Here is a 288,358-nt window from a genome sequence, read left to right as displayed (position 1 = left end):
AAGATTACCATTCGGGCTAGCTTCAGCAGCCAGTATATTCCAAAGGTTAATGGATTCCATTTTTAATAATTGTCCGGGAATTCAAGCATTCCAGGATGATATTTTAGTACATTCTGAATCTTTGGATCAACACTACATTTTAATGGAATATGTTTTAAAATCACTGCAAAATCATGGTCTTACTGTCAACAAGAAGAAATGCAAATTTTTAACAAATGAGGTTGATTATTTAGGCCACAATCTGTCTAAGGAAGGGATCAAACCCAAAGCTTCTTTATTAGAAGCTATAAAAAATGCTCCTTGTCCTTTAGACAAAGACTCCTTAAGAGCGTTCTTGGGTTTGAGTGAATATTATGCTCGTTTCGTCAAGGGCTATGCCCTAATTGTCCAACCTCTAAGAGACCTTTTAAAAAAACATGCTAAATACGTTTGGTCCATTGAATCACAAAATGCTTTTGATTCCATAAAAAATATGATTTTGTCGGCTCCTGCTATCAAGCCTTTTTCCCATGGTGTTCAGAGTATTATTACAGTGGATGCCAGTTCTCGAGGTTTGGGAGCAGTCTTAAGTCAAATGATTAAAGGCGAAGAATGCACTATTGCATTCGCTTCACGATCTTTGACTTCGGCTGAACTCAATTATAGTACCATCGAACGGGAAGCTTTAGCTTGTTCATGGTCTGTGGAAAAATTTAAAATGTACATTTGGGGAACTAGATTCCTTTTATACACAGATCACAAACTGTTAATTTATATGCTTGGGGAGAGCTCCTCAAATAGAGCTTCTTCTAGGTTGGTTAGATTGTTGGCACGTCTCCAAGAATTCAATTTTGAAATTAAATACGTACCAGGTGGTAAAAATATCCGTGCGGATTGTTTATCACGTTTACCGTTACCCACACAAGAGTTAGTAAAATCTGATTCGGATTGTGTATTTGCTATAGAGGATGCTCTTCAAGGAGATAAGATAACTAAACAAGATTGGTTACATAATATGGAAAATGATTCTTGCCAAATAAATGTGAAAAAGTTTTTGATTAAAGGTTGGCCAATGGATAGAAGCATGTCTATTGAAGAGAGACATTTCGCACAAGTTGCACCCGAGTTATCTGTTTCAGGTGATATTTTATTCAGACAAGACAAGATTGTCCCACCTAATGGTATTAGACAATCTATCATTTCACTAGCACATGAAAGTCATCCAGGTATTACTGGCACTACCAATAAGATTAAAGCCACTTACTGGTGGCCTGGAATAGATAGTCAAGTAAAGTTGTTCATTAACCAATGTCCCCAATGTTTATGCTCTGATAAACACCGGAAGTTATCCAATTCACCACTTATACCTGTGGAATGGCCTGAAGCTCCCTGGCAAAAAATTGCAATAGACTTTTCAGGTCCATTTTCTGTTTTTAATTCTGAATATAAATTTTTACTAGTGACTATCGATTATTTTTCTAAATGGATTTATTTTACTTGTGTTAAGACTCCAAATTCAGATTCTGTTGTATCATTTTTAAAGCGTTTATTTGTAATTGAGAGTACTCCTCATGAATTAGTGTCCGACAATGGTTCACATTTTGTTTCACAAGAAGTAAGTGTATTTTTAAAAAGAGTGGATGTTAAACATACGTTTGTTCCTCTTTACAGTCCTTCATCAAATGGTTTAGTTGAGAGAGCAAACCGTTTGTTGAAAGAAGCAGTTCAAACTGCTTATGCCAACAAACTTGATATTGCAGAATTTCTTTGCGAAAAAATCTGGAATTATAATTGCACTCCACACACTACCACAGGAGTTTCTCCATTTGTTTTACTTCGTGGTAGGATTCCAACTTCAAAGTTAAACCCATCTTGGTTAACTAAAAATTTCGATGTCAAGGTTGATTTAGCAAAAATTCGTGAACGTGTAAAAATAAAACAAGAATGTTACAAGAATCATTACGACGATCGTATGCATGTTACAGAAAAGCCACTAGCTGAAGGTGATTGGGTCATCATAAAAAAAACCAGTTAAAATTACTAAGGGTCAGTCTAAATATTCTTCTCCTGTGAAAGTGATAAAAGTTTCTCGAACCGCAGCTCTTTTGTTTGATAGGGGTTGGTGGAATAAAAATGTTCTCATTAAAATTACTGACCAACAAGCAAAGATAATTTCCTCTAACAAAAAGGATACAGAAGTGGTTGATAGTTCTAATGCAGATTGGTTTGGAGTTGCTGAACCTTCAATGAAACCACCAATAAATTCTACTTCAAATGTTAGTATTGATACTCCGTTGTTGGCTCAAGGAGATTCTGAAAATGTTCCTAATCGTCCTACTTTACAACCTATTGCAAATACCATTGGTGCAGGGGATGATATGAGTGTAGGTCGTAGAATCAGATCTGTTCCTTTAAGACTGCACGATTATGTTTTAGATTAGTTTGTATATAGAAGAGTTTATTTTTACACTCATATTACTTTACTTCATTTAATGTATTAATTGAATTTTTATGTCTGATTGTATTTATCTTTAGTTTAAGTTAATTTATAAGGGGAAGGATGTGTAGTATGTATACTTATTAATTTATACTGTTTCTTTAAGGAATCTCTAATTAAGAATCTTTCATGTACATTCTGTAATATGTCACTAGTTCTTAGAATGTGATGTTTCTAATATTACAGTTATTATAATCCTGCTGTTCTTCTGAGCTGGTCGTGGGTTACCTTATCTGGAAATAAAACCTTAACTTCAAACTCTACAATATCGGGATTCCTTACTTATTTAGTAGGCAAGCGCATACAACAGGCACCCCCTCGACCACGTACTACCCTGCTTTGAAAGCCAAAAAATAACCAAGCGGGTACAGGGCAGTGAGGGGCTTTGCGCCATCTCGACAACACGTAGCCCAGCATCCAGAGTATAACTCTGGATAAGAAATTCCAAGAAAGCCACAAGCTACTCAATGTCTGTCTTTCCTTAAACCACAATGAGCGAGGGGGCTAATAAATCGTTGTTCCCCTCCCCAGGCACCTGATGCACTGTCAAAAAGTTCCAAGTGTCAAACAGAAGCAAAGAATAAATCCTCAAAGGGCTACGTTATCACTTATTACATCCTTCTTTTCCGTCCCTGCTAAGTCTCCTCATCATTAAAACCTTCCTGCAACATTCCAGAAACTGTTGCCAGTGCGAGGGAGAAAAAAGGAGCCGAGGGAAGCTCGAGACACTTTCCAGCTTGCTGCCAAACAGTCCAGTGTATCAGGTTAACACGTCGAAGAAGCCTCCAGGGGAACTGGATCACCGCAGCTGCGTGTCATCCCACATCGCGACTGCCGAGCAAAACACTCTCCGTGTTCGTTTCAGCACGCCGCCTGGAGACCGCCTCCATCCGGCCGCCTGCTTCGGTAAGTTTTGCGGCGCCGAGTGTGTTGGTTAAGCGCCAGAAATCACCATAGCTCATTGCTCATTACTGGTCAGTGTGAATTGTGATGTGCTTTGCGTCTACTATAAAGCAGCTCTTCACTTCTCCGCAATGATAGCTTGTTTTCGCAATATATTTTTTTTTGCCGCTTTCCTGCATAAGATGTTGCTGTTTTGCGAGCACGTCTTTGTGAAAAAAGCTTAGTTTCTAAGCCATACTGCTCATCGAGAAGCGGCAATCTGAGGGATAGCCCCGGGTGCCACAAGCTCTAGCTACGCCCCTGGTCTGAACCCGTACTGGGACGGGTCCAAGATGTTGCTGTCTTCCGTGTGGCGGGCCAGTTGTATGTTGACAATTTTCTCGATGACCTTTGCCGGGAAAGGGAGCAGGGAGATGGGCCGGAAGTTTTTGAGGTCCTTGGGGTCCGCCTTGGGCTTCTTGAGGAGGGCGTTGATTTCGGCATGTTTCCAGCTTTCCGGGAATGTCGCTGTTTCGAAGGAGATGTACATGACCTTCCGTAGTTGGGGTGCAATGGCTGCGTCTGCTTTGTTGAATACGTGGTGTGGGCACGGGTCTGACGGAGTTCCTGAGTGAATGGAGTTCATGACCTTGCGTGTCTCGTCGTCATTGACGTTGGACCAGGAGGTCAGGCGGTTGGTGCTGGTGGTGTTCACAGGGGAGGTGGGGTCTGGGGTAGTCGGGTCGGTTGTGGTGTTGAAGCTGTCATGGATGTCAGCAATCTTGTGGTGGAAGAAGATGGCTAGTGAGTTGCACAGTTCTTGTGAGGGCGGTATGTCGTTGGCGCTGGGTTTGGAGAGTTCCTTTACGATGCTGAAGAGCTCTTTGCTGTCGTGTGCGTTGTTATCCAGGCAGTCTTTGAAGGATGATCTCTTGGCTGATCTGATGAGGTGGTGATGTTTGCGGGTGGCGTCCTTGTGGGCTGCGTGGTTGTCCGGAGTGCGTTCGTGGAGCTAAATCTTCTCCAGTTTCTGGCATGCAAGTTTGGAGGTCTGCAGCTTGTCAGTGAACCAGGTGGCTCTCTTGCTGGCGTGGTTGTTGGAGGCTTTCTTGAGTGGGGCAAGGATGTTGGCGCAGTTGTAGACCCACTGTCTGAGGTTGCGGGCTGCGGTGTCTGGGTTGGTGGGGTCGGTGGGAGGGTTTTGGGCGAGGGTGGTGATCAGCTGGTCTTCGGTGACTTTGCTCCAGCAGCGGTGAGGTAGGTGTTGGGTGCGGTGGTGCGTGGTTGGTTTCTTGAAGGTGAAATGGATGCAACAGTGGTCGGTCCAGTGGATTTCGGTGGTGTGGTTGAAGGCGACGTGGGTGACGGTGGAGAAGAAGGGGTCCAGCGTGTGGCCAGCAGCGTGGGTGGGTGCGGTCGCGAGTTGTCTGAGGCCGAGGTTGGTGAGGTTGTCGATCAGGGCGGCGGAGTTGGCGTTGTTGTTGTTCTCGAGGTGGAAATTCAGGTCTCCGAGGAGGATGTAGTCTGTGGAGGCGAGTGCGTGGGTGCTGGCGAGGTCGGCGATGGAGTCGCAGAATTGAGCTCAGGGTCCGGGGGGCCTATAGATGAGTGTACCTCTGAGGGTGGTGTTGGGGTCGGTGTGGATCCGAAAGTGCAGGTGTTCGGCGGTGTTGAGGGTGTCGTCTGTGTAGGTGGCGACTTTGAGGGTTGACTTGTGGACGATGGCTATTCCTCCTCCGATTCCGTGGATGATCTTGTAGCCTTCCGGGATGGCTATGGCGATGTCGGGCGCCAAGGAGTTGTTCCACCAGGTCTCGGTCAGGTCAGGAAGGCCATGTCTGGGGTGGAGCTGTCGAGCAGATCCCAGAGCTCAACGGCGTGTTTGCGTGCGGAGCGAGTGTTGAGGAGTATGCAGCGGAGGTGGTTGGGTCCAGTCCTTGGCATTTTGGTGGCTCTGTCACAGGTGAAGCTGCAGGTGTGGCAGGAGAAAGGTCCGTGAGTACGTTTCAGGGTGGCTTGGAAGCAGGTGTGGTTTCGGCTGGCGTTGAGTGCGTGGAGGGTGCTGGCGTCGTAGTGGAGCCTGGTGTTGTGGCGTTTGCGGGGTCCAGGGGTTCTGGCTCAGGGCGCGGTCCAGGCGCGGATGGGCGCAGACGGGCTTGCCTTATGCGGGCTTCCACTGCATGTGATGAATTTGGGTGGATAAGTGTTGTATATAATTTAAGTAGGTAGCAAGACAAGTCTTCAGGTTATTAACATGGATTTATTAAGTTACATAGAATAAGACAGTAGAGCAGTAAACCTCACAGCTGACCAGACCATCAACTGCCAAGGCTGGAATCTTCACACACAAGATAGAACACTCTTAGGTAGTATGGGAGGTAGAGAAGGTAGGGACACTAAGAAGGACTACAGACACCAAGTAGTCATATCGAATGAAGTATACATATACAACATATCTTCTCCCTTTACAGATAAAACAAAATAAAAGACTCAAACACATTGAAAGAATTAAAGGATGGAAAACACGAAGAAGAAAACATATAACAAATAGGAGGGCAGCGACCTCATGAACTTCCAGAACACGAAGGAAGAGAATCAGGATCAAGATGAGAATGATGATGAAGATCATGATGACGACCTTCTCCCCTTCGATTGACAAAACATGAAGAGCCAGTCCACTCTCTACACTCCATCATTGTGGCCATCAAAAACGGAAATAGAGGGGAGGAGCTACGCTGGCAAACAAGATGGCTGCTTAGGCTCCCGGCTCCGCTGACCTCCGTATCCTGCCGGATGATCCTGTTCATTCTCCTGTTTTTACTCCCTACCCCCGTGTAGATGTACTGTTTCGCACTCCGATGGTGAAATCCTGAAATTTTGATCGACTTGTTTGACTGAATTGCGTCGAGTCTAAGTTTGTGGCCTAGTCCAGAGGGGAAGCCGGGGCCTCGAGTAGCTGCATAGCCGGGCTGCAGTTCAAAAACATCGGCTGAGTGATTCAAGCAGTGTCCAGTCTACCGAAATGGAGTTTTCTTTTTCGTCCGGATTTGTCGACGATAGTTTGACTACCTTGCATCGAGGGAGGAGTGGCTTGGCACGATATCGACTGTGGGTGGAGGTCCCCATCCCGCGGACCCGGTTTTGGCCCCCGCCGGGGTTCGGTGCGTCGGGGCCTTCACCTCCGGTGTCGACAGGCGGATTACTGCCGCATAAAACGAACAGTCACCCTTCGGCGCTGCCCGTTCGGGATCCTGTTCGTTCCCCTGGAGGTGCCAGTTTCACCGGGGGAGGTGAATATGATTGGTACCGGGCAAGAGATAATGGACCGAACGGAGCATGAGCCAACGCTGATGTCAGTACAGGCAGCGATCGGGGCATTTCATTCGCATATGGATGCCCTGATACACAAAATGAATACGGGCCTATCTGATATGGTGTTTGTGGAACCGGACCCTGCTCCACTGCAGGAACTGCAGCCGGCTGCGATTCAAGTAACGGCCATTTTGATTATGTGCGAGGACCCCGGGAGGAAACAAGTATCGGAAACTTCGGTGGGTGCTCTGGAGAACTGTATTCCCGACATCATGAGCGTATCGCTAAGCCTTCCTTCATCGTGGACTTTGGATGTACCGATTGACGTTCCCCTCCCGGATACTTTTATTGTTGACTGTTCTTCCACTTTGTTTTAATCCTTTCCCTCCTTGGAGACTGTACGATTACGGGGAAAACTACATTGGGACTATCCATCCAGGAGGGAGCTTTTTTGTGCTGCTGAAGTTCTCGTGGACTCACAGACTACGAGTAGTAACGGATTGATTTTTGTTAGCTTCCCTTTCCTCTTTGTTTCTATTGTTGGCATTTTAGTCTCGCTGGGAGGGGTTCGCGTGATGGTTCAGAAGGGTCAAGGCTGAGATCGATTGAGCGGGACGGTTGGTTTGGCTCAAATGGGTGTTTGATCTGTAACTGTTGGATAAACGGGAGGCTGGGCGGTGTATTACCGCTCCCCCTAATTTTCTTCTACTATGGCTTCTGATACACTCATATTTTTACTATAGGGGGTGCCTGTCTCTGGCAGGGGGGTAAGGGGGCGTATGGCCCGGATGTGTCCATCTCTTTTTCTTGGTTTTAAAATAATAAAAAGATTTAAAACAAAAGAAACGGAAATAGAGTGTTCACTTTCTCTAATCGGTGTTTGTCCGTAGCGGCTTCTCGCTAATTGTTGAAGATAGAACAGTTCTGGAAAAATGATCCCGAAGATAAATTTAGAGCCAGAATTCTTACAGTCCAAAATCTAGTTCTGGACCAGGTGTCTAGGATCTGGGTCTTCTCCTCGGGTTGTGGGCCACTGATTGTAGTACGGACCCCTAAGTTCCCTCAAAACTTCATTACTTTTGTGGACTTCCTTTGTCCACTCCCGGCACATATTGTGGGACCTTTGTACCCTTCCAATCCTGGGACTTCCATTGTCTTCTCCTGGTTTTAATTCTGGGATCTTTGTCCCTTTCCGGTCCTGGGACATCCTTCATCCTCTCGCGGTACTGATTCTAGGTAACGCGTCTTAATACCTGCGCACGCACTAAGCATCTCGCGACTTATGGCAAGCGCGTTTGATAATTATGGTAACGCGTCTTAATACCTGCGCATGCACTAAGCGTCTCGCGACTTATGGCAAGCGCGCTTGAAAATTATGGTAACGCGTCTTAATACCTGCGCACACACTAAGCGTCTCACGACTTATGGCAAGCGCGCTTGAAAATTATGGTAACGCGTCTTCATCCTCGTCGCCAAAATGTTGTAAATAATTTAAGTAGGTAGCAAGACAAGTCTTCAGGTTATTAAGATGGATTTATTAAGTTACATAGAATAAGACAGCAGAGCAGTAAACCTCACAGCTGATCAGACCATCAATTGCCAAAGCTGGAATCTTCACACACAAGATAGAACACTCTTAGGTAGTATGGGAGGTAGAGAAGGTAGGGACACTAAGAAAGGACTACCGACACCAAGTAGTCATATTGAATGAGGTATACATATACAACAATAAGTTATGACTGAGTCACTTTGAATCACCTCAGCATTTCAAACCCTAATAAGAAAACTCTAGAACAAGAGTTCTAGCAGGTAAAGTCGTCCAGAAAATAAGACCTACGCTGACCCCTTCGACTTCAATGCAATCCTGATTTTAGGTGGCCGGGGGGGCCACCGGGCCATTTATTTACTGGCATGACCAGCATTGTACTGTCGCAATCAGTACAAAAATGAGGAAGTTCCTATAAAGCAGGTATTTGCCCCGTTATCTGTCCATCCTTTAACACCTTCAATGCTACAGGCAATTCCCGCTGTGCGCTGCTTCTCCAAAATCCCATTGTTCATGACAAGGTCAGCTCGTCATAAGCACAGGGCAGGTAAAACCCATGACGAGCTGGCCTTGTCATTAGCATGGAAGTGGTTTAAAGAGTAAATATAAGAAGAAACCCCTTACAGATGTGCCCCAGAGCTGTCTTAATGAGGGGGGGTGACTTAAACACCGACACCAGGCACATGAGAGCCGCAGAGTGATCCCGCTTTGTCCCGCATTACATTGAGTACCGGCTCCAATGGTACGAGTGCCGGTGAGTTTTCCCGCATTACCAGCATCTCATGGAGCCCGAGAGAAGCGAGGGGAAACCCGCGAACTTTAACAACTTGACTAGAGGGCCAATTGCCCGGTGGGCCGATGGAATAAGCTTTCATTTTACATCTGATAGAAGATTATTTTTAAATTAGTTTGATTATCGTCTCTGTGCGTATTTATTGTGTGACTACAGAGAGACACTCCGATCGCTCTCCAGAGGAGGGTCACAGCCATTCACATCTGCGTCATCATGTCCAGGGCCAGTTCTAGGGTTTTTGGGGCCCTGGGCAGAAAGGGAATGCGCGAGGCCCCTCTACATTGTATGGACCTGATACATTTAGGGCTGTTTGCATCTCAATAGAAGCCCCTGAAGCTGAGCCCCTCCCTCTCAGCAACCTACAAGCACCTCTTAACAGCTCAAGGGCTGCAGGTGTGAGGGGGGCTGATCTCCAGAGAGGGGTAATACTGCCAGGAGCTATACAGCAGGGCAATAGCCATCCCACCGTGCCCCTGTGTGGGTGGGGGGTGGAGGCCTGATTGAGGGACAAACTTGAGGAACGTGTCTTCTTTACACGGGCAGCAGGTACATTACACAAGGGCACCGTCATACTGTGGACATTTAATGATTTGCCCAGAATCACATGATGTTGAGCTGATGCTGCGACTCCAAGCTTGAGCCCAGTTCAAAAGTCGGCAGCTCTGGCCATAACGACATATCCTCTCCTAAGCCAATAACAGCACGGGCTTCTATGCACTTTTAGAGTCAGAGTACAGGTCGTGGTTACCAAAGCAACAGAAACAAAGGGAGCAGAAACAAAGAAATGCGGAGGGTGGTAAAACCCCTGGTCAGACTCTTCACTGGTCTGCAACCATCGCACACAAGAACTCCCTCCGACTCACCACTTCCAGCACACCTGACTCCTAAACCCCCACGGGCCATTTCCAGATCCAGACCAACCCAAGCACAACCCTGCACAGCACCCTCGCCTACAGACCTCCCGGATTTTGCACCAAGTTTACCACATCCATCACCGACCTCATCGCACCCCATGCCATCACCTCCATGGACTACCTTCTGCTCGGAGACCTGAACTTCAACCTCAACAGCCTCAGCAACCCCCAACTATGCCGCCCTCCTGGACAACCTCGCCAACATCGGACTGAAGCAGCTCGTCACCACCCCCACCCGCAAGGCAGGACACACCCTTGACGCCATCTTCGCAGGAGGAAACAACATCCACTTCAACCACACCACGCAACCCATCTGGACAGACCACCACTGCGTCCACTTCTCCTTATCCAAACCCACCACACACAAACCACCCTCCAGGCTATGAAAGAAGTAGAACTGACCGCATCTCGGGCAGAGGTGGGGGCCTAGCAATCATCTATAAGGATGTGCTCAGGTGCCGTTCCTCACCATCTATGCTCGAGGGCTGTGAAAGCATGGCCTTCTCGATAGAGTTTACGCCCACCAGCTCTTTCACCGGTCTGCTGATCTACCGTCCCCCAGGAGCCCTAAAACATTTTGTTCCTAAGCTTATTGATCTGGTCGCAAACTCACCTCTGGCTCCAGCAAATTTCACAGTGCTGGGTGATTTTAATATACATCTAGATGACTTATCTAACTCTACAGCTAGTGATCTTCTATCTAGCCTCCAGGCGATTGACCTTAATCGAATAGGCCTCCTCCCGACACATGATAAAGGACATCTTTTAGACCCAGTCTTTAGTGATCTATATAACTTGAGCACTGGGACTCCTATCCCACTTCCTTGGATGGATCACTACTTAATCCCACTACTCTGGGTCACGAAGACTGGTCTGCCAGACCAGAGTCAAACTGCGTCTTGGGGTAAGAAAGGGTCCAGACTTCCCGTGCTGGAATGGAAGACAGTTCTTGAGGCCTCAAAACCCCTAAAGGGAACCACCATTAATGAGGCAAATAACAACTTTAATAGCTGGATACAGGAATCCCTTGATATAATTCTCCCCAAAACTCCCATTTCAACTAAAACAGGAAAAATATTGCCCCATGGTTCTCTCCCAAATTAAGAATGTTGAAACAATCCTGCCGAAAACTAGATCGAAGCTGGAGACAGGCCCCCTTACAACATAGGAAGGATGATTATAGGAAGGCTATTAGGCTGTACAAAACCGAGATTAAAACTGCACAAGCCCATTTCTACGAGACTAAAATCAGCTCAGCTGCTAATTCTGCAAAAGACATTTTTCGAATAGCAAAATCACTCATTACCCCTCCTCAAAAGCCTATACAAAGGGAAGGTGCATTGACACGCTGTAACAACTTAGCGGCTTCTTTCCATCAGAAAATCCAAGCTATCTATACAGCTTTCCCCCTTAATCCTCCTGACCCCGTAGAAACCGAGATAGGTGGCTCTGTTCCTTTGCTGGAACAATTTCATCTTCTAGACAGTGACACATTAGATCTGGTAATTTCAAAGGTGTCCTGAGGCTCCCCATCGAACCCTGCCCCACCTCAACATCTTATTACGATCATTGACTCCGTTGGCACAACAATCCTCGATGTCTTGAACTGTTCTATTCGTTCTAGCCCAGTCCCTTCCCACTGGAAATGTGCGATGGTTCGGGCTCTCTTGAAGAAGCCAAGTCTGAATCAATCCAATCTATCTAATTACCGCCCAATTTCCCTTCTGCCCTGGCTAAGCAAATTGTTGGAAAAACATATTAACAACATTTTTGTCAATCATTTAGAATCCAACAATCTGCTTGATATTTCACAAACAGGCTTCCGCCCCCAACATGGGACAGAAACCTCGCTGCTGATGGTAACAGAAGAGGCAAGGAAGCTGGTGGATGAGGGAGGAGCGGCTGCATTCATCCTTTTGGACCTCAGTACCGCGTTCGACACCGTCAATCATACCATCTTGACCCACCGACTCAAGAGTATTGGAGAGTCCGGCGCTGCTCTGGCATGGTTTTCATCCTTCCTCAGTGACCGCTGCTCTCAGGTCTTTGAGGGAGATGTGGCATCCTCTATATTATCCCTGAGCTGCGGGGTCCCGCAGGGCTCGGCTCTGAGCCCGAGGCTCTTTAATATCTACATGAGGCCTCTGGCAGGGGTCGTCCACCCATTTGGTATTAGGATCGTCAGCTATGCAGATGATACCCAGCTAGTGGTGTCTCTACACCACGATGAGGGTTCATCTAGCACCCTGGGCCCTGCCTAGAGGCAGTGGCCAGAGGGATGGAGCTCTCTTACCTTCGCCCTAACGGAGACAAAACAGAGATTATGCTGTTGGGTAACTCATCCCCTGTTACCTCCGTCTCCCTGTGGCCGTCATGTCTGGGTCCCGCACCACCCCCAAAGCCACAGATAAAAAGCCTCGGTATGTGGCTTGACAGCTCCCTTAATTTTGCGTACCAAGCGACTGTTATGGATTGATGAGAATGCTTCGCAAAATTGTTCCGCTCCTTCCCTTTCAGGCGAGAAGGATCATGGTTCAGGCACTAATACTGTCCTGCCTGGATTATGGGAATATTTTGTATCTTGGAGCTCCGCAGACCACAATAAATAAACTGCAAGTGATTCAGAATTGTGCTGCACGGATGCTCCTTCAGACCCCACGATGGGAATCGGCAAGACCGGCACTGAGACAGCTGCACTGGTTACCGATCTCAGCCAGGGTACAGTTTAAAGCTATGTGTTTGGCACATAAGGCTATCTGGAGGACTGGTCCACCTATCTTTCTTCCACTAATAACACCATATCTCTCGCCGAGAACTTTATGTTCTAGCTCTCTATACCTGGCCACCATTAAGAAAATAAGGAAGGCGAGATGGGGTGGATGCTCCTTCTCATTCACTGCTGCAAAACTATGGAACTCCCTCCCCCAGGCTTTGCGGGGGAACAACAATCTGTTGGCCTTCCGTAAGCTTTTAAAAACCCACTTGTTTGGAATGCTTGTATAACATCACGGACTGACTTCACTCTGCCCTTCTTCCTCAACGCTATGAGGCCTCCGGGTAGTTAGGCACTATATAAATATTTTTCCATTCCATTTTCCATTCCATTCCATGCCCTCCGTGCAGGGAACACCTCAACTCCACCCTCAACCACACCCCACCCCGCTACGACCGACACTAACGCTGCAGCCCGCAAACTCTACAGATGGATCACCAACTGCGCAGACAAGCTCGCCCCCCTCTGGAACTCCAACAAACAGCCCCCTTAAAAGCCACCTGGTTCACCACCGACCTCTAAGATTCCAGACGCTCCTGCAGACGAATCTAGAAAATCTGGAGAAACAGCAAAACCCTGGAATCACAGATCAACTACAAGAACGCCATGACAGAATAACACCAAAGCATCAGATCCACCAAAAGGTACTTCATCCAGAAAAAGATTCTCGCCAACCCCAACAACCCGGAGGAACTCTTAAGCATCATACAGGAATTCCCCAAACCCTCCAGCGAAACCTCAGATGTCACGCCCTCCCAAGACCTCTGCAACAAACTAGGCTCCTACTTCCATCTCAAGATCAAGTCCCTCTACGACAATTTCAACTAACAGACTCTACACGCTGATACCTCAGCCACCTCCAGCCAGCCTATTGTCTCCACCTGAACCCCGGTCACTACAGAAGAACCCACCACGACCATGAAGAGCATTCACTCAGGGGCTCCCACGGACCCATGCTCGCCACACATCTTCCACAGAGCCACCTCAGCTATCACACCCAAACTGCAATGGATCATCAACACCACCTTCAAAACCGGCACGTTCCCGGATGACTGGAAATGCGTAGAAGTCAAACCCCTCCTCAAGAAGCCCTCCGCTGACCCGACGGACCTCAAAAACTACAGACCCATCTCTCTCCTCCCCTCCGCAGTGAAAGTAACAGAGAAAACCGCCAACACCCAGCTCACCAATTTCATCGAAGCAAACCACATCCTGGACACCTCCCAATCTGGATTCCACAGCAACCACAGCACCGAGATCACTGTCCTAGCCGCCACAGACAACATCTGCATGCTCTTTGACCAGGGCCACACAGCAGCCCTCATCCTACTTGACCTTTTCGCTGCCTTTGACACCATCGCCAACAGAACACTCAACGCCGCCAGACTCCACGACACCAGCATTCAAGGGACTGCCCTCGGCTGGATCTGCTCCTTCCTCAGCGGTCGTACCCAGAGAATCAGACTCTCACCCTTCCTCTCCGAAACCCACAGAGATCAGCTGCATAGTACTCCAAGGATCGTCACTCAGCCCCACGCTCTTCAACATCTACGTGGCCCCCCTCGCCGCATCATCAGATAACACGCACTCAACATATTCTCCTGCGCCGACGACGCTTAGCTCATCCTCTCCCTCACAAAGGATCCCAACACCACCAGTCTCAGCTTCCAGGAAGGAATGAAAGACATCGCTTCCTGGGTGAGCAACAGCTGCCTGAAGCTCAACTAGGAGAAGACAGAGGTCGTCATCCACGGACCCACCCCCTCTGCATGGTACAACACCTGGTGGCCCACCGCCCTCGGCAACGCCACCACTCCGACAGACCATGCCCACAACCTCCCCATCATACTCGACTCATCCCTCAGCATGACCAGACAGGTCAGCGAAGTCTCCTCTGCATGCTTCAACACCTTCGGCAAGACCTTCAAATGGATTCCTCCCCGAGTCCAGAAAGACCGTCACCCTCGCACTCTTAACCAGCAGACTGGACTACGGGAATGCCCTCTACGCCAGAATCAACAAGTCCCTACTCCGAAAACTCCAGACCATTCAGAACACCGCCGCCAGACTCGCCCTTGGCACCCCACGACAGGACCACATCACCCAGCACCTACGAGACCTCCAGTGGCTCCCCATCAAAAAGAGAGTGACCTTCAAGCTACTCACCCACGCCTATGAATCTCTCTACAAAATCGGATCCCAGTACCTCAACGATAGAGTCTTGTTAGAAAGGCGTCCCCGGGGGAGGCAGAAGATGTCTGACTGACCACCCCTAGGTCCACCTCTCCGTCGCGAAGTAGCCGAGCGTTTGCTGAGAGACCTCCGGAATGAGGGTCTTCTCCTATGATCGTACAGCAGAGTAATCACAACACTACAGATGGACACCACACAAGAAGTTAAGTTCTCAAGCTTTTATAGGTAATAAACGATTGTTGGTTCTTGGCAGTATGTACAAGCAGATCGAGGGATCTGGAAAGTCTCGCAAAGGGGGGTAAGGTAGCAGGACAGTCTTACTCTGGGCGGAGGAAGGGATACCCTACGCACAGCTCTCAATCCTTGAGCTGGGGGGTTCCGAGATGTTCGAGCCGGCTTGCAAGGTGGTTCGGCGAAGTAGGCCGCGGCAGCGCCAGCAGGCTCTCAGATGGTTCAGCAAGGTGGGCCGCGGCAGGGCCAGCAGGCTCTCGGATGTTTCAGCAAAGTAGGCCGCGGCAGCGCCAGCAGGCTCTCGGAAGGTTCAGCAAGGTAGGCAGCGGCAGCGCCAGCAGGCTCTCGGATGTTTCAGCAAGGTAGGCCGCGGCAGCGCCAGCAGGCTCTCGGATGTTTCAGCAAGGTAGGCCGCGGCAGCGCCAGCAGGCTCTCAGAGGATTCAGCAAGGTAGGCCGCGGCAGCGCCAGCAGGCTCTCAGAAGGTCGTCGGGTTTACGGCTGAGTTCGTCTGGTGTCGGCCGTGACAGCGTCAGCAGGGCTTCCAGTCCAGGATACAACTCCAGTCCTAATCCAGGGCTGGCCCAGATATAGGTCTGGCGGTCTTTGAAGTCCGGACCCTCGCGCCTGGGGGTCAGAGGGGCCAGGATGAAGGTGTCCAGACACCCAGCAGGGGGGTGGAGCCAGCGCCCAGGGAGGCCGGAGGGCGATCGATACCAGGCGTCCGGGGACGGCTGGAGGCCCATCGAAACTCCCCTTCCTCCGGGATCTGTCGAGTGGCCACTCGACCACCTGGGTGGATCTTGGTGCCTCGATGTCGGGGCTTTGCTGGGGCCTGGGCTGGGGCCGAGGCCACGTGGTTGTGACATGGCGGGTCCAAGATGGAGTCGGGCACGGCCTCGTGCTGAGGTCGTGATGGGCCTACGCTGGGGTCAGGCCTGCGCTGGTGGACCGGGATGGTAGCCGGCCCTGTGGTGTTGGGGCGTGCAGGATCGGGCCGAAGGGGCCGCCGAGGTCTGGTGGAGGGCGGATATCGTCCTGGGCCCGCCATGCGGGAGGGGTAGGACCACGCCATGAGGCCGGGTCCAACAAGTCTCAAGAGACCCCTCGTCCCTACTGACCTCGCCTTGGCTATTCCTTGCAACCGTAGAGCCAGAACGGGTGGAAGAGCCTACTCGTACATTGCAGCGAAAACTGGAATGACCTCCCGCTCAGCATCAGAGTTTCCACTACTCTGAATACCTTCAGGAAGAGCAAAAGACCTGGCTCTTTGGGTAAGATGTAGTCTCGCGATACTGCACCACTCGCCACCCCCCTCCGTCCCCTTGAGACCCTCAAGGGTGAGTAGCACGCTTTACAAATCACGGATTCTAAAGCAGGACCGGAGGCTTCTGATTATGCAGCCAACGAAAGTAAAACTACAACAGTAAAAAACATCAATACCCATGAGGCTTTGAACAACGCCTCCTTATCATAGCCAATCACTGCGTTATCCAGTATACAAAGTAGAGACACTAATCTGCCCTCCTCTTTCTTTGCTGCTCCGCAGCCCAGATAAGTGCCTCTCTACTCTGTATACTGGTTTTAAACTGATATGTGCATTGCTTGAATTTATTATAAAATCGTTGATTTCATATCGTTATTTGCTGTATATTATTGTGGCTACCTGTGTTGTATTGCGGGGTTGGTGCTGCCTCTTAGCGCACTGCGCGATCATTGCACATCAGGTCCGGAGCGAGGCCTCTGAGCCAGCTCCGCTCTCCTCTGATTCTCCCCGTATCAGCGCATGTTGCACTGTAGGCTTCCCGTTTGTCTCCTCCGGCTGCCGGCACCGCCGATCAGCTGTGATCGCGGTCCGCGAGCCGGAGAAGTTTGGCCCCCACCTCTGGGAAAGGAGCGCACGTCGGGGCCTTCGCAGGCACCCAGCGTGCGTCTCTAGGGCTCGCGCGAGCAGCCCTAGCAAAGTGCCGAACATCGACGCTCCACCCCGGGCTGAATAGGGGTTACCGCAGCAGGCCAGGAGCCTGTCACGGTTGCGGCTATTGCCGTCCCCCGCCACACGCATACAGAAAGCCGGGCTACTCACTTCCGGGCGGAAGTTGAGTCCTGGTCCAGTCTTTTGCTGCTGACCTCCCTCACCGAAGCAAATCCGGGGGAAACGCTTAAACATCGCGTTTCCCGTCGGCTCAGTGCTTCGGATTCCTTCCGACATTCCGGATACGCTGCTAGTCTCGGAGCCCAGTAGAAGTTTTGCGGGAAGAAGCAGACCCTCGCCGCGCTGGAGCACTGTTCTGGGGAGGTTTAAAAACATCGAGGTCTTTTTACCCACGCCGCGCAGGAGCGCTTGTTTGTTTTCTTTGCCGTTGTGCGCGCAGGAGCGCTACAACGGGTTTGTTGGACTACACCGCGCTGGAGCGCTATTCTGGGTGATTTCAACACTTTGGTCCTTAGCCCTCGCAGCGCAGGAGCGCAGTCCTGGGGGCTAAGGTACACCGCGCAAGGGTGCAGCATTTTGGTTTTTCCTTATTAGAGTGCAGTACCACACCGCGCCGGAGCGCAGCAGGGGGGTACAGTTCCACTTGAGCAGGAGCTTATTGCTTGATTTACTTTCGCCACCCAGGCTAACACTTTACTACTGCATTTAAACTCTTGCTTTGTGCAACATAGCGCAGGAGCGCTTTGCCTTTGTTTTCTCTTTGGAGCTTCAATGGTTTCCTGGTACAGAGGTCTACAGAAGCACTGGTGAGTTCCTAAAGGTATATCCTTTCTGTATGTGTGTAGGGCCTGTTCTGGAAACTGTAGGTAGGGCCTTTTCCTAACCAGGTCTTTTCCTGTTTCCCCAGTTGGCACCACGATCCTACCCAAGCTCCACACCCACACCACGCCTCTACGTTCCTTTCTGGCTCCCTTCCCTGCTTCCATCTCATCCCTGCTGGGTACTGCAGTCCACAAGGGTCAGGTGGGTACAGGGGCGGTGGCTCTTGTCGTCTCTGCGGAATTGCTTCGCAAGCAGAGGTAAGTCTAAGTCTTGTGGGGCATCCGACAGAATCCAAAGCCCACGTAAACTATTCCGCCCAGACGACATGAGCGAACCGGAGGTCACCTTGCAAGACATAGCAGTCATGCTGGCTGCTATGCAGACAGAGAACCTCAGTCTACGCCATGACATGACTGCCCTACAGGGCCAGATGGCGACTAGTGTTACCAGTCCTTGGGGAACCACCCCTAGCCCCAGAGTCAGACAAGAAGGCCTGTTGAGACAGCCTACGTTCACCTTTGGGGGGGTCCTCTGCTGCCACCAATCAGGACACAGCTATACAAGTCATCACCCCCCATCCGGTGCAGCTGGCACCACCCGAACGCTTCTACGGTGACAGTACCAAGTATGGCGTGTTCATCCATCAATGCCACTTGCATTTCATGGCCAGAACGACGGCCTTTCCCGATGACGCATCTAAGGTCACATTCATTCTGTCATACATGGGCGGGGACGCCGCTCAATGGTCTATTGCGTTGGTAGAAAACGACGATCCCATGCTTAACCACCTGCCGACATTCAAGGAAGCCATGCGGCGAATGTTCGCTCGTCACACCTTCGTGCAAGCCGCAGACAACTAGTTGCTCAACCTGAAACAAGGCAACCACGACTTGCTTCACTACATAACCATGTTCAGCAGGCTCGTTATCGAGGCACATTGGCCTGAAGATAAGAAAGTATCAGTGTTCTATCGGGGATTGCGTGATGACCTGAAGAACCTCATATCACAGCTACCAAATCCGCCTGACGACATAGGCCCGTTCATCGACTTGGTGGTCAAAAAAATGAACTTCCGATTACAGGAAAGAAGGACCGAAAAGGGAAAAGGCAGCGACAACTGCTTCCTGTCCTTTGGGGACAAGGGTGCCAAAAAAGTCAAGGAAGACATCCCTCCCCAGGGCGATGCCCCTGAACCGATGCAGATAGGCGGCGTTAGAGGACCCTTGACTAGCCAAGAAAGAGAAAAAAGGAGGAAGCCGAACCAATGCTTGTACTGCGGCAAAAGCGGACACTTCGTTAGGGAGTGTCCGGTGAAACCCACCAAACCACGAGGCAGAAGGCCCTTTGCGTTGCCCATCTCCAAGGGCGACAAGTCGGGAAACGAGACAAACCAGTAGACAAAGGGGTCCGTCCTCTGGGTTTTACTTCCTGCACCTCAGCGATCCCTGCAGTTTTCGATGGTAGTCACCACGTAGGCGTGGAAGTGACCTTACAGAACCAAGCAGGCAGCACTTGGCAGGTGATCGCTATGCTGGACTCGGGGGCAACCGGCAGCTTCATCGATACCGCCTATTCACACGCCTTGGGTATGAGCACGGTATCCAAAGCACAACCAGAAACGGTCAAGGCTGTTGACGGCACGGACTTGACTTCCGGCCCTATCAGGCAATGAAACGAGGACATGACAATGACCTTTGCAAACCACCATGCCGAAACCATCAGCTTTGACGTCATTGACGCCCCCCCAATTCAAGGTCATTTTGGGTTTGCCATGGTTAATAAACCACAATCCCCGCATCTTTTGGGTGTCTAGGATAATACGCCTGGATTCGGAACATTGCTGCAAGGCCTGTTATACAAATCACAACCTACTGGGTACTCGTACCGTACAAGCCCGTTCGTTACCCTTCCAAGGCATGGGGATGGTTTCTCAAGCGGTTGTGCCTGAAGTCTATCGGGAACTAGCGGATGTGTTCGACAAAAAGGGAGCCAATACTCTGCCACCGCATCGTTCATTCGACTGCCGAATAGACTTGATACCCGGCTCCACGTTGCCATGCAGCAGAATCTATTCCCTCACGGAGAAGGAGAACATCTATCTTCGCTCATACCTGGACGAGTATTTGGACAACGGGTTCATCCGCCATTCCAGGTCTCCTGTGTCCTCTCCTCTTTTCTTCGTGTCGAAGAAGGAAGGCGACTTGAGGACCTGCATAGACTTCAGATCCATGAACGCAATCACAGTGAAGAACCGGTACCCACTACCATTGATCTCCAACCTCTTAGATCAGGTGAAGAACATCTCCGTTTAAACGAAACTCGACCTGCGGGGTGCTTACCACCTAGTCAGAGTCCGGAAGGGTGACGAATGGAAGACCGCCTTCCGGACAAAATTCGGTCTGTTCGAATACCAGGTCATGCCTTTCGGACTCTGCAATGCCCCCGCAGCGTTCCAGTACTTCATCGATGAGGTGTTAAGGGACTACATAGACGTCTTCTGTATTGTCTACATAGACGATATCCTGATTTATTCACGAACCATCACATATCATGTTCAGCACGTGTGTTCCGTCCTCCAACAGCTAGGAAAGCATCGCTTGTACGTGAAGCTGGAGAAGAGCGTTTTTCACGTTACCTCTGTTGAGTTCCTAGGGCACATCATCACCCCTGCAGGCATTCAAATGGACGACAAAAAGGTAGAAGCCATCCTCTCATGGCCGACTCCAGAGTCCGTTAAAGGGGTCCAAAGGTTCCTGGGGTTTTCCAACTACTACCGTCGGTTTATCACCGGATTCTCCGAGATGGTGGCTCCTATCACACGCCTGTTGCGCAGAGGGGTGCGCTTTTGTTGGGATCAAAAAGCGGACGATGCATTCCAAGAACTAAAAAGGCGATTCACCACCGCACCGGTCCTGGTGCATCCAGATACCAAACAGCCCTTCATAGTGGAAGCAGACGCCTCAAAGGACGCAATAGGGGGCGTATTGTCACAAACGGATACCAGCACAGGACAGCTCCATCCAGTGGCCTTTTACTCCAAGAAGATCCAACCCGCTGAACGCAACTATACAGTGTCCGACCGGGAGCTCCTGGCGATCAAGACGGCTTTCGAGGAATGGCACCACTACCTAAAGGACGCCAAACACACCGTGACCATCTACACAGACCACAGAAACCTCCAGTTCCTCCGCTCAGCACGGGCGCTCACTGCCCGACATCTACGATGGACCTTGTTTTTCAACGAGTACAACTTCGTGATCACGTTCCGACCCGGAAAGAAGAACGCCAAAGCGGACGCCCTGTCTCGGCTGGACGAAACCGAGGAGGACACCGACACGAACGAGCCTGTTCCCATCATATCGGAACAACACTTCCAGGGCGTGGTGACATCCTCCGAGTTCATGTTCCTGGTGCAAAAGGATATGACTCAAACCGATCCTGCTGACCTAGCTGAAGGACAGAAGGGTGTGACTCGTGCGAAAGGACTACTTTACAAGGGAGACAGGCTGTACCTACCTGGGAGGCTGTGTCAGAAACAAGCTATCCGCATGTGCCACGACCATGTTCTCTCCGGCCACCCTGGCTACCACAAGACGCTCGATCTCGTACAGCGACTGTTCTGGTGGCCTACGATGGTGACGGACACAAGACTCCATGTGTCGAGCTGTGCTGTTTGTCTGCAGGGCAAGAACCGTTCCGAGCCTTCTGTTGGTCTGCTACGTCCCATTCCTGTGCCGCCGTATCCGTGGCACACCATCTCCATGGATTTCGTAGTCGAACTCCCACTCACCAAGACCGGTCACACCACGGTGCTCACCATAGTGGACCACCTTTCCAAGATGGCTCATTTCGTGCCCTTGGTGAAGTTACCCACGGCAGCTGAACCGGCTTTGGTCTTCGTGCACAACGTGGTTAATCTCCACGGCATTCCATCAGTGGTGATTACGGACCGGGGGTCGCAATTCGTGTCCCGCTTCTGGAAGGAGGTGTGCAGGATTCTCGAGATGGACGTACGCCTTTCCTCCGCGTACCATCCCCAGACGGACGGGCAGGCTGAAAGAACGAACCACACCATGGAACAGTACCTCCGCTGTTTGCTGCTTACGGTTGAGAGGGAATGGTCTGATGTGCTATGGATGGAGGAATACGCGTACAACAACAGCAAGCATTCGGCCATCGGCATGTCCCCTTTCTTTTGCCTCCACAGACGTCACCCTCGCACCACTGCTTGGGAGGAACCCCTGGACAGCCAGTTGCCAACGGTATGGGCTTATCATGATTCCCTGTGCAGACTCTGGCAGCAAGCCCGGTTCGAGGTAGCCAAGGCCAAAGACACCTACAAGGGGCATGCTGACGCTCATAGGCAGAAGGAACCCGTATACCACAGGGGTGACAAGGTGTGGCTTTTGATTCGGCACCTCAACGTGCATGGCCCGAAGAAACTGTTGCCCCGTTTCGTGGGTCCTTTCGTCATCGAGAAGGTGATCAACCCTGTTGCTATAAGGCTCTCGCTTCCTCCACACATGAAGGTTCACCCTGTCTTCCATGTATCCCTTCTGCATGCTGTCCATCCTGACAGCGCTGTTCCTTCTCCTCCTTCACCGGTGGTGGTGGAGGACCATATTGAGTATGAGGTGAGGGCCATCCTGGGTTCTCGTCGTACCAGGGGCAAACTCTTCTACCTGGTGGACTGGAAAGGGTACGGTCCCGATGAGCGATCCTGGGAGCCTTTGTCCCATGTGCGTCATGCTCCCGTTCTGGTCCGTGCTTTTCATCTGAGTCACCCTCTTAGCCCTCGCCGTGCCTCCGCTCTCTGACTCCGGGTTTGTTGGTGTGTTCTGTCTTGGGGTGGGGGGGTACTGTCACGGTTGCGGCTATTGCCGTATCCCGCATACAGAAAGCCGGGATACTCACTTCCGGGCGGAAGTTGAGTCCAGGTCCAGTCTTTTGCTGCTGACCTCCCTCACCGAAGCACTTCCGTGGGAAACGCTTAAACATCGCGTTTCCCGCCGGCTCAGTGCTTCGGATTCGTTCCGACATTCCGGATACGCTGCTAGTCTACGGAGCCCAGGAGAAGTATTGTGGGAAGCATCAGACCCTCGCCGCGCTGGAGTGCTGTTCTGGGGGAGGTTAAAAACATCGAGGTCTTTTTACCCACACCGCGCAGGAGCGCTTGTTTGTTTTCTTTGCCGTTGTGCACGCAGGAGCGCTACAACGGGTTCGTTGGACTACACCGCGCTGGAGCGCTATTCTGGGTGATTTCAACACTTTGATCCTTAGCCCTCGCAGCGCAGGAGCGCAGTCCTAGGGGCTAAGGTACACCGCTTATTAGAGTGGAGTACCACACCGCGCCGGAGCGCAGCAGGGGGGTACAGTTCCACTTGAGCAGGAGCTTATTGCTTGATTTACTTTCGCCACCCAGGCTAACACTTTACTACTGCATTTAAACTCTTGCTTTGTGCAACATAGCGCAGGAGCGTTTTGCCTTTGTTTTCCCTTTGGAGCTTCAATGGTTTCCTGGTACAGAGGTCTACAGAAGCACTGGTGAGTTCCTAAAGGTATATCCTTTCTGTATGTGTGTAGGGCCTGTTCAGGAAACTGGAGGCATGGGCTTTTCCTAACCAGGTCTTTTCCTGTTTCCCCAGTTGGCACCACGATCCTATCCAAGCTCCACACCCACACCACGCCTCTACGTTCCTTTCTGGCTCCCTTCCCTGCTTCCATCTCATCCCTGCTGGGTACTACAGTCCACAAGGGTCAGGTGGGTAAAGGGGCGGTGGCTCTTGTCGTCTCTGCGGAATCGCTTCGCAGGCAGAGGTAAGTCTTGTGGGGCATCCGACAGAGCCAAAGTGGGCCTTTTCTCTCTGTCTGAGGCAGCGTTTTCGATCGGATGATCAGCAGGCATTTGGAAGACATTAACTCTTGACTGAACAAGGCCTCTGTGAGCCATAATTTTTGGTGACCCATCTGCTGGCTGCAGATAGGGTCTCTCCCCTCCATTAGTCCTAGAGTGGGACTTACTGACTGTGAGTGACTTTAGTATTGTGATTTTGTTGGCTCCTGCGCCCGGCACTACTCCCTACCAACGCCCTTTTCCGAGGCTGTTAATTGAGCTCCCCTCTGGGGAATTGGATTAGAATTGATTCTATTTTGAGGATGGCAGAAATTGATTGCTATCAGGAGGAGGTTGATGCATGCGGTGAGCAGGGTGACGAGGAATATTACGAGGAAGAATCCATGGAAGACATTATTGACAAGAAGCTTGACACAAAATTAGATAAGGCCTTGTTCTCCGCTCTGTTACCCTTAGCTTAGAAATTGGAAATGCTTGTCCCTGCTGATCCCAAAGCCCCCCTCCTTCAAGTTTGGGTCAAATCCCTGCTCCCCTGCCCCGTGTGTCTCCTGGGTCAGACTGGCCACATGTCCACTCCTATGCTAAACTTTATAGGTCCAAAGAAGGTGCCAAGGACGCCGTTCCCTCCCTTCCCCTTGCACAGTCCTCGCCTATCCCTGTGAGAGATACCACTACTGATACTGATACGAACACAGATTCCTCCCAAGCGTCTAAACTGTGAAAGTGCGCAAAGAAGAGTAAACATGCTTCCTCCCCTGTTACCCCATCCCCTTTCATGTTTGACCCTTCGGACATTGTCCATCCTAGATCCTCCGACTGGGTTCCTCCCCCCGCGGTGGCGGAATACTTACAGACCCACCTGCACAAGGGGTTTGACAAAGAAGTCAGGGCTTGCCTGAAGTCTGAATGCCCCCGTCCGGACTTAGCCCACAAGGTGGCTCTCACCGCCGACATTGATACTTCGATGACCACCGTTCTTAAGAAAGACCCCAAGAAGGGGGTTGACCGCCCGCTCAGAGCGTGCCAGAACAAGGTCCTTGACCTTTTGGGCCCTTTGGCAAAGATCCTTGCATTGAACCTCTAAGCTCAAGAGACAGGTGACGCCATCCATCCTGAGGTCCTGGCTGGTTGGGCACAAAGAGCTATTTGCATGTTAGAGAACGCTAACTGCGCCCTGGCTTCAGAACGTAGAAAATCACTCCTGCTTAGGATTGATCCACAGTTGGTGGAACTGGCCTCATCAGAACTGGGGCCTTTGGCTGAAGGTCAATTGTTTGGAGATAAATTTGTTAAAGATATCGCCAAATTTGTAAGCTCGTTCGCTTCCCTTGACAAATCTCAGGCCTCCTGGAAGAGAGTTCTACACCAGGTCTCAGGTAGGGCCGGGCGTGGCAGAGGACGCTCGACCGGCCGCTACTCTAACACAAGTCATCAGAGAGGATAGGCCCCCAGGCGTGGCAGAGGTTACACCCAGGAACCCGAGCAGGCTGGATTCTACCCGTCCAAATCGCGCGGCTACAAAGGCCATTTCAACCGGGCTGTCAACCGAGGATACAAGAATTTCGACAATCAATCCTCTGGTAAGTCCTGTGTGTCCTGGCATTCCCCTAGGGGGAAGATTGTTGCATTTTGTGGTAAATTGGACGAATCTCACTTCAGATGTTTGGGTCCTTCAGACCATGCAGGGTTACCAGATAGAACTGTTAGAGTGTCCCCGTCAGTAGTTCCCCCCTCTCCCTCTCTTTTTTTCCCATCTCGAACAGAGTTTTATAGACTCAGAACTGGAAGAGCTTTTGGCCAAACAGGCTATTGCCGTGGGAGCCTTCCTCCCCGAAGGGTTTTGCAGCAACGTCTTTTTGGTTCAGAAGAAAGGCGGCAGTCAGCGCCTAATATTGAACTTAAGAGATTTCAATCCCTATGTCGTGTATCGTCACTTCAAGATGGAGGTTATCCATCTCTTAAGGGATCTCCTACAAGAAAAAGACTGGATGGTCCGGCTGGACTTGAAGGATGCGTACCTTACTGTCCCGATTTACCCCTCACATCAGAAACTCTTGCAATTTCGATGGAAAGGGCAGTGGTACCGCTATAGCACTCTTCCGTTTGGCCTCTCTTCAGCTCCTTGGGTGTTCACCAAGCTCCTCAAACCAGTGGTCTCCCGCCTCCGGGAGATGGGGGTGCGTCTCATTGTGTATCTAGACGACATGCTAATTCTGGCGCAGGATCAGAACCTTCTCCTCACTCATCTGGAGTGGACGATATCCCTGTTACGGAATCTTGGGTTTGTTATCAACGTCAAGAAATCAGTAATGATACCGAGTCAGCAAATGGAATTTCTGGGATTCCTGATAGACTCCGTTTCTGCGCAGCTCCTCCTTCCAGCGAGCAAAATCAGGTCTATAAAGAGGGAGATCAGATCCACGTTGTCCAAAGAAATGATTTCCTTGAGAGTGCTAGAGAGAATTGTGGGGCTTCTTGCTTCCTCGATCCAAGCCATTTTCCCAGGACCCTTGCACTACAGGGCCCTTCAGAGACTCAAAATCTTTTATCTCCAGAAGAGGTTTCACTACGACCATCTCATTCCCTTATCCCCGGAAGCTCGAGAGGAGCTTCAGTGGTGGCTGGAACACATGACAGCCTGGAATGGTCGAGCAATCTTCGTCACCGCCCCGGACGTGGTCATCGAATCCGACGCCAGCCAATGAGGTTGGGGCGCTCGTTGTGGGGAATTTACCACAGGAGGACGGTGGTCAACAGAAGAACTAAAGTTACACATAAACTGCCTAGAGCTGTTGGCAGGGTCCTTTGCCATCAGATCTATCTCACCCCTGAAGAGCAATTGTTGCATCCTGCTTCGAATGGACAATGTCTCAGCGGTGAGATACATCAATCGACTAGGGGGGACGAAGTCCCACATGCTAGTCCACATTGTGAAAGAGTTCTGGCATTTCTGCCTGGATCACAAGATCTCTGTGGTGGCAGAATATCTCCCGGGGAAGCTAATTCGCATAGCGGATTGGAACTCCCAGTTCCTCCGAGACTACAGCGATTGGAGGCTTCATCCCTCGCTTTTTGCTCAGATCATGGATATGCAAGGCCCATGCCAGACAGACCTGTTTGCCTCTCGCCACAATGCCCAACTTCCCCCGTTCTTCTGTTGGAGACCGCGTCCGATGGCGATGGGAACGGACGCGTTCCTTCACCATTAGGTGCATCAGAGGAATTATGCTTTTCCTCCGTTTGCTCTGATCCCGAGAGTGTCGGCCTTTGTCCGTCGTCAGAGGGCTTCAGTATTGTTGGTGACACCATTTTGGTCGACTCAGTCGTGGTTTCCCACGCTGTTGGAGTTATCTGTGGATCTGCCGTTCCGACTTCCTGTGTTCTCGACTCTCATCCAGGACCCAGTGGGGTCAGGCCACCCACTGGTTCTGCAGAATCAGTTGACACTGATGGTGTGGACGCTCTCAGGAGACACGAGAGCATGGCAGGACTTTCACAGGCGGCTGCCAGCTTTATGCAACAAGCGTGGGCTCCTTTCACCCGAAAACGCTATTCAGCTTCATGGAAGCGATGGGTGGGTTGGTGCCTTCAAAAGCAGGTGGAGCCCGTGGGATCAAATGTAACTGAGATCTTGAATTTCTTGTCTGAATGTGCAGAATCCGGCCTTGCGTAGAGGTCAGTTAATAATTTCAGGTCTGCTATTTCTGCTGGGCATGATCTGGTTGATGGTAAGCCTGTGGGGATGCATCCCCGGGTTTGTAAGTTACTTAAGGGTGTCCCCGTGGCTAACCCTCTTCGGCTCAGGTATTCCACTTTATGGGATGTTTCTAAAGTTCTCTCCCTTATGGAATCCTGGCCGGATAATGTTGATTTGTCTTTGAAACAGCTTTCTGCCAAGCTTACAATGTTGCTATGCCTCATTTCATGTCGAAGAGTGTCTGATGTTCGAGCCTTAGACCTGGCTGGTAGGATGTTTTCTCCACAGGGTGTCTCTTTTGTGAACACAAGACGGACTAAGACAATGTCTCGTTCAGTGGAGTGTCCTTCTTTTCCTCATAATAACAAATTATGTGTATCACAGTGTTTGAAGTGTTATGAAGAGCGTACTATTGCACCCAGGTCTGATCCTTTGGGTCAATTGTTAATTTCTGTCCAGAAGCCGTTCAAGCCAGTCTCTGCTGCTACCTTAGCTGGGTGGGTTCGATGGGTGATGTTGGAGGCAGGAATTGACATTTCTGTTTATGGTGCCCACTCTGCCAGAGGGGCTATGGCCTCCAAAGCCTACTTGTTAGGATCCCGTTTGGAAGACATCCTCAAAGCAGCTGACTGGTCTTCTGATTCTTTTTTTTCTGTTTAAGAGATTTATATTAGTATTTTGCAAGAGAAAACCATACATACGTCATATATATTGAGAAAAATTACAAAAGATCATGCAGTATAAAACATATGCAATGGGAGAGGGTACATATAGAAAAAAAGAGAAAGGGAAAAGAAAGAGGAGAAAGAAGGAGCACAAGGGAGAACAAGGAAAGAAGAGCAGAAGGAAGAGGAAGGAAAAGGACAAGAGATTTAGGTAATAAGGATACAACATGTGGGAATAGGGCAATGCAGTCAGCAAAGAGATTTGGAGGAAAGATACACAGTAAAAAGGGAAGCCAAAGAAGATCAGATTTGATTTTTAGGGGAATAGAGGAGGCGGAAGCAATAGCAAGTCTATGTTCATCACATAGGAAATTCCACCATGTATGTACAGAAAGTTTAGAATTATCTTTCCAACAAGATAAAATAACTTTAAATGCAAGAGCAATACATAGGTCCAGCAATTTAGCAGAGGACGAAACAATGTCAATATCATCTGATAAAGAACCTAGAAAAACATTCAAGAATGATAAAGCAGTGGAACAATGAAACATTGGCATGCAAATATTCCAAACATCAGTCCAAAAGGATAAAACAGGGGAACACTCATATAACTGATGTTTGAGTTGAAGGACTGGACTTTTTAACAGTACCAGCGGTGCCAGGGAACAACACCTATAACCTTCATGGGATACCTGTTTCGGCGCACAAACTACAGAGACACGGGACACTTCCTTCGGCGTCAAAGATTCAAGGTTTATTTACTGCAGGGAACACAGAAGTCACAACAAGTACAACACGTGCAACTTGGGGAGACTGCTTCAAATTGGTTCTGTGGATCGCTCCTTTTATACAGAATTTACTCATAGGACAACATGGTACACAAAAGTTTACAACCTGGTTCCCATAATTATCCCCCAGAGGGGTCGCTTTGGTCACTTTGGTACACATAAGGTCCGGAACATAAGTGCGGAAACATTTGGCGGTTCCCAACTGTAAAAACCCATCTTCCCAACATTAGTGAATTCTAATCGGCAGTAAAACAGATCGAAATAGGGACAAGGACAGGTGCAGAGGAAGATGGAGACAGTGGGGGATTGAAAAGAGTGTGAAAGGGGAGGTATCGGGAAACACGAGATACAGGCATCAAAGGGACGTGCCTAATGAGATGCACGGCTGAGACAATAAACCGGACGGCAAGATGAGCCTCGAACGGGGCCATCTGCCTTACAGTATCATCCCCCTCATCGTAAAAGATATTTACAAAGTACATGTGTCTTCCACAAATATCCTGAGAGTCCCAGGGTGACGAAGCGGACAGTGTCCGTTCGCTGGCTACTTGAGGGCAAGAGACAAAATGGATGCCGTATCTAAGATGGAACCCGTGGGTACAGATGAAAAACCCGCATATCAAACGAACGGTTTAAGTTAGCACAGCGAAACTGCGCACACTTACTAAACTCGTCATTTGCGGTTCTTAGATACCAGACTCGACCATATTCGTGCGAGTCGAAAACATCACTTAAAATTGTCACGGAACCTCAGACGCTCCTTTTGCCCTCATGTAGGCAAGCACTAGTCGGAATCATATTCGATATTCATCAGACCCTTGAGATGTTGCTGTAGCATAGCTCTGTCCAACCGAGACCCTTTGGTAACAGGTGGCTGTCTCATACACGTTGTAGCACAGAGGCCACATAAGGCAGGACCGCACTGTACGCAAAGGCAACACGTGAACAGGAACACTACAACGACTCCAATGATCGTCAGAATCTTCCAACCCCAAGTCGACATCAGGCCCCAAAACCATCCAAGTAGCGTCCAATCCCCTACATCCACGTGTATGGATTCGGAGATCTTATGCAACTTCGAGATGGCTTGATAGACAGTCGGAGCGTTATCAGGAATGAAAATACAGCAGCTCGAATGGATCACCTTACATACCCCACCTCGATCTGCTAAGATCACATCTAAAACCATACGGTTTTGTAACGTCATAAGTCTATCCGCCTGCAGTTCTGTGGTGATATTACCAAGGGCACTGGCAGTAATATTAGCTGTCGATTCTACCACTCGAGTCAACTGTCTTAGGTTCCTACTATTAACCATAGGTCCCCAAAATGGGAGGAAACCCTTGAAAAAGTCTTCTGCCTCTTGACCTGCAGTATCCTCTTCGCTAATTACGCCCCTCACAACTCTAGTTTTGTGATAATCTGCATCTACAGTAAATGTCGGAGGCAACAAGTTTGCGATAAAACATGAGCCCATGAAGTCAGAGGGCAACCATGCATACGCACGATCATGACAAATAAAGTATGTACCCTTGGCAGCAAAAATACAGGGGACGAGACCATTGGCAAAATATAATTTTCAGTGCAAGCACTCTCTCCAAGTCGGGCTTTCGATCTACGGCCGCGACCTATTAAACAAAAATTACCAATGTGGGGTACGACCCATATCGGAGGCGAGCTCTTAAGCTGTTTTTCACCAGTGAACACACTATATTCGCCTCTACTTAGGACCCTATAGGCTTGTACCTCTTCTTCAGGGATAAGCGAGGGATCATAGATATCGCTATCTAAATCCTCTATTGCTATAGACAAAGATTTTTGGTACGAGGTAGGACCAGAGTAGGGGGAACGTGGTTCTCGAATGGGGTGGAAACCCAGTGCGCTTTGAAACATTGTTTGAAATGCTCGAGCAGACCCTTGGGAGCTATACGGTAACACCAGATATGGAATTCCCTTATCCGTAGTATGTGGCATCAACCCACACACCCAACAATTAGTAGTGTTAACCACTAACTGATGCTGATGAAGGAGCTGAATAAAGGAATTGTTGCGGAATTCTGCACGTCTAGCCTGCTCGTGTTCAGGTAAAATGTGAAAAGAATGAGGAGAAACAGTGGAGGTGAGTTTAAAGTCAGGGGTAGGAGTAGGTATGATAGAGGGCAAGAAGTAAGACATCGTGTAATATACTCCACCCGCCAATAACGCAGAAACAGTCACAAACAGTACGAATATTTGGAACACAAAACATTTGGTACGACTGAGTTGCTGCAGCTTGAATCTTTGTGCTTGAGCTCTTTCCAAGTCCATCAGCTTTGAAAATGCCATTTCCTATGACCGTCCGCAACGTTTCTTGACGCACTTCGTTCTGTGTAGCAATAGTCAATTCCTAGGAGTTCCCAGGAACCGACGGTCTTTAACCTAGCGTCAAGACCTACTAACCAGGAGGAAGTACACGCGCGGCCCTACGGTCTTTATTTCACAAATATATATATATGAAAACAATGTCTCTCAGCTGTGGAAACAAAAATGTAAGGAACAAAGCTCAATGAATATGTACAAAATAATTACAATAGAATGAGTGTTCAAACTGATCATGGAAAACGGGATAATGCATTTGTCAAGGGACAGAACGGGGTTTTTTTATTAGTCTTTAGTGCTGGATCTCAAAAAATATCGGGTTTTCCCAGGACGTGTCTGTTCGTTAAACAAAAGATCCGTTGAAGGGACAACGCCCTGTTGATCAGCTGAATGTTCTGGTCTTGAGTCTTCTGATGACAAGTGTTCAATACTGCCTTTTTGCTGCACTGAGGATTCTCCGACAGGTTGTGCGTCGCTGAAAGGTACAAACGCCGACAATCTTTCGGTTTCAGTTGATGCAATGCCTTTCCTCACCCACGAGTCTGCTGGCAACGGAATGGGGACTTTCTTGGTATGGGTGGCATGCACCCAATTTTTCCGCCCCTCAAGACGAACTGCAGTTCTCGTGGCAAGGAGGACCTGATAGGGTCCAGTGAACCTGGGATCCAAATTGTTCTTGCGCGAAAAATTTCGCGTTACCACCCAATCTCCGGGCTGGAGCTGGTGGCCTGGACCCTCCGTCTGCGTCGGCAATGCTTCGTGAACCTGTTGGTGAATTAACCTCAGTTTAGCAGTCAAGTCATAAAGATAATCGATCAACATTGGATACTCAAGTTCACAAAAGGCACCCGGTCTAGGGACCCCCCAAACATTGGCAGGACGACCGAACGCTATTTCATAGGGACTGAGCCCTACTCGGGAGTGTACAGTTGCCCTTGTTGACAGTAATGCTAAGGGTAAAGCGTCAGGCCACGAAAGACCTGTCGTAGCCTGAATTTTTGCTAGTTTTAGTTTAAGGGTGCCATTGTACCCTTCAACCAAACCGGCTGACTGAGGATGATTGGCACTATGGAATTTCTGTACAATCCCTAACCCGCGACACACACTCTTCATCACGCTCCCAACAAACTCACTTCCGTTGTCTGACCACACAACCCGAGGCATTCCGTAGCGGGAAAAATACTCTTTGAGTAAAATTTTTGCCGTGGATAAAGCCGTATTATCCTTAAGGGGGTAGGCCTCAATCCACCTAGAAAATGCACACACCACAACCAGCACATACTTCAAATTATTACATCTCTCCATGTGGATAAAGTCCAACTGGATAACTTCGAAAGGGTACGCAGGAGGGGCAAAATGGCCAGGTGGAGTGGGAGTGCCCTTACCAGGATTGTGCATCAAACACACCATACAATTCTTAACCAAGCGTTCAGCACATTTCGTAATACCATCATTCTTCCACACAGGAAACAGCAATTTACAGATACCTTTCGCGCTAATATGTGCTAACCCATGTGTCATAGTCACAATAGCCAGCACATATGCATCAGGCAACATCCATCTTTTCTGTTCCGATAAGTCAGTCCAACAACCATTCGCATCCAACTTTCCCGTACTTTCTTCCCACTTCGCCTTTTCAGTCTCGGTGGCCTCATTCTGAATTGCTTTCACACTCTCGATAGTGTTTTCACACATACTTGATTCTGCAGGCCACCTAACCGAACTCGTCACATACATTCGAGTGCTAAGGTTCCGGGCAGTCTCCTTAGCAGTCTCATCCGCAAACGCATTACCACGACCAACATCATCCGTTACTTTCTGATGTGCGCTACATTTGATTATGGCCACCTGTTTAGGCAATGTGAGTGCATCTAAAAGATCATTTACAAGCTGTCCATGTTGAATCTTCGTACCATGTGACGTAAGGAATCCTCTCTCTCTCCACAATCGTCCAAAACTATGTGCCACACCAAACGCATACTGGCTATCTGTAAACACATTCACCCGTTTATCTTTAGACAACACACACGCTCTCGTCAAAGCAATTAACTCAGCAGCCTGAGCCGAATTTTGATTTAATCTTGCACTTTCCACAATCGTTCTCAATGTAACTACAGCATATGCAGTTGTCACATCACCATTCGGTAACTTGAAACAAGAACCATCCACATACAAAGTACCATCGGGATCTGTCAATGGAGTATCTTTTAGGTCAATGCGACTCTTAGTTTCCTCTTCAGTTTTGAGATAGCAGTCATGTACTGCTTCATCACTTGATTCTGTGTCGATCGGCAGCAATGTTGCTGGATTCAACACATTACATCGTTTTATCCGTATATGACTGGCCAGCAATGTCAACTCATATCCAGACAATCTTGCACTTGTCAGATGTTGAGTTTTCGTTCGGTTCAATAGAGTGTCGACTGCATGCGGAACCATTACCGTGAGCATATTATCCATGACTAGACCTGCGGACTGTCGAATGGACGCCGCAGCTGCCGCTGTTGCCCTTAAGCAACTTGGCAAAGCTCTTGCTACTGGGTCTAAAGTCGAAGAAAAGTAGGCACATGGGCGTTGCTTACCACCAAAAGATTGTGTCAAAACACTCAACGCGCAACCATCCCTCTCGTGAACGTATAGTGTAAACGGCTTACTGTAGTCAGGGGTACCCAACACAGGAGCCGAACACAACGCATCACGCAATTCCGAAAAACTTTTCTGACATTCTTCAGACCAAGGTACTGGGGATGAAACATCTTTGCACGTAAGGGCTATCAATGGTTTCGCTAACAATGAAAAATTTGGAATCCATTGTCTGCAGTAGGACGTAATACCTAAGAAGGCGCGAACATCTCTCTGGGTTTTTGGCACAGTCATTCGGGAAATCGCTGCAATTCTCTCTGGGGTCAACCTTCTTCCTTCTTTTGACAATAAGTGACCTAGATAGGTAACTTCTTGACAACAATACTGTAGCTTTGAAGGCGATACCTTGTGGTGTAAGTCATGTAGATAGTACAACAATGATACTGTAGCCGTTTTGCAAATAGCTTCTGTATCAGCTGCCACTAAAAGATCGTCAACGTATTGAATCAAAGCTGCACCTTTAGGCAATACAAAGGCATCAAGCTGACCTTTAAGTGCTTGGCTGTAGATTGACGGACTCTCACAGTAGCCCTGTGGAGCGCGTTTTAGCCTAAAACTGCGACCTCCTAATGAGAATCCAAATAGGTCTCTGCTTTCCTCTGCAATTGGGATGCTAAAGAAAGCATTCTTTAGATCGATCACTGTGAACCAGGAGGCAGATGCCGGAATCATTGTTAATAAAGCTGTAATGTCAGGGACCACAGGAAATTGCGGAACCACTATTTTGTTTACCTCTCTCAAATCTATTACAAAACGATATACAGGAGGTTTAGTTGGGTCAGTTCGTTTCAAAATTGGCAATACAGGGCTATTACATACATTTCCACGAGTTTCTTCAACAACACCCTTTCCAATGAGATCATGAACGATTGCTAACAGCGCTCGTTCGCCCTCCAGAGAAATACGATATTGAGGTAAACGCGGTAATCGCGCATTTGGTTTCAATTGAATCACATAGGGTGGAATGTCTAACAGGCCCACGTCATTGGGACCTGTGGCCCATAAGGACGCAGGGAGGGAACTCAATTCCGGTGGGAATTTATCAACCGATAAATACATGGGAGAGATCACTCTCCTTCCCAATGTAAGCTCCACTCCTTCGGGGGAACAATACAATGTTGCATATAATCGTTTCAACAAATCCAGACCCAAAAGATTTTCACCACAACCTGTAGATAGAATCAGTGGAGCCGTTAGCTCACGAGATCCAATCATAAGAGGCAAAGGGTTAGAGACTGGGTTACTAACAGGGGCGCCAGAGAATCCAACGGAAACATTCGTTAAGCCAGACAAAGGTGCGCCAGGGAGTTTTGAATGCATGATGGAACTTTTCGTCGCACCAGTGTCTAACAGAAAAGGCTCAACTACACCCGATGTAGTCACTGCAACGTAAGGCCCACTCTGATCGACCGGAACTGACACTACTCCCTCTCTTTGTCGTTGGCTGTCCTAGTAATGGTCATTTACAACAGTCTCGTGCTCTACGTAATAATCATCCACATTATACTGTGCAGATCGAACTGACCCCGCATTTCGCTGGTCAAAGTAATTATTTGCATCTGATTGATTTTGATAACGATCACTCTGATTGTGGAATGAACCACGACCTCTACCACGTGGTGCCTGCTGAGGACCACCACCACGGTTTCCTCGTGCTGACACACCATTCAGGCGGTCCCGTAAGGCAAGACAATCATATTTTAGGTGTCCCTCTTTCCTACAATATGCGCACTGATTATACCCAAGTGAAGATCTGGAATCAAAGTTGTCAGAGCGCGGCTGTGTCCTATCGGGCTGTGCTCGTGGTCGATACTGCTGTTGTGCATCATTTTGGTTTGATCGTGGAGGGTATGCTTGCTGCAACAAAACCTTCGTTTTGAGCTCCTTAGTTTTCTTTTCTACACGATCACTTTCTTCCTTTTCCCTGTTCTCATAATACTGGGCCGTTGCTAGTATTTGCGCAGGGGTTGAAACTGCCCACGCACTTTCTGAATTCTTCAATTTGTTGCTTAGTTCAGGCAGCAAATTTGACACGAATTTGTCAACGAATAACCGCTGGCCTCCCTCAGCGCCCATGTCCTGGCCGCTGTGGTCGACAAACGCTTCCTCAAACCTTGTAAAGAAATCTGAGACACTCTCGTCTTTCTTTTGCTTACAAGCTGATAACTTATCCCAGTTCACCTTCATCGCTGGCATGAGAGTTTTCATGAGCGTAATGATTCTCTGAGGCAAATCCAAGATCAACTGTTCAGGTTTAGCCCCACCGACTTGTAATGCATCAGCTGCTAGCAGTGCAGCCCAATCACCCCCTAATTCAACTGCGTGATCGGCTTGACGAATTTTAGCCCAAACTGGTTGCGGTACAACATTGCCAAACAACATGTCGATGTCGGCAATATTCATAATAGAAGCTTCTATTAGTTGTGATAACTCCTTATAATAACCAGCCGGATTTTTACGCGGATCGGGTAAGGATTGCTTCACTTGCAAAACTTCCGATCGTTTCCATGGAAGATGTATCCACACCCTTCGAAAATGTGGTAAAACCGCAGGGTTAGCTTGCGGATCTCCAGGCACCCACAGTGGCGGGACTTCTCTCATGGGATACTGACCAGGAACCGCTTTCCAGTTCTCAGTGGTATCATCTAATGTCACCCGAGAATGTGCTGTGGATCTGGATGCTAATAAGCGTTCCACTGCACGTCGTACATCGTCTCCTATAATCATACCGTTCGAAAAGTGACTTTGAAGTTCAATTATGTCGGACGGTACATCATCTACATCATTATTGTACCATTCTTCCCTCAAAAAGTTACACATTTCCTCAAATACGAATCTCTGCGTAGGCTCATTAAACTGAGAAAACGTATCAAAGACTACACGTGGAGTGTAATTAGCAGGATGTCTTATCCACCTATGTGCCATTGTTACTAACGTCTCTTTCTCCCTACCACTAGGGATCTGACTCCGTCTCTGAGGAGTTTCAGATGAATCAGACGAAAATAACGGACCAGAAAGAGGTGAATAAAGAGTAGCAACAGAGTTAGGAACACGCTTACGAACAGAAGGAGAAAGAAAAACAGGGGCAACAACACTGGAGGTGAAGGAAGGCATAGTAGGAACGGACAAGGTAGTTGGAGTAGCAGAAACAACAGTCTGCGAAGGTACAGGTACAGGAGCAGTAGGAACAAGAACAGGTGGTGGAACAAACGTAGGGTTAACAGCGGGCTGGCCCGCAGCCGCTGGAGCAACAAGAGGAACAACAGGAGGAGCTATAGGAGGAGCTACAGGAGCAGTAGCACCCTGTACATAAGGAGGTGGTGATTTCATCAAGTATGATAACAAGGAATCCTCCTTCAAATCTTCTTCTTTCTTTTCTAGATTATTCGGTAAAACTGGGTAACATTTATCTATTTTCATGTGATGCAATCTAGTAGCGATTTCCATATCTTTTTCTTCTTTGTCTTGTCTACATTCTTTTATAGCTTGCATTACAGGAACGAACTCTTGTTTTTGATTCTTTTTAAGTTGTTTGATTTCTTTCTGCTTGGCCTCTTTACGCCATATCCGAAAGGAATCAAACATAGCTGGCCTAGCTTTCTTTAAAAATAATTTAGCCTCAAGATTATCTAAAATCGAAAGTTCAAAAGTTCCGTGTGGTGGCCATCTAAGGTCACCGTCTTTCTTTGTATAGCGGATCCAGTAATCATTATATATTATAGGACCCACCCCATGTCGACTATAAAGATCATGTATCGGAGTTCCAACTGGAGGTATCGGACATGAGTCCTCCAACCGGGAATCCATTGCGCAACATTTGAAAATACGAAACAAATCACTATGGCTAGGCATCGTGCACACTAACCTAGTATCAAACTTCAAGGATTACCGAAGCAATGAAACTTCGTGTAAGTCAAAACCCTCGGTTTTTGGCAATTGCAACTGTCAAATAATACTAAGAACCAATACTAAGAACCACAAATGCAATGGAACCATGCAATACAACAAAGCCTTAAGGCTATTACAAAGCTCGGAGAGCTAACCACAAAGCCTGAGGAGGCTATTACAAAGCTCAGTGAGCTATTACCACAAAGCCTTAAAGGCTAACCACAAAGCTTTCAAAAGCTAGAACAACCACTAAGGACTGGGAGCGACCCACAAATACTTAACTCAGAACTTCAATGGCGTCACTAGGAAGGCCCGTCTATCGTCTCGCTTGTACATAAGGTCTACGCCGGGCGTCGAAGACAGGTCGACAGTCAGGGCATCGGTCCATTGCAGCCATCAGGAGGCGGGAATCTTCGCAGGGAAAAACTTCGGGCCACTTATTTCGATAACAGGATCGATGAAGCGGGGTGCACCTTCCCTCGGAGATTTCACACGAAGTTCCTCACGATCATCAGGCTTTGGACCGGACCGGTACCGCTGAAGTCGCCCCACGTTGGGCGCCAACTGAAGGACTGGACTTTTTAACAGTACCAGCGGTGCCAGGGAACAACACCTATAACCTTCATGGGATACCTGTTTCGGCGCACAAACTACAGAGACACGGGACACTTCCTTCGGCGTCAAAGATTCAAGGTTTATTTACTGCAGGGAACACAGAAGTCACAACAAGTACAACACGTGCAACTTGGAGAGACTGCTTCAAATTGGTTCTGTGGATCGCTCCTTTTATACAGAATTTACTCATAGGACAACATGGTACACAAAAGTTTACAACCTGGTTCCCATAATTATCCCCCAGAGGGGTCGCTTTGGTCACTTTGGTACACATAAGGTCCGGAACATAAGTGCGGAAACATTTGGCGGTTCCCAACTGTAAAAACCCATCTTCCCAACATTAGTGAATTCTAATCGGCAGTAAAACAGATCGAAATAGGGACAAGGACAGGTGCAGAGGAAGATGGAGACAGTGGGGGATTGAAAAGAGTGTGAAAGGGGAGGTATCGGGAAACACGAGATACAGGCATCAAAGGGACGTGCCTAATGAGATGCACGGCTGAGACAATAAACCGGACGGCAAGATGAGCCTCGAGCGGGGCCATCTGCCTTACAGTATCATCCCCCTCATCGTAAAAGATATTTACAAAGTACATGTGTCTTCCACAAATATCCTGAGAGTCCCAGGGTGACGAAGCGGACAGTGTCCGTTCGCTGGCTACTTGAGGGCAAGAGACAAAATGGATGCCGTATCTAAGATGGAACCCGTGGGTACAGATGAAAAACCCGCATATCAAACGAACGGTTTAAGTTAGCACAGCGAAACTGCGCACACTTACTAAACTCGTCATTTGCGGTTCTTAGATACCAGACTCAACCATATTCGTGCGAGTCGAAAACATCACTTAAAATTGTCACGGAACCTCAGAGTGTACCAGGGACTTTAGAGCATGACCAGCAAAGTGGGGAGGAAGTGGGAGAAAATGTATGAATATTAACAGGAGTAATAATAACTCTATGGTAAATGGAAAACAAAGATTGAGTAAGGCGAGCTGAAAGTGAAATTTTAAATAGTTTGGACCATAAACGATCCCACAACGAGACAGATAGGGAAACAGCAAGATCAGTTTCCCAAGCAGTCTCTACAGGTGTTTTGAGGCGGTCCGTGACCTTAGATAATAAAATCGTGTATACAAAAGCAGCTTTAGGCTGTTGAGTTGAGAGTAGAGGGTAAAGTTGAGTGGTTGGAGTAAAAGTAGGAAAAACTTCAGGTATTAAGAAAGAAGACAAATATGATATATTCATTTATAGATGATGGAGAAAGGTGATATTCAGATTGCAGTACATGGAATGGGATAATAGAGTTACCTTAAAAAAATTGGTGTATAAACAAAATACCCTTTTCTTTCCAGTATTTAAAATAAAACGATTTACCTTTGTATTTAAGGAATTTGTTATACCACACAACCGAAGATAAAAAGCATCGAAGAGGAGAGAGATTAGAAAAGAGAACATTGTGTAAGAGCGTGTGGGAGTATTTTAGAATGGGAAATTTAGACAAAAAAGAACAGTTTGACATAAATACAATATGTTGGAATGAGAAATCTCTCAAAAGGGAGCGTTCTAAGATTACCCATTTAGGTACAGGAGTAGCTGAAAAATCATAGGCAAGTGAAAAGGATTGTTTAATCAGGAATGCAGAGTGATAGGTTTTAAAATTGGGGAAACGAACGCCACCCTCGTTTTTAGGGCGAATTAATTTGTGTAATGCTACACAAGGGTGTTTGTCATTCCACAAGAATTTAGTACAAATAGAATTTATGCGGGAAAAGTAGGAATTGGGGATTTTAAAAGGAAGCATTGAGACATTATAAAGCACATGGGGAGTAATCATCATTTTAATCGTGTCCAATCTACCCCACCAGGAAAGGAATAAGTGGGACCAAATTTGAAGGAGGGATTGAATTTTCTTTACAAGGGAGTCAAAAGTAAGTTTGAGGGTATCCGCTAAGGATGAACAAAACCATATACCAAGGTATTTAACTTTGGTAGGACACCAAGCAAATTCATTATTACTAAACATATATTGATTGCAGGCTGCATTTAGGGGCAGGACTTCCGTTTTAGATAAATTGAGTTTATAACCTGATACAGAAGAGTACAATCTCACCTGATCTAAAAAACGTGGACGGGAAGAGGTGGGGTCAGCCATATATACAAGTACATCATCCGCATAAGCAGATAATTTAATCTCAGAGGATGGGAGTTTGAAGCCAGCAATCATGGGGTTTGAACGAATCCGTTCCAAAAAAGGTTTGAGACATAAAATAAATAACAAAGGGGAGAGGGGGCAGCCTTGCCTTGTACCTCTTGACAAAGAAAAAGACTTGGAGAACTGGGTATTAACAAATATACTGGCCCTAGGAGAGGAATACAGAAGTTTAACAAGGGAAATAAAACCATTGGAGGGTACGAAGCATAAACTGCCAATTAATAGGGTCAAACACTTTTTCCGCATCTAAGGACAGTGGCACCATCGGGACTTTTAGGCTTTTACTATGGGCTATAACATTAGAAAACACGCGTGCATTGTCAGCAGCAAGCCTACCCTTCACAAATCCCACTTGGTCCGTTTTGACAAGGCTAGGAATAAGGGAATCAAGACGCGATGCCAGAATTTTAGCAAAGATTTTACAATCGTAATTAATTAAAGAGATAGGGTGGTAATTTTTACATTGTGAGTGATCTTTATCAGGTTTAGGAATTATGATAATAAGCGCATCTAGAAAAGAGCCAGATGCCTTGGCATCTGCAATAAAAGAATTAAACAATTGTAGGAGTTTTGGCACAAAAAATGCATATAAAGCTGAATAAAACTCGACAGGTAACCCGTCAGGGCCAGGTGCTTTTGCTTTTTTAAGGGAATTAATGGCTCGGGTGACTTCTTGGGGAGTAATATCCTTCTCCAAGAGCGCAAATTCATCTGTAAGAGAAGGAGGAGAAGGGAGGCTCTGAAAAAAGGAATTCAGATGTACGTCAGAAGGATGAGTATCATCGGTATACAATGATTGGTAATATTTGTGAAATACCTCAGCAATGTCCTCACCCGACGAGACCAATTTATTGATTGTGTCATTGAAAATAGGACCTACATTCTTACGTTCTGATTTGATTTTTAAATAATTTGCTAACATTTTCCCCGCTTTATTCTGACCACCATGAAATTTGGATTTGATTTTAATAAGGGTGTTACAAGCTTCATGAGTAATAGTTTTATTTAGGTCAGATTTAGCTTTGATTAAGTCCTGGAGTGCAGAGGGGGATTTGGAGGAAAAATATGAATGTTAAAGATCTTTAATATTCTTAAGTTGGTCTTCGTATTTCTTCTTGTTAAGTTTCTTTTTCTTAGAGACATAAGAAATAGTAAAAGTTCTAAGTGAAGCTTTAAAAGCATCTCAATTATTAGGAATAGAGGTGTCGGAAGGATTGTTAAAAGTAAAAAATTCATTAAAAAACCCTTTGATTTCTTTTCTAAAAACAGGATCAGATAACAAGTACGAATTAAATTTCCATTGGTTAAATGTGGAAGAAATGAGGGAGAGGTCAAGGGAGGTATAAACAGGAGCGTGGTCAGAAATAAATATAGAACCAATCATGGATTTTTGAATAGCGGGAAGCATAGATTTACTAACCATTATGTAATCAATCCTGGAGCGGGTGTGGTGAACATTAGAGAAGAACGTATATTCTAACAAATCGGGATTACACAATTTCCAAGAATCATATAAAGGACGAGAGGCAATGGCCAGATAGAAAACTCTTATGAGATCTGACAGGCTGAAACTTACTGGAGGATAATCTATCAGAAAAAGGATCTAACCACTGGTTAAAGTCACCAGCAATAAGAAAGTCTGGGCAATCAATGGACGAAATTAGGACTTTAATGTCCCTCCAAAATTTGGGATCTGGTCGTACTGGGCCATAAATGTTTAGTAGGACCAGAGTTTTATTTAGGATTTTAACCTTAGTCAGTGCCCATCGTCCTTCATCATCACACTGGGAGGAAATAATTTGAACATTTAATGCTTTATGAAACAAAATCGCAACTCCCCCTTTTTTATTAATAGCAGGAGAAAACACAACTTGGCCCACCCATTGTCTCTTCAACTTCAGGGATTCAGCATCAGAACAGTGAGTTTCTTGAAGAAAAAACAACCTGTGCATTAAGTTTAGGTAAATGTGACCATACCTTTTGACGCTTCGCAGGATGACCAAGACCTCGTACGTTCCACGAGACAAAGTTACACATGATGATGGGAGGGAAGGATGGGTGACATATGGAAGAAACACACTTCAGGAAGGTAACTACAAAAAGGGAAACAACAAGTCATTAACTTATATGAGGAAAAAACAACCAACACGCCTATAAGACTGTAACACATTATGTCTATAAACAGAAAGCAAAACAGCAGGTAAAACAATGAAAGCGCAGAGACCGCTTAGGAAGAAAATAACATGAGGGAAAGAGGGGAAAGAGATAAGGCCAGAAAAATAGAAAGAAGGAAATAGGTAGGAAGAAAGGGAGATAGATATAAAGAAAGAGAGAAAGAGTAAACAGATCAAGGCTGGGAAGCCTGATCGGAAAAGAGGGAAATAGCCAATGCATCAGGGGCGAAGATACACCAAAGAGGGGACACAACCAAACGAACTGCCGAAGAGAGGACACAAACCTAAAAGAGCTAGGAAAGGAAAAACAGAACCTGAGGAAAGAAAACAAGAACTAGAAGAGAACGTCATCAGAGGCCATGGTGAAGATACACAACGCCACAATGACGACCAAAAGGGCTGTGAACATTAATGATCTGTGTCCTTGTTAGAGGAAGAAACACTCTGCAAGAATGTTTGAAGTTTAAGAGGAACATCAATGGAGCGGGTACGACCATTATGCGTGATTTTGCAAAAACAAGGATGCAGAATGCCATATTGAATGTTCCACTGTCTCATCAGAGGACGGAGATTCAAGAATGTCTTGCGTCGGGCATTTGTAGCAGTTGAAAGATCCTGTGAAATAAAGATGTTGTGACCAGACCATTGGAGACGCCGTTTAAGCCGAGCAGCCTTCAAGAACGACATTAATTCTGTGAACTCAAAGAAGAGCATAATAATACCACGAGGCTTTGTAGAATTAGAGTTCAGACGGCCCAAACGGTGAGCTCGCTGTATGTTTCGAGGATGTGACGAAGGTTGGAGATCCAAAAGTTCCTGAAGAAATTTTCGTATAAAGGACACCATATCGGACCCCTCCACATTTTCCGGAATTCCGTAAACGCGTAGGTTGTTCCTACGATTACGATTTTCAAGGTCCTCAGTGTGTAATTTGAGTTTGTGAATTTCTTGCTCCAACAATGGGATTTTTGCAGAGGCATCCTGGATATCGTTCACACGCTGCTCCAAGTTCAAGACCTTGCTCTCCATGACAACCCAGCGTTCTTCAATCTGCTTAAGCTTTTCGTTGGTGGCAGACATAAACGGCTGGAGACCTCGTACTTCTTCCAAAATGGAGTCAAGGACAGTATTTGACGAGGATTGAATGGGAGATGGCGGATCATTCTTTAGTCTCTTAGGTTTGGTTCCAGTGTGAGACAATTTTGAATTAGAAGACTCATGCGCCATTGTATTGATCTGAGAATGTGCCAAAAGAAGGAGAGCAGCAGGATACGAAGGCTGTGACGTACACTGCTGATAACACCACAACCAACAGTGCGGTTGTAACCGTTTAAAGGCACGTATAAGTATGAGTCAGTGGTAGAAGACACAAAAGCCAAAATGATGTGTAGCAGAAAGCAGGTCAAAGTACACACAAGGTACTTAAAATATAACTGAAGCACTGACTTGGATGGGTCGAGGCATATGACGCAGTGGCAACCTTAGTGGAGACAAAAAACACCCAAATATAGCATCTTCATGGGCTAGCACTATTTAAAAGGTATAGCCATAAGGAAATGATGACCGTAACTTTAGCATATCATCAAGGACTGTTGCAATGGAAAAAGTCATTTCAGGAAAGTCAAACACAAAATGGCGGCTATGTTTCCACACATAAAATATGAGGAGGAAGCCGAAGATTGAACCTCATCGCTTATATGAGCCAAAAGTAACACAGGAAGTGCCCCAGTGTGGTGAAACATCCATGCTAGCAGATGGAAGGAGAAAGCGAGGCAGTTAAATGGGATCAAACGGCAAAAAGATGCTGAAGTGAAAGACGCGGGCGAAGCGAGCCAAAATGGCGGCTGCCCGTGTCTCGGAGATATGAGAAAATTACCGCTGTCCAGAAAAGGTGAAATACGGCTCAATAGCAGACGCGGACCTCTTCCTCATGGTCCATGCATATTCCGCTAGCTTTGTAGTCAGGAAAAGCGACTTAGAAATCTGCAAAACAGGTTCAAATAATAGTTGCGGCAAGTGTCCAGCCCGGAGCTCACGGTGCCAGCGTCCACACTCTGCGGCGCTCAAGCCACGCCCCCCTGGTCTTCTGATTCTATGTTTAAAGTTTTTTTATTATAAACCTATTCCTCATGTTTCTGATGCTGTGTGTTAGACCTGGCACCTTGGCGTGGGTTTCCCTTCCACTTTTTGCTGTTGTGCCTCAAATGTTTTGCTGGTGTCTGCTACTCAGGGCACTGCGCCACGGCCAACCTGTGCCGCAGTGCAAGTGCTCCCTACTGTAAAGTGTACATGTGATTGATGTCCATGATTGGTTCATTGGATTTACTGTTAGTCCCTAGTAAAGTGCACCAGGAGTGCCAGGGCTTGTGAATGCCAACACTGCTAGTGGGCCTGCAGCGCTGGTTGCGCCACCCACAGAAGCAGCCTTAAAATGTGTCTAAGGGTCTGCCATTGCAGAACCTACGTGCAGTCTGGTACTGTCATGCTGGCTGGGCAAGTGCACACACTTGCCAACCCCTGAACCTTCCCTTAACTTCATATTAGTCACCCCTATGGTAGGCCTGAGGGCAGGGTGCATTGTAAGTGTAAGGTAGAACATGCCCTGATGTGTGTGGCATGTTCTAATAGTGAATTACTGCCAAATTCGTTTTTCACTATTGTAAGGCTACCAGTTCCCTTCTAGGCCAGATGGGCTGCTGGAATTATTACACTCTATAATCCCAGCAGGCTCAGGGAACATGGTAGAAATTAATGTTTAGTATGCCTGAACTCAGAATAATAAAATACTTCTTTTAGTAAAGTTTATTTTAATATCCTGTGTTTGCAAATGCTACTTTTAGAAAGTTAGCATTTGCTTGCCTAACCATTTCAGCCCGCCTCTGCTTGGATGTGGATCTGACTGTCTGGTGTGTGTGAGTGACAGGGCTGGGAGTTGACAGGTAGTGATTAGCAGGAGGACCCCTTAGTGGGTGGTGGGAGTTTCCCCTGAATGATGCATCAGGCTGTGCCCCTGCCTCCACAATGCTGGCTCCGCCCTCCTGGGGAGCGACTGATGACTCAGCCTGCACCTGGCCCAGGAAGGACCGAAGCTTGTCAACAAAGTGCTCAGGCCACTCCTGTCCTCACAAAGCCGGCTCCGCCCCCCTGGGGAGCGGCTGATGTGCCTGCCCTCACACTGAATACAGAAGTCATAAGTACCCACAACAAGTGCTCAGAGACTGGAGCAGTTATGCAGAGGCCCCCCTGGCTTGCTAGAACAAAAGAAACTGGGTATAAAAGTAGGAGCCCTGCTCCTTGTAAATTAGATCCTGTTTGTGCTACAAGAGAAACTCTGCCCGAAGAGAAGGACCTGGAAGGACTACAAGGAGGAGTGCTGACTCTGGCCTGTGTCTGGTGCCTTGCTGCCAAAGGAGAGGAAGAGAAAAGACTACAAGAGACTTTTGCTTTTTATTTTGACTTTGTGCCAAACTCTGCTGAAAAGATCTCCAAGGGCTTGCTGTGGAACTTGCCCCCTGACCAGCGCTCCAGGAACAGTGAGCGCTACCCCCTGACTAAGGCATCTGCTGTGTGTGCTGCTTATCGCTGCAGCGCTGATTGAGGAGGACGAGGGCATCTACCCCCCTGCACACCGTGACCGTGAGTTCAGCCAGCCGCCCTAGCATCGTGAGGCCCAGCCGCCGCTGGCCCGAGCACCGCGACGGCGTCTGCCTTTCGCCCCACGAGAACAAAGTAACGGAGGACCCGTCCGGTCCAAGCATCGAGGTCTACTGGGCCAGCGCCGTAGACTCCCCCGCAAAGACGGACTGCCGCCCTTCTGTCCTCCCCCGCTATCAGCGTCCTGTCTGACTGCCCCGCTGAAAGGGCATCACCGCGACCGGCACTTTGGCTGGGTACGTCCCGCACTTGGGGACCGTACTGCCACTGCGCCACACCCAGCCGCCGCCGTCAGGACTGAAGAGGAGACTGAGTGAAGGACCTGAGACCCCATCGAGCACCGCCGCCCCCGGGTGACCCGTGACCTGCTGCCTCGAGCCGCAGCTCGCCTCGCCCGTCAAGGAAGCAACGCGACGTGGGACAGCTTCCCCCTACAGCCGTCCTCTTCGAAGATCACCACAAGAAGTTCAAGGTACTGTCTTTTGCCCTCCACGGTGCGAGCGTCCTGCAACCCGAGCTCGCACTGCGCTGACTGATCTCCGGCACCCCGGGAGCCTCGCAGCGGCTGTCTGCTGGCAGCGCGAGCCGCCCTTGAATCAGAGGCTCGCTCTGCTCTTGGCCCCCGAGGCCCCGCCTGACGCTCTCTGAGGCCCGCGGCCCCCTCTCCCCGAGTCGAGCCCCGCCGGGTGACTCATTTCTGGAGCTGGGACAGCGGAAAGCGCCTTGAAGCGCTCTAAGACACTTGAACCTTCTTAAAGCTGGGCAGAAGGCCCAAAAGAGTGCGTTTATTTAAGAACTGTGACTACTGCTAAAGATAACTGGAACCTGCCTACAAGAAAGTAACCAAGACTGTATTTACAAGCCTGCTTGAAACTTATATAAAAGATATATATTTTTACAAATACAGTTTGGTGTCATTGTGTGGTGGGTTGGTGGTGATGGTGTAATGTTGCAAATGTTTAACCCTATATGCCCCAGAGATTAGCCTAAGACTGCTTAAGCCACACTACCTAGAGGGTAAGCAGAGGTTGTCTTGAAGGTAACCCTCAGCCCTGACGGGGAAGAGAGAGTCCCTGTTTGTCGCCAGTGCTGCACTGTGCCAACTAGAGACTCCCCCTTCCTACATTGGACGCAGCGGTGAGGATTCACGAATTTACATTTGCAGTGTTTTACCTTAGCTACTGACCATTGCATAGTGATTACAGTCCAGTATCTTAGCCACAGACTTTTTGATTTTTAATTTTGCTAAAGAAGAAGATCCCTAGTGTTGCAAGCATGCCTGGCACAAACAGCGTTGATGGAGGAGAGTCCATAGCCTCTGGTGCGCAGGAGCTAGAATGGGATGCATCAAAGCTGGATGACTACACAAAGAAGCAACTGAGTTTTTTTTGCAGGAAGCTCAAAGTTCCACACGCAGGGTGCAAAAACAAACCTGAGTTCTACAAAGCCCTGAAGGCCTGGATGGAATCTAGGAAGGCACCTGAGGATCAGGGTGCACCTGTGGATCCTGTGGGTCTGGAAAAACCAGACAGCGTCATTAGCTTTGGCAGAGGCCTGTCGCCAGAGGAGCTGGCAGACAGACAGGCAACCAGGGATCATGAGATAAAGCTGGCAGAATTGAATTTAAAGGGCCAAATGGAGCTTGAAAGCAAAAGGATGGCTCTGGAAGAGCGAAAACTCCAGTTGGAGTATGATGTGAAGATGAGGGAGATGAGTCTAAAAGAGAAAACCTTGGATCATCCTCCCTCTGGTGGCAGCGCAATGCCGGTGCAGGTAGAGTCAAGAGTGCACATCCCCAAAGATGTAGTTAAAGAGTTCTTTAAGGGGGATGACATAGGACAGTGGTTTAGGGCATATGAGGTAGCCATGCTTTCCCACCGGGTCCCTGAGAGGGATTGGGGAGCGGGGTTATGGGGAAGGTTCCTTAGCGAAGGGCGGGACACCCTGCTAGATTTGCCCACTGAAGACCAGAGATCCTATCCCCATATGAAAGAAGCTTTAATGACCAGGTATGGGCTTACCCCTGAAATGTATAGACAGAAGTTTAGGGGGTGTAATAAGCGGCCTGGGAATACGTATGTGGAGTTTGTGACTTTTTTTTGCAGAGCACTGGATGGTTGGGTGAAGGGTAACAAAGTGAATGATTTTCAAGGTCTCTTTGATTTAATTGCATGGGAGCACTTGTCTGAACAATGTTTTCCTGAGTTACGCCAGCACCTGATTGATAGCAAGCTGTCCAATCCGAGGAAGCTTGCTGAGGAGGCGGACCGCTGGCTCAGCACCAGGGTCCACAAGGGTCCAGTGGGAGACTCCGCCAAGGGTGGGCAGGGTCCCCAGCAGAAGAGTGGGGGGGACAAGGGAAAACAGAAAGGGTTCCAAAAAGGCCCCCAAAGTAATCCCCAAGGGGACCAGCAGAAAGGTTCTCAGCCTCCCCCACCCCCAAAGCAGAATGGGGCCCCGACAGGTAGACCTGTTCCAAAGGGGCCCTTCAATTGTTACAAATGTGGCGACCCGGGGCACATAGCCAGTGACCCCAAGTGTCGCCTGTTTGGAAAACCAGCACCCACTGGTGCTCCGCCCCGACAAGTGACCAGTGTTCACTTAGGAGAAGAAGTGATGGTCCCGGGGGGTGGAGATCCTGTTCAGATGACCCTAGTCTCCCTAGGAGACAGTGAAATGGTCCCTACAAGCTACCTGCCCTCTAACACTAAAAAATATGGGCAGGTGGTTACCATCAATGGTAAGAAAGCTGAGGCTCTTAGAGACACAGGAGCCAGTGTGACTGCAGTGAGGCATCACCTGGTGTCTCAAGAGCAGGTTGTACCCCATGCCTACTGTAGGGTTGTCAACGCTGACAATTCAGAGAGTCAGTGTCCAATGGCTCAAGTTCCCTTCGAGTGGGGGGGGGTCTCTGGTACTCTGCAGGTCTGTGTGAGGAAAGCCATGCCTGTTGACTGTTTGCTAGGGAATGACTTGGAGGACTCCCCTTGGGAAAAGGTGGAGAAAACGACTCACCTGAAGATGGTGGGTCTACCTGACTGGGCGTGCATGACCACCCGGTCAATGGCAGCCAGTAGGGGTGATCAAGAGGTCCTGGGGCCTGAGAGAGAGGCCCAGGAACCGGCCTTAGGGAGAAGGCGCAGGGTGCGCGGGAAACCGGCCCCTGAAGTTCCCACGGTCCAGGAGGAAGCAGACCTTGAGGGGGATGCCCTGGAGCCTACTGGGGAACAGATTGCCGAACTGGGGGACCTGCCTGAGCTGACCCATTGGCAGCAAGAAGGAGGCCCCTCCAGGGAGGAATTCTGCAGGGAGCAGAAGGAATGCCCTTCTCTCGTGGGTATGCGGCAGCAGGCTGCAGACCAGGCCAATGGTGTTCAGGCCAAAACACATTATGTGTACTGGGAGAATGACCTCCTGTACTCAGAGCCCAAGGCTGCTGAACCTGGGTCAGCCCCTGTGCTGGTGGTACCCCAGAAGTTCAGAGCCTTCCTACTGGGACTGGCTCATGATGTGCCTTTAGCAGGACATTTGGGGATGGACAAGACCTATGACAGGCTTGTCACCCACTTCTACTGGCCCCAAATGCACAAGAGCTCAAATGCTCATTGTAGGACCTGTCCAACTTGCCAGGCAAGTGGGAAGAGCGGAGGGAAGATCAAGGCTCCCCTCCAACCCTTCCCTGTGGTCAGTACTCCATTCCAACGAGTGGGTATTGACATTGTTGGGCCTCTGGACCCCAAGACAGCCATGGGCAACAGGTTCATCCTGGTCTTGGTGGATCATGCCACCCGGTACCCTGAAGCCATCCCTCTGAGGACAGTGACGGCCCCCGTGGTGGGGCGTGCACTGATGGGAATTTTCTCCAGAGTGGGATTCCCTCTAGAGGTGGTGAGCGACAGGGGGACCAACTTCATATCCAAGTATATGAAGTCCCTTTGGCAAGAGTGTGGTGTAACCTACAAGTTCACCACACCTTACCATCCCCAAGGAAATGGGTTGGTTGAAAGATTTAACCGAACCCTGAAGGGCATGATCATGGGCCTAGAAGGTCCAATGAGGCGTAAGTGGGACGTCCTCTTGCCATGCCTGCTCTTTGCATACCGCGAGGTGCCACAGAAGTCTCTAGGGTTCAGCCCCTTTGAGCTGCTGTATGGTCACCCCGTGAGAGGACCACTGAGTTTGGTAAAGGAAGGCTGGGAGCAATCTCCCAGGAAACCTCCCCAGAATGTATATAGCTACATGCTGGCCTTCAGAAACCAAACCAGGCGCTTCAGACAACTTGCCGAGGCAAATCTGGAAGCTAGCCAGGAGGAGATGAAGCGGTGGTACGACCAGAATGCCACTCTGGTAGAGCTTCAGCCTGGACAGGAGGTGTATGTCTTGGCCCCAGTGGAACCCTGTGCACTTCAGGATAAGTGGACAGGCCCATTTGAGGTTGTGGAGCGCAAGAGCTCAGTGACATACTTGGTGGACATGAAGACGCCCAGGAATCCTTTAAGGGTCTTACATGTCAACCGCCTCAAGCCCCACTTGAAAAGGTCCGAAGTGGGCATGCTGTTGGCCACTGATGATGGAATGGAAGAGGAGTCTGAGCCTCTTCCTGACCTCTTAGTGGCCTGTGAGAAAGATGGGTCAGTGGATGGAGTTAACCTCTCACCCACCCTGACCCCTGAGCAACAGGAAGACTGCCGCCAATTGCTGGGGCAGTTTCCAGATCTGTTCTCCCTGGTTCCTAGTGTCACAGATTGGTGCGTCCATGATGTGGACACAGGAGACAGCTTACCTGTGAAGCATAAGGCTTACAGAGTGACTGACAGGGTCAGGGCCTGCATCAAGGAGGAGGTCTCCAAGATGCTTGCTCTTAGGGTGGTTGAGTCTTCCAGCAGTCCTTGGTCCAGCCCCGTGGTCTTGGTCCCAAAGGCTGCTGCGCCGGGAGCCACGCCTGAACTCCGGTTCTGTGTGGACTACAGAGGACTCAATTCAGTCACCAAGACTGACGCGCACCCTATCCCCAGAGCTGATGAGCTCATTGATCGGCTAGGGGCTGCCCGGTTCCTCAGCACGTTTGATTTAACGTCTGGGTACTGGCAGATCGCCTTGACTGATGGGGCAAAGGAGAGGTCCGCATTCTCCACACCAGATGGGCATTTCCAGTTCCGGGTTATGCCATTTGGGATGAAGAATGCCCCTGCCACCTTTCAGAGGTTGGTCAACCAGGTGTTGGTTGGGCTGGATGAGTTCAGTGCCGCCTACCTGGATGACATCGCCGTGTTCAGTGGCACCTGGCCAGAACACCTGCGACACCTCTGGGAAGTGTTGATGGCGCTGCGCAAGGCAGGCCTCACAATCAAGGCAAGCAAGTGCCAGATTGGGCAGGGTTCAGTGGTGTACTTAGGACACCAAGTGGGGAGTGGCAAGGTGGCACCCTTGCAACCCAAAATTGAGACCATCCTGGCTTGGGAACCCCCCAAGACCCAGACTGCAGTGAGAGCCTTCCTGGGGCTCACTGGGTATTACAGGAGGTTTGTCAAGGGCTATGGCACTATTGTGACCCCCTTGACAGAGCTGACTTCTAAGAAGCAGCCCAGGAATGTGATTTGGACTGACACCTGTCAGAAGGCTTTTGACACCCTGAAGACTGCCATGTGCACGGCGCCCGTGCTCCTGGCTCCTGATTTCTCCAAGGAATTCATAGTGCAAACAGACGCTTCAGAGCATGGTGTAGGGGCTGTTCTCTCACAGATGACTGAGGAGGGCTGGGACCAACCCGTAGCCTTCATCAGTAGGAGGTTACTTCCACGGGAAAGTAGGTGGAGTGCAATAGAGCGAGAAGCATTTGCTGTGGTCTGGGCACTGAAGAAGCTAAGACCCTACTTGTTTGGGTCTCACTTCCGGGTTCAGACGGACCACAGGCCCCTCAGATGGTTGATGCAAATGAGGGGTGAGAACCCAAAACTGTTGAGATGGTCCATCTCCCTACAGGGTATGGACTTCACGGTGGAACACCGCCCTGGCACAGATCACGCCAACGCTGATGGTCTGTCCAGATTTTTCCGCCTTAGTGATGAGGAACTCCCTGGGGAAGGGTAGTTCCTCCCACATTTCAGCTGGAGGGGACACGTGTTAGACCTGGCACCTTGGCGTGGGTTTCCCTTCCACTTTTTGCTGTTGTGCCTCAAATGTTTTGCTGGTGTCTGCTACTCAGGGCACTGCGCCACGGCCAACCCGTGCCGCAGTGCAAGTGCTACCTACTGTAAAGTGTACATGTGATTGATGTCCATGATTGGTTCATTGGATTTACTGTTAGTCCCTAGTAAAGTGCACCAGGAGTGCCAGGGCTTGTGAATGCCAACACTGCTAGTGGGCCTGCAGCGCTGGTTGCGCCACCCACAGAAGCAGCCTTAAAATGTGTCTAAGGGTCTGCCATTGCAGAACCTACGTGCAGTCTGGTACTGTCATGCTGGCTGGGCAAGTGCACACACTTGCCAGCCCCTGAACCTTCCCTTAACTTCATATTAGTCACCCCTATGGTAGGCCTGAGGGCAGGGTGCATTGTAAGTGTAAGGTAGAACATGCCCTGATGTGTGTGGCATGTTCTAATAGTGAATTACTGCCAAATTCGTTTTTCACTATTGTAAGGCTACCAGTTCCCTTCTAGGCCAGATGGGCTGCTGGAATTATTACACTCTATAATCCCAGCAGGCTCAGGGAACATGGTAGAAATTAATGTTTAGTATGCCTGAACTCAGAATAATAAAATACTTCTTTTAGTAAAGTTTATTTTAATATCCTGTGTTTGCAAATGCTACTTTTAGAAAGTTAGCATTTGCTTGCCTAACCATTTCAGCCCGCCTCTGCTTGGATGTGGATCTGACTGTCTGGTGTGTGTGAGTGACAGGGCTGGGAGTTGACAGGTAGTGATTAGCAGGAGGACCCCTTAGTGGGTGGTGGGAGTTTCCCCTGAATGATGCATCAGGCTGTGCCCCTGCCTCCACAATGCTGGCTCCGCCCTCCTGGGGAGCGACTGATGACTCAGCCTGCACCTGGCCCAGGAAGGACCGAAGCTTGTCAACAAAGTGCTCAGGCCACTCCTGTCCTCACAAAGCCGGCTCCGCCCCCCTGGGGAGCGGCTGATGTGCCTGCCCTCACACTGAATACAGAAGTCATAAGTACCCACAACAAGTGCTCAGAGACTGGAGCAGTTATGCAGAGGCCCCCCTGGCTTGCTAGAACAAAAGAAACTGGGTATAAAAGTAGGAGCCCTGCTCCTTGTAAATTAGATCCTGTTTGTGCTACAAGAGAAACTCTGCCCGAAGAGAAGGACCTGGAAGGACTACAAGGAGGAGTGCTGACTCTGGCCTGTGTCTGGTGCCTTGCTGCCAAAGGAGAGGAAGAGAAAAGACTACAAGAGACTTTTGCTTTTTATTTTGACTTTGTGCCAAACTCTGCTGAAAAGATCTCCAAGGGCTTGCTGTGGAACTTGCCCCCTGACCAGCGCTCCAGGAACAGTGAGCGCTACCCCCTGACTAAGGCATCTGCTGTGTGTGCTGCTTATCGCTGCAGCGCTGATTGAGGAGGACGAGGGCATCTACCCCCCTGCACACCGTGACCGTGAGTTCAGCCAGCCGCCCTAGCATCGTGAGGCCCAGCCGCCGCTGGCCCGAGCACCGCGACGGCGTCTGCCTTTCGCCCCACGAGAACAAAGTAACGGAGGACCCGTCCGGTCCAAGCATCGAGGTCTACTGGGCCAGCGCCGTAGACTCCCCCGCAAAGACGGACTGCCGCCCTTCTGTCCTCCCCCGCTATCAGCGTCCTGTCTGACTGCCCCGCTGAAAGGGCATCACCGCGACCGGCACTTTGGCTGGGTACGTCCCGCACTTGGGGACCGTACTGCCACTGCGCCACACCCAGCCGCCGCCGTCAGGACTGAAGAGGAGACTGAGTGAAGGACCTGAGACCACATCGAGCACCGCCGCCCCCGGGTGACCCGTGACCTGCTGCCTCGAGCCGCAGCTCGCCTCGCCCGTCAAGGAAGCAACGCGACGTGGGACAGCTTCCCCCTACAGCCGTCCTCTTCGAAGATCACCACAAGAAGTTCAAGGTACTGTCTTTTGCCCTCCACGGTGCGAGCGTCCTGCAACCCGAGCTCGCACCGCGCTGACTGATCTCCGGCACCCCGGGAGCCTCGCAGCGGCTGTCTGCTGGCAGCGCGAGCCGCCCTTGAATCAGAGGCTCGCTCTGCTCTTGGCCCCCGAGGCCCCGCCTGACGCTCTCTGAGGCCCGCGGCCCCCTCTCCCCGAGTCGAGCCCCGCCGGGTGACTCATTTCTGGAGCTGGGACAGCGGAAAGCGCCTTGAAGCGCTCTAAGACACTTGAACCTTCTTAAAGCTGGGCAGAAGGCCCAAAAGAGTGCGTTTATTTAAGAACTGCGACTACTGCTAAAGATAACTGGAACCTGCCTACAAGAAAGTAACCAAGACTGTATTTACAAGCCTGCTTGAAACTTATATAAAAGATATATATTTTTACAAATACAGTTTGGTGTCATTGTGTGGTGGGTTGGTGGTGATGGTGTAATGTTGCAAATGTTTAACCCTATATGCCCCAGAGATTAGCCTAAGACTGCTTAAGCCACACTACCTAGAGGGTAAGCAGAGGTTGTCTTGAAGGTAACCCTCAGCCCTGACGGGGAAGAGAGAGTCCCTGTTTGTCGCCAGTGCTGCACTGCGCCAACTAGAGACTCCCCCTTCCTACACTGTGATTGATGAGTTTTGAACCAGCATAATCAGAGGCCTCCGGTCCTGCCATAGAATACAACATGTTCTAGCTATCGAGACAAGAATTTTAGATTCTATTAAGGACACGGAGGCGAGGATTATCCCACCCGTTGGGACAGTTATGCAATTGTAAGTTGTTTATGTTATATTTTTCTAACAACGTTTATACCCACCCGATGAGACATGAAGTTGTGGGTTCCTTTTCTCAACCTTGTTTTTCTGTTTTAGGAAATGATTCCAACAAGAGGTGATTGGATACTCCGGATGGAGCTATTGTGCCTTCCTGACAATGCGAAGTCTTCGTTGAAGTGGATTATTCTCCGTTGAGAATTCTTTCAGGAACTGTTCAGCTCTCCGTTGAGAGTTTAAGACTTTGACTGTTCTTATTTGGACTGAGTTTGCGCAAAGAAAGAGGAGGACAGATTAGCGTCTCTGTACTTTGTATACTGGATAATGCAGTGATTGGCTGTGATAAGGAGGCGTGGCTCAAAGCCTCATGGGTATTGATGTTTTTTACTGTTGTAGTTTTACTTTCATTGGCTGCTGTGTTTTGCATTAAAGAAATGAGAAAGCATAATCCGCGCCTCCGTGTCCTTGATAGAATCTAAAATTCTTGTCGCGATAGCTAGAAAATGTTGTATTGAGGATGGGCCACGAGGGCTTCTAAGCACTGTGAAAGAAGATCAGGACAGAAATGGCACTTCCAGCTCCTCTGAACTTTTACTTCGTTTAGCTGCTTCCAAGAGGCTCTACCTGGAGAGGGATGACGCGCTGCTGTTCTGCCTTCTGATTGGTGGGTTCTCCCTTAGTCTCCAAGTCTTGGGATGGGCTGAGCTTAGATCTCGTTTACTTCTCATCAGAGGTCGTCCGCCCCCCCCCCCCCCCCCCCCACCCACCCCACCCCACCCCACCCCCCCCCCCACTGCCTCAGAGCCTCTATTTCTGGGAAATCAGCCCGTCTCCTGTCATCGAGGCGCTATCCTTCCGCTGGAGGGTGCTAGAGCCCGCAGGTGCAGCCCAACCATTCATCCTACCAGTGCCGGGCACCAGAGCAGCGGGGGGTTTACAGACACCTACGTCAGTCAGAGGCTTCTAAGCACTAACAGAGCTGAGGCGAGAGGAGGCGGAAAATCCGTGTTTTGCAGTTGGATATAGCGCGAACCCGACCCAAGGAAGCGCTTTACACGAGCACGTCACATTACAAGCAGTCACATTCTTATTAAGGGACACGGGGGGGGATGAAGTGATCTGCCCAGAATCACAGGGTGCGGAGCCAACGCTGGGACTCGAACCTGGTTCCACAGTCCAAAGTCACAGCTCTGGCCACAACGCCACATCCTCTCCTCAGCCTCTAATAACAGCGAGGGCTTCTAAGCACTTTAGAGTCTGAGCATGGACAGCGCTCATTACTGAAACAGAAATAGAGAGAGGGTGAAACTGGAGGGAGGAATTACAAAAGGGTTAAAGGGGAGGGGTGATATTACTGGTCAGACTCTTCACTGTGGTCTACAATCAGGAAAGGCAGAGGGGGCTTCTGAGCACTATAATAAAGATCAGAGGGGGACTCGAAAGAAAGGAAGGAAACGAAACCTCGGACTTCACTTTCACTTGCTCCATCTAGCTCCTCGCAGAGAGGCTCTACCTGGCGAGTGATGACGCGCTGCTGTTCTGCCTTCTGATTGGTGGGCTCCCCTCTCCCTCCGAGCCCTGGGACGGACTGAGTTTAGACCTCGTTTGGTTCTCATCAGAGGTTTCGTCCCCCTCCAACCGCACCAAAGACCCCGTTTCTAGGACAAACCCATCTCCTGTCACGAGGCGCTATCCGTCCGCTGGAGGCGCTAGAGCCCCGCAGGGGAAGCCAAGCCATTCATCCTCCCAGTGCCCGCTCACCAGAACACCGGGGGTTTCCAGAAACCTACGTCAGTCATGACGGAGGCTTCTAAGCACTAACACGGATGAGGGAAGAGGAGGCGGAAAATCCGTTTTTTGTCGTTTGATACACCCCGCTAAGAACCGCAGGAGGCGCTTTACACGGGCAGTAGTCCCATTACAACAGGTCACATTCATATCATGGACACGGGGGGTGAAGTGATCGCCCAGAGTCACAGGGTGCTCAGCAGACGCTGGGACTCGAATCCGGTTCCACAGTCGGCAGCTCTGGCCATGACGACACATCCAACACTCCCCAGCCAATAACATCGAGGGCTTCGAGGCACTTTAGAGTCTAAACACAGGCAGCGCTCATCACAGCAACAGAAGAAGGGAGCGCAGCAAATAACAAAAGGGGTTGAGGGCGACACCCCTGTGCAGACTCGTCACTGTGGTCTGCAGCAAGGACAGGCAAGGGGGCTTCTAAGCACTATATAAAAGGAACTCAAAAGAAGGAAGAAAACGAAACTTCTCTCTCTTTACTTTCACTTTCACTTTCACCTTTCCTTGCTCCTTCTAGCTCCTCGCAGCGAGGCTCTACCTGGAGAGCGATGACGCGCTGCTGTTCAGGCGTCTGATTGGTGGGTTCCGCTCTCCCTCCGAGCCCTGGGGGGGCTGAGCTCAGATCTCCTGAAGTTCTCACCGGAGCTAGTCCTGACCTACAGGCTGTGGTTATTGCCCCCTCGGTGACGTCACTGCTGTCCCCACCCTCATCATGACCTGGGGTGCCCCCCTCCTCCTGCTCCTGGGGGGGCTCTGGCTGCAGCCGGCCCGAGCAGGTGAGTGACCTGGGGGGGGGGGGGAGAGGATAGGGAGGGGGACTACACTGGGGTGTGTGAGGGATGTGTGTGGGCATCATTTTATGCCGTATCTTATGCAAACTTTTAGATTTCTTGTTCTTACGTCCTATCTCTTTTGTATAACATTTTAAGTAATCATACAATAAAGAGTAATTCAGTGTAACACGGGGTGAGGGCTGTGTGTGGGGATCAGTGTAACACGGGGTGAGGGCTGTGTGTGGGGATCAGTGTAACACAGGGTGAGGGCTGTGTGTGTGGATCAGTGTAACACAGGGTGAGGGCTGTGTGTGGGGATCAATGTAACACAGGGGGAGGGCTGTGTGTGGGGATCAGTGTGACACGGGGTGAGGGCTGTGTGTGGGGATCAGTGTAACACAGGGTGAGGGCTGTGTGTGGGGATCAGTGTAACACAGGGTGAGGGCTGTGTGGGGATCAGTGTAACACGGGGTCAGGGCTGTGTGTGGGGATCAGTGTAACACGGGGTCAGGGCTGTGTGTGGGGATCAGTGTAACACGGGGTGAGGGCTGTGTGTGGGGATCAGTGTAACACGGGGTGAGGGCTGTGTGTGGGGATCAGTGTAACACGGGGTGAGGGTTGTGTGTGGGGATCAGTGTAATACGGGGTGAGGGCTGTGTGTGGGGATCAGTGTAACACAGGGTGAGGGCTGTGTGTGGGGATCAGTGTAACACAGGGTGAGGGTGTGTGTGGGGATCAGTGTAACACGGGGAGAGGGCTGTGTGTGGGGATCAGTGTAACACGGGGAGAGGGCTGTGTGTGGGGATCAGTGTAACACGGGGTGAGGGTGTGTGTGGGGATCAGTGTAACACGGGGAGAGGGCTGTGTGTGGGGATCAGTGTAACACGGGGTGAGGGTTGTGTGTGGGGATCAGTGTAACACGGGGTGAGGGTTGTGTGTGGGGATCAGTGTAATACGGGGTGAGGGCTGTGTGTGGGGATCCGTGTAACACAGGGTGAGGGCTGTGTGTGGGGATCCGTGTAACAGTGCGAGGGCTGTGTGTGGGGATCAGTGTAACACGGGGAGAGGGCTGTGTGTGGGGATCAGTGTAACACGGGGTGAGGGCTGTGTGTGGGGTTCAGTGTAACACAGGGTGAGGGCTGTGTGTGGGGATCAGTGTAACACAGGGTGAGGGCTGTGTGGGGATCAGTGTAACACGGGGTCAGGGCTGTGTGTGGGGATCAGTGTAACACGGGGTGAGGGCTGTGTGTGGGGATCAGTGTAACACGGGGTGAGGGCTGTGTGTGGGGATCAGTGTAACAGGGGGTGAGGGCAGTGTGTGGGGATCAGTGTAACACGGGGTGAGGGCTGTGTGTGGGGATCAGTGTAACACGGGGTGAGGGCTGTGTGTGGGGATCAGTGTAACACAGGGTGAGGGCTGTGTGTGGGGATCATTGTAAGAGGGTGAGGGCTGTGTGTGGGGATCAGTGTAACACACGGTGAGGGCTGTGCGTGGGGATCTGTGTAACACGGGGTGAGGGCAGTGTGTGGGGATCAGTGTAACACGGGGTGAGGGCTGTGTGTGGGGATCAGTGTAACACAGGGTGAGGGCTGTGTGTGGGGATCAGTGTAACACGGGGTGAGGGCTGTGTGTGGGGATCAGTGTAACACGGGGTGAGGGCTGTGTGTGGGGATCAATGTAACACAGGGGGAGGGCTGTGTGTGGGGATCAGTGTGACACGGGGTGAGGGCTGTGTGTGGGGATCAGTGTAACACAGGGTGAGGGCTGTGTGTGGGGATCAGTGTAACACAGGGTGAGGGCTGTGTGGGGATCAGTGTAACACGGGGTCAGGGCTGTGTGTGGGGATCAGTGTAACACGGGGTCAGGGCTGTGTGTGGGGATCAGTGTAACACGGGGTGAGGGCTGTGTGTGGGGATCAGTGTAACACGGGGTGAGGGCTGTGTGTGGGGATCAGTGTAACACGGGGTGAGGGTTGTGTGTGGGGATCAGTGTAATACGGGGTGAGGGCTGTGTGTGGGGATCAGTGTAACACAGGGTGAGGGCTGTGTGTGGGGATCAGTGTAACACAGGGTGAGGGCTGTGTGTGGGGATCAGTGTAACAGGGGGTGAGGGCTGTGTTTGGGGATCAGTGTAACACGGGGTGAGGGCTGTGTGTGGGGATCAGTGTAACACGGGGTGAGGGTTGTGTGTGGGGATCAGTGTAATACGGGGTGAGGGCTGTGTGTGGGGATCCGTGTAACACAGGGTGAGGGCTGTGTGTGGGGATCCGTGTAACACAGTGCGAGGGCTGTGTGTGGGGATCAGTGTAACACGGGGAGAGGGCTGTGTGTGGGGATCAGTGTAACACGGGGTGAGGGCTGTGTGTGGGGTTCAGTGTAACACAGGGTGAGGGCTGTGTGTGGGGATCAGTGTAACACAGGGTGAGGGCTGTGTGGGGATCAGTGTAACACGGGGTCAGGGCTGTGTGTGGGGATCAGTGTAACACGGGGTGAGGGCTGTGTGTGGGGATCAGTGTAACACGGGGTGAGGGCTGTGTGTGGGGATCAGTGTAACAGGGGGTGAGGGCAGTGTGTGGGGATCAGTGTAACACGGGGTGAGGGCTGTGTGTGGGGATCAGTGTAACACGGGGTGAGGGCTGTGTGTGGGGATCAGTGTAACACAGGGTGAGGGCTGTGTGTGGGGATCATTGTAAGAGGGTGAGGGCTGTGTGTGGGGATCAGTGTAACACACGGTGAGGGCTGTGCGTGGAGATCTGTGTAACACGGGGTGAGGGCAGTGTGTGGGGATCAGTGTAACACGGGGTGAGGGCTGTGTGTGGGGATCAGTGTAACAGGGGGGGAGGGCTGTGTGTGGGGATCAGTGTATCACAGGGTGAGGGCTGTGTGTGGGGATCAGTGTAACAGGGTGAGGGCTGTGTGTGGGGATCAGTGTAACACGGGTGAGGTCCTTGTGTGGGGATCCGTGTAACTCAGGGAGGGGAGTGTGTGTGGGAGGATAAATATAACACAGGGAGGGGTTGTGTGCTCAGAATACAATAGTGTGTGTACGTGTGAATGAGTGTAGCACGCCACAACATGAGCCAAGTCACCAAAGTACCATGCAAATCATACAACAAACAATCTAAAAGGCCAAAAAGTGTATTTCCTTAACATTTGGAATTGTTGTAGCCCCGCCCCCAGCCTAATCCGATTTTAGGATTCCCCTGCCAAAAGTGCATTTGCTGTGGCTGCAGGGGCATTGTTTGCGGTTTGAAGCCCGCTGCTGCGTTCCATTCGTTGGTTTCATTGTCAATCTTAGTTGCTGCCTCCTAATTGGTTGTGTGATGGTACAGCGCTTGCTTGAACAATGGGTTCTCTACGACAACTGTGTCTTTACCACACGTGCCTTTTCCACGCGTGCCTTTACCATGCAATTTTGTGGTAAATACATGATGGGTAAAGGTACATGCAGGGTAAAGATCAGACCCCTGCTTGGTAAACTGTCCTTTTCCCCCCTGCCCTGAGCCCTAAAAATTAGCTCCACGCCCCAAAAACGACCCCGACCCCAGCCCCTCCACCCTGAGCCCTAATAACTGTCCCCTACATCCCTAAAGGACCCCGATCGAGCCCCCGCCCTGAGACCTAAAATTGTCCCCTGCCCTGTAAACTGCCCCTTTTTCCCTGCTCTGCTCTTACAGCCACATGCATCAAGTGATTTAGGAATCGCAAACGGTGCGAATCGCAAATTTCGGCCGTTTGCGATTCCTAAATCACTATTTGGGATGCATCAATCAACAAGCATTGGAAATGCAATAGGTCTCGGATATATTTGAGTTAGAGCTAATGGCATTGTAAATGGCAATGTCTTTTAGCCATGTGTTATGGAGTGTATGCATGTGGTGTGTAATGGAATTATGTGGTTTGGATTGGAATTGTTCAACCTGCACCCTCACACACTGTTCACCCTGCACGCTCACACACTGCTCACCCTGCACGCTCACACACTGCTCACCCTGCACGCTCACACACTGTTCACCCTGCACGCTCACACACTGTTCACCCTGCACGCTCACACACTGCTCACCCTGCACGCTCACACACTGCTCACCCTGCACGCTCACACACTGTTCACCCTGCACGCTCACACACTGCTCACACTTCGCACTCTGCACTCGCACTCGCACTCTGCACTCGCACTCTGCACTCGCACTCTGCACTCGCACTCGCACTCACTACTCACTACTTTGCACTCACTACTCTCTACTCTGCACTCACTACTCACTACTCTGCACTCACTACTCTGCACTCACTACTCACTACTCTGCACTCACTACTCTGCATTCACCACTCTGCACTCACCACTCTGCACTCACCACTCTGCACTCACCACTCTGCACTCACCACTCTGCACTCACCACTCGGCACTCACCACTCGGCACTCACCACTCGGCACTCACTACTCGGCACTCACTACTCGGCCCTCACTACTCTGCCCTCGCTACTCTGCCCTCGCTACTCTGCCCTCGCTACTCTGCCCTCGCTACTCTGCACTCGCTACTCTGCCCTCGCTACTCTGCCCTCACTACTCTGCACTCGCTACTCTGCACTCGCTACTCTGTACTCGCTACTCTGCCCTCGCTACTCTGCCCTCGCTACTCTGCCCTCACTACTCTGCCCTTACTACTCTGCACTCACTACTCTGCACTCACTACTCTGCACTCACTACTCTGCACTCACTACTCTGCACTCACTACTCTGCACTCACTACTCTGCACTCACTACTCTGCACTCACTACTCTGCACTCACTATTCACTACTCTGAACTCACTACTTTGCACTCACTACTCTGAACTCACTACTCACTACTCTGCACTCACTACTCTGCCCTCACTACTCACTACTCTGCCCTCACTACTCACTACTCTGCCCTCACTACTCACTACTCTGCCCTCACTACTCTGCACTCACTACTCTCTACTCTGAACTCACTACTCACTACTCTGCACTCACTATTCACTACTCTGCACTCACTATTCACTACTCTGCACTCACTACTCTGCACTCACTACTCTGCACTCACTACTCTGCACTCCCTACTCTGAACTCACTACTCACTACTCTGCACTCACTACTCTGCACTCACTACTCTGCACTCACTACTCACTACTCATAGCAGACCCCCTTCCAATATGGCAGCCTACCTCACCAGAAGCGTCGGTGGACGCCTACAGCAAAAGTAAATAAACAAGCATGAGCACGGAATCGAAACCGGCCGACGCGGGAATAGAAACCAGTGGTGCGCGCGCACCAGAGGAGCGGGGGCAAGGGAGCGCGATGACAAGCCGAGATGAGGTAGGAGATTTGTGTGTGTAAGGGGGGGTTCTGTGTATGTATGCACGGCGGCGGGGGGAGGGGGAGGGGGAGAGTCTGTATGTGTGTATGCGCGGCGGGGGGGGGCTGTATGTGTATGTGTGTGTGTGTGCGTGTGAGACTGATTCCAAGGAGCCATGGGAGACAGGAAGTGTTGGACCCGGCCTCATGGCATGGTCCTACCCCTCCCGCATGGCAGGCCCAGGACGACATCAGCCCTCCTCCGGACCTCGGGCGGCCCCTTCTGCCCGACCCTGCACGCCCCAACACCACAGATCCGGCTACCATCCCGGATCCCCCATCGCCAGCCTGGCTCCTGCGTAGGCCCATCACGACCTAAGCACGAGGCCGTGCCCGACTCCATCTTGGGCCCACCACGTCACGACCACGTGGCCTCGGCCCTAGCGAAGCCCAGACATCGAGGCACCAAGATCCACCCAGGTGGTCGAGTGGCCACTCGACAGATCCCGGAGGGAGAGGAGTTTCGATGGCCCTCCAGCCGTCCCCGGACGCCTGGTATCGATCGCCCTCCGGCCTCCCTGGGCGCTGGCCCCACCCCCCTGCTGGGTGTCTGGACATCTTCATCCCGGCCCCTCTGACCCCCAGGCGCAAGGGTCCGGACTTCAAAGACCTCCAGACCTATATCTGGGCCAGCCCTGGATCAGGTCTTCAGTTGTATCCTGGACTGGGAGCCCTGCTGACGCTGTCATGGCCGACACCAGACGAACCCATCCTTCCGGTAACCTGAACCATCTGAGAGCCTGCTGGCGCTGCCGCGGCCTATCTTGCTGAACCATCTGAGAGCCTGCTGGCGCCGCCGCGGCCTACCTTGCTGAACCATCTGAGATCCTGCTGGCGCTGCCGCGGCCTACCTTGCTGAACCATCTGAGAGCCTGCTGGCGCTGCCGCGGCCTACCTTGCTGAACCATCTGAGAGCCTGCTGGCGCTGCCGCGGCCTACCTTGCTGAACCATCGGAGAGCCTGCTGGCGCTGCCGCGGCCTACCTTGCTGAACCCTCTTGTTAGCCTGCTGGCGCTGCCGCGGCTCGACCCGCTCGGAACCCCCCAGCTCGAGGATTGAGAGCTGTGCGCAGGGTATCCCTTCCTCCGCCCAGAGTAAGACAGTCCCGCTACCTTACCCCCCTTTATGAGACTTTCCAGATCCCTCGATCTGCTTGTACATACTGCCAAGAACCAGCAACCGTTTACTACTTATAAAGTTTGAGAACTTGACCTCCTGTGTGGTGTCTGTTTGTAGTGTTGTGATTACTCTGCTGTACGATCCTAGGAGAGGACCCTCAGTCAGGAGGCCTCTCGGTAAACGCTCGGCTACTTCTCGACGGAGGGGTGGACCTAGGGGTGGTCAGTCAGACATCTTCTGTCTCCCCCGGCTCGCCTTTCTAACAGTGGTGGCAGCGGTGGGATCCGAGCCCACGCAGATCGTACAGAGAGTGATTCACTCGCTACCCAGAAAAACCCACTGCAACCATGAGCACAGAATTCCAGAAGGAGAAAATGGAAGACTACAGTCACAAGGAGCTGAAGCAATTCTGCAAAGATCTAGGCATCGCTACCACTGGCTTAAGCACCAAAGAAGATTTCAAATCGGCTCTGCAGGCCTGGGTGGACGCCGGTGAGGCGCCACCTCCGAGCGAAGATAACCCGGGCCCGAACGGAGGCCCGGAGGCTCAACTGAACCCAGCCGGAGAGAGACCCACAAACCCAAACACGGGCCTCTCCCACGAAGACGCCTGAGAACGAGAGAGGGACCGGCTCCACGAGTTGGAGCTTGGTCGACTCAAACAAGAAGGAGAGATCCAACTGGCAGAAAGGAAGCTAGCCCTCGAGCAGCTGCGGCTAGAAGGAGACCTAGAAGAAAAGCGAAGACAAAGAGACCTCGAGGAGAAGAAACTCCTGCTCGAGCACGAGCGCGTCCTCAAAGAACTAGAATTCAAAGCCAAGGCAAACGAGACTGCCACCTCCGGGGGTAAGACCTCACCTCCCCCAGTGGACACGAAGGTGCACATACCCAAGGATGTCGTCAAAGAGTACTATAAGAACGACGACATCCAGCAGTGGTTCAAAGCTTACGAGGTCGCCATGGCCGCCCATCGAGTACCCCTCAAGGACTGGGGCGCCGGCCTGTGGGGGAAGTTTATCAACGAAGGGAGAGACGCCCTGCTGGAGCTCCCTGATACCGAGAGGACCTCGTACGAGCACATGAAGACCGCCCTCCTCACTCGCTATGGACTCACCCCCGAGATGTACCGGCAGCGATTCCGAGACTGTAAAAAAATCCCCGGTACCACGTGGGTGGAATACGTGAACTATTACAGTAGAGCCTTCGAGGGGTGGACTCGGGGCTGCCAGGTCACCACCTACCAGCAGTTGGTCGACCTCATTCTATGGGAACACCTGTCCAATAACTGTTTCGTCGAACTCCGGCAGCACCTCCTCGACAGCAAATTGACTGAGCCACGAAAACACGCTGTCGAGGCAGACCGATGGGCCAGCACCCGAGTTCCCCGGAACACGATGGGAGATTACGGCCGGGGGTCCCCGGGAAACCACCGACCACGAGGTGGCGGAGTAGGCCAGAGCCGGGGTCGAGACGCCCCCCAGGGGTCATCCCCTACCTCCACGTCGCCACCCCTGGGCCGGAGAGGGGGCCCCCCAGCCAGGCCGGGGCCCCGCCCGAACGTTACGTGCCACAGATGCCAGCGACAGGGTCATTACGCAAATGACCCCCTCTGCCCGATGAACCAGCGACCCGGCACCACCGGGCCCCCAGCCCGCCAGATCGCGGCAGCTGCCCTAGGTGAAGAAAGAAGTGAGGAAGAAGACGACGACCACGAGCAAGCCGAGTGGGAGCCCGCCGCCATGATCTTAGCCTGCCTGGGTGCTCAAGACATGATCCCCCGAGGGCCGATCCCCGGCAACACCCAGAAGTACCGCCAGTGGGTCACCATCAATGGTCGCCGGACCGAAGCCCTCCGTGACACTGGGGCCAGCGTGACAGCGGTCCGCTGCCATCTGGTGACCCCGGAACAGATCCTTCCCAACGTCCTGTGCCCAGTCCGATCCGCAGATAACTCCGAAACTTTGTGTCAGATGGCCCGCATCCCCTTCGAGTGGGGGGGAGTGTCGGGCGTGCTGAAAGTGACTGTCCGCGACGATGCCCCCGTGGACTGCCTCCTTGGGAACGACCTGGAAAGTTCCCCATGGGCTGGCGTCGAGAGGAGAGAGCATCTGGGGATGCTAGGCCTTCCCGAGTGGGTCTGTGCGACCACCCACTCCATGTCCGCCCGAGCCTCCGCCCCAGCGGGGGAAGCTCCAACGGAGGAGCCAGAATGGCCCGCACCTCCGCCATCCGTCGTCCCCGAGGACGCCGGCCCCGAGCCCGGCCCCCAAGTGCCCGACCAAGAAGATCTCACCGAGCTCAACCACCTCCCAGAACTCGCTCCATGGCGCCAAGAAGGTGGCCCCACCCGCGAACAGTTCCGGGAGGAACAGAAAACCTGCCCCTCCCTCGAGGGGATGCGACAGCAAGCCGCTACGCAAGCCGCTGGAGACCCCGCGGGGTCCCACTGGGTCTACTGGGACAATGACCTCCTTTACAGTGAGCAGAAGATTGCCGAGCTAGGGGCCGGCCGGGTGCTGGTTGTACCCCTCCGGTTCAGAGACTTCCTCCTGAACTTAGCACATGATGTGCCCCTCGCCGGGCACCTGGGGCAGGACAAAACTTACAGCCGCCTGGTGACCCATTTCTACTGGCCAAAAATGCGCACTGATATCCAGAACCACTGCAGGACCTGCCCGACCTGCCAAGCCAGCGGGAAGAGCGGGGGGAAAGTCAAAGCCCCGCTCCAGCCGTTCCCTGTGGTAACCACCCCCTTCGAGCCAGTGTGAATAGACACCGTAGGGCCCCTGGACCCTTGCACCTCGCAGGGGCACCGCTTCATCCTCGTCCTGGTGGACCACGCCACCCGCTATCCTGAGGCCATCCCTCTCCGAACCATCACGGCCCCCGTGGTGGGCCGAGCCCTCATGAGCATCTTCTCCCGAGTCGGCTTCCCCCGAGAAGTCGTGAGTGATCGGGGGTCCAACTTCATCTCGAAGCATATGCGGTCCCTATGGCAACAGTGCGGGGTCGCATATAAGTTCACCACCCCGTATCATCCCCAGGGAAATGGGCTCGTGGAACGCTTTAACAGGACACTGAAGGGAATGATCAAGGGCCTCGAAGAGCCCCTCCGGCGCAAATGGGATGTCCTGCTGCCCTGCCTCCTGTTCGCTTACCGCGAGGTACCCCAGAAATCCCTGGGGTTCAGCCCGTTCGAACTCTTGTACGGACACCCAGTTCGAGGCCCCCTTAGCCTGGTCAAGGAAGGCTGGGAGACAGCAGTTCGAGATGCCCCACCGGATGTCTACCGGTACCTCCTGACACTCCGCAATCAGACTCAGAAGTTCAGGGAACTTGCCGAGGCCAACCTGGAGGCCAGCCAAGAGGACATGAAACGCTGGTATGACCAGAACGCCTCGTCCATCGAGTTCGAGCCGGGCCAGCAAGTCTGGGTCATGTCCCCGATTGAGCCGTGTGCCCTCCAGGACAAATGGACGGGGCCCTTCAAGGTGGTGGAGCGCAAGAGCCCCGTCACCTACCTGGTAGACATGGAATTCCCCAGGAACCCCCTCCGGGTTCTACACGCTAACCGGCTCAAGCCGCACTTTGCACGCACTGAACTGAGTCTGCTGCTGGCGACCGATGACGGAGCGGAAGACCACTCCGAGCCACTCCCAGATCTCCTCAGCACCACCGAAAAAGACGGCTCCTTCGAAGGGGTCCGGCTCTCCTCTACCCAGACCCCAGAGCAGCAACAAGACTGCCGGAAGCTGCTGGGGCAGTTTGCGGATCTGTTTTCCCTCACGCCGGGGGTCACCCGGTGGTGTGTCCACGATGTAGACACCGGAGACAGCCCCCCTGTGAAACAACGAGCTTTTCGAGTGCCCGACCGGGTTCGGGCCTGCATCCAATCCGAGGTGGCCAAGATGTTGGCCCTGGGGGTAGTCGAGCCCTCCAACAGTCCCTGGGCCAGTCCCGTTGTCCTGGTCCCGAAAGCCGCCGCCCCCGGAACAGCGCCCGAGCTCCGGTTCTGTGTTGATTACCGGGGACTGAATGCCGTCACCAGGACCGACGCACATCCCATCCCCAGGGCGGATTAACTGATCGATCACCTAGGGGCCGCCAGATACCTCAGCACCTTCGATCTCACGGCGGGGTATTGGCAGATCGGCCTCACCCCTGGCGTACAAGAGCGATCGGCCTTCTCGACGCCAGATGGCCACTATCACTTCAAAGTGATGCCCTTCGGCATGAAAAATGCGCCGGCCACCTTCCAGAGGCTAGTGAATCAGGTGCTGGCCGGACTAGAAGAATACAGCGCCGCCTATCTAGATGACATTGCGGTTTACAGCCTTCACTGGAATGAGCACATGTCCCACCTCTGGGAGGTCCTGACGGCCCTCCGGCGGGCCGGACTAACAATCAAAGCCAGCAAATGCCAGATAGGCCAAGGGTCCGTGACCTATCTAGGACACCAAGTAGGGAGCGGTCAAGTAGCTCCCCTCCAACCAAAGGTAGACGCCATCCGGGCCTGGGAGCCCCCGGTCACCCAGACCGCCGTCCGAGCCTTCCTGGGGCTCACCGGATACTATCGGCGGTTTATAAAAGACTACGGGAGCATTGTGGGGCCCCTCACCGAACTGACCTCAAAGAAATTACCCCAGAAGGTGCACTGGACCCCTGCGTGCCAAACAGCCTTTGAGACTTTAAAGACTGCCATGTGCACTGCCCCTGTGCTCCAGGCCCCCGACTACAGCAGAGAGTTTGTAGTCCAAACAGACGCCTCGGAGCACGGCATCGGGGCGGTCTTGTCACAAGTTAACCCCGAAGGAATCGACCGGCCTGTGGCCTTCATCAGCCGCCGCCTCCTGGCAAGAGAACAACGGTGGAGCACCATCGAGAGGGAAGCCTTTGCCGTGGTGTGGGCCCTCAAGAAGCTCCGGCCCTACCTCTTCGGCACCCACTTCCGAGTCCAGACCGACCACCGGCCCCTGCGGTGGTTGATGCAGATGCGGGGAGAAAACCCGAAACTGCTACGCTGGTCCATTTCTCTGCAGGGGATGGATTTCACTGTGGAGCATCGCCCTGGCAACGACCACGCCAATGCCGACGGCCTGTCCAGATCCTTCCGCCTCAGCGAGGAGAATCCCCAAGAAAGTGGGTGACTCTCCCCTGCCTTCAGCTGGGGGGGACGCGTGTTGGACCCGGCCTCATGGCGTGGTCCTACCCCTCCCGCATGGCAGGCCCAGGACGACATCAGCCCTCCTCCGGACCTCGGGCGGCCCCTTCTGCCCGACCCTGCACGCCCCAACACCACAGATCCGGCTACCATCCCGGATCCCCCATCATCGGCCTGGCCCCAGCGAAGGCCCATCACGACCTAAGCACGAGGCCGTGCCCGACTCCATCTTGGGCCCACCACGTCACGACCACGTGGCCTCGGCCCCAGCCTCGGCCCCAGCGAAGCCCAGACATCGAGGCACCAAGATCCACCCAGGTGGTCGAGTGGCCACTCGACAGATCCCGGAGGGAGAGGAGTTTCGATGGCCCTCCAGCCGTCCCCGGACGCCTGGTATCGATCGCCCTCCGGCCTCCCTGGGCGCTGGCTCCACCCCCCTGCTGGGTGTCTGGACATCTTCATCCCGGCCCCTCTGACCCCCAGGCGCGAGGGTCCACTTCAAAGACCTCCAGACCTATATCTGGGCCAGCCCTGGATCAGGTCTTCAGTTGTATCCTGGACTGGGACCCCTGCTGACGCTGTCACGGCGGACACCAGACGAACCCATCCTTCCGGTAACCTGAACCATCTGAGAGTCTGCTGGCGCTGCCGCGGCCTACCTTGCCGAACCATCTGAGAGCCTGCTGGCGCTGCCGCGGCCTACCTTGCTGAACCATCTGAGAGCCTGCTGGCGCTGCCGCGGCCTACCTTGCTGAACCATCTGAGAGCCTGCTGGCGCTGCCGCGGCCTACCTTGCTGAACCATCTGAGAGCCTGCTGGCGCTGCCGCGGCCTACCTTGCTGAACCATCTGAGAGCCTGCTGGCGCTGCCGCGGCCTACCTTGCTGAACCATCGGAGAGCCTGCTGGCGCTGCCGCGGCCTACCTTGCTGAACCCTCTTGTTAGCCTGCTGGCGCTGCCGCGGCTCGACCCGCTCGGAACCCCCCAGCTCGAGGATTGAGAGCTGTGCGCAGGGTATCCCTTCCTCCGCCCAGAGTAAGACAGTCCCGCTACCTTACCCCCCTTTACGAGACTTTCCAGATCCCTCGATCTGCTTGTACATACTGCCAAGAACCAGCAACCGTTTACTACTTATAAAGTTTGAGAACTTGACCTCCTGTGTGGTGTCCGTTTGTAGTGTTGTGATTACTCTGCTGTACGATCCTAGGAGAGGACCCTCAGTCAGGAGGCCTCTCGGTAAACGCTCGGCTAATTCTCGACGGAGGGGTGGACCTAGGGGTGGTCAGTCAGACATCTTCTGTCTCCCCCGGGTCGCCTTTCTAACAGGAAGCGCGCGCGACCTGATCCCAGTTCCAAGGTTGCGCGTGCACCTCACTTGTCTCCTGTCTCCCTTGACTCCTTGAAACCGAGAATGATTACAATAGAGTCTCGGAACGACAGCGCAGTTCCGAGACCTAAAAACTACAAGAAATTGCTATTTGTTTGCGATTTTGTGAAAATGCGATTGCATTTAAGGAATCGCAATTTGCGATTCCTTAAATGCAATGCATGAATCTTAAAAAAATGGTGAATTCGCAATTAGGAAGAAAAAATGACCATGAGGTTGGACCTCATGGTAATTTGCGAAAAATTGAAAAAATGCATTTTTTGTGCATTTTTCAAACTGTCATGTTGTGCACACACATGCCCTTAGGGCATGTGTGTGCACAACATATGTGCATAGATTGATTTCAGGGGTGCAACCGGGTGTCCTTTGGACACCCCTGCACCTTTGAAATCGCAATCTCAATTTGCGATTAGCTAGTTGCGAATCGCAAATTGAGATTGTCTTCCCATTCATTCCTATGGGCCTTTTGGCCCATAGGAATCAATGGGAAGGGATTCCTTAATTGCTATTCGCAAATTGTGAATCGCAATTAAGGAAAATTAAGGAATCGCTAAATAAATTGCGAATTATTGATGCATTGCCGTTTGCGATTCCTTAATTGCGATTCCTTAATTTTCGCAATTAAGGAATCGCAAACGGCAACAATGATGCATGTACCTGATAGCCCTGAAAACTGTCCCCCCACCATAAAAACTACCACGATCCCAGCCCCATCCGCCCTGAGACCTTAAAACTGTCTCCTACTCCTGCTAACTACCCCAGCCCCCATTGCCTTGAGCCCTAAAACAGCTCCCTGCCCTATAAATAAGGCATATGCGTGGTTGAGGCAAGCGCGGTACAGCTTGCAGAGAAACGGCCCCCTGTTGTTAAGGCCATTTCCCCTCCTAATTGGCCAGTGAGTGCTGGGCGTCACTTCCTTTTCTTTCTGTGAAGCATGGATGAAGTAGAGTGCGTCCTCTTGATTAGTGTCCACCCGCTGATCGTGCTGTGAATGAGGAACTATTTCTCATTCCCCTCTCACCCAACCCATACGCTGTGTTGCCTCTTTCCCTCCCACCCACCCCTTTATTGAGTTTCTCTCCCCGTTATGCTCCATCAGCCATATGTGTTTGCCTCTAACCCACACCTTTCCCCTTCTTTGCTTGCCCCCCTCCCAAAAAGAAGTTATGATGCGATGCCAGCTCTGGCCGCGTCTTAGCACTTTCTTGAATTTCCTTCTAGCCACACTGCGCAGCCAAGCCGCTGGACAACATGACTAAAAGACATTAGCAAGTCAATAGTTCTCACATAGGGACTATTTGAACTGCAAAATACTATAAAAATGCAAAGAAGCATCCATCATACTCAAATCTTGTACTATTTTATTACATTTGCAAACAAAAATTTAAATTGTATGGGAATAGGCAAGATTTCCAACATGTGTTTTTATATGTAACAGACGCTGTTATGCTAGACTCCAACACGGGTGTCTCCAAAAGGTCGATCGCAAGCTACCAATAGCTCTCTGGCCTCACATGATAATCGCCTGTCAGAGTGTGATGCTAGACTATAGAACAGGCGTTTCCAACCGGTCGATCGCGAGCTACCAATAGCTCTCTGGCCTCATGTGGAAAAAGGGTTTCAGGCAGATCAGGTCGTTTACCCCTTTCCTAGGTTTGCCCGGCGTTAGCCGCTTCTCACCCAACTCACGATTACCCAAATAAAGAGGCAGGCGCTGGAGACTGGAAGGCAGGAAACAGGAGTTTATTTCCGACGGAACAGAACACGTCAAATCAGACAACAGGGTATCTTCTCGAGGTGCTCTAACAAGTTTCTCTATGGCTCTGACTTTTATACACAGGTTTATGATGTACAAACATTCCTTATTGCAATAAAGACACTTTGAAGTATGAAAGGGCATGTATGGAATCCCAGCTCCAGGCCTATTCCCATACCGGTCGCTCTGATGTCGTTTCCCCTCCCAAATGTAACATGTGATTGTAATCTGCAGCCGGACATTCCAACAGGACACGAGGGCAGGAGGGGGTGGTCAGATCTAAGGTTTGGGCAGGCGATAAGATCGTGTTTCGCTATGCGGGGCCGGGGGGCTACATCCACAAGACCTAGGTTTATGACATGGGACTGGGTCGAGAGACCAGGTGCAGCCGGGGGGGGGGGGGTGTGTCCTCAGAAGAGAGGAAGGGTGTTCCTGGGAGGAATGCAGGGGGTGTCGGTCGGATCTAGCGGTGTGAAAGCCTTGATTAATCACTGCTCCTCTGATGTAAGGCAGGTTCCTACTGTAGGGGGCAATAAACTGCATCTGTTGGGCTAGGTGATGGCCTGGGATCAGGCCGGGCAATCGGGCAGGGAGGAAGAGGTTACCAAAAGGGTCTGTTCTTATGAGTAGGATGAAAGAGCGAGGGGGCAGGGGTTCAGCACGGAGACAAGGTCGTGTTTAGCGGTGCGTTTATGGCCCGAACAGGAGAGACCGGGGGCTGTCGGGGCGCGGGGTGCTTTCGAGGCTGGAGAGAGAGAGAGAGAGAGAGAGAGAGATGATGGCCTTTGGCAGTGGACAGAGAGGTCATAACACAAAGATGGCTACTACCTACGTTCGGGATGGGGCCTAAAAGGGAACAAGATGGCGGGCCACTGTTTCATGACTTTCGCTTTACCTTCAACAGTGGGGAGGGTGAACACAAATGAACGCCGCTTATGTACATATACATTGTCATTTTCCACAGTCGCCGCTTTTTACATAAGGTAGATCATTTCCGTGTTTATCCTAACTGACGAGGTGTACATATAGTCATGTGTAGTCACTGAGATAGCGTTTGTCAATACTGGTAGACTTGCATATAACCGTGTGCAGTTGATGTGACATACGAGGTGGAATACATATAAGTTTACATTTGTCGTATGTAAAAAGTGACCGATGGAACATTTTACAGGCAAAAGTGGTTGAGGGAAGAATTTAGTCCAATACAAGCAATTAGTCAAGGGGAGCAGAAAGTTCCGAAAGGGGGGTCTTCGTCACAGTGTCTATTTCTTGATAGCGAGCCATCACTGGTAAGCTCTGGTAGTTCGATTTCTTCCGTTGGCGCTGTTGAGCACCGGCGGTGGAGCTATAGGTCCAGCTGGGGTCGTTCTTTTTACGTCGCAGGGTGTGATCTGTCCTCTGCTGTTAGACCACAGTCCTGTTCCCTAACTAATCTCCTTCAAGGGTGCCCCATGCTGGGCACTTGTATTTCTTTCTCTGAGTCAATATCCACGTGAAACGGATAAAAGGGGGGGGGTTTTGTCGGATAATCGAGGGAGGAGAGGGCGGAGTGGGACCGGATCTTTGTGACTGACCAAGGGAGCAAAAGGGTGATGTGCAGGTAGGTCCATCAATCGGGCTCAAAGGGCGGGGACTTCTGGCACGCGTGGGTCAACAAGCAGAGGGCTTCAAGGCAGCCCTCCATTCCTTCGTTTTCTGCGTTTGAGAGTGGTGCATCGTCCCGCGCCCCGTTGCTCTGCGGCTCCATCCTAGGTCGAGGTCACACGCGCCTCACGATCTGTGACCAGGCTGTGCGTCACGTCCAGCCCCTCTCCTCCGGTGACTGAGTATCCTTGAATGGGTACAAAACAGGTTTTAGTGAACTGGCAAGAGAAGGCATTTATACATTTCAATTCCGGCCCAGATCTAGGTAGCTGGGGGTACGTTTCATCGGTCACGGTCAGAAGTTATCACTGTGGAGCATGTATGCAGGCATGTCTACTGAGTTTGAATTCTGTCTATTTGGCGTTCATTCATGTCGCATGTGGCTTTCTAACCCAACCCTGGCAGTCTTCTATCATCATGAAAGCGGGCTATAGAGGCTAAACATTCCTTTCTCGGGGAGCAACAGTTAATCGGGGCCTTCGGGTCATGGAGCTAGGGTCAATCGGGAGAAACGGGGCGTTTTGGGCATCCGTACTTGGGTGCAGGGGGGTGAGGCAATCCGGGCATTGCATTTCTAACGAGCTGAGAACAGAAAGCCACTGACATCTAGTCCTCCTGTGAAAGGGCCAGATTAGGGGACTTCCGTCGTCTTACCTGTCCTTTCCTTCATCGCCAATTCAAGTTCCATTATTTTACAGAAAGGAGAGGTAGTAATATGGCAAATTACAATTGTTTTAGTTTCGATCAATTTGCTGAACACCTTTGTGTTCGAAAACCAATTAGGCTCGTGCCGGCGGGGCACAACATTACCACACAGAGGAAGAGGGAGCAGGGGTCGTTCGCATTTTAAATGAACTATTCGGTACACGCCAGGATGCCCTTGGGGTGACAGGTCTGCGCTCTACAAATATACCACGATACGATACACGTACAACATGAAGGAAAAGGACAAGAGAGAGAAACGTGTAAAATAATAGGCCATTTTGATGCGCACATAACACAAAACAGTGGGGGTCATATTATACAGGAACACAGACTGAGGGACAACGTATATCCATATACCACGTACACATGAATTCAGGCGAGGGGGGGTGTACATGCATTTACATGCAGAATTCAAGATAAAACATAGAACAGTACTTGGCCAAAGACATTTCCTCCTGCATGCTGCGCATCCTTAGGTTCCTATTTAATTCGCCTGGCTGTCCTTGGCTGTTCGTTTCTGTCGCAAATACTTAATACTTTCGTCAATTGCTCGGGAACTATCCTGGTCGGGCTAGTACTTACGGTGGGATCTTTGAATCAGTTTTAGCGGACGGGTATCCAAGCTAAGGCAACGGGGGGTGTTATTTGGGGGGGGGCAATGGGCAACTTCGAGTTTCATGGCGTAAGAATCTACTCGTAGGTGCACGTCATTCCTGGTTGCATTATTAAAGAGATGGTCGTTTTCTAAGTAAGGGTGCGTTATATCTATCTCTGTTCGTCGTGTATAGGTGCTATGTTCAGACCCCCTTTTTCCCCATTCCTTCGGCCGTCCAATCATCACCCAAGTCGTACTAAGACATCTATCTTATCAGGTCAACGCGTGCAACGTATATCCAGTCGAGTTACACGCATTCGGTCATACACACATGCATTCATATCACCCAAATCCGCGTTGCTTAGGTCTTCTCCACTCTTTAGTCGATGTTCTGATGCGACCTTCAGAAAGAAGGGGAAGAAGAAGGGGTGGGGGCGGCATTTAAAGACACATTTGCGCGCATAAACCCAAAAGGCTTTTTACTTACTACGTATTTCGACCCATCTCCGCGGGGTGCAGTCCCTTTCATTTCGGCGTTTTTAAGCCCCGAGGGGCTGGTGGTGCGGGAGGCATAATCATTTATGGACTGCACATTACATAGATCGTCCACGTGTGGTATTGCGGATCTTGTGTGGGGGGGGTTGAAACAAAAAGGGCAATCGGGGTAAAGTGGGTGAACTTGTGTTCTTCTTCGAGGAGTCGGGGTGATCTACAGTGGTACCGGGTCTGGTTTAGGGGCATCTGAAACAATTTTCCCTGCGATATGTGGCATAAAAAGTAAAACAGAACATCCGGACCTTTATCGATTGCCTTAGGTTGCACAAAGGTAAAAAAACAAAAAACGCACGCAACAACTTGGATCGTTCACATTTCCAATATTTCTAGGTATTTTGCTTTTTAACCTTTCAGTAATCGACTTGCTTTATTTTGCCTATATTTTACGTAGACCGGAAACAAGGGCTATGTATTCAAACTTACCAATCCAAAAACTACGACTATTTGTTTGTCACAAAAATCTTTATTTTTTTTTTTTAAATGTTGACGTACAAATGCAGGCCTACAACCACGTGGGCCAGCCACGGAGCAGACTGGAACTGTACATGGGGGCATATTTATTGGAGGAAAACATAACTGAGTCGGTGGTCGTTTTATTTCATCAAGGTACAATAAGTGCAATAAAATCATATCGAAAATTCATTGTGGGCGAGTACCATAAGTGTCAAAAAAATTCGAACTTCAATACCGCTGTAATCAATGATGCGTCAGAACTTAATATCAATTTCACTGTTCGAATGTTCGAGCAATACTCATCCCCTCCCGCCATGTGCTTCAAAACTGCATACATATCTCACGATATCAAGTCTGAGCATCCGGAACACAACGGGAAATTGTGAGTTTCGCTTGTACCGGCGCCATTTTGGGTGGGGTCAGGCTGGTCCAAGTATAGTCAAACTGTCTCTACCAACTCGTGGTTGGGCCAGAACTTCTTTTCGGCAGTCCAGAAGTTTCGTTAAGGGGGCAACAGAAGGGACCGGTGACATGAACCATCAATCAAAGAAAAGGGAGGGGCAACAATCTTTCCTACCGGGTCGTACTGATGTTCCACCGGAACTGATCAAATCGGTAGTCTGCAGTATCTTGGGTCATTCAAAACTGAGGCTGGCGCCAGCATGAGGGCGCCGACGTCTCGTGGCTACGTCTTGGTCGTTCTGCGGGTGGTCATGGCAGTCATTTCCCATCGGTGGCGGTTGGGGGCCCGCGGAGGTCGAGGGCCCTCTGCAACTCTCGTAGAATCTTCAAAGCTGAGGAGAACGTTTCTGAACGGAGGACTAGTTTTTCTAGTTGGCCAGCGACCAGGCCATCCTTGCACGCCAGGTTTGTTCCTGCAAGGTCGACCGCCATTTTTGGGAGTTCTGCAGCTACCGACAGTCACTGGGTCAAATGAGCAGACGGACTCCAGCTTGTTGGGTGAGGCGTCGTAGCACCGCTACAGTGGACGAGACCCTGCTGGGTGAGTGAAGCGTCACTATACTGCAAGAGTGGACGAACCCTCTGCCGGGTGCGTGGAGCGTCGCTGCACCGCAAGAGTGGACAAACCCTTTGCCGGGTGCGTGGAGCGTTGGGGGTGCAGCTGAGGGGCCTCCACTTGGGGAGGCGGGAGAGGCTCGTCCGCGCCGTCTCTCCCTCCCAGTGCACCCCACGGCGTCTCGCTGACATTTGTTATGGCCGGACCAGGCGATGAAGAAGAGGGGGGGGCTGGGGGTCGGAGGCATATGCAAGACCTCCCCCCCCCCCCCCCCCGTGGCCTGCAAGGCATCAAAAGAAGAAGAGAAGGGGAAGACCAGTGCATTTCGGGCCGGGCCCATGCCTTCTCCGGCCGATGGCGGCCGGCCGTTCTTTTCCACGGCCCCAGGAACGGGTCCCTTGGTTCATCCTGGGGACAGGCCTTGGTGCGTGGTGTCGCCTCAGGACTATTCGTGTAATGGTTCTCCACCCCAGGCTGCCGTCTACGGCTTTTGGAGTCTTTCTGACGCCCAAAAACCTACTAGAAGCTAGCCCAAGGTAGCCCAGCATTGTTCCTTCGGGGAAGGAGGGGCAAGAACGGCGTCAAGCAGATGGCAAAATGCATTGTGGGGTTGCCGTTGCAGCCGTTTGCCGTGTAAATAGTTGTTTAATATATTTTTGTTCAAATAAAAACGTTTTAACCTGTTACTTTGCTATTGTTGTATATCTCTAATATTTGCCTAGGGTTTGTCGCTAATTGGGCGGGGTGGTCGGTGGAGCCGAGCTGTCTCGCAGTCATCATGGCGTTGAGTTCGGCTGTCCTCACTAGTTTCATATTTCCTGAGGGGTTGTTCCTAACGCTTCAGTTTCAGTGAGGTTGAAAAGAGATCTCATCAGTGGCCTACTGATTTTACTCGATTCCTTTTGTTTTTCCTAACGATTTTTATATTCTTTTATTTGCTAGCACGATACAGCGGCTAATCCGCATTTTCTTTATATATGTCCTTTTTATTAGGGGGGTGTACTCCGGTGGAGCCAGATGGTCTACCTCTAATAAATGGTCCGGGCTGAACCAACTACTGAGCAATGGGGGGAAAATAGGCATGACAGGTTACAACGGGGACAAAAGTCAGCACTACCTATCCTTCACTACTTTGCGGAGACTAGGCAGAATATTTCTATTCTACAGTATTCGCAAATAGGGAATACCCAAAGAGAGAACCAATTCCAAACGGTCAAGTTCGGACAAACAATCAATCAATCAAATGAGGAATACAATAGGCGCGACGGGTTACAACGGGGGCAAAAGCCTGCGCTACCTACCCTTCACTATCTGCAAAGAGAGAGATCTTCCTGTTCCTCTCTGTTTGTAGGCAGAGAAGATCCTTTCCAAGAACCAATTCCGAACGTTCAAGGTCCGGTCAAACAATCAATCAGTGGGGGATAAAAATAGGCACGACGGATTACAACGGGGGCAAAAGCCTGCGTTACCTATCCTTCTTTATCTGCAAAGACTAAACAGAGTATGGCGGCCCTGTGCTTGTTTGCAAATAGAGAATGATCCAAAAAGAACCAATTCCAAAACAATAAATGCTTGGATAACAATCAATCAAATGGAGAGGGAAGTAGGCGCGACGGGTTACAACGGGGGCAAAAGCCTGCGCTACCCACCCTTCACTATCTGCAAAGGGAGAATACTCCTATCCTTCCCCGTTTGTAGACAGAGAATCTCTCAGGACAAAACAATCCTCGAACAAACAATGTTCGGGCAAACAATCAATCAGTGGGGGAGAAAAGATAGGCACGACGGATTACAACGGGGGCAAAAGCCTGCGTTACCTACCCTTCACTGCATGCAAAGGAAGAGAGAATGCTTTTATCCCTCTGTTTGCAGACAGAGAATCTCCAAGAGAACCAACAATTCGGAGAGCAATACTAGTATTTTCCAATCAAACAATCAAATATTTCCTAGTTTGTCGTGTTACACGACCTTACCCGGACCGTATGGACAGTTTCTCGTCTTCCGCTTCCAGCGCCCGATCGTCCTCTATTCTCTGTAATTGCTGTGGCACTCCTGATGGTTCCCAGTCAGGACCGTAGATCACTCGAGAGAGGTCTGTTCGGAACCAGTGAAGTTCGGATGATCGGCTGCCAGACGAGGGTCTATCGGGCAGGAGCTCTTCCCGATCGTTGCAGTCGTTCACTCTGTCGTTGGGACCTCTCTCACTGGATCCACGTGTCGCTGATGGGCCCCACGTTTGGGACGCCAATTGTGGAAAAAGGGTTTCAGGCAGATCAGGTCGTTTACCCCTTTCCTAGGTTTGCCCGGCGTTAGCCGCTTCTCACCCAACTCACGATTACCCAAATAAAGAGGCAGGCGCTGGAGACTGGAAGGCAGGAAACAGGATTTTATTTCCGACGGAACAGAACACGTCAAATCAGACAACAGGGTATCTTCTCGAGGTGCTCTAACAAGTTTCTCTATGGCTCTGTCTTTTATACACAGGTTTATGATGTACAAACATTCCTTATTGCAATAAAGACACTTTGAAGTATGAAAGGGCATGTATGGAATCCCAGCTCCAGGCCTATTCCCATACCGGTCGCTCTGTCGTTTCCCCTCCCAAATGTAACATGTGATTGTAATCTGCAGCCGGACATTCCAACAGGACACGAGGGCAGGAGGGGGTGGTCAGATCTAAGGTTTGGGCAGGCGATAAGATCGTGTTTCGCTATGCGGGGCTGGGGAGGGGGGTACATCCACAAGACCTAGGTTTATGACATGGGACTGGGTCGAGAGACCAGGTGCAGCCGGGGGGGGGGGGTGTCATCAGAAGAGAGGAAGGGTGTTCCTGGGAGGAATGCAGGGGGTGTCGGTCGGATCTAGGGGTGTGAAGGCCTTGATAAATCACTGCTCCTCTGATGTAAGGCAGGGTCCTACTGTAGGGGGCAATAAACTGCATCTGTTGGGCTAGGTGATGGCCTGGGATCAGGCCGGGCAATCGGGCAGGGAGGAAGAGGTTACCAAAAGGGTCCGTTCTTATGAGTAGGATGAAAGAGCGAGGGGGCAGGGGTTCAGCACGGAGACAAGGTCGTGTTTAGCGGTGCGTTTATGGCCCGAACAGGAGAGACCGGGGGCTGTCTGGGCGCGGGGTGCTTGCGAGGCTGGAGAGAGAGAGGGAGAGAGAGAGATGATGGCCTTTGGCAGTGGACAGAGAGGTCATAACACAAAGAAGGCTACTACCTACGTTCGGGATGGGGCCTAAAAGGGAACAAGATGGCGGGCCACTGTTTCATGACTTTCGCTTTACCTTCAACAGTGGCGAGGGTGAACACAAATGACCGCCGCTTATGTACATATACATTGTCATTTTCCACAGTCACATGATCATTACCTGTCAGCTGGTTGAACAATCGGAGCAGTCCAGATGCTATGGCAGCACTTTGGAACACGGTGCAACGCTTTTTGTTGGGCCTAGGGATCCGAAAATAAAGGAACATGTAGTTTACTCTCTTCTGATTTTTTTTTTTCATTTTTTTTCTTCATTTTGCTACTTGTGTCCTTCTTTGACTATTACTTTCTTTTTCTCTGTTTCGCCTTGTTTCACTGTTTCTTTAGTACTTTGTTTTCTTTTTCCTCCTTTCACTCGCTTTTCTGCATTTCTTTCCTTTTCTCCCACGTTCTCTTCTTTCTCCTTGTTTCTTCCTTCTTTCATTCTAACCTTTGTCTCCTTTTTTTTATTCTTCCTGTTTTAGTAGTTCACTTTTTGTTTTCATCTGTCTCTTTTCATCCTCTACTTCTCTAGCTTGTCCCTTGTTTCTCTGTTACTTTCTTTTTGTCTCCCCTATCCTTCCTCATTCCGTTCTCTCTTTTCCTGTATTTTCCTGTTTTTCTCTTTCTTTCACTCTGTATGTCTTTTTAGGTCTCGCCTGAGCCAGCACATGCGCTAATCTGGCGAGACTTTTAGTAAGTGGGCTTCAGAAAATGCTACCACTGTGGCCTAGAGCTTGCGGTTACACACGAGGGCGCGCGCTTACGAGCAGAGGCGCCATCCGGCTTTCCTCTCTCGTCATGGGTCATCAGCTTTCAAGATACGAGAGCTTTCTTTCACATTCCTTAAGTCGATAGCGTCCTTGTCATTTGTGTTACTAAGCAATCCTGGGCAAAGCCAACTGGTAAATTAAATGAATCAGGTTATTCGTGTTTACAAGCATCTCCTGAGAAACGCAGCAAAACTTTCAAACAACGACAATGACATTGTTTCCGTGGTTTGAAAGTTTCGCAGCATTTCTCAGAAGATGCTTGTAATCCGCTTTCAAGATAGGAGAGCTTTCTTTCACATTATTGAAATCCATAGCTTCCTTTTCATTTGCCTATATATCCCTACCTCACTTCAACCCCTCTACCTCTACCTACCTTTCTTCTACCCCTCTACCTCTCTTCTACCCCTCTATCTCTACTCTACCTCTCTCCTATCCCTCTACCTCTCTTCTACCCATCTACTTCTCTTCTACTCTTCTACCTCTCTTCTACTCTTCTACCCTCTTCTACCCCTCATCTACCCCTCTACCTGTATACCCCTCTACTGCCCCTCTACCCCTCTTCCAGCCCTCTACACCTCTACCCTCTACTACCCCTCTAACCCTCTTATACCCGCTACCCTTCTTCTTCCCCACTACCCTTCTTCTACCCCTCTTCTACCCCTCTACTACCCCTATACCCTCTACTCTTCTACCCCTTTTCTACCCCTCTTCTACCGCTTTACCCCTTTTCTACCCCTCTTCTACTACTCTTCTACCCCTCTACCCCTCTTCTGCCCCACTACCCCTCTACCCCTCTTTTACCCCACTACTCCTCTTCTACCCCTCTACCCCTCTTTTACCCTCTTCTACCCTCTTCTACCCTCCTCTACCCCTCTTCTACCCCACTACCCCTATTCTACCCCTCTAACCCTCTTTTACCCTCTTTTACCCTCTTCTACCCCTCTACCCCTCTTCTACCCCTCTACTGCCCCTCTACTACCCCTCTACTACCGCTCTACTACTCTTCTACCCCTCTTCTACCTCTCTTCTACCCCTCTACCTCTATTCTACCCCTTTACTACCCCTCTACCCCTCTTCTACTCTTCTACTTCCCTGCAACCCCTCCACCCCTATACTACCCCTCTATCCCCCTCTACTATCCCTCCTCTTCCCCTCTATTCTTCAACTACCCCTCTATCCCTCTACTACTGCTCTACCCCTCTTCGACCCTTCTACCACTCTTCTACCCCTCTACTACCCCTCTACCATCTACTCTTCTACCCCTTTCCTACCCCTTTTCTACCCCTCTACCCCTCTTCTACTACTCTACTGCTCTTCTACCCCTCTTCTACCTCTCTTCTACCCCTCTACCTCTCTTCTACCCCTCTACTTCTCTTCTACCCCTCTACTACCCCCTACCCCTCTTCTACTACTCTACTACCCTTCTATCCCCCTCTACTACCCCTATACTACCCCTCTATCCTTCAACTACCCCCCTACCCCTCTTCTACCCCTCTATCCCTCTACTACCACTCTACCCTTCCACCCCTTTTCTATCCCTCTACCCCTTTTCTACCCCTCTACCCCTATTCTACTACTCTACTACCCTTCTACCCCTCTACCCCTCTCCTACCCTCTTCTACCCCCTCTAACCCTCTTCTACACCTCTTCTATCCCTCTACTACCCCTCTACACTACCTCTCTTCTACCCCTCTACCTCTCTTCTACCCCTCTACCTCTACTCTACCCTCTTTTACCCCCTACCCCTTCTATACCCCTCCTCTACCCCTCTTTTACCCCTCTACCCCTCTTCTACTCCTCTACTACCCCTCTACCCCTCTTCTACCCATCTACCCCTCTTTTACCCCTCTACCCCTCGTCTACCCCTCTACTACCCCTTTACCCCTCTTCTACCCCTCTACTACCCCTCCACCCCTCTTCTACCCCTGTACCCCTCTTCCCCTTGTCTACCCCTCTACTACCCCTCTACCCCTCTACTACCCATCTACCATCTTCTACCCCTATTCTATCCTTCTACCCCTCTACCCCTCTTCTACCCCTATACCCACTCCTCTACTACCCCTCTACCCTTCTACTACCCCTCTTCTACCCCTCTGCCCCTCTACCCTCTTCTCACTCTCAACTACTCCTCTTCTATCCTTCTACCTCTCTTCTACCCCTCTACCCCTCTTCTACACCTCTACCCCTCTACTAACACTCTCTCCCTCTTCTACTCCATTTGACCCCCTTCTACTCCCTTCTCCCTCTCTTCTACCCCTTGACCCCTCTTCTACCCCTCTACCCCTTGTTAGAACTGGCTATTTCTGGTAGGCTAAGGCTGACGCCAAAGCCAGGCAGAAACCACCATTCTAGTCAGGGCAAGGGAGTCACACGCCAAGAAAACCCCTGCTCACCTCCTTTGTAGCTTGGCACGAGCAGTGAGGCTAAACTCGGAGGCAATGTGTAAAGCATTTGCGCCAGCACACAACAGCAACAACATCCTAGGCACACCACAAAAGGAACTCCACACAAGGTTATATGAAAATAACTTTTGTATTGTCAAAACCACATCAGATAGAAATCACACATGTACATTGTGCCAACTGGCACGGGCAATATTCATAAGGGATTATTTACAGGACAGGGCCACATGGGCCACTGTCAGAATCAGCACTTAGTGGAAATAGAAATACTGTCAGAAATTAGAATAAAAGGATATAAAATAACAGTTATAAATCACATCCAGTAACTACTGGGAACAGGTAAGTACCACCTACGCAACCCTAAACACCTTAGGAGAATGTCACGCAGGGGACCAGGACCTCACTAGGACCACCTGTACTAGAAAGAACAACCACCTAAGAATAAAATACATTTAGGGGTATCAGCAAGAACACATTACACATGATGCATCAAAACACATTCAGAGGTGCAGGGAAGGAAAAACACATGATGCCTAAAACATTCAGAGGTGTAAGGAAAGAAAATACATGATGCATAAAAATACATTCAGCGGTGTAAAATCAAGGAAGACACATGATGCATAAAAACATTCAGAGGTGCCAGACCATAACTCAATAGCGCAATAACACATGATGCCCAAAAACATTCAGAGGTGTAAGATCAAGGTGCGTAATCATATTAAATGCATTACATTTCCTAGCACCACATCACATTGCGCAAAACTCACATTAGGCAATTACCATCACATAGATATCACATTGCGCCTAAATAAAGTCACATACCAGCCCCCATCTAATAAAAGGGACTAAAAGAGCCCTGTGTCCAGAATGTCAGGGCGCACTGCCAATGCAGCGCCAGTCAGGGGTGCGCCACCGGCGCAAAACCTTAACGTTTCAGGTGCCCACTACTTGCTGGGCACCTGAGGGCAATCACAAGGGCCTAAACGTTGCAGCTGCCCACTAATTGCTGGGCAGCTGTGAATCAAAAACTGCAACAGGGTCCTCACTGACCCTTAGGCGCAAACTGCGCCCACTGCTGGAGCCACACAGGCTCTGACACCAAACACTGCGCACGTTGAAGCCACACAGGCTCTGGACATCACACATGATCAAACGTTTGAGCCACTCAGGCTCTAAAAACACTGGTGTCCCCCAAGAGCCTCACTGGGCTCTAAACATCATGGGGGCGGTGAGCCCCTCTGGACTCTAACCAATGAAATGCCCAATCGTTGGAGTCCCACTCGGGGGACTCAAGAGATAATGGCCCCCAGAGCCTCTCAGGGCTCTTAAAACTAATATGTCCTGAGTGGGGGGAGCGGCCCGCTGCCAGATGAGGCCGCTCGACCCTCCCCTGTGCTTCGGTATCGTTGGGGTCCCTCTCATGGGGACCCGGAAGAAAGGAATGCCCTCTTTAGCTCCTCGTTACGCGAGAAGCAACTGTGGCCTGGTTGGAGCGCCGGGGCTTAGAAGAAAGGCCCTATGGAGCCTCACCAGGCTCTACGCCAAGCTCTGCACACCAGAGGGGGGGCGGGCACCAGCAATGTGCCCCGACGCCCCCTCTACCACACACCACACCGGGCCCCACTCACCGGTGTCTTCGGCGCTCTGCTTTTCGGCGAGGTCGGCAGGTCCTCCTCGGAGCTGCAGCGGGGCAGGCACGGCACTGTGCCTCGTGCCCCTCCTCTCCTTCCTGTGGGCGGTCCGGGGCTCTCCATTGCTGCCGCGGGCCTCTTCTCTCTTCTTCTCCGGGGCTCCCTCAGCACAGGGGAGCCCCGCTACAGGACGCCACACCTCCGGTCTCCCTCCATCGCATGGGAGACCGGCAACGAACCACCAAGGCTTCCGCCTACGCCACACAGCTCCCGGACCACGAGGAGGCGGGGTAGGCTCCCGACCTCCTCTCTCCACCACTTCCGGTTGTCTCTCTCGTCCCGCCCCCGGCCTGCCTGACTTCCGGTTCGGGCGCCGGGCGGCAGCAGGGACGATCTCGCCGCAATTTATGGGGGAAAACGCCGGGTGGGCACCAGCCATGGAAAATAAAGCGCTTCCAAGCGCTAAGGACAATGAGCAGAGCGCTACCAGCGCTATAATCAGAAAAAAAGCGCTCCTAAGCGCTATTGTCCCAGTGAAGCGCTCACAGGCGCTAAAGAGAAGAAACACAGCGCTCCCAGCGCTAGAAGGACAATAAAGCACTCTCTCAGTGCTAGATGCAAATAAAGCGCTCCTTCAGTGCTACAGGAACAAGTCCAGCAAAGTCCTTAAGGAGTCCAGGACCCCAGCAGTCCAGGACATAAGGTGGAGCACAGCAGCTCCCAGAGAAGGAACGTCCATCAGGTGTCCAGGGGCTGGGCAGGGCCCAGGGATTCCCCTGGGCCCAAGCAGCAGCACGCCCCTGGCAAGATTCAAGTCCAAAAACAAGAACATTTTGGAAGGGGACACAGCCCCTTCTTATACAGAGAAAAGTCTTTGAAGTCTTTGTGCAAGTGGGCCCTGAACCCGATCTAAACCAGTTCTCGGGTGTTGCTGGAGCCCTTGGGCTTCCTGGCTTCCTTCTTTCTTTCAGTATCAGGGACAGAGGTGACAGTTGCCCAGCGGGGAGGTGGAGCCAGCATTGTGGCAGGCAGGCACAGCCTCATTCACTCCCAGGTGCTATCTCCTCCCACTTCCCTGGCAGCAGATGCAGACTTTCATCCACGGGCTGACTCAGACAACCTCCTGGGGGCTCCCCAACCCCTGTCATCCTCAAACCAGACAGTCAATCCACAAGCAGGCCCAGGCACTCCTGGGCCAGGCTCACCAGCCGATCACACGCCAGCCACAGACTACACAAATAGGCCAACTTCTAAAAGTGGCACTTCTAGACTAGACACAATCATGCCGCATACACCATTACGCAGCATTCAATCTCACGAGTTCGCACATATCAAACTCGACCCTGCACTCCCCACACATCAGGAACTACCATGGGCATACATAGTCCCCATTCATTCCTATGGGAGGGCAGGTCACTCACCACACATACACAGAGAGCTCACGCACTTTACACTGTACCACAGTGAAAAAAGTGCGCAAAGGCCTAAAACCATCAACACTAGGTTCCAGAAACAGGCTAGGAAAAAGCAAAAAGTCTCGGGGTGAACCTGCCAAAAGGGCCGGGTCCAACACCCCTCTACCCCTCTTCTACCCCTCTACTACCCCTCTACCTCTACACTACCTCTCTTCTACCCCTCTACCCCACTACCCTTCTTGTACCCTTCTTCTACCCCTCTACCCCTCTTCTACCACTCTACCCCTCTACTGCCCCTCTACCTCTCTTCTGCCCATCTACCCCTCTACTCTTCTACCTCTCTGCCCCTCTTCTACCCCTCTATCCCTCTTCTATGCTTCTACCCCTCTACCCTTCGTCTACCCCTCAACTACCCCTTTACCCCTCTACTACGCCTCTACCCCTCTACTCTTCTACCCCTCTACCCCTCTTCTACCCTTCTACCCCTCTTTTACCCCTCTTCTCCCTTCTACCCTTCTACCCTTCTACCCCTCTACTATCCCTCTACTACCTCTCTACCACCTCTCTACCCCTCTACTACCCCTCTTCTAAATCTCTTTTACCCCTCTACCCCTCTACTCTACTACCCCTCTACTACCCATCTACCCCCCTCTACTACCCCTTTACCCCTCTTCTACCCCTCTACTACCCCTCTTCTACCCCTCTTCTACCCTGTGGTGTAGTTCCTATATTCCCAATAGGCTCTGCGCATTGGAATAATGTATCCTATAGATATGACGTAGGACTGAGGTCTACTAGGTCTCTATCGAATATACTAAACTTAATAGTGAGTGCCAGCTAGCTCAGAGGTCACTAGAAACTTTCTCGAATTTACAAGAAGGGATTAGTTTCTGACAACCGCATAAACATGACAACTTTGTTTCCCAAGAATAAGAAATATATCTCTAGAGTTGCGGAAACAATAGATAAGTATTTCACTGAGTCAATCGTGCATGCTTAGTTTCTACAGAGTTGTAGAGAAATAGAGTGACAGGCGTTTTCAATAAAAGGTTATTTAACAGTCTTCTTTCTCTTACAAGAGAAGTGAACTGCTACTATCGTAGTGCAGGTTGCAAAGTATAATGCGTACAGCAAGAACAATATTATAAAATAATACTGTAAGAGCATTGTATGGTTTCTAAGCCATATAAAATAACATACATAAATACATAGACTAAAATACTCAACTGGTTCTTCTAAAATACGCCTTCCCCATTGTACCTAACCTAGTACGCGGGAAGAAGTAAGTATTGTATAGCATAGATTTAGTTTTCTTTGCCAAGAATCTATCCAAGATTTCTCTTAGGGTCTTATCAGCTCCATACCTTAGTTTAGAATGAAGGAGATCTGGTATCTCTGTCTCGAGACTCGATTTCCCAACACCTCGGAAGGGGAGCTTGGAAACACTGGAGCTGGATTCTCAGCGAGAGAAAGGACAGCTTCTTCGTCAGCTGGAGGGTCGGCTTCTTTCGGCAGTTGTTATAGCGATCTGCATCGGGCAAGTAGATAGTCGAACTCCTCCAAACCACTGTGTGTTTGCTAGGGCAAGTGAAGGCATATTTATACCTTGAAGGTGCCTGGTTTGACGTAAAGTTGGGCATGATTACGTCCGCAAAGATCCCAAGGGAATGAAAGTTCTTTGAAAACTCCATGAGTTCTTGGACAAATCAATATTCAAGCAAGGGGGAGGTTCCCTGACTGCTTAAGCCGATTTTCCAAGAAATCGTTGTGACATTTTAGTACTGGTGGAAGTAGCCATGTCTGTATTTGGACTGCATGGGCTATTCTAAACATGGGTATGATTTCTGTGCCTATATTAGGGCAATGTGAATTGTACCTATATAAGGGCATGAATCTGGAAAATTACACTCGGGTCCTAAAACGCCATACAACACCCACTCCACTTTATTATGTTCGACATTACTAAATTCTAACCATTCTAAACATATCTAAAGCATGATGTGTTAATAACCCCACCCAAAAATACATAAAAATGCAGAAGAAAAGGTCGAGACCATCCCATAGCAGAATATATAAACTGTTTTGGTTGTGCATAAGTTCAAATATTGTTATAAGGAATTTTATCATAGAATTCTTGTTCTCTAAGAATAGTTCTACTTTAAGCAGATTACTTGTGCCAAAAAAGATCAATTGTTTGGAAAAAATCAAATCGTAGAAAAATAGAGTTCTATAGTTAGAAGTTTTTATTTTGAAAAGTGAAGGCCGAATACAGAGTCCATAGAACGCTGAGTGGTAATTTCAAAAGTCAGTGTTATCATTAGGAGAAAACATCACAACTTCTAATTTAGTAAAGAATTTGCCTACCAACGTAGGTGAATGTTGGATTACCTCGTTTAGAATATCAACTGTACGGAGATGCGAATCATCGCTGTCAGCGTTTGCTGCGTTAGGAATGTTCGGAGTAGATGGTACCTGTGTGCCTCTTTCATCTCATACCTCACCATCAGCATGTTGCGTCTGTGAGGTCTCAATGAATACCGTCATCAGGAAGAGTAGCCGCTGGGGACAACACAGTGCATGAGCCGTTACTGGTCCAAGCAAAGTATCACCTTTCATTGGCAGGACTGATGGGAGTGTAAGACAGATGTCCAACACGCATTCTTCTCCGCATAGCAGGCATCGTAGAACAGGTAAACTGCAATCTTGCCAGAAACCATGTAGTATTCAGATCTCTTAAACGAGTTAATCCCAAAATGTGGATTATGCGCTCATGACATCTCAATGCCAGAAGGGTGTTCTCCACGCTGAGTTAGGTATCGCTGGTGAGTTGGCTTGCCATATCGCGGTAGAAGGAACAAAAATAGTATCCCTGCTACGAGTCCCAAAATGAGAGGCAGTCTGCCAAACACAGAGTGCACGAAGTTAGGAAATATGCCGAGGACTGCTTCAAAAGGTGCTAACAATCCCGAAAAAACTGTCTTAAATACATGTACAATACCACTGGTATCAGACATGTTTAAGATGCGACCTAACATTTCTACGAAATGTATGGGGCAGTTTGTGGATAAAAGGCCATTGATCTCTGCAGAAGTCCTTGCAACTTGCAGATCATACGTCTCTTTGGAAGAGGTCAGTGGCACGTTTTTTTGTAAAAGAATGGCTTTCATTCTGCTTAACGTATCAATTCGTTTAGAAAAGATGTTCAGTGAAGGCCATAGCGGCGACTCCCCGTCTGTCTTGCTTTTTGGAAACAGTACTTGCATACAGCAAGTAACCCTGGCAAACACAGTAACGAGATAGGCTATACCTGGCAATATGCCACAGCAGCTGTGATCATTCAACATAATGTAGCTTTCATTCGAAAATTGGATCTATCACTGCAGCTGGAGAACCTTGCAGGTGGCAGGATAAGTTGGTTGAAGAACCGTCACAGGCTCCGTGTAAGTTAATACCCTGACATAAAAGTGTACCGCTTAGTGCGCTTTTGCAGTTTGTACCACTAAGAAATACTTCCTTTCCCCCACTCCAACATTTGTGTGTATATGGTAAATCCCAGGTTGACTTGATGTATTCTTTACCAAACCTTTCATACACGCCAGCTGGTATATGTTTCAAGCAATATTGAAACTGGAAAATCGTCACTGGCAAGCTAATAGTGCCATGTATTATCCATTCTATGGCCGGTTTCTCAGAAACAGTCAATGGTAATCTTTCCAGTTTTTCTATGCTCAGCACCGTATAGTCTGCTCCTCTTTGTGCCAGTAAGATTTGTTTAGCTGTTAAATGCAGAAAACAATGACGTGATGTTGATTAGACGCCATGGCACGTATCCACAACGAAGATTTTGTAACGTCCAGCCTAAAAGCATTATAGAACGCAATTGTGACTGTCCATGTTGTAACATGAGCAAGTCCTGATCCATTATGTCTATGGCAGAGGATACTATGCCATCCAAAGAATAAATTCTGGATGACAGAGTTGTTAACCCATTGTCAACTACAGAGAGAGATTTTTCTAAATTAATACGATCAATTTCTCGTATTCGTTCTGTAATCTCTACTAGTTTCGCTTTCCAAGCCTCATTATAAATGGCATATATACCAGCGTATATAAAATGTTTATGACGTTGTTTTGCAGGTCCTTGTCAGAAGACCCTTAAATCCACGCCGTCTTTAAGTAAATATAAGTGTTGTTTTACTGTGATAGTGTAGATTTTTGCAACCACTCAAGGCATAGTTTTGGTACACTGTATGATGTTACTATCCCTGGATGTTGTCACTTGACATATTTTGGATCTGGCCTAGCGAATGTTAACCCTTGTGTTTTTTCAGGAATCTATCTTGACAGTTGTTTGTGTCTGTGGACCAGATTAACCATTTTTTCCAATCAGGATCAGTTCTGTTTTGTTGTAAAATGTTATTTACGTCTACCTCTCCTTCTGAAGTGTTTTTACTATCAGGAGTTGGTTTAGGTATGGACGGTTTGTTTAAATCTTTTATCTTAGCTAAGCCAAGACATGATGTCTGTTGAACAGTGTCATTTAAATACATTATTTGTTCAGGGATGATGCAGGCTCTAAGTAAAGCTTCTAACCACTGCACCTGCCAGTCTTTTGTGCCCCTGACAGTTTTTGTCTCAAGTTGTCTTTCCAAAAGTCAAAACCTAATGTGAACAACTGAGCATAAAAGGCCGCAGAGTAAATTTGCTTAGTATTATTCAACATATTTTTCATTCCTGTCTTATTAACACTTTTAAAGTAAAATGTTTCTGGATTTGAGACCTTAAAACCTGAGAAGTATGGACATTTTTCTTAGAATGTTTTTGAGCTACCCTTTGGTGGTGTTGGACTATGTTCCCATTGATTATAAGTATAAACATTTCTAGGGTTTGCAGATTTGTGCAAATAATGACCATAGTGATTATAACAATACATTTGTTCATAATCTGATGAACCTTCTAAGTATTCATGTTTTATACATTTTGCAGACATCTCTAAGTCTGACATCATATTACTGATAGTCTCAAAGTCCCAATCATCAGAAAATGAACTAGATGAAACAAAGTCACTCAAGGAAACCTTGAATTGGTGTGGAATCTTCAACAGCTCTGCAGGACCGAAGATGTTGTAATTAATTCTGTCCCATGCTATACCACTGGGTATAGGAGCGGCTGTGATGTTCACTGATCACAAGTCTCTTTGTTCACGATGAGAAGATTTGTGTGGCTTGAGGAGAAAGTTGATGTTCTTACTAGCTGTGTCCATTTTACAATATTTTCCATTTATCAGCATTCCCAAAGTCAATACAAGAATCAGCCAAAGTAAGAGGAATAGTACGCCTAACACAATCCAAAGTTCAACCCATGGTGAAACCAGATAAGTCTTTTCCAGTTGATGAAAAAGTTCTGTTACTGGTTCTTTAAAAGTTCTTTTTGCTGGCGATATTTCAGGTTCGTTGGGATTCTCGGAAAACGTATCAAAGTTAATGAAATAGCCAGATACAGTTCTGTCAATTGTTGGTATTGCATCAGGATTACTTGAAATCGCGGGAGCTACCGGATCTTTTCTCATAATAGTATAGTCAGATGCTATTTCATTGTAGACAGGTGTTTCTTGACGAACTGTTATTTGGGTTTCAAGAGGTACAAGTTCCATTGCTTTGTTGCATAGTCCTTCTTTTTGCACTGCAGATTCTTCAAAGGTGATGAGTCTCTCAGTTTGAACCTCTTGGATTGTAGCCAGATTTGGTCGTCTGCTACATCTTTGGAGTCCACTTGGCCTACTACTTATTATTGGCCACATGATGTGGTATTACCAGGTCGATAGATATGGACCTGTTCTCCTTTCTTCCAGCAAGGGGCGGCAGCAATACTGTTCTTGATCCGTGGATTGCTAGCACAGGTACTGGTTGTCTATAAGAAGGCCCAAATTCCTTCTTTTCCGCGATCTTTTCTCTGACTAGATCCCCAATCTTTGGAATACAGGCAGGCCTTGCTGGGACAGGTGGTTTCTCTTCAGTGGTTGTTGGCTTCTGTACAGTGTTGCTTAGACTTCTTCTTGTTTCATTTAAGTCCTGTAAAACAGCCAAACGATCTTTGATATCAAAGGGTTTTTGTTCTACCACTGAAGTATGACAATCGAGGTCTTCGACAATCATTCTAGTACCATAAAGTATTTCATATGGAGTGATTCCACCCAGAGAAGATCTTGGCAGATTATTTAAACTACGTTGGACACTTATTAGATGTTTGACCCACCCGTCACCCGAGCCTAATACCCTAGCTGTTATAGATTGCTTTATGTCCCGTTTTTTTCTTTCCACTACCGCATTTCCTTCAGGATGGAATGGACTAGAGTACCTCGTGTTTTTAGGTCCTCATGAAATGCACAGTATAACTTTGAACACACTTCGTGAAACATGTCGACCACTAGTTCAGAGTAGAGCATTGCTCCCCTGGACCATTGAGCCAGCGAGCAACCTCTCTTTTGTATTTTAATAAGGTGGATTATCACGCCATTAAACTTCTTCTATGGACTATCCAACCTTTTTTAAACCACTCACTCGCATCTACATGTTTGGCACACCCACAGCATCATACTGCAGGAACAGAAGATCTCCGCCCAAGAGCCCCTTCATGTGTGCCCTTCGGGTATCGCACAGCCGACCCGACGAGGAGCAAGTCCATATGATGAAGCTTGACACCTAGCTTGCTGGGTGTGTGAGGACTTTAGTTCCGCTTAGTAGGATCCTCCTCCATGCTGTGAAGTGTGGCTCAAATGGTTAGAGCGACAGACCCTGATGCAGAGGTCTGGTCCGGGACCAGGGTTCAATACCCGCCTCGGCGGGTCTTGGGCTCAATTTCCTCGGACCTGATAATTCTCGCCTCGGTGCCTACTCTAATCATGGGTTCCACTCTGCAACTCTGGGCAATAGCTTGCTTAATCTCCACAACGGCCCCAACAGCGCTGGGATGCCTGGCTTCACCTTGGGGGTGCCCAGGAGTGGACATTCCACAGGGAAAAACCAGGAAGGGTTCCTAAGCGGTACACGGACAGCGCCGGGACACCTCCGTTGGAGGTAGCTGTGCGCTTTACAAATGGCATTTACATTTACATTTACATTTACATGCTGTCTCCACTCACGTTGGTTCATCCCCCTCCATTAGGGAACTGCGTACCCTCCTTTGTTCCACAGTATTTGGGCACGTACGCTGGACCCCGTTAAATAGCCCTTCTAGTCCCTCTCTTTGTTTAGGACCAAGATTATGGGGCCACCAGACACTCGACCAAAATGTGTGTGCCCTGCCGAAGAGAATGAGCTCAGTCTTGCCACCATTTAGCTGAAGATAGTTAGCACTCATCCGGTTATTAATGTGGGTCATACAGTTTTTGAAGCAGATCTTTCTGTCGATTGGATCGGGGCCTAGGGTGATCAATAGCTGTGTGTCATCAGTGTACGACACGATATCAAAACCATAGGACCTGATCACCTTAGCCAGTGGTTTCACATAAAGATTAAAGAGCACAGGGCTCAAAATGGAGCCCTGAGGGATTCCATCTTTACTGGCCGTCTGCGAGAGACAATGTTGCCAATCTGTACCGTGGTGGTTCGGTCACTTAGATAACTTCTGAGCCCGTCTAGGGCCCTACCTCTGGCACCCATCTCCCAGAGCCGTTGTTCTAAAATGCTGAGGGAGAAGGTGTCGAAGGCGGCTGACAGATCCAACAGGACAACCATGGCTGACTGCCCGTTGTCCTGGGCTAGTCGGATGTTATCAGTGACTTCCACCAGCGCTGTTTCGGTTCTGTGGGCGGCCCTGAAACCTGACTGGGACGGGTCCAATAATCTGTGGCCCTCCAGGTGTGTGGTGAGTTGCTTATTGATCAGGGACTCGAACACCTTTCCAAAATATGGAAGTAGAGAGATTGGATGATAATTACTTGGTGTCTTGGGATCAGCAGTGTTTTTTTTAATAATAGGCCTGACCCTAGCAGCTTTCCATATAGCTGGAACTACTGAGTGTGACAGTGACATGTTAAATAAATCAGTAAGTTTTCTAAGGAGCAGGGGGGCGACGGTTGAGAAAGCGTGGTGAAACCCGGTCTACTGGAGAACCTGATTTAATCTTGGCCAGGGCAGTTGACACTTCATCTGAACTAAACGGAGTGAACTCCTCTAGAAAGGGAAGGGTGCTATCAGTCTCATTTATAGGGTTTTTGTATCCTGATTCGGGAAGGTATTATGGATCGGGATAATCTTTTCCTCGAAAAACATAGAAAGTGTATCTGCCCAGTCTATTGAACCAGAATTACACGACTGGGTGGGGGGGGTGGGAAATTCCTTTAGTATTTTATGAAGCTTTTTATTGGAATTGGCGGACTTTTCAATCCTGTTTATGAGATGTACTTTGTTTGCCTGTCTAATATCGACTAAATAGTTCCGATTGAGGAGTTTATACTTTTTCTGATCTTCGGTACTTTTGCTTTTCCTCCATTTCTGTTCAGCTATCCTACTGGAGAGTTTTAACATTTTTAATTGTTCTGTAAACCAGGTGCTGTCCTGGGATTAAAATTGACCCTTGTGAAAGGGGCCTCGGTGTTCAGAGTCGATGCAATTGCTGCCTCGAAAGAGGTGGCTGCCGGGTCAATCTTGGTGTAGGATAAAAGTGAGGGGCTGAAATGGGCAGAAAAGGTAACTTTCCGCCAGGGCCTTCTCCATGTAGATGCACTACTGAGGTCAGTTTTAGTGGTGATTACTGGTATAGAGAATTTCAACATATCATGGTCGGACCATAGCAGGGGAAGGGGGGACTCCACTCTGACTCCACACCTCTCCACTCTGACGCTGGTTGTGCTGGTGATCAGAAGGTCAAGCGTGTGGCCAGCCGAGTGGGTAGGTCCCACCACCATTTGAACCAATCCCAGAGTGCTCAGGTTGGTGATCAGTTGATTGGTGTCAGGGTCTGATAGTAATTCCGCGTGATAATTGAAATCCCCATTGAGAAGAAAATTATCAGCTGCTTGTACATTGGGGGGCAATAGCTTCAATCAAGTAGTGTATAAAGTTAGCTTTCCGGCCCGGGGGTCTGTACACTATTGCGCCTCTCCAGGTTCCTTTAGATTGCCTTTCGATTCTAAAAATGCATAGTTCGAAGACATCCAAAGCAATGGATTCTAGCGAGGTAAAATCCAATCCGGCCAAAGTGGCTATGGCTAAACCTCCGCCTCTCCTGATATTTCTGTCTAATCTAGTTAGATGATATTGAGGAGGGAACGCAGTCGCCACATCAGGGGAGGCCTGTTCATGGATCCAGGTTTCAGTAATGAAGCAAATATCAGGCTTTTTATTATCCAAAAGGCTCCATATTTCAACTGCATGCTTTGGTACTGAGCGCGTGTGAAAATATAGCCCTATTAGTTGTTTAGGTGTTTAAGCGTTTCCCACAGGGATATTAAAGAAGTTTTGTGGGTATCATTCACTGCTAAGTAGTCCTCCAGCGTCTTCTTGAGGTGAGCAATGACTTCAGAGCGCTGAAGGAGTGTCTCTCTGAGCCTCCAGGAGTATGATGGACGGGGAGTGGGGGAAGGAGTAGAGTTGTGGTCAGTGCCCCATGGTCCGAGAGCGCCTGTGGCTCAATAGCCGAAACCTGTATCGAAGGAAGGTGGGACTGAGACCCTATGAAGTCATTCAAACGGGCATGGGTCCAGCGGGAGTGGGAGTAGAAAGTGTAGTCTTCTGAATGGGGCTGAAAGTGGCGCCACACATCGATGATACCCAGGTCATGAAACCACTGTTGAGTGCTATCAGATAGAGCCCCAGTTAGTCCCTGCCTCTGAAACGAGCGGTCCAGTTGGCCATCAAACACGATATTCAGGTCTCCTCCCATCAGTATCTGCCGGTCTGAGGAGGATGTCAAGGCTGCCACTGCTTCACGGAGGAGGGACTCTTGGCCCTCGTTAGGAACATAGATAGTGGCTACCGTAAGCGCGTGCGATCCTAAGGTCAAAGAAAGCGCCAAAAGCCTCCCTTTGATTTCTCGTACCTTTGCCCCTACCACTCCGGAAAATTACGAGATATAAGAATAGCGACCCCGACCTTCAAAGTAGGGAGTGAGGAGAAGTACTGCCGTGTAAAGGCCTTAGAGCGCAATCTATGTGTGTCGCCGTGCAATAGGTGAGTCTCTTGCAACAAGCAGACATGAGCTTTGGAATTCCCCAAGTACGACAGGATAGCTCTGCGTTTGATAGGATTATTAAGACTCTTCACATTGAGGGTCAGGATGTTAATACTCATCTTGGAGGATGGTGGGGACAGAAGGCGGTGTGGGCGCGAGGGGGCATAGTGCACCCGACCCGTATGGGGCCCTGTGAGAGCGCATAGCTAGGGTCCTGGCTAGACAGAAGTCACGCGCATGCAAGGAGGACAAGAGAAGCGTGGGAAGGGGATAGAGGACCCATTGAGTATAATACCAACACCAACACCCCAACTTTAGCAAAAACCTCTAACGATGAAAAGAAGCAAAGAGTCAATGTCCGGAGCCTGCTGCTCCCTGGAATAATAGTAGAGGGTACCTGTGGCCTGCGACTCCCCGCTCCCTCCAGGCAAGGCACATGCCAATGTCTTAAAGTGTTTCCAGCAGCAGTCAGAGATGTTAACAACAATCATCGAATCTCAGCCTAGATAGCTCCATTTTCACTCCGAGGCTCCTCCTGCGAGAGATGCCAGGACCGCCTGTCACGCTCTGGCCATAGTGTCTGGGACAGGGTGTGTTGACGGGCTAGAGGGCTTGATGGTGGTCCACCCATGACCACTGCGGCGTCTGCGTGCATGATTGTGCTTTTTCGATTCACCTGCTGCAGGAACCTCAATGTCCAGAAGTTTGCAAGCAGCCGAGAGGGAGCGAATTTGTCTCAGTTCCCCTTTGAAATGGCAAATCAGTCTAAAGGGATGTCCCCCGGAGTGCTTGATGCCAGCTTCTCGAAGGTAAGAAGTGATCAGGCAGAAGGTTTTGTGCTTAAGTAGGGTAGAGGCTGCCCAGTCTTGGAACAGCGTGGGCTTTGAAACTTCATAGGTAAAGTCTGTGTGATGCTGGGCCTCACAGAGAATCCACTCCTTTAGCTGATAGTCATGGACGCACGTCAAGATGTCCGCTGGGGGGGGCCGGGCCATCCTCCTAAGGCTACTCTGCGGGAGTGGTCCAGTTTGATGGAGATTCGCCCAAGATGGAGCAGAAGAGGCCCACCATGAGCGCCTCAATGTCGCCATCTCCTGCGTCCTGGGCCACACCACGGATGCGGATATTATTCTGCCTGGACGTATTCTCCAAGTCCTCCGTGTGTGCTTGGAGTTTCAGGTTCTGCTCGTGCAGCCTAATTAATGACTTCCTGTTGAAGGTGCTCGAGCTCTTCGTCTCGTCCCGCTTCACCCTCTTCTAGGGTGTTGACCTGTTCACCCAGGGAGTCCACATCGTGGCGGATATCCTTCATGTCCGCTAATAACTTGTGCTTCATAGTGGGCAAATCTTCACGGAATGAGGATAGCAGCGACTCCATGAAGGACCGGCTGACCGGGCCCTCTGGGTGCTCGCCGCCCTCAGCCTCATCCAGGTGCTTTGCTGTAGCGTCGACTTGAGCAGCAGGTCCCTCACGATCTGTCTTTCTTGCCCTTGAATGCCACCAGCTCCGTAGCGTTAGAGTCTCCCCGAATGGGTGCAGACCCAAAGCGAAAGGCCCAGCAGGCGAAGCGGTGGTAGAGGTAAGGTATTGCTGGGCTATCGCTGTTGCGGCTGTGGCTCCTCCCGCCGTGTGCCTCAGACGCTCTGTGCTCTCCCTTCTTCCCTCCCTTCAGTCACCAATGAGGGGGTGTTTAGTGTCCATCAGGGCTCTGTGCCGGGGCCTTGCTGCTGCAATGCTGTCCTACCCCTGCCCCGCTGCCGCTCTCATCTCTCAGTGAAGCCCGTGTTCAAGCTGTAGACTCCTCTGGACTGATGCAGTAGTGTAAGGGGCAATCTTGAGGTTGGTGGGCAGAAGTGCTCCTCCAAACTTCCCCTTTCTTAGACATCTGTGTGGTGGCACCCCCTATGGCCTCCGGTGTGATCTTGGTCGAAGGGGCTACCACGCTTGCCTCTCTTCCAGAGAGGCCTGTGGCCGATGTATGTGCCCCTGAAGACCTCAAGGGGCTATTGATCGTCCATCTGGGGGTCCTTCTCATCTCCTGTGGTGGCAAGGAGGGGGCTCCCGCAGGTGGGGAGACTGCTGGAGCTCTCTCCCCAGCCGATGTGGGCAACAGCTCCAACAATTACCAGGTTTTGTGTGTGAAGGCCCACCTAGGCCTGCAAAGCCGGGGCCTCGCGTAATTCACGTGGCCCGGGCTCTTCTCATAGCCACTGATGCGAGCCTCTGAGTTTGCGGCTGAGGTTGCGCTGTGTAGCAGTGACAGCCCCCATACCAGACACGGGGACCGCCAAAAGACCTGCCCAGGCGCCCTCGGCTCCAAGCCGTCCGCCGCGGCTTCTCGTGGTCCTCCGTCACGTCCTCGGCCGCTCCGCCACGATTCAGAGCTGCCTTTGTCGCCGGGGCCGTCCGTCCGACACCTCCAGGAATGCTGTGCTGCCCGTTGCAGTAACACAGGCAGGCTCCGCTGCCCTTTCTGCCGCCGGAGGTGCGAAAACGGGCCCGGTGGGAGCGGAGAGCAGAGCACCTGCGTCTTACCAAGACGCCATCTTGGCCCGCCCCCAAATTTAACTTCACACTATTATGTTTCATCCATCTGACAATCTCACCCACGCAACTATTGAAGCGATGGGAGGCGTCCCCCTCATTGCTAGGGATGGACACAATAATATGAGCCTCGTCTGCATGTGATGTTTTTGAGAAACCAAAAGATTTGATCAGTTTGGCTAGCGGGGGTCACATTAACATTAGAAACGGTGGGGCTCAATGACAACCCTTGTGGAACCCCGCAAGGCAGAGAGGAGGGTTTTGATCTAAATTCCCCAAGTGAAACCGCCTGTTCTCTATTCACCAGAAAGGATTGGAGGAGATTTATTGCAGTCCACACAGGCCTATATTGGCTAGCCTGTTAGAAGAAACAAAGACAACAAAAACTTCTCCAAAACAGAATCATTTAAAGACTTGCAATTCATCCATGATATATACACTGTTCAGTACCAGACCAATGGTTTTACCAATTTATTTATGAAAAAATGAAAAAATATATTTAACAAGTCTTCATTCAATATAGTCAATATATTTTCATGTATTTAATTTGAGGAGCACCCGTAGAAACTATGTAAAGAAACTGTTACATAAAAAACACATGAAATACAGCAATAACAATGAACAACGAGCAAGAAATCACAACATGTAAAATTACAACAGTGTAGGAAGGTGGAATCCGACTGCATAGTTACCCCCACTTTTTTCCTGGTGTTTTGATGGTTTTTGACTTAGTTTGGCGGCAATCCTGCTATCCAGGACCTCAGCCTAGCTGCTTCCTCTCTAAAATGATTGCATGTACTTTAGGTACACTCCAGTTTGGTTACTGGGATACCCTTGTGAGTCCCTAGTATATGTACCTTAGGTACCAAGGGCATAGGCACCCCAGAGGCCTACCAGGGGCTGCAGCATGTATTATGCCACCTCTGGGAAGCCTTCAAAAATGACACCACAGGGCTGCTACTGAAGCCTGGGTAAGGTGGTAAATGAACCCCTTACTAAGATATAGGCTTCCTATATCTACCTTAAATCACTGACGCATGTAAACCTGTAAGTCACTCCTATGGCAGGCCTTGACAATCCTGAAGGCAGAGTGCTTGGTTTTGTGTGAGAGGGTGCTCATTCATGAGCAAGAACTCTCTGCAGCTTTCGGAATCTATTCTCTGAGGCTGTTCTGTGATGCAGCCAGGCCATATACTCTTAAGTGCATTATAATCTCGCTGTAAATGCTAACTTTGGAATGGCTGCATCAAAAAATGTCGTGTTTGGTGTCAAACACTTTGGAATCCTACCCGCCCCCCCGCCAGTCCTGGCGGCGGGGGTAGAATTCCACCCTTCTAGAGGGAGAGACATGTACACATTGGTCTGATCGGTAATAGTTTAATAGAAACCTAGCATCACAAAATGGATGCTGCAGCCACAGACACAGGTCTGACCTCTTGCTGCTGGACGAAACTCCGGCAGGGGAGGCCTGGGCAATAGGTTTCCTGTCACAGGGAGGTGTAACCACCTCCCCAGACAGGCTTTAGTGTATTGGGGCAGGGTGGGAGCCTTCAGAGAATGCTTTTCAGGCAGTGCTGGGGGCACACTTGATGTCCCTGTGCATATCCCAGTTCAAACCGGTTGCATGGGGCACGCAGTACCTGCTCTGGTGCGAAACTGGACAAAGGGAAAAGGATGTAACCACCCCTCTCCCCAGTGTTAAAAGTTAGGCTGAAAACCGTCAACATTATCGGCGCCCTCTTGCTCTCCTTAAACCTTTTGTGCGCGTAAAACAGCCGCCATCTTGGACACCATGGTTTCCCTGCTCTCGCCGAAAGCCAGCGCGTCTCTCTCTCTCTCCTAACTTCGCTAGCAACCCCCTGCTTGCACCTGCCTTGAGTCATAAACCCCTCTTCGGCGTTGCTCTGCCCCAGGCCCTCATCCTGTTCCCAGCGCGACACCTCCCTGCTTCCCCGTCATGACCTCCGGCCCTTTTGATGCAAACCCTTTTCCCCGTGTGCCCGTTTGTCTTCCCCGTTCCCAGACCGACACCTAGCTCTGCCGATACCAACCTCTTGCCCCTCCCCATACAATAGGAAGCTTCCCTCCTCAAAGGACCCCCGAGATGATCAAAGCCCCCCCATCCCACGAGATCCGATCGAAACCCGCACACCCCGTGAACCGGCGGAATACCCAGCTGCGCGATGATCATCACCTATTGTGAACGGGGCGGGGACTTCCACTGTAGCCTTGCATGGGAACGGGCTGGGAAGGGGGGATTCTGAGGATGTCTTTCCGTACATCAAAGTATCAACGAGAATGTGTTACATGTAATAAAGAGATAAACTCGTGTATAAGAGGCCAGGCCTCCGGGATGCAGTTAGAGCACCTCAGAACGATACCTTCTGTCCGTTTTCGTCGTGTTCTCCTCCGGAGAGAATAAAAACCTTGTTTCCTGCCTTCCAGTCTCCAGCGCCTGCCTCTTCAATGGTTTAACTTCTTTGTGGGTTCAAGAGGCGACATCGCCGGGCAATAATTAAGGATCTTATATTCTGGTTGGTAGTGCCCCCCAGTTTGTATTTTTCTACAATTGGCGTCCCAAGCGTGGGGCCCATCAGCGACCCATGGATCCAGTGGGAGAGGTCCTGACGACAAAGTGAACGACTGCAACGATCGGGAACGCGTCTGTCCGATAGACCCTCGTCTGACAGCCGATCATCCGAACTTCACTGGTTCCGAACAGACCTCTCTCGAGTGATCTACGGTCCTGACTGGGAACCATCAGGAGTGCCGCGAGGATAACGAAGAAGAGAGGACGATCGGGCGCTGGATTCGGAAGTCAGGAAACTGTCCATGCGGTCCGGGTAAGGTCGTGTTACCACGACAAATCGCGAAAAAAAAATTGCTTGATTGTTAAATACTAGTATTGCTCTTTTTGTTTATTTGGAGATTCACTGTCTGCAAACGGAGAAACAACAGGCTCTCTCTTTGCAAGCAGTGGAGGATAGGTAGGGCAGACAACCGTGCTTATTTTTCTCCCCCACTCAATAGTCACCTGAAACTGAGCTGTTGTTCACAAACTATTGTTTCCTGGAGATTCCCTGTCTGCAAACAGGGAAGAGACCACCCTTTTTGCAGATAGCGAAAAAGGTAGGTAACGCAAATCTTTGCGGACCTACTCACTCTCCCCATTGCTATTTGTCGGTCTTTTGTTATCTCGATCCATGAGGGATTCACTGTCTGCAAACGGAGAAACAAAGGTCTCTCTCTTTGCACGCAGTGGAGGATAGGTAGGGTAGCAGCCGTGCTTATTTTTTTCTCCCTCACCCTATAATTGCTTGAAACTGAACTGTTGTTCGCAAAATTATTGTTTCCTGGAGATTCCCTGTCTGCAAACAGGGAAGAGACCACCCTTTTTGCAGATAGTGAAAAAGGTAGGTAACGCAGATCTTTGCGGACCTACTCATTCTCCCCATTGTTATTTGTTGGTCTTTGGTTATTGTGATCCATGAGGTATTCACTGCCTGCAAACAACGTAGAATAGAAATATTCTGTCTAGTCTTTGCACCTAGTGATAAGATAGGCAGTGCTGACTTTTTAGTCCCTCGTTACGAGCCGCCATGTCTGTCTTCTCCCCACTGATTGGTAGCCTGTTTAGCCCGGACCGCTTATTAGAGATGGACCATCCAGCCCCACTGGAAGGCACCCCTAATAAGGACATGTTCATGAAGCATGGATTGACCGCTATTGCCTATAGTAAACTATGGCATAAATATACAAAACAGGGTCAAGAAAGTCAATGGCCCCTGACAGGATCCTTCGATGATGATAAAATAAAAATGCTAGAAACTGCCCTAGGTAAAAACAAGACAACACCCACTATGCTTGATAGCTTCGGCATGTGGCGAAAAGAAACTGAACAGCGTAAAAAGAAAACTGAGAGTAGGTTGGAAAAAGAGCTGCAAAAAGCAGCCCACCTAGCTGCTCAGAAACTAAAAAGGGAGATAGAGGAAAGAGAGAAAGCTAAACAGAAACTAGAAAGGGAAACGCCAAGCCAGTGTCCGGTTAGAACCCCCTCCATGCTCTACCCTGATTTACCCTCGAAACGACAAGCCAACGAGGACCTGCTGTTAGGTCCTCCTATCATCTACATGCCCCCTCCGTACGCCCCTTCTCGGCCCTTGGCGCAGCACGCGCCACCCCCAGGTACAAACGAAGGTACCGCCGCAGCGTCGGCCCCAATGGCCTCTGTGCCAGCCGAACCCCTTGTATTAAAACCCACATCAACGACAACGTTAGACGAGCATGAGACTCGAGGGGCTGGCCTTGCAAGAACAAACAGGCTAGACAAAGATGAGCGAGCGGGGATCGACAAAATAGCAAGGACACTGGTAGAAAGGAAGGATGATGAAGAGTACATCACAGATATGTTCAGCTCGTATACAGGGAGTCACAGACGACATTTTACCGTACGACTGTGTTATCATGTCTTGAATGCATACGAGGACCGATATCGAGACAAAGGTCCCGAGAGCCTAAGGACTCTGTACCGGAAGGTCGATATCGGGGATGAGGGCGAGTGTGATGTGTCGGACCTCCTTACGCGTACGCTTGAGGTTTTCCGCCACCTCACTGAACGAAAGCCGGGAGCTAAATCCGCGGCCCCCGTAGTGACCGAACCACCAACCGAGCAACCCAACATCATGATGCCGATACGTGAGGCTGCCCCTTACTGGGTTCCTCCTCGGGGTACAGGGACTCACGATGATGCAAACAACCAAGATGCGAAGGGAAGGGTAGTATACAACTGGGTCTACCAGCCATGGGACCGGCAAGAGATACTGACATTCCGGAAATCTCTACCCGACCTACGTAAAAACCCTACTGCCTTCTATACTGAATTGGGTACAGCCCTGGGTTCAACTATCATGACCCTGGCTGACATCGACTTGTTCTTCGGGTTATGTCTACCAGCTGATGTGTGGAAGCAAATCCGGAAAGTCGACCACCTTGAGCTGTTCGGACATACCTGGCCACAACTCGATGACTTGGACAAACAACGGGGACCAGGACAAAAGCCATTGAAATCCATTCTAGACCTCCCAGATAAAATTGTAGAGAAATTAAAAACCCTGATCCCAGAAAAGAAAGTGGACTGGTCGATAGTAACAGCCTGTCGCAAAAAACCCCAGGAGGATGTATCGGAATACTTCTCCCGGTTTGAAACGGTGTTCTCCGATTACAGCGGCCAGGACATGACCACTGCAACCGGACACCATCTGTTTGTCCAGAATTATGTTAAAGGCCTATCATTGGACATCTCCCAGAAACTACAGGCCAGCGAGAGTAGTTGGGCAGCCTCCAAACCTACAGCGATTCTTCAAATGGCCCAATATTATGAGCATCAGAAAAATGAAAACGATAGGGCGACAGAGAAAAAGAAGAAAGACTTAAAAGAGAGGGTGATGATTGCCAAACTGCAAGGGGTGACTATAGGACGAGACCAATACCGGGGAAACTACCAGACAAACGTCCCTAAGACTGCATTTCCCCAGGACCGCACTCTGACTCCCTACAGTGGACGCACAGACCTAAGAGATGACCAGTGCGCTTTCTGCAAAGGGACTGGCCATTGGAAATCCCAATGCCCAGTTCTCCTGGAAATGATCAGGAACAGAGACCCCAGGGATGTAGCAAACGGACCGAGACCTAAGGGAACGCAACGAGGGCCCCCAAATGACGCGACTAATGACAGATCAAGCAGACCGAATACGTTCGATCGACCCAGACAGAACCAATATCAACAATCTGACTATGACGACACTCACACCTTTGCATAGGACAGCCAAGGGCGAGGGAGGGATCCAGTCGAGCTCTATGTTGACCAGCAGGGCCCTTATGTCACTGCTAAGGTCCTGGGTACCAAGTCTCCATTTCTGGTAGACACTGGCGCAACACGTAGTGCGTTATCTAAACGACTGATTCCAAGGGCACCCTTGTCTGGCTCACTCATAACATCGACAGGTTTCGATGGAACGCCCTCCACCAACCCTTTGTCCGCCCCGATTCTCTTTGACGTAGAAAACAACACCACCGACACCACGTTCTTGCTTTCCTCCAATAGCCCTGACGCCATTCTGGGACTTGACTTACTGAAACACTTCCGAGCGACGATTAGGTGTTCTCAAGATGGAGTTCGAGTGTTTCTTTACGACAACCCCGTTCTGCTTAAACATTGTTCCCCCCGACACATGTTTTCCATCACCGACGTCGACGCGTCCCTGCTTGACACCCTGCCTCCGTATCTGTGGGCCAAAGCGGATTCGGACGTAGGGCGTATGTTAATTGACCCAGTGCACATTACTGTCCGACCAGACGCAACACTCCCAAAACTCCCACAATATCGGATATCGCCAGAGGGCGAGAAGGCATTGGTAATGATTATCCAGTCACTGATAGACGCAGGAGTGGTAGAGGAAGTGGTTAGCAACGTTTGCAACAGCCCTATCTTGCCCATTATCAAGAAGCAGGGAGAGGGAGATGAGAAAGCATACCGTTTCATCATCGACCTCCGAGAGATCAACAAAGTGGTGGTACCCCAGTACCCTGTGGTCTCAGACATCACCACCATCCTGACCTTGATTCCATCCACTGCCACCACCTTTTCCGTCATCGACCTCAAGAACGCTTTCTTCTCCATCCCCATCCACCCAGACAGCCGATATCTCTTCGGCTTTACCCTAAAATCCCGCTCATATAGGTTTTGCCGAGCCCCTCAAGGCTACACGGAGAGCCCTAGCATCTACAGCCAGGCCCTCAAAAGGCAACTAGACCAAGTCCGGTTACCCGACGGGGTGGTGTTGGTACAATATGTCGATGACATCCTTTTGGCAGCCGACACCACCCCTCTAGCGGTTACCGCCACCATTCAACTCTTGCACTTCCTTGCGGAAAATGGCCACAAGGTCTCCAAGAAGAAGTTGCAATTCTGCCTACCCCAGGTCACTTACCTAGGCCACCTTCTGTCCAAAGATGGAAGGAAACTCACCCCTGATCGAATCCAGACCATTCTAGACACCCCTGTCCCTAAAACCCAGAAGCAGGTTCGCTCCCTATTAGGCCTCACCTTCTTCTGCCGACAATGGTTGCCAAACTTCAGCCTCGTTGTAAAACCACTGCTCTCTCTCCTAAACAAAGACGTCCCTTTCCCACTCCCTTGGACTCCTGAGTGTCAAACCTCCTTCACAGAACTACGAGATGCCCTTTGCTCAGCCCCTGTCCTGGGTACCCCTGATTACAGAAAGCCCTTCTCCCTTTACACTCACGAAAGGGAGGGGTGCGCTTTATCTGTCCTGACCCAGGCCATCGGTCCTAAGCAACGACCGTGCGCTTACTTCTCTGCCACTCTTGACCCTGTCGCCAGAGCCTTGCCTGCCTGCCTTCGAGCTGTAGCTGCTGCTGCAGTCTCTATCCGACAGAGTGAGGGGATTGTACTCTCGAATTCCCTCACGGTACTGGTACCCCATGCAGTCGACACCCTCCTGAACCAAACCAAGACGCAACATCTGACGAGTGCACGACTGACTGGATACGAACTAACCTTGCTTGCCCCCCATATCACCCTGAAAAGATGCACCACACTGAACCCAGCAACTCTGTTACCCTTGCCAGAGAACGACCCCAATGTGCACCCCGTACATGACTGCGTGACTCTTACGGACGAACAGACCAGGAGTAGGGTCGATCTCAGAGACACAGCTTTCCCTGACCCCGACGGGGAGTTGTGGGTGGACGGTTCTTGCATCAAACTCTCCGATGGTACCACTTCCGCTGCCTATGCAGTCACCACGGCTCGAACTGTAGTAGAAACAGCCCGCATCACCCAGCGATCTGCCCAGGCAGCGGAACTGATTGCTTTGACGAAGGCCTGCATCCTGGCAACAGGAACCACGGCGAACATTTACACCGACAGCCAGTATGCCTTCGGGGTGGTTCACCATTTTGGGCTCCTCTGGAGGGAGAGAGGATACTTGACCTCACACGGCACACCCATCCTGCACGGGGATTTAGTCTCCGCCTTAATCGAAGCTGTCCTCCTCCCCAACAAACTTGCCGTTATCAAATGCCAGGCACACAAGAAGGTGACAGACATTATTGGACAGGGAAATGCACTAGCCGACATCACCGCCCGAACGACAGCTGAAAATAGAACGACAACACGTATGTACGTGACCAGGTCACAAGCAGAAAACTGGACTGACGCCAAGGACACAATTAGAGACATACAAATGGCTAACACACAACACGAATTGACTGAATGGGCACGGGTGGGATTGAAAGACGATGAAGGCTGCTGGCGGACAAAAGACACGAACAGATGGTTGCTACCTGATTCATACTTGATTCCCATATTATCCATGGCACACTCCCCAGCCCACATAGGATCAGCCCCCATGATCGAACTTGTCTCCAGGGTTTGGCACAATGACAAGATCCCAGATTCCGCCAAACGCCTGGTCCAACAATGCTTAATATGCCTGCAACACAACCCCGGGAAGGGAACTGTAGTACCCCGGGGGGGATTTGGGGTCCCAAACCACCCATTTGAAGTCCTGCAGATGGACTACATCCAGCTAGACAGATGCCAAGGCCTGAAATATGTACTTGTCGTGGTGTGCGCATTTAGCAAATGGGTGGAAGCATATCCGACCCGTGACAACACCGCTATGGCCACTGCAAAGGTCCTGTTAAAAGAGTTTTTCCCCCGTTATGGCCTCTGTCGTGTTTTATGGAGTGATAATGGCCCCCACTTTATAGCCAACGTTATCCAGCTCATCCTAAATGGGCTGGGTATCAAACAGAAATTCCACGCAGTCTTCCACCCTCAATCTGCTGGGCTGGTCGAACGACACAACGCCACACTAAAGCTTAAACTGGCCAAAATAGTGGCTACGACGGGCCTGAAATGGCCAGACGCCCTCCCATTGGCATTGCTATCGATGCGCTCTACCCCCACCCGACATCACTTAACCCCTTATGAAGTTGTCTTCGGTCGACCCATGAGCGTCTGGTCTGCCCCGAAACCAACGTCCATTCATGACGTTCCGGATGTCCTAATGTCTGATTATCTGTACAAATTGACTGAAACTTTGTCTGTCCTTCATCAGCAGGTGCGGCAGGCCATCCCCGATGCTTCCAGGGGTCCGGGTCACGCCATCCAGCCGGGGGACTTCGTGCTGATCCGAAACTTTCAGCGATCAAAGAGTTTGGAACCCCGGTGGACGGGCCCCTGGCAAGTGCTGATCACCACTCGGACCGCACTTCGAGTGGAGGGGAAGAAACACTGGCTGCACGCTCATCACTGCAAAAAGGTCTCTCCAGCCCTGGCCACGACAGACACCGTCAACACCCAAGAAGAGCTCCTGAACCGGGACCGACCATCGTTGAACTGCTTCCCTGATACAGAGACACTTGAACTTTCAAAACATCCTGACCCCACTGTGCCATCTCGAGAAGGGTATTTCCTGCGTCGAAAGGAGGGAGCTTCGGCTAAGTAGGCCACGGACTAGGTTAAAGAATCTCAGAACGGTGACCCAAACTACCAAGGGTTACCTGGAGAGAAGCTAAAACTGAGTCTGTGGTCCTGCCCACTACCGAGCACCTTGAAGACGAAGATGATGGAAGCGCCAGATAAGAAGATGATGGAAGCGCCAAACAAGAAGCCGACTGAGACAACAGGAAATACCCACTACAGAAATCCGAGAACAGACAGACTCCATAGCTCAAAGACAATTGCACTCTTCATCGTAATCCTCCTCTGTTTTCTCCTCATGACTACGCTCTGGATTATGGAAGAACACGCACCTGCTCACGAAACATTCCTAACCACTGCTCAGCCTACCACCATGAAGGAACATTATCTAATTTCGCTCTCTCCTCAACTAAGAGAGAGGCGAAAGGAGTTTTGGAACAACTCTTTCGTGCAGCTACTTCACCAGCACAATCTTGCCACCAACGCCACCAACTGCTGGATCTGTGGGTTGCTACCCCATGCCACTGGACATTCAATACCATTCATCCCTTCACCCTTCTCCGTCCACGGCTCCTGCCTTGCCTGGCTGATCCTCCTGCAAGAGAGCTATACGGAAAATGCCACCTCCAGCAGAGCTGTAGCACGTTCTTCTCACGGGGCCGGGCGAAACAAGACAAAGACACACTTCTGCCCGCTGACCCCCAGCGACTCAATCCAAATGGACATTCCGGCCAAAGAACGAATCGAAATGCAGGTGTTCAACAATCCAACCAGACCCACCTTCTCCTATCTGCGGAAACGAACGGCTGCCACTCTGACTGTAGCCCTGACGGTCATCAACGTCACAGGCCACATGTGTGTAGAAGGACTTGGGACACAGCTGGTGGGTCACAGCGCTTGCCGCTCTACCAGAACTTTGGACTCCACGGATCCACCTTCCTTTGTGTCATCCCCAAACATGTATTTCATCTGTGGCACGAAGGCCTACACCTGGCTCCCCAAAGGCTGGGGGGGCACTTGCTACATCTCCTTCGTCCTTCCTCCAACTTATGTGGCCCCAGCGAATCACCACAGGCAAAAACGAGCAAAAGACGTTGAGCAAGCCGACTCAACAGGAGCACAGTTCCTCGATGCTATGAAAGGACTCGTCCCCCTCTGGGGCCCGATGGCAAACAGCCGTGCCATCCGACATTTGACTCAGGCAGTCGAGACAACCATGAACATCACAGCGGGCATCTTTGCCAACAACACTGCCGAGCTCCAAGCGGTCCGTTTGGTGGCTCTTCAGAACCGCCTCGTTCTAGATGTGGTTCTGGCGGACCGTGGAGGAGCATGCCGCATTATTGGGGCCAGCTGTTGTACATACATACCGGACAACTCACCCTCAGTGTACAAAGCCATCGAACATCTTCACAGACTCTCTTCGGAAGTTCACCAAGAGCAAGAAGAATGGTCGCTTGGTGGTTGGTTCTGGGACACCGTCAAAAGCTGGGGCTGGAGACTGCTAACCATTATCCTGATTCCCGTAGTTGTAATATGTGGCCTATGCTTAGGAATTCAATGTTTGCCACCTATGTGTTCTTTATGTGCGAGTTGTATTTTTCCCAAAACTGTGGACATTGGAAACGAACATATGAGGGCATTATATGATACCGAAGTTAGGAATTTGATGAAAATTGACATTGAGTAAGCAAGTTGGCTAGATATGTTGAAAAGGGAGGACTGTTAAAAGTTAGGCTGAAAACCGTCAACATTATCGGCGCCCTCTTGCTCTCCTTAAACCTTTTGTGCGCGTAAAACAGCCGCCATCTTGGACACCATGGTTTCCCTGCTCTCGCCGAAAGCCAGCGCGTCTCTCTCTCTCTCCTAACTTCGCTAGCAACCCCCTGCTTGCACCTGCCTTGAGTCATAAACCCCTCTTCGGCGTTGCTCTGCCCCAGGCCCTCATCCTGTTCCCAGCGCGACACCTCCCTGCTTCCCCGTCATGACCTCCGGCCCTTTTGATGCAAACCCTTTTCCCCGTGTGCCCGTTTGTCTTCCCCGTTCCCAGACCGACACCTAGCTCTGCCGATACCAACCTCTTGCCCCTCCCCATACAATAGGAAGCTTCCCTCCTCAAAGGACCCCCGAGATGATCAAAGCCCCCCCATCCCACGAGATCCGATCGAAACCCGCACACCCCGTGAACCGGCGGAATACCCAGCTGCGCGATGATCATCACCTATTGTGAACGGGGCGGGGACTTCCACTGTAGCCTTGCATGGGAACGGGCTGGGAAGGGGGGATTCTGAGGATGTCTTTCCGTACATCAAAGTATCAACGAGAATGTGTTACATGTAATAAAGAGATAAACTCGTGTATAAGAGGCCAGGCCTCCGGGATGCAGTTAGAGCACCTCAGAACGATACCTTCTGTCCGTTTTCGTCGTGTTCTCCTCCGGAGAGAATAAAAACCTTGTTTCCTGCCTTCCAGTCTCCAGCGCCTGCCTCTTCAATGGTTTAACTTCTTTGTGGGTTCAAGAGGCGACATCGCCGGGCAATAATTAAGGATCTTATATTCTGGTTGGTAGTGCCCCCCAGTTTGTATTTTTCTACATCAGACCCTCCAATAGGTGGGTCCCCAGAGTATGTCCTACTCCCTATCTTAGTATAAGTATTGGACCCCAGTCCTTAGGACATCAGATTACACCTGGACGAAACTCTTCAACGGATATCCTGGAACTTGGACATTCTATTTCGACTAGAAGACGGAAGAATCGAGATTCAAGGAGTGACTCCCCTGTTCAAACAGGCACCAACAAAGCATTTGCCGATCTGCATCTTCGAAGCTGCTGCCGGACTCTGAAGTACCTGCAGTCCAGGAAGAGGATTTCCAGATTCTCTAAGGCCGACCCAAGTCCCCAGCAAAGCTGAGACCCGCACCCTGAACGAGTGACATGGAACCGAACTCCTGACACCGTGCACATTTGCTGAGTGCATTGACTTCCCGAGCTTCCCTGAAGGTTGTGCTTTGGGTTACTTGTAGCCCAACCCCCGAGCATCATCTGCAACCAAGATTGTGGGCCTACACTCCACGAGTGTTCCGTGGGTCTGCTTCTTGCATTTCCGCTCGAGGCTCCTTCGCTATCCCTAGTCCGTTGACTAGTCGGTCCCCTCGAAGGTAACTCTTCTTTTCCTAGGGCTTCCCTGGTTGCTCCAGATGTGCCCAGACTCCCTACCAAGAGGTATTGTAGACAAAATTGGAATTTTATTTCTTTTAAAACAGAGTGCTTCACAGCTGTGAAGCACTCTGTTTTAAAAGAAATAAAATTCCAATTTTGTCTACACTGCGTGACTCCATTGTACTGAGAAGGAGTGTTTAAACAAGAATTTGAATTGTAGAATGGTGCTGAATGCACAGGGATAAAAGTGACCTGATGTGATGTGCGCTGGTGTTTTTGTTTTCTATGGATGTGATATTCTGTAACACCATTGGTGGGCAGACTGTCTACTGTTAATGCTTTAGGTGGATAAGCATTGTACACCAAGGCTGCACTCAATAGTGGAACTACATATATAGTTATGTGATGTTGTGCTTGTATAGGAAAAAAACAAGTTTTTGATGTGCAGATAAGATATAGCAAATCCGCCTCTTTATGTGATGTACATATATTTAATATATACCTGGTGTGGTTCTCCTTTCATTTGCTCATTCACAAGATTATATACTGGTAAAACAAGCTGCTTTATATTCCTTCAAGACTTAGCCTGAAGGCTGCTCTCCACAGCTACCCATAGGATAGCTTTCTATAAGGTTGTCATTAACCTACCATCAATAAGGGGTCGTTTGGACTGGTGCAAGGTGCCCACTAGAATAGTGGACAGCATATGCCAGGCCAACTTCTCACATTGGTGTGCAGCGGGTGGGATTCCAGCATGCCATTGTTTTACCAGATAATCTCAAGTGATTGATCATTTGAAAACCACTAAAGGTCCTAGAGGTACATATAATACAAGCTTAAATACAGTAAGTTCTACTGAACTTAGAGTTGTGTGTCAAGGGCTTAGCACACCCTTTCTACAACTCAAGAGAGGTTAGTAAACAACTAGAGTAGGTAGGTGCATACACCACACCTCACTAGTAATGTCTTCAGTGCCAGGACCTAGTGTGTCCTTGCCAGATGTCAGTAAGTTACAGACATCTAAGTATGGCACATTCCCTTTCACTGAGCTAAGGGCTCTGTGTACAATGGGACAACTGAAGACTGGCAAAGGTGCCAACACCCAACGCCTCAGAGAGATATTATTGTTAGATGACCTTAGTAAGGCTTCAGAGCCTGAGAGGGTAGGCAGTGGGGTGGGAGCAGCAGCTGAGGAAGATCCCAGTGGTCCAATCCGACAGGACTCAGACTCTGATGCTGACCAGGCAGGTGACAATGACCTTGACCAGGACAGAGCAGCTCCTCCTGGTGATAGAGATGGAGGCCCATGGGCCCATGTCCCCCCAGGAAGAGTTGAAGGTATACCAAGAAGGCCAAAAGCTCCCTCTGTGGAATCTAACCATTCTAGTATATCTACAGGCAGGGGCGGCTGGTGACATTTGAAAGTGGTGAGGCGTAAAAGTATGAGTTCCTATGGCGAGCGAGCGTCAAAGACCCTCTCAGGCGCGCCTCTGCCCCCTGCGCGGACCAGCCTGGGCTCGCTTCACCCTCGTCCAAGGTGGATGTGCACTGAAGCATTGCCCTTCGGGGTTTATTTATTTATTTATTTATGCTTTTTTATATAGTGCGGACTTTACCCGAAGGTGTCAGAGCGCTTCACAATAGGAACAGAACTGATACATGAGAACATTACAAGTGAGCAAAATACAAAAGCAAACGTTACATTAAATGACGCAAAAATGACAATCGTGAGCCAACAAAATACAAGAGGTAGCAAACGGTGCATTACAAAAGTGACAATCGTGAACCAACAAAATACAAGAGGTAGCAAATGGTGCATTACAAAAGTGACAATCGTGAGCCAACAAAATACAAGAGGTTGCAAACGGTGCATTACAGGAGGAAAAAGTGACGTGTGCAGGTTACAAAAGCGTACAAAATAAACATAGAGGTAAAATACTGTAATATATGGAGGAACACTCAAGCACAAGAACAAACGTTACGTAGGCACTGGTGGCACTTGTGCAGGTATCGAAAACAAACAAATTTAAGAGGTAGAAAACAGTGTGTTACAAGAGAAAATGACGGGTGCATGTTACACATGAGTCCCAAACACAGGTAGGATAATACTGCAATAAATGGCAGACTCTCAAACCACAAGAACACACTGGGAGGACACTTCCAAAGTCATGCAAAGTAGATTTTTCAATAATTAAAAGGGCTTCCTTCAGATAATAGAGAGGGCATGGATTACATTTGGAAGTGTCTTTGAAGGAGGAGAACTTTGAGGTCAGTTTTGAAGGCCTGGGAGGAGGTGGTGGTCCGGAGCTGCGGTGGAAGTGAGTTCCAGACTCTCACTGCGCTGCCTGAAAAGGATTGGGCCATCGATCTTTCCTTCTTGAAAATGGGGGGTTCCAGCAGTAGATTTTCCGCATTTCGTGATGGTCTAGAGCCTCCAGATAGTTTCAGTTTATTCGCCAGGTAGCGCGGAGAGGAGTGCAAGGCTTTGTGGGTGATACAAGCGGTCTTGTAGATAGCTCTAGCCTCGATGGGAAGCCAGCGGAGGGTGGATAACATGGGAGTGATGTGGTCGCTTCTTTTGGCTCCATAAATGAAACAAGCTGCTGAATGGAGAACGGACTTAAGGGGGGACAGGTGGGATTTGGGAGGCCAGTCAGAAGAGAATTGCAGTAGTCCAGTCTGGAGAGGACCAGCGATTGGACCAGGGTTTTAAGGTCTTGCTCCGGGAAGAAGCGACGAATCCCCCATAGAAGGCGCAGTTGGTATCGGGCAGACTTTGCAATTGAATTAATGTGGGAGAGTAGATTGAGTTTTGTGTCGAGTATGACACCGAGGGATTTTGCGCTGTCGACAATGATGGGTTTATTGTTTGGTAGATTCATCTGGTCCATCCATGATTGAACAGGGGGAGGAGAAGGAGAGGAGGAGGAATTCAGTTTTGGAGGGATTCAGAATCAGTTGATGAGTTGACATCCAGTTTTGAATGGAGTCGAGAGTGGAGCTTAGGACGGAGAGATCGTGAGTGGAGGCAACCTTGAGGTAGAGTTGAGTGTCGTCTGCATAGAGATGATAGTGGATCCCGGATTTACTTAGGAGATGTCCCAGTGGTTCCAAATAGAGATTGAACAATGTGGGTGCAAGAATAGAGCCTTGGGGAACACCTTGACCCACCGCCAAAGGAGATGAAATACTGTCCGCTATTTTGATAATTTGGGATCTATCAGAGAGGAAGGAGGCAAACCATTTAAGCACAGTGCCCTCCATGCCCATTCTCTGTTGAAGAGTGTTGAGGAGAGTGTTGTGATTGACAGTGTCAAAGGCTGCAGAAAGGTCAAGTTGTGAGGTGGGGGCTTCAGTATTGTCATTTAGCGCCATTAACCCCCACCTCCCCGAGTGGCATCCAAAGAGCGCAAAGAAATGGCTTCTAGAAACTAAAGTTTTTCACCAGGACATAAAAATAAAACAAAAAAACGGCAAACTGTCCATGCAATACGTTTCTGCTTACATCGTTTCCACAATAAAAGGAGCAATCGATTTTCCAAGAATAGAGCATGATCCGTTTGTTCAGGTTTTTTTATTGGGTACACAGTAAAATAATAATAAACTGGAAACTGCATTTGATTTTTTTTATATACAGAGAACGCTTTTAATAGCAAGGTAACATGTCGAATACTTCATATGAACCCGAAGAGTCGTATCTTTAATGTGTTCAGAAGCCTGGACCTGCGTTTTTTAGGTGCACAATTATTTTAAAATGTGGACAGAGGCAAACTTAGTAATGATAGTTTTAACATAGCTCTTTCTACCGCACATCTGGTGTTTCTAAGCGCTGAACGTGTCTCACACACTTGTCGAAACATCTTGCCAGGTTTAAAATAGCTAACAAAAAATGGTGCAGTGTGGATTTTGCACATTCTTCGCTAAAGCTATTTTAATGAAATGTGTGATCTCCCGTGTCCGTGGGCTGTTTCACGAGCACTGCACAGTCACCTGGAGGCTGCAGGGAGTGTTGCTCGCATTGACCCCACATGCTGCTGCTGCCTGGGAGACAATGGTTTGTAAATGTCTATTTCACGTTTTTAGCCGCGAGGTCCTGGTGCGCAGGAGGCAGAGCAGCGTTTACAGCTCGTGCCAGCTCATTAGCTTCACGGGGGGCTGCTGATAACTAATTACAAATGCTCTAAGTGGGAAATAAGTGAGGGCAGTAGTATTCATATCGTTTCCTGCGTGCCCACGATGCTGCTGCGAGTTTGCTTCTCTCTGGGCTGCCGTGGCTGTGTACTCACCTGGGTTTGACCTTCACAGCACAAGCTCCTATCTGTTTGCAGCCCAATTTATCATGTGACATGCTTCTACGGTTGTGCAATGATTTACTGTTTCCATGGAGCTAAACATCTCTTACGTATTAATTATGAAACAGAAAACTTACCTCACACAGCCGGTCCGCGCCACCTCTGCTCCCCTTGGCGCCTTCATGAGCGGCACTGGAGTGGACTGGCAACCCCTCTCCGCCAATCCTGGCGCTGCCAGCAGCTGCAGGATTGGCTTAGGGCACGGTTACTACTCGCCCGCCTGCCCATTAGGAGACCGCGGTTTGAGCCTTTGCTCAACCCTCGCTCTCCTAATGGGCATGCCCAGCCAGAGCAGACACTAGTGCGCATGACTGGGCACGGCGCAAAAATTTGCAGACATTCCCCACTCATGCGCACTTGTGTTGTGCTGCTGCCTGTTGTCCCTGGTCTGACAGTCCTATCAGTCAACATGGCGCGGACCGCCCACCCCCTTCACACTCTGAAGGGGGTGGGCGGTCCGACATCATGCTGACTGACATAATTGTCAGTTCTCCCTCGGCGTCTTTGAACTTAAGTAAACTGATTCAGTTTACTTAAGTTCAGAGATGCCAATGGAGCTGCGGGCAAGGGTGCTACGCCCCAACGTACGCACTGTGCCTGTCTATAGGGACCTCTGTTTCTTCTCATAGGAGGGACACCTCCCAGGAGAAGAAAGAGCATCAGATGAGGCTTGAAGAAGCTCAGCTGAGAATAAGGAGACAAAGAGTAGCCTTAGAAAGGGAGTCCCTAGAGCTTGAAAAAGCTAGAAAAAAGAATGGACTAGAGTCCCATGGTGGCAGCAACTTCCCTAGTGGTAGGGAAGGATCTTATGACCATAAAAACCTAAACAAGATTGTTCCTCCATACCAGAGTAGGGGTGACATCCACAAATGGATAACTGCACTGGAAAGGGCCTGCAAAGTTCAGAAGGTCCCCGAGGAGCAGTGGGCAGCATTCTTGTGGCTCTCCTTTGCGGACAAAGGTAGAGAAAAGCTCCTCACTGTCAGAGAAGAGGATGCTGACAAATACAAGTTCTTGAAGAGTGCTCTGATTGATGGGTGTGGCCGAATCACTGAACAGTATAGGTTGAAGTTCAGAGACACCCAAAAAGCTCAGACTCAAGACTGGGTAGACTTTGTTGATTGTGCTACTAAGGCTCCGGATGGTTGGTTAATGGGCAGCAAAGTGCAAGACTTTACAGGAATGTACAATTTTATTATGAGGGAGCAGATCCTTAATAATTGTCAAAATCAGCTTTTACACCAGTACCTGGTGGACTCTGATCTGACCTCTCCCCAAGAATTGGGAAAGAAGGCAGACAAATGGGTCAGAACCAGGGTAAGGCCTAAGAATCAGGGTGGTGACCAGAAGAAACATTCTACCAAGTCCCAAGAGAAAGGTGGGGATAAATCTAAAGATAAGTCCACAAAAGAGCACCAAAAATCCTCTGAAGGGGATGGGTCCCAAACTCCTTCCTCTCCTACCAAGAAACCTTATTGCCATGTTTGTAACAAACCTGGCCACTGGAAAACTGACAGCAGTTGCCCAAAAGCCAGCAATAAGGAAAATATTCCTCCAAGTAATACTCCCAACGCCTCCTGTTACTACTATTAGTAATCCCCCAGGTGGTGGGAGTGCTCCCAAAAATCTGGTTGGGTTTTCTTGGGGAACTGAGGTGGGCTCTGGCCTAACCAGGTCCCCTACTACAGCAACTCTAGTCTGCGATGGTGGCATGGGGTTTGCTAACTACCTACTTGTCCCAATACCTTGGGCAGGTACAGACAGGAGCCCCACATCAATGGTGAAACACCTGTGGCCTATAGGGACACAGGGGCTAGTGTCACCATGGTGACAGGGAGAGTAGTACCCCCTGAACAGCTTTAACCTGAGTTCACATACCAAGTGACCAATGTTGATGGAGTAAGGACAGATCGTGCCATGGCTGTGATAAATCTCAGCTGGGGAGGAGTCACTGGCCCAAAGAGAGTGGCAGTGTCCCCAAACTTGCCCGTAGATTGTTTACTAGGCAATGATCTAGAGATCTCAGCCTGGGCTGAGGTAGAAAAAGAGGCCTGTTCCAGGATGTTAGGCCTTCCTGAAAAGTTTAGGGTGGCCGTGAGGGCCACAGCCCAAACCCAGACACATTTTAGTGTGGTGAAGCCTGAAACTATGGATCACTCCACTCAGACAGAGAGCATTGGGGAGGAAGAAAAGACTCCCTCCCACCAGACTATAGGTGAGGGTCAGCCTCCTCAGGGAACTGATCCTACCTGTTGTCAGTGGCGTCACTAGGAGGGTGCGGGGGGGGTGTGGACCGCACCGGGTGACACCATCACATGGGGTGACACCGTGACACCCTCAGGAGACTGGGGGCATGCTTTCGAAATGGAGCCAATGACTCCCTTTAGGTCATCTACCTGACGCATATACAAAACCACTTTAAGTGGGGTTACCAAATGACTCCATGTGCCGGAACTCAACTTTCCCAGATGCGCGCTTTCCTCTCGCAGACAACTACTCATTCTCAGGTGTGTTGGTACTGTGCACTCAACATCACGGAACCGATACCACCGTCCACCGCTCCCACAGGCACTGAGTTGCATACTACGCATCACAGGGGCATGGAGCTATCAGGTAGATCCACCCTTAAGGTGGGGGCTCCTTTGTGGCTAGGGGCCCCGCTTTACGCACACTCGGCCCCTTTCATGCCCAACACGCATTTTAGAAAAGCGCAACTCCAGCCTGTCAAGGCCTAGGCACTCTGAGGTAGCGGGGGAGGGGTGGGGGGGAGTGCTCAGTCCAGACAAGAGATATCATAAAAAAACAAAAGCAGAACTAATTTGTGCCTGCCCTATATTACCATGCCAAGATTAGCTACAACCAAGCACACGTTAAAAAACAGAATCTATCTTGCCTCTGACCCCGCCACGTGTAAACTCGAGACCAGAGGCAGGGCTGCACTACAACGGCAGAACGGGAGCATTAAAAGTACACACAATGCACCGACACAACTCCTCAGCCAAGAAGACCTCCGAACACCAGCCGAGTTAATCACAATGGAACAGAAAAGTACAAGTTTGTATCCTACAAATAAACCCCCCAAAGTGCCCCCTACGCAAAGCAGTCACAGGGAGAAAGAAGGCCTCAAAACAAGGCCGATGTCTCCGCAGTTACGTCTCCGAGAGACCTATTATTTGGAGAACATCCGCTTATTTTCTGGGGGGAGGTGAAGGGGGGGGTGATTCACCAATCCAAACTCCAGCAGAGTGGTGGGGGGTTTCAAAGGATGAAGACATGCCCCACCCACGTGAGAAGGAGCAACCGCAACAATCCCCTGCGCGGCTGCGCCGGCCTCACCGCGCCCAGAGCACAACAATGCGCGCGCTTCGAACACCTTCCTGTAACCCAGAGGTCTTCAATCTGTGGGGCGCGACCCCCAGGGGGGTCGTGGAGTCCTGGGAAGGGGGTCGCAGATTCTGTTGGAGCGTGCAGCAGTTCCTGGCGTCAGGCTGATTGAGGCCGGGTGATCACGGCGGAGGCCTAATTCACGCCTCATTAACAAGTAAAGGTCTTCTGAAGACCTGTGAAGTACTCGGGTGTGCCTTTCTGTGTGTCCCGAAGCTGTTTCAGCCGGGCTCACTTACACGTGCTGGGGAGTGAGTGGGGGGGGGGGTGTCTGGGGGAGGAGGCTGTAGCCCTTTGAGTTCAATCAATGGACTTAGCTGTGGGGTTTATTTTTATTTTTTACGTTTTATATAGCGCTAGCTTAACCCGTAGGTATCAGTGCGCTTTACAAACACACATAGTAAACAGCAGAAGGAGATTAGAGTCATTGGTTCAAGCCCCACGAGCCCTCATACCTGGCGCCTGTGCAGGAGAAATGTGCCTGAGACTGTTCTTCACGGTGAGGTGTTTATACAGCCTGTCTACCCCCCCAAGCAGGGAAGCACAGAGATGCCCTCCCATGAGAGAGGAAGAAGAAGGAAGAAGACGCAGAGAGATATTGACCCCACCCCCATGAGAGAGGCACAGAAAAGGTGGGTGGATGAAGGATGGATGTATGTGTGGATGGAAGGATGAAGGGTGGGTGGATGGATGGATGGATGGATGGATGGATGGATGGAAGGAAGGATGAAGGATGGATGGGTGGATGTAAGGATGAATAGATGGATGTGTGAAAAGGTGGGTTGATGAATGATGAGTGGATGGATGTAAAGATGAAAGGGTGGATGGATGGATGAATGGATGGATGTGTGAAAAGGTGGGTGTGTGAAAAGGTGGGTGGATGAATGATGAGTGGATGGATGTAAAGATGAAAGGGTGGCTGGATGGATGTGTGAAAAGGTGGGTGGATGAATGATGAGTGGATGGATGTAAAGATGAAAGGGTGGATGGATGGATGAAGGATGGATGGATGTGTGAAAAGGTGGGTGGATGGATGGATGAAAGGGTGGATGGATGAAGGATGTATGTATGGATGGATGGACAAAAGGGTAGATGGATGAAGGATGGATGTATGGATGGATACAAGGTTGCATGGATGAATGATGGATGAAAGGGTGGGTGGGTGGATGGATGGATGAAAGGGTGGATGGATGAAGGATGTATGTATGGATGGAAGGACAAAAAGGTAGATGGATGAAGGATGGATGTATGGATGGATAAAAAGGTTGCATGGATGAATGATGGATGTGTGAAAAGGTGGGTGGATGAATGATGGGTGAATGGGTGGATGAATGATGGGTGAATGGATGGATGAAAGGGTGGCTGGATGAAGGATGGATGTATGGATGGATGTGTGAAAAGGTGGGGGATGAATGATGGGTGGATGGATGGATGGATGGATGAAAGGGTAGGTGGATGGATGAAGGATGGATGGATGAAAGGGTGGATGGATGAAGGATGTATGTATGGATGGAAGGACAAAAAGGTAGATGGATGAAGGATGGATGTATGGGTGGATAAAAGGTTGCGTGGATGAATGATGGATGCATGGATGGATGTGTGAAAAGGTGGGGGGGATGAATGATGGGTGGATGGATGGATGAAAGGGTGGGTGGATGAAGGATGGATGTATGGATGAAAGGGTGGATGGATGTATGGATGGAATAATGAAAGGGTGGATGGATGGATAGGTGAAATGGTGGATGGATGTATGGATGGAAGGATGAAAGGGTGGATGGATGAAGGATGGATGTATGGATGGATGGGTAAAAGGTTGCATGGATGAATGATGGATGGATGTGTGAAAAGGTGGGTGGATGAACAGATGGGTGGATAGGTAAAGGATGGACGTATGGATGGAAGGATGAAAGGGTGGATGGATGAAGGATGGATGGTGTGTGAAAGTGTGGGTGGATGAATGATGGATGGATGGATGTGATGGTCTAACAGGCGCATTTATGGTTGTCGATAGTTGTTGATGATGAGGAGTACCAGTTTCTAGAATCTTTTGTCGTAAGGGGGTCCTTACGCCTAAAAAGGTTTTACAAGGGGGTCTCGGCATCAAAAAGTTTGAAGACCTCTGCTGTAACCTGAAATCGCACACAGCGCCAGACTGCCTGCTCAAGGCCATAATTACTCGCTCCTGTCTCACAGGTGAGTCAAGATTACTGCCAGCGAGAGCCATCAGGTTCCCCACCCACAGCAAGTAAACACCGCAGCCAATGGTCGAACCATTCGAGCTCCCCTTCCGCCCGTGCTCTTCCCTCCCCCGGACAGTGCCTGTACGTCAAAGCCTCGCCCTACCTCGGAGAAGAGGCACAGAAATACCTCAAATATTCGAGGAAAGGAGGATTTACTATTAGTGGGTAATTTGCACACAAAAAAAAGTGCTGGGGCTCGCATCAGGAGGCAGCATGCTCCAGCGCATTTCTTCTGTTAGCGCCACCTAAAACAGAACCAATTACTAACCATGAAAGTGTGTGAGGGGGGTGTGGCGTAATGGTCAGAGCTGCCGACTTCGCAGCTGAAGAGCCGGATTGAGTCTCCGCATGCAGTGGCGTCACTAGGTGGGTGCGGACCGCACGGGTGACACCATGAGTTACCGCACTGGGTGATACCAACCCTAGTAACGCCGCTGCCCCTTGTGAAGGAACTGCCACAGAGATAGTCATCCCTGGCCTGGCAGAACCCCTGATGGCAGTGGACCCTTCCAAGGTGGGACCCAGTCTGGAGCAGGTCACCTGCCCCTCTCTATCCTGCCTCGGTCAGCCCAGTGCTGCTGAGGTGAGGGAGGTCAGTAAACCCCACAAGGCTCCCTGTCAACCCCCCCCCCCATCACCCCCATCAACAAATTAGGGGCACCCAGTCTAGTAGCCCTTGCCAGGTGAAAATTCCTCAACCCTCTGAGGATCCCTTTTGACATTGAATAGGGACCACCCCAGATGGACTCTGTTGCGCCAAGGCAAACCTGGAACCCAGTGGTTCCAAACCTACCATGTCCCTCCAGTGTTCCACCCAAAGGGACGCAACCCCCAGCTGTAGTCAGCCAGAGGTTGACCCTTAGAACAAAATGTAACTCAGTCATTTAAAGAAGGGCATCCATGGTGACTAGTGATCTGAGGAAGCTGAGACCAACCTTATTAGGGCCTCACTTCCCCACTCAGACACCTCACCAGCCTTTTACTTTACCAAAACACCCCACAGTTAGTGATTCCCCATGGTGGAGACCCTGTGATACCCTTAGGGTGAGGGGTTGCTTAGTGGACCATAAGACAGGGGGTCACCATGCTGGTGCAGGTACTTCCTTATATGGCCACTTACTCAATATAGGCTCAACTGGGGAAGGTTAGCCGTATCTCCTTTCGTTTGGGGGCCGGTTCTGTAGGAAGGTGGAATCTGACTGCATGGTTACCCCCACTTTTATACTGGTGTTATGATGGTTTTTGAATTAGTTTGGCTGGGATCCTGCTATCCAGGACCCCAGCCTAGCTGCATCCTCTCTGAAATGATGGCATGTACTTTAGGTACACTCCAGTTTGGTTACTGGGGTACCCTTGTGAGTCCCTAGTATATGGTACCTTAGGTACCAAGGGCATAGATACCCCAGAGGCCTACCCGGGGCTGCAGTATGTATTATGCCACCCCTGGGGAGCATTCCATAATGACACCACAGGTCTGCTACTGAAGCCTGGGTAAGGTGGTGCATGAACCCCATACTGAGATATAGGTTTCCTATATCTACCTTTAATCGCTGACACATGTAAACCTATAAGTCACTCCTATGGCAGGCCTTGACAATCCTGAAGGCAGAGTGCTTGGTTTTGTGTGAGAGGGTGCCCATGCATGAGCTGGGCCCCTCTGCAGCTTTCGGAATCTATTCGGCTCTTATCTATAGACCCCCAGGAGCCAAAACCCATTTTGTGGAAAAGCTAGTTGAAGCAATAGCACCCTACGCTCTAGCCACAGGGAACTTCCTCTTGTTAGGAGTTATTAATTATCATCTTGACCAAACTCTTGACCCCTGCACTACAGACCTAATCACTAGCTTTGAGGCCTTACAGCTACGCCTACTTTCGACAGGCCCAACGCACACTGCTGGACATGCATTAGATCTTATATGTACGAACTCTCCAAAAGTTGTGATCAAGCAGATTGATCCACTCCTTTGGACTGATCACTTTCTTATAAAATTTGATATCACTGGCTCCCAGGTCGAACTCCGAAAAAACACTCAAGTGAAACTGAGTAGACCATGGAATAAGATCACTTCAGACTCCTTCTCTGCGCACTTTTCCCCTCCAACCATCACTGATAAAACTGACCCTAACATAGCAGCTAAGGAGCTGGAATCCGCAATTACTTCGGCGTTAGCTTGCATTGCCCCGGCACGAGCATCCAGGCCTCCTACAAAAAACTCACCCTGGCTCACGCCGGATCTGGAGCAAATCAAACACTCGGTCAGGGTATTAGAAAGGAAAAGGCGTCAAACTAAAGATCTAAGAGATAGGGAACAGTATACGGCAGCACACAGGCAGTATATGAAAGGAATCGCCGAGGCAAAAAAAGTGTACCTTGGTAACAGGATAACACAGGCAGCCCACTCACAGAGAGAGCTTTACAGCATAGTAAAAGAATTCACTAATCTTCCTGCTTATCAGCAGCCACTCAACGAATCAAAAGAATGGGTGGACTCTGTGGCCTCGTACTTTCACGATAAAATCAATGACATTCACAAACTCTTCCCTCAGCCACCTCCTATATGCCAGGCCATAATCTCGCCCAACAACAGCTGCAGGGACCCCAACAATTGCATTGCCACACAAAGGGAATTTTCACCTTGCTCAAAAACAGAGGTTGAGTTAACCCTGTACAAAATGAAGTCCGGGGCCCCTGAAGACCCTGCATCCCCTCAAATCCTATCAAAAATAGCTCCTGTCTTGATCTCTGCCCTAACAAAAAACTTTAATCAGTCCCTACTACATTCTTCTGTCCCATCACATTGGAAGGAGGCAGTAATAAGACCAATCTTAAAAAAACCTCGGCGGATCCAAAATCACTCCTAACTATCGGCCTATCTCCCTCCTCCCCCTATTTGGGAAGATTATGGAGTCCTTAATAAATAAACAACTCATAACATACCTCGAGACCAACAAGCTCTTGGACCCATCCCAGTCAGGTTTCAGGGCATCCTATAGCACCGAAACTGCCCTGCCAGAAATTATCGACAATGTAAGAATGACACTAGATTCCAACCAGTCTGCCATACTGGTCTTGCTCGATTTATCCTCAGCCTTCGACACCATCTCGCATCTCATTCTTTTAGAGCGTCTTGCTGAGGCTGGTGTCGAGGGCTCTGTACTACACTGGATAAAAAGCTATTTGTCCAACAGGCGGTCCAATGTCCAAGTTGGTGCTCACTCCTCCGACTTCCATGACAATGACAAGGGTGTCCCTCAGGGGTCAATACTGGGCCCTACGCTCTTTAACCTGTATGTGTCCCCCCTTGCAAAGGTCATTCGAGCACACGGTTTTGGAACCGTGTCCTACGCAGATGACACCCAAATACTGATCACAATCAAACAGAACCCAGACGAAACCAAACTGAGATTCAAAAAATGCATGGTAGACATTCACGATTGGATGACCAGGAACTTTCTAATGATGAATACGGGCAAGACGGAGGTTATGTTATTTGGACGGGCCGATAAAATCTGGTCAGAAGATTGGTGGCCAGCCTCTCTTGGTCCATGCCCCTAGCCCAAACCCTCTGTGAGGAATCTTGGGGTAACAATCGACAATGAGCTGTCCATGTCTGATCACATAAGCAAAGTAGTACGCACTGCCTTTGGCCTCATGCGGAGTTTGAGGAAAATCTTTAAATGGATTCCCCTCTCACCTCGCATGCCCATAGTACAGGGACTCATTGTCAGCAGGATTGACTATGAGAACGCACTTCTATCCTCGATAAACACTACGCTCATGGCCCGTCTACAGGTCCTTCAGAACACTGCTGCAAGGCTGGTGCTTGACCTACCTTCTCGCACCGCGTCATTGCCCTGCTTAAAAACCCTACACTGGCTCCCAATACAAAAGCGTATAAAGTTTAAATTATGCTGCCTGGTCCATAAAACCATCAATGGTCACAGTCCAACATATTTGGAACAAAAACTCAAGGCCCATAATCCGGCAAGAACGCTTAGATCATCCGGTAAGTCTCTTTTAACTGTCCCTAGGGTACGCAGAGTCAGAAATGGCGACAGGGCATTTAGTAAAACTGCCCCTGAAGCCTGGAACTCCCTGCCCCTCCAGATCAGGATAGAACCCGATTACCTGAGGTTCCTCAGACAGTTAAAAAACTGGCTTTTCTAGCCCTGCCATGTGCTCTGCTTTGGGTCATCTGCTGGGAGTTTTTTTTTTCTGCAAGCGCTCTGAGAACTTCGGGTGACTTACGCGCTATATAAATGCAAAAAAATTGAAAAAATGGAAATTATCTGAGGCTGTTCTGTGATGCAGCTAGACCATATACTCTTAAGTGCCTTATAACCTCGCGTTAAATGCTTAACTTTGGAATGCTGCATCGAAACTTGTCGTTTTTCATGTCGAACACTTTGGAATCCTACCCACCCGCCAGTCCCGGTGGCGGGGGTAGAATCCCACCCTTCTAGAGGGAGAGACATGTACACACTGGTCTGACCGCTAATAGTTTAAACGAAACCTAGCATCACAAAATGGATGCTACAGCCACAGACACGGGTCTGACCTCCTGCTGCTGGACGAAACTCCGGCAGGGGAGGCCTGGACCATAGGTTTCCTGTCACAGGGAGGTGTAACCACCTGCCCAGACAGGCTTTAGTGTATTGGGGCTGGGTGGGAGCACCAAGTGAATGCTTTTAAGACAGTGCTGGGAGCCCACTTGGTGTCCCTGTGCATATCCCAGTTCATGCAGCCCCTGCTCTGGCGCGAAACTGGACAAAGGGAATGGGTGTAACCACCCCTCTTCCCAGACCCTCCCATAGGTGGGTTCCCAGAGTATGTCCAACGCCCTATCTTAGTATAAGTATTGGACCCCAGTCCTTAGGACTTCAGATTACACCTGCACAAAAAACTCTGCAACAGATATCCTGGAACTTCGACATTCTATTTCGACTAGAAGACGGAAGATTCTCCCTTGGGGTCAAGGAGTGACTCCCCTGTTCAGACAGGCACCAACAAAGCATTTGCCTGTCTGCATCTTCGAAGCTCCCGCCGGACTCTGAAGTACCTGCAGTCCAGGAAGAGGATTTCCAGACTTCTCTAAGGCCGACCCGAGTCCCCAGCAAAGCTGAGACCCCCAGCCTGAACGAGTGACGTGGAACCAGAACTCCTGACACGTGCACATTTGCTAAGTGCATTGACTTCCGGAGCTTTCCTGAAGCTTTGGGTTACTTGTAGCCCAAGCCCCGAGCATCATCTGCACCCAAGATTGTGGGCCTACACTCCACGAGTGTTCTGTGGGCCTGCTTATTGCATTTCCGCTCTAGGCTCCTTCGCGATCCCTCGTCCGTTGACTGGTGGGTCCCCTCGAAGGTAACTCAACTTTTCCTTGGGCTTCCCTGGTTGCTCCAGACGTGCCCTGACTCCCTACCAAGAGGTGAGTCTCCCAGACCTAGCTGGTCTGCACCAAAGCCGATCTCTGCTTTCTGCGTGGGTTGCTGTTGCCAAGGCTTGTTGGGTCCAATCGAGCACCGACACCGCAACACTCGACATCCTTCGTGGGACAGCTCAAATCCAGCTCCGGGCCATCGTCGACATCTCCGGGACCTCGTGGCTGAAGAGTCATGCTTCACCTTCACCCGAAATCACCTGACGTCGGCTGGCATCTTCTTGTCGCCTTCCTGGGCACTGGCAAATGACCCAGACTCTGTCCCCTCTGCTTTCAGGTTCTTTACATCTCCGATCCAGGCTTGGATCCCTCCGGACACTTTCCACTTGGACGCCAGCAGCACTTTGCAGCAGGTCGGCATTGAAATCGACGACGAAACCCAACACGAAAAGACACCTATGCACCCGGCTTCCCTGGCTGAGGTAATTCGAGTACTCCGGTATTCCCGTGGGTGTTGACTCTAGAACCTCCTAGTTCTAATGGGGTTTGCTCCAAGTCCTCTTCTAAGTGTCCTTTAGCTGTACTTTTCCAACCGCGACTTTCCCCATAGAAGTTAATGGTTATTAGTGGCTGTGTTTAGACACTGCACGCGTCCCCCTTGGGTCCCCTGTGTCACACTCCTGGGTGGTTCGTGGTGACCTCAGTGGTTCTACAGGCTCTAGGCCTCATATCTATGCAAGTCGTTGTTCTTATACCACTTTCTTGAAATATGGTTTGGTACGCCCTAGGGCTCAATGTATATTGTGCTAATTTACTGTGTGCTGTTAAGTTTTCCTTATGTACTTTTGCCTATAGCCGCATAAAGAGACTAGTGGCATGTGTTTAGAATACATTTATATTGATACCTGGGGGCAGATTTACAAGCCCCCTGCGCCACCACTATGTCACTTTTCGTGACGTACTGGTGGTGCAGGGGGGTCCTCCATATTTAGAAGGAGAGGAATAGCCACCCTGCGTGACTTTTTCTCTCCTCATAAATACGGCCCCTCAACATGCAGCACTGTGCATTGAAGGGGCGTTCCATGGGTGTTGCTGTGGGTGTTCCCACTCAACACCCATGGAACAGACACATCTCCAGATTTACGAGAAATCGTAAATCTAGAGATGCGTGTGAATGCTACGCCACCCCCCTAGAGGTTGCGTAGCGAGGCGCAACAACGAGAAATGTTTTCATTTCTCCTTGTTTTTTCTCTTTCAATGTGTGCTGCATTCTACAGCACGCATTGAAAGAGGAAAGAGCCTCTTGTGATTGTTTTTGTGCAGGAAGGGGCCCCTTCCTGCACATAAACCATCTCCCCACAACAGAGGCATCCTTGCACCATGGTGCAAGGGTGCCTGCGCCGGTGCATGGCTGCAGTTTGTGTGCCAGCGCAGGGGGAAGCACAGAGATGCGACATATTCTTGTAAATATGTTTCATCTCTGTGCTTTCCAAACTAACGCAGCACGGCGCAGCAAAATGACTTGCTGCACCGCGCTGCGTTACTTTGTAGTAAATCTGCCCCTTAGTGTGGTTCTCCTTTCATTTGCTCATTCACGAGATTATAGACTGTTAAAACAAGCTGCTTTACCTTCCTCCCAAGACTTAGCCTGAAGACTGCTCTCCACACCTACCACTAGGATAGCTTTCTATTAAGGTTGTCTTTACCTATCATCAATAAGCCGTCGTTTGGACTGGTGCAAGGGGCCCACTACAATAGTGGACAGCATATGCCAGGCCAACCTCTCACAAACTGTACAAAAAATAAGCAACAAGCATACAACTCAAAAGAGACCTACACAAAGATTAGAAACAACAATAATTCAATCAATATTCAAATTAATCAGATGTACATATTAAACATAATGCAGTAAACGTAATCCAATGTACAGAAATTGATCATAATACAATATTAGACAGAAATGCTCTGACGCGCGTTTCGGACGTGACCAAAAGATGAACTTATCCTTCATCAGGGCGCGATCTTATAAATAACATATTGAATGGCAAGAATTCATCTGTAGCGGATGCATTCTGACTTAATGTAGGACTGTGCAGGGTGCTCTACACTATGAGTGGGCTGGGGAACAAAGAAAAATGGAGCAAACTTAAAATATCCAGACCCAACGGGCTCAACATTAGGCTTACGTTGCGTACCCCGCTAAAATGCGGGAAAGGAGGCAACTCCTTTCTGTTAATTAACCCTCACACACCCTGTTGGTTTCATGCTTCATCATCGGGTTCACCCTGACTCCTAAAGGTCCGGGTGGGCGTGGCCGTATTTCAGGGAGCGCTTTGGAGATGTAGGCCAGGGGGTCTCCTAAGCTCCATAGCTGTACCTAAGTTGTATTGGACCCGTGACATGCACGAGAGGGGGAAGGCATCCGCTGGGGGGCAGTGTGTGGTAGGAAGGGACAGAGTTAATTAAGTGCACACAATGGAGAGAAGAGTGGGGGGCAGTGTTGTCCTTGGCAGGGGTGTGGTATTTGTGCTGCCCCCCCATCTGCGGGTGACATATGAGGGGGGGACTTGCCTCTCCACTATGAGTTCCCGTCTCTGCCCCTTTCCCCCACCCCGCACAAACCTGCCAAGTTTCCCAGGTTCATGTATGATGAGCTGCTGCATTCCAGGTTTTTTCCTTTGAATTCTGGGACTTGTAGTCCTGTTTTATATTGTAAAAAATAAGCTTACAGGTCCTAGAATTCAAATAAAACATCTGACCTAGAGTAGCACATCACACTTGGACCTGGGAAACTTGACAGGAGTGTGTCTGGTTATTCTGTGCCCCTCACCCCAAGGCACCCTAGTTCTCTGGGAGTAACATGCACCGTAGATAAGGATTCGTTGGGTGGGGGGTGGGGAGGTGAGGCACATTTCTGCAGCAGGTGCCTTAACCCCAGGAGATCTTTAAAAAGCTGCCTTTTTGTGATCAGCTGGGTTTTTAAAAAATAGATGTACAAGTTGGCTGTCAGACTCTGCTTTTCATGTCTCCGCCCCTCTTGACCACCCCATTTCCCCTGCTACACCTTGACACCCCCGTTAGGAATTCCTGGAGTGTTATTTTCCGATTCCAGCTCTGTACATACAGCTGTTTCACCTGCAGGCATTGGGTTATAGGCACAACAGGTCACACTCGGCCATTAATCCTTGCAGAGTCGATAAGAGAGTGGTTTAAGTAGGCGGCTCTCTCTGCTTATGGTTTCTTACCCTTCTCCTGCCCGCTCAGATGGAGAGGCATTCGTACATTTGCCAGAATCTGGTTTTCTTGACTCCGCCCTGTGACTCCACCCCCTTTCCCCTATCTCAACTTGACCTCCAGGTGTGGGTTCCCAGAGTATTATTTTACGATGCCAACTCTGTACATTCATCTGTTTCACCTGTAGGCATTGGGTGAAAGGGACAACAGGGCGCACTCTGCCTTTAATCCTTGCAGGGTCGATAAGAGAGTGGTTTACCGAGGGGGCTCTCTATCTACTTGGAGGGTGTTCTTACTCTTCTGTTCTAACAGATTAAGGGGAGTTTGGTCAGAGCTGAGGAGTGTGGCCATGTGATTGGTGGGGATGCGTTAGAGGGGCGTGGTTATGTAAATAGAGATTTTACAGTATCATCAGAACATGGAACCGGATAATAATCAAACTCCCGCCATCTTCCCCCCCACCCACGCCCATCACTCCCCTTGCTCTTGTTCCACCCCTCAAAGGAAGCTTAGAGACCGGAAAAGGGTGGGGTGAACGCCGCGGCGAGAGGGGGCAGTGTTGTTGTGGGAGGGGTAGTATTACACACGTGGGGGCGACTATAATGCGAGGTCTTTGGTCCGCCCCCCCAGACTTGCACTCATTTCTACCTCTCTCCTTGTGAAGTATAACCCCCTCCCCCCCGCGCCCACCCCCACCTCTTGAGTCAGGGACATGCCTGATGACGGAGGGGAATGTTGTGGGGGGTATGTTTTTTTTGCCCCCAAACCCCTAAGTGAGGTCAGTTCTCTGACCCTTTGTAACCCCCTCCAAGGCTCGTTTCCCTCCGGTAGTTCTCCTCCCTTTCTGGCCCCTCCTCGGGGTCCCCCATTGTATTTGGAAGGTTAGCCAGGAGGGGGGAGGGGAGTTCAGTGCTGTGTGGGGGTGCAGAGGGAATGTATTGCATGTGGGGGGATGGGTGTGCACTTTCTCCCCAGGCTCCTGCTCCCTCCGTTACTTCTCCTCCTTCTTCGGTCTCCTCCCCAGGGTCCCTACTTCTGCGGTGTGAGTAGCATACACTGTAGACAATAGTAGTTGCTGGGCCTACAAATAGAAATCGTGGTCTGCATGTTACGCAGTGTGCTTTGCCGCAGGCACAGTAACCCTCTGTGCTACTTTGAGTCAAAACTGTGACTGGGCAACACACAGATCTCTGCAGCAAGTACATTAACCGTCAGACTTATCTTGCCAGTATTATTAACCTTTAAAAGTTGTTGGGGACACTCTGATCTCTGCAGCAAGTGCAGTAACCTCCAGAGTTATATTGCCAGTATTTATTACCCCTTAAACGTTGCAGTGTGCACAGTTCTTTGTAGCATGTGCATTAACTACCAGAGTTATCTTGCCAGTATTATTATCTCCTAAAAGTTCCTAGGTGGGCATGCACATCTCTGCAGCAAGTGCATTAACTTCCAGAGCTATCTTGCCAGTACCAATATCCTTTAAATGTTGCTGGGCGCGCACAGTTCTTTGCAGAGCTATCTTGACAGTATTATTATCCCCTAAAAATTGCTGGTCAGACAGAGATCACTGCAGCAAGTGCATTAACCTCCAGAGCTATCTTGCCAGTATTATTATCCCCTAAAAGTTTCTTTGCACACAGATCACTGCAGCAGGTGCCTGAACCCCAAGAGATATTTTAAAACGCAGCCTCTGTGTCAGGCACCTAACCCAGACATATTTACTATCTCATTTGTGCTTGTGGCTGCGTTATTAAAAAATAAAAGCATAAACTGTTGTCAAAGTTTTTTTTTTTATGACTCCACCCCTCGTGACTCCTCCCCTAGTACCGTCACACCTTGCTCCCTAGTTATGGGGCCCCAAGTATTATTTACCGATCTCAGTAAGTTCTCTGCATTTAGCTTCTTCACCTGCAGTCATTATGTTAAAGGCATTGCAGGGCACACACACCCTTTAACCCTTGCAGGGTCGAACAGTGGTTTTCGTAGGAGGCTCTCTTGGGGTTTCTTACACTTCCACTGATCAAAGAGATGTGGGGGTGTTGTTAGATAAATCCAAGGCTCCCAGCATCAACATTGAGGGGCGTGGTTATATCGTGGAATGGGCGTGGCTATGTAAATAGAGGCCCGCGGTGTCATCACCATCTCAGACTGTGGAATCCTCCAGAACCCCCCCCCCCCCTCAGTGTTGAAGAGGGTGAAAGGGAGGGGTGGCCGCGCGGGGCAGGGTTGTTATGAGAGGTGATCCCCTCCCCCACCCCAGCAGAGAGTGGCTATTTCTTAGATCAGGAACATGAGTGACAGAAGGGGGGGGGGTTGATGGGGTGCCCGGGAATATGTATTATTGGTGCGGGGCTGACACCCCCCTTCCCTGAGAGCCTTACCTGACCCCCTGTGCCTCTCTCCCCCCCAGGCTCACACTCTTTCAGAGGTTTCTACTCCACCCTCTCGGGGCCCCGCCCTGGGGTCGCCCTGTTTATTTGTAAGAGTGACGTACACTGTAGAGGGGGGGTGGAGGACTGAGGGGTGTCTTTATAATGCATGTGGTGGGTCACTGTTGTGTGGGGTGCGGTTGGAACGTTTTTCATGTGGGGGGCGCTCTCTCCTCTGACCCCCCCTCTCTCTCTCTCTCTCCCCAGGCTCGCACTCCCTCCGGTACTTCTACTCGTCCCTCTCGGGGCCCCTCCCCGGGGTCCCCCAGTTCTCCACAGTGGGGTACGTGGATGACATCCCTATCTCCGGTTACACCAGTGAGAGCCAGAGGGAGGAGCCCCGGGCCCCCTGGATGGAGCGGATCACCGCCGAGGACCCCCAGTACTGGGAGAGGAACACGGAGAGAAACCGAGGAGCGGAGCAGGTGTTCAAGGCCGATGTGAGGATCGTGATGGAGCGAGTCAACCAGACCCAGGGTGAGTGACAGGGGGGGGCATGGTGGGGGGAGTGTGTCCGAGGGAAGCGGGCAACCGGAAGCGCGTGACACTGGGAGAGGGGGCCTCATGCAGACAGGGGGGTGAGGGGCATCTGGGTGTTGAGGGGGGGTTTGGAGGAACGGCCGGGAGGGGGGGCTCCAGTGTGGTTGTGGGTCGAACTTAACTGGGTGGGGAGGGGGGGAGGGGTGGAGAACCGGCCCGAGTGAGGTGTGACAGGTCAGTGCTTTGGGGGGCGAGTGACTGCAGAGGGGGCATCAGACGCAGTCACGCAAAACATTCTGAAGCGCAGAGGCTGTGAGGGGTGTTTGTGCCTGCAGGGGGGGGTAACAAGACCCCCAAACCAGGGGCCTCTCTCCCTCAGACACACTCTGTGCTGCCCAGACTCAGATCTTTGTCCCCTCCCACGCCCCCCCCCCCCCAGTGCCCCCCCACCCCCAGTCCTCTCCCTCATTACTGGGGTCTTTATGAGGGTCTACGGTCTCTCTGGGCTTGAACGTGACTGACCCCCTGCCCCCCCCCCCTCAGGCCCTCATGACCCCCCCCCCCTCTCCACATGCTGTGGGTGGTGTTTGCTGAGCTCTGGTGATCGGCTTTGATGGAGTGGGGGGGGGGGGCGGGAAGGATTTTCTTGGGTCCCCCCGTCCCTCTGTCCCCCCTCCTCAGGCTCCCACTCCACCTCTGCTCTCCCGGATCGATCATTGCTGCCCCCCCCCAGACAGCATCTCTCCACTGCTCTCCCCCATGTCCTCCCCTCAGCCCCCACTCTTTCTCCCCCCTCAGGTCCCACAGGTGTCCCCTAGGATTCTGGGCGTGAGCTCCGGGTGTGGGGCGGTTCTTGTGTCCCCTCCCTGCAGTGGCGGCCCCATCGAGGGGGGGGGGAAAGGGGTGCTGGTGATTGCCCCTCGTGCTCTCCACCCCTCCCTCACTCCCCCCTCAGGTCTGCACATTATTCAATACATGTCTGGCTGTGAGCTCCGGGCCGACGGGGGGGAGGGGCAGAGGGGGTGGTAGTGTCTCCCCTCAGCCTGCAGGTGTCTGTTCCTCTCAACCCCTCTCTCTCCTCTCCCCCCCCTCAGGTCTCCACATGGTCCAGTGGATGTACGGCTGTGAGCTCCAGGATGACGGCACCGTCGGGGCGTTCTTTCAATACGCCTTCGACGGACACGACTTCCTCAGCTTCGACAAGGACAGACAGACCTTCACGGCGGCCATGGATGCGGCCAGGATCACACAGGACCGATGGAACTCGGAGAGGAGCATCGCCCAGCGATATAAGGACTACCTGGAGGGGCGGTGCATCGAGTACCTGCAGAAATACCTGAAGCTCGGGGCAGAGCGGCTGCAGACAGGTGGGTTATGGGTAATTATATAGCGCTTACTGCCCCCACCAGGCGCTGAAGCGCTGTGTGGACAGAGACTGGCACCCTGTACTGCAAGGAGCTCAGGCTGGGGGTGGGGAGACAGTGTTACCCTCAGGGGCGAGGTTTGTTTGCTGCCCCTCTGTGATCCGCTCTGCGTCCCTCCCCCCATCTCCCCGACTCCAATATTTCTGTCCCCCCCAGCGATGATACAAGGGGGTCTGGAGCAGTGTTACTCACAGTGGGGGGCTTTGTACCCTGTATGAGGTCCGTGCTCTCTCCCCCCCCCCTCCCCCCAGCCCCCACTCCTTTCTTGGTGGAGGAAGTGTTTTTTAGGTCACGTGTGCGTATTCTATACAGTGAAGGTGCTTGAAGCGGAGTCTGCACCCCCAACTGATCCCACTTAATTTGTATCCGTCCGCCGAGATTCACAGAACTTTTCTATATCTTTTTCTGACTAGTGTTGTGTTTTCTACCTTTGACTTTGTTTTCTGTTCCGCGCTTCCTTTTACCGACACATCACTTCGGCTCTTCCATGTGAGCGCATGTGTGTCATGACTCGGCTACCTGGCTCCACTGCACACTGCCCCAATCCTACCCCATTCCATTCTACCCAACTCTACCCCACTCCAGTCTACCCCAGCCTACCGAAGTCTACCCCACTCTACCCCATCTATCCCACTCGATCCAATCCACAACCACCCCAATCTACCCCACTTCTCTCTACCCTACCCCAATCTCCCTTACTCCAATCTACCCCACTCCACCCCACTCTACCCCACTCCATTCTACCCAACGCCAGTCTACCCCACTCTACCTCTTTACAATCTACCCCACTCCAATCTACCCCACTCCTCCCCAGTCTACCCCACTATATTCTACCCAACTCCAATCTACCCCACTGCACCCAATCTAACCCGCTCCAATCTACCCCACTCCAGTCTACCCCAATCTACCCAACTCTACTGCACTTCACTCCACCCCTACCACAATCTATTTTACTCCAATCTACCTCATTCCAGCTTCCCTTATCTACCATACTCAACTCCAAGCTTCCGTACTCTACGTCCACCCCACGCCACGCAATCTACTTCACTCTTCCCCATTCCAGCCCACAACAATCCACCCCAATGTACTACAATACAATCTACCTCAATCTACCCCACTCCACTCTAACCCGCTCCAATCTACCCCACTCCATTCAACCCAACTCTACCCCACTCCTATCTACCCCACTCCATTTTACCCGACTCCAATCTACCCCACAGTTCCCAATCTAACCCGCTCCAATCTAACCCGCTCCAATCTACTCCACTACATTCTACCCAACTCCAATCTACCCCACTACATTCTGCCCGACTCCAATCTACACCACTGTACCCAATCTAACCCACTTCAATCTACCCAACTCCATTCTACCTAACTCTACCCCACTCCAATCTACCCCACTACAGTCTACCCGACTCCAATCTACCCCACTGTACCCAATATAACCCGCTGCAATCTACCCCTCTCATTCTACCCAACTCTACCCCACTCCAATCTACCCCACTACATTCTACCAAACTAGAATCTACCCCACTACATTCTAACCCACTCCAATCTACCCCACTCCATTCTACCCCACTCCATTCTACCCCACTCCAATCTAACTTACTACATTCTGCCCGACTCAAATCTACCCCACTGTACCCAATCTAACCCGCTTCAATCTACCCCACTCCATTATCCCTAACTCTACTTCACTCCAATATACCCCACTCCACCCTATTCCAATATACACCTTCCAGTGAACCCCATTCCATTCTACCCAACTCCAATATACCCCACTCCACCCTACTCCAATCTACCCCACTCTACCCTATTCCAATATACACCTTCTGGTGAACCCCATCGCAATCTACCCCACTCTACCCCACTCCACTCTACCCCACCCCAATCTACCCCACTCTACCCCACTCCAATCTACCCCACTCCACCCTACCCCACTCGACCCCACTCCAATCTATACACCTTCCAGTGAACCCCATCCCAATCTACCCCACTCTACCCCACTCTACCCCACTCCACTCTACCCCACTCCAATCTCTCCCACGCCACCCTATTACAATATACACCTTCCGGTGAACCCTATGGCAATCTACCCCACTCTACCCCACTCCAATCTACCCCACTCCACTCTACCCCACTCCAATCTACCCCACCCCAATCTACCCCACTCTACCCCACTCCAATCTACCCCACTCCACCCTACTCCAATCTACCCCACTCTACCCCATTCCAATCTACCCCACTCCACCCTACTCCAATCTACCCCACTCCAATCTACCCCACTCTACCCTACTCCAATATAGACTTCCGGTGATCCCAACCCCAATCTACCCCACTCTACCCCACTCCACTCTACCCCACTCCAATCTACCCCACTCCAATCTACCCCACTCCACCCTATTCCAATACACACCTTCCAGTGAACCCCATCCCAATCTCCCCCACTCTACCCCACTCCACTCTACCCCACTCTACCCTATTCCAGTATACACATTTCAGTGAACCCCACCCCTATCTAACCCACTCTACCCCACTCTGCCCCATTCCAATCTACCCCACTCCACCCTACTCCAATACACACCTTCCAGTGAACCCCACCCTAAGCTACCCCACTCTACCCCACTCCACTCTACCCCACTCCAACCTACCCCACTCAACCCTATTTCAATTTACACCTTCCGGTGAACCCATCCCAATCTACCCCACTCTACCCCACTCCAATCTACCCCACTAAACCCTATTCCAATACACACCTTCCAGTGAACCCCACCCTAAGCTACCCCACTCTACCCCACTCCACTCTACCCCACTCCAACCTACCCCACTCAACCCTATTTCAATTTACACCTTCCGGTGAACCCATCCCAATCTACCCCACTCTACCCCACTCCAATCTACCCCACTAAACCCTATTCCAATATACATATTCCAGTGAACCCCACCCCTATCTAACCCACTCTACCCCACTTTACTCTACCCCACCCGAATCTACCCCACTCTACCCCACTCCAATCTACCCACTCCACCCTACTCCAGTCTACCCCACTCTATTCTAATATATACACCTTCCAGTGAATCCCACCCCACTCTACCCCACTCCAATCTACCCCACTCCACCCTATTCTAATATACACCTTCCAGTGAAGCCCATCCCAATCTACCCCACTCCGCTCTACCCCACTCCACCCTACTCCAGTCTACCCCACTCTATTCTAATATATACACCTTCCAGTGAATCCCACCCCACTCTACCCCACTCCAATCTACCCCACTCCACCCTATTCTAATATACACCTTCCAGTGAACCCCATCCCACTCTACCCCTCTCCAATCTACCCCACTCCACCCTACTCCAATCAACCCTACTCCAATCTATCCCACTCCACCCTACTCCAATCTAACCCACTCCAATCTATCCCACTCTACCCCAATCCAATCTACCCCGCTCTACCCTGCTCCAATATAGACTTCCAGTGAACCCCACCCCAATCTTCCCCACTCCTCCCTACTTCAATCTACCCCACTTCACCCTACTCCAATATACACCTTCCAGTGAAACCCACCCCAATCTACCCCACTCCTATCTACCCCACTCTTCCCTACTCCAATCTACCCCATCCCAATCTACCCACTCCTCCTTACTCCAATCTACCCCACTCTACCCTACTCCAATCTACCCCACTCTACCCTACTCCAATCTACCCCACTCCATCCTACTCCAATATACACCTATCAGTGAAACCCATCCCAATCTACCCCACTCCTATCTACCCCAGTCTACCCCACTCCAATCTACCCCATCCCAATCTACTCCACTCTACCCCACCCCAATCTACCTCATTCTACCCTACTCCAATCTACCCCACTCTACCCCACTCCAATCTACCCCACTCTACCCTACTCCAATCTACCCCACTCCATCCCACTCCAATCTACCCACTCTACCCCACTCCAATCTACCCCACTCCAATCTACCCCACTCCACCCTACTCCAATCTAACCCACCCCAATCTACCCCACTCTACCCCACTCCTCCCTATTCCAATCTACCCCTCTCCAATCTACCCCACTCTACCCCACTCCAATCTACCCCACTCCAATCTACCCCACTCCACCCTACTCCAATCTAACCCACTACAATCTAACCCACTCTACCCCAATCTAATCTACCCCGCTCTACCCTGCTCCAATATAGACTTCCAGTGAACCCCATCCCAATCTACCCCACTCCGCTCTACCCCACTCCAATCTACCCCACTCCACCCTACTCCAATATACACCTTCCAGTGAAACCCACCCCAATCTACCCCACTCCTCCCTACTCCAATCTACCCCACTCTACCCCACTACAATCTACCCTACTCCATCCTACTCCAATCTGCCCCACTCTAACCCACTACAATCTACCCCACTCCATCCTACTCCAATATACACCTTTCAGTGAACCCCATCCCAATCTACACCACTCCAATCTACCCCTTTCCTCCCTATTCCAATCTACCCCTCTCCAATCTACCCCACTGTACCCCACTCCAATCTACCCCACTCTACCCCACTCCAATCTACCCCACTCCACCCTACTCCAATCTAACCCACTCCAGTCTACCCACTCTACCCCAATCTAATCTACCCTGCTCTACCCTGCTCCAATATAGACTTCCAGTGAACCCCATCCCAATCTACCCCACTCCACTCTACCCCACTCCAATCTACCCCACTCCTCCCTTCTCCAATCTACCCTACTCCAATCTACCCCACTCCATCCTATTCCAATATACACCTTTCAGTGAACCCCACTCCAATCTACCCCACCCCAATCTACCCCACCCCAATTTACCCCACTCAAATCTACCCCGCTCCACCATATTCCAATATACACCTTCCAGTGAACCCCACCCCAATCTACCTCACTCTACCCCACTCCAATCTACCCCACTTCAATCTACCCCACTCTACCCTACACTAATATACACCTTTCAGTGAACCCCATCCCAATCTACCAAACTCTATCCCACTCCAATCTACCCCATCCCAATCTACCCCACTCTATCCCACTCTAATCTACCCCACTCTACCCCACTCCAATCTACCCCACTCCAATCTACCCCACTCCAATCTACCCCACTCTACCCCACCCCATTCTACCCCACTCTACCCCACTCTACCCCACTCTACTCCACTCCAATCTACCCCACTCCTCCCTACTCCAATAAACACCTTTCAGTGAAACAGACCCCAATCTACCCCACTCCAATCTACCTTACTCCACCCTATTCCAATCTACCCCACTCCACCCTACTCCAATCTACCCCACTCCAATCTACCCCACTCCACCCTACTCCAATCTACCCCACTCCTCCCTACTCCAATAAACACCTTTCAGTGAACCCCACCACAATCTAACCCACTGTACTGCACTCCAATCTACCCAATTCCAATCTACCGCACTGCAAGCTACCCCACACTACCCTACTCCAATATACACCTTCAAGTGACCCCATCCCAATCTACCCCACTCCAATCTACCCCACTCCACCCTACTCCAATCTACCGCACTCTACCCCACTTCAATCTATCTCACTCTCATCTACCCCACTCCACCCTATTCCAATATACACCTTCCAGTGAACCCCACCCCAATCTACCCCACTCCACCCTACTCTAATCTACCCCACTCCAATAAACCCCACTCCAATCTACCCCACTCCACCCTACTCAAATATACCCCACTCCAATCTACCCCACTCCAATCTACCCCACTCCACCCTACTCCAATCTAGCTCACTTCAATCTACCCCACTCTACCCTACTCCAATATAGACTTCCAGTGAACCCCACCCCAATCTACCCTACTCCCATCTACCCCACTGCACCCCACTCCAATCTACTGCACTGTACCCTATTGCAATATACACCTTCCAGTGAAACCCACCCCAATCTTCTCCATTCAACCCCACTCCAATCTACCCCACTCCAATCTACCCCACTCCAATCTACCCCATTCCAATCTACCCAACTCCACCCTACCCCACTCTACCCCACTCCAATCTACCCCACTCTACCCCACTCCAATCTACCCCACTCCAATTAACCCCACTCCAATCTACCCCACTCCAATCTACCCCACTCCAATCTACCCCACTCCAATCTACCCAACTCCACCCTACTCCACCCTACCCCACTCTACAACACTCCAATCTACCCCATCCCAATCTACCCCACTCTATCCCACTCCAATCTACCCCACTCTACCCTACTCCAATCTACTCCACTCAAATCTACCCCACTCCAATCTACCCCAATCTACCCAACTCTACCCCACTCCAATCTACCCCACTCCACCCTACTCGAATCAACCCTACTCCAATCTATCCCACTCCACCCTACTCCAATCTAACCCACTCCAATCTACCCCACTCTACCCCAATCCAATCTACCCGGCCCTACCCTGCTACAATATATACTTCCAGTGAGACCACACCCTAATCTTCCCTACTCCTCCCTACTCCAATCTACCCCACTCCACCCTACTCCAATATACACCTTCCAGTAAAACCCACCCAAATCTACCCCACTCCTATCTACCCCACTCTTCCCTACTCCAATCTACCCCATCCCAATCTACCCACTCCTCCCTACTCCAATCTACCCCACTCTACCCTACTAGAATCTACCCCACTCTACCCTACTCCAATCTACCCCACTCCATCCTACTCCAATATACACCTATCAGTGAAACCCACCCCAATCTACCCCACTCTAATCTACCCCACTGTAAAGGGGGGTCAGGAATAGACTGGACACGGGGTCTTGGTAACGAGGGTTTTATTTTAACATAAAGTTTCTTTTTGCGTAAAGTGAGTCTTTCTCTTGCAAAACCGGCAGGATCCGTGGTGCTGACTGTGGAGGGGTGTTCTTTCCTCTATAGCGTCTCAGGTCAGGATAGCGCTTCTTCCCAAGGCACCTCTCGCGCCAGTTTTACCGGAAACAAAACACAGAAAAGGACCAATTACTGCCACGTCCTATACTTTTCTTTTCCGGGGTACCAGGGAGTGAGGGACACCTTCCAGTGTTCTAGTTGTTAACTGCGGCTAAGTGACAGGCGTGAGGGAGGGTATTTTACCACGGGGAGGGTAGTGCAGGAAACTAAAGGGTTGAGATTCTTTTTACCGCGGGTGAATGTCCCCGCCTTCCCACCCAGTTCGAGAATCGATCCCGTACCTGTCGTAGCCACACTCCTCCCTCGGGAGTGCGGCACGGCGCTGCGCGGTCTCGTTGGCCTCCTGGCACGTCTTCTTCGGACAGAGCCTCTTCTCTCCCAGCCTCGTCTGCTTCTCGTCCTGGCGTCGCGTTCTCCTCCTCTCTCCGGCGTTCTTCCTCCTCGCGGCCTCCTCCCGAGTCGGTGACGTCACACCCCGACCTCCAAGTTTCCGGGGATTTATCCAATGCGATGAAGGATACGTCACGATGGGCAGTCCCGGCGTCCTGTTCCGTCGGCCAGTTAAAGGGGCCGTGTTGTATTTCTTGCGACGGGCTCCCCCAGGCAAAAGGATCGTCCTGTGAAGAAGGAGCAACCATATCCTCGTCATGAACAGACCACCAGGAAACTTCTCTGCCGCCCTTACTGTTGGGAACTGTCCCGGTCACCTCGCTACACCCACTCTACCCCACTCCAATCTACCCCACTCCAATCTACCCCACTCCAATCTACCCCACTCTACCCCACCCCATTCTACCCCACTCTACCCCACTGTACTCCACTCCAATCTACCCCACTCCATCCTACTCCAATATACACCTTTCAATGAAACAGACCCCAATCTACCCCACTCCAATCTACCTTACTCCACCCTATTCCAATATACAGCTTCAAGTGAACCCCACCTCAATCTACCCCACTCCACCCCACTCCAATCTACCCCACTCCACCCTACTCCAATCTACCCCACTCCAATCTACCCCACTCCACCCTACTCCAATCTACCCCACTCCTCCCTACTCCAATAAACACCTTTCAGTGAACCCCACCACAATCTAACCCACTGTACTGCACTCCAATCTACCCAATTCCAATCTACCCCACTCTACCCCACTCCAATCTACCCCACTCCACCCTACTCCAATCTACCCCACTCTACCCCATTCCAATCTACCCCACTCCACCCTACTCCAATCTACCCCACTCCAATCTACCCCACTCTACTGTGGTAAATAAATAAATTATTACCTGATCTATTTTTGACTAAAATCAATAAACGGGTTAGCTCAATAAATAAGAGTCAAGATACGAGGTAGCTAGAGTATACAGGCTTTATTCAAGCATAACGGGACAGGAACAGGACAGCCTGCATGGGAATCGGATGGCAGCTGCCGGGGGCACGAACAAAGGAAGGCAAAAGGACAAGGACAACTTTTAATAACAGTACATTGGTATATATAGTTAAACAAAATACATGGTATTCAATACAGTAGGCGTAGCAGTGGGCGGAGCTTTTAGCAGTCGCAAAAGATAAGGGCTGAATGAGGTAACAAGAAGGCGTGAACAGGGCGTATACATAGACATGTGATGCAAACGTAACAGAAGTGTCATAAACGGGGCGGAAACATGGAGGGGGCTACCTGAGCAGCTGGGACCTCTAACCTAATGGTGCGCGCAAACTGGCAATGACGTGTTACTAGGGAGAACTGGGGGGCTATGACTTCTGCGCTAGAAGAGGAGACTAAAGTCTGGAGTGTCAGAGCGACATGTACCTAAGCATATCTAGTATCTAGTGTTTAGAGAACATGTTGATAGAAACTAAAAGTTATCAGAGTAAAGGCTAACAGACATTAAGGCTGGTGCATACATAATCCTACATGTAGTGCGTGTGCGGGGAATATTCTATGAATATTAATACAGTATTTCTCTTACATGGAGACAGTAAGGCTAGACCATGACGGAAACTATTGATGCGATTCAGTAGCTGAGGAATGCAGAGAAGGAGGGCTGGACTGATAACTAGAAACATAACATATTCTTGGCAGACTAGGAGGCAGAGCCAAGCCGAGCTGGGCACTGCGAGGCATGAAAGTAAGCTAAGGGTCAGGGATACAGGTGGGGCTGTATCGCTCCTCGGAGAGGGTTCAGGAAACAGGAGCTGAATCTGAGTCCGGGCCCTTTTGAGGCCTAGAAACGGGGATGATTCAATGAATTAACGTGCACACTGTAAAACGTGGCAACGTAACTTTACATAGGCCTAATATTAGTTGTATTCACGAAGACTGGAAACTGGCATACTAGAGATGGACACAACTGTAATTGCGTCTTTAATCGATCATAGGGAATACATATGCATATTAATCATGCACATATAACATAGGATGGGGAACACGTAGGCACATATAACATGGCAAAATTTACTTTTCCACATTCCCTCCTTGTGCCCTACGTTTCCATCAGGAAACATCTATATTCATGATACCATCTATCATTTCATACAGCATCATTTGCTCGTCTCGAATTGTCTTGGAACGGGATTTAGAGCGGGACTTAGGACTAGGAATACAAGAGGTAGCACAAATGCCGCAAATCGCAGGGCCACATTGTATACAGAGGCAGCAACTGAATATGATCATTACTGCAATACCTAGGAATGACAATACTTTCCATCCCCAAGCAGATATAATACTCCAGAGCCAACCGGACCATGTCCAGGTGCCTGGATTCTGGTGTAACTGATGGGCAATTTTATGAAGTCTGGTTATAGCTGAATAAACAGACGGCGCGTTATTAGGAATGAAAATGCAACAACTAGATCCGATGACTCTACATGCTCCTCCTCTATCGGCCAGTATGACGTCAAGAACGAGACGATTTTGGAGCACGACAAATCTCATAGCAGATTGCTCTTCAGTTAAGTTACCTAGAGCAGAAGTAGTCTCATTCACTACTGCTTCAAGGGTTCTGGTTAGTCTACGTATTAACTTACTATTCTGGATAGGGCCTATAAAGAAGAAGAAACCTTTATTGAAATCTGTATACTGTTCTAGAGCAGTTTCAGTTTGATCGACAATTGGGGACTCGATCTCTCGTCTATGTCTAATGTGTACTAGATGTGTGTTTCTGTGATAATCAGATGGGGCTAGAAAAACTGGTGGCAGTAGGAAGGCAATGTAACATGTTCCCTCCCAATCGAGGGGCAGACGAACATAGGCGGTCTGACCACAAACAAAATAAGAATGACGTGAAGCTTTGAAAATAGATTTCCCACTGTCACTATACTCGACAGTAGTAGTACAATCACTATGTCCTACATGTATGGAACCATTATTTCTGACACATAATTCGCCTTTGACTGGTAGTACTGAAATAGCAGGTAAGTCTGGAGTAGTATCAGACTGAACATTCAGGACCATAAAATTCGAAGAATAATTACCTAAATTATAAACTTCATTTTCTAGATCTAACCCTGTTCTATGGGAGAGACCTTGCTTGTCTGGAAAACATGTTCGATTCAGAAGGGACATATCGTTTGAAGACGACGTTAACATGGACCATGCTCCACACGAACCATTATGTGAAAACGGATAAGGAAAGAGTGGCAGAACTCCCTTCGGTGTCTGGAAAGGGGGGAGTCGACCACACACCCAACAATTGGTAGCATTGCTGGTCTGGTGTGAATAGTGTAACATTCTGATGAATGTGTTATTGCGCATAGCAAGACGATAGGATAACTCGTGAGGAGGCAGATCACTAAACGTGTGCTCTACTGTAGCATTAGAAAACTTATTTACATGAGAAATTGGAAAACATAAATGCAATGCATAACTTGTGCAGGTAACCATCAAACTTAGAAACAATAGAAAACTTAGAAAAACGATACATCGGATAGAGTTTTGACTAACTCTCTCACTATGGGGGTCTATCTCATACATGTCAGATACCTGTCTAACCGTTTCACCCGAGGGGGACTTAGACAATTAAACTGGCTGACTTATTTTACTAGACCGGAGCTTTAATTTATACTCCTGCTGCAGAGTTTTCTCTAACAGAGGAACTTTCAAATCGGGATTGAGATAAGTGTCTGATTTAGAGTCTGGTTTCAGGCAGTCTTTAGAAATGGAACAGTCCTTTGAAAAAGTTTTAGTTCGTAAACCATGGAACTTCTTGACGTGAGACAGGTGGACCCACCCCTTACGGCCTTCCAACTTCACGGCCGTACGGGTGGTCAGGAGGACTAGTTGAGGTTGCTTCCAGCGGGGCTCCAGCGGACTTGAACGATCAAAGTTCCTTATCAAAACGAAATCCCCGGGGATGACCTCATGCGGTTTCACTTCAGTATTGTCTGGAAATGCAGCGGCAACCTGTGAACGACAAGAGTGTAGGGCAGACATCAAGGAAGCTAGGTAATCTGTCAGCATATTACTGGAAACATCTGTAATACTGCGGGGTCTAGGTGTACCCCACATATTTGGGGGGCGGCCGAATACGACCTCATAAGGGGACAGACCTGATCTGGAGTGTGCGACCATTCGCATAAAGAATAAAGCGACTGGCAGAGCTACTAGCCAGTCTACACCTTTCTCTTTACAAACTTTGGCAATGCGGATTTTCAGGGTCTGATTATGTCTCTCTACGAGACCGGCTGCTTCAGGATGGCGCACACAATGGAACTTCCACTGGTACCCTAACAAAAGGGAAACATGTCTCATTAGCTCAGATGAGAATGGCTGGCCGTTATCAGAATACACGACCCTAGGGAGTCCATAACGGGGGAAAAATTCACGAACCAACTGCTTGCCAGTGGTCGCTGCTGTGTAATCTGGAACTGGATATGCTTCTGTCCACCTGGACAAAGCGCATACAACTACAAGGACATACTTGAAACCTCGACATCGCTCCATCTGAATATAATCCATCTGGAGGACCTCAAAAGGGTGGTCAGGGGGCTGGAATCCACCTTGTTCCACCGGGACACTTTTACCTGGATTGAACTGGCATATCATACAAGTACGGACTTTCTGCTTGGCTGCAGCTCGTAAGTGCTTGTTAAACCAAAGGTTCTGGATACTGTCTAACATAGCTTTTTCTCCTAGATGTGCTGGACTATGTGCGGTATTGATAATGACTTGAACCATAGAGTCGGGGAGAAACCATGTGGCTTTTCCCTTCGTCACCCATCCCTGATCTGTCTGGACCCCTCCTTGTTCGGACCATTTCTTGATTTCTTCAGGAGTAGCATGTAACTGTATGTCTATGACATCTTGTGTAGGGTCCTTAACTGTCATACAAGTAGTCTGTTCTGGAGTGGATGTCTGTGTCTTGTTAACTGGAATGTCTGGTGTCTGAGCTGTAAGCTTGGCTGTTCGATCTGCTAGATCATTACCTTGGGAAATAATATCAGTAACTTTAGTATGTGCTTTGCACTTCATGATAGCGATAGCTGTCGGTAAATGTATTGCATCTAACAGAGCTTGAATGAGGAGACCATGCTGAATCTTGGTTCCATGAGAAGTCATGAAACCTCTCTCCTGCCAGAGCACTCCGAAGTCGTGTACAACTCCGAATGCGTAACGTGAATCTGTATATATGTTTACTTTCAGGTTCTTGGCACGTATGCAGGCTTGGGTCAGAGCAACTAGCTCTGCTGCTTGAGCAGACAGGGTGTCAATACGGTGTGTTTCAATAACTTCAGTGTCAGTAGTCACTGCATACGCGACTACTAGTTCTCCTGTACTAGTTCTCATACATGAACCATCCACATAAAGTGTCAGGTCTGGATCAGGTAAGGCAATGTCTGTCAGATCTTGTCTTGGCTTAGTCATAGTGTTAATGACTTCCACACAGTCATGTGTGGCAGGATTTGAAGTAACTGACGGTAACAGTGTAGCAGGATTTAGAACGTTGCAGCGTCTGATTTCTATGTGTGGCTGGAACAGTGTCAGTTCATAACCTGTTAAACGTGCAATTGTCAAGTGCTGAGTCTGTGTTCGGTTTAAAAGAACTTCCACGGAATGTGGAACTTGTACAGTCAGGGAGTGTCCTAATACTATGGAATCACTTTGTCTGATTGCTAGAGCTGTGGCTGCAACTGACTTGAGGCACGCAGGCAACGCCTGGGCTACTGGATCTAATGTGCTCGAGAAATAAGCACAAGGCTTGTACTGTCCTGCTTGATCTTGTGTGAGGACAGATAATGCTGTACCATCACGTTCTGTGACAAAAAGTGTAAAGGGCTTACTGTAGTTCGGTGTTGCTAGAACAGGTGCTTGGCATAAAGCTTTCTTTAACTCATTAAAACTAAGTGTATGTTCAGATGTCCAAGGGAGGACAGTCGATACGGCTGCCTCCTGTGTCGTTAACTGTATCAGTGGCTTTGCTAGAAATGCATACTGAGGAATCCATTGTCTGCAGTAAGAAGTAAGGCCGATAAAAGCACGTACCTCCTTCTGTGTCTTGGGCTGTGGAAGACTCGCTATTAACTGGATGCGGTCTGGTGTCAACTGCCTACCCCACTTGGACAGTAAGTGGCCTAAGTAGATCACTTGCTGGACACAGAACTGGAGCTTTGAAGGGGACACCTTGTGCCCCATCTCGGCTAGAAAGTACAGAACTGTAAGTGACGCTCGCTCGCAATCACGTTCAGAACGGGCTGTGATCAGTAGATCATCGACATACTGGAGCAGGGCAGTGTCAGTCGGCATGTGAATATTGTCTAGTTGTCTTTTAAGTGCTTGACTGTAAATGCTAGGACTTTCTGTGAAACCTTGAGGAGCTCGTGTGAATTTGTAGCTCCTTCCATTTAAACAAAAACCGAAAAGGTACTGGCTATCTGGATGAATTGGAACACTGAAAAAGGCGTTTTTGAGGTCTATTACTGTAAAAAATGTAGCTTCAGAATCAATAGCTGTCAACAGAGATGATATATCTGGGACTACTGGATACTGGGGTATGATACATTTATTAAGTTCTCGGAGGTCAATCACTAATCGATATACTGGGGGTGCATTTGGATCAGTACGTTTCATGACTGGAATGATAGGAGAATTACATACATTGGAGTCAGTTTCTACAACCACTCCTTGAGCAATGAGCTCGTCGATAATTTTGGATAAGGCTGCTACAGCCTCAGGTGGCAATCTGTACTGTCTGATTCGTGGCAGGACTATACCTTGCTTGAGAGTCACACGATGAGGTGTGATTTGCATGAAACCTACATCAGTTGGACCTTGCGCCCATAAATGCTGCGGAACATTGGACAATCTTGGATCAAAATCTCGTAATACATAGTGACCTTTATAATCCCTTAAAAACATGCGTATTCCTTCTGGGGAACAGCAAATAACTGCACCTAATTCTTTCAATGTTTTAATGCCTAACAGATTTTCTGGACATGACTTTGTAAGTAACAAATCAGTAGTTCGGGACAATGGACCAACTTCTAGAGTAACTGGCTTTGATATCTCGTTTACAATAGGCTTTCCTGAAAATCCAAGGGAAACATTTCTAGAGCCTGAGAGCGGAGCCCCTGGAACCTCGTCATGACTGATAGTAGTCCTACTTGCCCCTGTATCAATCAGAAACTTTCTGTCTTTCCCTAATACTTGACTATGAACATAGGGACCCTCTTGATCTACAGGTATCTCGATGAGAGGCAAGCCTACCTCCCTCTCTAGGCTGTTTCATGAATACGGTTGATAATCTGGATACTCTGTCTGTGCATACTGGTACATCTGCTGTGTAACATGCTGTGTTGCGGCAATAGGCTGCGGTGCTGGAACTGTCTGTTGTGCATTCTGTAGTGCCTGAGAAGTCTGTGAAACTTGCTCTTGTCTAGGCGGACGTGGTCTTTCTTTAGTCTTACCAGTGGCTATGTTGTGTTTCAGAACTGCACACTCGTTTATAAAATGACCTGGTTGTTTACAATAATTGCATGTCCCTTTAACGGGAGCTGTAGGATGACTGGCTTGATTCGGACCCCTCTTCTGATTGTCTTGTGGAACAGATTGTGCAACTAGTACTTTCATTTTCGTGTCTTTCATGCGTCTTCTTTCGTGTTCTTGCTCTTCCCTGATTCTATTCTGGTGATACTGAAGCTTCTGAAGCATCTGTGACGGGGTACTAGCTTGCCAAGTACTTTCGACTTTCAAAACTCGATTTTTAACTTGTGGACTTGAATTCTCGACTAGTTTAGTAACAAAAAGATGAGGGTATGATTCGCTACCTGTCTTCAAACCACTGTTAATAATAAAACATTTCTCGAATCTAGAATAAAAATCACTAGTGTCTTCATCCTGTTTCTGTTTGCATGCTGAGATTGCATCCCAATCTTCCTTTTTCGTGGCTAATAACCTAGGCAAAACCTGAATCAATAACTCTGGTAACTCTTTACATTTGTCCCCGAGACCGGTACCTGGTACTCGTATTTTATCTTCAGCTTCTAGAGCTGTCCAATCAATCTTTTTCTCTCCCACCTCCCATTCTTTTTCCTTGAGTTTTTCATATACCCCTGCGGGCAACAGAACCTTTAACATTTTAATAATATCTGGATACGTGTATTCTCCCATACGGAGCATGTCTTTTAATTCTCGATGGAACCCTGCTGGATCTTTGTCGTGACAGGGAATTAATTTCTTCATCTCTAAGAGTTCCATCTTTGTAACGGGGGTGTAAACAAATACTCGTTGCATTTCACCAGCCGGTGTCCTAACTGGGTGTACTTCTCGTAACGGATGCTGTCTATCTATGTAAAACGGTTTACTTTCTGGAGGTGAGACGTGAACAAAATGCGGGTTCAAAAATGTACTATATTTGTGGCGCTGTTCTAGAATGACACTAATTAAATCTGTACCTAAACCTCTCCATTTATACTGGAGTAACTCGTTCAGAACATCATGTAACGGACCTGGATCAGAATGTTGGCCCTCATACAGTGTAATGAGGTGCTGGATCATATACATACCCACCAGTCGCTGCTCGGCTGGGGGCAGTTTCAGAAACATTTGTGCCACTATTTCGTCTGGAAAAGTGGTAGAATCAGTAATCCATCGGACTGCTGATCGGGCTAGTTCACTATAACCGATTCGTGATTTCAGAATGTGATCGGTAGCTTGAAATACTTGTTCTAGAGAACCTTGTTCTGGTGCTGGAACATGAAAGACTTTCTTGTGTTCTAGGCGTAAATGTCGGTCTGGGAATCTAGATTTACCTACATACGCTATTCTGGCGGTATTCTCGTCTTCTACTTCTTCGGTATCAGATTCGTTTTCTTTCTCGCTTACTAGTGCTTCTTTGCGTTGTTCGTGTAACCTTATTATTTCTTTACGTATTTTCTTGTACATACTCTCTATACTACTGAGGGTCCTGTGTTTACCCTCGGCTATATTATCACTCCACCTTGTCAGAACTTTCATTTCGGTCGGATCTTTAGTCGGATAATCTTGTTCCCTTATTAAACAATTAATTAGAAACTTTAATAGCATGAGCTGGGTCTCAGCTTTCCTTAAAGACATGATTTCACCAATACTTTCTGGATCTTCTCCTGTACGGATGAAACGATACATTCTGCCTAGATCTTCTTTCATATTCGGTAGGGTGGCCAAATACTCGGTCACCCGTCTTACACGCAATGAATATAAAACCATATTATCTTCGCCTGGGACTGGATCATAACAGCATTCGGTAAGAGCTCGCCTGATATCTGCGACGGACTGATGTTTGGGCGTACGCTGTAACGCACGTTCATGTAACTCGACTAACCCTATACGTTTATTTGGCGGCGGGGTGCCAGGAGGACCTCCCCCCGCGGCCCCTAAACTGGAATCGTCGACTGATACTCTTCATGTTGGTAGAGTGACTGATGTAGCGGGAACTTGTACTATGGGCTGGACCGGGGGTACCGCAACAGGTACTGTAACAGGTGCCCCGGTGGCTGGAAGAGCAGGAATTACATTATTTACAGGAGCTGGCGGAGCAGGATTCGCATATTCTGGGACTGTGTCGTCCAAATAGGACGAGAGAAAAATATCAGCTGCGGTCGGTTTGTGACGTAGCTTAATCGGAACTAATGGCGGCGGAAAATTACATAGTGCTTCCGGGGTTGCCTTTGGCAAGCCCTCGGCAAGAAGAGGATACATACCCTTAATGAGGGCATTTCTCTGTCTGTCTGACTGTTCGGCTTTAACTCGTTCACCTACTTCGATTAATTCCCTTTCTTGGGCTCTTTCTGAGGATTCTCTACTTAATTCTGACTTTCTGATTTCTTTTTCGGTTCTTTTATGAGATTCTTTGCGCCATAACTCGATGGCATCTTTCTGGGACTGTCTGGCTTTCTTTTTCCATAATACTTCTTCTACTCGCATGATGCACTCGGCATCCCACGTACCTGATACGGGCCATCTATACTTTTCCTCTAACTGTTTGGTGTACTCCACCCATAAATCTAGATATAATATGGCACTTATGCCATGTTTTTGATACATAAAATGACCTGGACTGTCCCTAGGCGGGACAGGAACTGCTTCTTCGAGCAGACCTTTTCTAGTTTTTAACTGACGTAACTTTGAAAACAGAGGCATAACTAGGCTGGAGTCTGGACACAATACAATACACAATGAACACAATAATAACTTGAAAGAACAATTCATTCATACCACGACATTGAAAACACATGGAATAACATTTAAAAATAACGGTTCGGACAGAATGCTACCTGAAATACTGAAAACAGAATACATGAATTTTCTCGAGAACAGAACTTACTAGAACAGAAACTGGAATGACTAGATGCACTGCTAAAACAGTACGAACTTACCGGTCCCCTAAAGAGACACGTCAGGACCCGCATCCACCTAAGTGGACACTTCGTGTTGGATCTGCGTACCCAAACCCACGGACCAGAGACAATTCAATTGACCCTGTCTAGATACTACCCCAGCAACGGTACTCACCGGGCAGCAAGAACGGAAGGCCTCGGACTGGACTGGACTGCTACGACGACGGACGGACGAACTTCGGACTTCAGTTACAGGTGGGCCTCCGGATACCTCGGACCTTGGACTCTCGGCTTGGGCTCTGGTCGGGACTCGCCGCGTTCCTCCACCGCCTCGTCTGGACGCTGGACCGCAACCTCCGTCTCCTCCGTGGGCCTGAGGGATACTTGAAGCAGAAATATCTGCACGTGCACGGTATTGTTCCGTCACGGCTGCAGAGGATCAGGGGGCCTGCGTGGCTTCTGCGGCGCATGGGGAAAGGGCAAGTCCCTATTCGGGCGCCATTATGTGGTAAATAAATAAATTATTACCTGATCTATTTTTGACTAAAATCAATAAACGGGTTAGCTCAATAAATAAGAGTCAAGATACGAGGTAGCTAGAGTATACAGGCTTTATTCAAGCATAACGGGACAGGAACAGGACAGCCTGCATGGGAATGGGATGGCAGCTGCCGGGGGCAGGAACAAAGGAAGGCAAAAGGACAAGGACAACTTTTAATAACAGTACATTGGTATATATAGTTAAACAAAATACATGGTATTCAATACAGTAGGCGTAGCAGTGGGCGGAGCTTTTAGCAGTCGCAAAAGATAAGGGCTGAATGAGGTAACAAGAAGGCGTGAACAGGGCGTATACATAGACATGTGATGCAAACGTAACAGAAGTGTCATAAACGGGGCGGAAACATGGAGGGGGCTACCTGAGCAGCTGGGACCTCTAACCTAATGGTGCGCGCAAACTGGCAATGACGTGTTACTAGGGAGAACTGGGGGGCTATGACTTCTGCGCTAGAAGAGGAGACTAAAGTCTGGAGTGTCAGAGCGACATGTACCTAAGCATATCTAGTATCTAGTGTTTAGAGAACATGTTGATAGAAACTAAAAGTTATCAGAGTAAAGGCTAACAGACATTAAGGCTGGTGCATACATAATCCTACATGTAGTGCGTGTGCGGGGAATATTCTATGAATATTAATACAGTATTTCTCTTACATGGAGACAGTAAGGCTAGACCATGACGGAAACTATTGATGCGATTCAGTAGCTGAGGAATGCAGAGAAGGAGGGCTGGACTGATAACTAGAAACATAACATATTCTTGGCAGACTAGGAGGCAGAGCCAAGCCGAGCCGGGCACTGCGAGGCATGAATGTAAGCTAAGGGTCAGGGATACAGGTGGGGGCTGTATCGCTCCTCGGAGAGGGTTCAGGAAACAGGAGCTGAATCTGAGTCCGGGCCCTTTTGAGGCCTAGAAACGGGGATGATTCAATGAATTAACGTGCACACTGTAAAACGTGGCAACGTAACTTTACATAGGCCTAATATTCGTTGTATTCACGAAGACTGGAAACTGGCATACTAGAGATGGACACAACTGTAATTGCGTCTTTAATCGATCATAGGGAATACATATGCATATTAATCATGCACATATAACATAGGATGGGGAACACGTAGGCACATATAACATGGCAAAATTTACTTTTCCACACTACCCTACTCCAATATAGACTTCCGGTGAACCCAACCCCAATCTACCCCACTCTACCCCACTCCAATCTACCCCACTCCACCCTATTCCAATACACACCTTCCAGTGAACCCCACCCTTAGCTACCCCACTCTACCCCACTCACCTCTACCCCACTCCAATCTACCCCAATCCAATCTTCCCCACTCCACCCTATTTCAATATACACCTTCTTGTGAACCCTATCCCAATCTACCCCACTCTACCCCACTCCAATCTACCCCACTAAACTCTATTCCAATATACACCTTCCAGTGAACCCACCCCAATCTATCCCACTCTACCCCACTCTACCCTATTCCAGTATACACATTTCAGTGAACCCCACCCCTATCTAACCCACTCTACCCCACTCTGCCCCATTCCAATCTACCCCACTCCACCCTACTCCAATCTACCCCACTCTACCCTACTCCAATATAGACTTCCGGTGAACCCAACCCCAATCTACCCCACTCCACTCTACCCCACTGCAATCTACCCCACTCCACCCTATTCCAATACACACCTTCCAGTGAACCCCACCCTAAGCTACCCCACTCTACCCCACTCCACTCTACCCCACTCCAATCTACCCCAATCTACCCCACTCTACCCCACTCCAACCTACCCCACTCCACCCTATTTCAATTTACACCTTCCGGTGAACCCATCCCAATCTACCCCACTCTACCCCACTCCAATCTACCCCACTAAACCCTATTCCAATATACACCTTCCAGTGAACCCACCCCAATCTATCTCGCTCTGCCCCACTCCACCCTATTTCAATATACACCTTCAAGTGAACCCCACTCTAATCTACCCCACTTAACTCTATTCCAATATACATATTCCAGTGAACCCCACCCCTATCTAACCCACTCTACCCCACTTTACTCTACCCCACCCGAATCTACCCCACTCTACCCCACTCCAATCTACCCACTCCACCCCACTCCAATCTACCCACTCCACCCTACTCCAGTCTACCCCACTCTATTCTAATATATACACCTTCCAGTGAATCCCACCCCACTCTACCCCACTCCAATCTACCCCAATCCAATCTACCCCACTGCAATCTACCCCACTCCACCCTATTCTAATATACACCTTCCAGTGAAGCCCATCCCAATCTACCCCACTCCGCTCTACCCCACTCCAATCTACCCCACTCCACCCTACTCCAGTCTACCCCACTCTATTCTAATATATACACCTTCCAGTGAACCCCACCCCAATCTTCCCCACTTCTCCCTACTTCAATCTACCCCACTTCACCCTACTCCAATATACACCTTCCAGTGAAACCCACCCCAATCTACCCCACTCCTATCTACCCCACTCTTCCCTACTCCAATCTACCCCATCCCAATCTACCCACTCCTCCTTACTCCAATCTACCCCACTCTACCCTACTCCAATCTACCCCACTCTACCCTACTCCAATCTACCCCACTCCATCCTACTCCAATATACACCTATCAGTGAAACCCATCGCAATCTACCCCACTCCTATCTACCCCAGTCTACCCCACTCCAATCTACCCCATCCCAATCTACTCCACTCTACCCCACCCCAATCTACCCCATTCTACCCTACTCCAATCTACCCCACTCTACCCCACTCCAATCTACCCCACTCTACCCTACTCCAATCTACCCCAATCCTCCCTATTCCAATCTACCCCTCTCCAATCTACCCCACTCTACCCCACTTCAATCTACCCCACTCCAATCTACCCCACTCCACCCTACTCCAATCTAACCCACTACAATCTACCCCACTCTACCCCAATCTAATCTACCCCGCTCTACCCTGCTCCAATATAGACTTCCAGTGAACCCCATCCCAATCTACCCCACTCCGCTCTACCCCACTCCAATCTACCCCACTCCACCCTACTCCAATATACACCTTCCAGTGAAACCCACCCCAATCTACCCCACTCCTCCCTACTCCAATCTACCCCACTCTACCCCACTACAATCTACCCTACTCCATCCTACTCCAATCTACCCCACTCTAACCCACTACAATCTACCCCACTCCATCCTACTCCAATCTACCCCACTCTACCCCACTACAATCTACCCCACTCCATCCTACTCCAATATACACCTTTCAGTGAACCCCATCCCAATCTACACCACTGCAATCTACCCCTTTCCTCCCTATTCCAATCTACCCCTCTCCAATCTACCCCACTGTACCCCACTCCAATCTACCCCACTCTACCCCACTCCAATCTACCCCACTCCACCCTACTCCAATCTAACCCACTCCAGTCTACCCACTCTACCCCAATCTAATCTACCCTGCTCTACCCTGCTCCAATATAGACTTCCAGTGAACCCCATCCCAATCTACCCCACTCCACTCTACCCCACTCCAATCTACCCCACTCCTCCCTTCTCCAATCTACCCTACTCCAATCTACCCCACTCCATCCTACTCCAATATACACCTTTCAGTGAACCCCACTCCAATCTACCCCACCCCAATCTACCCCACCCCAATTTACCCCACTCAAATCTACCCCGTTCCACCATATTCCAATATACACCTTCCAGTGAACCCCACCCCAATCTACCTCACTCTACCCCACTCCAATCCACCCCACTCCACCCTACTCCAATCTACCCCACTCCAATCTACCCCACTTCAATCTACCCCACTCTACCCTACTCTAATATACACCTTTCAGTGAACCCCATCCCAATCTACCAAACTCTATCCCACTCCAATCTACCCCATCCCAATCTACCCCACTCTATCCCACTCTAATCTACCCCACTCTACCCCACTCCAATCTACCCCACTCCAATCTACCCCACTCCAATCTACCCCACTCTACCCCACCCCATTCTACCCCACTCTACCCCACTCTACTCCACTCCAATCTACCCCACTCCATCCTACTCCAATATACACCTTTCAGTGAAACAGACCCCAATCTACCCCACTCCAATCTACCTTACTCCACCCTATTCCAATATAAAGCTTCAAGTGAACCCCACCTCAATCTACCCCACTCCACCCCACTCCAATCTACCCCACTCCACCCTACCCCAATCTACCCCACTCCAATCTACCCCACTCCACCCTACTCCAATCTACCCCACTCCTCCCTACTCCAATAAACACCTTTCAGTGAACCCCACCACAATCTAACCCACTGTACTGCACTCCAATCTACCCAATTCAAATCTACCCCACTCCAAGCTACCCCACACTACCCTACTCCAATATACACCTTCAAGTGACCCCATCCCAATCTACCCCACTTCAATCTACCCCACTCCAATCTACCCCACTCCGTCCTACTCCAATCTACCGCACTCTACCCCACTTCAATCTATCTCACTCTCATCTACCCCACTCCACCCTATTCCAATATACACCTTCCAGTGAACCCCACCCCAATCTACCCCACTCCACCCTACTCTAATCTACCCCACTCCAATAAACCCCACTCCAATCTACCCCACTCCACCCTACTCCAATCTAGCTCACTTCAATCTACCCCACTCTACCCTACTCCAATATAGACTTCCAGTGAACCCCACCCCAATCTACCCTACTCCCATCTACCCCACTGCACCCCACTCCAATCTACTGCACTGTACCCTATTGCAATATACACCTTCCAGTGAAACCCACCCCAATCTTCTCCATTCAACCCCACTCCAATCTACCCCACTCCAATCTACCCCACTCCAATCTACCCCACTCCAATCTACCCCATTCCAATCTACCCCATTCCAATCTACCCAACTCCACCCTACCGCACTCTACCCCACTCCAATCTACCCCACTCTACCCCACTCCAATCTACCCCACTCCAATTAACCCCACTCCAATCTACCCCACTCCAATCTACCCAACTCCACCCTACTCCACCCTACCCCACTCTACAACACTCCAATCTACCCCATCCCAATCTACCCCACTCTATCCCACTCCAATCTACCCCACTCTACCCCACCCCAATCTACCCCACTCTACCCTACTCCAATCTACTCCACTCAAATCTACCCCACCCCAATCTACCCCAATCTACCCAACTCTACCCCACTCCAATCTACCCCACTCCACCCTACTCCAATCAACCCTACTCCAATCAACCCTACTCCAATCTATCCCACTCCACCCTACTCCAATCTAACCCACTCCAATCTACCCCACTCTACCCCAATCCAATCTACCCCGCCCTACCCTGCTCCAATATATACTTCCAGTGAGCCCCACCCCAATCTTCCCCACTCCTCCCTACTCCAATCTACCCCACTCCACCCTACTCCAATATACACCTTCCAGTGAAACCCACCCCAATCTACCCCACTCCTATCTACCCCACTCTTCCCTACTCCAATCTACCCCATCCCAATCTACCCACTCCTCCCTACTCCACTCTACCCCACTCTACCCTACTAGAATCTACCCCACTCTACCCTACTCCAATCTACCCCACTCCATCCTACTCCAATATACACCTATCAGTGAAACCCACCCCAATCTACCCCACTCTAATCTACCCCACTCTACCCCACTCCAATCTACCCCACTCCAATCTACCCCACTCTACCCCACCCCATTCTACTCCACTCTACCCCACTGTACTCCACTCCAATCTACCCCACTCCATCCTACTCCAATATACACCTTTCAGTGAAACAGACCCCAATCTACCCCACTCCAATCTACCTTACTCCACCCTATTCCAATATACAGCTTCAAGTGAACCCCACCTCAATCTACCCACTCCACCCCACTCCAATCTACCCCACTCCACCCTACTCCAATCTACCCCACTCCAATCTACCCCACTCCACCCTACTCCAATCTACCCCACTCCTCCCTACTCCAATAAACACCTTTCAGTGAACCCCACCACAATCTAACCCACTGTACTGCACTCCAATCTACCCAATTCCAATCTACCCCACTCCAAGCTACCCCACACTACCCTACTCCAATATACACCTTCAAGTGACCCCATCCCAATCTACCCCACTTCAATCTACCCCACTCCAATCTACCCCACTCCACCCTACTCCAATCTACCCCACTCTACCCCACTTCAATCTATCTCACTCTCATCTACACCCACTCCACCCTATTCCAATATACACCTTCCAGTGAACCCCACCCCAATCTACCCCACTCCACCCTACTCTAATCTACCCCACTCCAATAAACCCCACTCCAATCTACCCCACTCCACCCTACTCAAATCTACCCCACTCCAATCTACCCCACTCTACCCCACTCCAATCTACCTCACTCCACCCTACTCCAATCTAGCTCACTTCAATCTACCCCACTCTACCCTACTCCAATATAGACTTCCAGTGAACCCCACCCCAATCTACCCTACTCCCATCTACCCCACTGCACCCCACTCCAATCTACTGCACTGTACCCTATTGCAATATACACCTTCCAGTGAAACCCACCCCAATCTTCTCCATTCAACCCCACTCCAATCTACCCCACTCCACCCCACTCCACCCTACTCCACCCCACTCCAATCTACCCCACTCCAATCTACCCCACTCCAATCTACCCCACTCCAATCTACCCCATTCCAATCTACCCAACTCCACCCTACCCCACTCTACCCTACCCCACTCTACCCCACTCCAATCTACCCCACTCTACCCCACTCCAATTAACCCCACTCCAATCTACCCCACTGCAATCTACCCCACTCCAATCTACCCCACTCCAATCTACCCAACTCCACCCTACTCCACCCTACCCCACTCTACAACACTCCAATCTACCCCATCCCAATCTACCCCACTCTATCCCACTCCAATCTACCCCACTCTACCCCACCCCAATCTACCCCACTCTACCCTACTCCAATCTACTCCACTCAAATCTACCCCACCCCAATCTACCCCAATCTACCCAACTCTACCCCACTCCAATCTACCCCACTCCACCCTACTCCAATCAACCATACTCCAATCTATCCCACTCCACCCTACTCCAATCTAACCCACTCCAATCTACCCCACTCTACCCCAATCCAATCTACCCCGCCCTACCCAGCTCCAATATATACTTCCAGTGAGCCCCACCCCAATCTTCCCCACTCCTCCCTACTCCAATCTACCCCACTCCACCCTACTCCAATATACACCTTCCAGTGAAACCCACCCCAATCTACCCCACTCCTATCTACCCCACTCTTCCCTACTTCAATATACCCCATCCCAATCTACCCACTCCTCCCTACTCCAATCTACCCCACTCTACCCTAATAGAATCTACCCACTCTACCCTACTCCAATCTACCCCACTCCATCCTACTCCAATATACACCTATCAGTGAAACCCACCCCAATCTACCCCACTCCTATCTACCCCACTCTACCCCACTCCAATCTGCCCCATCCCAATCTACTCCACTCTACCCCACCCCAATCTACCCCACTCTACCCTACTCCAATCTACCCCACTCCAATCTACCCCACTCTACCCTACTCCAATCTACCCCACTCCATCCTACTCCAATCTACCCCACTCTACCCCACTCCAATCTACCCCACTCCTCCCTATTCCAATCTACCCCTCTCCAATCTACCCCACTCTACCCCACTCCAATCTACCCCACTCTACCCCAAACTAATCTAACCCGCTCTACCCTGCTCCAATATAGACTTCCAGTGAACCCCATCCCAATCTACCCCACTCCACTCTACCCCACTCCAATCTACCCCACTCCTCCCTACTCAAATCTACCCCACTCCACCCTACTCCAATATACACCTTCCAGTGAAACCCACCCCAATCTACCCCACTCCTCCCTACTCCAATCTACCCCACTCTACCCCACTACAATCTACCCTACTCCATCCTACTCCAATCTACCCACTCTACCCCACTACAATCTACCCCACTCATCCTACTCCGATCTACCCCACTCTACCCCACTACAATCTACCCCACTCCATCCTACTCCAAAATACACCTTTCATTGAACCCCATCCCAATCTACCCCACTCCAATCTACCCCATTCCACCCTACCCCACTCTACACCACCCTACCCCCCACTCCAATCTACCCCACTCCACTCAACCCACTCTACCCCACTCTAATCTACCCCACTCCACCCTACTCCAATATACACCTTCCAGTGAAACCCACCCCAATCTACCCCACTCCTATCTACCCCACTCTTCCCTACTCCAATATACCCCATCCCAATCTACCCACTCCTCCCTACTCCAATCTACCCCACTCTACCCTACTAGAATCTACCCCACTCTACCCCACTCCAATCCACCCCACTCCACCCTACTCCAATATACACCTACCAGTGAACCCCACTCCAATCTACCCCACTCTACCCCACTCCAATCTACCCCACTCTACCCCACTCCAATCTACCCCTCTCTACCTCATTCCAATCTACCCCACTCCAATCTACCCTACTCCAATATGCACCTTCCAGTGAACCACATCCCAATCTACCCCACTCCTCCCTACTCCAATCTACCCCACTCTACCCCACTACAATCTACCCTACTCCATCCTACTCCAATCTACCCCACTCTACCCCACTACAATCTACCCCACTCCATCCTACTCCGATCTACCCCACTCTACCCCACTACAATCTACCCCACTCCATCCTACTCCAAAATACACCTTTCATTGAACCCCATCCCAATCTACCCCACTCCAATCTACCCCATTCCACCCTACCCCACTCTACACCACCCTACCCCCCACTCCAATCTACCCCACTCCACTCAACCCACTCTACCCCACTCCACCCTACTCCAATATACACCTTCCAGTGAAACCCACCCCAATCTACCCCACTCCTATCTACCCCACTCTTCCCTACTCCAATATACCCCATCCCAATCTACCCACTCCTCCCTACTCCAATCTACCCCACTCTACCCTACTAGAATCTACCCCACTCTACCCCACTCCAATCCACCCCACTCCACCCTACTCCAATATACACCTACCAGTGAACCCCACTCCAATCTACCCCACTCTACCCCACTCCAATCTACCCCACTCTACCCCACTCCAATCTACCCCTCTCTACCCCACTCCACTCTACCCCACTCCAATCTACCACACTCCAATCTACCCCACTCTACCCATCTCTAATATACACCTTCCAGTGATCCCCACCCTTATCTACCCCACTCTACTCTACCCCACTTCAATCTACCCCACTCTACCCAACTCCAATCTACCCCACTTCATTCTACTCTAATCTACCACACTCTACTCTACTCCAATATACACCTTCCAGTGAACCCTACCCCACTCCACCCTACTCCAATATACACCTTCCAGTGAACCCCACTCCAATCTACCCCACTCCACCCAACTCCAATATACACATTTCAATATACCCCATCCCAATCTACACCACACTACCCCACTCCACTCTACCCCACTTCAATCTACCCCACTCTACCCCACTCCAATCTACCCCACTCCAATCTACCCCACCCCACTCTACCCCTCTCTAATCTACCCCACTCCATCCTACTCCAATTTCTAACTTGTCAATGAACCCCATCCCAATCTACCCCACTTCTCCCTATTCCAATCTACCACACTCCAGTCTATCTCACTCTGCCCTACTCCAATCTACCCTACTCTACTCCAATATACACCTTTCAGTGAACCCCACCCAATCTACCCCACTCCAATCTACCTCACTCTACCCTACTCCAATCTACCCCACTCTACCCTACTCCAATATACACCTTTCAGTGAACCCCATCCCAATCTACCCCATTCTATCCCACACCAATCTACCCCATCCCAATAGACCCCACTCTATCCCACTCCAATCGACCCCACTCCAATCTACCCCACTCCAATCTACCCCACTTTACCCTACTCTACCCCACTCAAATCTACCCCACTCTAATCTACCCCACTCCACCCTATTCCAATATACAGCTTCCAGTGAACCCCACGCCAATCTACCCCACTCTACCCCACTCCAATCTACCCCACTCTACACTACTCCAATCTACCCCACTCCAATCTACCTCACTCCAGTCTACCCCACTCCACCCTACTCCAATATACCCCTTCCAGTGAAACCCAATCTACCCGACTCCGCCCCACCCCACTCTATCACACTCCTATTTACCCCATTACCCCACTCTAATCTACCCCACTTTACCCCACTGTCGTCTCATCTACTCCACTCCAAAACTCCCCACTCTACCCCACTTCATTCTATGCCATTTCACTCCAATCTACCCAACTCCATCCCACTTCATTCTACTCCACTCTACCCACTTCACTTTTCCCCACTCTATCCTACCCCACTCCAATCTACCCCACGCCATTCTACCCATTTCACTCCAGTCTACCCCACCCCAAGCTACCTCACTCCACCTCATTCTACCCCACCCACCCCCCTCTACTCTACCCCACCCCAAGCTACCTCACTCCACCTCATTCTACCCCACCCCACCCCACTCTACTCTACCCCACCCCACCTCACTCTACTCTACCCCACCCCAAGCTACCTCACTCCACCTCATTCTACCCCACCCCACCCCACTCTACTCTACCCCACCCCACTCCACTCTGTCTCGAATGTCGACCCACATTGAAACTTCATTGAAGAGGGGGATCAGTTGAATAAGCCTTGGTGTTTCCATCGCTGCCCCAGCAAGACCCTATAAAAGTGCCAATTCTAAATATACATCTAGGTAGTAACTGTAGGTCTGATACTACAGGGATCGTGGATCATATGGGAGATCCCGACTGCCCCTGTCCCTCTATGTGTGTTCTTAGCATTGACCACCAACAAACTGTTCACCCGAGTCAAATCTCTGAAAAATGCCCTTGCCTCAGTTATTAATGTGAAAACAAGTTGTAGTAGTGGAGTCAGTGGTTGATGATAACAGAGGGCCCTCTAGGACCAGGAAATGGGTGCGGCTCTGATTAAGTGGTTAAGGGGAGAGGAATTGGCCTAACGTCTAGGGCGGTCGACCTCGTATCTGGGGAACTTGGTTCGAGTCTCAACAAGGGCGCTGAACATCCTTTGATTCTGGGCAAATCAGTTAGGGGCATATGTATGAAAATCTGTGTTTGCGATTCTTAAATAGCGATTTTTTGTGAATCGCTATTTGAGAATTGCATAACAGGATGTAGTTAAAAAATCGCAATTTCTTTGCGATTTCTCAGTATTCCTTAATTGCGATTAGCAAATTGCGAAATCGCAATTAAGGAATACCTTCCCATTCATTCCTAAGGCCCAGGAGGCCCATAGGAATGAATGCGAAGTCATTCTCAATTTGCGATTCGCAATTTGCTAATCGCAAATTGAGAATAATTTCAACGGTGCAAGGGTGTCATAAGGACACCCTGATGCACCCCTGAAATGAGCATGTGTGCGCATATGGCGCATATACATGCCCTAAGTATGTGCGCCACAACGCACCTTGAAAAATGCCAATCTTGAAGTTGGTGGTAATTTGCGATTTCTTAAGGAGAAATCGCACAACTTGGGTGCTTATTACATAGCATTTAAGGAATTTGCTTATGCAAAGTTAAGGAATCGCAAATTTTGCGATTCCTTAAAACTGCGATGAGAAAACAGGTCATACATCGCGTTTAGCGATGTTTCATTCGCAAACTCGCGAATTGCAGCGTTTGCGAATAAAAAATCGTTTGATACATATGTCCCTTAATCTCCCCGTACCTAACAAAAATGAATGTGTCCTCATGTAATGCAACTGGTGCTATGTAAAGCGCTCTGATACCCGATTAGGGTCAAATTCGCACTATATAAAACTTTGTAAAGAAAACAAAGTAAGTCAAGATCATTGAAAAGTTAGAAGAGCAGGAGACACTGCAGAGCCACAAAGATGAAACCAAATCTGCCAACAGATTTTAAAGACCTAAGGAAGCGCTGTGAAGCAGCCGACAGCAGAGGGGAGAACTGACTTGAGGCACTATTGGCAAAAAAGGGCAGAGGTAATTAAGGTACAGTGCTCTGTCCCTCGTCTGTGGTGTATGTGGTGGGTTTGCAGAGATTGGAAACAGAGCAAATATTCATTAATAAACCCACCCACTGGGAGAGGAAGGTCAGACATTGGTATACAGTAACAAGGAGGAACATCCAGGAGCGCGGAGATTGAGGGACCTGAGGATCCATGGGATGACATCAGATATAACTCTCGAATGAGGAAGTTGTCGATGCTTCATCAGCATCAAGTACAGAAGATTTCCTCCTTGTGCACAGGCGAAGAGACTGAACACCTCCTGCTTGTGCGCAATACACCTAAGCCATCGAGGACCCTTACAGGAGACTCAACACCTTCTGCCTTGTGCACAATACACCAAGTCATCGAGGACCCTTACAGGAGACTCAACACCTTCTGCCTTGTGCGCAATACATCAAGCCATCGAGGACCCTTATAGGAGACTCAACACCTTCTGCTTGTTCACAATACAACAAGCCATCGAGGGCCTTTATAGGAGACTCAACACCTCCTGCTTGTGCACAATACACAAAGCCATCGAGGACCCTTATAGGAGACTCAACACCTTTTGCCTTGTGCGCAATACACCCAGCCACCGAGGACCCTTATAAGAGACTCAATACCTTCTGCCTTGTGCGCAATACACCAAGCTGTCGAGGACCCTTATAGGAGACTCAACGCCTTCTGCCTGGTGCGCAATACACCAAGCCATCGAGGGCCCTTATAGGAGACTCAACACCTTATTCTTGTACACAATACACCAAGCCATCGAGGGCTCTTACAGGAGACTCAACACCTTCTGTCTTGTGCGCGATACACCAAGCCATCGAGGGCCCTTACAGGAGACTCAACACCTTCTGCACAATACACCAAGCCATCGAGGACCCTTACAGGAGACTCAACGCCTTCTGCTGGTGCACAATACACCGAGCCATCGAGGACCCTTACAGGAGACAGAACACCTTCTGCTGGTGCACAATACACCAAGCCATCGAGGGCTCTTACAGGAGACTCAACACCTTCTGTCTTGTGCGCAATACACCAAGCCATCGAGGGCCCTTATAGGAGACTCAACACCTTCTGCTTGTGTACAATACACCAAGCCATCGAGGGCCCTTATAGGAGACTCAACACCTTCTGCACAATACACCAAGCCATCGAGGACCCTTATAGGAGACTCAACACCTTCTGCCTTGTGCGCAATACACCAAGCCATCGAGGACCCTTATAGGAGACTCAACACCTTCTGGCTTGTGCACAATACACCAAGCCATCGAGGACCCTTATAGGAGACTCAACACCTTCTGCTTGTGTACAATACACCAAGCCATCGAGGGCCCTTATAGGAGACTCTACACCTTCTGCTAGTGCACAATACACCGAGCCATCGAGGACCCTTACAGGAGACAGAACACCTTCTGCCTTTTGTGCAATACACCAAGCCATCGAGGACCCATATAGGAGACTCAACACCTTCTGCCTTGTGCACAATACACCGAGCCATCAAGGACCCTTATAGGAGATTCAACACCTTCTGCCTTGTGTACAATACAACAAGCCGTTGAGGGCCCTTATAGGAGACTCAACACTTTCTGCATAATACACCAAGCCATCGAGGACCCTTATAGGAGACTCAACACTTTCTGCATAATACACCAAGCCATCAAGGACCCTTATAGGAGACTCAACACCTCCTGCTTGTGCGCAATACACCTAAGCCATAGAGGACCCTTACAGGAGACTCAACACCTCCTGCCTTATGCGCAATACACCAAGCTGTCGAGGACCCTTATAGGAGACTCAACGCCTTCTGCCTGGTGCGCAATACACCAAGCCATCGAGGGCCCTTATAGGAGACTCAAAACCTTATTCTTGTGCACAATACACCAAGCCATCGAGGGCTCTTACAGGAGACTCAACACCTTCTGTCTTGTGCGCAATACACCAAGCCATCGAGGGCCCTTACAGGAGACTCAACACCTTCTGCACAATACACCAAGCCATCGAGGACCCTTATAGGAGACTCCACACCTTCTGCCTTGTGCGCAATACACCAAGCCATCGAGGACCCTTATAGGAGACTCAACACCTCCTGCTTGTGCACAATACACCGAGCCATCGAGGACCCTTACAGGAGACAGAACACCTTCTGCTGGTGCACAATACACCCAGCCATCGAGGACCCTTATAGGAGACTCAACACCTTCTGCCTTTTATGCAATACACCAAGCCATCGAGGACCCTTATAGGAGACTCAACACCTTCTGCCTTGTGCACAATACACCGAGCCATCAAGGACCCTTATAGGAGACTCAACACCTTCTGCCTTGTGTACAATACAACAAGCCATCGAGGGCCCTTATAGGAGACTCAACACTTTCTGCCTTGTGTACAATACACCAAGCCGTCGAGGGCCCTTATAGGAGACTCAACACTTTCTGCATAATACACCAAGCCATCGAAGGCCCTTATAGGAGACTCAACACCTTTCTGCCTTGTGCACAATACACCGAGCCATCGAGGACCCTTATAGGAGACTCAACACTTTCTGCATAATACACCAAGCCATCGAAGGCCCTTATAGGAGACTCAACACCTTTCTGCCTTGTGCTCAATACACCAAGCCATCGAGGACCCTTATAAGAGACTCAACACCTTCTGCCTTGTGCGCAATACACTCAGCCATCGAGGACCCTTATAGGAGCCTCAACACCTTCTGCTGGTGTGCGATACACCAAGCCATTGAGGACCCTTATAGGAGCCTGAGGTCCATGAGGGTATCTCACGCCTCTGACATCAGCCGATCTCTTCCCAATCTCTTCTCAATCTATTGCAGCCATTGATTAAAGCATCAGATGGACCACACTACGATAGAAGAGGAAGGTTAGTATTGCCTGTAAGCCACACGACCTCCACTGTCACCATCCATCGTCCTTCAATTGCTCTTAAGACACTAAGGTGCCTCTGCAGATATTTCTGATTATAGATGTACTAGTGTCTCAAGGCCACTGGAGCACTGCGTGATGAAAGAGAGAGTTAGTGGAGCCTGTTCTGTCAACTCTCACTTTTTATGCACGAACTGCACCCATGTGCTGCCTTGGACTGTCGCGGGCTGGCACCAAGGCTAGTGATCCCTATTGGTGCAGGACCTTATCCAGTTATCATACCTGCCTGTTTCAGGGAGCGTAGTGCCTGGAGCCAGTCTTTTTCCAGAGGTACACCACCTTGAGGTCACCTGCGGTCCCATCTTACAGAGCAGGGTGCCTGGAGTCACTCTTTATCCAGGGGTACACCACCTTTAGTGCACCTGCAGTCCCATCTTACAGAGGCGTGGTGCCCTGGTGCCAGTCTTTATCCAGGGGTACACCACCTTTAGTACACCAGCGGTCCCCTCTTATAGAGGCGTGGGGCCTGGAGCCAGTCTTTATCCAGGGGTACACCACCTTTAGTATATTTGCAGTCCCATCTTACAGAGGTGCGGTGCCTGGAGGCAGTCTTTATCCAGGGGTACACCACCTTTAGTACACATGTGGTCCCCTCTTACTGAGGAAGGTCATCTGGAGGATTCAACATCTGGACAGATGACAGGCTGACTTGCCGGACTCAGTCTATAAACACATCTAGCAAGGATATACAGAAAAGATTCACTAGTCATTTTTAAGTTTACAATCAACCCCACTCATCAGGAGGTGCTGCTGACGATTCCTCAATTTGCACGTATGTTTGTGGTATTTCATTAGTACAACAAACCCAGCTAAAAGTCAGCAGGACAAAGACCAGCATAAAGTCAACAAGTGATATGAGCGATAGCAAGTTTGTGGACAGTTAATGCACTCTGATGTTGTGTTCTTTAGAGGGGTGAGTCTTCCAACTCTTTGCTCTCGCTCCAGTGCAATACAGGATTGTTCCAGATCCTGGGTGCATAGTGGAAAAGGCTTGTGGTCTTGTCTTTTTGCACTTCTTTCCTGCAGTCTGATGGTGTCCTGGCTGCGGGTGAGCCGTGATCCACCAGAGGTTGTAAGCTTGTCTGCAAGATAAGCGGGGTGCTGGTCGTGATGGCTCTGTGAATGATGCAGATGGTTTTGAAGATGGCGCTGGTGATGATTGCTCTGTCAATGATGCAGATGGTTTTGAAGATGGTGCTGGTCGGGATGGCTCTCTCAATGATGCAGATGGTTTTGAAGATGGTGCTGACCGTGATGGCTCTGTAAATGATGCTGATGGTTTTGAAGATGGTGCGGGTCGTGATGGCTCTGTAAATGATGCAGATGGTTTTGAAGATGGTGCAGGTCGTGATGGCTCTGTAAATGATGCAGATGGTTCTGAAGATGGCGCTGGCCGTGATGGCTCTGTAAATGATGCAGATGGTTTTGAAGATGGTGCTGGTCGTGATGGCTCTGTAAATGATGCAGATGGGTTCGAAGATGGTGCTGATGGTGATTGCTCTGTAAATGATGCAGATGGTTTTGAAGATGGTGCTGGTCGTGATGGCTCTGTAAATGATGCAGATGGTTCTGAAGATGGCGCTGGCCGTGATGGCTCTGTAAATGATGCAGATGGTTTTGAAGATGGTGCTGGCCGTGATGGCTCTGTAAATGATGCAGATGGTTTGAAGATGGTGCTGGTGGTGATGGCTCTGTAAATGACGCAGATGGGTTTGAAGATGGTGCTGGTCGTGATGGCTCTGTAAATGATGCAGATGGGTTCGAAGATGGTGCTGATGGTGATGGCTCTGTAAATGATGCAGATGGTTTTGAAGATGGTGCTGGTCGTGATGGCTCTGTCAATGATGCAGATGGTTTTGAAGATGGTGCTGGTGGTGATGGCTCTGTAAATCATGCAGGTGGTTTTGAAGATGGTGCTGGTCGTGATGGCTCTGTAAATGATGCAGGTGGTTTTGAAGATGGTGCTGGTCATGATGGGTGTGTAAATGATGCAGATGGTTTTGAAGATGGTGCTGATGGTGATGGATCTGTAAATGATGCAGATGGTTTTGAAGATGGTGCTGGTGGCGATGGCTCTGTAAATGATGCAGGTGGTTTTGAAGATGGTGCTGGTCGTGATGGGTCTGTAAATGATGCAGGTGGTTTTGAAGATGGTGCTGGTCGTGATGGCTCTGTAAATGATGCAGATGGTTTTGAAGATGGTGCTGGTGGTGATGGCTCTGTAAATGATGCAGGTGGTTTTGAAGATGGTGCTGGTCGTAATGGCTCTGTAAATGATGCAGATGGCTTTGAAGATGGTACTAGTCGTGATGGCTCTGTAAATCATGCAGATGGTTTTGAAGATGGTGCTGGTCCTGATGGCTCTGTAAATGATGCAGATGGTTTTGAAGATGGTGCTGATGGTGATGGCTCTGTAAATGATGCAGATGGTTTTGAAGATGGTGCCGGTCGTGATGGCTCTGTAAATGATGCAGATGGTTTTGAAGATGGTGATGGTGGTGATGGCTCTGTAAATGATGCAGGTGGTTTTGAAGATGGTGCTGGTCGTGATGGCTCTGTAAATGATGCAGGTGGTTTTGAAGATGGTGCTACTCGTGATGTGTCTGTAAATGAGGCAGGTGGTTTTGAAGATGGTGCTGGTGGCGATGGCTCTGTAAATGATGCAGATGGTTTTGAAGATGGTGCTGGTCGTGATGGCTCTGTAAATGATGCATGATGGCTTTGAAGATGGTGCTGGCCGTGATGGCTCTGTAAATGATGCAGATGGTTTTGAAGATGGTGCTTATGGTGATGGCTCTGTAAATGATGCAGATGGTTTTGAAGATGGTGCTGATGGCTCTGTAAATGATGCATGATGGCTTTGAAGATGGGGCTGGCGGTGATGACTCTGTAAATGATGCAGATGGTTTTGAAGATGGTGCTGGTCGTGATGGCTCTGTAAATGATGCAGATGGTTTTGAAGATGGTGCTGGCGGTGATGGCTCTGTAAATGATGCAGATGGTTTTGAAGATGGTGCTGATGGCTCTGTAAATGATGCAGATGGCTTTGAAGAAGGTGCTGGTCGTGATGGCTCTGTAAATGATGCAGATGATTTTGAAGATGGTGCTGATGGTGATGACTCTGTAAATGATGCAGGTGGTTTTGAAGATGGTGCTGGTGGTGATGGCTCTGTAAATGATGCAGGTGGTTTTGAAGATGGTGCTGGTGGTGATGGCTCTGTAAATGATGCAGGTGGTTTTGAAGATGGTGCTGGTGGTGATGGCTCTGTAAATGATGCAGATGGTTTTGAAGATGGTGCTGGTCGTGATGGCTCTGTAAATGATAAAGATGGCTTTGAAGATGGTGCTGGTAGTGATGGCTCTGTAAATGATGCAGGTAGTTTTGAAGATGGTGCTGGTCGTGATGGCGTTGTAAATGATGCAGATGGTTTTGAAGATGGTGCTGGTCGTGATGGCGTTGTAAATGATGCCGCTGTTTTTGAAGATGGTGCGGGTCGTGATGGCTCTGTAAATGATGCTGCTGGTTTTGAAGATGGTGCTGGCCGTGATGGCGTTGTAAATGATGCAGATGGTTTTGAAGATGGTGCTGGTGGTGATGGCTCTGTAAATGATGCAGATGGTTTTGAAGATGGTGCTGGTCGTGCAGGCTCTGTAAATGATGCAGATGGTTTTGAAGATGGTGCTGGCGGTGATGGCTCTGTAAATGATGCAGATGGTTTTGAAGATGGTGCTGATGGTGATGACTCTGTAAATGATGCAGGTGGTTTTGAAGATGGTGCTGGTGGTGATGGCTCTGTAAATGATGCAGGTGGTTTTGAAGATGGTGCTGGTGGAGATGGCTCTGTAAATCATGCAGGTGGTTTTGAAGATGGTGCTGGTGGTGATGGCTCTGTAAATGATGCAGATGGTTTTGAAGATGGTGCTGGTCGTGATGGCTCTGTAAATGATAAAGATGGCTTTGAAGATGGTGCTGGTGGTGATGGCTCTGTAAATGATGCAGGTAGTTTTGAAGATGGTGCTGGTCGTGATGGCGTTGTAAATGATGCAGATGGTTTTGAAGATGGTGCTGGTCGTGATGGCGTTGTAAATGATGCCGCTGTTTTTGAAGATGGTGCGGGTCGTGATGGCTCTATAAATGATGCTGCTGGTTTTGAAGATGGTGCTGGTCGTGATGGCGTAGTAAATGATGCAGATGGTTTTGAAGATGGTGCTGGTGGTGATGGCTCTGTAAATGATGCAGATGGTTTTGAAGATGGTGCTGGTCGTGATGGCTCTGTAAATGATGCAGATGGTTTTGAAGATGGTGCTGGTCGTGATGGCTCTGTAAATGATGCCGCTGTTTTTGAAGATGGTGCGGGTCGTGATGGCGTTGTAAATGATGCAGATGGTTTTGAAGATGGTGCTGGCCGTGATGGCTCTGTAAATGACGCAGATGGTTTTGAAGATGGTGCTGGCCGTGATAGCTCTGTAAATGATGCAGATGGTTTTGAAGATGGTGCTGGTCGTGATGGCTCTGTAAATGATGCAGATGGTTTTGAAGATGGTGCTGGTCGTGATGGCTCTGTAAATGATGCTGCTGGTTTTGAAGATGGTGCTGGTCGTGATGGCGTTGTAAATGATGCAGATGGCTTTGAAGATGGCGCTGGCCGTGATGGCTCTGTAAATGATGCTGCTGGTTTTGAAGATGGTGCTGGTGGTGATGGCTCTGTAAATGATGCAGATGGTTTTCAAGATGGTGCTGGCCGTGATGGCTCTGTAAATGACGCAGATGGTTTTGAAGATGGTGCTGGTCGTGATGGCTCTGTAAATGATGCAGATGGTTTTGAAGATGGTGCTGGTCGTGATGGCGTTGTAAATGATACCGCTATTTTTGAAGATGGTGCGGGTCGTGATGGCTCTGTAAATGATGCTGCTGGTTTTGAAGATGGTGCTGGTCGTGATGGCGTTGTAAATGATGCAGATGGTTTTGAAGATGGTGCTGGTGGTGATGGCTCTGTAAATGATGCAGATGGTTTTGAAGATGGTGCTGGTCGTGATGGCTCTGTAAATGATGCAGATGGTTTTGAAGATGGTGCTGGTCGTGATGGCTCGCGAGGCTTTGAAATAGCTGAAGTCTCGGATAAGGGGGCCTAGGTTGGAGCCGGGTCGCGCCGGTATAGGATGACGTCATCTGTGTACAGGGATACTGTGAGATTGGGAGGGTGAAACTTAGGCCTCGCTGCATGTGTCGTTGCCTCATAGAGCGGCCAGAGTCTCTGGTACCAGGGCAGACCAAAAAGGGACCAAGTGCCTCTCCTTAAAGGTAGCCGGTCTGAGCGGACCATTCAGCCACATCCAGGCTGTTGACTGAGTGCAGAGGAGTCTGACCCAGTTTATAAAGCTGTTTGGGGGCCCATCCTGGACAGAACGGGGAACAAGAACCCCCCACTCTAGGGAGTCAAACACGCTCGTGGCATCGAGGAAGACACGTCATCATCGCCTGATTGAACTGATTCACTCTGGCAACCAAAGGTCAGGGGTCATGGGGTGTGGACTTCCAGGAATGAATCTCGCTGGTTCTGGGAGAACCAACCTTACTCTTACACAAAAATGACCTGCCCCTAGTGAGCTCTATGGCTACAAGGAGTTTATCTTGTGGCCGAAGAAATATATACCTTCTGACCCCACAGTTTGCACTTTGTTGCCGGTTTAAGTATGGCAATATTGCCTGTATGTGTGTGTTAGATGGCTCAACCGCCCGCTGCGTGTGCCCCTATCTTCCTGTCGTGAAAAAAAGGGGGAGGGAAGGTTGACAGTGCCTCACGGGAGCAACACCAAGGGGAGGATTCTATCAGACTGGTACTCGCCTGATTCCTCGCTTCTCATCATCAGCTACTGTCAACCCCAAAAGAAAATGGGAGAAAAATAAAGATAAGGAAAGTGCATTTAGATCAAACAACCAACACGTGTTGTATGTGCGTGAACCCCAGTGTGATGTATCCGTGCCTCAAATCGTGAACAACAAATATACCACATTAAAAAGAGTGAGACTAACTGGCAACTCTTGACTTTATTCTGTGCTGTTAGCTCATTCTGTTAAAAGTCAACCGACATGTTTCATCACTTTTTCATACGTTTCAGTGATTTCTTCAGGGTTTTTATGGGTCAGCATTTAGCATGCACCTTTCTGTGTCTTCCCTTATTGTACCTGTAGCGATTGGTAGAACATAAAACACACACATTACTTTTATCCATTAAAAAAGTCTAAGCGATTCACACCGGATCCGGTGCACACTGGCAAAAGACCGTGTATTGAGTAAGGAATATATTACCAGGTGGCCTTCTCTGGCACGCCTACCCGGCCCCCGTGGAAGACTGCTTAGCGTATGTCGTCCCCTAGCTCGGTAGTGGGAGACTGAGAACCGCCAAATGGTCGGTGTCTGTAGCGAAAAACAAGTGCACAAGATTAGCGTGTTGAAATACTCAGCACTCCGCTTGTGCCCATTCGCTCCAAGGTACGTATTCTGTTACAAAGTACCTCCCTTTCTTCAAACGCCAAACTCACTCACATCCTCTCAACCTATGCCCATCTCGATGTTAATAGAACGGCTATGCGTCTCCTTACCGCTTAAGCGTCCAGGTGTGGTCTGCGCTCACCCCTCATGTGTGATAATGGTGCCGGCAGTCTGTTTACAAAGCCCGTCTCCTGGTCACGTGGACAGGCGTGTCGACGTGACGTGACGCACTATGCTAACTGCGCTGCGGGCGCCATCTTGGAACGGGGAGGTTGAGTGATGTGTAGGTGTATGTATACACGGGGCTTACAGGCATCTGTTATTACCACCCCCTCGTGACTTTTGGGAAGTAGATGGAATGTATTCCTATTCTAACCTGTATGAATATTGCTGATTAAAAGAACTGAGTTAATTTTTAAAAACAGGTTGAATCCACTTTCAAAAACGCAATTATCTTCGGAACCACCCCAGAGTCCCCTGTAAATCCTATACACTCTCCTATTACATTGTAAGATCGTGATGTTAAGTATATCTCCGCGGGTAACTATACAGTCCTTGCAGTGTATATTAGGATTTACATTCTAGATCATTGCGACCTTGTTCCACTCAATAATATCGTTGAGGCCTTGGTCAGCTGTTAATTTGTTAATTCTTCATAGATCCATCGGGCCTCTTTCTTGAGTAGTCTGTTACTCATGTTGTGTAGGTCTCCTTGAACTCTCTCTATCACAACCCAGCGGAGATCCCTGGGATTGTGTTTCAGGCTGTTGAAATGTTGTACCAGTTTGGTCGTAAGTTTGGCTGTTTTTAGTGTGCTAAGGTGTTCCTGAATTCTCACCTTAATCTTTCTGGTGGTTAGCCCTATGTAGTGCAGACCGCATGGGCAGGATAGTCTGTAAATCACATTTCTCGTGTTGCAGTTGCTAAAACTGTTTAGGTGCCAGGTACTGCCATTGGTCCTAGTGATAGAGCTGGTTTTCATGGTCAATGGACAGATGTTACATTCTCCACAGGGGTTGTGGCCCGGGGGAAGGTTAGCATGCGACAGTTTGACTTGGGGTCGTGTGTGGACCAGCCGATCCTTCAGGCTGGAGGATCGCTTGAAGGCGAACCTGGGAGGTGGCATGCGCATTGAGTTGGTACTCAGAATATGCCAATGTCTCCTCACTATCTGGCGAATTTTGCTCCCAGCCTGGCGTGTATTTATGTCGGCCAATTCGAAGCCAATTATATCTATCATGCATCCAATCTCTTCCAGGGGAACATTGTCATCTGGAAGAGGTATATAGATGACATCCTGTGCATCTGGAGGGGAACCCCAGAGAAACTAGATCGTTTTCTAGGATGGCTCAACACCCTTGACAGGTGTCTCAAATTCACTTGGTCTGTGGACCGGCACAAAGCTACTTATCTGGACTTAGACATCAGTACCACAAATAACAAACTTGTAACATCAGTACATCAGAAACCCACAGACAAGAATTCGCTGTTACACTACAAATCATTCCATCCAAGGGCCCTGCGAGACAACCTCCCGGTGGGACAATTCATGAGGTATCGGAGAAACTGCACAACCACTAGCAGTACATGGAACAGGCTGAAGAACTTACTGATAAACTCATCGCCAGAGCGTACCCCCGAAAATCGGTTAAGCAGGCAAAAAAACGGGCACTGAACACTCCCAGAGAGGCTCTACTGGAGCGACAACCGAAAGAATCTAAGGACTGTATTCCAGTAATCACGACCTTTGGACCTCACTCCACAAAAATTCGCTACATGTATAGGTGTAATCTGCCGGGTGTATGCTACATGTATATGTGTACTCTGCCGGGTTTATGCTACATGTATAGGTGTACTCTGCCGGGGGTACGCTACATGTATAGGTGTACGTGCCGGGTGTACACTACATGTATAGGTGTAATCTGCCGGGTGTATGCTACATGTATAGGTGTAATCTGCCGGGTGTACGCTGCATGTATAGGTACATAGACGACTACCTGGGGACGGCTCCCACTCGTACAAGTGAGAATGTCTGAATTCCTGTGGATTAAACAAGCCTTAGGCAAGTCCCGGTCATGAGGAGGGATTCCCTAGTGCACTCCAAGCTTTTCCATGGCCTCCCCAATGGGAAGCCAGTCCCAGAATTCATCCTGCCCAAAGGTGTGGTTCAAGGGAGCAAAAAGGCCACTAGTCCCTGCTACTCCCTCCTCCATATCTCTGAATTTTCTCTGCCTTGGCAAGGAATCAACGTGGAGTTTTCAGCCTTAATTCCGGGCTCTGGAGCCCCAGGGGCGTCCCACCGGCACCCCGGTGAGAGCCATCAAAAGTGCTGTCCTTCCGTGGCTGTTTTAGACGTGTTTTCAGTGGTTTCTACAGACATCTTTGTGGTCCTGTGTAGCAATAAGGCAACATCCGGGTCCATGCTGTGGGTCTCCTGTTCCTCCTTCCCGCGGTCTGCCTCCATGTGGTAGCCATGGTCCTCACCAAGGGAACATCGGGCTCCATATCATGGAATCCTGTTCCTCCTTCCCGCAGTCTGCCTCCATGTGGTATCCATGGTCCTCACCAAGGGAACATCGGGCTCCATACCATGGAATCCTGTTCCTCCTTCCCGCAGTCTGCCTCCATGTGGGAGCCGTGGTCCTCAGCTGCCTTGCCAGATAGAAATGCCTAGAGTTTACAAAACCTTTCATCCAGATGTGTGCCAGCCCCGCCTGGCAGTGCCTTCCCAAATGTTATATGGTAGCGAGACAATCCCCACTGAAGGCTTCAGAAACACGCCTGGAGTCCGCGCAAGGTCATCTGATACAAGATGGCCGGACACACTAAGTAATGGAGTGAGACCCACTGTGCGTCTCTGCACCGCCTCTGAGTTGTCTGTATATTTGTCTGTCTTACTCCAAAAATATTTGCATGAACTCAGTTCATCGAAACCATTTGGCTTTCTGGTTCTTACTATCAGTCCTTTCAATGCAGCACAGGTAAAGATGCCGTGTGATAAATTAACTACATTTACTCCACTTGCGTGGGAGTTACCGTGGGCCACATTGTGCGGGTTCTGTCTTTGGACAACGCGGTTTGTTATTATCAAGACCTCATCCATTATTGGATTATAACCTTTGTTCATATATTGATTTAAGAACTTAAAAGTTGATATCTGATAGTTTTTGGGCATCTAGTTTCCTCCATTCTTGAACCAGTTTGCAGGAACTTCAGGTGTCTATTCAGATTGTTGCAATCGCGCACTCTCTGGTGCTCTTGACCTTTGGAGGGAGAATCTTCATTTAAAACCCTGGGATATACATTGAACAAGCCCTGAAGAAGTCCTATTGTACAACACGTGTTGGCAACAGCAAGAATCCATGATATGTTTTAAAAGAATAAATGAATAAAGAATCTCCTTTTATCAAAAAGAGATTCTGTGAGTCTGTGCATTTGCTGTGCAATTGCTGCTGGGGTTAATCAGGGTGTTATTAACCAAATAATTATTGGGGTGTGGGTTGTGAGTCACATCTTGTTTAAATCTGACAGAGATTCTTCTCCTGGTTTTGTAGACTAAGACAGCTTGTCCTCTTGACTCGAGCACCACAGTGTTTTGAATAACAACCAGCCTGTGTATGTGTTGTGTGCGGTGTCCTATTGCCTCTGCCTCTTCTTGGTAAATTGTTTGATAAATTAATTATAAAAATTGGATGGGGGGGTTCCCTGTAATCCCGTGACCGGGTCTGTATCCAGCGACACTACTCTGGCATCATCTTGTTTCGCCTCCATTGAGCCTCTGCGGGTGAGCCCCAACATCTGTCACCGTCTTTGGTCCTTTCCTTGAGCTCCTAGTAGCATCCTCAGCTCTTTGTAGGATGGAGCTACCAATGTAGTGGAGTCTGTGATCCAAGATGGCTGTGGTGAGGCTTCTCCTAGCAGCCCCTCTACCCAGGTTCCTCCTCTGTGCGGGTGCTCGTGGCGTCCTGGAAGTGTCGTAAAAGGGGGGTAACATGTGCTGAAGAAAAGTGTTACTGATAAGTAATTGCAAATAGCGTACTGGGTAAATCCTAATGTGATTGTTGTGTAATTGTACTTATTGCGTTTCCTTCCAGTTGCCCCTCAAACAATGGTTACACGAAGAAAGAACGGCGGTCGCACCTTTCTGACCGGCTACGCTTATGGATTTTATCCCAGAGACATTGAGGTGAAATGGGTCAGGAATGGTGTTGAGATGCCCTGGGAGTCGATGGACATCCTACCAAACCCTGACGGAACCTACCAGGCCCAGAAAACAGTGGAAGTTCAGGAAGGAGATGATGAGAAAATGTACAGATATGAGGTGTATCACAGCAGCCTGCCGGACTCTGTGACCGTGATGTATGGTGAGTGCACTTTGGTCTGTAGCGGGTGATTGTGACGGTGGTGAACATATTGACTTCATACGGTCTCTAGCTTGATCTGTTCCTGTCACTGGCGCTAGGCCCAGCCACAGAAGGGGAGTACATTTTTATGGGGAGATTTGTGGGAATGCTGGTGGTAGAAATGTTGTAGATCCCGGCGGATTTCAGAAGTTTCCCTCACAGAGGTTTGAGGAAATTGTTTGAGTTTAACCAAAAGCTGGGGTTCGAAGGGCATTCTGAATAAGAAACCCTAGTGGGATCCATGGAGGTCACCCCGCCCTAGACTCCCCTGAAAAAAATTAATCCAGGATCTTAGTTACAGAGCGGCGCTAGCCATTCTGTACTTATAGTTAGGGTTCCTAGAGACAGGATTTCCTTGGGTTTTGGACCATTAATAACTTTGCGCCCATTTGACAAATCTGTGCAAAACCTTGCAGACCCATTCCTTTTTCCACATTGGCTGATGATGCAAAATTTGGCAGAGATTTGTCACGGGGTGCAAGGAAAAAGGGAGCGGGGGGTCCCAAAGCGTCTTTGTGCACCAATGCATTTTCCATAGACTTTGTACTCACATGTGGGGGGGAAACACCTGTCGGATTCACATTAATGTAGGCAGGATTATAGATTATGGTGTGCGGATGATCCTTTATGGTACTATAGGTAAGAGGGGCAAGTATTTGTTAAGTCTTAAAGTATTTTAACTTGGAGATATCTGTTGCTGCAGTAGTTTCACAACATGTCACGAAAGTACCCCGGTACATGCCGATGACAAGGTGTCATGGAGTTGGCTAATGACTGCCTTTACAAAAGTGAAAGGGAGTCATGTTCTTTTAAGGGGACTTTGGCAGAGTTCTGGGTTAAGGCCTTCGAAAAAGGTAAGTATGCCGTCTTAGATTTTTTCCTAACACTTTATTATAAGTAGTAAGAGGTAGAGAAAATTGTGTTCGAGGCATATGAGCTGCAGATTACACACTATGCATAGATGACCACCTAGTGTTGGGCACGCATGTTTCCAGTTTGTTTTGTTGTAAAAAGTCTTTCGGAGTCACCGGATAGGTGACTCCTCCTTAGGATGATAGTGCACATGGGCATCGGCTCCATCCCCAGATTGTTTTTTCCCACCACCAGGCTCGGATGTGTTTCCAGCGCCCCTTGTTGGAACCGATTTCCTTCGGCGCGCAATCCTCACCAAACTAAAAAAACAAGTTTTGAACGCTTTTTAGTCGACGCTACTCTTCAAACATCGAGGATCTCGATTCCGGGCGTCGTCAACGGGCTTCGGGCCTACCTAGGCCTCACCTCCAGCTCATGGAAAGGACGCCATCTAAGAAGTGTCCACAATGTGGGTCGAAGTTTCCCCACACCGACCTGCATGAGGTGTGTAACCTCTGTCTCTCTCCGGAGCACGATGCGAAAGACTGTTCAGCTTGTGCCTCTTTCCGCTCCAAAAAGGCTATCCGGGACCGAAAAAGCGAGGAGAACAATGACTCTAAGATCTTCAGCTCCGATTCCGGATGACATCTTCGAGGAAGGCGTCAACGTCCCTGAACAGCATGACGTCGACAGCAGCTCCGAAGCAAACGATTCCGAAGTCGAGGACATAACTCCAGCGCAGCGGGTTGTAAGTAAGACCGTCGACCCCGACCCCTCCTCGACACAGAAGGCCCCGGTCACACCCTCGGCCTCCAGCTCGGGTGCACACCGTCAAACTGCTTCTACTGCCCCACCTTCGGCCCCGGCTAAGAAGCTAACCAAGCCTTCAGGTGACTCAAGCTCGAGTCGACCTTCACACGGTGCCGGAGCGCACACACCGGCACCAAAAAAGACAACGGCCCCGACATCCAAGCCATCGGCGCCGATACCCAGGCCGGAACCAAGCAAGCCCGCTTCGGATTTTAAGACACCACCGGAACTGAAAAAATCATCGGATCCGAAAAGGTAATCGGATCCAAAAATCGTACCGGAATCGAAAAAACACTCGGAACCGAAAAAAGCTTCGGAGCCGAAAAAGATGAAAGACATTGCCAAGACACCAAAACAGGCCAACTCGTTGCACAAAACTTCCTCCGCACCAAAAGATCAATCCCCTGCAGTGGATTTATCCTACCCAGACCCTGCTCAAAAGACTCTGGCTAAAGACCCAGTCACTGGACACCTAGTTTTGGCTCCAAAAAAGCGACCACTGGACACACCAGCTCCAGCTCCGCATTCAAAGAAGAAGGACATGGCTACCTCTCCCTTAAGACCGCCTTCCCCTTCTCTGTCGCCTGTACCATCACCACCACCACATCATTCTCCAGCATCCCCTATCACACCATACAGGGATGATAGCTCTGACGATATGGGGGGTAACATACCCGATCCAACCATGCCTATAGGATCCCAGACCCGTGGGACAATTATACCATCCCAGATGTCCCAAATGTCCCTCAGGATGACATATACCCCTCAAGGCCTTCCCCACCAGAAGACACTATAGGGTTCAATGAATTGATTCACAGGGCTGCACATTATCATGGGGTAGATATATATAGACTTCCTGATGGATACATTTGATAATGCACAAAGGTCGTCCTCCATATTGCCCATGCTTAACCCCATGCATGCGGTGCATTTTCCCGCTGTGCGCTGAAGTTTTTAAAAACCTGCGGTGCATGACGAGCTTAGCTCGTCATGAGTGTACGAGAGGTGTACCTCATGACGAGCTGAGCTCGTCATGAGCGTCGAAGGGGTTAAAGGGGTGATCAAGCATGCCCCTGAAGTCTTCAAAGACCCAGTCAGAACTCGGGTCAATAACCCTCGGATCGAAAAAAAATATAAAGCTGCCCCTTCAGACCCAGCATATATTAAAGGCCCAGTACCACTAGACTCACTTGTAGTTTCCAACGCACGCAAGAGGGCAAACTCACAAACATCAGGTGATGCTGCACCACCAGATAAGGAGTCTAAGCTACTTGACGCATCAGGCAAAAGAACAGCGTCTCAAGCAGCAAACATGTGGCGTATCGCCAATACACAGGCACTGCTAGCCAGATATGACCGGGCACGTTACGATGAGCTAGAGTCACTAATGAGGCACCTCCCTGACGAGTACAAGGATAGAGCAAACAAGCTCCTCCAGGAGGGGAAAAACATCACAAACACCTCTATTAGGTGCGCCATTGACGCAGTAGACACGGCCTCTGAGGCAGTTCACACCAGTGTCTTGCTACGCAGACACGCCTGGCTGCGCATATCAGGGTTCAAACCCAAGGTACAAAGCGCCATTCTTAACCAACCCTTTGACGAACAACACCTATTTGGACCCGAGATAGATGTATCATTAGAGAAAATGAAAAAAGATACAGACACCGCCAAATCTATGGGAGCCCTGCAGTCGCAGGCTCCCAGACGTTCATTTCGTCGCTCAAACTATCGAGGTGCCACCAGGGGATATACCTCAGACACAGCTTCTACCTCGTACAAAGCCCCTACACAGTTTACCTACAGTAAAGGCTACCAAAGGGGTGGGTACAGGGGTAACAATAACAAAAGACAGAGGCAAAAATAACAACTCCCGCTCTGCCTCTACCCGTGCCCAATGACTTCCTTCCCCTTCCCCCGCCTCATTCCACTCCTGTCGGGGGAAGACTTCAACAGTACCTGCCAGCCTGGGAAAACATCACATCAGACAGGTGGGTGCTCCAAATAATTCAATCAGGTTATTGTCTGGAACTGACATCTACCCCCCCAAACATACCACCCAAGCAGCGTCCAATGTCACAGGAACATTTAACACTGCTCAGACAGGAGGTAATATCCCTCCGGCAGAAAAATGCAATAGAAATAGTTCCAGAGCATCAGAACAACAAAGGAGTATATTCCCTATATTTCCTAATACCAAAGAAGGACGGATCTCTAAGACCCATCCTAGACCTCAGGCCTCTAAACATTTACATACAGTCGGATTATTTTCATATGGTCACACTACAACAGGTCCTCCCATTACTGGTACTAACCGACTTCCTTGTCACTCTAGATCTCAAGGACGCCTACTTCCATATTCCCATCCACGCAGCACACAGAAAATACCTCAGATTTGTGCTAGACGGACAACACTACCAGTTCAAAGTGCTCCCATTCGGAGTCACAACAGCGCCAAGGGTGTTTACCAAATGCCTAGCAGTAGTAGTGGTACAAAAGGGGTGGTGCTAGATGGAGCATCTGAACCAATCAAACACTCACACCCAGTCAACAGATCTGGGTTTCATCCATCACCATTCTTTAGCCCACTCTGCCACCCCAGTTCAGACATGGCCATATGCAAATCAGTCTGACCCTGTGCCTCATGGGAACAGTCCAGCCCGAACTGCCAAGCCATGTCTTCCCTGACCGGAAACAAGCATCCTAGGACCGGTTTCTGGCATTCCAGCCGTCTTCAGCCCGGCTTGCTTGAATCCAGTGGCAAAGTGAGCAAGGGACTCACATCTGAGCATACCCTGCCAACTTATGGCGAACAAAGCGGTACAAAAGGGGGTGGTGATAGATGGAGCATCTGAACCAATCAAACACTCACACCCAGTCAACAGATCTGGGTTAAATCCATCACCATTCACTCTGCCACCCCAGTTCAGACATGGCCATATGCAAATCAGTCTGACCCTGTGCCTCATGGGAACAGTCCAGCCCGAACTGCCAAGCCATGTCTTCCCTGGACTGGAAACAAGCATCCTAGGACCGGTTTCTGGCATTCCAGCCGTCCTCAGCCAGGCTTGCTTGAATCCAGTGGCAAAGTTAGCAAGGGACCCACGTCTGAGCATACCCTGCCAACTTATGGCGAACAAAGCGGTACAAAAGGGGGTGGTGATGGACGGAGCATCTGAACCAATCAAACACTCACACCCAGTCAACAGATCTGAGTTTAATCCATCACCATTCTTTAGCCCACTCTGCCACCCCAGTTCAGACATGGCCATATGCAAATCAGTCTGACCCTGTGCCTCAAGGGAACAGTCCAGCCCGAACTGCCAAGCCATGTCTTCCCTGGACCGGAAACCAGCATCCTAGGACCGGTTTCTGGCATTCCAGCCGTCTTCAGTCAGGCTTGCTTGATTCCAGTGGAAAAGTGAGCAAGGGACTCACGTCTGAGCATACCCTGCCAACTTATGGCGAAAAAAGCGGTACAAAAGGGGGTGGTGATGGACGGAGCATCTGAACCAATCAAACACTCACACCCTGTCAACAGATCTGGGTTTAATCCATCACCATTCTTTAGCCCACTCTGCCACCCCAGTTGTGACATGGCCATATGCAAATCAGTCTGACCCTGTGCATCATGGGAACAGTCCAGCCCGAACTGCGAATCCATGTCTTCCCTGGACCAGAAACAAGCATCCTAGGACCGGTTTCTGGCATTCCAGCCATCTTCAGCCAGGCTTGCTTGAATCCAGTGGCAAAGTGAGCAAGGGACTCACATCAGATAATACCCTGCCAACTTATGGCGAACAAAGCGGTACAAAAGGGGGTGGTGATGGACGGAGTATCTGAACCAATCAAACACTCACACCCAGTCAACAGATCTGGGTTTAATCGATCACCATTCTTAAGCCCACTCTGCCACCCCAGTTCAGACATGGCCATATGCAAATCAGTCTGACCCTGTGCCTCATGGGAACAGTCCAGCCCGAACTGCCAAGCCATGTCTTCCCTGGACCGGAAACAAGCATCCTAGGACCGGTTTCTGGCATTCCAGCCGTCTTCAGCCAGGCTTGCGTGAATCCAGTGGCAAAGTGAGCAAGGGACTCACGTCTGAGCATACCCTGCCAACTTATGGTGAACAAAGCGGTACAAAAGGGGGTGGTGATGGACGGAGCATCTGAACCAATCAAACACTCACACCCAGTCAACAGATCTGGGTTTCATCCATCACCATTCTTTAGCCTACTCTGCCACCCCAGTTCAGACATGGCCATATGCAAATCAGTCTGACCCTGTTCCTCATGGGAACAGTCCAGCCCAAACTGCCAAGCCATGTCTTCTCTGGACCGGAAACAAGCATCCTAGGACCGGTTTCTGGCATTCCAGCCGTCTTCAGCCAGGCTTGCTTGAATCCAGTGGCAAAGTGAGCAAGGGACTCACATCGGAGCATACCCTGCAAACTTATGGCGAACAAAGCAGTACAAAAGGGGGTGGTGATGGACAGAGCATCTGAACCAATCAAACACTCACACCCAGTCAACAGATCTGTGTTTAATCCGTCACCATTCTTTAGCCCACTCTGCCACCCCAGTTCAGACATGGTCATATGCAAATCAGTCTGACCCTGTGCCTCATGGGAACAGTCCAGCCCGAACTGCCAAGCCATGTCTGAACTGGGGTGGCAGAGTGGGCTAAAGAACGGTGATGGATTAAACCCAGATCTGTTGACTGGGTGTGAGTGTTTGATTGGTTCAGATGCTCCGTCCATCACCACCTCCTTTTGTACCACTTTGTTTGCCATAAGTTGGCAGGGTATGCTCAGATGTGAGTCCCTTGCTCACTTTGCCACTGGATTCAAGCAAGCCGGGCTGAAGACGGCTGAAATGCCAGAAACCGGTCCGCGGAAGCTTGTTTCCAGGGAAGGCATGGCTTGGCAGTTTGGGCTGGACTGTTCCCATGAGGCACAGGGTCAGACTGATTTGCATATGGCCTTGTCTGAACTGGGGTGGCAGAGTGGGCTAAAGAACGGTCATGGACTAAACCCAGATCTGTTGACTGGGTGTGAGTGTTTGATTGGTTCAGATGCTCCGTCCATCACCACCCCCTTTTGTATAGCAGGAGTAGCAGCACACTTAAGAAGACAGCATCTCACGTCGTCCCATATCTGGACGACTGGCTCATAAAAGCCAGCTTATACGAACAGTGTGTGCAAAACACTCAAGCTACTATTCAACTGCTTCACAACTTAGGATTCACGGTAAATCACATCAAATCGCGCCTGCACTCCTCGCACATACAACAATATCTCGGCGCTACAATAAACACCCAATTAACACTAGCCTATCCCTCTCCAGCCAGGATAACAAGTGTACAAACTCTCCTAACGAAATTCAAACCGCAACACTCGCTGCCAGCTCGAGTGTTCATGCAACTCATAGGAATGATGGCATCTTGCATAGCAGTAGTACCTCACGCAAGACTGCAAATGCGTCCACTTCAAGAGTGCCTAGCACGCCAATGGAACCAGGCTCAAGGTCATTTAACAGACCTAGTGTTGGTAGACGGTCGGACTCATCGTTCTCTGCAATGATAGAACACCAAAACCTTTCCAAGGGACGACCATTTCTAGAGCCAGTTCCGCAAGTAGTCACGACAGCGGACGCATCGCTCTCCGGGTGGGGAGCCCATCTACTGCCTCACACCATGCAGGGCAGGTGGACACCGCAACAAAAATTACTCCATATCAATCATTTGGAGTTGCTAGACGTGTTTCTAGCTCTCAAAGCATTTCAAACTCGTGTCAGGCAAGGATGTCTTAGTCCGCACAGACAATATGACAGCTATGTGGTATATAAACAAACAAGGGGGGACACACTCTCTGCAGCTCTCTCAGTTAGCACAGCAGATATGGAGATGGGCTATACCGCTAAAAATCTTCCTCTTAGCCCAACAAGTCCCAGGAGTACAAAACACTATCGCAGATCTGCTAAGTCGACAAACACAGCAGATCCACGAGTGACAACTTCATCCACAAGTTCTTCATCCGTTCTTCCAAATGTAGGGACAACCTCAAATAGACCTCTTTGCCACCCACGAAAATGCAAAATGCCCAAACTTTGCCGCCAGATACCCTCACCCATTGTCCAAGGGCAATGCGATATGGATAAACTGGTCAAGACTATTTGCGTACGCTTTTTCTCCTCTCCCACTACTTCCGTTAGTGGTACGCAAACTACAACAACATTCCCTGACACTCATTCTAGTCGCTCCAACTTGGGCCAGACAACCGTGGTACACCACGCTGCTGCAAATGTCTGTGGTGCCACATCAAAAACTAAATCTATCTCCACGCCTATTAACGCAGAACCATGGAGAAATCAGACACCCGGACCCAGCTCAGCTCAACCTAGCGATCTGGCTCCTGAGGTCATAGAGTTTGGTTACCTCAACCTTCCTCCAGAATGCATGAACATCATTAAAGAAGCTAGACGTCCCACTACCAGAGCATGTTGTGCTGCTAAGTGGAACCGCTTTGTCATATAATGCCAAAACAACCAAATAGATCCCTTAGACGTGTCTATCCAACACATCATAGGATATCTGTTACACCTTCAAAAGTGTAACCTAGCCTATACGTCTATCAGACTACACCTTGCTGCCATTGCAGCATACGTACAAAACAGACAACATCTGTCTCTTTTTAGAGTACCAGCTATTAAAGCTTTCATGGAAGGACTTAAAAGAATAATTCCTCCCAGAACGCCACCTGCACCAGTGTGGAACCTGAACATTGTTCTTACAAGGTTAATGGGTCCTCCCTTTTAACCACTACATAAATGTGAACTGCAATTCCTAACCTGGAAAGTAGCATTCCTGGTAGCAATTACTTCTCTTAGAAGGGTTAGTGAACTACAAGCACCTTTCAAGAACCTTTTCTGCAAATGCCTCATAACAAAGTGGTTCTTTGTATTAATCCTAAATTCCTGCCTAAAGTCATTTCACCATTCCATCTAAATCAATCCGTTGAGCTGCCCGTATTCTTCTCGCAGCCTCAAACAGTCGCAGAAAGAACTCTACACACCTTAGACATCAAAAGAGCACTGCTGTACTATATCGAAAGAACACAATCGTTTCGTAAAACAAAACAACTTTTTGTGTCTTTTTCACCGCCACACAAAGGCAACCCTGTATCAAAATCAGGGATCGCCAGATGGATAGTTAAATGCATACAAATATGTTACCAAAAAGCAAAACGCACGTTAACAATTCCTCCAAAAGCCCACTCAACAAGAAAGATAGGGGCTTCAATGGCATTCTTAGGGAACATCCCCTTAGATGACATATGCAGAGCAGCTACATGGCTCACACCGCACACATTCACAAAGCATTATTGTGTAGATGTGTAAGCTAAACAACAAGCCACTGTGGGCCAGGCTGTACTAAAAACACTGTTTCAAACAACTGCAACAGATACGGGTGGTCGCCGCTAGGTGTGGGTACTGCTATACAATCTATGCATAGTGTGTAATCTGTAGCTCATATGCCTCGAACGGAAAATGCTACTTACCAGTATGCATCTGTTCTTGGCATGTAGAGCTGCAGAGTTACACACGCCCACCCACCTCCCCGGCTACCTTTATCTGTTCCAGTATTATCTTAATTAGATACAAATCACATGGACATCACTACCTCTTGTACAGCACCATCACTTCCCTAATGGCGAAAAACAATCTGGGGATGGCGCCGATGCCCATGCGCAGTATCATCCTAAGGAGGAGTCACCTATCCTGTGACTTCGAAGGACTTTTCTACAACAAAACAAACTGCAAACATCCGGGCCCAACACTAGGTGGCCTTCTATGCATAGTGTGTAACTCTGCAGCTCTACATGCCAAGAACAGATGCATACTGGTAGGTAGCATTTTCCTTATAGAACCTAGCTGTTTTACAAATGTTATCAACTCTGTAGCCTTTGTAAAACCTTACAAAGGTCATTCTGGTTCCAAGGCACGTATTGCAATATGGATAATTTACACTCACTATCATAAAACCAAGATTGGTTTACCCGTGCCCCCAAGGCACATTCTACCCACGAGCAAGGAGCTGCTGTGTCTTTCTTACGAAACATTGCACCAGCCTACATTTGTAAAGAGGCCACCTGGTCACCAACACACACTTTTAACAAGCATTCAGCCTGCCACCAGGCTATCGTTGGCCAGACAGTTCGAAGAACTTTGTTCCTGACATCTGTTTGCTAGCCTCCGCCAGCATGCAGCAATCAAGGGTTCTGCTTTCCAGTCTGTGCAGAGCAGGTGTATCCACAGCCACAGACTATGAACAGAAAATGTTACTCCCCCTGTAAGTATCTGTTTATAGCGTGTAGTGCTGTAGATTCACCCGCCCTCCACCCTGGAAGCTTGTAATAGATGCAGATCACTCCTTATATTACACCCTCCACAATGCACCATACACATGGTGCACCATAGTAGTCCAGGGGCCTGATTCTGCTTTTGGCGGTGTGGGAGCGGGGATGCACGCCACTGCCCCTCTCCCACACCACCAAAGCTCACCGCCCATTGTCTGGCTGGTGGTCCTTTGGCGCTCCAATGGTGGTGCCTATTAAAAAGGCACTGCAGTGGAATGTCAAAGCAAGTTCCTGCATGGCATGGACTATTAAGGGAAAAACGAGTGGCATAGAGGGCAGAAAGGCACAAAAAACGAGTGGAACAGAGGGCAGAAAGGCACAAAAAATAAGCGGAACAAAGGGTAGAAGGGCACAAAAATCTAGGGAAAACGAGTGGAACAGAGGGCAGAAAGGCACAAAAACGAAGGAAAAACAAGTGGTACAGAGGGCAGAAAGGCACAAAAACGAAGGAAAAACAAGTGGTACAGAGGGCAGAAAGGCACAAAAACCGAGTGGAACAGAGGGCAGAAAGGCACAAAAAACAAGGGAAAAACGAGTGGATCAGAAGGCAGAAGGGCACAAAAAACGAGTGGAACAGAAGGCAAAAGGGGCACAAAAATAAGGGAAAAACGAGTTGCACAGATGGCAGACGGGCACAAAAAATGAGTGGCACAGAGGAAAAATACAGAATACAGAAATACAGGGGCAGCTAAGTACAGAAGGCAGAACGGCCAGAGAGGCACGGGGGCAGCGAGTGGAACAGAAGGGAAAACCGGGCAGAGAGACAGGGCAGCGAGGGGTACAGAAGGAAAGACCGGGCAGAGAGAGCACGGGGACAGCGAGGGGAAATGAACTGAAATGAAAAGGGGATTTATACAGCGCGGTTGCTCTTCTGGGGCGTCCAAGCGCTACAGAAAAGAAATGGTGCTACCTGCCAAGCACAGTCGTCATAGAGAGTCAGTTATGTATATTAAAAAGAAAAGTCTTGAGTTGCTTACGGAAAGAAAGCAGATAGGGGTTGGACCTAAGTTGAAGTGGAAGCGAGTTCCACAGCTTAGCTGCATTGTAAGAAAACGACCTATCACCTGCTCTGGTTCTCCTGACTCGGGGAACGGTGGCCAGAAAGGCGTGACTTGAACGAAGTTGTTTACTGGGGTGATATGGCGTAATCAACGCATGACTAATCGCCGGGCCCGTGTGCCAATAGGCTTGGTGGGAGATGCACATCACTTTGAAAGTGATTCTTTCCCTCACCGGGAGCCAATGTAGGCCCCTAAGCCCAGGTTTTGCTGACATCCTGCGGGGTAACTGAAGCAACGTCCGTGCGGCACAGTTCTGAATGATCTGCAATTTCTGCAGTGTATAGTCGGGTGCACCTAGGTACAGGGCATTACTAAAGTCCAATCGAAACTGAATCAGGCCCTGTACGAATATCTGTTTAGCTTCCACAGGAAGAAGTGGGAGAACTTTTTTCAGTAGCCTGAGAAGATCAAAACAAATTGCCAATAGCTTGGTTGCCTGGGTGCTAAAAGTCAAAGATTTATCCAACCATACACCCAGGGTTTTTATGTTATCCTTAGGTGTAGGTGGCGTGCCCAAGCTGGAGGGCCAAAGAGAGTCAATAGGGAGCAGGGCAGGAGGACCAAGGAGCATCAACTCAGTTTTATCTCCATTGAGCTTAAGGCAGGATGTCTCCATCCAACTTTTTACTTCTTCCAAACAATTCATCAGACCGCTCCGTGCTAAATGGCCATTTTCCTGCGCAAGGTCGACCACTAGCTGCGTGTCGTCCGCATATGTAATGATCTTAATACCAAACGGACGGACGACCTCAGCCAGTGGTCTCATATAAACGTTGAATAACGTAAAGCTCCCCCACAGTTCAGAGGTTTACTGGAGGAAACAATGTCTCCCTCAAAGACCTGAAAGGTCCTGTTGCTTAGAAAAGATCTGAGCCAAGTTATTGCCATCCCTGAAATTCCCAAGCTAAGGAGACGACACAGTAGCATATTGTGATTGACCGTGTCAAACGCTGCGCTCAGATCGAGGAGGACCACTGCCACTGATCCCCCTCGATCCAGAATCCCGCTGGTTTCCTCGGTGACTGCCAGTAGAGCGGTCTCCATCCCATGTCTAGGGCGAAAGCCCGTCTGGGTGGCATCAAGCAGTTGGTTACTCTCGAGAAAGTTCGTTAGATGTATATTAATATGTTTTTCGAGGATCTTGCTCACCCAGGGTAACAGAGAGATAGGGCGATAGTTGTTAAAATTGCTAGGATCTAAGTTCGGCTTCTTTAAAAGTGCAAGCACCATGGCTTGTTTCCAGATGGACGGAACTATACCAGAAGACAAGGAGGCATTGAGTAGGCTCATAATGATGGGAAGAACAACATGGATGGCCGAAACCAGTATGTCCGGGGGAGCTGGGTCACATGGGAAGCCTGAGTTTACTTGACGCATCAATGATTCAAGGGTCTCCTTATCCAATAGAGGAAACTGATCCAAAGTGAATAAGGGCCGATGGACAGCTTCTAACGGCAATAGCCGTTCTTGGACAGAGAAACCTGAATCGACATCTGTGAATGATACATAAATTTGATGTACTTTTTGATAAAAGAATTCTGCTAAATCATTGCAGTAAACCACTGTATTGCAGTTGGAAACAGAAGAAGGAGAAAGCTTGGTAAGACTCTTTACTATTCGATAGATTTCTTTCGGTTTTGATTTGGCCAACGTGATTTTTCCTGTGAAATAAACAGATTGCGCACTTTTCATCTCTTGTTTATATGCTCTTATCGCCTCTCTGTATAAAATTTTATCTAGGGCAGCATATTCCTGACGCCACCTTCTTTCTAGTTTTTTACATTGTCGTTTTTTTTCCCTGAGCTCCACTGAATACCATGGAGCGGGTTTCCGTGACCGCTTTGGAGTGGTTATACACAGGGGAAGAGTGGCATCAAGAGAGTTCAGAATCCATTCATTGTACTCCTTGTTGGCTAGAAGAGGTTCCTCATTAAATGGAGGTGTAGAGGCCATAAGATTATTGGTCCACTGTTCCACTGGGAGTCTGGACCAGTTCCTCGATTTCCATAGAGTGGGAATTAAAGAGGATGATTTGTATATGGACCAAGTAAGGGGGATCAACAAATGGTCAGTCCATGGGAGGCCGATAGTCGAGCCTACCTTAAGCTCAGTGCAGTTGCTAAAAACTGGGTCCAAAAGATGACCCTTAATGTGGGTAGAGGATACAACCAGTTGTTCCAGTTGTAATGCAGCTAGACTGCCAGCCAGCTCCACGGCAGTGCGGTCAGAGGCAGTGTCTAAATGCATGTTGAGATCGCCCAGCAACGTGAAGTTGGCGGGAGTGGTAACCAAATCGGTGACAATAGCTGGTAAGGCCTTATGAAACTGCTTTAATGGGCCTGGGGGACGATATATAACAGTGCCCGAGAAACAGTTATTCGGAGAAAAATCAATACAAATAAACATGCTTTCACAATCTGGGATAGATTCAAAGGTACATCGACATAAGTACTGTTCTTTAAAAATGATTGCCACGCCCCCTCCTTTCCCAAGGGCGCGTTCTTTCCACATAATCTGATAACCCAGCAGTAATGCTTGTACTACATCGGGTTCAGAATCTGGCGTCAACCAGGTTTCCGTTAGAAAAACTGCGTCTGGCATATATTCATCCAGCAGGAGTGCAATTTCTAGACTGTGTTTAGGTAGAGACCTACAATTTAAAAGCAGCATATTGATATCCAGCTTTTCATCCTGGTACTGTGTTTACAATAAGAACAACTAACAACACAAGAATGCCAATACTGATCAAGAAAAAATTCTGTAATAATGAATATACATCCTAAGCAAGAAAACAAATTCATGAAAGGGTATTGGCTATTTAATAGCTTTTTATTTTAAAGTATTTTTTGATAATTTCAAATTTAATACATAGTACAAAAAATGTTTACTTCTTCCAACAACACATAAATATATTCAACATGCACACAATCATTTATTCAAAACCACAAACATATCACAAATAACCAAATTGAAATCAAACACTCACATGAAGAAAATATATTCTGGACATATCCAACAAGACAACAAAACAAGGGAAAGCCACAATCTACAAAGGATTATAAAGAGTAAAAAACTATTTCATAAAGTACATTCCTAAATCTCAAATCACTTATACGAATTTATTTGAAATTAATAGTAGAAGGTAATGTACAGAACTAGGAACTCCAGGTTAGACTGTTTGAACCCCTGGATGATCCCGTAGATCACAGTGGCGGGGCCTTCGCGTTTCGAATCCCACTACAGTTGGTAGGGATTCTCTTCAGGGCCTATTGTAGAAATCTGAAGAAATAGAAAAAAAACGGAAGGACTAGATTGTCATACAAGGTCCCATTCCTATGTAGCGGAGCAAAAGACAATGGAATGCTCAAATAACTCGGACGAGTAAACAGCATAGCAATATATCTACAAACTCGGCGCAGGGCCAATTCTAATGTTTACTCTCTCGACTGTTTCCTGTTTCAACCGTTTTAAAAATGTACTTTTACCGTCCGAGTTATTTGCAACTGCATGCTCCGGTACATTTTCGAATTATTTCTGTTTTGCTTCCATGTGTCACAATAGCCCTAATTTAGATTGCATATCCCCAGGTAACCTCCAACATTTTGAATTGCCACGCTCGTATATTTCGGATAAAAAACGGCACCACGACTCTCGAGTGAGATATAAGTAAGTAGATCTTCTTAGTGGCTTTAAATTGTTAGTATAGTGAGAGCAGCTTATTAATATAATAAAGTTCAGTGAGCATTCCATTGTCTTTGGCTCCGCTACATAGGAATGGGACCTTGTATGACAATCTAGTCCTTCCAGCACACAACAAACCCAGGATTGTCTCATATAATAAAAAGAAGATATTGCTAAGCTCGTGCGTTGACTGAGTGTTGCATTGCGAAGTTGTGCTCCCGATGTGCCCTCATTTGGTTTTCAAGAATTTAAAAGATTTGACATCACTGATGTTTCTTTTCTTTCCGTTTTTTTTCTATTTCTGTGGTGGGATCAAACCTCTGTTCCCAGCTTAGGGTACAGCTCTCTCTGACCCTTTACTCACATACCTGGCAGGTGTTAGTGTTACTGCATCATAATTCAATCTTTGAAGTGGTTTCTGCCCTGTAACTCTGCTCCTGTCCGTCTCTCTGTCCCACAGAAGAGAAATCTCCTCCAATGGGGGTCATTATCGGAGGCGTCATTGGAGCCCTCCTGGGTGTTGGACTGATCGCTGCTGTGGTTTGGGTTGTCTACAAGAAAACATCAGGTGAGTGGAGTCAGTTTGATACTGTGAGTGGGAGGTACCGTCACTTCCTGATTTATTCACAGGGATGCAGTTGAATACCATCTGCCACTTGGAGCAGGGCTGGGGACACATCCATGCTTGGAGCCCTGCTTTCTTTACTCTGAGGTGGGTGGAGCAGGTATTTCCTTGTCAATGCACTGCTGATGCAGGTCATTGAATGCACTATTTCATACTCAGTCTCCAACCCCAATGCATAAACTACTCTCAAATCTGCCCCAAATTGTAACAGTTACTAGTCTTCTGCCAATGAAAATTGGACTCCATGTTTCAACCATTCTGGTTGGCTGCTGAGCTGAAACCCCCTGTGCCTTCCTAGACCAGGTTCCAGTGAGATGTGAGGAGCTCCAGGACAATGGAAGCTGTAAAGCACTGAGTATACTGTGGAGTGAACTCTGATAGCAGTGCCCTGAGAGAGGGTACAAGGTACTGTGTGCTGTGGTGTGATAGCAGTGCCCTGAGATAGGGTACAAGGTACTGGGTGCTGTGGTGATAGCAGTGCCATGAGAGAGGGTACAAGGTACTGGGTGCTGTGGTGATAGCAGTGCCCTGAGAGAGGGTACAAGGCAGACCCCCCAGGATATAGCGGCATAGATTTTAAAATTTAGCGGCACAAAAATGGAAATTTAGCGGCATTGTTGCGGCTCTTTATTTTACTCGTAATCATTCCTTTTCAGCCATAAATCAATGTAAACTGAATAAGCAGAGTGTTCCACTGTGAAATAGGCATGTTTAAAGTGTCTGCGGCTCTAAGGAGGCACAGCTCCAATCTGCACCTTGTGAAAGGGGGCACTACTTCTCCCTGGGGTGTTCTAGCAACCATGAATGCACCCCTGCCTGGGCACCTTTGCCACTTGGACCCGTCCAGAATGTGCCACGGGGTGTTACCACGGTAACGTATAAGTGTTCCTGTTGCCATTCCTGAACTCTGCTTATTAACTTTCTCTAAAGGGTGAAAGGCTGCCACACCCAGAGCTTTGCTGCAGGTGCATTCACCCCTCTGCTAGCCGTGCGATGCAATACATCAATGATCAAGAAGGAGGCAGCCTAAAATAAAGAAATAAGTACCCACATTACCGCCTGGTATTATTTTCATCCCTAATTAATGACAAAGTGAAGCTGCTGCGCCTCACAGATGCACCCAGTTATTTTCCAAAAGTTGAAATAGATCCTTCCCCCTTGCGATTTCCTGTTTTAGCTTTTTTTTCTGCGGTTTTTATATAGTGTGAACTCGGCCCGAAGGTATTGGAGGGGTTTACATGAACACCGGTTATGTTACAGTAGAACACATTCATTTTTAGTAGGCCCGGGATATTAAGTGATTTCCCCGAATCATAGTATAGTGGACGGCAGGCTCGAACCTGGCTCCCCAGCTCCAAGGTCAGCACCTTTGGCCCTTAGGCATAGTATACAGTTGGCCAGTCTCTAGCAGGACGGAGGGAGGGGTTTCAATAATTATGTTGAAAATGTGCTGAGAGTAATGCAATTACCAGTAACGAATTGAAGCATTGGTAGATGCAGCCCAATGCTGAATGGATACAGGTGAGATGTAAGGGGAAGCAGCAGGAATGTATTTACCTTTGCATAAAATGCACCGCCACTGAATGTCAGTGTACCAGTGTCCGATTGGTTGTTATTGACTGGTTTGCGCCTAGTGAACTGACCAGCATGTACTTCTTAAAGGTAAGAATGAAAAAAGGTGAACAGGGGAGTGCACAGCATGCAACTTTTGAAAACGAGAGTATGCACAAAATCAGAAAAAACGAATCTGGAGGCAAACTCGAGCGCAAGATTTTTTTCTGTAGAAATAGTACTGAATATTACTTAATATGTCGAAAAAAATAGTGTATAGGTCCAAAGGTTTTCTTGGGAGCTTGCCACCGCTGCTGACAAACCAAAGCAGCTAAATATCAGAGCTGTCTCATGTTGATGCCACTCAACACTTCCTGTGTATCTGCTGTTGCCGGTTCTTACTTTATCCCAGCTTTTTTTCCCCCTTTGTCACTGTTCTCCTAGCTTGAAGTATGGTAATGTTGATCGGCCCTATAGCTCTCACACTTTCGAAAGGCCACTCTAAAGCACCATAGGAAAATTAGGTGCATAAAAAGAAAGGCGCTGCAGATAAAGCGCGATGAGACAGAAAAGAGCGGGGGGGGGGTAGCGACTTTTTGGTTGAAGAAAAGGGAGAGCCCCCTTCAAATGCAGAAATGGCAAATATGCCCCCAGAGTATCCGCTTCTCCTGTGTTCCACGCACTTCCAAGCTCGCAACCCCTCCTTAAAAAGGTCACCAATAAAGTTGCCAAATGGAGTTGTATACCCTCCTTATTAAAGCCGGGCCTCATGGCGCGCGGAAAGCATTATTTCGCTACGACAGACCTGTACTGGGTGTTGCGATTGAAGCGGAAGACGTCCTGGGAAGGAGAGATCCGGTGCATCTGCCATCGCGTCTCTCTGAAACGTGCACCCCGACCGAGTTCCCGAGGAACAGAACGATGAGGCCACACGTAAAGATTATGCAGTTAATGCTGCGCACGTCTCCTCTCACAGCTTGGCCAGGGGGAATCAGATATTGGACGATGCCATATAGTGACGTTTGCGCGCATAGCCAATAAAAGGGCATTGTTTGTTTTGGTGTCTCCCGGTAGACACTTTTTGTAAATATCGCGGCCAATATTGCAAATATCGCGGCCATCGCGCTAGTTAGCCGATTTCGCGATTTTTTCACGAATCGCGAAATCGCGAAATGCTGGAGGGTACAAGGTAATGTGTGCTGTGGTGTGTTAGCAGTGCCCTGAGAGAGGGTACAAGGTACTGTGTCCTGTGGTGTGATAGCAGTGCCCTGAGAGGGTACAGGGTACTGTGTCCTGTGGTGTGATAGCAGTGCCCTGAGAGAGGGTACAAGGTACTGTGTGCTGTGGTGTGATAGCAGTGCCCTGAGAGAGGGTACAAGGTACTGTGTGCTGTGGTGTGATAGCAGTGCCCTGAGAGAGGGTACAAGGTACTGTGTGCTGTGGTGTGATAGCAGTGCCCTCAGAGAGGGTACAAGGTACTGTGTCCTGTGGTGCGATAGCAGTGCCCTGAGAGAGGGTACAAGGTACTGTGTGCTGTGGTGTGATAGCAGTGCCCTGAGAGAGGGTACAAGGTACTGTGTGCTGTGGTGCGATAGCAGTGCCCTGAGAGAGGGTACAAGGTACTGTGTGCTGTGGTGTGATAGCAGTGCCCTGAGAGAGGGTACAAGGTACTGTGTGCGGTGGTGTGATAGCAGTGCCCTGAGAGAGGGTACAAGGTACTGTGTGCTGTGGTGTGTTAGCAGTGCCCTGAGAGAGGGTACAGGGTACTGTGTCCTGTGGTGTGATAGCAGTGCCCTGAGAGAGGGTACAAAGTACTGTGTGCTGTGGTGTGTTAGCAGTGCCCTGAGAGAGGGTACAGGGTACTGTGTCCTGTGGTGTGATAGCAGTGCCCTGAGAGAGGGTACAAGGTACTGTGTGCTGTGGTGTGATAGCAGTGCCCTGAGAGAGGGTACAAGGTACTGTGTGCGGTGGTGTGATAGCAGTGCCCTGAGAGAGGGTACAGGGTACTGAGTGCTGTGGTGATAGCAGTGCCCTGAGAGAGGGTACAGGGTACTGTGTCCTGTGGTGCGATAGCAGTGCCCTGAGAGAGGGTACAAGGTACTGTGTGCTGTGGTGTGATAGCAGTGCCCTGAGAGAGGGTACAAGGTACTGTGTGCTGTGGTGTGATAGCAGTGCCCTAAGAAGAGGGTACAAGGTACTGTGTCCTGTGGTGTGATAGCAGTGACCTGAGAGAGAGTACAAGGTACTGTGTGCTGTGATGTGATAGCTGTGCCCTGAGAGAGCGTACAAGGTACTGTGTCCTGTGGTGTGATTGCAGTGCCCTGAGAGAGGGTACGAGGTATGTTATGTTATGTTAGGGTTTGATAAAGTGCAACAGCTGCCCCAGCAAAGAGGCGTCCCGGCGCTGCTAGATAAAAAAAAACAGGTACTCAAGGACAGTCAGACAGAGACGAGAGCCCTTGGAAGTGAAAAAAGGATGGTTTTAATGGCTTTCCGAAAGGCCAACAGGTTCTCCATCCCACGAATGTGGACCGGCAGGGAGTTCCATAATTTGGCCGCTAACAACCGGAAGGAGCGACCTCCCATACGGCATAATTTGGTTCGTGGTACCATTAGCAAGTGTTGCCCCAACGAGCGCAAGCTACGGCGGGGAAGGTACCAGGTCAGCAGTGGGCACAATAAAACCGGTCTCCCGGTTTTAAGGATTTTAAATGGCATGACGAGGCCTTTGAATTTAATCCGAGAAGCAATCGGGAGCCAATGTAGTCTTCCAATCGTAGCTCTGACAGAGCATCTACGAGGGAGCCCGATCAGAGTTCTCGCTGCCAGATTCTGGACCCATTGGAGTCGCGAGATCTCGGCTTTATTCGCACCCAGAAGCAGCACCCTAGCATAGTCCAAGCGAGAAATGATCATGACTTGAACAATAAACTGGCGAACTGTTGGCTCAAAGTACTTCAGGATTGGTTTTAGTCCTCTCTGCAGGGCCACACAAGTAGCTGCCACTCTTTTTGTGTGGGTCTGAAAGCTGAGTGAGGAGTCCATCCATACTCCCAAGTTTTTAACTAGGCGCTTGGGCGTTGGTATAGTGCCCAGTGATGCCGGCCACCAATGCTCGTTCCAGAGGGCAGTGTTTTTCCCTACTAGCAAAACCTCTGGTTCGAAGCATGTGGGCTGCTAAATTCATATCTATAGCATAGATCGCCGCCTAGTGTTGGGTCCGGATGATTGCACATTGTTGTCCTGGAAGAGTCTTCGAAGTATCACGAGATGGGTGGCTCCTCCCCTGGACTACAGTGCGCATGGGCATCGACTCCATCCCCAGATTGTTTTTTTCCGCCATTGGGTTCGGATGTGATTTCGACAACTCCTGTTCGGAATCGTTATAGAACTTTTCTAGGCCAAAAGGCCTTCTTTGAACCGTCGGTATTGTTCGCGTTCGGTCCCGACTATACTCCAACTCGTCGAGTCGGATATCCGGGGAGTCGTGTGACTCTTCGGTGATCGAGGCCCAGTCGACGCAGCAAGACTTCGACGGCATGGAACGGAGTCCGTTCAAGAACTGTCCCGTGTGTGGTTCCAAGTACCCACACATTGAAGTCCATCCTGTGTGCAACAAGTGCCTGTCGCCGGACCACGACGAGGCCAACTGTATGGCCTGTTCCAGATTTCAATCGAAGAAAACGATCAAGATGCGGCGCGTGGCACGCATTGAGGCCCAGCGATCGGCTCCGGCACCGGTGGACATCTTTGACGACGAAGAAGCAGACGAGCAAGAGCTTCAACTGCAGATTTCACCTACTTCGGTGGCGGTCGAGTCCGACTACGAAGCGGACGCCGAAATCCAAGACATAGAAGAAGTCGTCGATGAGGTAGGGGACGACGAAGAAGCATATGGGGCCATGGAAGATAGCTCAGAGGAAGGGCTATGCCCCGTTCGTACTCTTACAAAGGCTCAGGTCGCGGGATCGCCACACGGCCTTACCCAAGACCTTACACCAATATCCACGGCCCCGCCTTCCGGTGCGGCTACGGAAACCTCACCGGAGCCGCCATTATCGAAACCGAAACTGAAACCATCGGTGTCGACGAAACCAAAGATGGCCGAAACGCCATCGAAACCGAAGACGTCTGCTCCACCATCGACGCCGTCGTCTTCGGAGGCCTCGAGGCCAAAGAAAGCTGTCGACCAGGCAAAGGTGCCGAGGGTGGTCAAGGAGCCCAGCTCGAAGAAGGCCGTCGAGCCGGTGTCGAGCAAGGCGGTCGAGCCAAAATCCAAGAAGGCTGTCGAGCCTACGTCAGGCAAGTCTGTCGAGCCGAAAGGCAAAAGGCCCGTCGAGACGAAGTCAGCCAAGGGCGCCGAGCCGAAGTCTGGGGTCCAGACGCCAAAAGCAAAAGCTGCCGATCCGAAGCCGTCGACGTCTGCGGCCGTAACCAGTGATTGAAGCGCACCGGTCAAGGATGCTCCTGCGCCTCGAACAGACAAACAGAAGTCATCGACGCTCGGGTCTTCCCCTGGGGGCGGACCGAGGTCGTCGGTCGGGTCGACGAAACCATCTGCTTCCTTTACGAAGCAGGTCTCGGACTCCCTCAAGCGAATTAAGGACAAGGCTTTGGCATCGGAACCGAAGACACCTTCCGCACCGACGCCAGCTGTCCCACCGAAAAAGACCTCGACGCCGATCCTCTACACGTTACCGCCTAAGGTGGCGCCGAAGGCCTTTGCACCGCGGTCGGTGCCCAAGGACACTGTGTCGAAGTCGACTCACCCGGCTGGGAGTTTAAGTCATCGACAACCTTTACTAGAAGAGCGGTTGGAGCATTTCATCGATGCCGACACCGGGAAGCTTACGCTTTACAAGAGGAAAATAACAGCACAGCCTTTGGAGTCATTTACAATTCCTCTAAAACGCAAGAAGCCTGCACCAGAGACACCAGTGCTGGTTGAACAGATTCTTCCACTGCCTAGGAGGAGTGCAACACCTTCACCCACTTACTCTGATGGAGATGAAGGGGAGCAGGATGAGGAGTACAATTTTCCTGCAAACACAGAGCCTGATGAGCAACAGGACTCGTGGATGGACACAGGCGATCAAGGGGACCAGCAAACAGTCCATGACCCTCAGATTTATAACGTAAAGACTTCTCCCACTGAAGATTCTGCGGCATTTAATGCCTTAATTGAAAGGGCAGCTACAAACCATAAAGTGGAAATGCATGCTGACCCTGTGGAGGTGGACTTCCTTTTTGACACTTTCTCCACTGCTGAAAAAACTGTCAAGACTCTCCCAATGCTAAAAGGGGTCCTTAAGCATGCGGCAGACATTTTCAAAGAGCCCACGAGATCAAGGGTTGTCAACCCTAAAATAGAGAAGAAATACAGACCGGCACCTGGTCGACCCAACCTACATAAAGGGCCAGTTGCCTTTGGACTCTTTGGTGGTCTCTAATGCCCACAAGAGGGCAAACTCCCAAACCACGGGTGAAGCTCCTCCCCCAGACAAAGAGTCAAAAGTGCTGGAGGCATCGGGGAAGAGAGTAGCAGCTCAGGCGGCCAACATCTGGCGCATCTCAAACACGCAGGCTCTGTTGGCCAGATACGATAGGGCACACTATGACACCCTAGAGCAGCTATTGCAACACCTTCCAGACCAGTTTAAGGAGGGAGCTGAGATGCTTATACAGGAGGGAAAGCTCATCTCCAACGCTGCTATAAAGTGTGCGTTAGACGTTGCGGACAGGCAGCGAGAGCAATCAACACTAGTGTGATGTTGAGGCGTCAGGCATGGCTCCGCATCTCAGGGTTCAAGCCAGAGATACAGACTACTATCCTCAACCAGCCCGTTGACCCAGACAGGTTATTTGGACCAGAGGTGGACACCACCCTGGAAAAGATCAAAAAAGATACTGAGACTGCCAAGCCCATGGGTGCTCTCCAGTCACAACAATTTAGAGGGAACACTTTTCGTCGCTCAGGCAATCGAGGTGTTAGCAGAGGGCACATGTCGCAGCAGACGCCATTCAATAAAAGTGGTGCGCAATCCTCCTACACAAAGCAGGGCAGAGGTGGATACAGAGGAAACAGTGCCAAAGGTAGAGGCAGAGGCAACAACAGTTCCCATTCCTCTGCCACCAACAAACAGTGACTCCCTGTCACTGCCCCTGACCATCCAACACCTGTCGGGGGGAGACTCCAACAGTTCCTGCCAGTCTGGAAGTCCATCACCACAGACAGGTGGGTCAGGAAACTTATCCAGTTCGGCTATTGTTTGGAGCTAACATCCACTCCACCAAACATACCCCCAAGACAACGTCCTATGCCGCTCGTGAATCAGGAGAAGTGCTTGCTGTCTTGCCCTCGCTACTGGAGTAGCTTGTATCCTGTGTTGCTGCTGTTTTAAAATCCAATTTTATCAAGGACCTTGTTGCTTGTGTGGCCGCAGAGGAGGGAGAGGCGCCGGCCCCGGGACTGCGAGGACCAGCATTCACCACCTACAGCTGGTCCTCTTCCCGCGAGTGCAGCGCCACCTCCCAGTGCCACGCCCTCATTACCCGTGAGACTACATAACTCCCACCTACTACGCGCATCGCGGGACGCGCGCGGGGCACAGCTCGGGGCTAAGCCCGGGCAAAGGGCGGGCCGTCTAAGGTCGTCCAAGGTCGCACAAGGACGGGACGGGCCACCCCTCTTTTATTCGGTATTTACTAATCTTGTATTTTACACTTGGCTTTTAAACGTGTCTGCAACAGAGTTTTCACTGCCAGGTGAATCTAGCTAGTACGTGGTAAGGCTCCCATCAGTTCCTGTTTCCAGACTGCCTATACCTCTCAACTCTTTATTTAACCTAATACCGATATCTGGCTGGAATATAATCTTATGGCATATAAAAAATTAAGATCTCGTACTATTTTCATGAAGAGAATGGGTACTGAAGAAGCTGTTAGAAAATCCTCCGCTAAAGCAGTAAAACCAGGCCAGTTGATTGGAACCCCTGCTATTAGCAAATATTTCCTAGCTTTGTCTCCTAAAAGACAATCAAGTCTTTCGGCCGATGAACTACCAATAACTTCGGAAAAAACTCCATCTAAAGAGGTTTTTGATTTGTCTTTCCCGGACGCACAGATTACTTCAACTGCAAGCGATCTTGGGTCTCATTCTACATCTCAGATTTTACGACCCAAACAAGAGCCTCAAATATCTACTCTTGATTCCTCTATTGTCATATCGACAAATCAAACAATCCATCTTTCAGACTCTGAGAATCTTTGTCCAAAGGGTATTCAACCAGTGAAAAATATTTCTGAGATACAATTAAATTCGGAAAATTTACAAACTGAAATCTTAGATCAACATTTTGATTTTAAGACTAATCTGGATACATCACTGGATACATTTCTCCCGAACAATATGAACTCTACTAATGTGGCGACCCCTATATCTAAGGCTTTATACACATTACAGGAAATTCTCGAATCTGTCCTCTCATTTTTGGGTAATATTTTAGAAAATTCGGATCAAACCCTGGATGTTCAAATTGGCATTTTGAAATTTCTGGTAGAGGAAAAGAGGAAAAAAGATCATATGGTATCAGCAACTAACATACAGACTCATGAGGAAAGAAAGGAGGTTTCTAAACCCTCTCTCTCGACCAAAGCTTCGATCTCTGATCCTCAAAATAAATGTGACAATAGCACTCAAACCACTGACCAGGAATCAATATGCCAATTTAACACTAAAACTAAGAAAGACACTAAAGAGGCCCGAATATATTCCCTAAAGAAACTGTTCAGAGAGGAGCCTTCATCAAAAATAAAAGAGTATCCGATCTTTTCAGTAACAAAGAATATCAATACGTTACACAACACTGACGAAGGAGTTGGAAAAACAACTTTCCTACCTGTATCAGATGAAGCAGGTGAACAAAAGCCTACTCAAATGAAATATGACAAAGGATCAAAAGGAAAAACTAGAAATAGGAAATTAATAAGAAGAATTAACAAAAAGAAATCGAGAAAGATAAGATTTAAAAATACACCCATAGAACACAATAACGAGGAAGGTCTCTCTGAGACATTAGCCATCAAACAATCTTTGGAAGAGGTACCAAACGGATTAAAAAACAAACTACCCATTCAACAATTGAATCTCAAAGCTCCTGAATATATACCTTCCAGAACAAAAAGCAGTATTGCACAAAAAAATAAAGAAAGCGGGACAAACATGATATTATCCCCTGGTGGCTATCAACCTATGACGAAATATCTCCAGTTTGAAGAACTTTTCCCAACTGACGATTTACCGTTAAATCGAGGAAGGATAATCAGTTTGCTGCAGCAAATCTATACTTTACAATCCATCACCAGTAAAGAAATAGACCTAGTAACATTCCCATTAAAGGAAAATAGGAAAATTGCGAAAGTAGCCTTCTGGTCATCAGTTGTTCCTGGAATCATCGTAAGGGGAAAAGAAATATTACACAAACATGGCTACGATGTCATAGAAATATCTCCACCAAAGAATTATATAGCTAATACGATCGGCCACGAAAATACCACCAGGAATACCCTGACAAAAAACTGGGATACAAACAGCTTTGATCACGCAAATTTGGGGCAAATTAGCTCTAGGAAGGATACTTTGACAATACAGGTAAATGACGGTCAAAGAAATGTATGGAGCAAATACTATGAAGAAAAAGAAGTTAGAAAAACAATAGAATCTTGGGCTTGGGTATCTGAGGCCTTAAACAGTAATAAACAAGAACATCGATTGCATTGCACTGTTTAACAGCAGTTTAAAGATCACCTCGTGGAACTTAGCCGGAAAAACCACCAATAAAATGAACATAGCACTACAAAATAACCCAGATATAATAGCCATACAGGAAACATAGGCTACAAAACCATTCAAGCAAAAGGGTTATTTCGTCTATGACATTCCGGCTATACCGACAAGCAGAGGTCATGCCAAGGGTGGTCTGGCAATCCTTTTAAGCGAGGAACACGAATGGTCTCAAGTAATGATCAACTCCAAATCTGATAATTTTCAATGCATCAAGGTCTTACTAAAAACAAACATATCGGATCAAAAAAAGGCACTTTTGTTTTTTAACATGTACATTCCTCCAGGCACCTCTCAAGATACCATCTTTATAGACACTATTGATTTGATGACTAAACTAATCGAAGAACGACCGAATACCCCGTACTTGATTGTGGGTGACGTGAACGGTAAAATCTCCAATGCTGATATTGGCAAGTGGGCAAAAACATATGAAGATGAATTAATAGACTTACCAATTCCGATTTTTCCAAAGGGTAAATTCGCCGACAAAAGAGGGAAAATGCTATTAGCTTCACTCCCGAGCATAAATGGGTCAATTCTGAATGGCTACATAGAGGGTGACAGACCAGCATCCTTCACAAGGCGTGGAAACGGATGCCTATCAATTATTGATTATCTAATATGTAACATAGAGATAGTGGACACATTTCAATACTTGAAAATTGATTTCACAGAAGACAGTGACCACGCGCTTCTTTGTTTATATACTGGTTGGTCATTAAAACCCTCTCTGCCGAACCCAATTATGCAGCTAAATGGGAATATAGAAATCAATAATAAGCAAAGGCGAATCTTTTGGAATTCCGGGACTTTACATTATATAAATGGAAAGATTCTACAAAATGAAATCTTAACTATAATACATTCGGAATGTCAAATAACAAATTTCGAATGCATCATGGCAAATCTTAAAATGTTATTGCTTAACAGGGAAAAACCACGTACAAATCAAATCTGCAAGAACCCCAACGAAAATGTAAATAGGAGGAAACTTAACAAACTTATTCGTGGGCAATTTTTAAATTATTCTCCTGCAATACAGCAAGAGATAAATAAACTAAAAAACCAACAAAGAAGAGAAAAGAATAGTAAAAAAAGAAAGCTTCAGGATAAAAATTGGGTGGACATTCACGAGGCGGCAAAACAATATAATCAAAGAAAATATTGGTCATTGATAGCCAAAATAACTGGAACCAAAAAGACATTATATGCCATACCAGTACCACCGCAGGATTGGGAAGCCTATCTAATTGACCTATACAAAGCAAACCCAACTAATGATGATAGTAATACTGCTGAACTGTTCCTAGAAACGAAATCATCACCAATTGAAAAATGCACAGCATCTTCTATCGAGATACACATTAGAAAAGCCCGATGTACCTCTGCGTCAGGCCCTGATCTGATACCGATCAAAGTACTGCAGTCCAACCCTAAACAATGGAGTCAGATGCTAACATCATTATTTAATTACATCTTCTGTACTAGGAAAATACCAAAATCTTGGCAGGGAAGTACTATAATTCCCATATACAAAAAAGGGAACCGAAATATTGCTAGTAATTACCGCCAAATTGCATTAATGGACGCTACAGGCAAAATCTTTGCCGCGGAGGTATTGGATCGATTAAAATGCTGGTGCTTTTCACAAGGAATAATACCGATGTATCAAGCCGGTTTTCGACCTAATCACTCAGTAATAGATAATATCTCAATTCTCCAGACTATACTTGACAAATACACTGGGCGGAAATCTCAACCAGTGTATGCTGCATTTATAGACTATTCAACTGCGTTCGATCGCGTTGATAGGCCAACCTTATGGAAAAAATTGAGAAAACTGGGGATTTCCGAAGATCTATTGCAACTAATAATTATGTTACACACGAACACCTGGTCCCAGGTACAAATGGGAAGTGAGAAGGGTATTACAAAACCAATTAATACCCTGAATGGTCTTAAGCAAGGATGCCTTCTTGCACCAATTCTATTTTCACTTTACCTTAGTGATTTACCTTCACATCTGCAACAATGCTTTAGTCTGCCCCCAAAGGTCGCATCTCAGAGCATACATGCATTGTTATATGCAGATGACATAGTTATGTTAGACCTCACACCGTTTGGCCTTCAAAATTTGTTGAATTCCTTGAACGTCTATTCGAAGGATCATTTTTTAACTCCTAATCTATCAAAGACTAAAGTGGTAGCGTTCTCAGGCCGGAAAAAAAGTGCTAAATATAGCTGGTACCTTAATGGGATAAGAGTAGAGGAAGTAAACGAATATACCTACCTTGGGAGGATTTTTTCAAAGAACATACAAAATTCCAAACAAATCAACAATCTAAAGAAAAAAGCTGAGATACATGCAGGGGCGCTTTCTCGATTGTATACGGCCACAGGAAATAGGCATTTCTCCTCACTACTCAAAGTGTACAAAGTAAAAATACCAGCGGTACTGTCTTATGCTACTGAACACTTACCAATGAAACAATGGTCTTTCATGGATATCACTGAGGGAAAGATTTTGAAAAGACTATTAAAGGTTGCTATATCAACATCTGTACAGGCACTCAGACTGGAATTTGCCTTAACAAGCTCGTATGCCACAGCTGTGGCAAATATCATCCGATGGGCCTATAACATCTTGCATGCAAAAGAAGGAACACTGAGATTCTTGTTAAAGAGTGAGATATTTAAATCTGAATCTCAATATCTTACCTTCTCCAAGAATATGTATGAGGCATTCAAATTAGCATGCCTGACTAAAGCTATCCTGTCATCTTGGACAAAATCGCAGCTAAAACTTTTTTTGAAATGCTTTACTCCGAGATTAAGTTACGATCTTGATCTAGTTCATTGTAGTAAATTGTCTACATATAAAATCTTTACACAATCACTGGAATATAAGCAATCTCGGCCATATTTGGGGCTCTGCCTAACACACGGAGCTAGAAGGTCCATAATTATGTTGCGCTTAGGCATCTTACCGGTTTCTGCCTTTACATCTAAATGGTCACCAGGAGACTCCCCTATGTGTAATCTGTGTTTTGGTGGAGTTCAAGATATAGTGCACATCTTATTCGTTTGCCCACACGTAAGTGTAGTTAAAGCGCGGAAAAGATATGTAGGGCCGATATATCAGAAATATAACATTACTACAGTTAATAGTTTACTATTAGTATGTAAACAACCGACAGATGAATGGGTTTGTTATAATTTCTATAAATTTTTGAAATCTTTTTTAATATTATATTGATGTGTATATTGATTCTCTGTAAATTGTTTTTAAAGATTTGTGGTCCTCAGTCGAGTACCAGATCAAATAAAAACTTTTTTGACTTTTTTTTTTGTGACTTTTTACCCCCAAGACAACGTCCTATGTCAGCAGAGCACTTGCACTTATTGCAGCAGGAGGTTCTGGTGATGCTGCAAAAAGGCGCAATAGAGCTCGTGCCAGTGGAGGAAGAAGGCACAGGGGTTTATTCCCTGTACTTCTTAATCCCAAAGAAGGACGGCTCACTCAGACCGATTCTAGACCTACGCCCCCATAACCAGTACATTCTCTCTGAACACTTCCAAATGTTAACACTGCAGCAGGTTCTTCCATTGTTAAACCAGGGAGACTTCCTCGCAACCTTGGACCTCAAGGATGCTTACTTTCACATACCACTCCATCCATCCCACAGAAAATACCTCAGGTTCACCATCCAAAACCGGCATTACCAGTTCAAGGTCCTCCCCTTCGGAGTGACCACTGCCCCCAGAGTGTTCACGAAATGTCTGGCGACAGTAGCGGCGCACCTCAGGAGACAGAGCATACATGTCTACCCTTATCTAGACGACTGGCTGGTTCAAGCCAAGTCGGCCCAGCAGTGCGCCGCGGACATGTCCCACACCATTCACCTCCTTCACAGTCTGGGGTTTTCACTAAACTATCCATAGTCGCACCTTTAGCCAGCCCATGTGCGGCAGTATTTGGGCGCGACGATAAATACTCTGGCCACAGCTCAGCCAAACCCAGCGAGGATAGACAACATCTAGTCGCTAATCCAGAGGTTCAGACCGCAACACTCACTCCCAGCGAGAGTGTTCATGCAGTTGATAGGCATGATGGCCTCCTGCATCTTCATAGTCCCGCACGCACGGTTGCATATGCGTCCGCTCCAAGAATGCTTGACACATCAGTGGACTCAGGCTCAAGGACAGTTGAAAGACCTAGTGTTGGTGACCGGTCGGGCATACAACTCTCTGCATTGGTGGAATCCACACAACCTTTGCAAGGGCCGACCGTTCCAAGAGCCTGTGCCACAGATTGTCCTGACGACGGACGCATCTCTTCAGGGGCGGGGAGCTCATGTGCTCCATTACACAGTGCAGGGACTATGGACGACGCAGCAAAAGAAGATGCACATCAACTATCTAGAACCGATGGCAATCTTCATGGCACTGAAGTCCTTCAAGGTACATCTGTGCAACAAAGTCGTGTTGATCCGGACGGACAACATGACAGCCATGTACTACATCCAGAAGCAGGGAGGGACGCACTCTCCACAGTTGTCTCATCTGGCTCAGAGCATGTGGAAGTGGGCCATTCAGAGGAACATCTTCCTCATGGCGGAACACCTCCTGGGCATGGACAATCAGATGGCGGATCTGCTCAGCAGGTTCAGCCATCAGATGCACGAGTGGGAGTTACATCCATCAGTACTCCGCCCGTACTTCCGGCAGTGGGGTCATCCAGAGATAGACCTGTTTGCCACAAGGGAAAACGCAAAATGCCAAAGCTTTGCCGCCAGGTTCCCTCATCCACAGTCGCAGGGCAATGCGATATGGATGAACTGGTCAGGCAGATTTGCGTATGCTTTCCCCCCAGCACCTCTCATTCCGCTGGTGGCAAGAAAGCTGAAGCAACACTCGATGACGCTCATCCTGGTTGCTCCCACGTGGGCACGCCAACCATGGTACACCACGTTTCTAGAACTCTCCGTGGTACCGCATCAAAGGCTGCGCCTCACACCAAGGCTCTTGACGCAGAACCATGGCGACATTCAGCATCCAGATCCGCAACAGCTCAATCTGGCGATCTGGCTCCTGAGGTCTTAGAGTTTGGCTACCTTAATTTGCCTCCTGAATGCATGGACATCATCCGGGAGGCAAGAAAGCCCACTACCAGAGCTTGCTATGCGGCCAAATGGAAGCGGTTTGTCATTTACTGTACGGAACATCATATCAACCCGCTAGATGCATCCATTCCTAATATCATCTGCTATTTGTTACATCTTTACAAATGCAATCCAGCATATGCTTCCATTCGGATACACTTATCCGCCATAGCGGCTTATCTCCAAAACAGGCAGCATCTCTCTGTTTTCAGGGTGCCTGCCATTAAAGCATTCCTAGAAGGGCTGAAGCGGGTTATCCCTCCCAGGACCCCACCAGCTCCTGTGTGGAACCTCAATGTGGTCCTCACCAGATTGATGGGTCCCCCGTTTGAGCCTCTGCATTCATGTGAGATTCAGTTCCTGACATGGAAAGTGGCTTTTCTCATTGCCATCACGTCTCTGAGACGCGTTAGTGAGCTACAGGCGCTCACTGTACAAGAGCCATTTATACAAATTCATTCAAACAGGGTGGTGCTGCGCACTAACCCCAAGTTTCTTCCTAAGGTGGTGTCGCAGTTTCATGTCAATCAAACCATCGAACTGCCCGCATTCTTTCCAAACCCGGAAACAGTAGCAGAAAGAATGCTCCATACGCTTGATGTCAAACTGGCGTTAATGTACTATATTGACAGAACACAACATTTTAGAAAGACACAACAACTCTTTGTTGCCTTCTCAGCCCAGCACAAAGGCAACCCCATTTCCAAAGCAGGAATAGCCAGGTGGATTGTTAAGTATATTCAGATTTGCTATCAGAAAGCTTAGCGCACTTTAACGGTCCCCCCCAGGGCACACTCCACACGCAAGTTGGGGGCCTCCATGGCATTCCTAGATAACATTCCTTTGGAAGACATTTGTAGAGCAGCCACATGGTCTACACCACATACGTTTACCAAACATTACTGTGTAGATGTGCATTCCAAACAGCAGGCAGCTGTAGGACAGGCTGTTCTCAAGACACTTTTTCAGACTTCTGCAGCTGGCACGGGCGGCCGCCGTTAATGGAGGGACTGCTATGTATTCTATGCTATAGATATGAATTTAGCAGCCCACATGCCTCGAACTGAATATGCTACTTACCAGTATGCATCTGTTCTTGGCATGTAGGGCTGCTAACATTCATATCGCCCGCCCTCCTCCCCGGCGCCCGTAGCGGCTGCAGACTTTTCTTGCATTCAATCTCAAGCATGGCCATCGCTTACACTATTACACTCCATCTTTGCCACAATGGCTAAAAACAATCTGGGGATGGAGTCGATGCCCATGCGCACTGTAGTCTAGGGGAGGAGCCACCCATCTCGTGATACTTCGAAGACTCTTCCAGGACAACAATGTGCAATCATCCGGACCCAACACTAGGCGGCGATCTATGCTATAGATATGAATGTTAGCAGCCCTACATGCCAAGAACAGATGCATACTGGTAAGTAGCATATTCATTTTGCTCGCATTGAGCTGTAAACAAATATCTGCCATCCACTGGGCGACCGCTGCCATACCATCTCTCAACCTCATAGCTGGCGCAGATGGCCCTTCAGCTAGAGTGATAACCAGCTGGGCATCATCCGCATATGATACCAGCGCTAGGTCCCACTCTTTAGCCACAGCTGCCAGGGGTTGCACATACAGATTCAACAAAGATGGACTGAGTGCAGAGCCTTGCGGAACCCCCTGGCCAATAGAGTGAGACTGAGAGATGTATGGCGGTGCCGAAACCCGAAAAGATCTCTCCTCTAGGAAAGATCGAAACCACTGCAAGGCAGATACCGTGATCCCTACCGCCTCCAATCAGTGCAGAAGAATCTCATGCGAGACCGTATCAAAGGCAGCGCTGAGATCTAAAAGAATCTGCGCTGCGCTCTGACCGGCATCGAGGATCAACCTTAAGTGTTCAGTAGAGGCGAGAAGGGCAGACTCAGTACTATGGCCAGGCCTGAATACGTTTTGCGACGGATCCAGAATATCATTTTGGCTCACGTACTGCGAAAGGACATTATTCACGTGAGCCTCAGCAATCTTGGCCACCCACGGGAGAAGGGAGATCGGCCTAAAATTTTCACGTTTGGACGGATCTAGTGAGGGCTTTTTAATGATGGGGGTAACCCGTGCCTGTTTCCAGGCCTTGGGAACTATGGCTGTGGAAAACGACAGGTTAAGTATGGCACCGATCGGCTGTTGAAAGTGCTCCAGGGACTCCATAAATTGCGCCGGCCTCATAGGGTCCGATGGCGAGCCCGCTTTGACTTTCCTGCAAAGTTTCACTAGCTCTTCTCCAGAGATCTCTGGGATAGATGCTAGAGTGGTACCACCAGGCCTGATATCAGCAAAATCACGTGGACCAGGAAGGTGCTGCGAAAAGGTCTTATAGATTTTTTTCACCTTTTCGACAAAGAAGATGGCTAGTTCTTCGCATTGCTGTGCAGAGGATAGCTTCGATATTCTGCATCTAGAGTTCTTTAACTCTTGCACAATTTTAAAGATGCATTTAGTGGGATTCGAGCTGGTTTTAATTTCCTCTGCATAGAATGCCGCACGCGCAGAGCAAATCGCTTTATGATATATCTTCATTTTTGCCAGATAGATTACTTTATCTCCCTCTTTACAATCCCTTCTCCAGGTACGCTCAGCTCTCTTACATTGCTTCCTCAAAGCTCTCAGAGCCTCATCGTACCATGGGTTTGAGATGGACCTACGCCCCTTAGTCCATTCGACTGGAATGAGAGCGTCCAGACCTCTCACGATCCAGTCACAAAAGGCAGTATACGCCACCTCCGGATCAGCTAAGTCTTCCAGGGAGAGTATCCCTAGGCGGGCATGGAAATCCTTCAGTTTGAGTTTATGCCAGGGCCTTTTTAGGACCCTGTTCCCCTCCTCCCTCGGGAAAGGTTCAGGGATCTCCATACTAAGTTTGACCAGGAAGTGGTCAGTCCAGCCCATAGGCTTAGGCACCTCCCCTTTCACTTGTGAAATATTCGAGAACACTGGGTCCAAATTATGGCCGGCCAGATGCGTGGCCTCATTAATCAATAGATCCAACTGGAGAGCGGCCAGGTCTGCCAGAAGATTACGGATAGTTGGATCTTGGATCTGATCAAAATGGAGATTCAAATCTCCCAGAATTGTAAAGTTGGCAGATCCCACCACTAGTGGGTTAACTACTTCTAGCAGGGCCTCAATGAACTTCGAGGCAGGCCCCGGTGGTCGGTAGATATACAATCTGTTCAGAATTGGGGGTCTCTGGTTGGCGCAAGTATTCACTTGTGACAAGCAGGGACCCTCTCCTCTAAGTCAGGGCGAAGGATGACCCCTTAGAATTACCCTTGCTCACCCTCTAGGTGCGTGGCGTGAGCAGCCAATGCTATTCTTCAGGCGTTATTCAGTTAAGCATTTGTAATAACACACACAGTAAAATGTACCAAACCCCCCACAAATGGACACCAGGCTGTGCATATATAAAAATACGTTCCTTTATGTAAAAATATGTATATATATGCAGACAAGATTTATCACAAGAACAAATATAACGTTTTCAGATTAGGCCACAGATTGTAATTGGGTAAGCTTTTCTTCTTGGTTCTTAGTTAAAAAAATAAGGGTTTCGTTTCAATTCAGCTCCACAACAGTTCTCTCAGTCTCCTGGTACTTCTAAAGCACTTCTTGGGCAAGTTCGGGGAACTTCAGACCAGTCTTTGGCCTCCGAGGCGCTTCGTAGCGCTTCCCTCGCTCCCCTCGATGAAATAGACCCGGGCCCTACCGCGGCTCACGCATCAGGCGTAAGCAAGCCTACGCCGCGTATGGCCCTTCCCAGCGGCTCGGGACGTGACGAGGACAGAGCCGGGTGCGAGCTGGGTTTGACGGAGCGGCTCGTACTGCGGGAGGGATCTGGTGAGCGGGGCGCCTCAGGGGGGCTAGGGGTCCAAGATGGGAGGACGGAAGGGATGCACTTGGTAATAATTCCAGCAGCCCATCTGGCCTAAAGATAACAGGTAGCCTTACAATAGTGAAAAACGAATTTGGCTGTAATTCACTATTATGACATGCCACACACATCAGAGCATGTCCTACCTTACACTTACAATGCACCCTGCCCTTGGGCCTACCATAGGGGTGACTAATATGAAGTTAAGGGAAGGTTTAGGGGCTGGCAAGTGTGTGCACTTGCCCAGCCAGCATGACAGTACCAGACTGCACGTAGGTTCTGCAATGGCAGACCCTAGACACATTTTAAAAGGCTGCTTCTGTGGGTGGCGCAACCAGCGCTGCAGGCCCACTAGCAGTATTGGCATTTTACAAGCCCTGGCACTCCTGGTGCACTTTACTGGGGACTGACAGTAAATCCAATGAACCAATCATGGAAATCAATCACATATACATTTTGCATAGGGAGAGCATATGCACTTTAGCACTGGTCAGCAGTGGTAAAGTGCCCAGAGTCATTAAACCAACAAAAACAGGTCAGAGAGAGTATTGGAGGAAGGCAAAACGTTTAGGGATGACCCTGCCAAGAGGGCCAGGTCCAACACAATTCTGAGAGTGTGAACTGTGCACTAATAGCAATCTTAAAATGGGCACATTCACTACCACATAGATCTTCTTTGATAAAGGAGCAGGGGTATTGAGCTTTGTAGATTACTGCAATACCACCGATTCTGGTATCCCTATTAAGTGTCTTGATCAGATATCCTGCGGGGAGTGTAAGGTTCACTATTCCTATCATGTCCTCATCTCGTAGCCACGTTTCACAGATAAAGAACACATCAGGGGATTCTTCATCAATGAGTGACTGTACTTCCAGATGGTGTTTGGCAAGTGATCTAACATTTAGTTGAAGTACAGTGATCTGAGTGTGACTCTCCAGTCCCCTAGTGGGTCTCACTCGGCCCGGTACTGGGTCAGCAAAGTTACATACGGTACAGGTCAAACCTGACATCCCGAGTTGTTTTGGCAATGTCCCACACATCTCCCTACCAGGGTTCAAAGTTAGAAGTACCTCTCTGTCGTAGGTAAGAGGCTCCAGCGGCACTCGGCCAGGGGAGCTGGCGAGAGGCGATGTCCTGGCGATGACGGGCGCAGACTGGCTTGCCTTTGGCGCGCCACCGGCACGCCCGCTGCGCGGAAGTTTGATGATGGCCATAAGTAGGGGAGAGAGGGCGGCGGGCATCTAAAAACAACTAGACCGCCACCAAACTGGTCGAAAAATGGTACCCGCGTGAATCCCTGAACAGCTCCTAGTCGGCTGCAGGGTTCGCGGTGGCAGTGCGGGAGGGAGTGAAAATGCGTGGGGTAAGTGCAGGACGAAGCAGCAATCAATTTTTAATGAAAGCACACAATAGTTAAAATTAGTATTCAATTTTAAAAACAAAGTATACACACTCCTGGCTTTCCCCGGCTGTGCCTCAGGAAAGAATTTGATCAATCTAGCTGTGTGTGTGCTGTGCTGATAGCAGTGCCCTGAGAGGGTACAGGGTACTGTGTGCTGTGGTGTGATAGCAGTGCCCTAAGAGGGTACAGGGTACTGTGTGCTGTGGTGTGATAGCAGTGCCCTGAGAGGGTACAGGGTACTGTGTGCTGTGGTGATAGCAGTGCCCTAAGAGGGTACAGGGTACTGTGTGCTGTGCTGATAGCAGTGCCCTGAGAGAGGGTACAAGGTACTGTGTGCTGTGCTGATAGCAATGCCCTGAGAGAGGGTACAAGGTACTGTGTGCTGCGCTGATAGCAGTGCCCTGAGAGAGGGTACAACGTACTGTGTGCTGCGCTGATAGCAATGCCCTGAGCGAGGGTGTAAAGCACTGAGTATGATGTGGGCTGTGATGTCATAACAGTGCTTTCAGAGACGATACAAAGCACTGTGTATACTGTGTACTCTGGTGTGATAGCAGTGGCCTCAGAGGATATAAAGCACTGAGCATACCTAATGAAGAAATCCTTACCTGGAGCAGTGCCCTGGCCTGTGGTGGCCTGTCTACTACATTCTAGGGACAGAGACACTACCCTGAGCAAAGCAAGCACAGCAGGTGGACTCCAAGTATAGAACCAAACAGGATCCATACTCCCAGACTCCACGGCTTCAGTTCAGAAACACGGTGCATCATTTGTGCCATTAAAACATCGACTCTGCGAAGCCAATATAAAGTACATGCTACTGTTCATGCAAAAGTTAATATAATAAATGGAGATAAAGCACCCTTTTTTCATGATTCCTTAGAAGCCCTAGAGTGATTGTAGTGAAAACATTTTCCTTATTTCTCCTCGTTATTTCCTCTTTGCATGTGTGCCGCATTCTGCAGCATGCATATAAAGGGGAAAAAGTCTCAAAGGAGAATGTTTGTGCAGGAAGGTGCATAGCACAGGCACCTTGGCACCAGGGCTCAAGGCAGCCCAAAGGATGCCAGTGCATGGAGAGAGCAGAACGGCTCCATTTCTCGGATAGTTTACACATGAAGTAGCAAATCTGCACCCATATAAGTACTCCATTACTCCTAGAACGGATGCACATTTACTACTGTTTAGAATCTACAAACATTGGCAGTAGCATGCTTGCAAAGCTGCGCCACTCTCAGGTCTGAACTGGGGTGGCAGAGTGGGCTAAAGAACGGTGATGGATTAAACCCAGATCAGTTGACTGGGGGTGAGTGTTTGATTTGCTCAAACGCTCCATCCACCATCCACTTTTGTATCGCTTTGTTCGCCCTAATTGTGGCAGGGTATGCTCAGATGTGAGTCCCTTGCTCACTTGGCCACTGGATTCAAGATAGTCTGGCTGATGAGGATTATGAATCCGAAACCGATCCCAGGATGCTTGCTTCCGGTCCAGGGAAGACATGGCTTGGCAGTTCGGGCTGGACTGTTCCCATGAGGCACAGGGTCAGACTGATTTGCATATGGCCATGTCTGAACTGGGGTGGCTGAGTGAGCTAAAGAATGGTGATGGATTAAACCCAGATCAGTTGACTGGGGGTGAGTGCTTGATTTGCTCAAACGCTTCAGCCATCATCCCCTTTTGTATCACTCTCAGGTTTCCAGGCATTGCACTGGCAATCAAACACCCAAAAGGTAATGGTACAAGTGTGTGCAAACAGTCTAACCACAGTCAATCCCTCGGGGTAGGAATCAAAACCGGTTTTGTTTACCCGCTGGGCCACTCTAGACTAGGGCCTTCTTCAGGATGTAGCAGATGGAGTAAAGGCAGGAGGTGTGGAGTAGAACTTTTCTGCCTTGACTCCTCCCACCAAATGTAGTGATATCTGCCAGCTCAACAGACATCTCTATACATTGGCAGGCACCGCTGTCATGGCGGTTCCTGTCAATGTAGGATGGGTTTAATGGATGGCTCCGTCACACTTGGTGGCTGGCTGTCAAGGTTTTCCAAAAATGTTTGTTTTCTAAAAACAGACTCCCAAAGCTGGAGTTTATTTAAGAAAAATAATGAACCCTACCAGTTTTCTTCCATGATGAGGGAATTGTTTCTTTTTTCTACTCTCCCTCAGGATATATCTGGCAGTGACGGAGAGTAAAAAACCCCATCTAACCATCCACTCTAAATTGGGTCAGATGGCCTACTTCCGATGGCACTTAATCCATCGGGCTGTCGAAGGAAGTTTTACCCTGACAGAGTAGAATTTACTCCCTCAGCGTAAAACCTGCGGTCTGCCCAACTTCAAATCAGGTGGCAGACCTTGAGTTTGGCGGGTTGGTACAGAGTACCCATCACCAAACTCTAAATCAGCCCCAAAGACCAACCTAATGAAAATCGCCGCTGACCCTTCTCCTCATGGGAACATTGTCGCCCGTGCTCCGGAGTCAGACACTCTGGCCGCTGCGCCACAACTCTTCCCTTCTCCTCATGGGAACAGTTCATCCAGGACCTTAGTCACGTCACACATTCACTCTGTGGCCCAGTGCTTTGTAGATGGAACATGTGAGATGTTCACCCCCTGAATCTCACTGACTAAGCTGTGCCCCTCAGTCTGTGCACCCCTCACCCCTCTCTGCTCCAACCTCCTAATGTAAACTTTTGTGATCCTCCAGTGAGAGGACAGGCTGAGTGACCTCTGTGACCTTACAACTCATGAAATGTGTTTTATTTTTCAGGAAAATCTGACTATACTGCAGCAAAGCGAGGTGAGTGACTCTGACTGTTTGTGATGAGTTTTGTGAGTCTCTGAGAGTGATTAAGAGAAGACACTGAATGTTCTCATGGTTGTTAAATGGCAAAATGAAGGGAGCATTGGCAAAGACCAGAACATCTTGAGTGAAACCAGGAAGTCTTTCTGTGTCAAACTGTGATTATTGTCAGTAAAACATCCATGGGGCGGAGGGGTGGAGTTTACAAGATAAAATGTGGTTTAATAAATGTTCGTCATCCTACCTATAATAGAACTAGTTCATGAGGATCACAGAACCTGTGCTTAGATTCTGTCACGGACGTCAGACCCAGAGCCGGCCCCTCAGCGGTTACCAGACTGGTGCGTGGTTACGGCGTGTGTCATGCACATAGGTGCACATCATACAAACCCTGCACACCCTCAGCAGATCCATTCTTCCTGCAATAGTGTCTCAGCGCTGAAAGGTGGCGCTGTGTGACTCTGGCCCTGGATCCTCCCCGGATGTGACATCATAGAGCCCTATAGGGCGCCACCATATCCTCTGGCCTCAGTTGCTTTTATGCCACACCCTTCGATGCGGACCCAGAGCTCCTCCCCTTAGTGTGCACCAAACTCTTCAAACAATTACGTACGGGGAACGTGGGGGACAACCATCCCAGACACCGCTCTTCTACCCATGAGGGAACGCGGGGGGACAACCATCCCAGACACCGCTCTTCCACCCATGAGGGAACGCGGGGGGACGACCATCCCAGACACCGCTCTTCTACCCATGAGGGAACGTGGGGGACAACCATCCCAGACACCGCTCTTCTACCCATGAGGGAACGCGGGGGACGACCATCCCAGACACCGCTCTTCTACCCATGAGGGAACGCGGGAGACAACCATCCCAGACACCGCTCTTCTACCTATGAGGAAACACGAGGGGACAACCATCCCAGACACCGCTATTCTACCCATGAGGGAACGCGGGGGGACAACCATCCCAGACACCGCTCTTCTACCCATGAGGGAACGCGGGGGGACGACCAACCCAGACACCGCTCTTCTACCCATGAGGGAACGTGGGGGACAACCATCCCAGACACCGCTCTTCTACCCATGAGGGAACGCGGGAGACAACCATCCCAGATACCGCTCTTCTACCCATGAGGGAACGCGAGGGGACAACCATCCCAGACACCGCTATTCTTCCCATGAGGGAACGCGGGGGGGCAACCATCCCAGACACCGCTCTTCTACCCATGAGGGAACGCAGGGGGACAACCATCCCAGACACCGCTCTTCTACCCATGAGGGAACGCGGGGGGACAACCATCCCAGACACCACTCTTCTACCCATGAGGGAACGCGGGGGGACAACCATACCAGACACCGCTATTCTACCAATGAGGGAACGTGGGGGGACAACCTTCCCAGACACCGCTATTCTACCAATGTGGGTGAGCGGCAGGGGGTTCCAGACGCCACCGATTGCTTCAAAGCTTCGACCACCCCAGTCACATAGAGCTGTACCATTGCAACTCCTTGAGTTCCACCTGTACACCCAGATATCAAAAGTGCCCAGTCTGCCAACGTAATCCAAACCTCGGAAGTCTCTCCAGTGGAGCACAGACAAACCAGCTACTGGGAAGAGCAGGGGCGTGATCCTATTAAGGTGCAAACCAGAGTAGTCACCGGAGTCTTCTAGAGCAGCAATATTCTAGGGAAGCATCACGGGTGGATGTGATGTAGAGCAGGGCATCGTCGGCATACAGCGATATTAAATGGCATCCCTCCCCTATGCGTGCGCCCCATCGCTCAAGTTCCAGTCGAGCCCATACTGCCAGAGGCGAAGAGCAGTGGCTACAATAGGCAGCCCTGCAAAGAGATTGGGACCCCCTCAAAAGGTATCTTCGAGGTCAGGGAGAAGAGGGGGAAAAAGGCTATAGAAACTCCCTCATGAACTATATTTCTTTTTATCTGATTCGCAATGAATCCAAAGATTAGCCGTGTAGAAATATGGGTCATGAGGGAGATTCTATAGTGTGGTTTACAATAGGCAGCCCTGCCGCGTTCCTCTGCCCGGTAGTGTACCATGTCTCTGGTTGTGTTGCTCAAGCAGGTCGTTAGCAGTGGTGTCTGCGCCGTGCGCACAATCCAGATGTGCGGCCCTCGGCATGGGACCGCTGGCGGTAGCGGCAGAGCGTGTATTTGTCCAGCCTGTCCCAGACGTCTCTAATTTGCTCACGTCGCATACTCTCTCGGGCACTTTCAGTGGGGTGCGCTTGTCACCAGCCTGGATCTCTACTAAGGCATCTTCCCTGTCCCTCAACTCGCGCTATAGCCGACGACGGACTCCGCAGGTGAGTCACATACCCACGCCTCTCAATACAGACTTCATTGCCTCCCACTCCGTGCTTCTACTGGACGTCCCCCTCCAATTGAGTGTCCTGTAGTCCGACAGCGCCTGGGGCAGCGTCTCCCTCCCCTACTGCTCCTCCAGCATATGGGAGGGCGTCCTCCACTGTCGAGGTCCCTGGACAGGGGCGTTCCACCGTACCATGCAACTTACAGGAGCATGATCCCAATCGAGCCAAATGGGTCACCGCCGCATCTGGGAAGGCGGGCGTCTCGGTCACTAGCGCCCTGTCCAGTCTGCTATGCGTGTTATGTGTGGGGTAAAAGCATGTAAAGAGATTCTGGGTCGGGTGTTCTTCCCACTAGGGTTCCTGTAGCCCCATCTTCCTCATTACTGCTAGCAACGTTTTGGTCAATTGTGGTTTCGTGACGGTTCTGAGGGGGTGTCTGTCCAGGTCACGGTCGAGTAATGTGGGGAATACAGAAATCATGCTCTTCGGCGAAGCTCAACTACTGTGGACCCCCAACTGGTGGCCCTCAGACCTGGGTACTCCCCGTTCCAAAAACCTGTGTAAAAAACGTAGGTGTCCGCCTCGAGCAGACCCTCACTATGAAGGAGCATGCTGCTCAGACAGCTGGCTCCTGTTTTCATGTGTTGGGTCTTTTGCTTCGTATCCTTCCTCTGCTCCCTGACTCATCTAGGAAGACGATAATCCAGGAGCTTGTTTTAAGCCGCCTGGATTACTGCAACAGTCTTCTGCTGTCTGCCAACGAGGCTGCCCTTGATAGACTACAGATTGTCCAGAATACGGCGGCATGTCTGATTCTGAACGCACCCCCAGGGAGAGCCTCTCGGTCTCTGCTTTACCAGCTTCACTGGCTCCCGATACGACAGGGAGTACAGTTTAAAGTGTACTGCACCATTCACAAGGCCTTGTCCAATTCTGGCCCTAGCTATTTTGCAGATAAATGTTATGTTATGTTATGTTACTTTATTTCTTTTATAGCGCACGGCAACTCCAGAGGAGCATCCCGGCGCTTTGGCAAAGAAAGGAACAGCATGAAAAGCAACCACACAACAGAAAAAAAGATAACAAGGACTAATTCCTAAAAAGCCATGTCTTCAAGTCCTTTCTAAAAGCAAGAAGACAGGGGGCCGATCTCAGGGACAGTGGTAATTCATTCCAAACCTTGGGAGTCAAATAGCGGAAAGATCGACCTCCCAAGCGTACACGACGGATTGCAGGGACAGTCAGCAAAGACAGACCCGATGACCTGAGAGTCCTGCTTGGCACATACCAAGAAAAACGTTTCCCAAGGTATTTGGGGCCAATACCATGTAGGGCCTTAAAGGCCACCGTCAGGCATTTAAAAAGGACTCGCTTGGAGATAGGCAGCCAATGAAGGGTGTTCAATAAGGCAGAGGCACCAGCTCTCCTCGGGAGTCCAAAGATGGCACGGGCTGCCGAATTTTGGACCACTTGCAAACGGGTCACAAGGTATTTCGGTAGACCCAAAAACAGAGCGTTTGCGTAGTCCAAACGCGACCTGATTAGTGCCTGAACAACTGTCTTCCTGTGGTTGAGTGATAGTAGAGGAAGAAATTTCCTCAGCATCCGTAAGAAGCCGAAGCATTTCCCAACAGTGGACGAGATGTAAGGTCCAAAGGATAGGTCACAATCTACTATCACTCCCAAATTCTTGTCCTGGACAGCGACCTTGTCAGGAGGAAACATATCCTGCGGCCACCAGGATTTCCAGTTTTGTTCCGGTGCGCAACCGAAAAAGAGCAGCTCTGACTTATCCGAGTTGCATTTTAAGCCATGACCTCTAAACCACTCAAACACCGCACCTAGGCAGTCCCTGATCTGTGTGCCATCAAACGACCCACCCCTGTCACATGTGAACAGGAGTTGGGTGTCATCGGCATAGGACACGATCTGGGCGCCAAAGGATTCCGCGACTTCCGCCAGAGGGGCCATAAAGATGTTAAACAGCATAGGGCTGAGAATGGAACCCTGCGGGACTCCCACCTCTAGCGGAGCCATATCAGCGGAAAAAGGAGGCGCCCAGATCGTCTGTCGGCGGTCGGCCAGAAATGATTTTAGCCAGTTCCACACCGTTCCACGCAGGCCACACTCCCAGAGTCTTACAAGGAGGGCATCATGAGGAACGGTGTCGAAAGCCGCCGACAGGTCAAGCATGACCAACACGGCCTTTCCCCCCGGATCGAGTACTTCCCTGATGGCATCAGTGACCTCCAGCAGAGCCGACTCCGTGCTAAAATTTGCACGGAAGCCGGACTGCGAAGTGTGCAACAGGTCGTTTCCTTTGATGAAGCTGGAAATTATCCCGTGCACATAGCGCTCGGCCACTTTAGCCAGAGCAGGGAGAAGGGAGATTGGCCTGTAGTTGGCATGTATCAAGGGGTCCAAGGTGGGTTTTTTGAGCAGCGGAAGAATCATGGCTCGCTTCCAAGCCTGAGGCACCTCCCCTGTCGACAAGGATGTATTCAGCAGGGGGTTCACCAGAATGTTAATGGCGGAAGCCACTTTCCCCAAGCATTTGGCCGGACATGGATCTAATGGAGAACCAGATTTCAGGCTGGACAAAAGCTCCAAAGATGTACTAAGATCCATAGAAGGGAATACAGTGAGGAAAGGGCCATGGTCTTCCACAGAACAGGGTAGCGTTAGATGGCTCAAATCAGATTGCGCACTAGAGAGAGAGGCCTGGATGGCTGTAATCTTACTGACAAAGAAGGTGGCAAGTTGTTGTATCCACGCATCAGTATGAGTGTGGTTGGAAGTACAGACCGCAGGGGAAGTAAAATCCTGGACCACTTTGAAAATTTCTTTGCAGACATTGTCAGCCTTATCAATCCGATGTTCAAAATAGGCCTTTTTTTCGTCCCAGATGGAATGATGATAGGCTTTAATGGCTGCCCGAAATTTCAGTTTCTCAATTGGGTCGTAAGCCCGCCTCCAAGCCCTCTCCGCCCTTTTACACTCCTGACGTTGTAACCTCAACCGAGGGGAGAACCATGGGGCAGACGCCCTGCGCTCTCCCGGTTTAGCTCTTTTTATGGGAATTAATGACTCAAATCTTGCTAAGAGCCAGTTGTGCAGGAGAGCAAGATTCTCCTCCAACCCTTTCACCAAAGGGCAGGGAAAGGAGATAAGAGCCTCGGCCATCATATCCACAGAGAGTAGATGGAACGGGCGTGAAATGTATCCTCTATACACCACAGAGGTCTCTCCACTCAGAATCCAAACACCTCCTCGCTGTGCCTAGAATTAAACGAGCCAGACAAGGTGGGAAGGCCTTATCTTATCTGGGCCCCTGCCACTGGAACAAGCTCCCTGTGCAACTAAGACAGTGCACGGAACATCTCCACTTCAGGGAACAGCTTAAGACCTATCTTTTCACCTCCGATCTCTAGCTGACAGCTTTTCCTCATGCAGCCCGTCTCTGGCGCTTTATAAATAAATACATAAATAAATAACAAACTACTGAACAAAACCCCCCACCTCCCACCCACGGACAGTACACGTGCAGCTGTGCTGTCGGGATTGCCCACCCCATGCTTGTGCCAGGTCGTACACAGCTTCCCTAATAGCCCAACAGGGGCTAGTGGATAAACCACAGCACAACAGACCACCCTGGCAAGCCCACCCTTTAACAGAACAGCAATTTCTTGTCAGGAAACAAATCCTGCTGAACCCTAACAAGTGCCTGGCACTGAAACTGGTGCACCCCTTCCACTCCCACCCCCTCCGTTGCATCTTACCAGCTCTTGGGACAACACTCCACTCACTCTCATGTTAGCGACGCTCGCAGGAGCCTCACCCTCACTGCATTCGAACACGTCTCCACGCGCACAGCATCTGGAAGAGTAGGTGACCAGTGGGTCCGCCGGCTCTTGTTTAAATCGCTCTCCGGCTCGGGGCACCTCTTTCAGGGTCTCAGGGACAATGTCTGCCATTAGGCCCAGTGTGTCTGATGTTCACCCCCGCCTCTCCTCCGGGTCCAGCAGTATAGGTGTGGTCGCGAATCCAAGGACCCATCATCTGTGGTCCCAGCTGCGACTTCCATCCTTTTGCAGGAAAAAAATTAAATTATTGAAGGTAAGTCAGGTGAGTGACTTCTGACTTGTTTAAGTTAAACTTCCTAAGGGATCTGAGAGCAGTGAGAAGAGGCTTGAAGTATCGTCACCCTGCGCCCTCTGCGCCTCTTACAGCATTTATGGCACCTTGCTCTTTCAATGTCCAACAGGTCCCTGCTTAGAGGGTCCTTCTAGGCACTATTTATTTACAAAGATCAATATTCTGTTGTGTGTCCTGTGTTTGTCAAAGAGACACACATCTCATACGGTGAGAGGCGGGGATCGGTCTTGAGTGGGTGAGACAGGGTGACTGGCATGGGGGCGAGCGAGGGGCAGGATGGGGCAGGAGGCGTCACACTGCTTATAAATGACATTTGTGTATTATTGTATGCTGTCATGTTCCTGGTCCCTGTAGTACTCGATGTGCTGGTGCGGGAACGTCCCATTGTTGTCCTACTGTTGCTGACTTGTTAAACTGCAAAAACCACGAATAATGACTAAAAAAGAGACACACTCTCTTCTCTCTGCAGACCCGGCTCCTGGGGACTCTTCGTCCAGCCAGGCCTCCGCCTGAAGGTAGGTGCCGGCTGCACTCGGAGGGACATAAGTTACTCAATTATAAAAATAATCTTCTCATTTTATCAGCTTTAGTTGGTAAATATGACTAAAATATCTACTTGGGAATTTTGCACCTGTGATTGTACGACAATAAAGTTTGCATCTGTATCCACTGGGGGGACTCCAGGCTTTTGATGAGAGTTTTGCAGCAGATTTTGATTCTCTGCTGGACAGGGGTGAGCCCAAAGTGAACCCCACCGCCACACTCTAAAATCGAACCCCACGAACAGACGTATTCGATCATTGAAAGGTTCACCCCATCCTTGATCCAAGATCACATCGCATCCATACTGAGGCAGCCAAACCACAAAGAAAATGTTTGGACAGCAGCTACGTATTATGATATTAAGATTGCAAACCTTGTGGAATTGAGACCCCCATTACAGCTGAAAAAAGTATATTCTTAAGAGTAGCTAACCCTGGTCCACTGACTCAAGTGGCAAAGCCAGAGGATCCCCCCGGAATAATGAGACCGAGCTGAGGAAACTCAGGCAAGACTATTAGACATCATCGTAAAAGCAAAGTCCACATTTATCCAAGAGCCAATCGTGGGCTTTCCCCAGTGCCACTTGTGAGTTTTCAGGCAAATCAAAAACCTATCCACACCTCAAAAAAGATCACCAGCCCCCCTCTGCAGAAACATGTAATACATTTCTCACTGGGGAGATATACATAGTAAGAGAAGTTTGATCTGGACAGCACACTTCACAAAATAATCCCACACCTGGGATATTTCCAACCCTATCTCCACCAACTAGCTCTGAGCACAAACTGCTTCACAGGTCCCATCATAGAAAAAATATCAAACACAAAGGTGTCCCCTTCCAAGACTTCCTGTGCAATCCGGGGAATGCCTCCCACAACCAAGAAATATCTTAAGAAAGCCAACCTGGGCCCAGCCAACAACTGTCCCGTGTCCAACATCTCATGACAAGGAAAAGCCATTGAAAAAATTATGGCAGACCAACTAAACACCATCATTGCCAGAAAGCCAAGAAAGACTACTGTCAAGTTGTTTCAACTTTCCAGTAGGAACTGCCCGTTTGTTGAGCAACATGAACGTAGGGTCGGTGCCCGACTGATTCTGTGCACCCCGCAGGTTAAGTTGTCCTACAGACCAGCTAGGCAGGTGGAAATGGTTTTTGGCAACCACAGAATATGACAGCCTTGACTCACCCGAAGCCGTAGTAAAAGGTGTAGAACTCTTTTGCTCAGTCGCTCGGGCTGTCTGGGAGAAATATCCAAGGAATACACGGAGGGGCGTTTTCAATATTTATTGAACCATTGTGATTCTTTTATAAAATATATGTGCAACGATGATCAATAGACAGAAGCAGATGAGCGTGATTAGCAATATAGGGACAGGGAACAGAATGAACAGTTCCACCATCTTGCTAAAACAATCTATATATGCAAGCACGTAGAAACAAGACCTAAGACGGCTAAGACCTGGAACGAGCTCCCGATCGACTTCAGACGTGCCGCCTCTCGACACACCTTCAGGAAGACCCTCAAGGCCTGGCTCTTTGATTGACCGGAGCTGCTCCCCCCAGCCCTCCACCCCCTGAGACCCTTACAGGTGAGTAGCGCGCTTCTTAATTCCCTGATTGATTGATATATATAGCGTGCTCCTACTATGCGTTCCCTAACCTAAATGTCTAGGGTGTGAGTGCATGTGTTCCTGCAAGAATCCCCTATTGGATGATCCGACCCCCGTTACCTGAAGAGAAAGAATGTAAGTCTCTTGCAGAGGGAACAGTCAGCAGCGGGGCTGAGGTTTCAGCGTGTAGTCACCTTGCAAGGACAGCACGTGCTTCTCTTCCCCAACGCGGACATGCTTGTTTATTTATAACAAAAAGCAACCTTGCCCCGAGTCGAGGCCTTAATCAGGCCGACATTGTTATGATCTATTGGTAGCTGCGTCGCCTTATGGATGAAAACAAATACCGGCATTTACACAATGTGCGTCGAGGCCTTGTACGTGATGTTCAAGGTGTCGTGATAATGATTTTACTAAGTGGAATTTGTTAGCTATGTAGTTTCAGAGAAACGAATCCTACATGTGTCATAAGTCATCGTGCAAAAGAGAAGGCAAGTTTGGCACGGTGCGCATGGTAAAAATGGCAGCGTTTCTCCCGGGGTCTAACTAAGACACATGCCACTACTGGTCGACTAATAATTCAGATTCAGCTCCAGTTTCAGCTTCAAAATGATTCCCTTGAAGGCTCTTGACAGCAAGCACCACATCCTCGACAGAGGCAGTCCCTGCCCAATGGTGCCAGCTGATCTTTAAACTACGTTTGCCAGCGGCGGCTACTTAAGACTCTGGAACAGCTCAAGGGTTTCTGAGAATGTTCACGCGCTAGTTTACATAATTCCTCAACAGCAGAGCCTGGGGATGTGAGTCGGTCACCAGACCTCAGACATACGTCAGATAGAGCGCAGTGTGCCTCAGGGCTCCATCCTAGCTCCCACAACATGTAATCTCTTCACTGAGGCCCCAGGACTGATCATGAAAGGCTCATGTGACTGTGCACCAGCATCCTAACAATGGACAATTGTGTCTTCAAATATAAACACTATAAGACATCGCAACGCTGGACAACCTTGCCTTACTTTGCATCAAACTGAATTCCTCTTCCTATCTCCATCCCTCGACAGAAGCTCGACCCAACGATTCTGAACTCATTGAACCCAATGGGACTTTCACCTTATCCTCCACTATCGCCGAGCCCTGAGGACACACTCGCTTTGTCCTTCACACTCATTCTGCACATTAACAGGATGGCTAAAGCAGACCGCCTTTATCTCTATGCCCTGTAGAACATCTTCCACCTCACCCAGCCAGACCCCTGTGAACCTCCGTCCTCTCTCTAGGCAAATCCAGACTGGACTTTAGCGACACAGGTCTTGCCACGTCCCTCTATAGACCGAATGAAAGCTGTCATCCACTCTGCAGTTAGGGTTATAAAATCAGCAAACAAGAAGAACCACCAGAGTTTAATTCAAAAGATGCTGACTCGTCCGCAAGGCTTTCGACGATGATAGCCAACCTTACCTTGCTGATCTTCTGACTCTTGGTGGTGGCTTAAGAGGACTAAGATGCGTAACGAAACTTGAGGGGTCCCCCTGCAAGGTACATGGAGGGGCCTGCCTCTGGACTCAATCAGGAGCTCTCAGGCCAGTGTACTGTGCTGAGAGGGCCCCCTGGAGCTCTGCCCCCCGCACCGCAGGGGCCTATGTTTCATCACTGTCCACCCCCAACAAGTAATCCATCTCAGTGGCAGCAGCATCAGCCTGGAACTTGCTACTGACTGACCTAAGGAAATGAACTCCAATCGTCGGCTTTAGGGAAACATTTTACTGTAAATGTATTAAAACAATTCCTCAAGTAGCATAAACCCCAAATAACTCAATCCTCCTTTAGGGAGCATTCTCCTACATTGACTTCCTACTGGGTGCTTCTAATCACAGGTTCCACACCTTTACTATATCCACCAGGCACCAGACTAGAGCAAGAGACATTTTCCATTAATGTTCCTGCACACCAGTAGGTGATGGAGTGAAGCTGCCTATAAATGCCACCCCTGTGCGCTGACGTCAGCTCCTTTCTTTCTGCATGCCTCTACCCAGCTCTGGAAGTCCTTACTCCACTCTGTCAAAGTCGTATATGACCGTGTGATATGGAAATTGTCCCAACTAAACCTACAAGATTTAAAGCGTGCTGAGACTGCAGGAAGCAGATGTCGGTCGCCACGCCACGTGATGTCCACTAGTGGTGCTTGAGCTCTGTTCGCGACTCTAATTTGGCTATAAGAGTGCCTTTATGCACGCGAAACTGATCTGGGAACAAGAGGGGAGGCTGTCCATCATCTGAAAATAAGAACAGGACGTGGTCAACGCACAAATCTCGCTCCCTTTGCAAGTCACCTGTGGTCCCAGACACGAGGCTGTTCCTGCGGAAAGTCCAGCTCCCGATGGAAGTCTTCTGGTAGGTCTTCAATTGAATAGGCGCCATTATGCAGGAACGTGAAGCAGGACTCGGACTTCGATGTCCACTGAGAGGGCGTGAGGGATTCATGCCAACGATCTCAACCCTCTGGAGTTGCTAGAATGTCACCTGGTCCTGAAGTTGATTCCGATGCTTCCCTGGGCATCAATGACACTGCAGCAAATAGTGGCTTTCAAAGAAGCCATGCTGCACATTTCATGCACTTTCAGCTCGTTGTAGCATGCCTTTGGGCCCCGCAGAGCCACAGGGGTCCTCAGTCTCACATCAGCCAGCGGGTCTGTCCCAATCTACCCCCTCCAGACCTATTCCTGGGTCTGCTCCGATGTTAGTGCAGACTTCTACTCTGACACCAAGGTTCAGTTCCTTCAATGTATATGCTCACGCTGGCCAGATGTCCGTTGCTGATTCTGGCCCAATGTCTGATGCTGACTCTGGCCCAATGTCCGATGTTCACTCTGTCCCAATGTCCGATGCTGACTCTGGCCCAATGTCCGATGCCGACTCTGGCCCAATGTCCGATGCTGACTCTGGCCCAATGTCCGATGCTCACTCTGGCCCAATGTCCGATGCTCACTCTGGCCCAATGTCCGATGCTGACTCTGGCCCAATGTCCGATGCTCACTCTGGCCCAATGTCCGATGCTGACTCTGTCCCAATGTCCGATGCTGACTCTGGCCCAATGTCCGATGCTCACGCTGGCCCAATGTCCGATGTTCACATCCTGTCCTGGAGGATAGAGTCAGTCCTTTCAGGGCAGAGGATGTGGTGGCGTCTAAGGCCCTTCCCCCAGCAGGAGCTGCAATCCTCCAGCTTCTCGCCCCTGCTGCAGCAGCTGCCAGGCGTCTTTCGGGTGCTCTCAAAGGTACATACCCGTCTGCTAGAAGCCAGGATACGGCATTTGATCCCTGGCTGGAGATCCATCACCCCTGATGGTGATGGGTCCATCTCGAAGACCAGTTGGTCTTGCAAATTTTCTAAAAGGGCTACAACTTACCGTTCATTTCCTCCCCTCCCCATCTTCCCCCAACACCAGAGCAGCTTTCGAAGGATCACTCCACAATCTTGTTGCAGAAACTCAAACATCTCCTCACTAAAGGTGTCATTGAACAGGTGCCGGATACCGAGAAAGAGAAGGGGTTTTATTCACCCTACTTCTTCATTCTGAAGAAAGGCGGAAGCCTCAGGCTTATATTGGACTTCCAGCCACTGAATTCCTTTTTAAAGAAAGAGAAATCCAGAAAACTCATTCTTCTCAGAGTCTTTCTTTAGTAGTAAGTCAGACCCTTTCCCCACCCATTCACTTCAGCCCCTCCCTATTTACCATTAAAACATATACGTACATGTGCAGGGACTCCACGGTAGGGGTGTAGAACCGTGCACATAGGCAGTGCAGAGTCATAAAACTCCAACCATAGTTTGTAGTATATCTTGTGGTACTACAAAACATACTACAATTAACAAAGTGCAGATTGTGAATCGGGGCCTGAGTTTGTGAATACTGAAAAGTAGTAAACGTACTCGTAAGTGTAAACTTACTCCAAAGTTTAAACTTATTCATTTTTTTATTTTTTTATTGAGATAAAGTACATAAGCACAAGATAAAACAAACATTGAAACTTCTCATCAAGAGATTGCAAGGACGGTACAGATAATACAATACTGAAAAATTGATCAAAAATTATAAACATAAGAGAATTCCGCTATGGCAGACAATATACAGCTGTACACAACCAAAATATGTCATAGCGGCACTTGAGATAGAAATATATATCAAGGTACAGAGAAAGTCAGGGATAATCAACCATCTGCTTCCATATATGTACTAACCAAGCTGTCCCAGTGACCTTTTCCGCCTCCCTTTCAGAGCATACAGACTGTGTTCAGTATTGTACATAAAAAGAAACCGCGTCCGCCATGCTTCAAATGAAGGAGCATCTCTTTGTAACCAACACGAGGCTATACATAACCTAAGTACAGCTGTAGCTACAAATACCAAATAGACAGTATTATTGGAGGCAGCGACCACATCAACCCCCATATCTATATCCAGTAGGATCTGCATAAGTGATAACTGAAAAGGAATACCCAAAATCTCGGATAAAAACGTAATCACATGCCCAAACAAATTCCTCAATTCAACACAATACCAAAAATATGCATCACATCCGCCTGCTGAGCACCGCACCTAAACATTTCCCATCCGGATCACCGCCCCACTTTGAAACTTTGTCTGGCGTATGATACAAATAAAATAAAGTCTTATAGTGTTGAGTGACCAGGTTGGCAGACATAAGCACTCGTCCCGCTAACTCAATTGAATTCTCAAGCAAGATCCCTGGGCATCCTAATCTATTCTCCCATTTACTAACATGTATTTCGAAATCGTTAGGCATAGCATCCAACATTAAATTATAGAGTACCCCTATCCGAGCTGCTTTCTTATTGGCCTCAATGAGAGGATTTTATTGCATGCTCTGGCGAGCTTTCAACAGATAGTCGCGAATTTGCAGGTATTTAAAAAAGTGCGAAGTTGGGAGTTGATATTGTTCCTGAAGCTGGCCAAACGATTTTAACCCGCCAGCTGTGTATAAGTCGCCCAGAGAAATTAGGCCTTTCAATCGCCAGCTCACCACTGCACGATCCCAAAAGATACTGGGGAAAATAATCGGGGCAGTTAGTGGGGTATACCTAGAAAACTTTTCTATTTTATATAATTTTTTAATAGTCTTCCACACTTTATAGGCGGCAGCCACCTTGAACCTTGAACCTTGTGCGTTTGTAATAATTCCAATCCATATTAAGGAAGAGGCGATTTCTATCTTCAGTACCGAGGAGCAAACTGTATATTGAGGGTTGTACAGCTGGGTCTAAGGGCCCTACCCCAGTAAGTAAACTATTCATGTGCTGGAGCATGCAAGCGCAATAGTATAGAACAAAGTCAGGTACAGCCCAACCTCCTACAGCCTTTGGTAAGACCATGTATTTTTTTTGCACGTCGCTCCTTTCCCCGTGACCATAAAAATGTCATACAAATCGACTGCAGTTGTGTGAGACTAGCCAGGGGGATGTCTAATGGTACAAACCGAAAAAAATACAGAATTGTAGGTAATGCCTTCATTTTTTAAATATTACATCTTCCAACCAATGTTAAGTGCAGACATTCGGACTGGTCCAGTTGTTTACGGATCCCAGTCAGCAACCTCTGCCTACTAGATTGAACCATAGCAGAGGCAGAGGCTCTTAGCTGTACCCCCAAATACGTAACCTCTGGGAGAACTCTAAGGTCTGTAAAAGATCTAATATTTACACATAGGATCTGGGTCTTAGAAGTGTTCAATTTATACCCGGATACCGAGCCGTATACGGCTGCAAGATATTCAATTTCGGGCATCGCCACAGCAGGCTTTGGAGAAACTACAGCCACATCATCAGCATACGCGAGTACCCGATAATGTTGCTGATGTATTATAGCTGACGGAATCAGAGAGCTGTTCTCAATCATCTTTAAAAACGGATCGATATAGAGAGCAAATAGCAGCGGGGAACACGGGCAGCCTTGCCTTGTCCCCCTTAGTATTGGAACCAACGCCGACTGTAGCCCCATTGTACAGATCCGTGCCCTTGGTTGTTGGTATAGTGTCTGTATAGTTTTTATATATTTTGGCCCAAACCCTTGGATTTCATCACATCCCATAAGAATGCCCACGAAACTTGGTCAAAGGCCTTCTCGGCATCCAAAAGTGTAAGACTCAAAGCTTCTTCCATACCGTTTGCATAGTCTATTAAAGCAATCACCCGGTTAACATGATCAGTTGTTCCGCGCTTGGAGATAAACCCGTGCTGGTGCAGAGACACCAGCGAAGAGATCACTCCTGAGAGCCTTGCGGTTAGAATTTTAGAGTAGATCTTTCCATCTGTATTTAGCAATGAAATAGGTCGGTATGAGGCTGGTTGATCGGCAGGTTTTCACTTTTTCCTAAAGACCCCTATGCTAGCCTCATCCCATGATTTAGGATATAATCCATTCTGCGCCAGACTAAGCGTAGCTAACATATCATGTTTCAAAGCTTGAAAAAAACATTTGTAAATCTCTAGTGGGAGCTGATCAGGCCCCGCTGCCTTACCCGATGGAAGTCCTTTAATTACCGCTTCAAGTTCCAACATCGTTATCGGGGCCTATAATTTTACTGCTGTATCACTATCCAGATTATGTTTACAGAATTGAGCTAGCAGTATTGTACCTTTATTAATATCATAATCTTCTCTAGCATATAATCTAACATAGAACTGCCTAAATACTTCAACTATTTCAGTCTCACTCTCTACCAATTGCCCAGCCGAATCTTTAATACTGTTGATTCTTTGTGCGGCTTCCCTCGATCTCATTTTCTGGGCAAGGCACCTACCACTAGCCTCCCCATACTCATAGTGAAGTTGTCGTTTGATAATATATGTTTTAGCCGCCTCTTGGCTCCAGTGGTAATTTATCTTTGCCTTGCACCGAGCCACTTCTGCTACCGAACCCTGAATGTCTCTGCTTAGGTGTATATCCTGCACCAGTCGCCCTTCAGCCTCCCCTAGACCTCTATATAACTCCTGCAATTGTACACGTGCTTGCTTTTGCGCATGTAGCCTAAAGCTAAGAACCTCCCCCTAAAAGCGGCTCTAAACGCATCCCACACTACCCTCATCTTGGTGCTCCCCCTGTTATGATTAAAGAACTCTGCAATCCAATTCATCATATACTCCTGAAAATTTATATCCAACAGCAATTTGCGATCAAAGGAGAATTCCCGGGGCTTACTGGCATGGCAATTAGATATTAGAGAGAGGACATCCGGGCCTTGATCAGACGTGGCTCTCGGGTAAACCTGTATTTGTGCACCAGAAAGCATGTATTTTGGCGCAAAGAAGTAATCCAGCTGCACTAGGTTCTGGTGAGGCGCCGAAAAAAAAGTATAGCCAGGATTGCTACCCCTGAGGTAAGACCAAGAATCAACCAATCCGTGCGCTGTGAGAAGTGCTTGTAGTGACCTAAATACTTTTGGTTTTCTTCCAGTATACATGTAGCTGTCATTGCACAATGAATCCGGTTGAAGATTTATATTCAGGTCCCAACATATTATTACTGGAGTAGGCCACATCGCTAGTTCAACATTAAGATGGACTAAAACGGCTGACTCATCAAAATTAGAGCCATATATGGAGCATAGCGTACATTTGAAAGAACCTATAGCACATTCTGTAATTGTCCATCTACCACCACAGTCCTCTCAAGTCCGACCAGTACTAGTAACATGCTTCTTTGCCAAAATAGCAACCCCACGAGAAGTACACGTTTGTTTAGTACATACTAAGACGTTATACCCCAATTCAGTTAAAAAATTCCGTTTAGACCACACTACATGCGTCTCTTGGAGACAGACAATAGCACAGCGAAGCCACTGAAGTTCCCTAGCTACTCGCTGTCTTTTATTAATAGAATTGAGACCCCTAACGTTCAGTGTACCTAACCGTAAACCTCTAGCTGCCATTCCTTAATCTCAGGTACAAAAAAATATCATTCATCCACCGCCTTGCATACCACGAATAAAACAGAAAAGTGTGCTCATGTACTACTTTTATATTTAACCCCCCCACACTGACTGCCACCAGCAGACCCCACCCTCCCTTCCACCCTCCCCTCCCCTAAGTGTAAACTTATTCAAACGTGTAAACTTACTCAAAAATGTGAATTTACTCAAAAGTGTAAACTTACTCAAAAGTGTAAACTTACTCAAAAGTGTGAACTTACTCAAAAGTGTAAACTTACTCAAAAGTGTAAACTTAATCAAAAGTACAGGCCTTTAGGGTTTGTGGCTGTTAAAGAACGAAATCACCTGTTATTACTTTTTGCTCGGATTCTGGGATTGGGAATAGATGGCTCAGTTCAAACTTGTTACTCTCAGCGTCCCTGGGAGTCTTACACAGAGTACAAAGTAGAAGCGGAAGGCAAAGATTTTCAGTGATATTCAGTGTATTCATGTTTGTTCTGCTCTGTTACTTATAATCTGTCCTCTGGGCTCTTACTATAGAAACATCTGATCTTCAGTGATATTCAGTGTATTCATGTTTGTTCTGCACTGTTCCTTATAATTTGTCCTCTCGGACTCTTACTATAGAAACATCTGATCTTCAGTGATATTCAATGTATTCATGTTTGTTCAGTTACTTATAATCCGTCCTCTGGGGCTCTTACTATAGAAACATCTGATCTTCAGTGATATTCAGTGTATTCATGTTTGTCCTGTTACTTATAATCTGTCCTCTGGGGCTCTTACTATAGAAACATCTGATCTTCAGTGATATTCAGTGTATTCATGTTTGTCCTGCTCTGTTACTTATAATCTGTCCTCTGGGGCTCTTGCTATAGAAACATCTGATCTTCAGTGTATTCATGTTTGTCCTGTTACTTATAATCTATCCTCTGGGGTTCTTACTATAGAAACCTCTGATCTTCAGTGATAGTCAGTGTATTCATGTTTGTCCTGTTACTTATAATCTGTCCGCTGGGGCTCTTACTATAGAAACATCTGATCTTCAGTGATATTCAGTGTATTCATGTTTGTCCTGTTACTTATAATCTATCCTCTGGGGTTCTTACTATAGAAACCTCTGATCTTCAGTGATAGTCAGTGTATTCATGTTTGTCCTGTTACTTATAATCTGTCCTCTGGGGATTTTACTATAGAAACACCTGATCTTCAGTGATATTCAGTATACTCATGTTTGTCCTGCTCTGTTACTTATAATCTGTCCTCTGGGGTTCTTACTATAGAAACCTCTGATCTTCAGTGATATTCAGTGTATTCATGTTTGTCCTGTTACTTATAATCTGTCCTCTGGGGCTCTTACTATAGAAACACCTGATCTTCAGTGATATTCAGTATATTCATGTTTGTCCTGCTCTGTTACTTATAATCTGTCCTCTGGGGCTCTTACTATAGAAACACCTGATCTTCAGTGATATTCAGTATATTCATGTTTGTCCTGCTCTGTTACTTATAATCTGTCCTCTGGGGCTCTTACTATAGAAACATCCGATCTTCAGTGATATTCAGTGTATTCATGTTTGTTCTGCTCGGTTACTTATAATCTGTCCTCTGGGACTCTTACTATAGAAACATCTGATCTTCAGTGATATTCAGTGTATTCATGTTTGTTCTGTTACTTATAATCCATCCTCTGGGGCTCTTACTATAGAAACATCTGATCTTCAGTGATTTTCAGTGTATTCATGTTTGTTCTGTTACTTATAATCTGTCCTCTGGGGCTCTTACTATAGAAACATCTGATCTTCAGTGATATTCAGTGTATTCATGTTTGTCCTGTTACTTATAATCTGTCCGCTGGGGCTCTTACTATAGAAACATCTGATCTTCAGTGATATTCAGTGTATTCATGTTTGTCCTGCTCTGTTACTTATAATCTGTCCTCTGTGGCTCTTACTATAGAAACATCTGCTCTTCAGTGATATTCAGTGTATTCATGTTTGTCCTGCTCTGTTACTTATAATCTGTCCTCTGGGGCTCTTACTATAGAAACATCTGATCTTCAGTGATATTCAGTGTATTCATGTTTGTCCTGCTCTGTTACTTATAATCTGTCCGCTGGGGCTCTTACTATAGAAACATCTGATCTTCAGTGATATTCAGTGTATTCATGTTTGTCCTGCTCTGTTACTTATAATCTGTCCTCTGGGGCTCTTACTATAGAAACATCTGATCTTCAGTGATATTCAGTGTATTCATGTTTGTCCTGTTACTTATAATCTGTCCTCTGGGGTTCTTACTATAGAAACATCTGATCTTCAGTGATATTCAGTGTATTCATGTTTGTCCTGCTCTGTTACTTATAATCTGTCCTCTGGGGCTCTTGCTATAGAAACATCTGATCTTCAGTGTATTCATGTTTGTCCTGTTACTTATAATCTATCCTCTGGGGTTCTTACTATAGAAACCTCTGATCTTCAGTGATAGTCAGTGTATTCATGTTTGTCCTGTTACTTATAATCTGTCCGCTGGGGCTCTTACTATAGAAACATCTGATCTTCAGTGATATTCAGTGTATTCATGTTTGTCCTGTTACTTATAATCTATCCTCTGGGGTTCTTACTATAGAAACCTCTGATCTTCAGTGATAGTCAGTGTATTCATGTTTGTCCTGTTACTTATAATCTGTCCTCTGGGGATTTTACTATAGAAACACCTGATCTTCAGTGATATTCAGTATACTCATGTTTGTCCTGCTCTGTTACTTATAATCTGTCCTCTGGGGTTCTTACTATAGAAACCTCTGATCTTCAGTGATATTCAGTGTATTCATGTTTGTCCTGTTACTTATAATCTGTCCTCTGGGGCTCTTACTATAGAAACACCTGATCTTCAGTGATATTCAGTATATTCATGTTTGTCCTGCTCTGTTACTTATAATCTGTCCTCTGGGGCTCTTACTATAGAAACACCTGATCTTCAGTGATATTCAGTATATTCATGTTTGTCCTGCTCTGTTACTTATAATCTGTCCTCTGGGGCTCTTACTATAGAAACATCCGATCTTCAGTGATATTCAGTGTATTCATGTTTGTTCTGCTCGGTTACTTATAATCTGTCCTCTGGGACTCTTACTATAGAAACATCTGATCTTCAGTGATATTCAGTGTATTCATGTTTGTTCTGTTACTTATAATCCATCCTCTGGGGCTCTTACTATAGAAACATCTGATCTTCAGTGATTTTCAGTGTATTCATGTTTGTTCTGTTACTTATAATCTGTCCTCTGGGGCTCTTACTATAGAAACATCTGATCTTCAGTGATATTCAGTGTATTCATGTTTGTCCTGTTACTTATAATCTGTCCGCTGGGGCTCTTACTATAGAAACATCTGATCTTCAGTGATATTCAGTGTATTCATGTTTGTCCTGCTCTGTTACTTATAATCTGTTCTCTGTGGCTCTTACTATAGAAACATCTGCTCTTCAGTGATATTCAGTGTATTCATGTTTGTCCTGCTCTGTTACTTATAATCTGTCCTCTGGGGCTCTTACTATAGAAACATCTGATCTTCAGTGATATTCAGTGTATTCATGTTTGTCCTGCTCTGTTACTTATAATCTGTCCGCTGGGGCTCTTACTATAGAAACATCTGATCTTCAGTGATATTCAGTGTATTCATGTTTGTCCTGCTCTGTTACTTATAATCTGTCTTCTGGGGCTCTTACTATAGAAACATCTGATCTTCAGTGATATTCAGTGTATTCATGTTTGTCCTGTTACTTATAATCTGTCCTCTGGGGCTCTTACTATAGAAACATCTGATCTTCAGTGATATTCAGTGTATTCATGTTTGTCCTGCTCTGTTACTTATAATCTGTCCTCTGGGGCTCTTGCTATAGAAACATCTGATCTTCAGTGTATTCATGTTTGTCCTGTTACTTATAATCTATCCTCTGGGGTTCTTACTATAGAAACCTCTGATCTTCAGTGATAGTCAGTGTATTCATGTTTGTCCTGTTACTTATAATCTGTCCGCTGGGGCTCTTACTATAGAAACATCTGATCTTCAGTGATATTCAGTGTATTCATGTTTGTCCTGTTACTTATAATCTATCCTCTGGGGTTCTTACTATAGAAACCTCTGATCTTCAGTGATAGTCAGTGTATTCATGTTTGTCCTGTTACTTATAATCTGTCCTCTGGGGATTTTACTATAGAAACACCTGATCTTCAGTGATATTCAGTATACTCATGTTTGTCCTGCTCTGTTACTTATAATCTGTCCTCTGGGGTTCTTACTATAGAAACCTCTGATCTTCAGTGATATTCAGTGTATTCATGTTTGTCCTGTTACTTATAATCTGTCCTCTGGGGCTCTTACTATAGAAACACCTGATCTTCAGTGATATTCAGTATATTCATGTTTGTCCTGCTCTGTTACTTATAATCTGTCCTCTGGGGCTCTTACTATAGAAACACCTGATCTTCAGTGATATTCAGTATATTCATGTTTGTCCTGCTCTGTTACTTATAATCTGTCCTCTGGGGCTCTTACTATAGAAACATCCGATCTTCAGTGATATTCAGTGTATTCATGTTTGTTCTGCTCGGTTACTTATAATCTGTCCTCTGGGACTCTTACTATAGAAACATCTGATCTTCAGTGATATTCAGTGTATTCATGTTTGTTCTGTTACTTATAATCCATCCTCTGGGGCTCTTACTATAGAAACATCTGATCTTCAGTGATTTTCAGTGTATTCATGTTTGTTCTGTTACTTATAATCTGTCCTCTGGGGCTCTTACTATAGAAACATCTGATCTTCAGTGATATTCAGTGTATTCATGTTTGTCCTGTTACTTATAATCTGTCCGCTGGGGCTCTTACTATAGAAACATCTGATCTTCAGTGATATTCAGTGTATTCATGTTTGTCCTGCTCTGTTACTTATAATCTGTCCTCTGTGGCTCTTACTATAGAAACATCTGCTCTTCAGTGATATTCAGTGTATTCATGTTTGTCCTGCTCTGTTACTTATAATCTGTCCTCTGGGGCTCTTACTATAGAAACATCTGATCTTCAGTGATATTCAGTGTATTCATGTTTGTGCTGCTCTGTTACTTATAATCTGTCCGCTGGGGCTCTTACTATAGAAACATCTGATCTTCAGTGATATTCAGTGTATTCATGTTTGTCCTGCTCTGTTACTTATAATCTGTCCTCTGGGGCTCTTACTATAGAAACATCTGATCTTCAGTGATATTCAGTGTATTCATGTTTGTCCTGCTCTGTTACTTATAATCTGTCCGCTGGGGCTCTTACTATAGAAACATCTGATCTTCAGTGATATTCAGTGTATTCATGTTTGTCCTGTTACTTATAATCTGTCCTCTGGGGCTCTTACTATAGAAACATCTGATCTTCAGTGATATTCAGTGTATTCATGTTTGTCCTGTTACTTATAATCTGTCCTCTGGGGCTCTTACTATAGAAACATCTGATCTTCAGTGATATTCAGTGTATTCATGTTTGTTCTGTTACTTATAATCCATCCTCAGGGGCTCTTACTATAGAAACATCTGATCTTCAGTGATATTCAGTGTATTCATGTTTGTCCTGCTCTGTTACTTATAATCTGTCCTCTGGGGCTCTTACTATAGAAATGTCTGATCTCCAGTGATATTCAGTGTATTCATGTTTGTCCTGCTCTGTTACTTATAATCTGTCCTCTGGGGCTCTTACTATAGAAATGTCTGATCTCCAGTGATATTCAGTGTATTCATGTTTGTCCTGCTCTGTTACTTATAATCCCCCCTCTGGGGCTCTCACTATAGAAACATCTGATCTTCAGTGATATTCAGTGTATTCATGTTTGTCCTGTTACTTATAATCTGTCCGCTGGGGTTCTTACTATAGAAACATCTGATCTTCAGTGATATTCAGTGTATTCATGTGTGTCCTGTTACTTATGATCTGTCCTCTGGGGCTCTTACTATAGAAACATCTGATCTTCAGTGATATTCAGTGTATTCATGTTTATCCTGGGACTTATAATCTGTCCTCTGGGCTCTTACTATAGAAACATCTGATCTTCAGTGATATTCAGTGTATTCATGTTTGTCCTGGGATTTATAATCCCTCCTCTGGGGCTCTTACTATAGAAACATCTGATCTTCAGTGATATTCAGTGTATTCATGTTTGTTCTGCTCTGTTACTTATAATCCGTCCTCTGAGGCTCTTACTATAGAAACAACTGATCTTTAGTGATATTCAGTGTATTCATGTTTGTTCTATTACTTATAATCTGACCTCTGGGGCTCTTACTATAGAAACATCTGATCTTCAGTGATATTCAGTGCATTCATGTTTGTCCTGCTCTGATCCTTATAATCTGTCCTCTGGGGCTCTTACTATAGAAACCTCTGATCTTCAGTGATATTCAGTGTATTCATGTTTGTTCTGTTACTTATCATCTGTCCTCTGGGGCTCTTACTATAGAAACATCTGATCTTCAGTGATATTCAGTGTATTCATGTTTGTCCTGCACTGTTACTTATAATCTGTCCTCCGGGGCTCTTACTATAGAAACCTCTGATCTTCAGTGATATTCAGTGTATTCATGTTTGTCCTGCTCTGTTACTTATAATCTATCCTCTGGGGCTCTTACTATAGAAACAACTGATCTTTAGTGATATTCAGTGTATTCATGTTTGTTCTATTACTTATAATCTGTCCTCCGGGGCTCTTACTATAGAAACCTCTGATCTTCAGTGATTTTCAGTGTATTCATGTTTGTCCTGCACTGTTACTTATAATCTGTCCTCCGGGGCTCTTACTATAGAAACCTCTGATCTTCAGTGATATTCAGTGTATTCATGTTTGTTCTATTACTTATAATCCCTCCTCTGGGGCTCTTACTATAGAAACATCTGATCTTCAGTGATATTCAGTGTATTCATGTTTGTCCTGCACTGTTACTTATAATCTGTCCTCCGGGGCTCTTACTATAGAAACCTCTGATCTTCAGTGATATTCAGTGTATTCATGTTTGTCCTGCTCTGTTACTTATAATCCATCCCCTGGGGCTCTTACTATAGAAACAACTGATCTTTAGTGATATTCAGTGTATTCATGTTTGTTCTATTACTTATAATCTGTCCTCCGGGGCTCTTACTATAGAAACCTCTGATCTTCAGTGATATTCAGTGTATTCATGTTTGTTCTGTTACTTATAATCTGTCCTCTGGGGCTCTTACCATAGAAACATCTGATCTTCAGTGATAGTCAGTGTGTTCATGTTTGTCCTGTTACTTATAATCTGTCCTCTGGGGCTCTTACCATAGAAACATCTGACCTTCAGTCTTTCTGTTACAGATCCGAGCCCTGGGGTGGAGGTTCCTTCAGCATCTTCAGCGAGGAGAGAGCATCCTTTGACCGAGACGAGGAATCCATCCCGGGGCATCCATTATCCTTCGCCCCTGGATGAGGCAGCAACGCTGTTCCTTCTTGAGCCCGAGCGCTCGCCTCTGTCGCCCTCTTCTGGCTTCCATGGGAACTTCAACTTTATTGTTATAATTGCGCCCTTGAGCATAAAATGGTGGTGGGGGATAATAGTAAATGAACACACTGAGATTATTAGAACAGTGGAAAATGTTATTTGTCTGATATTTTGATTTATTTGCCTAGGAGTAATATACCTTAAAATAATATATTATTCTTACTTTTAGTTTTAATTTTTACATTTTCAGACACATTTAACTTTGTGACTTAACAAACAGCAACAGTTTATACTTTTAACTTTTCATCTGTATAACCAAGTTCATAAATCACTTCTAAGAAGCCTCGGGCTCTCCAATTATTCCCCACAATGCCCTTCACACATGTTTGCATGAGATTCCTGTACCTTGCAGAGGTCTTTGAGTTCTGAGACTGGAGGTGTTTACAGAGAGGTGAACTGTGATTGGTGACTCCCTTGTTACAAAGCTCCTCTCCCAGTCTTGGTGGATTTTAAAATACAAATGTCATCAATAAACCACCTGTGTGGGTGATTCGGGGGCCACAGGACACAGTCTTTGGGCTCCGCAACGACTTTGTGAAGTTGTAAAATTGGTCAAAGGATAAAAGAAAGTCGCCGGAGAACGGAGTGTGCCATTGGCCATAGCGTGTCTGATGAGTGAATGATTGACAGGGACTGATTCACAAAGGTAAACTTACACTTATTAGTAAGTTTACAATTTTGTTTGCTATTCACAAACTCGGAGTTGATAGTAAGTTTACGACTGTGGAGATCCTACAGTCCTGGTGGAGAACTCTGCACATAACAAGATGGATAGCAAACAATAGTGTAAGTTCTCCTTTGTGAATACGGCCCACAGTATTCATGTTGCGCTAGAATTAGAAGGGTCTCTTGGTACTGGTGCAGTTTACCCTAAATGCTAGCTCTTATGGGGATATTTAGCCACACCAGGTACAAATGGGTGCCAACACATCAGAACGCTTGAAAAATTTGTGCCAGGTGCTCTGTATGTTTTTGCACTCCGTGTACAGATCCAGCCTGGCATGGGGGATAGTCACTCGTGTGTATGTGCAACCATCTGCATGGTACATAATGACAGAGCTGTGCATCTGTGTGCAGGGTGGATCGTGTTGAAGCCAGGCATCCATTTCCATGGTTTGATGGTGCCAGACACAGACATCTATGCACAGTGGATCGCGCCAGACCTATACATCTATCTGCAGGGTGAATAGAGTCAGAGCTCTACATCTATGTAGAGTGGATGATGTTGGGACCGTACAACTATATACAGAGTGGATAGTGTTAGAGCTGTATGGGGAGCAGGTTCTGTTGGGACTGTGCATCCATGTGGGAACTGCACATTGGTAAGTAGAGGGGATAGTGTTGGAACCGTGCATCCGTATGCAGAGTTGATGGAGTTGGGAGCGTCCTCCTATGAGGGAATAGGGTCAGGACCATGGATTCACATAGAGTTGATAGCGGTGGGACCCTGCATCCACGTAGAGAGTTGATAGGGGTGGGACCCTGCATCCACGTAGAGAGTTGATAGCGGTGGGACCCTGAATCCATGTACAGAGTTGTTAGGGGTGGTACCATGCATCCGTATAGAGATTTGTCAGGGTTGGAACCATGCATTCTTGTACAGCGTTGATAGGGGTGGGACCATGCATCTAGATGATGAGTGCATGGTATTTTAATATGAAAAGTCTCTTCTTGTTGCAGATCTGAGCCCTTGGATCATGTGCCATCAGAATGGGGGAGTGGAGTGTCATACTGAATGGGTCTCTCTGTTGCTAATCCTTGTGGGATGTATGACATCACAACACATGCTTTCACAACGCATGCCTTTACAACGCGGTTTTCACAACGCATGGCATTACAACGCATAGTGCTTTGGGGCGCTGGATAGTGAATTGTTTAATTTACTATTTCAACTCCAGTCCCCATGGATAGGAGGGAAGGTGTTGGATAGTAAATTAAACCTATTCCCTATCCTAGAGCGCCCCCCAGCGCAATGCGTTGTAATGGTTTGCGTTGTAAAAGTTGTGTCGTAATGGCACTGCGTAGTAAAAGTTGCGTTGTAAAGGATGTCTCCCATCCTTGTGCGTTGAGATAAATGGTCAGTGTGCCTGACTCTTTGCACTATATTATAAGCAGTAAATGAATGTGGAATGTACAATAAACTTACTTTAAATGAAGGGTGTTATCTGCTGCCTGGTTGATGTGTACCTCAGCTCTAGCTGTTCTTTATTAGGGATTTTAGAGGGATATGGAGAATCTCCAGATTTCAACATGAGAGTGTATTTGAGTGAAATAAGAACAATTAAAACAGCAACTGTTTATCTTGCCATTCTTCGCAATTTATTTATTTCCATATTTATCAAACATTGTATCATTCCTTGGGAGGAACTGCCAGAACTTCATTTTCATTTTTCAGTGATAGTCATTACTATAGAAGGTGATGCTAGGGCTTTGAGAGGTCGTTTACGATGAAGGTGAAGGAAATGACCCGATTAGGGTCACTCAGGTCACACGCGACCACCTCTGAGTCTTCCATACAAATGAAGAGTCGGTCAGACAGTTGAGAATACAAACCAATATATGTGCATTCAGATACACTCGAGCAGAGCCCGATCTGCCCAGTCACATAGGAGTGCTGCAGAGAGGGACTGACATCAGAACACATGGTGATACATTATATTTGTTCCTAAACCAATGTAGGCATGCCTAATCTGGAAATTTCCAGATGAAGCCGGTTACACAAGGAAGGTACAAAAGAATACGTTTCGATCCTGAGACAGGACACACACAATCTCTATGCCAAGGTTGTTCTGCCTGTGCCCATCGCTGGACTAGTTTGAGCAGGCCTCTATCTAGTGAAAAAAGGTATGCGCTAATAAGAACAGGGTATTCATTAGCAGAGCAAGGCCTAACCTTGGAGAAATGAAACAGAAACAGTTCTTCAGAGAGGCAGGCGTTCGATCATGGCTAAAAATGGCAGCCTAACATAAAATGGTGCAGCGAATGCTAACTAGCAGAGAACAGTACATGAACAATATAGCGAGAACATTTTTATTCTAACAGACCCTCCTTTTAGCATTCGCTAACCATGTGCATTTCATTAATGAAGAAGCGTATAGCATTTTGTAAGAATAAAGCACATCACAATAAGCAGCTGCTCATATAATCAGTACTCAAAGGTACCCTCATCGATCTGCATCAAGTTATTTATGTCTTGCTGTAACATAATTGCAGCATTAGTATCATGTATTGACTTGCTTGAGGCATGTGGGCTGCTGAATTCATATCTTTGCATAGATCGCCGCCTAGTGTTGGGTCCGGATGATTTCACCTTGTTGTCCTGGAAGAGTCTTGAAGTATCACGAGATAGATGACTCCTCCCCTCGACTACAGTGTGCATGGGCATCTTCTCCATCCTCAGATTGTTTTTTTCCGCCATTGGTTTCGGATGTTATTCCTCTACTCCAACTTCGGAATCGAAACTAGACTACTTTCTAAGGCCAAAAGGCCTTCTAACTCGACGTTATTGTTCTCGTTCGGTACTCCTTGACTCGATTAAACTTTCCATCTTGATCTGGTCGTCGACGCGGGCCGTTGGGCCTTTTCGACGCCACGTGGGACTGTTGTCGATGGAAAGGAGCCCGTTCAAAAGGTGCCCACAATGCCACGCCAAATTTCCGCATACTGACAAACATACAGTATGCAACAGGTGTCTATCACCAGACCACAACAAACAAAATTGCCCAGCGTGTGCCCAATTCCGTTCGAAGAAAACCATCCGGAATCGACGGGCCACTAGGTAAGAGATGCAGCGGCAAGCACCGGAACCGTAGAACATCTTCGATGATGAACACGACCTCCCGGAAGCGGCAGACTTGGATCTATAAATCGTCACCGTTGAGGACCAGTCGGACTCCGATGACCAGATCACGCCGGGGCAAAAAGTGAGTACTCAGCCCCCAAGCCCGCTTATCCCAAAAGAAAAGGCTCCGGTCGACTCATCGCCTAAAGGCCATAGCCGAGATCGACAAGTTACTTCAGAAGCCCCGCCTTCCGGCTTGGCTCCGAAGCCTAAAATGAAGCCTTCTGATACACCTGGCCCGAGTAACATTCTCCCCAAGAAGGTTGTCTACCCGAAAAAGGTTGTTGAACCGAAAGTCGTCGAACCGAGCAAGGTTGTCGACTCAAAAGTCGTCGAACCGAAGAAGGTTCTCGAACAAAAGAAGGTCGCCAACACAAAAAAGTTATCGAGCCGGAAGCTCTCGAGCCGAAAATGAGCTCTGATCCACAGAAGGTCGTTGATCCAAAGAAAATACTCGACCCAAAGAAAAAGCCAGTCGACACAAAAAAGCCGTTGACTCGAGCAAAAACATCGAGCCGAAAAGGGTCGTCAAGCACAAAAAAAGAGGACAAACGTATTGAACCAAAGACTCCGGTCGATCCGAAACAGGTCGTCGAACCAAAAAAGACTGTTAAAGTACCAAAGAACGTCGACAAGGACAAAGTTGTCGAACCGGAAAAGGTCTCCGACCCTAAAGCAACAGTCAAACCAGAGAGAGCTCCACGACCAAAGGCTCTCGAGCCAAAAAGTCACAGACTAGTCACTAAGCCAAAATCATAGGCGCCAAGGCCACGGACAGTTAAGGAGGAACTCTTCCTTCCTGATCCAGTGAGTGAGGAACAGTCTAAACTGTACATAGACCCTGAAACAGGAAAGGTTACAGTTTACCATCGGAAAAAGAGACCATTGGACACGGACACTCCTTCCCCTGTTCCTCCAAAGAAAAAAGACTTTGGGACATGTCCCTCTGTGGTGTTGGGTTCAAATCAGGCCTACATACTCCGCTAAACTCTCGAACACCTTAGTATAGAAGTTGGCACGGACACTGGAAAATGCAAAAGACAAGTTTATTAAGACCCCATGGGGTGGTGGTACATTCCTACAGCACCCTTCGGCAATGTAAGAAGTAGCACACCGAACATCGGTGCGCGACCTCTTTTATACAGTTTAATAGCAATAAAAAGGTAGGCGGTTACAAGTTACACACTTTAGGTACATATAAGGTCATTTTTGGAACACAGCCAGCGTGTGGGAGGAGTTCAATAGCACTGGTCAGTTTGCGTTAACATTCCTAAAGAGTGACCAGTTAATGCATAGTGCGCATGTGCGCTTGACCAGTACTAAAAATAGCCTGTTGCCGGGCAAAGTAGATGACCATGAATATCAAGAAAGGACGAAAGGGCACACTGACCACGAGGCAGTGTGTTCATAGAAAATGGAAGCCAGAAGGATTCAAAATGGCTCCCGTTCATTTTGGTCAAGTTAACGAAAAAGACTGTGTAGCTGTGCTAAACGCTAACTCAGGAGCTGCCAAAACACGACAGACGGCCCTTTTAGCGTTTAGCAAAAGCTACCTCATAATGAACGTAATCAGGATTCTCGTCATCAATGTTGATGGCCATTATTTTCAGCACTTCATCGTTGACCAGTTTCTCTTGCTTAATAAGAGCACGTCTGGATGGGATACAAGCTGTAATGCATACAGTACATACTCTCGGGCCACATTGAATACATAGGCAAAGGGAAAATAATACTCCAATAAAAATACATAGAATGGTTAATAATTTCCAACCCCAAGTACTAAGTAGGGTCCAGAACCAGCCAGAAAAGGTCCACGTTCCATTTTCTGGGTGGATCTCAGCAGCTATCTTGTGTAATTTCGTAATTGAATCATACACAGAAGGTGAGTTGTCAGGCACGTACACACAGCAACTACTACCGATAATGCGGCATGCTCCACCACGATCAGCTAGTATAACATCTAGAACCATCCGGTTCTGGAGCGTCACAATTCTGGTAATCTGTAATTCTTCAGTTATATTCCCTAAAGCAGAGGCGGTTTCATTAGCGACGGCTTCCACCACACGTGTAAGCCGCCTTATCTTTCTGCTATTCAGTGCAGCTCCTACAAATGAAAATAAACCCAAATTGAAATCTACATATTGCTGTAAAGTGGTGTCAGTTTGGTCTATTCCATCAAGATCTAACGTTCTTTTAACTCTGTTTAGGACGAAATCATGATACAGAACGTAATCATTGTGATACATTGGAGGAGCAATAAATACAGGCGGCAATACAAAAGCTATGTAACATGTTCCTAACCATCCCAGTGGCAGATGATGGTATCCCTTATTTCCGCAAATGAAATATGTATTACGTGAAGCTATAAATGCAATTCCATTTGGCGTATCAAAGGTAAGTGTGATATTACATTCGCTGCGGCCTACAGGGATTGTACCTTTATTTCTAATACACAGATCTGCTTTTGTATCAATAACCGTTATCACATGTAAATTCGTTACATTCATAAGTCTTTGATTCGTATAGACACGTGGTGCAGAAACATTGTCCGGACGGTATTCTTCCCACTCAAATTTAGTTCCTTCAGCTTGCGGATAACCGTCTTTGTCATTGAAACATATCTTGTTCAACCGAAAGAGTAGTCCACCTTTCGTTGGCCATCGCAAAGTAAAAAGAAGAGTATACCAAGCATTGCAAGAACCATTATGAGAAAACGGGAGAGGAATGAGTGGAGTTCCTCCCCTCTTCTGATGTCCGGGCAACATTCCACAGACCCAACAGTTCGAAGTATTGGTCATATTGTGAGTATGATGCAAAATCTGAATAAAACTGTTATTCAAATAGGTCTGTCTATGTCTCTCTTCATGATAGGGCAAGGTAAAATGAAAATGTTCAGATGGACTAGGAGTGGTGGGCAGTAAGTGTTCTCGTGCAGGAAACAATAGTTCTATAGTCCAAGCTATTACTGCAATCACCACTATGGTCAAAACAAACAAAACAGCACCAAGAATTCTCCCTTTTTGTGTTGAAGGAGATGCCATAGTTCACAAAACAATGTTTTTCAAAAGCAACACTAAACGGAAAAATAAAAACGACGGTTCTGGGCTGAGGCTGCCGTTGGTTTGTTCTCCGAGATTCAAGACGGGTGTCGCTACACTGGACAGAACTGATCCCCCCCTTGATATTCCCGGCTTCCGTTTCACAAACCTCAGCGCGGTTACCAACCAGTTCAAAAATGCAAAAAGAAATTATTTCCTGGGACGTAGATTGTACTTCACTCCATCAGAGACAGTGTGGTCCGGGAAGGCTCCCTCCAATTCGTTGGACTTTACAGCTGGGCTCTTTTCTTTATCCAAAATTTTTCTGTAGTCGGATAGCACCACAGGGCTCACCAGATCCGGAGAGACACGTCGGCAGTGCGTTGAATGTATCCACCGCTTCTTATTCGTGACTCGCACAGCTGTCCGCGTTGCCAGCAGCACTTGCTCAGGGCCACGCCACCTCAGTTCCAAGCTGCTGGATCTCTCAAAAACACGGACCATCACGTAGTCCCCAGGACGAAGATCATGAGCCTCACCAGTGGAGTTATCAGGGAGCGCTTCTCGAACCTGTTGATGAATAGAAAGCAAATCATTTGTTAATCGTGCCAGATAGTCATTCATCATTATACAAGGCACATCATGTATCAAACGAGGTTTAGGAACTCCCCAAATATTCATCGGCCTTCCAAACACCACTTCATAGGGTGTGAGGCCAGATCGGGAATGTGGCACTGATCTTATAGACAGCAATGCCAAAGGCAAAGCGTCCGGCCATTTCAAAGATGTGGATGCCACAATCTTCGCTAGCTTCAGCTTCGCGTTATACCTTTCCACTAAACCTGCTGATTGCGGATGAAAGACAGCGTGGAATCGTTGCTTGATTCCTAATCCTTTCAGGACATACTCCACAACTTTCCCAATAAAATGAGGACCATTATCATTCCACATAAATTTACAAACACCATAGCGCGGGAAGTACTCCTTGAGTAACACCTTAGCTGTTGTCAATGCTGTATTATCTTTCGTGGGGTAGGCCTCAATCCATTTACTGAAGGCACACACCACCACTAAGACATACTTGAGATTGTTACAGCGCTCCAGCTGGATGTAATCCATTTGCAGTACTTCGAATGGTGCAGTAGGTGGAACAAACCCTCCTTTAGGAGTATGAGTCCCTTGTCCAGGATTGTGCTGCAAACATATCAGACAGGTCTGCACTACTCTCTTAGCTGTACTAGCAATTTCAGGATTTTCCCAAACCCGTGTAAGCAATTTAGTAATTGCGAGAGCTCCAATGTGTGCCAGCCCATGCGTCATCTGTACCATTGTGTGTAGATAGGCCATGGGTAGTTTCCATTTCTCCATATCTTTACTACGCCAGCAGCCCTCATCATCCAACACTCCTTCAGTGGCCCATTTCGTAAGTTCTGCTTCAGATGCTGACCTCTGTATATCTAATATTTCTTCTCTAGCATCATGCCATCGTTCAGCCTGTGATTTCACCACGTACATGGGGGAATTATTTTGTAACATGGCAGTCTCTCGCGCAATGCGATCTGCGAAAGCATTGCCTTGCCCTATTTTATCCGTCACCTTTTTGTGTGCACTACATTTGATTACTGCTACTTTCTTTGGACATAATAGTGCATTCAGGAGATCGCGTACCAATTCTCCATGCATGATGTGTACTCCATGTGAAGTCAAAAACCCTCGTTCCTTCCAGAATAGGCCAAAATCATGCACTACTCCAAAAGCGTAACGACTATCCGTGTAAATGTTCACACATAGCCCAGCACTTAACTCACATGCTTTCGTTAAGGCTATCAATTCAGCTGCTTGGGCCGATTTCTGGGGTATTCGTGCTGTTTCTACCACTGTCTTAAGTGTCGTGATCGCATAAGCTGCTGAAGTCGTACCATCTGGCAACCTCTCACATGACCCATCAACCCACAGTTCCCCATCTACATCTGCAAATGGTGTATCCTGTAAGTCGATACGACCCTTCGTCTGTTCCTCAGTCAGAAAAACACAGTCATGTTGTTCTTCCTTCTGAGTCCCAGCAACAGGATCCGGCAGTAAAGTCGCAGGGTTCAGTGTCGCACATCGTTTTAGTGTGATGTGCGGCGCCAACAACGTTAACTCATATCCTGTTAGGCGGGCGCTTGTTAGATGCTGTGTTTTCGTTTGATTCAACAATGCATCTACCGCATGGGGAACTAACACCAACAATTTGTGTGACAAAACTATTCCCTCACTTTGTCGTATAGCCACTGCTGTTGCTGCAACTGCTCGAAAACATCCAGGCAATCCTCGAGCCACAGGGTCGAGTACCGCCGAGAAGTATGCACAAGGTCTCTGCTTATCTCCGTGGGTCTGCACTGAGACTGACAATGCGCACCCATCCTTCTCGTGTACGTACAATGTAAAGATCTTTGTGTAATCAGGTGTACCTAACACTGGTGCAGAACAGAGAGCCTGTCTCAATTGGTCAAAAACATTCTGACATTCATCTGTCCATTCAATGGGAATCGGTGTATCTTTGGACAGCAATGCTAACAAAGGCTTAACAATGTGTGAAAAACCCAATATCCATTGCCTACAAAAAGACGTCAGACCTATGAAGGCACGAACATCTTTCTGTGTGCAGGGGACTGGTGTATCTAGAACTGCTTGAATTCGATCTGGTGTCAATGCACGGCCCTCCTTAGACAAAAGATGACCGAGGTAGGTCACCTTGGGTCTACTATATTGCAACTTTTTCTTCGAAACCTTATGATTATTTTTGGCTAGGAAGGAAAGCAAGGAAAAGGTACTTTTCTCACATTGTTCTTGCGTGTCTGCTGCAAGTAAGATGTCATCCACATACTGAATAAGAGCCACTCCATCCTGCAATTCAAAGGAATCAAGCTGCCTTTTTAAAGCCTGACTATAGATGCTAGGACTTTCTGTATAGCCTTGAGGAACTCGACAAAATCTGTACGATTTATTATTTAGTGTAAAACCAAAGAGATATCGACTGTCAGGATGTACAGGAATCGAGAAGAAGGCATTCTTCAAATCGATGACTGTAAAAGTAGTTGCCGTCGGTGGAACCAATGTAAGCAATGTGGTGATGTCAGACACCACCGGGTACTGAGGCACTACTATCTTGTTAATTTCCCTCAAATCAATGATAAAACGATAAACCTTCGCATCAGTATCTCTTTTAAGGATCGGTAGAATTGGGCTGTTGCAAACATTATAGGGAACTTCCTCAACTACTCCTGCCAAAATCAGATCATTCACAATGTGTATCAAAGCAATTTCACCTTCTCTCGAAATGTTATATTGTGGGACACGTGGCAGAGATACTCCCTCCTTTACAGTAATACGTACTGGAGGAATATTCATTTGCCCTACGTCAGTATCAGAAGTGGCCCACAATGTTTTTGGTAGGGAGGCTAATACTTCAGATTCATGGAGAAGACATACACGCTCAATTTCTGGCTAATTTTCATTCAATACAACTCGCACTCCTTCCGGGGCACAACGAATAGTAGCTCGGAAATGTTTTAGCATATCGAGTCCCATAATATTATCTGGTGTATTCGGGGACAGCAAAAAGGGACAAGGGGCAGCAAATTTATCAACATGAAATGCAACGGGTTGAGACAGTGGGCTAGAAGTAGGTGTTCCATCGAACCCTATAGCTGTAATTACCTCGCCAGACAGGGGAGCCCTTGGAACCAAGTGTTTGGACAAAGCGCTACGAGTAGCTCCTGTATCGACCAGAAATTTATCAGTGGAACCCAAAACGTGTGCTTCTATATATGGACCCCTTTGATCAACTGGTACCTCAACCGATTCCACACCCCATCCTACGCAATCCTATGCATAGCGTTCATCGCGTGGCTCAGCAGAGCCACCCTCATTTATCTGATATTGATTGCGATTATCAAACGTATTATAATCTGACTGACCACGACCCCTTGCACCATATCCTCCACGATCATTTGCTCCATAACCTCCGCGATCATTCGTTCCATAACCTCCACGATCATTTGCTCCCCATCCTCTTGGCCCTCCATAATTATTCCTAGACCTTCCACTTCCTCGTCCCCTCAAATTACACTGTTCTCGAAACACCGGACAATCTGCAATCCAATGTCCAAACTGTTTACAGTATGCACACAGATTCACAGATATGTCAGAACGAGGAGGAGGAGCATTATTATACGATCCTCGTCCTCCTCTATTGTTTCCCCTCGTAGCCTGAACCTGAGCCAGCATTACCTTCGTCTTCAAATCCTTCACTTTCTTATCACTACTTTCCTTCGCCTCCAATTCCTGTCGTTCATAATATTGAGCCATAGTCAATAAAGAAGCAGGGGTTGCCGTGGTCCACGAACTTTCACTCGCTTTTAATCATTTTGCAATCTCCGGTAGGAGATTAGCCACATACTTGTCAACGAATAAGTGCCTGCCTGTATCTTCTGTTAATGATTGCCCACTGTAATAATGGAACGCTTCCTCAAAGCGAGAAAAGAAATCCGAGACCGATTCATCTGTTTTCTGCTTACAAGAGGCTAATACGGTCCAATCAATCTTTTTAGCGGGAACGTGCGTTTTTAATTTATTTAGTATAGCACCTGGAAGATCTAATATTAATTGACAAGGCTTACATGCTGGTTCCCTATCTAAATCAGCTTGAACTATCTCTTTCCAACTCGCCCCGAGAGTCGTATGATCATCAAACTTACGAATCGCTCTCCACATATCAGGGGGCAATATCAGCCCAAAAAACAGATCAATATCAACTAACGTCATAATACACGAGGAAATTGCACTTTCAACACTTTCATAGAAAGCCGCTGGATTTTTACGGGGATCAGGCAAAGCATTCTTAAGCGCCATAACATCTGCTCTATTCCAGGGCGTATAAACCCAATTATATATAAAATAACCCTTCGCGTCTTTAAACGTTTTGTCATCATCTGTGCCATCCCCTTTATGAGGGACATACAAAGGCGCAGCCTCTCGCATAGGTCTAACATTAATCGCAGCGATCTTATCTGTTCCAAAGATGGAGCATTCTTTGGATATCTCCGTCGATCCGGACGCAGGCGGACCCTTTGACTTGTCCAACTCCCGTAGCCGTGTCGCCTCATTCCGTAGCTGAACCAAGCGTTTGAAAAATTCATCCGCATCTGAAAGAATAAAAAGACCTTTACGAAAATGATCACGACCCTTGGATATATCCTTTGGCTCTAACTCTGTAGAATACCTTCTAAATCGTTCAACAACTTCATCACCAAAATGATCTAAGAAATACAATCGCTCCCTATCGGACCATTCGTCCATTTGCTTGCTAATGTCAGAGACAGTTACGGAATTAACATTTAGCTTTCGTGCAAACGAATGCAATTCCGCAGCTCGATCCGACGATAACCTTGTACGCTGTGCATTCTGATCGTCCTCATCCGAGTCCTTGTTCGGAGCCGTAGGTGCGAAGTACGGAGGCGGACAGCGATCTAGTAATGAAAAATCATCTGTTTCATTAGTAAGGACCGGATAAAGAGGACGCCGGATGGGAAACTGACCATTAACCTGCAAATTGTGTTCCCGAGTCTCCCTCTCTTTCTGTTCCTGTAACTGTAAAGCTTTGTCACGCGCAGCCTTTCGCTGCACCTTCTCCGCCAAGGCTTCCTCATGCTTCACTCGTTCACGCACCTCTTTCTCCCACATACGCACACAATCAAACATATCTTGTCTAGACCTTCGCTGAAACAAACACTGCTCTACATATTGAACCTTTCGAAGATCGAATGACCCATGTAGTGGCCACTGTAATTCCCGATCGGTTTTAGTATACTTATGCCATAACGTGCTGTACATTATTGGCGGAATGCCAAATTTTACATACATCTCACGATTTGGAGTCCCCTCTGGGGGAGCCGGCTGTGATTTATTTAATCGATAATTGGTACCATTCTCAAAGCAGCACATTCCTCGGAGTGTGCTGAAAACAGGCATGTTCAAAAAGTACCACGAAAACGCGATACTACACAAAATGGCACTTAATGTGCTTCTTACACGGTGTGCCGTTCAAATCAAATAATCAGAGAAATATCCCTACATGCCTGCCTATGTGAGGTGCACTCCACATATTCAAATTCAAATTCAAAGATTCAAACGTTAGCTAACTTCAAACAAATTCAAATTCAAATTCAAATTCAAAAAGCCATAGTAATTGTCAGTAGACTACCTCACCAGTCAAAAGCTTACCGAATATCTTCAAACGTCCAAGGTCCAACTGCCAAGTTCTGTAATCGAATCAGCCAAAACGGCACATCACGACAATCCAAGATCAGAATCTCAGTCGAAGACCGGCGCCACCTGGAAGGTCAGATCAGAAGGAAAGGAAGAAACACCGTGGGTGCCAAGACTCGGGTCACTCAATGGCAGCGATCGCTTCCATGGCGAGTTTCCAAACCTTCGTCGTGACCTCTCCTTCGGGCATCCGAGTCGCCGATGAGTCCCTTCGTGGTCGCCAATTGTGGTGTTGGGTTCAAATCAGGCCTACATACTCCGCTAAACTCTCGAACACCTTAGTATAGAAGTTGGCACGGACACTGGAAAATGCAAAAGACAAGTTTATTAAGACCCCATGGGGTGGTGGTACATTCCTACAGCACCCTTCGGCAATGTAAGAAGTAGCACACTGAACATCGGTGCGCGACCTCTTTTATACAGTTTAATAGCAATAAAAAGGTAGGCGGTTACAAGTTACACACTTTAGGTACATATAAGGTCATTTTTGGAACACAGCCAGCGTGTGGGAGGAGTTCAATAGCACTGGTCAGTTTGCGCTAACATTCCTAAAGAGTGACCAGTTAATGCATAGTGCGCATGTGCGCTTGACCAGTACTAAAAATAGCCTGTTGCCGGGCAAAGTAGATGACCATGAATATCAAGAAAGGACGAAAGGGCACACTGACCACGAGGCAGCGTGTTCATAGAAAATGGAAGCCAGAAGGATTCAAAATGGCTCCCGTTCATTTTGGTCAAGTTAACGAAAAAGACTGTGTAGCTGTGCTAAACGCTAACTCAGGAGCTGCCAAAACACGAAACCTCAAGACCTTTCACTCCTCCTCCTCTCTATCCTAATATGCCTTTTGTGCCTTACTCTCCTACACATTCACAGTATGATGAGGAAGAGAACATGGAGGAAGATCCTGATGGCAATTTTGATGAGCCACAGGATCCTGATGCACAAGATCCTGATGCACAAGATAACCCATGGGATGACCAAAACGATCCATATGATCCACAGCCCATCCCAGACACCTCCACACACCCTACAAAACCGTCGCCTACTGACGACACCATTCTTTTCAACCAATCGCTAGATAGGGCAGCAAAATATCACAATGTGGACATGCACACTGACCCGATAGAAGAGGATTTTTTATTCAACACCTTTCCTACTTCTGAGAAAAATGTCAGGACACTTCCTATGTCAAAAGGGGTACTTTTTTTATTTTTTTTTATTTTATTTAATTAGATTTTCATAGCATAATACAGGAACAATTCAGCAGGCAGTAGGTCCGACAAAGGCATACATAACAAAACACTATACCAGTATCACAAATGTTGCATGCGGGTTGGCTCTACTGTAAAAATATGCTCCATAGCGGGGTAGTCCATCAATGTCTATGTCTTCGATAATCATGGATCCTAATAAATGGACACATCCTACATACATTTCATCATCAAGCTACTAATATAACAGCAATGTGTCTATAGTAGTAAAGAAGTGGATGGCAGTACAGCATTTTCACAACGTATGCAGTATGTCAACATTGGTGCTAATAATCATTGCATGAATTGCTATCTAGACTATGAAATGGTCAACGGTTACGCCTCCGTTACATTATTCGCAGCCGACTGTTCTTCAACTTGCATTGCACTAGTGTGGTGCATAAGATATGTCTGCAAGGGATCCCAAATATCCCTAGGTCTAGTGCGTAGTGGTTGCGTTTCCGCATATATCTGATTTTGATCTTGGCAAAATGTAATGTCTGTCAGCCAGTCTTTGAATTTTGGAGCTCTCCCTCTTCCCCAGCGACACGCCACCCTGCGCTTCGCAAGCAATAAGGCAATGTTAACAAATTTTCTATAGGACCGTGGTATCTGCATCGTGTACCCTAACAGCATGATGAGTGGATTTTTGTCCATCACCTCACCTATCATTTCCTGCAAAGCCTTGTGAACGTCTGTCCAATACTCATATATCTTGGGGCATTCCCATGCCAGGTGCAAAAAACCTGCGCCCTCCGCCTTACAACGGTCACATCTGTCGTTATCTATCAAATTAAATCTGAGGTTTTTTTCTGGCGTGTAGTACATCCGTTGTAGGAATTTAAAATGTATAATCTTGAGTCTACAGCTAGAGGAGATGTTAGCCGTGATATCGCAACAATAGACCCATTGCAGATCATCAATATCAATCCCCATGTCATCACTCCATTGTGTGCGAGCTCTGCACTGTACATCCACCGTCTGTGTTCTAATGGTTCTGTATATGTGGGATACCAAATGGCGACCCCCCTCAGACGTAAGTACAAGGTGTAATGGCAAGAGTGTTTCAGGTTCATGAGGGAATTGCGGCAGTATACTCTTCAATCCCTGCCGTAGTCTGACATAATAGAATAGGTCAAGGGGAATGGGTTGAGTACCCTGAAATAGCTGTTCCCTACTTTTGAACTGGCCATTTAGGAACAGGTTTCCCCACGTATTAATGCGAAGTCGACGACACATTTTGTGAAACCCACCTTCCTGTAGCAGTGTCAATTTAGGATGATAGACAAGAGGCAGGTCTGGAGCATATAGCATCGGAAGTCGCGCTATTTTAAGAATCCGACGCCAAGCATCCACCGTGCAAGTTACCGTTGTGAACGGTGTATCGATAGCGTCTACTGGGCCATGTATGATGCCTGTCAGGGGGATGGGCCTCGCGATCCAGTCTTCCACGGCCAGCTGCGGCATGCATGGGGTCGGTGTGAACCAGTGATATGCGTAGTGTGCCTGCGCACTCGGGTAATATACAAAAAAATCAGGAACATCGAAGCCGCCATTAGTGTATGGTTGAGTAATGACCGACCAGGCTAGACGCGGCTGCTTGCCACCCCAGAACAGTCGCAGTAATTCCGAGCACAGTGTTTTAAAAAAATAGGCGCCTGGGTAGTATGGGATATTTTGAAAAAGGTACAGAAATCTAGGCAGGATAACCATTTTTATGAGCGATGCTCTGCCCGCCATGGATAATGGTAGTGTCATCCAACGGGTGACATCATCCGTCAGCTTCGTGATCGCGATGCCATAATTCAGCCTAATCGTTTCCTCCCTGTCTAGGGCCACCTGGATGCCCAAGTACCGGAGATCTGAGCCACACCATTCCAGCGGGTAGTCTAATTGAAATTGGGACACGGCCGGTGTAAGAGGAAAGAACTGCGATTTCTTCCAATTAATTTGGACTCCTGATATTCGGCCAAACACTACGAATTCACGCACCAACTGGTTAAGATTAGCGTGAGGGTCAACAACATATAACGTCAAGTCATCTGCATAGCGGGACACGTCGATCTGCGGTTGGAAGCACTTGAATGCGCTCTGCTTATGTAACTGTCGGATACGACATGCTAAAGGTTCGATTGCAATTGCAAAAAGCAACGAGGAGAGTGGGCATCCCTGCCTGGTGCCTCTAGTGATATATATCGGTTCCGATAGCCCACCATTAACAAGAACTCTCGCCATAGGTTTAGTTTAAAGCAGCCTGACCCAGTCAACGAATATTTTAGGGAACCCCATTCTGTTCAGAACGGTAAAGACATAATCCCATTCAACTGAATCAAATGCTTTCGTAGCATCTAGGAATACAGCAGCGACTGGGACTTCCGGCGCTATGGTGTGGATCATAGAGAACAGGGTGCTTAAGTTATGAGTGGTGGATCTGCCCGGCACAAATCCAGCCTGGTCTGGGAGCACTATCATCGTCATAAGAAGGGACAGCCGAGTCGCTAATATTTTTGCTAGAATTTTCGCATCACAATTTATGAGAGAGAGCGGCCGGTACGAATCGCACTCGGTCGGATCTTTCCCCGGTTTAAGTAGGGAGGTAATCATTACCTCTCGCATGGAACGTGGCAGTATCCCTCCTTCTAGGGTGTCTTCAAAGACCTCCTTCAACACTGGGGCCATTATATCTATGTAGCATTTATAAAATTCGGCTGGAAGGCCATCCAGCCCGGGGGCCTTTCCATTTTTTAATGACATTATGGCCTCTCTTACCTCGTCCACCTCTAAGGGGGCACCAATAAATTGTCTGTGTGTGTCGCTGAGCCAGCATAGCGCCACCTCGCCTAGGAAGCCATCAAACATCGCATCCCCGACACGTTGCGTCTTATACAAGGTATTGTAGTGCGTTGTGAAGAGTCGTAGGATACCCTTAGTGCCGTGACATTTCTGTCCCTCCGGTGTAGTCATTTCCAGTATATGCGTGCTATAGCGAGGATTTCCTGTGAGACTTGCGAGTATTCGCCCTGGTCTCTCTCCTTCGCAATACCTCCTAGCGGTCCAGTGCTTACCCCTGAACTTGACCTCTCTAGCTGCTTCCTCTTCATACTGTGTGAGTTTGATTCTAAAGTCATTTTGAAACTGTCCTCCTACATCTTGCGTCATCTTCACATCCAGTTCTTTCAGTTCTCGCTCAAGTTTCAGTATAGTGCCTCGAATGTCCCTCAGAACTCCACAGCTTTTGGAGATGCAGTACCCCCTGACTGTCACCTTAAAGGTTTCCCAAATCGTTTCCACATCCTCCACAGACCCTTTATTTCTGGGAAAAAAGGCTGCAATCTCCTCACCCAATTCGGATTTAAAGACTTAATCTAGTAACGCAGTAGGCTGAAGACGCCACTAAGGTTTCGTCACGTCGTACCCAGGTATATTGAGTTGGACCAATAAGGGACAGTGATCCGAATAATACCTCGGGAGGTGTGCCACCCTACCTAGGTCCACACCCAGGCCACGGGATAGCAAGCAGTAGTCCAGTCGGGCCCACGTGTTTGAGTATGTAGTGAAGTGCGTCCCCTCTCGTAATGTAGCATGAGCAAACCTCCAGCTATCTATCAACCCCCCCTTCCTCATTTATACCTCTCAGCACATCCCTGGCGCGTCTGTTATATTGAGCACTACCATCCAACCTGTCCATTCCAAGGACCAATGCTACATTAAAATCTCCACCTCATATCACATGCCTGGAGCCTATGCCAATCACCTTGCCCCACAAGTGTGTAAAAAATTCAGGTGTGTCCATATTAGGGGCATAGCAATTCGCAATCGTAACTGTATCAGTGCCAAGCCTGCCCCACATCAAAAGGAAACGTCCCTCCGGGTCTAGCATGTCGCCAAGGAGCGCAAAAGGCACCGTCCTTTTAATCAAGATAGCAACCCCTCTAGCATATGCAGAATATGAAGAAAAGCGTCGGAGTGACGCCCATTTACTAGCAAATGTATAATTGGCACGCGGGCTTAGGTGCGTTTCCTGCAACAGCGCGATGTGTATGTGATGCCTGTCGAGGTATGCTAGTACATTTCTCCCTTTCCTGGCATCATTGAGGCCCCTGATATTCCAAGACATTATAGACAACTTTGACATCAACCCATCAGCTGCCATCATTCTGGTTAGTGTCACAACATGATAACAGGATAATGTGGAACATTGCATGCATCGTCTGAACCCGTACCCGCTTAGTGGATAGTTCCTGCATCTCGTACATTCTAACGTAATAACAACCCTCTACCAGTGCGATCCCTTTCCCGTTGAGTTTAGGAGCAGGACCACATCTTCTTACTGTAGTCAAAAATTGGAATCCCCAACTTTCCCCACCACCCTCTACCCTTGTCTGATATAGAAACGTAATGGCTAGTGGCAAAACGTCAACACTTAATAGTGCAATAAGGCAATCCCACAATTCCCCCATCCCACCTCCCTCCACCCACTGAAGCAACCCCAACATGCCAGCATATTCATCCACCCCCCACCCCAGGAGCCCACCATTAACATGCCCCACAGAGCAACAGTAACAAACATTGGGGAACACCCGTTGGGGGACAGTTCTAGGTGGCTACACGCCCACTTTCCCCTCTCCCCGTGCCTCATTCCTATGCAGTCCCCGGGCAACGGGTAAGGAGGGGCAGTGGGGCCTGGATTACATTACCACCGGAACTCTCGATGCAGTCCGCTGTGTGAACAATCATTCATCCCAGTCTCGGCATCTCATGTGGTTTAGCAACACTTATCCCAGTGTCTCAGTTGGTCTACCATAGACCAAGAAATAGTGTTCTCAGGATTCCTCAACAGTCTCATGTGGGTTGTCACGGTTCGCAGGCCCGCTCCCTGATGATCTACGCTGCTCATTCCTCAGCATTCTCAGATATTCTTCCACCTGCTGGGGCTTAGTGAAAAAACTCTGCTTCCCCTGGTGCGTCACACGGAGTCGGGCCGGATATAATAAGGCATAGTCTATTTGTGCGTCATGGAGTTTCTTCTTGACGGCGATAAACTTCCGTCTCTCCTCCTGGACCAGCGGGGTGAAGTCCGGGTAAATGGAGAAGGAAACGCCATTGTAGGATAGTGTCCGTTTAGTGCGGGCAATTCGCAGGACCGTATCTCGATCCTGATAATTCAGTATTCGAGCGATTATGGGTCGAGGCGGGGCACCAGGCTTGGGCTGCGGCCTGAGAGAACGATGTGCCCGCTCCACTATAAACTGCGAGGAGAGGGCCTCGGCTCCAATGGTTGCCAGCAGCAGTTGTTCTATGTAGTCCTCCATGCGTCCCGTGTTGGTGGATTCCGGGACGCACGTGAAGCGGATATTATTGCGCCTGCTGCGGGCTTCCAAATCCTTGTTTTTCGCAGCTATAGTCCGCAGTAGATTGTTCATTCTGGAGAGCTGCGCGGTATGACCCACCGTGATGTCGTCGGTCGCTGAAATACGCCGTTCCGTCTCCCCTATTCTGTCTTCGTGTTGATCCATCTTGTGCACTATGGCGTCCATTCTCGTCGACATCCTGTCCACTTTGTCCACTACCGTAGCAAATCCCTGCCGTATTTCTTGTAGGATCTGTTGAACATTGATCTCGGTGGTAGTCGCCCCATTTGCCGCCTGATCCATCCCGGTCGGCGCATCATTCTCCATGACAGAAGTCGGCGTCTTCTTGGCGGCGTTAAAGGTGATTTTAGACTGGCGGGAATCCGGCTTCCCCATCTTTGTCAAAATCTGGTCGCTCCTATCTCTTGTTTCGTCTGGGCCTACAGTGGTTCCCGACGTATTCCGAATTCTCTGAAGGGGGACGATCCTCCCACCAGTGAACCCCCAAGTGAGTATCTCAGTCGTCTCGTTCCAGCTACACCAGGGGATAGTGTGGAGGCAAGGTCAGGCAGCGCCGCGCAGCCGTGCCACGGTGCCTAGGCCAGAAGCTCTCAGTGTCCTCTGCAGCAAGAGTGGATATTTCCCAGGTAGTAGGCCTGATGAGGAGGTCCACAACGCCATTATGTTGAGCTCACCGAAGCCAGCACTTACATCGGGGTTGCAGACGGCACAGTCGGGCTCAGCGCGATGGCAGCCAGCTAGGTCCGTATGCACAACAATATCAGCAGTATATGGCACCCCTATTGCCGCGGTTGAGCCCGCCACGTATATCACCAGAGCCGTCCGCCTAGTAGACAAACCTCTAGGGGCCCCAACAGTCCTGTTAACAGCAATATGCAGGGCCGCCGTGCGTCGCTCCTACTGCCTGCGCTCGAGATCGTCAGCAGCCGCCACAGCACACAACACACCAGGCCACCATTACTGCCACCGCGTAGCGTAGGTACGCCCTGCGACCGGGCTTCTCCAAAGTCCACCACTGCCGACACTGCCACTCCGCGCCCCAATCCGGCGGACCGGTGAGCTCACCTTGTCACTTTCCAGGAGGAATGCTCTGGCTGCGGCGAGGCTGGTGAGTTCGCAGTGAGCGAGCGATAGCGCTCTTCCCTCTCCCGGAGGTGCGGCCTTCACCCCACGTATGGAGCCTCAGTATTTCTTGGTCACAGCGCCGACCGCCGCGTAGCTCGCGGTCCAGTGATTCACCCGGGGAGGGATTGCAGGCTTCGAAACCACAGTTACTGATGTCCAATCAGCGCCAAACTTTCCCCGAGGGTGTGGGATATTATTATCTTCCTTCCAGTGTTTTTGCAGCCAGATCTCGAGCCGGGTTGTAAGGATTATTGACGGATATCAATCCAGGTTCCAGGAGCCTCACCCAAGGGCGGCCATTCTGTCGTGCGCCCTCTAGCGCCCCCCCCCATGTTAAAAGGGGTACTTAAACATGCGCCAGACATATTCAAAGATCCAGCCAGAGCTCGTGTACTCAATCCCAGAATTGAGAAGAAATATAAGGCGGCCCCTTCAGAACCCGCCTATATCAAATCCCAGTTGCCTTTAGACTCACTAATAGTGGCAAACGCCCGAAAGAGAGCCAACTCACAAACAACAGGAGATGCTCCCCCTCCTGACAAGGAGTCTAAGATATTAGAAGCCTCAGGCACGAGTGGCCTCACAGGCTGCAAATTCATGGTGGATTGCAAACACACAGGCTTTATTAGCACGCTATGATAGAGCGCACTACAATGAACTTGAAGGTTTGCTGCAACATTTACCAGAACCCTTTAAAGCTAAAACGAACGACCTCATTCAGGGAGGCCAATTTATAACTAATGCTTCCATTAAATGTGCGCTTAATGCAGCTTATACAGCAGCAAGATCCATTAATACTAATGTATTACTACGCAGGCATGCGTGGTTACGCATCTCTGGTTTTAAGAACGAAGTGCAATCCACAATCCTCAAACACCCAGTTAACCCAGATTTCCTGTTTGGTCCAGCAGTAGACTCAATCTTAGACAAAATGAAAAAAGATACTGAAACTGCTAAGTCTATGGGCGCACTTCAGTTTCAACAACTCAGAGGTTCCTTTCGTCGCTCCTCCTACAGAGGCTCCGCAAGAGGCAACACATCACAGGCTTCCTCTATATTAAAAAGTAACACCCAGAGTACCTTTAATAAAGGCTTCAACAGAGATGGTTATAGGGGAAACAATAACAAAGGCAGGGGTCGTGGCGGCAATAACACCAGAGCCTCCACTGCCACCAAACAGTGACTTTATCACACTCCCTCCGGACCACTCGACACCGGTCGGAGGCAGAATAAAACAATTCCTACCAGTCTGGAATGCCATTACCACAGACAGGGGGGTGAGAAAAATTATCCAGTATGGTTACTGCCTGGAACTCACTTCTACTCCACCCAACATACCACCCAAACATCGTCCTATGTCCAAAGAACACATCGCACTGTTACAACAAGAGGTCGCGTCCATACTAGAAAAGGGAGCCATTGAGTCTGTCCCTTTTCAACATCAAGGAACAGGAGTATACTCTTCTCTCTACTTACTAATTCCCAAGAAAGATGCGTCTCTCAGACCCATACTAGACCTCAGACCGCTAAATCAATACATACTCTCAGAGCATTTCCATAGGATTACTCTACAGCAAGTACTCCCGTTATTCCGGCAAAACGACTCCTTGCTACATTAGTCCTCAAAGACGCATACTTTCACATACCTATACATCCAGCTCACAGAAAATACCTCAGGTTCACAATAGAAGGGCAACATTATCAATTCAAAGTTCTCCCCTTCGGGGTAACTACGGCCCCAAGAATTTTCACAAAATGCCCCGCGGTAGTAGCAGCACACCTCAGAAGTCAACACATCCACGTGTTTCCATACCTCGACAATTGGCTCATAAAGGCCAACTCGTACGTGCAGTGTGCAAGCCATACGTTTCAGACACTCCAGCTGCTGCACAGTCTGGGGTTTTCCATAAATTACTCAAAATCACATCTGCAACCCTCCCACATACAGCAATATCTGGGAGCTACAATAGATGCCTCAGTAGCAAAAGCATATCCAAATCCAGCCAGGATAGCCAATATACAGACTCTCATTCAAAAGTTTCAGCCACAACACTCCTTACCAGCTCGAGTGTTCATGCAGCTCATAGGCATGATGGCCTCCTGTATATTCATTGTCCCTCATACCTGACTTCAAATGCGTCCACTGCAAGAATGCCTAGCACGGCAGTGGAACCAAGCTCAAGGCCAACTAAAAGATCTAGTGTTGGTGGACAGTTGCGCTTACAACTCTCTGCAGTGGTGGAACCCACAAAACCTTTCCAAGGGGCGACTGTTCCAAGAGCCGGTTCCACAAGTAGTACTAACAGCGGACGCATCACTGACAGGTTGGGGAGCCCACCTACTTCAATTCACAGTTCAAGGGCTATGGACAATCAAACAAAAGACACTGCACGTCAACCCTTTAGAGTTGCTGCAGTATTTCTAGCACTGAAAGCTTTTCAGAAGTACCTGTACAACAAGGCTGTGTTGATCCGGACGGACAACATGACGGCCATGTATTACATACAGAAGCAGGGAGGGACTCACTCTCCACTGTTATCTCACCTAGCACAGAACATATGGAGGTGAGCAATTCCAAAGAACATCTTTCTCCTAGCAGAACACCTGTCGCGGAAAGACTATCAAGTAGCAGATCTGTTAAGCAGGCACAGCCAACAGCTACACAAATGGGAGATTCTCCCTCAGGTTCTCAAACCATTCTTTCAGCAATGGGGGCATCCAGAGATAGACCTGTTTGCCACAAACGAAAACTCAAAATGCCAGTACTTTGCCGCCAGGTTCCCACATCTGTTGTCACAGGGCAATGCGATATGGATGAACTGGTCAGGCAGATTTGCGTACGCTTTTCCACCAGCCCCACTGATCCCGCTGGTGGCACACAAACTATGCCAGCAGTCACTCACAATGATCCTGGTTGCTCCCACATGAACAAGACAGCCATGGTACACAACGCTCCTGGAACTTTCAGTAGTTCCCCACTAAAGACTGCGCCTCTCGCCACATCTTTTAACTCAGAACCATGGAGAAATCAGGCACCCAGATCCCAATCCGATGAACCTAGAGATCTGGCTCCTGAAGTCTTAGAGTTTGGGTACCTTAATGTGCCTCCTGATTGCATGAACATTATCAAGGAGGCAACACGTCCAACCACTAGAGCATGCTGTGCAGCTAAATGGAAGAGATTTGTAATTTATTGCAAAAATAACCAAATCAACCCATTAGATGCTTCCATCCAAAACATTATCTGTTACCTCTTGCATCTTCAAAGATGCAATTTGGCATACTCTTCTACAAGACTACATCTTGCTGCTATTGCAGCTTACCTCTAAAATAGACAACACATGTCTTTGTTTAAAGTACCCCCAATCAAAGCTTTTATGGAAGGACTTAAAAGGATAATCCCTCCAAAGCACCCACATTCACCAGTCTGGAACTTAAATATAGTACTTACCAGACTTATAGGACCTCCATTCGAACCACTACATTCATGCGAATTACAATTTCTAACTTGGAAGGTCGCATTTTTTATTGCCATTACCTCCCTCAGGAGAGTGAGTGAGCTACAGGCATTAACCATTCAAGAACCTTTCATGCAAATACACAACAATAAGGTAGTGCTTCATACTAACCCTAAGTTTATGCCAAAAGTTATTTCCACTTTCCATATCAATCAGTCCATAGAATTGCCAGTTTTCTTCCAAAACCCGCAGTCAGTGGCTGAGAGAGCCCTACACACACTGGATGTGAAAAGGGTTCCACTATATTACGTTGACAGAACCAAATCATTCAGGAAAACAAAACAACTATTCGTTGCTTTTGCACCACAACATAAGGGAAATCCCATCTCATAATCAGGAATAGCCAGATGGATTGTTAAATGCATTCAGATATGCTACCAAAAAGCTAAACGCACTCTAACCGTTCCCCCAAAAGCACATTCAGCACGTAAAATGGGGACATCCATGGCATTCCTAGGAAACATTCCTCTAGAAGACATATGTTAGGCAGCTACATGGTCTACCATACACACTTTCACTAAACACTACTGTGTAGTTGTGCAAGCATAGCAGCAAGCTGCTGTGGGCCAGGCTGTCCATAAAACTATTTTCCAAACTGCTGCAGCTGGTACAGGCAACCACCGCTAGAGGAGATACTGCTATACTGTCTATGCAAAGATATGAATTCAGCAGCCCACATGCCTCGAACAGAATATGCTACTTACCAGTATGCATCTGTTCTTGGCATGTAGGGCTGCTGACATTCATATCGCCCACCCTCCTCCCCGGTGCCTGTCACAGCTGCAGTACTTTTCTACATACATTTACATGGACATCTCTTACTTTTCTATACTCCATCTTTCCCACAATGGCGAAAAACAATCTGAGGATGGAGAAGATGCCCATGCGCACTGTAGTCCAGGGGAGGAGTCATCTATCTCGTGATACTTCAAGACTCTTCCAGGACAACAAGGTGCAATCATCCGGACCCAACACTAGACGGCGATCTATGCAAAGATATGAATGTCAGCAGCCCTACATGCCAAGAACAGATGCATACTGGTAAGTAGCATATTCCTTCCTGCTTAGGAGTGAGAACACTTGCACAACAGGTGCAACAAGCCGGGAGACAGCGTATACAGAGGCAACATGTAAAGATGATACCAGCAACCACAACCAAGAAAATTAGAATCTACCAACCCCAAGTTGTCAGCATATTAAAAAACCACACTGATATTGTCCAAGAATCTGTCTCTTGTTGTTTCTCAGCTGATAGCCTATGTAATTTCTGTATGGCCAAGTATACATTGGGAGCGTTATCATGTAAATTGTAAAAAATGTAAATTGATACTTGTATAGCGCACTACTCACCCGCAAGGGTCTCAAGGCGCTTGTATGAATACCGCTGTGGAACCCATCCTGGCTTTCCCTGTGAGGTGTCCACTCCTGGGCACCCCCAAGGTGGAGGCCAGGCATCCTTAGCGTTGTGGGGGCCTTTGTGGAGATTAAGCAAGCTATTGCCCAGAGTTGCAGAGTGGGACTCCATGATTGGAATAGGCACCGAGGCGAGAATTATCAGGTCCGTGGAATTTTTGAGCCCAAGACCCGCCGAGGCGGGGAATTGAACCCTGGTCCCGGGCTAGACCTCTGCATCAGGGTCTGCCGCTCTAACCATTGAGCCACACTTCTCCAGGTATGTAGACACAGGAGCTATCGCCGATGAAGCAACAGGCCCCTCCCCGATCTGCAAGGATGACATCTAACACCATCTGATTCTGTAAAGTAACTAATCTTGTAGCCTGGAGCTCAGCAGTGACATTTGCCGCTATCCCCGTAGTTGTTTTGATAGCCCCCTCTACAACTGTTGTTAGCCGACGAATCACTGTACTGTTGTCTATGGGACCCCAAAAAGGAAATGGCCCTTTATAACATCCCCAAATTGCGGCTCTGTTGTATCTGTCTGGTCTATATCCTTTATTTCAACAACCGTTCTGACTCAAGAGACGTATAGGCGCCAATGTAGTAGCTGATGACTTTTATGGTTATTGGATGGAGCAACATACACACTGGGAAGGAGGAAAGAGAGAACATCTACCGACCTTCCCCTCAGAAGCCAGACATGGGCATGAGATCTACAGACAAAAAACACATTCTGGGGTAGGACCAGGGTATTAATCGAGCTCAGTCTGTAGATGAAATTGCACTCACTCTCCCCCACCTTTATCTCCCCAGTCCCCTGGACACAGAAACTAGCTGTCATGTTGGCCACGAACACCGGCATCAGTGTGCTCTTAGTAATATTACAATCCAGGAAAGATTGAAAATACTCTTAGGTGTTGAACCTTTGGAAATCAGCCATTTCCATTTGAAGCCATGTTACGTTCTTCATTTCTTCATAAATGCTCATACAGGAGTTTGGGGATAATGTTCCAAAGGTCCCATGTTCTGTCTGTCCTATGGGAGTAAACCCATGATGAAAACTTATGTAGTGTATCACAGTGCGTGAATCGGCACGTGTCATAACCTGAGTAGAGAGTGGTAAATGGTAATGCACCATAATGAACAATTCAAACCCACATTCACGGCTACCATTATATAACAGTGGCAAGGACAGAAAATTTGCTGTAATGAGTAACAGGGGAGCGATCCACAAACCCAACAATTAGTTGTGTTGGACACATTATGACCTCGATACAACATTTGTATAAAAACATTATCAGTGTAGGACGACCTGTGTTCAGCTTTACAAAAACATGCTCTGGGGAAGTGGGCGTCGTACCAACCAATGAATGTACAGGATATTTCTACTCTAGAAACTAGGATATTCCAAGTATTAATATTAGCCCAATCACAACAATCAATATGAAAACTATATTACTTTTCTTTGACCAGCCCTGTGATATACACACAGTGATGCAAATGGCCGTTCCTCCTCCTCAATAGGCCAAACAAACAAATACATTGTGAAGCAAGAAAAGGAATGCAACAAAGATGATAGCAAATGTAAGTGTTCCCAGTGTCCGTCAGATCCTCACTGGTACAGGCTCCCATTGTTCATCAACGTTGGCGCTCTTGAGCACTGGTGGTGGAGCTTGCTCAGTCCTAAGCTCGCTATGAATCCCAAGTTGCAGGATAATGTACCCCTTTTCAAAGAAGACATTTTGATCTATCCTTTCCAATGTCTGAACAGTGCACCAGTCTCACAACACTCTGAATTAACACTGTTGGTACTATAGCAAAGTACACCCCATCTTACACAGTCCATCCCTAGCTAATCTGACTTCTCCTTTGGTGCACCGTTCCTTAGCCAAGGGCGCAAATTCTACCTTGTGACTCCAGGCACAGAGAGGTCACAAAACAACAGCTCCTTAATGGCTCAAATTTCTGGAGGTACCGCTGCACTTAACTCATCATCATTCTCTGCATCCGTTTGGGTCAATGTTAATTTAGCGTCGCTAAAGGGGATGAACTGCAGGACTCTCTCACACTCCCTGTCCCCAACGCCATCCCTCACCCATTGGTCATAGGGCAAGGGTAAAGGCACTCTTTTGCAGTGGGATACGTAAATCCAGTTCTTTTGACGAGCGGCCTTGAAGGCTATCCTGGTGGCTAGAAGGACCTGTTCAGACCCCTTCCAGCGTGGCTCCAAGCTCGTCTTCCGCTGCAAGTTGCGGAATAAAATCCAGTCCCCAGGCTGGATGTTGTGTCCGGGCCCTTCAGGTGTGGGTGGAAGGGACTCGCAGACCTGTTGGTAAATAGAACTCAAACTTTCAGTTAACTGGCACAGATAGTCTGTTAACAATGGGTATTCAATATCAACAAACCTATGAGGACGCCAGACGCCCCAGACATTAGCCGGGCGTCCAAATACGACCTCGTAGGGTGACAATCCTGTCCTAGAATGTGCTGTTGTTCTTGTTGACAGAAGAGCTAATGATAAAGCATCTGGCCACTGTAACCCTGTTGTCTTCTGGAACTTTGCCAATTTCAGTTTGAGAGTACTGTTGTACGGAAGACATGGCTTGGCAGTTCGGGCTGGACTGTTCCCATGAGGCACATGGTCAAGACTGATTTGCATATAGCTGTGTCTGAACTGGGGTGGCCAAGTGAGCTAAAGAACGATGATGGATTTAACCAAGATCTGTGACTGGGGGTGACTGTCTGAAAAATGTCAGCGCTCCGTTCATCATCTCCTTGTGTTTGCTTTATTTGCCCTAAGTTGGCAGGCTATGCTCAGCCATGGGTCTCTTAATCACTTTGCCACTGGATTCAAGCTAGCCTGGCTGATGAGGGTTGTTAGCCCAAAACCGGTCCCAGGATGCTTGTTTCCGGTCCAGGGAAGACATGGCTTGGCAGTTCGGGCTGGACTGTTCCCATGAGGCACAGGGTCGACTGATTTGCATTTAGCTGTGTCTAAACTGGGGTGGCGAAGTGAGCTAAAGATTGATGATGTATTCAACCCATTACTGTGTCTGGGGGTAAGTGTCTGAAAAGTTTCAGCGCTCCGTCCATCATCTCCTTGTGTTTGCTCAGTGGATGATTGGCAGCATGAAACTTCTGCTTAATGTGCAAACCATCGCAAATTAGCTGAATGACTTTGGCATTAAAGTGAGTTAATTATCACTCCAGATCAAATGGGGCAAACCGAAGCGAGGGAAGAACTCCGTCAGGAGCACCTTCGCCGTTGCAATGGCTGTATTGTCTTTAGTGGGGTAAGCCTCAACCCATTTACTGAATGAACAAACAACCACCAACACGTACTTCAGGTTATTGACCCTGTCCAACTCTATGTCATATAATTGAAGGACCTCAAAAGGGAAAGTGGGCGGTGCAAAATTACTGGGTGGTGCAGGGGTACCTTTTCCAGGATTGGGCATTATGCATACCATGCAGTGCTTCACTATGGGCCCGATGTAGGTTGCCAATTACCGGTCGCTAACGGCCGATTTCGGCCGCTACCGACCGAAATTTGGGATTTGACATGTAGGTAGGCGTAATTTACAGTATCAGTATATTTACCGATTCGGTAAATTTACCGATTCTGTAAAATACCGAACCGGTAAATTTACCGAATCTGTAAATACAGATGTAGGTGGCACTGAAAACAGTGCCACAGGCCATTACCGATTTGTTATTTACCATGTAATACTATTACGTGGTAAATAATGAATTCCAGTGTACATGCACATCTGTGCATGTACACCTGTGCCATGTGACACACATACATGCCCTTAGGGACACACATACATGCCCTTAGACAAAGCCTCAATATAAGGTGACCATGCTGGATCCTAATGCCATGGGAAGTAAACCCTCTCTCCGCCCAGAGTCGCCCGAAATTATGGGCAGCTCCGAAGGCATACTGGCTGTCAGTATAAGTATTAACAACCAGTCCCTCTCTCAAGTTGCAAGCTCGCATTAGGGAGGCTAATTCCGCTGCTTGGGCTGACTGATAGGGACACGTGATGTCTCTATGACTGTACGCAGTGTGGTGATAGCGTAAGGCACAGTGGTGGTGCCATCCAGTAATTTGAAACAAGAGCCATCTACATATAGTTCCCCTTGTGGGTCAGACAAGGGAACATCAGTCAAGTCTACCCGTCCTTTCGTCTCGTCTTCCGTCCGGAAGATACAATGCATGTCGATCTCCGTGTTCTCATAAGGGATGGGTAGTAACGTGGCTGGGTTCAGAGTGTCACATCGTTTGATAGTAATGAACTTTGCAAACAGTGTCTGTTAATAAACAATAAGACATGCTCTGGTGAGGTGTTGTGTCTTTGTCTTATTCAAAAGCGTGTCAAAAGCATAAGGTACCATAACTGTGAGGTCAGTATCAAGCACGAGTCCAGCCGATTGTCTGATAGAGACGGCCACAGCTGCGACCGCTCTCAGACAGCTTGGGAGGGCTCTTGCAACAGGGTCAAGCACAGCAGAGAAATAAGTACACGGCCGTTGCTTACCCCAAAATTTTTGTGTTAAAACATAAAGCACGCAACCATCCATCTCATGGACGTACAACACAAACTACTTAGCCTAGTCAGGGGTGCCGAGTACTGGAGCCAAACAAAGCGCAGTTTTCAAGTGTTCAAAAGACTGCTGACATTCAGGCGTCCAGGGCAGGGGTTCATGCACATCTTGTAATGTTAGTGCAAGCAAGGGCTTAATTAGCAGCGAGTAGCTAGGTATCCACTGCCTGCTTAGGAAGTGATACCTATGAAAGCGCACACTTATTTCTGAGTTTGCAGAACTGGCATTTTAACAATGGTACTGATGCGCTCAGGGATCAGTCTCCTACCCTCCTTCAACAGTAGATGACCTAGGTGACCCTCTGTCGACAATACTAAACTTTGGAAAAGCATACTGTATAGCCATGCTGGGCTAAATACAACAGCAATTTAACTGTACTGTCCCTGTAACCTTGTTCAGTATCTGAAGCGATGAGCTCATCAATGTACTAAAGCAATACATTACCTGTGGGGAGCGACAAAGAATCCAACTGGCCTCTCAATGTCTGACTATAGATAGTGGGACTTTCTGTATAGCCTTGAGGAGCACAACAGAACCTGAAGCTTCTACCAGCTAGGGTGAACCTAAACAGATATCTGCTATCAGGATGAATAGGAATACTGAAGAACGCATTTTTTAAGTCGATGACAGAAAATAATGTAGTAGAAGAAGGCATCAGTGTCAAAAGAGTCGTAATGTCAGGGACCACTGGAAACTGGGGAATCACTATTTTATTAACTTCCCTCAAGTCAATCACAAAGCGATAGACATCTGCATGTTCTTCAGAGGAACCCCAAAGGTTGCCGTTTAAGAATGGGAAGAATAGGGCTATTACAAACATTAGCATTGGTCTCCTCAACTACTCCATTCTCACTCAAATCCTGTACAGTTTGCAATAAAGCTCGCTCACCTGGCTGGGCTATTTTATACTGAGGGATACGAGGTAAGATGACATTGTCTTTAACATGGATTGAAACGGGCAATATCTGCAACAGTCCCACATATGTATCACCTGTAGCCCACAGAGTGGGTGGCACATCCTTAAATTCTGCAGGAAGAGGTGCATATTTGGACAGGCACTGCGTAGCGCTTACCACCTCCAGGCCCATTGTCATGTAAACACCTGCCGGGTATCAGTAAATCGTAACATGCGATTTCTTCAACAAATCAAAACCCATCAAATTTACTCCATAATTGAATGCCAGCAAGAACGGTGAATCCACAGTGAAAGGACCAATAGTCAATGCGAGGGGTTTTGAAATGGGGCTCACAACCGGTACACCCAAAACAATTTACTGAAACATTATGACGGCCAGACAGAGCCGCCCCTGGGATTAAGGAATGAGAAATAGAACTGTTCATTGCACCTGTATCCACCAAAAACTCCTTATCCAAACCATGCACATCCACACTAACGTACAGACCACGTTGACGCACAGTTATCGAAACTGGTCCCTCACTCTGTCTCTGGCTGTCCTAGCTATAAGACATCCCCGTCACCTCATCCATGTCATAATCATCATGGTAATACTGCCCACCCGAGGGTCATCAAAGTAAATGTTATCGGAGCGGCCCTGCGGGCCACAGCATCCTGAGCCCTGTCTTGTCCTCCATCTCCACAACCCCGTCCATGAGAACCTCATCCCCTGGGGGCCACTATCTTCTGCAATAACACAGGACATTCACTTCACCAATGTTCCTCCTCTTTACAGTACGCACATTGATTCGGACCCAGGGGCGTAGTGTTTGGATGTCTACTAGTGCGTGGAAGCTGCCAGGCTAAACCAACACGTCCTCTACCATTTCCTCTAGAAGCCTTCGTCTTCAAATCCTTATGCTTCTTTTCTGTCTTTTGCTTCGCCTCGTTTTCCCTATGCTCGTAATACTGCAGCATATTCAATATAACAGAAGGGGAAGATGTGGACCAGGTGCTTTTGGAAGCCTGTAATTGACTTGCAATTTCTGGAAGCAAATTTGAAACAAACCTATTAACAAACAATCTAACACCTCCCTCAACAGACAAATACTGCACACTATAATCCAAAAACACTTCGTCAAACCTAGTGAAAAAATCAGACACACTCCTCTTTCTTCTGACATCAAGCCGATAGCTTGTCCTAATCAACCTTTCTCAGTGGAATAAGGGAATGCATGTATGTAACAATTAGGCCTGGCAAGGCAAGTATCTTCGCCCGGGGCTTCTCACCTGGCTTTCTTTCCTTATCCCAGTCTTTAATCTGATCCCATGTATCAGCCAGTTCCACGGCATGAACCTGTGTTTGCACCTGTCTGCAAATATCAACCGGGACCAGGAGACCGGAAAACATTGTGACAGGACTTCACTTCTTTTACATGAAGTATAAACCCATTGTTCTTGGAAACAAGCAGCTACACTTGATCTAACAACTGCACTATGCTGATCCCATAACGCAGTATTTCACTGTGATATATAGGGTGAACCTCGCGCATCGGAAACTGAGCTACTGAAATCGGGCTCTTATGAAGCAGCCTTAGTTGGTAAGCAATCAACGTCATAACATTACCAAAAACTTTACCAGGCACCATGTCAGTAACATGTACATGATCTTTAATATTGTACACGATCCGGTGTGCTGCATCTTTGAAACACTGCTCCCAAAGACCAATCAAAGTAGCCGACATATGCTTAAGGGCATGCTGTTGTTCAAAAGGTTCATAATCTTTCATCACATTCCACACCATAAATGGGATTTTGAGCCCATTGGGCAGCCCGATTAGCTACCATCCTTTTCTCTTCCTCTACCACATCCGATCGGATTATTGTCCATCCCATAAGTTCTTTAAATGTTGTCCAATCTCTAGCCTCAGGACCATATACTGGTGTCTCACTATTTCCTAATGTCAGGCAATGCAGGAATAGAGTGGGAGTAGTGACAGAAGCACCAGGCATTAGCGTTGCTGTTGACTGCGTCATAAGTGTAAGGGCTTGAGAAAGAGATGCTGAAGCAATAGGTGTTGCAGGGGTACTAACAGTTATACTTGCTGCAGACAGTGAGGATATAGAAAGGACAGGTGGTGCCATGGCCAAAGCAGTCTGGTCAACAATAGCAGGAGCAGAGACTGAAGAACCGGGTAGCTGGGCCTGTGAGGGAAGAGCAGAATATATCCTCTGTGGGGATATGGGTGTGGGGGTCAAGTATCTAACAATTGCTCCACAAAAAGGATACTTTTCTTTGCAGGCCATATAAGACTTGTAAGACCTGTAATTGAAATCACCCATCTGCACGTTCATCTCCTAACTCTTGTTTCTCTTTATCATGTGCTACAGCTTTCTGAGTCAATGTTTGCATTCTCTCCTTTCGGGTCCCTTTCTCTGCTTTCATTTGCCTCTGTTTAGCTTCTTTCTGCCACGTTCGAAGAGAATCAAACATAGACCGCCTACTCCGTTTTGCAAACTATTTCTCCTGTTGAAATCATTTTTGTTCATCAAAAGAGCCAGTCAACGGCCATTGTAACTCGGCATTGTCCCTCGCATAGTTGTGCCATAATGTACTTAACATATTAGGGTGAAGACCATGCTTCACATACATATAAAAATTAAGAGTACCTTCCGGGGGCGCCGGTTGATCTTCTTCCAATCGAGCATCTGCAGAACAACGACAACAAGAAACCAAGAAACAACTGCAACCAGGCATTTTCAAAACAAAACCAAATTCGTTATTTTGCCTGGCAAAGCAGTTGCAAGTGCTTTTTCCTAAAGACGGCCCTCAGACCGTATCGAATACAAACCAAATTGGTACCACGTTCATAAAGAACCAAAACAAATTCAAGCGCTTTTCCAAAAACAGTCCCCAGATCAAATACAAACCAAAATTGGTGCCATATTCACAAAGAACCATACAAACTCACCTGATATATGCAGGTCAAATGAATTTGTTCTCTGCTGCCGACTCTACGGACCAAACAGTCAAATCCAAGGGTTTCACCATCAAGGACCCCAGTCGGGATGACCGCTGGGCAAGGCACTGTCCAGCAGGACAAAAAGGGCAGCTGTGAGTACACAAACTCTCTCACACAGGGATCCCTGATCCGTCCGTCCAACCCGACAGTAGCCTCGACCTCCCCACCCGTCTGCGGGAGGGGATGGGTCACCTGCCCGAAGGGGTCCCTTTTCCGGCACCAACCGAAGGAAATGACCCAATTAGGGTCACCCGGGTCACTCGCGACCACCTCTTAGTCTTCCATACAAATGAAGAGTCGGTCAGACAGTAGAGAATACAAACCAATATATGTTTTTTTCAGATACACTCGAGCGGAGCCCAATCTGCCCAGTCACCTAGGAGTGCTGCAGAGAGGGACCGACATCAGAACACATGGTGATACATCATGTATTATTGAGAAACAATGTAGGCACACCCAAACCTGAAATTTCCAGATGGAGCCGGTTACACAACGAAGTTACAGAAGGATAAGTTTCGATCCTGAGGCCAGGCACACACTATCTCTATGCCAAGATCGTTCTGCCCATCGCTGGACTAGTGGGAGCAGGCCTCTAACCAGTGGGAAAGGTATGCGCTAATAAGAATAGTGTATTCATTAGCAGAGCAAGGCCTAAAATTGGAGAAATGAAACTCAGCAGAAACAGTTCTTCAGAGAGGCAGGCGGTAGTTTCGATCATGGCTCAAAATGGTGGCCAAACATAAATTGGTGCCGCAAATGCTATCTTTACAGAGAAAAGGACGTGAGCAATATAGCAAGAACATTATTATTCTAACAAAGGGCAGGAGGTGTTCAGTTAGATGGAAGAGGATATCTCATGGAGCCAGTGCCAGGTTACAGACTAGAGCTTCCCGTGGGTCGGTCACCAGTCCAGACTCTCTCGTTGCTCAGCACATGGTGCGAGTTAGTCAAGTCACCTCAGTTCTACCCTCACTCCTCGCGAGAACATCTCTTGAAACAAACCCCATCTAAAATGTTTAAGTTAGCTATTTCATTTGTCTTTAAAAATATTTAAGGTTCCATCCTTACTTCAGATCACACTACAGTTTTTTCTAGCATTTTGCCTCTTGTGACTGGTAGTAACAGATGGAGGTTTAACAATTCCCTTTCATCGAACAATTTTATTGAATAGCTGTTTTTCCCCCAGAATTTATGGATATTGAATTGATCCTTGGGTTCTTCAGTTACACATATTTGGTAAACTAAAAAAAGTTTCTCTAGAGATGTTATCAATTTTGAAGAAAGGAAATGATCTGAAGTAAAAAACTAAAGATGAGCTAAAAGTATTAAAAAATTAAAGCATCGGTTTTTTACCTCAGAAACACCAGTTTCACTAAATTATCCCAGCATTGACTAGACTTGTTTAGATCATGGCATAATCAAGAGAAAATAATCTTGCTCAGTGCATCTTAGAAAAGTAATAAAAAAGCACCTGGTTTGGATGGTTTTCCAGTCAGTGTAATTCCTATTTTTCTAAAGTCCTTGTACCCAAACTTTTTGATTTGTTTAAAAAAAGATTTGTGTAATCCCCAAATCTGGTCACGACACTACTCTGTGCAAAAACGATCTACTTCAGTTAGCAACGTTTTTTTTTTTTTACAACTTTATTAAGTATTTCAGGTTTGCACTGGGGCACAGGAGGCAACAGGAGATAACATTGTATTTTCAACATGCCGAAGGGGGTCATATGTATTCAATATTTGCATGCTTATGTCAGGATTGCGCTAATGAGTAGTTACATAAGCCCTTCTATGCAGAAATGTAAAAAGAATACATGCTATGTGCTTTAAGTTTATGGGATTTATAAAGCGCATGGCTACCCGCAGGCTTCCAGGGTTGCCGAGAGGAGCAAACGAAATGTCAGGTCTCAAGTGAACAGCCAAGTTCTTGGTTAGTATTAGTTTTAGATCCATGCTTTTCCAGAGTTTTGGGACTAAGGGCCAGATGTAGGAGCCCAAATACCGGTCGGTAACGGCCGATTTCGGCCGTTACCGACCGGTATTTGAGTATTGTAATGTAGGGGGCTAGAAAATTACAGAATCTGCATATTTACCGATTCGGTAAAATACCGAATTGGTAAATATACCAAATCTGTAATTCAATATGTAGGTGGCACAGTTTACAGTGCCACAGGCCCTTAGAAATTTGTTATTTACCACCCAATACTATTGGGTGGTAAAATACGAATTTCTGTGTACATGCACATCTGTGCATGTACACCTGTCCCACGACACAATACAAAAAATAGTGGAGGGTCAAGAGGTATGGAATTCACAAGAGACGACTATGTGATGGAGGTAGTGATACTAGTTCACTAGACCGGGCACAACATTCATAGTTATTGAAAAATACCCATCAGTAGCTCTTCCTGGGCGCCCTTTTCATCATGTGGGTTCCTTCTAACCATGAAGGATAGGAACAGAGTTTAGTCATAAATGACAACATGGGAACCAGTGATGTTATATCTGGGTCGCAGGGGGCTACTGAAAAGCAGTGCGAGGAAAAGTGAAATAGTGCAAAGGTGCAAAGTAGTGATATTTAAAATTAGATGGCTCTGAGGAAAGTACTTGTTTATTGGAGACCACAGAGTCTCTAAGACTTAAAAAGAGCGAAATTGGTAGTTTTAACTCATAGCTACCAACAGGTTGGTCGACATGTTTCAGCAGGAATTACGGATCACACTGGTATCCACTGCATTCTTCAGGACCTGTGTCGCTACTGCTAATATTGTGTAAAGAAAATATGAAAAAAGGAAAAGGTATCACCTGGGTATTAGTGAAGGATCATTCTCCCAGCTGTGAAGTCCGAAGGAGAACAAACATAGTCGAAAACAAGGGAAAAACATACAGTTAGTATATCTACGGTATCCAAAATACTTACATGGTATACCATATCTGAAAAGAGAATTTATAAAGCAATCCTCTTGGTAGTGTTTTAGTTACTACATATAACTACAATACCTACATATGATATGTAGTAGAACTCCCACTTACCATATTGTGCAGGAGAGTACTGCCTCACCTCACCTGGCAAACAGCTCAGGTAATTGAAGCACCGCTCTAGTGGAAAAAGAGAGACATACAAAGACACGTCAGCAAGCAGCTGACTTCACACTTAATCACAACTTGTACTGGTGGTAGTAGTAGGTCAAAAAAGCCAAAAGGCCCAAGCTTGGGCTTTGGCCGCAGTTGAACAAATGGCAAGAAACAGACCCTTATTGGCCTGGAAATTTGTGTTATGGCGATTAGGACAATGCAAAGAATAAGCATATCTGTTCCCAAAGCTGATGAGGTAAGAGGTTCGCCTGCGCCTCATTTTATAATTTTTCATGCATATATCACTGAGTCATTATAGAACTGCCCCTAGTGAACATAGTGACAGAATCCCTGCTTGTGAGGCTGTATTTTAATTTCAGCTTGAACACTCTAACAATTGTATTAAAGCGCATTCCGTTATCTAATCAAAGTGTAAGCACATAAATACATAAATGCTTTTCAAGCACTGCTCGCGTGTGGGTTTAGAACAGCAGCCCAACGCGAGAGAACAAACAGATAAATGATGCCCATAAACGATGTAAAGCTCTAGTGCGCTTTAAATCAGATGTCTATAGCCGCGCTGAGGGTTTGAAATTACACAAAGGCAGCAGCGCTTTTCAAGCTTTGCTCGCGTATGGGTTTTGAACAGCAAGCCAACGCGAGAGAGCAACCAGATAAATAATGCCCGTGAACAATATAAAGCTCTAGTGCGTCTTAAGTCAGATGTCTGTAGCCGCGCTGTGGGTTTGAATTACACAAAGGAATTACACAAAGGAAGCAGCGCTCAACTGGTAATCCAGAGCTCTGGTCCGTAGTGAGTCAATTAGCTTTTACCGCGCTGTGGACTTAATCTCCACAGAGGCAGCAGCCCTCAATGGATAGACAGCGCGCACGCTGGTGGCGAGCGCGCACAATGGCATCCTGTGAGCAAGGATTGCTGACAGACAGGCAAGCAGAGCGTGTCTCTCACCTGTCCGTCGGTACTTCCAGCGTCCCTCTGGCTGTAAGGGGAGGTAACGCGCGGAGTCAAACACTGTAGTTTTACTTCCTCAACTGGGCGTGTCAGAGGACATCACATGACCACCAAGGATTCTGGGATATGTAGTCCGGTGGAAAGGATGGACGCTCCCAAGGAGATTGGAGGTTATGAAAGCTCGCATATTTATTAAATTATTTATTGCTACCGAAACAACGAAAAACTAAACATGTATATAAATGTTTAGAGCATGGGCATCAAATACAAGGATTTTATTGAAAGTCCTATTATTAGCCAAAGATCTACATGTTATAATGGCTTCCAATATTACAGGTCTGTATTTATTGGAGATAAGCCAAGCAATACCGCACCAAGAAGTGGAACGGTGAAAATTAAAAAGGTCAGCTAGAATACTTTAGACAAGTGAGTACTTGTTGGTCAGGCAGAGGGGCTCCAATATCTGTTAGGTATTAGTTATCGATGGCAACGGGGTGTTTATGCCCGACACTGGCGTCGAAAAAACACGAGGCTCAACCATCAGAAGGAGTGGAAGATTAAAGTGAATCCTAAATTGGACCTCACAGTAAGGGGCGAGATATGGAGAAGAGCAACCGTAGCCTGTTTACCGGTCAGAATCAGTGCCAAACCCCCCACAAATGTTGAGATGACTAGAGAGCACACCAGTACGCTAGAGGAGTGCATCTCACAGGGACATCCACGGGATGTCATCATTCAACCCGTCCTTGTCTGAGTTGAGAGTGTACACCCATTTTTGTTCTTTTTTGAACAGATATTTACTAATGTCTGTCACATGGTTGGGTATTAGGGGCTGTTCTAGAATGGTCCATCGAAATTCATCAGGGCCATGTCCCACCTCCAAAAAGTGATTAATCATTTTGGTGGACTGTTTGCGACAGCGGATGGTGCTCCTATGCTCGGTACACCTGTGCCATGTGGCACACATACATGCCCTTAGGGCATGTATGTGTGTCACATGGCACACAAGCCAGAAACGGGTGCAACAGGGTGTCAAAGTGAAACCCTGTCCCCCTTGTAAAATCGGTAATTTTACTGATTCAGTAATTACCGAATCGGTATTTGCTATGGAATCCTATGGGCTTCAAGCCCATAGGAATCAATGGCAAATACTGACTCTGTAATTACCGAATCAGTAATTACCGAATCTTACCGATTCGGTATTTTTACCGATTTTTTTTCCTACATAGCAATTACCGATTAGTAAATACCGAATCGGTAAAATTCGGTATTTACCTTTCGGTAATTTGCTATTACCTACATCTAGCCCTAAGTGTGTTAAGAATCTTCCACCCCATGTTGTTCTCCTTATTTTAGGTGTATTCATCAGGAAGCTGGCTCCTGACCTAAGGTATCTGCAGAGAGCATACTAGGAGACCAAGGATTGTAGCAAGGTCGGGCCTCTCCCATACATGGCCTTGTGGGCCAGGCAGAGGGCCTTGAATTTAACCCTCGATTGGATTGTCAGCCAGTGGAGTTTCTTCAAAGATTTTCTAATTGATTGATGTCTGGGAATCTTGAGAAGCAGTCTGGTTCCTGCGTTCTGCACCACGCGCAACCTGTCTGTGACATTATTGGGGGAGCCGAGGTACAAAGAGTTGCCGTAGTCCGGTTGGGAGACTACCAGAGCCTGTTCCACTGTTTTTCTGGATTTTTTCTGGGATTAAACTCAAGATATTTCGGATCATCCGAATGGTGCTGAAGCAGATGCACAAAGGCTTTATGGCCTGAATTTCCATGGATAGGTTTTGGTCTAAACACATCCCTAGATTCTTTATGGAAGTTTTAGGAGTGGGGGGGTCCCCAGTTTCCCGGCCAGTTAATCTCAGCCTGTGGACCCGGGCCTTTTACTAGGAACATGAGCTCCGCAATGTCCCTGTTCAATTTAAGGCTACAGTTGGCCATCCAGGCTCCTAATTTTTCCAGGCATGGAACAAGTTGCAGATGGTTTGAGTGGTCACGCTTTAGGCCATTGGTGTCCCATCCCGGCCATATCTAACTTTAATAGTAAATACAAAAAAGATGAAAAACTGGTTCATGGCGTGTTACCACACAGATCAGGAGCCAATAGCTAATATGGGCACTAACGGGGAAGCGCTCGGCTATGGCTTCTACAGCATCATAGTGTACAATGTTATAGCGAGGGAACAGGGCGTAGCAGGCCATGCAGCAGGGCAGTCAGCGCAGCACCGTGGTAAATGCCTATGTCAGCCATGTGTTGGGTACCAAATAGCAATTGAGACCAGACAAATTCTCTATGAGAGGGTCGCTGAGTCTGTATCCGAGAAGGGAGGCTATAAGGCCACTGGCGACCGGATCGGTGTAATCAACCGACCTCCTTCCACATCAACACTCTCTCCTCAGCCCGCTACCATATGGTCACATCACTTTCCCATTGCCGAATAGCAGGGCCAGTACTGGATTTCAAAGCTAACGCAATTCTACATCTGACCAGGGCCAGCTCCCAGTCCAGGAATTGATTCCCACCTTTCTTAAGCGTTGGCCTCTGGAGCGCAGCAAGCAAGCAGACCTCCAGGATGCACCTCACTGTCCGGCGCAGTGTGGCACTCCGCTTCTGGAAGACCGCCGTCCAGAAGTCTCCCTTATGTGCACACAACCAAGCCATGTGACCAAAGTCCGATATTTGATGTGCTCATCGGGGGCACCCTCACTCCCCTCTCCCTAAATAGCTGATTTTGCGAGGGGTGAGGTATGTCTGATGCAGATAGTTAAACTGGATGTATTTCAGTCAGATGCTTTTGGACACTTTCGTCTGATAAGCCAACATCCTAGTCCATTCCTACCGCGAGATCACCTGCCCCAGAGTGGCCTCCCATTTCCCCTTTAGTTTGTCCAGCAGTCTCCGCGCCATCCCATTCAGTGCCCCATAGAACCATTTCACCAGATGCCTACCCAATCCCATTGTCAGCATCAACTGCTCCTCAAAGATATTTAAAGGTCTCAGTAAGACCCTCGTATGTGAGAAATTGACCCTTTACACTGACCCCAAGTGTTAATGTAAGAGAGCACCAATGGAACAGGGGATATTCCAGAGTCGAGGGCCAAGTTTGCTCAGCAGACAATGACGTCATTGTGTGTAGGGCCAATGTTGAGTATGCAGCAGGCGCCACATTCGTCCTGTAGCATCTCAAAGGACTTGAGTTCACCAGCAGAAATCAGATGCATGAGGGTTAGAATCCCAGCTCTGCGCCAGGGGCCCCAGTCAAGCGTGGCCCTCCCATGCGAATACCAGTATTGTTCCAGAGGAGAGCCTTGTCATGGAGATACACATCAACCAAAAAGAGCGTGTGAGCCTGTATCCAGGTGGAGCATATGGATTTCAGCATATTATTGGGGATCCGGCGGCTAGACCAGGAAGATAGAGAGACTGGTGTCCCAACGAGGCCTCTTGGAGTTTGCGTTCGATCGCAACCCATCACAGGGGGTCTTGGACCCGAGGGTGCATGTATGCCATTTGTGCAAGAATAATGTTAAACAATAATGCTCCAGAGAGGGCAGGCCCAGTCCTCCTGCTGACCTATGGGCAATAAGCTTCTGGGTTGCCAGGTGAGGTCTCGCTGAACCCCAGATGGAGGCCTTAATGGTGTTGTCTATCTAACGGAGGGTTGAGAGGGGTATTAATTTAGGAAGCATGCCCAAGACATAAATGATTCAGGGGAGGTTAACTATTGTCACTGCTTGAGTCTGTCCCAAGAGAGAGTGATTCCGATGAGACCACGTCCTTATTAACAAAATAATACAGCAACCGGGAGAGGATTATCATTGTAGTCAATGCCACCCTTGTCATGATGGAGGCCGCACCTATCTCTAGAGGGAAACATCATTTACCCTGCATGTGAAACAACACATGCCATTACAAAGGGTCATTACAACTACTGCATTGTTACATCGCATGCCATTACAACACAAACCGTTACAACGGAGAGGAGTTGGCCTAACGGCTAGGGCGCTCGACCTCGACCTGGGGATCTGGGTTCGAGTCTCGGTAACGACGCCAAAACCTCCTGTGATTCTGGGCAAATCACTCAATCTCCCCGTGCCTAAAAATGAAAGTAACTGGAAACGTAAAATGTAACGTAACTGGAAAATATGTAAAGCGCTCTGATACCTGATTCGGTTCGGGTCTAGTTCGCGCTATATAAAACTCTACAAAAAAAAAAAAACGACTTGCTGTAGGGGGCAGAAAGTGCTGGATTTTAAATCCAACACCTTCCCCACTGTTGCACAGACAGGAGTTGAAATAGTAAATTATACTATTCCAACATCCAGCGTCCCCTTACAGCAAGTCGCTGCAATGACTTGCGTTGTAATGCTATGCAATGTAACAACGCGGTTGTTGTAATGATCACGTTGTAATGGCATGCTTTCTAAACGCATCCGTTATAACGTGGTTCTCTAGACCGTGACCTCAGCGCCGCTCTAAGATTACCCTCCTATATGTCCTCCAGTTTATGGTAAATCTGGATACCGAAGTATTGGAAAGTCACTCATTCCCATCTCAGCTCGGGCATAAGATTGCCATGTTTGGCCACGCCATTGAATAGTGGGAATAGTGGGAAGGCACAGGATTTAGCCAGATAAAAAAAAAATTCGGGTGGACAACGACCACGAACGTAGGTACCGAGTGGGGAGTCGCAGTTATGAAATCGGGACTGCGTGAAGGTTTCCCGCTCTGTCTCGACCCAAGGAGAGAGTAATGTTCTCTTGAAATGTTTTTTAGCTCCTGTGAATTACAGTGAGCCCCCACGGGTACTAACCGTGAGTAATATACAATATTTGTAATTTTTTACACTTTGAGCCTCACGGGAGGGTGCGAGGACTATCCTTTATTTTCTTAGGTCCTGACGAATGCTGAGCTAAAGTTGCTAATTGAACAGCAGAAACATGTTGACCACTTGTTTTATTCATAGGACACAGGTTTCCTAAATAGAACCTAGTTGTGTCCACTCACTCTGTTTTTAATCCATTACATGTTGGCCTTTTTTAAAGATTTTTGTATAGGCTTCAACATGTATTTTTAATATTGCACTCACATTTTGTTTGTACACTGTTGCACACATCACCACCCAGCTCCGCTGTAATTCAGGCGTTGTAGCACGCTGGGGAGGCATTCGGCCACCCCAGCGGGGACCCAATGATGAAGCATGTCACCAACTAGTGGTGAGTGAGGGTCCTTCTTTAAAAGAGAAAGGTTTTTCTTTTTCTTTTCCTGATTCACTGATTAGATAGGGCACAAAACCACCATAATATAACCAAAAAATCCTTTTGTTTCTTATATAATATTTATTTTTCTCGCTTAGCCACTCCTAAGTTGTTTACAATATATTGACAGGGGCACAGGAGTGCGTGCTCATGCCCTTCCTCTCTTGTTGTTAATTCTAGAGGATGTGGTTTGAACAGAGGTGAAAAGACTTGTCGTTGAGGGTTGACCTGAACAGAAATTCTTGAGGGAGGAGGTGTAGAGAATTTGGGGTGCGAAGGACATGAGCATCATGGAGTGAAAATTGTTCAGAGGAGACCATTCAGTTCCTCCGATGGCTCTGAGATAAAATAATGAATTCAGCTCATGAAGGTCATTTGGGTCTCAGTCTCACCAAGGCAAGGGTGAGGGAGAGGTATTGGTGGCCAGGGCTTGCTAGACAGAGGTTTTGGTTAGAGATTGTGCTCAAGCTGCAGATGCCAGGGGAGGGTCTCTCAGACAACTATTAGGAGAGAATTTGTAGGCACACCCACCCTACTACTCCCAACACGCTTACCGAAATTTCACTCTTTAAGTGATTGCAAGGCCGAGTAGCTGGTTCGAAGCTTAATCCCAGGTGGCTCGAGTGGAAGAGGGTTGTGAAGAGCCTTAGCTGGGGCAAATTATTACGTTATCAACAAAGTTATAGAGAACAATTTGATACCAAATGGGGAGCTCCTCCCAGGGTGTGGAAGGTGGGGGTATACGTGTTTGTGAAAAGGCCGCGTTGGTGTGTCAATGGAGGCAGGCTCCAAGTTCCTAGGGCCTTTCCGTATTGTTGAAGTCATAAGGAGTGTGGTGGAGCCTGAGATTGGTGAAGTGTGGAGCAGGTCACATCTTGCAAGAAGCACTTTGCAATTGTGGTTGATCTTCTCCGGAGCACATGTGACAGAAGAAAACCCACAAATATTAAAGACTACGGGCCTCCTTTATGAGGCCCCTTGCACTGCCGGAACGTCACTTCAGTGGCGCGGGAGCGTGGTCTATATTTGCGAGGCTGCATTAAGCCACTTTTTTGGCTTAATGCAGCCTCGTAAATATTGTTCCCTTTAATGCAGTTTTGTTATGTTATGTTAAATATGCTTGTAAAGCGCTCGTACACCAAACGGTTTAATGGTGCTTGAGATGTTTAGTCATATGCCTGGCAGAACAGCTCGCTCTTTAACTGTTTCCTAAACTGGGCATAAGAGGTCAGTGATCTAATCTCCACAGAGAGAGAGTTCCAGAATTGAGGGGCCAGGCCCGCAAATCGTGGTCCTCCATGTTTCTTATGTTTAAAGGATGGGATGACCAAAGAGTTTTGATAAGAGGACTTGAGGTCCCCAAAAGGGATGAAGCGCTCAATCCAATAGGATATGAATGCTAGACTCTTGCCATAGAGAGCTTTAAAGGTGATGCACCTCCGCTTAAATGCACAGCATTTGGCTACTGGAAGCCAGATCGCTTGTCTCCTGAGGCGGAAGCCGGGAGCAGCGCGAAGATCGCTTTTAAAGAATTTTAAAATTGTTGTGTAAATTTACTTACTTGCTCATTTTGCACATCCCACCTACCCGTACCCATTTAA

The 288,358-nt window shown here is 48.4% G+C and overlaps 1 protein-coding gene across 2 annotated transcripts; it reads left to right on the top strand.

Moving 5' to 3' along the window:
- Positions 1 to 57,737: 57,737 nt before the first annotated feature.
- Positions 57,738 to 245,375, top strand: LOC144754046 (H-2 class I histocompatibility antigen, Q10 alpha chain-like). 2 transcript variants are annotated; one of them, XM_078641558.1, is made up of 8 exons: positions 57,738 to 57,909; positions 133,755 to 134,024; positions 135,122 to 135,394; positions 179,475 to 179,744; positions 195,067 to 195,174; positions 218,881 to 218,910; positions 225,873 to 225,918; positions 242,884 to 245,375. In XM_078641558.1, exons 1-7 carry the CDS (start codon positions 57,846 to 57,848, stop codon positions 225,914 to 225,916), a joined length of 1,059 nt encoding a protein of 352 aa, XP_078497684.1. In that variant the 5' UTR covers positions 57,738 to 57,845; the 3' UTR covers positions 225,917 to 225,918; positions 242,884 to 245,375. The 2 variants fall into 2 exon arrangements, 1 of the variants encoding a protein (XP_078497684.1); XR_013594635.1 differs by lacking the exons at positions 195,067 to 195,174; positions 218,881 to 218,910; positions 225,873 to 225,918; positions 242,884 to 245,375 and adding an exon at positions 182,473 to 182,577 and having other exon boundaries at positions 57,752 to 57,909; positions 179,475 to 182,395.
- The last annotated feature ends 42,983 nt before the right edge of the window (positions 245,376 to 288,358 follow it).

The sequence above is a fragment of the Lissotriton helveticus genome, chromosome 5_1 (genome assembly GCF_964261635.1).
Source record: "Lissotriton helveticus chromosome 5_1, aLisHel1.1, whole genome shotgun sequence".
In the NCBI taxonomy this organism is placed as follows: domain Eukaryota; kingdom Metazoa; phylum Chordata; class Amphibia; order Caudata; family Salamandridae; genus Lissotriton; species Lissotriton helveticus.
The sequence above is the reverse complement of the archived record's forward strand: the minus strand, read 5'-3'. Positions and strand labels throughout refer to the sequence as shown.

Bases quoted from the DNA above. Each gene is read 5' to 3' on its own strand.
- LOC144754046 (XM_078641558.1), top strand. From the start codon at position 57,846: ATGACCTGGGGTGCCCCCCTCCTCCTGCTCCTGGGGGGGCTCTGGCTG. The intron at 179,745-195,066 runs GTGAGTGCACTT...TCTGTCCCACAG, and splicing joins CTCTGTGACCGTGATGTATG to AAGAGAAATCTCCTCCAATG. The intron at 195,175-218,880 runs GTGAGTGGAGTC...TTTATTTTTCAG, and splicing joins TGTCTACAAGAAAACATCAG to GAAAATCTGACTATACTGCA.